This window comes from Bos mutus, chromosome 10 (genome assembly GCF_027580195.1).
Source record: "Bos mutus isolate GX-2022 chromosome 10, NWIPB_WYAK_1.1, whole genome shotgun sequence".
NCBI lineage: Eukaryota > Metazoa > Chordata > Mammalia > Artiodactyla > Bovidae > Bos > Bos mutus.
Window position 1 is genome coordinate 37,082,488 of NC_091626.1, and position 288,358 is coordinate 37,370,845.

At 41.2% G+C, this 288,358-nt stretch overlaps 1 protein-coding gene and 1 non-coding gene across 4 annotated transcripts; both read right to left on the reverse strand.

Annotated features, from left to right (window-relative positions):
* Positions 1-516: 516 nt before the first annotated feature.
* Positions 517-621, reverse strand: LOC138989601 (U6 spliceosomal RNA). The gene has a single exon (XR_011465860.1). It is a non-coding gene; the product is annotated as a U6 spliceosomal RNA (small nuclear RNA).
* A 5,965-nt stretch (positions 622-6,586) lies between these two features.
* On the reverse strand, positions 6,587-189,534 carry DAAM1 (dishevelled associated activator of morphogenesis 1). Of its 3 annotated transcripts, none has more exons than XM_005900855.3 (25): positions 189,381-189,533; positions 112,343-112,561; positions 90,272-90,361; positions 63,663-63,734; positions 58,047-58,141; positions 55,771-56,104; positions 54,679-54,789; positions 54,458-54,561; positions 53,241-53,307; positions 52,902-53,019; positions 52,123-52,261; positions 51,775-51,833; positions 48,490-48,677; positions 47,712-48,011; positions 47,297-47,404; positions 39,934-40,040; positions 32,695-32,779; positions 27,452-27,558; positions 25,573-25,661; positions 21,567-21,735; positions 18,239-18,346; positions 16,316-16,376; positions 13,352-13,483; positions 10,685-10,855; positions 6,587-9,305 (listed from the first exon to the last, which is right to left on the reverse strand). In XM_005900855.3, the coding sequence occupies exons 2-25, from the start codon at positions 112,523-112,525 to the stop codon at positions 9,096-9,098; spliced, it is 3,207 nt and encodes a 1,068-aa protein (XP_005900917.2). In that variant the 5' UTR covers positions 112,526-112,561; positions 189,381-189,533; the 3' UTR covers positions 6,587-9,095. The 3 variants fall into 3 exon arrangements, 2 of the variants coding, with proteins under 2 accessions (XP_005900917.2, XP_070233865.1); XM_070377764.1 differs by lacking the exon at positions 189,381-189,533 and adding an exon at positions 189,234-189,374; XR_011465631.1 differs by lacking the exons at positions 6,587-9,305; positions 16,316-16,376 and having other exon boundaries at positions 10,717-10,855; positions 189,381-189,534.
* Between the last annotated feature and the right edge of the window lie 98,824 nt (positions 189,535-288,358).

Sequence of the window (288,358 nt, forward strand, 5' to 3'; positions counted from 1 at the left end):
AAAGGGTTTTTTTTTTTTTTTTTTTTTTAATATGCTCAGATGTGAATAAACTGGGAAGTCAAAGGACATCCTTAGTTAACAGAGTTTTAGTCGAGTGGGTGTGTGTGAGAAAGGAGGGCAGCCTCAGCAGGCTTGGTAGGGAAGTGTCTGGCCAGGCGTACACGAGCTTTTCTCTTTTAAGTTAATTTTTATTGGAGTATAGCTGCTTTACAATATTGTTAGTTTCAGCTCTACAGCAAAATGAGTCAGCCATACATATCCATAAATCCCCTCCCTTTTGGACTTCTTTTCTATTCCGGTCACCACAGAGCACTGAGAAGCGTTCCCTGTGCTATACAGCAGGTTCTCGTTAATTACCTCTTTTATACATATTGATGTATATGTATCAGTCTCAAATCTCTCAGCTCATCCCACCACCCTCCCCTTTTCCCTCTTGGTATCCATGTTTGTTCTCTACATCTGTGTCTGTATTTCTGCTTTGCAAATAAGATCATCTATACCATTTTATTAGATTCCAAAAATATGAACCGCTTCATGAATTTTTGTTATCATCCTTTCACAGGTCCATGATAATCTTCTCTTTATCATTCCTATTTTAGTATATGCACTGCTGAAGGGAGCAGGACTTTTCTCTCTTTAAGCATCTGGTAGACACCTCCTTCTCCCTGCTACCCTGTCTTCCTGAGTCATTGCTTGGCACCACAATCACCTCCTGTCTTGGCATTCGTCCTATCCCTGAGTCAGGGTGGCCCCTCAATCTCACTTGACTTAGGAAAGTATTTTTACATTGGAAGTGAGATGGGAGGATGGAGGTAAGGATGCTAAGAGATGCTCACCATTGATGGGGGGATTGCAGCTTCCTTTGCCACAGGAATGTCCACACATGACCATAAAGGGTGTAAATTAAGTGGGAGATGGTAAGATCAATACAGAACTATGACCTTTATTCTTCTTCCCAATGAAAGAAACCACAGGCAGAGAAGCAGAGAGAACACATGCTTTATATAAATGGCACGGGAAATTTTTTTTTCCCCATAAAAAACACAGACATACCCAGGTTTGATTAAAATAACGATCTCCATTGTCAGAACCCCTTACTGTACAATCTCGTGTTCATGCTGTTTGTTTGATACCATGGAAACACACAGCTGATTGCAGTAGACAAAAGCATGTCAGGGAAGAGGCCAAAGGTTAGATCTGATGTTTTCCCTACAAGATGAATAAAAAGTAATTGCTCTTTGCTATGGAAAACATACCATTTCTGTCCTTTATTGTGCTCATCTTTGCATGAAATGTTCCCTTGGTATCTCTAATTTTCTTGAAGAGATCTCTAGTCTTTCCCATTCTGTTGTTTTCCTCTATTTCTTTGCATTGATCACTGAGGAAGGCTTTCTTACCTCTTCTTGCTATTCTTTGGAACTCTGCATTCAGATGTTTATATCTTTCCTTTTCTCTGCTTTTTGCTTCTCTTCTTTTCACAGCTATTTGTAAGGTCTCCCCAGACAGCCATTTTGCTTTTTTGCATTTCTTTTCCATGGGGATGGTCTTGATCCCTGTCTCCTGTACAATGTCACAAACCTCCGTCCATGTTCATCAGGCACTCTATCTATCAGATCTAGTCCCTTAAATCTATTTCTCACTTCCACTGTATAATCATAAGGGATTTGATTTAGGTCATACCTGAATGGTCTAGTGGTTTTCCCTACTTTCTTCAATTTAAGTCTGAATTTGGCAATAAGGAGTTCATGATCTGAGTCATAGTCAGCTCCTGGTCTTGTTTTTGCTGACTGTATAGAGCTTCTCCATCTTTGGCTGCAAAGAATATAATCAGTCTGATTTCGGTGTTGACCATCTGGTGATGTCCATGTGTAGAGTCTTCTCTTGTGTTGTTGGAAGAGGGTGTTTGCTATGACCAGTGTGTTCTCTTGGCAAAACTCTATTAGCCTTTACCCTGCTTCATTCCGTATTCCAAGGCCAAATTTGCCTGTTACCCCAGGTGTTTCTTGACTTCCTACTTTTGCATTCCAGTCCGCTATAATTAAAAGGACATCTTTTTTGGGTGTTAGTTCTAAAAGGTCTTGTAGGTCTTCATAGAACCATTCAACTTCAGCTTCTTCAGCGTTACTGGTTGGGGCATAGACTTGGATTTCTGTGATATTGAATGGTTTGCCTTGGAAACGAACAGAGATCATTCTGTCATTTTTGAGATTGCATCCAAGTACTGCATTTCGGACTCTTGTTGACCATGATGGCCACTCCATTTCTTCTAAGGAATTCCTTCCCACAGTAGTAGATATAATGGTCATCTGAGTTAAATTCACCCATTCCAGTCCATTTTAGTTCGCTGATTCCTAGAATGTTGCCATTCACTCTTGCCATCTCCTGTTTGACCACTTCCAATTTGCCTTGATTCATGGACCTAACATTCCAGGTTCCTATGCAATGTCGCTCTTTACAGCATCGGACCTTGCCTCTATCACCAGTCACATCCACAACTGGGTATTGTTTTTGCTTTGGCTCCATCCCTTCATTCTTTCTGGAGTTATTTCTCCACTGATCTCCAGTAGCATACTGGGCACCTACTGAGCTGGCTTTTCATACTGTTCATGGGGTTCTCAAGGCAAGAATACTGAAGTGGTTTGCTATTCCCTTCTCCAGTGGACCACATTCTGTCAAACCTCTCCACCACGACCCGCCCGTCTTCAGTGGCCCCACATGGCATGGCTTAGTTTCATTGAGTTAGACAAGGCTGTGGTCCGTGTGATCAGATTGACTATTTTCTGTGATTATGGTTTCATTGTGTCTGCCCTCTGATGCCCTCTTGCAACACCTACCATCTTACTTGGGTTTCTCTTACCTTGGACATGGGGTATCTCTTCATGGCTGCTCCAGCAAAGTACAGCCACTGCTCCTTACCTTGGACGAGGGGTATCTCCTCACAGCTGCCCCTCCTGACCTTGAACGTGGAGTAGCTCCTCTCGGCCCTCCTAGGCCCACGTAGCCACTGCTCCTTGGACGTGGGGTTGCTCCTCTCGGCCTCTACCCCTGACCTTGGGTGTGGGGTAGCTCCTCTCGGCCACTGCCCCTGACCTTGGAGGTGATAATTAGAGATACCAAGGGAACATTTCATGCAAAGATGGGCTCGATAAAGGACAGAAATGGTATGGACCTAACAGAAGCAGAAGATATTAAGAGGAGGTGGCAAGAATATACAGCACTGTACAAAAAAGATCTTCACAACCAAGATCATCACGATGGTGTGGTCACTCACCTAGAGCCAGACATCCTGGAATGCGAAGTTAAGTGGGCCTTAGGAAGCATCACTATGAACAAAGCTAGTGGAGGTGATGGAATTCCAGTTGAACTATTTCAAATCCTAAAAGATGATGCTGTGAAAGTGCCACACTCAATATGCCAGTAAATTTGGAAAACACAGCAGTGGCCACAGGACTGGAAAAGGTCAGTTTTCATTCCAATGCCAAAGAAAGGCAATGCCAAATAATGCTCAGACTACCGCACAATTGCACTCATCTCACATGCTAGTAAAGTCATGCTCAAAATTCTCCAAGCCAGGGGTCAGCAATATGTGAACCATGAACTTCCAGATGTTCAAGCTGGTTTTAGAAATGGCAGAGGTACCAGATATCAAATTGCCAACATTTTTTGGATCATTGAAAAAGCAAGAGAGTTCCAGAAAAACATCTACTTCTGCTTTATTGACTATGCCAAAGCCTTTGACTGTGTGGATCACAATAAACTGTGGAAAATTCTGAAAGAGATGGGAATACCAGACCATCTGACCGGCCTCTTGAGAAACCTATATGCAGGTCAGGAAGCAATAGTTAGAACTGGACATGGAACAACAGACTGGTTCCAAATAGGAAAAGGAGTATGTCAAGGCTGTATATTGTCACCATGCTTATTTAACTTATATGCAGAGTACATCATGAGAAATGCTGGGTTGGAAAAAGCACAAGCTGGAGTCAAGATTGCCAGGAGAAATATCAATAACCTCAGATATACAGATGACACCACCCTTATGGCAGAAAGTGAAGAGGCGCTAAAAAGCCTCTTGATGAAAGTGAAAGAGGAGAGTGAAAAAGTTGGCTTAAAGCTCAACATTCAGAAAACGAAGATCATGGCATCTGGTCCCATCACTTCATGGGAAATAGATGGGGAAACAGTGGAAACAGTGGCAGACTTTATTTTCTTGGGCTCCAAAATCACCGCAGATGGTGACTGCAGCCATGAAATTAAAAGACGCTTACTCCTTGGAAGCAAAGTTATGACCAACCTAGATAGCATATTCAAAAGCAGAGACATACGTTGCCAACAAAGGTCTGTCTAGTCAAGGCTATAGTGTTTCCAGTGGTCACGTATGGATGTGAGAGTTGGACTGTGAAGAAAGCTGAGTGCCGAAGAATTGATGCTTTTGAACTGTGGTGTTGGAGAAGACTCTTGAGAGTCCCTTGGACTGCAAGGAGATCCAACCAGTCAATTCTAAAGGAAATGAGTCCTGGGTGTTCACTGGAAGGACTGGTGCTAAAGCTGAAACTCCAGTACTTTGGCCACCTCATGCGAAGAGTTGACTCATTGGAAAAGACCTTGATGCTGGGAGGGACTGGGGGCAGGAGGAGAAGGGGACGACAGAGGATGAGATGGCTGGATGGCATCACTGACTCGATGGACATGAGTTTGAGTGAACTCCGGGAGTTGGTGATGGACAGGGAGGCCTGGCGTGCTGCAATTCATGGGGTCACAGAGTCGGGCACGACTGAGCAACTGAACTGAACTGAACTGATGGAAAACATGAAACTCCTTTTACATTTCCTTCCTTCCGGGATTCCAAGCTTTCTCCAAGATAAAGAATTTATAGATGTTAAGCCATTTCTTTATTATGAACTCAAAAGGCTTTAGACTTCAGTAGAGTTCCCAGTAACAGAGGGCACAGGGATATAGAGACATAAACCTATATATATCGTCCTAATGGAGAAAATGAGCACTGAACTCAGTATAATGGTTCATGAATGACCCTGATGCAAGAACCCTTTCAGTCTCTCCATACATAGTCCCATGGTTCCTGAAGTTAGTGCTTATGGAACCAAATGGTATCAAGTAGCTGTTAAACCTTGGGAGGACTTAACTTAGGTTTTCCATATAATAGGAAACAGGTGGTGGTTGCTATTTTTTTTTTAAAAGTCACAGAAAATTCCCTTTCAGAACTTAATCTATTAAATAATTGTATCCAAACTAGTCTTCCCTGGTGGCTCAGATGGTAAAGCATCTGCCTGCAATGCAGGAGACCCGGGTTCAATCCTTGGGTTGGGAAGATCTCCTGGAGAAGGAAACGGCACCCCACTCCAGTACTCTTGCCTGGAGAATCCCACGGACGGAGGAGCCTGGTAGGCTACAGTCCATGGGGGTCGCAAAGAGTCGGATACAACTGAGCAACTTCACTTTCAAACTAGTTTATTAAAGATTATCCATGTTAAGTTATAGAAAAAGGGCAGAATCCTGGAAGGTTTGAATAGCTTCATCCGCTGACAGAAGCACATTTTCCCTAGGGATGATTTTCTGAGGAAAACTGGACATACAAGTAGGCATAATGATCTCAAAGTTTCAGGCTTTCCCCTGTTTCTATCAATACCCCAGGGCAGCTGAGGGGCTAGGTGGTTCAGTATGTAGCGCCACACTCAAATGTGTAAAGAGGAAATGGTATATTCCACTGTAGGGAGGAATATAACATTTCCCTACCATGGAGAAGGATCTCTCCCATCTGAATGCCAGTGCAAAAGAACAAAAACCGTTTGGATATTATGCAGTATCCAGGAGCTAAATAAAAAGTAATTATAAGAATATCATGAGTCCATTCCCAAGATCAGAAGTGCTTGGATTCTCAAGCAACCACTACTAGGATCCTTTGTTTTCAGCTTGATTTTACATTGGGTAGAGGACAGCCAGGAAGCCAAAGTGACATGGGGCCAAGAGAGAGTGCCAGTTTTCAGAGGATACAATGCACATTCCTTCTTCTGTACAGGTGACTCTTCCCATATTGACCAATATGATAAATTAATTTTTTTAAAGGAAATGCTTCAAAATGAAAAAGATTGATTCTAGAGATTAGAGATTCTTTTGTATACCTCCAGTTGAATAATTTTACCAGTAGTTCAGACGGTAAAGTGTCTGCCTGCAATGCAGGAGACCCGGGTTCGATCCCTGGGAGGGGAAGATTCTCTGGAGAAGGAAATGGCAACCCACTCCAGTACTCTTGCCTGGAAAATCCCACGGACAGAGGAGCATGGTGGGCTACAGTCCATGGGGTTGCAGAGTCGGACACAACTAAGCGACTTCACTTTCACTATGAAACTATTTAACTCGTACAGAGTTGCACAAAAAAGGTTAATTTCAGAAAGAGGTAGTATCTGGTGGTCTGTGGATGTGTTGAATGCTGCCACAGCAGAAAACTATACTTTTCAAGGCCCAGTATGAACAAGTTTGTATTATTCCTAATTAACCAACTTGCAATATTTAAATTTAATGGTGCAAATTGCAAAGAAGTTTGTTTTAAAAACTCAAAGCATATACATACACGTAATGAATTCATTTCTTTATTGCATATTGCTATTTAAAAAAAATGTACAGTCTCATAACACATACAACATTTTTTTCTTGGTACTATAACAACAGTCTTGCACCTAAAGACTAAGTGGTTCCAACTACTAAACTAATAAGATACAAGACATATAATTAAGTTTACAAATTATAATGCTTTGTCTTTTTGGCATTAATTTAAAAAAACAAACAAAAACTTTTGAAATACACACCCAAGAGAGAAAAAGTGGCTACTTACACCAGCACCAATCTAAAAAGTAGGTGTTTTTTTTCTTTTTTTCCAACAATGGCACATGGAATGACCTGCACACAGCTTTCGGGGAAAGAAACGAAAAACGGAAATGGCAAAGGAGGCCGGCCAGGATGGCCGTATCAAAACGAGGATGATTACAAAGGGCGAGAGGAACATGCTGCACAAACTTGCTCCTTTATGTGACTCCCTCCACTTGCCCATTCCTTAAACTGTAAAACAAAGCCATTTTCAAAAGGCAGTCCCAAACTCAAGCCAGATCAAATTTCTCCTGCTCTAAATAGAAAAGAATATACATAGAGGCACTTTAGTTAAGGAATAGACAAACCCCACTAGCGTACCCCACTTCTCCTCGCCTCCAAGCTTTTTTGAGCGAAGTCTCAGTCTGCATCTTCGACACAGTATACATGCAGACTTTGACACCTAGGAGCCGGGGGAGCGTGACGTCTGCGATTTATTTGTGACTGTTTTATTTGCTAGTCATTTACTTCTGTGTAATATGTAGAAAGTCGCTAAGTTTGCAATGAGGGGGAAGAACGTAAAACCACGGCTCTTGCCAACTCTTGGAGCACGATTTCACAGCTTTGACGAAGTGCAGAGACCTTGCCCTCTGCACTAAGCATTATAGTTTATACAAATTATTTTAAATAGCACGATTCCTATACAGCACACACACTGGTATTCTGTTTGCCCCTTAACTGTCCCCGTTACAGCTTAAGCTCCCTGGGGGCAGGGGCTCTGTCTTGCTTACCACTGTAGCCCTACAATGCCTGGCACATAGTAGGTGTTTCAATAAATATTCGTTAATTGACTGAAACTCAATTTAGTGCGTAAATAATGTTCTAGTGCAATAGGACAAACTACTCTCCACAGGAAACCCAACCACAACAGGATTGATGGAAAGAAAATAGAGAACTTTAGCCCCCCTCCCCTACTACAAATAAATAAAGCAAAAAAAAAAAAAAAAAGTAACAGTCCTCTGTATATATCATATAATTTAAGGATATTAAGAGTTGGTAGGTTAATGGTAAGCATCTATATTTTATTTTCTAATGTTCATTGTTTTTATTCATTTCTCCCTGAGAGCTTTATCTTTTGGACTGAAATTTTACAGGTAGTGTTACTGACACACAATTTAAAATGACAACATATAAACAGCAAACCACTTCAAACATACTTAGAGATAAACAGATCTTGGCATCTCTGGTGGTGGTGGTGACATTTTGTGCATTCACTAAGTGTTCTTCAGTTCAGAAACATATTTACAGAAGATGCAGCTTGTCCTACAGAACAGAAAATACCAAAAAAAAAAAAAAAAAGGCACCCCATAAATTTTTTAAAAAATTGTTTTTATCCTTTCAAAGAATTCTTTCTTTTAGGTCTTCGGTGGGAAATTTGAAAGTTTATAGTTCTATACTGTTAGGAAAACAAGCACATTATGGTAATTTTGTTCTTTAACAAGAGCATGGATTGCATTTAGATAAATAGTGTTCTTTCCAAAAGCAATGTAAAGAAATCATCATGAGTGCTTGGCAGGTAACTCAATGAAATTAGGGAGGGAAACTGATGTCCAGGTTTTAAACATAGAAAAGAACTCTGATTGACATTCTACAAAATTCAGATTGTGTGCAAGATGTTCTCCATAAACATTTACAGACTGCATCCCCACACCAACGTCAGAAATTCTAAGCTGGTCCTGTCAATTACTGATGCAATGCACCAGCATCGTACTTGTCAACTATCAAAAACCATTTGAAATCTATATTTTTCCAACACCAGTTTCACCAATGAAAATAATTTCAAAGTATATCAAGCTTGGAAACCATAAAATATTTCTCAAGCTATATTTATTTATTTTTTGTTTTTCTTTTTACTCTAGGGAATGTCTCCATATCTCTTTCAGGAGACAGTATTGTGCTTCTGAACAGTCATGGTGTTCGGGAAAGAAGATGAGCCACACTCAATATGAATGCATACACAAAGGGGTTCTGAGCACATACATAGACATAGATTGTTTTTTCTTTTTTAACCAAACATAGGTCTCCAGACAACACTCAGACTTCTATATACATTTCTTAATATATACACACACATACATACACACACGTTCACACATTCACTCACAGATGAAAGGAGAAATTGCCACTGTTTGGATTGCAAGGCAGTGTAATGAAAAGTTCTAGTCACTTCAAAGGGCTGCTAATGAGCTTTCTAAAAAAGAATTCAAGGGAAATTAGAAGTTAAGTTTTGTGACCGGTCTCTCCCGGCTGCTGTCCGTCATCTGGTTGGTGATGCGCTTGCGATTCCGTTTCAGTTTGGAAAGGTCTTTGTCAAACACTTCTCCTGAGCGTAAAGCGGAAACCAGGTCATCAAACTCTCCGCCTTCTTCACTGTTCTCTTTTGCTTTCCTCATTTTCCGTTCCCTTTCACGTTGTTCTTTGAGCTGCAAAATGGAAAGCAACCGCTTAGAGAAGTGTCAGGACAATACTGCATTTTGTATTCGGTGGAGACGAACACTGTGGATGGCAGTGGTGCAGTGACACCATGTCTGTCAATAGCTGCCGATCCCTTGGCTGTCACAAGCGGGTGACTGGGATGTGAGGGGGCTCGTTGTAGAAACAAGGAGCAATGAAAAAAATGACCACCATTTTGTAATTAGACTCTCACTGTTTAGAATCTGGGTAAACCTCATGATATTCTAATTAAAAATACTGGTTTCTTTGATGGTATAGACAGATGAAAGCAAATGCTCATCAGGCCACATTCTTGACATCAAAGGCTTATTTAGCCTCTCTCTACCATGGATGCCTAGAACCCACTATGCAAGAGTTACAATTATTAAGATCCAAATAATATGCATACATTATATAAAATGTATATATTCAGATAAAAAGGGAAAAGTAATCCTTAATTCTACCAAGAAATAACCATTATGAACCTTCTGGGGGTATATCTCACCACTATCAACACTTACTTTACACAAAAATATTTCATGTGGAAACCATTCTGTAAGCTTTCTCACATGAGAAAGACATGACTTTTGAGGACTGCATAAATAGTCCATTATGTAGCTATTACATCATTTAGATTACTTTGCCAACAAAGGTCTGTTTAGTCAAAGCTTTGGTTTTTCCAGTAGTCATGTATGGATGTGAGAGTTGGACTATAAAGAAAGCTGAGTGCTGAAGAATTGGTGCTTTTGAACTGTGGTGTTGGATCAGACTCTTGACGGTAAGGAGACTGGACTGTAAGGAGATCCAACCAGTCCATCTTAAAGGAAATCAGTCCTGAATATTCACTGGAAGGTGGGAGGAGAAGGGGACAACAGAGGATGAGATGGTTGGATAGCATCACTGACTCAATGGACATGAGTTTGAGTAAACTCTGTAAGTTGGTGATGGACAGGGAGGCCTGGTGTGCTGCAGTCCATGGGGTCACAAAGACATGACTGAGTGAGTGAACCATACTGAACGGAACATCATTGAGAACCAGTGCCCAGTTGGTAAACGTTTAGGCTGTCCCAGGTTAGGGCTTTATTATAAAGAGGGCTGTTCTTTGTGGAAATGTAGAATTATTTCTTTAGAAAGACTTCTAAGAGGTGGAACTCCAGATCAAAGGATGTGAATATATTTTTTTAGGCTTTGCATATAGACTGCCACATTGCTGAAGAGAAACTTTCTACTGACTAAACTCCCAGTAGCGTTCTAGAGGGGGCTTTGATGCCCTCCTCCTTGCCAGCACATTGGAGTGCTTCCTAAAAACCAAGCGGATGCAGTGGAGAACTTCCGGGAAGTGGGGCTGGCCCGTCACCTGCCCTCTTACCTGAGCCTCCATGCGAGCTCGGCGCTCCTCCTCCTCCTTCTTCTTTCTCATGTTTTCATTCTCTTGTTTGGCTTCTGACACAGCCTGAAGAAACTGATCAAAAATGCCAAAGAACTCATCCGGTTGTATTTTTCCAGCTTCTTCCCCAAAGTGTTTCACTGCTTTAGTAAACTGGGAAAAAGAAGGTTTTAAGAAGTTCAGTGTTTCAAGAGAATGCCATGATCACATAAATATCAATCTCTCTTAAGGGGCTGAAGCTCCAACTGAGTCAAATATAACTCACTGGATTTACCTTTGGCTGCTAAACATATCTAATCATTTCTAAAGGAAAAAATTTAATACTCCAGCATCTTGGGAAACCATTTATTCTTGTCCACCTCATTTCAGCTTAACATCTATGATTACATCCTATGACTTCTTGTTAACTAAACAGTAGTAAAAAACAAGAAAGCAGAATACCAGAGGACAGAGTGCTCAGGATATAAAACTAATAGCAAACTCAGCAGGGGTAAGGAAACTTACCCCTTTAGCTTTTCTTTGAAGTAGTTTAATATTTATTGATGCCATATGGTTAATATCAAAATCAGCTGCTTTTCCTAATCGTAAATAATGCTGGTATTACTCTATTTCCTGGGCCTCAATTAGAAAACAATCACCGATTACGGAATCATTGAGGCAACCCAAAATTCAGGACTGAGAATACAATTTTATTCCAAAACCTTTGTTTTAGTGCCCTCTTCAAGGCAAATCTTTTAGAAACAGCTAAAATGCAAAATATTAAGGGATAATTTTTAAAAATTAAATTAAAAAATATATACAGTAATGAAACAGCACAGCCAGTCTTTAACATTTCCATTTTTAGCTCTTTTGGCGGTTATCTTCATAATTCAAGATAGTATGCTTTCAAGTGTCTTAGCGTTATTTTGGCCATCCAAATACTGTTAGGTGCCAGTCAACTGGTTTTTAAGAACTATACCTCCTTCTGTGAGGATCTCATGCTATTAAGCCTAAGCTGCAAAGGATGGTGTTTCTAGCTTCAAGGTCAAATGAATTCTCACTCCTTATGCCTTATCAACTACTAAAAAATTGCCAGCTCTTTCATTTTCTTCATAGTTAGAAACTCTTAGGTTGGGGAGGACTGCATAAATACTTCACGGTCTAATTGCTTTTATTTTTCTTGCATTGCTTGCCTTTAATAAGTTTCTGTGATGCTTTGGCAATACTACCTACATAAAGGAAATATTTTCAACATTTCTTCTTAAGTAAAACAATTTTCAATTATACATATATTTCATATCTTTAAATTTATAATAATATTCGCTTTTCACCGAGGCATCCTCGATCTTTTACTTATTTGGAGCTATTATATTAGAAACTAAGCTCTTTAGGGAAAAATACAACATTCTTCACACACCACACACAGTGCTTTAGCTTGCTCCATGATTTTTACAAGCTAATTTCTAAAAGTTCTGGTATGAACAAAACAGCAATAGATAGCCTACAATTGCGTTTCAAAAGCATTCAAGTTCCTGCACTTCAAGCCATCCTGAATGATCTTTTTATCTAGGAATTCTAGTGATGATGAAGTCATGTATATTTTGGTCTTGGAAATCTGAAGAAAACTCGTCCCAGACTAAAGTTCCCACACTAAAATTTTTAAAAAAGTAGGGTGTGTATAAATAAAAAATTAACTATTCACTGGATTCTTAGGAAAATGTCTGAGCCCTTGAAATAGGTACTGTACTGTCTGGTTTGGGGTGGGGGCCATCACAGTGGAGGCTGCTAACACCAGGTCACTGGTTTCAGTCAGGGGTATCAGGTAACAGCAGTCATTCAAACATATATCTGGTCTTATGTTTATTATTTAATAACGTTGGAGGTGGGGTTTCATGCTGAAAGGAGCCAGTGTATCTTAACACAATCTGCTTCTGAACTCCAACCAGTGTGCGTGTGCACTTCCATACAAAATCATCCATATCTACAACTGAAAAATGAGGTTCATTACTCAAGTTTCAAGGGGAAGAGTCACGTTTCAAGCAAAGAGTGTTGTCACAGCTGAAAAATGGGCACTGTGGACGAACTCAATAGGGTGGGTGGGTAGCTGCTTGCTGTCATTTATTAACAAGAAGAGGATGAGAGAACGTGCACGGGAATATGAATGTGTGTGAATTCTGGAAAAGGAAATAACTAGAGAGAGACTGTGAGATGGGGTAGTGGGATTTTAAGGTGTTGGGTATTTGTCAATGAAAACTTTTCCTTTATAGGAAAACAAGATTTTGTAAATAGCAAAATTCATTTTAAAAGTCCTATTTATACCTTTTGTGACGAGGCTGTGAATTAAAGTGCCTATCATTTAGTAAGTTCTTCTAGAGATTTAAAGAGGGAACACCCTGTTCTCCTGTCTCTTATCTGCTCTTGTAAGGAGAGCATCTTACACGTTTCTGAAGCACAAGGCTTCGGCCCAATAATAACCAAGAAAAAGCTGTCACAGTATTCACTGGTTTAACACCGTTCAGATACTCCAAGGTCTGACTAATCTAAAGAGATGCAGGCCAGTTAGAAAGTGTGTGTTTCAACTGATCACAGTCCTAGAAATGAAAGAGTAATTGTAATACCTGAGAGTACCAGCCCTGTCGAGCAACACTCAGTGCGCAAGGGAAAACTTACCAAGTCTTTGGCTTCTGCTAGAAGATCTTCAACGTCAGAGAAGCTGAAGCTGGCTACAGTGATGAACTGGCTGACAACAGACACAAACTTATCTCCGGGCTGTGAGGGCTGAGACTTCTGATATTCCAGCTCCTTAAACACAGGGAATGGATAATGTCAACGTAGGCTTCAGATGCAGACGCACCTTGTTTCATTTCCCTTATGCCTCAAATTTAATAAAAGTCAGAACGGCAAACACATCAAAACTACTGCAGAAACGTCTTAATGATAGTTCATGTCCTGCTCTGCTTCTGCCCACCCTGCCAGAGTCATGCCCATGTGTGTAAACACATTTGCAAAATGCAATTTAACCGGTCATCCGAGTACTTTATTGGTGTGGTTTTTGTATACTGGCTTTAGAATGTAAGCAGATTAACATTTGGATAAAATTCATAGAAGTTAAATAATGGAGAGCAAGTTGGATTAAAAGGGTTTGTGACTGAAAGCAAGAGAATTTGTAGATATTCTGTGCTCAGAACTCTGGTGTCTTGATTTTTTCCCCTTTTTTCTGTATCTGCCGAGTCTACTTATTTCATAAGCTGTGATATCTAGGTCAGTAGAATTTCAGCTGTAGCGTTTGGCACTGTAATGCCATTTTTCTTCTCATCCATACCATTCGGGTTTTGTGAACAGTCAGGTAGAGGTGTTAGTGTCGTGTTAATTAGCCATCCTCTCCATTACCATGGTGATGAACACAGCTTATTCAAATTTCATTTCAATAATAACTTAAACCATTTCCAGATGCATTCTCCTATTTCATTCCACAAAACCTCTATGAGTGTTCAATTATTATGCCAATTGTATTGACACATAAATTGAGGTTCAGAGGCATTCTTTGCTCAAAGTCAAGTAGCTGATAAGTGATACAGCCAAAATTTGAACTCAACCTCTAACTCCAGGGTCTCAGTAACAACTTCTCTGTGTATCTATTGACTTATTCTGGATCTCTATTTTCTTCCATACCTGCTATGGCAGAGAGTCTAACAAGTAGGAGAGTAGAGGTCACAAGCTAGGGGTTGATTCAGCTCAACCACTGACTTGGTTTTTATCCATGGCAAGTAGCCTGGGCCTTAGTTTCTTCACTCATAAAAGGAGGGCAATATACATATTACCAGGGGAATCAAGTGAAATAAAAGTGGAAACTTTTATGGAACTTGCTCTGATTAAAAGAAATTGCCACAATTCTAGTCCTTGGGTTGGTAAGGGAGTTATATATGTGAGGTGCAGAGATGTGAAAACAATTTTAATGTGTTTCATGAATGTATAATTTCATGAGAATTCCACCTTTGATATCTTTCCAACAGTATGACTGACTTGTGCAATGCACAGTTGGGACACATGAATATTTGTACAGGTTAAAGTCTGCCCCCCAATATTTCCTCCCTCTTAACATTTAAGCTGCCGGGGGTAGAGAGAAGCTGCTGTAGGCCGTTTCCTATGAAGAGTGTGTTACAGTGTACATGACCCAGGGGCTAGAGAGATTTCAGCAAAATGACCTTTAATAAATCCCTCAAACACACAACTTCCTTGGGACCCCTGTCTTATGCCTTGTTCTGAACTAGCTCAGATGCAGGCCTCAGAGCATCCATTATCAGACTTTAGGGCTGTCATAGCTGCCATGCTAGTCTCAAGAAAGCTTTCCACTGGGAGGAAATACAGCAGAATGAAGGCTATAAACAAGCTTTGTCCCAAACCGCCCTTACCCTGTTTGGCCTGTGAAAGCCGAGGACCATGTGCCACGCTCCTTTATAGTCTCCCAGCCACAGGGCTGGGAAAACAGTGCACTCAATTCATCTCCTGCACTTTTTAAACAGTGGCCTACCCACCACGTCTTTCTTCTTCCTCCCCCCAAAAAAGGGAAAAAGAGAAAACCTCACATGCTCCTTAATTTATTAAAAACAGAAAAGATTAGCATCGTGACTTTAATTTGTATTAGAGCTTCTTAATGATGCCAACTACTTTCTATGGCAGTTTTACAAGCAGGAGGAGGGTCCTTTTGGTGTTACCCATAAGTTGATCTGTGGGGCACCTTCCCGAGCTGCCTGTAAACCAGCCTCCTGCACCAAGGGCCAGGCCAGAGCCCTGTCTGCTCTTGGGAGCGAGGCTTCCACCCTAATCTGTCTCCATCTTGGTGACAGCCCCCGTGTGGTACCCACGGGGCACCGCGCCCTCAAATCAGGGTTAAGGCCACTGGCTCCTCTTCCTCCAGCACTCTGATCTGCTTTCCTTCCATGGAGCCCGGGCTTAGGTCATCTCGTAGACTTGGGCGGCTTCCCTCCTCTGTACCTAAGCTCACTCTCCCTCCTTCTAAGCCGTAGCTTGAAGTTCATCTCATCTAGAAGAGATACTTCCTCTCACACACGCCAGCTATTCCCTAAGGCCCAGGCTAACCTAAATCACCACCTTCCTTTGAAAGGCACCTTTGTCATCACTTTACAGGAGGTAAACTGGACTGACTGCTCCTGGCCACTGTAACACGTGGAGGGCAAGCATTCTGAGCCATCGTGATCTCCTCGCCTTAAGAATGGACTGTACCCTTAAAGTGTTCAATGCATTCTCCCCAAAGGGTCAATGCAAAGACGACAGAGAAGTTCCACTGCTCTACTGACAGTGAACATTTATCAAGAGAACAGGAGCACTGAGCAGACCTTGAAGAGTCTCTAGCCCAATCCACTGTCACAAGTCCTACGTCACAGGTAGCAAAGTGGTAGAACCCTGGGTCCAGTGTCCCAGCTCCCGTGATGCCCGCTGCTGTGTCGCCAGGCTAAACACAGTCTGCCTTTGCGTCTCTGTTTTTGCATTTTATTTTTAATAGTAAATGTTTCTCCCGAGCATACCAGCATGCCAAGGCAACTGGCAACTCCTCCGCTGGACACCAGTAATGACAAGACTGGGAATTAGAACAAGAAACAGAGACAGACTCACCATCTCTACTGCTTTCAGGCCACTTCTCAACGTGCTTATTTCTTTGTCCAGCTCAGTCATGCTGTTGTAAATGGCAGCATTTTAGTAACTAACATGAGACTTATACTTGTGAATTAAATGTACAATGAGTTTAAATATTTCATTCTTGGTCATCCACACTATTTTAAGTGTTTAAAATTTTTAAATTAAAATTCATTTTAAATGCTTAAAATTCTCTTCAGCATTCAGATCTCACAGAAAGACAGCAACATTTTAAACTTATATGGATTATGTTTCTTGTTTTCCATAGCCAGCAGGTATGAGAGGGAGAGATATATATAGGTATATTGGATAAAAAGAACAGAATAGAAATATGACGTTTTAATCTCACAAAAATCTCACTTAAGCAAATTATGGTATGTAGAAATAAATTTCTTGCCACGTGTGACTTCCTTTGGACAAGGGGAAGAAAGAGCTGAGGCACAGGCATGTGTGTGCTGTGCTCATCATTACTGTATTGCTTTTCAAGAAAACTCTGATAGTCTGAGGGCTTCCCATGTGGCTCAGCTGGTAAAGAATCTGCCTGCAATGCAGGAGACCCCAGTTAGATTCCTGGGTTGGGAAGATCCCCTGGAGAAGGGAAAGGCTACCCACTCCAGTATTCTGGCCTGGAGAATTCCATGGACTGTATAGTCCTTGGGATCGCAGAGAGTCAGACATCACTGAGTGACTTTCACTTTCACTGATAGTATGAATACTACAAGGTGATAGCCTACATTTCAATCAAAAATGATTTTTCTTAGTTTTCATTTTTGTTGTTTTTTTTTAAAACGAAGTTTCCTAGACTTTTCTCATAATGCTTTTTATTTGATGGCTTTAAACATTAGAGATTATAACCATTCTCACAGAGAATTCACAAGTAAACAAATTCGCCAATACTTCATTTACCTTCACATTTTAATTGCATGCCTTACATCATGGTACATTTCTCCCAAACTCTACAGAGGAAAAAAATTAGGCTGCTCATCAGATTTTTCAAAATGACTGCAAAAAGATGCAGTTTAAAGTATTTTTTTTTAAGGGGGGAGAGGAGCTGGGTGCAATAGAAGAGCAGCAAGGAAAAGTGCATGCCCCTCACGAGGTCTCTGAAAAGTGGTGTGAAGTTTATGGGGAAAACCTGGCGTCTTTCCACTTTATTTGTATTCCTTCATTTGCATAAAGACTGCTTTCCATTAAAAGGCTGCTTGGTTTCTGGGAGTGTAGGCACCTGGGAAAATTGATACCAGCAACGCCCTGACCTGCAGCACTTCTGTTTGCTTAACGACAAATCCTCATATTCTCATTTAACTAAGGGTGCTCCCACCTGTATTTTAAGAGAACCACCCCTTCCAACTAGTGAAACCACATTTCTTCCCTGTATCTTCGTAACTCAGAAAATTAGGTTTTGCAGAAGTTAAAAACTGTATCCAGGAGTATGCCAAAACAGCTAGAACAAGTATACACAACATACGCTCACAGTATGGTTCAACAATACCTTGAACAACACAGGTGTGAACTGTGAGGGTCACTTACACATCATTTTTTCCCCAGTAATTATGGACTAAGTGATTTGTGGCTGACTGATTCCTCAGATGTGGAACCATGGATGTGGAGGAACTCGTATAGGAAGGGTCAATTATAAAGTTATATGTTGGATTTTCAAACTGTGCGTGGGCGTTAGGGAGTGTGTTGGCACCCATAACTCCCTTCTTCAAGAGTTAATCATATATTCAAAATTATGTAATACATCTGGGTGACTTGGAAATGATTCAAACTACTTCAGGGGAAAGCTGAAGTATACTATTCAGGGGAAAGCAAGACAGAAGGACCCTCTTAAGGTAACACTATCTCAATGGCTAAAGCAAGGGATTTGAAAAGCTGAAACGATTCAGTGTTAGTACTTACTTTACTTTTGCTGCTTGAGGAATGTCCCGCAGCTCCTCATTTAGATTGAGAACCTTGGGGTATTTATTTTCCACGATAGTGATGAGATAGTGCAAAAGTGTAATGTTCCTACAGTTAGAGGAGAGAGTATTAAACATGGTTGATATCGGCATATGATTTGCATATTCAAGTGTCTGATTCCAAAAGAAAGCTGTATCCTGCATTACTTTCAAAATTTGGAGGTTCCTGTAAAGCAGGAATTCAAGAGAAAGGGATAAGAGGAGAGTATTTATGGGATTTACATAAATAGATGTCAAAAGAGGCACACATCTTCTGAAACGGAAGGGCAGGGGATGAGAATTACATTTTTGGCCCATAATGAGGACGCTTCCAAATCTGGGTGATGCGATGAGTGATGAAAATGAGTCTGAACCATTGCCAGTGGGGACATCCCTTCACAGTGCATCCACCCAAAGATGAGACCTGCCCTGGCAGTTCAGAACAAAGCAGGGTCGGGTGGGGAGTGAGGGATGTCTGTCTAATGCACCAAAGAGGACAGTTAATTTTCAAGTCTGAGAGTACAGACCAGCGACCCACAGATGGGAATCACTGAGAATTCTCATTTAAGGTTTCTTTGGTCTGGGGGATAACATTTTCCCCTTTTGACTCGTTTGTTTTTCTCTTTCCCCCTCTGACCTCATCTGTTTTGCTGCTGCAGCAAAGGGTGGCTGGAAAGTTAGGAAGCCCCCCCCCATTTCAGGGAAGGGCCTGGAACTGGGCCAGGACTATGCCATCATGGGTATGATATCCTCGCAGCCTAATTTTAGCAACACTTCAGCTCCTAACTGCATAACTGGCTCCCTCTTCAGTGTTGACAGGGCTGAACCCTGACTGACCTGGGCTGAAAAGGCAGGCATCTGATAACTGTATCCATGAGGCCACGCCATAGGAGTCTGGTCCCCTGTCCCCGACTCCAATGCACACTACAATCACGTGAATCCCAGATGCCTGTGCCAACCTGGGATTCATCAGTTGGAATGAAGTGGGAGCCAGGCTGAGTATTTTTAAAAACTTCCCATTGAGTCTAACAGCCAAGATCAAGAACCACTTAGTCTGTTGAAAGTTACCATAATTAGGAGGACACAAATACATTGCTTAAAAACCATTTCCATAATTTTTAGGCAGTTTGCTAATTCACAAGGCTAAGTCACAACAGTCTCCCCAGCAACTAAAGTGAAGCAAAGTTGGCAAACAATTTTTTTCCATATCAATGCAAACCATTTCTGGTTACCCTTGTAGCTTCCTAGAAGTCAATGCAATCCTATTCCTCTGAGATAACTGGCTCACGTGGAAAAAAATTTCCCCTTATTTTTCTTGCTCTCAATAATTAGAGAACCATTGTTCAGCAAAGTAAAACAGTAGCTAATAGTTCTGGTCACTTATTTTGCAGATGTTCAGCTGTATTGTTCCATTTCAATTTTGCCATTCACAGAATCTATGTGTCTGCCATGTGCTGGTTGCATGAGGGGCAAATTCCAGAGCCCATCATGAGAAAGACTAATGCTGTTTTCCTTCATTATTTCAGAGAAATAAATGTATTTAATTAATCATATATACTTTTTGTGTGGAGAAAGACTTAAAACTAGATCAGTTTCTATATTTGTCTGTTATCCAAATAACACCTGATGTGAATGAATATAAATTCTTGAATAATAAAAACTAACTAGACATCTCACATTGGATTATTCTCTGGTCATTACCATAAACAAGCCTATAATGCAGAGTGAAGAGGGAAAAGAAAAAGATCAGAAATGGTTTTGTTTATTAATGTTTTGAAAAGGCTAACTGTGTACTTAGCCTTTTTATTTTTATATTAACTAGTAGATAATCATGTAGTAAGTGCCCGGTTATCAGTAAGTTGGAAGGGTGGGATGCAAAGGGTATTAAGGGCATGGTATGTGTGCACACCTGTGTGTGGAGAGGCCCTCCACCTGTGACGGGTGGTGAGGGTTTTCTTCTGCCCCAACCTATAAGCTCAGGGGAAGAGAACTCCCTTCCTTAAAAGATGGCTGGCCTTTCACATGCAAGTAAGATGCTGCAGTTATCTACTACAACTTTCAAATAAAATCTGCCTATTGGTAGAGGAAAGCTGTGGGCAGACCACTAGAACAGTTGTCAAATATCTGTAAGGCCAAACAGGCTGTGACCTCAGACAAGCTAAATGAGACACCTGACCCTGACCCTGGCCTCCGTTTCTTTATCTGACAACAGGTGATATAGCACTTGGCCTGGAGACTTCACAGGCTGTTGTGACAAGCACATGTGAAACGGCTCTGAAAGGATCGAGTGCTTACATTAAAAATAAGGTGGTGGTGACAGAATCTATCAGCTGCCCTTTGTTAATCTATTTCTACACAATGTAAAAATAAGGCTTAGCTCTACAACTAAACACACTGCTTATTTCTTATAGGATGGATTCAAGGTTGCCATTATGCTATGCTTCACTAACCCTATAGAAAATACAGAGTAAAAAGCTCACTAGTTGGGAATAATTAGGGTGAAGAGAAGTATTTCTAAAAAGAATTCAGGTTACAGAGAAGTTTACCTTAGAAACAATTCCTTCCAAGACAGTGAGAACCTTAGAGAACTACAGTTCTCAGAGAAGCTAGAGTTAATATGCCTAATGCCCTTGCCAGTAAATGACACCAGTGCATTTTCACATCCTGGTGTCTCTAACAAGAATCTGTTCACTTGTTCACTTAAAACACACTTTCTAGGAAGCATTTTAATGAGTCTTGGGATGAACAGCTGAACACCAACAGCCAGAACGCATGTATACCCTCATCTTTTCATATAGCTGCTTGCTTCCAGGTACTAAGGAAAACACAATCTAAAAAGCCAGCAAGCCTCACATTCTATCCTCAGCTGCTAGTTTATCTTTGTGGAGGAGTAGCAATTAGGAGAGGTCACGAGGAGACTATTAGGATGCTGGTAATGCTCTGTTTCTTGATCTGGTCACTACTTACACAGATCTGTTCAATTTGTGAAACCTCATCTAGCAGTGTATTTCCAGTGTGTGAACTTGCCTTTCACATATTACACGATACAAAATGTTTACCTGAGAAAACCCAAAACACAAAAAACTTGGACTAGATGATATCCTTGTGGAATGAAAATAAAGGATAACTGGCCCAGTGGGAACTTGGGATTCGCGTGGTCCTGAGGTAAGAAAGGATCAGTGTCAGAGGAGGACAAGAAGGAGAAAGTGCAGACCAGACACTTGAGTGTCAGGAGGCCCAGAGTTATACAGCTGAGCCCCGACCTACGTGCTCAGGTTCTCCATACTTACTTGTCAATACTGGATTTGGTGTCGGCAATCTTATTTAGGCTGGATATCTTGAATCCATACGCATTGCCTCTTTGGCCTTTATTCATGTAATTTCCAAACGCCAAAACCACTTCCAGCAACTGCTTCAGGGCACCACTCCTAAACACCTCTTCTGAGCCAGAACGAATTGCTTCAAAACAAAATACACAAAACTATTACAACCAAGACTTTTCAGTGATACTCATCCTAAATCCACACCCGATAACAGATACCAAAGATGTAAGATGGGGTCATTAGATTACCTGGGAGCACTTTCTGAACACCTATACCAGAAGCAAGACACGAGGGGGCCAGGAGAGTCAGCTCAGGTTGTTCAAGAGACCCAGAGGCAGCTGCACAATCCCAGCCTTTCTTTTTCCTGGTTGATTCACCGACCGTAAGCAGTTAGGAATACATAGAGCGTCGATTGCATTTTCCACATTCCTTTGCAGACCCTTTCTTGCCTGGTGTGTGAGTCAGATCACAGGACTATTGACCAATTTCACCAGTAGAAAAACTGGGCACACGTGTGACATGTCACAGCTGGCAGGTGTCATCAGGGCCCCAAGGCCAGCCTGCACTCTGTGCTGGGCTCATAAGTTGCCCACATTTCAAACAGCCTCAAAATCAAACCACCTACCAGCCTCAAATCTTCCTTTAGAAAAATCCAGTAAGATTCAAATCAACAAAATTAGAAATAAAAATGGAGAGATCACAACAGACAACACAGAAATACAAAGGATCATAAGAGACTACTATCAGCAGCTATATGCCAATAAAATGGACAACTTGGAAGAAATGGACAAATTCTTAGAAAAGTACAACTTTCCAAAACTGAACCAGGAAGAAATGGACACTCTTAACAGACCCATTACAAGCACGGAAATTGAAACTGTAATCAGAAATCTTCCAGCAAACAAAAGCCTAGGACCAGATGGCTTCACAGCTGAATTCTACCAAAAATTTAGAGAAGAGCTAACACCTATCCTACTCAAACTCTTCCAGAAAATTGCAGAGGAAGGTAAACTTCCAAACCCATTCTATGAGGCCACCATCACCCTAATACCAAAACCTGACAAAGATGCCACAAAAAAAGAAAACTACAGGCCAATATCACTGATGAACATAGATGCAAAAATCCTTAACAAAACTCTAGCAAACAGAATCCAACAACATATTAAAGAGATCATACATCGTGACCAAGTGGGCTTTATCCCAGGGATGCAAGGATTCTTCAATATCCACAAATCAATCAATGTAATACACCATATTAACAAATTGAAAAATAAAAACCATATGATTATCTCAATAGATGCAAAGAAAGCCTTTGACAAAATTCAATATCCATTTATGATAAAAATAAAAAAAAACCCTCCAGAAAGCAGGAATAGAAGGAACATACCTCAACATAATAAAAGCTATATATGACAAACCCACAGCAAACATTATCCTCAAAGGTGAAAAACTGAAAGCATTTCCCCTAAAGGCAGGAACAAGACAAGGGTGCCCACTCTCACCACTACTATTCAACATAGTTTTGGAAGTTTTGGCCACAGCAATCAGAGCAGAAAAAGAAATAAAAGGAACCCAGATTGGAAAAGAAGTAAAACTCTCACTGTTTGCAGATGACATGATCCTCTACATAGAAAACCCTAACCTAATGACTCCACCAGAAAATTACTAGAGCTAATTAATGAATATAGTAAAGTTGCAGGATATAAAATCAACACACAGAAATCCCTTGCATTCTTATACACTAACAATGAGAAAACAGAAAGAGAAATTAAGGAAACAATTCCGTTCACCATTGCAATGAAAAGAATAAAATACTTAGGACTATATCTACCTAAAGAAACAAAAGACCTATATATAGAAAACTATAAAACACTAGTGAAAGAAATCAAAGAGGACACAAATAGATAGAGAAATATACCGTGTTCATGGATTGGAAGAATCAATATAGTGAAAATGAGTATACTACCCAAAGCAATCTATAGATTCAAAGCAATCCCTATCAAGCTACCAATGGTATTTTTCACAGAACTAGATCAAATAATTTCACAATTTGTATGGAAATACAAAAAACCTTGAATATCCAAAACAATCTTGAGAAAAAAGAATGGAACTGGAGGAATCAACCTGCCTGACTTCAGGCTCTACTACAAAGCCACAGTCATCAAGACAGTATGGTACTGGCACAAAGACAGAAATATAGATCAATGGAACAAAATAAAAGCCCAGAGATAAATCCATGCACCTATGGTCACCTTATCTTCGACAAAGGAGGCAAGAATATACAATGGATTAAAGACAATCTCTTTAACAAGTGGTGCTGGGAAAACTGGTCAGTCACTTGTAAAAAAATGAAACTAGAACACTTTCTAACACCATACACAAAAATAAACTCAAAATGGATTAAAGATCTAAATGTAAGACCAGAAACTATAAAACTCCTAGAGGAGAACATAGGCAAAACATTCTCTGACATAAATCACAGCAGGATCCTCTATGACCCACCTCCCAGAATATTGGAAATAAAAGCAAAAATAAACAAATGAGACCTAATTAAGCTAAAATATTTTGCACAATGAAGGAAACTATAAGCAAGGTGAAAAGACATCCTTCAGAATGGGAGAAAATAATAGCAAACGAAGCACCTGACAAAGAATTAATCTCAAAAATATACAAGCAACTCCTGCAGCTCAATTCCAGAAAAATAAATGACCCAATCAAAAAATAAGCCAAAAAACTAAACAGACATTTCTCCAAAGAAGACATACAGATGGCTAACAAACACATGAAAAGATGCTCAACATCACTCATTATCAGAGAAATGTAAATCAAAACCACGATGAGGTACCATTTTACGCCAGTCAGAATGGCTGCTATCCAAAATTCTACAAGCAATAAATACTGGAGAGGTGTGGAGAAAAGGGAACCCTCTTACACTGTTGATGGGAATGCAAACTAGTACAGCCACTATGGAGAACAGTATGGAGATTCCTTAAAAAACTGGAAATAGAACTGCCATATGACCCAGCAATCCCACTGCTGGGCATACACACCGAGGAAACCGGAATTGAAAGAGACACGTGTACCCCAATGTTCATCGCAGCACTGTTTATAATAGCCAGGACATGGAAGCAACCTAGATGTCCATCAGTGGATGAATGGATAAGAAAGCTGTGGTACATATACACAATGGAGTATTACTCAGCCATTAAAAAGAATACATTTGATCAGTTCTAATGAGGTGGATGAAACTGGAGCCTGTTATACAGAGTGAAGTAAGCCAGAAAGAAAGACACCAATACAGTATACTAACACATATATATGAAATTTACAAACATGGTAATGATAACCCTGTATGCGAGACAGCAAAAGAGACACAGATATATAAAACAGTCTTTTGGACTCTGTGGGAGAGGGCGAGGGTGGGATGGTTTGGGAGAATGGCATTGAAACATGTATATTATCATATGTGAAATGGATTGCCAGTCCAGGTTCGATGCATGATACAGGGTGCTCGGGGCTGGTGCACTGGGATGACCCAGAGGGAGGGGATGGGGAGGGAAGTGGGACGGGGGTTCAGGATGGGGAATACATGTACACATGAATCCGTGGTGGATTCATGTCGACGTATGGCAAAACCAATACAATGTTGTAATTAGCCTCCAAAAAACAAATTAATTAAAAAAAAAAAAGAAAAATCCAGTAAGGCCCCATTGTAAGAAAGATAACTGTAGGTTTGGTGTCAGTAGCAATCAAATTCCTCACCAATACCCAGAGAGCAAAAGCCCAGGGGTTGTGCGTGAGCTCCAGTACTCAGGCTAGGCCAGCAAGCTGAATGCAGACCTTAAGTAATTATCTGCCAGAATTCCAACAGATTTCAAGGGAAAAAAAAATTACCAAAGGGATTCTATTGACTATATGCACTTGCATGCACTTGGGATGAATAGCATTTCCATTCTGAGGGACTTGACTTTACCTTCTACTTTGGGTTTCACTTCTGCTACACGCTCTGCGAACTTCTTTTTGAAGTACAGCGATTGCAGTCTTTGTTGATAATGATTAATTCTGTAAGAGCAAGCATTAACTAATGAACACTTAATACACCTATATTCCCTCAAAGGTGACAGTACCTTGGAGCACCTGTGCTGCCTTCCCCCCTTCTCCTCCCTCCTCCCTGCCTAGAGAGTTCCTCTCCGGGACAGAAGCACAGGGCCTGAGCCCAACCATGCCTGCAGAACCCACTTCTTCCCACTGCCCTACAGGGCGTGTTCCAGCAAGGGCAGCAGGTCCTCAGCTCCGATCAGCTCAGGCAGTCGCTAAAAGCAACTGGGAGCTAACTGCTCTTGACTGAAGCCCCCTTCTCTTCCTCAGAGTCCCAGCAGCTCTTGAGAACAGAAAAGAGATAAAAAGGAATGAAAATGTAAAGACTCCCCTCTGCTGCTGCAAATAAGAGGCTGATGCCTGCCCTCCTCCTGTGCTGCCTCACTTTCTACAAAGTTTGTCTTTGGCAGAACTGTAGGGTAAAACTTGTCTCCAGGCTTCTTTCCTTACACCGTCTCTCCCTACACCTTCCTCTTTCTTCACAGCTGGCTCCCTATCTGTGCCCCTCAGAACTGGAAAGCTCTGCTTTCCAGGAGAGCAACTAGCACCTAGAGATAACAGGGAACTGGCCTCTGACTGCCACCAGGACAGGCTGCCTGGTGTTTCTGAGTGGGTGAGAGTGGGCACTTCTGCCAGACCTTCTGAAATCACTGCTTGATCTGCTCTTCAGTGGAAACTTCAGTTTAGGAGGACCAGGGATCAGCTCTCATCCAAAACTATGCCATATAATCAGACAGATGCAGCCCAGGTTCTGTTCTTATTCAGTGACCTTGAACAGGAACCTTAACTCCTCCATTAGTTGGCAAAAAATATTTCCCTGCCTGACAGCCCTCCTGGGAGTGCTGATAGAAGGATTAAGATGCATGCAAAGACCTAGACAGTTACTAAGTGGCAGCTACTGTGGTCATATATTTGTCCACATGAAGGGACAAATGCACACCTGTCAAAATTTCAAAATCATCCTTTATTCTACAGTAGTATATGAAATGGCAAGTTGAGATGAAACAAAAATAAGTTCAGACACAGCAGAAATGTAGAGTGAGAGGCATGTTTACCTTCACCACCACGTAGGCCATCGGCACTCAGGGGAGGCACTCTGTCCTGAGGTTGACTGAGAGTTTCAAGACCACTGGTTCTTGCCTAATGCAGAATCAATTCGCTAGGCCTGGGAGGGCAAATCGACTCAGCTCACATGCCAAATTCAATTACGGAGCAGAGGCTGCTGTGGGGCTTTCTGGAGAAGGGCTGAGAAAGCTTGCCAAGGCTCCATGGGAAGAGTGCCATGATTGATTAGTGATGTCTGCATGTGTCATGATTTGACATCTAGGCCCTGGCTATTTTGTTATGTGGGCTCCAGGCTGTTACCTTTGAGTCTGTCCACTGTTTTCTATTTTACAACAACCTTGAGATGTTGAAGTACAAGGAAGAATGAGCTAGAATCCCAAGAGATCAAAATGGTAAGAAGGATGACGCTGACTGGAACCAGGAAAAGTTATGACTTGATTAGGTCAAAGTACATGAGTCAGAGGCCCAGAGATAGAGATAATTGTGAAGAAACCCTGACCCTGGCTTACCCATGGGCAAGAACACACAAAACAGAACAGTCAAGTTCCACACAACTCAGATTTGAGGGATTTAAAAAGACTTCAAATTAAGCCAGGTTAATTGGCCCAGATAATTCAACAGGAATCAAAAGTTTCACTTCCTTAGAAAGGCCAGGGGCATCTTTGCTTTTGAAACATTTTCAAACTCACCTGCTCATCTCAAAAAGGAATCTGTCAGCCTTGGCCATCCGATCTAGTTCATGTTTATGTTCTTCCAACAGGTCAATATCACTTTTTTCAGGAACAAATTTCAAGAGCTAGAAAGTACACACAAATATTAAAACTGCGGTTTATAATTTAAATTCTTGTCCTAATTTTTCACCCTTTCAGTTAAATTTGTCCCATGATGAAAATTTAATTTTTTAATTTATAAGCTCTCCTCATAGGTGACTGTTACGATACAATAGAAGTGATAAAATCTTTCCATTTAGGTGGCCAAAAGGTACAAACTTCCAGTTACAAGATAAACCGGTACTGGGGGTGTAATGTACAACATGATGGTTATAATTAGCCCTGCTTCTTGATATATATGAAAGCTATTAACAGAGTAAATCCTGAAAGTTCTCATCACAAAGGAAGAAAAACTTTTGCTTTAAAAATATTTTATATATAAGAAATGACAGGTGCTAACTTAACAGTATGGAAACCATTTCAAATTTGATAGTCAAACCATTACGCCATACACCTTAAATTTATAGTGATGTATATTTCAATCAAAATGGGTGCGAAAACTTTTCTATTTTTACTTGAAAGTAGTTAAACAGGTGTAAGATTCATTTCTGGTACCTATCTGTTCTTTAATGCCTCTCATTCACAATCGAGAAGTTCTTTCCCAGACCTACTTTACAGAGACCATTAGACGGACCTTAGAGATTCAATACTAGAGATTAGGCCACTTCCCCAGCATTATAAAACAAGTGCATATGATATTCAGAAATAGAACTTGGGTCTTGACTTCCAGCTGTCTTTTTTTTTTTTCTTCTATACATCATGCTGGAATGAGTAATTCTGTGTGTATTTTCCAATCAATTTGCTTATTTCTTGGGCTCATCTAATTCCATCTCCTTGTTTGCTCTATGTAGAGCTGGGTGAGAAGGACACAGAAGGACTTAAAGTTTTTGATTCCACATTTTATTTTGCAGGAAGAAATGAGCATGGAATGTAGAAGAGATAGCAATAATACTTTAAGTTGAAAAAGCACTTCTGTATGTGTCTAATTTCCTTTAAAAGCACAAACGTATATGTGTATGCCCAGGCCTGTGTGTCTGTGTGTGTGCTATTTTCTAGATCAAATATTCTCGGACTTTAAAAGAAAAAATTTACACTAAGCCTCTGGGCCCCAAGGTCCTACCCATAACTCAGTGCTGGCACTGGGCTGTCCACTTAGCAGACTTTCAAATGTTTTTTGGGTTTAACTAAGGGACCTTAGAAAAGGCAGTCAGTCGAGGTACTGCCAGCAGAGAAAGAGAAGTGGAACTACAGGGAAGAAGATGAATGACGTGAGGTTGGAAATATATTCCCGGCAGAGTGCTTATCTGGGGTCTGGAATGGGCTGAGGTCTGGAATGGGCAGCGTAGCATTTATAAAGGAGGAAGAGCAGCTGTCATGGCAGTGGGGGAGGGTAGAGGTCGGGGAGGGCAGGGAGGAGCAAGGCCTTCATAGGAAATTCAGTCTTTATTTTGAAGGCATGGGATGTAACATAAAATCTTAAGTAGGGGAATGAGTTTGCACTTTAAAAAGATCACTCTGCCTGCAGAATGGAGAAAATCAGAAAGGATCAGAAGTAGTGGGGGTTGTTATTAGACTGTTGATGCAGTAATCTAGTGGTGTCCTGGAATAGGTGGTGGACAGGTTCTAGAGCTATTGGGGGTGGGGGGGTGGGGTTTGAACTGGCCTGACTTGTTGATTCTGGTAAATGAGGGTCAAAAGGATGTGATCCAGGCAAGGAGGTACATAGAGTGGAACAGGGGGAAGGTTGGAGGAGGGTGGGTGAAGAGAAGATGAATTTAGTGTTTGAAATACTGACAAGAGAACAAAGCAGTGATTTCTAGTAGTGTGTGTGCTCAGCTGCCAAGTCGTGCCTGACTCTTCGCAATCCCATGGACTGTAGCCCACCAGGCTCCTCTGTCCATGGGATTTTCCAGGCAAGAATACTGGAGTGGATTGCCATTTCCTTCTCCAGGGCATCTTCCAGACACTGGGATCGAACCCGCATCTCCTGCATTGGCAGGAGGATTCTTTACCAGTGAGCCACCTGGGAAGCCTGTGATTTTAACAGGCAGGTGGACAGGTGGTCTGAAATTCCAAAGAAATCTGGAAGACAAAGCTCTGGTGTGGGTTACAACATGCACGGATGTGAGTAAGGTAACCAGGGATTCCATCAAGTGAAGAAAAGCAGGCCTTGAGAGAAGCTTGCATTGATGGGATGAGGATGCGAAGAAGAGTGACCTTCACAAGAGGCAGTGGAGGGACCCATGTGGAGTTACAGGGCCAGTGAAAGAGGCGTTTCATGTGGGCCAAGCGGCCGTCGCTGTGACACCCACCAGTACATCAAGGAAGATAAGGACTGCAAAGTGTCCCTTGGCTCTGGCAACAAGGAAGTACAAATCCTCAGTGAGAACAGCTTTAGGGAGGCGAGGAAAAGTGAACAGGCTTTCGAGAACTGAGTGTGTCGAAAGAGAGAGAGCACAGTAGCAAGTGGGGATGGGCGGTCTTAAGAGGTCTGTGTGTGTGAAGGGCTGGGACTTGAACAAGTTACATGTTGAGAGGGCAAGGTGGAAGACCACGAGGAGAGGGGCAGGGTCCTCTGGAAGGAAAGGATGGGCCAGAGCAGAGGCCAGGGGTCCCCTCTCCCCTCACAGGGTGGAGGGAGGAGAGGTGGAAGTAGACGCCAGGGAGTCCATAGGTTTGGCGGCCTGAGAGCGTCTAGGCACGGGTGTTCCCTTGTTCCAGTGGTGACACTGGATGGGACACACGTCTTCTTGTGCTTCCTCCGTGCAGGAGGGAAGGTGTTAGGGCGAAGGAAGGAAGGAAAAAGGGGGAGCACAAGGCTTGTTTTTTCCCCCGAGTTTGGATTTTTACCTTTCGGAATTCAGTTCTAGTATCAGGGATCCCCCATACCTGCCTGCTGAGTCCACAGACCCCTGTTTGGGATAACACAGGTGTTCTCTCTCTCTCTCTCCTGTTATTCACAAGGGCAACAGTGAGAGGCTGAGACTAAAGGCCTGGGCCTTCTCAAGGTAGAGTTGAGACCAGACAGTGTATGGACAGTTTTGAAAAGAATGAAGAGTCAGACAAACATCTGGTGATGAGGAGAAAGGTGTGCATCCCAAGAAAGAGGAGTGACCTCATCTGAGATCTGATCTCAGCAGCGAAAAGCAGCAGGAGAGGAGGGGATGAACTTGGCTCAGATGCAGACCATATTGAATCGTAAAGGATCCTGTGATCAGGCACAGGAAGGAGGGTTAGAGTGAGCAGGAAAAGAAAGAGCCTGGGAGATGAGCAGAGAGCACGACACTCAGAGCTCTCAGGAGAGCTGGGTCAGAAGTATCCCACTTGGCCAGAGCCTGCTTCAGTAGACTTCTTTTTTCCCTTGTATTTATCTGAAGTACACTCTATTTGCACTACAAGCTCTTTTGGCAAGCTTTAGAAATCCTTTCCCTCAAGGAGGAATTTTGCTGGATGCAATTTCACAGTAAACAGATGTGGTGGAATTTTAAACATACAACCTTGTCGACAGAGGCTGAATACCTAACGACAAAAGTGCCTTCTGCCTCGTTCTTCACGCTGGGTGAAGCAGTTTCTGGTGCCAGCATTTGCAAAGCAGGGTCAGCTGGGGGCCGGGGAGGGACAGAGGGCAGTGGAGCTCTACTCTCAGGGGCAGAGGCTCTGTTTTGAGTGTTCTGAGAGGGAGAGGAGAATGAGGAGAGGAGCTGCAAAATGCTCGAAAAAGGAATTTTCAGTTTAGGAATAGTTTGAAACTATTTATGCACAGAGCATCCTAACAGACTTGGAAACATAGTCATTAACTATTTTGGGAACTAAATCAAACCTTAAAAGGACAGCAGAAAAAGTTTTTCCACTGCTGAGTGTGAGGGTTTTCACCCCGGATGACTGCAGCTGCAGAGGTTTCAGGGAGGGGCAGGCCCACGGAGGTGTGACGTCGCTCCTCCCACCTCGTGGCTGAGGCCTTGGGGGAAATCAGTGAGAACAGGACAGGAGGCACATGCAAACAGGCACTCCGGCTAGAGCAGCCCACAGCCACGGGATCCCTGTTAGCGGAGCAAAACAGCCTTTTCCATTGCTCCTGGGAGCTGAGCACACCTAGAGGTGACACCTCAGGCTCAGCCGGGAATCGTGATCACCTGTGTCCACCCATGACCTCAGGTGGACCTGGCTCTAAGAAACAGGTGGGGCCTTGTGACCAAACTCTCTCAAAACGTGATTCTGCGGCAGGACAATGAGACAAGTTGACAGAGCAGGATTAGATCATGCAGAGACATTCCCACAAAGCACAGGAAAATTTAGGCGCAGACCAAGAGATAGGTAACAATCCCTGGGGTTATCTACCAGCACAATATTACCAACAGTATCATTTGGAAGATAAATGAACCAAGCTGCTGACAACACATAACACAGCTGGAGTGGCTGCACAGAGTGTGTTATGGAAATACTGCATGAAGAGAGGCTAGGGCACCACATCTGACCTGTTGCTTGGCCATAAAAAATTACAAATTATCTCCAGATCTCACTGACGAGGATGTATACTGACTGTGTTTAAGTCTACCCTACGCTTGCTAGCCCTGGCATTTGCATTTACTGACATTTACAACACAAGAAGAGTCCGATACAATTTACGAAGACAAAACCCAGCCCCAAGAAGTGCACACCCTGCCTTATGACACACACGAGTGCTGATGACAGCGCCAGGGGGTTGACAGTGGCTTTTGTGGTTGTGGGAATGGCGAGCCAAGACCAAGACACAAATGTGTCAGGGATTAAGCAGTGATTCAGTTTCTGCAGTGCAGGCTGTGATCTCACACTGCTGAGATTCTCAGTATTCCGGTGAAACAGACACTTTCTACTAAAGCTAGTAGATTTATGTGACCTGCTGAGGAGTAACAACTTGATGGCAGCAGCATGAGAGACAGACTCTGGCATTGAGGGTCTTAGGCATTTAACACACTCAGGACCATAATTCTCACCCATCATTTTGAGGAACAAGGGGAGGAGCAAGTCCTAGAGCCTCCTAACAGAGCCAAGTGGAACCTTGGCCTAACCTCCTCCACTGAGAGGTGAGGAAATTGTGTACTAACCACAACCAGGTCTCCATAGTATTCCTTCCCCGCTGAGTCTGGCATAACCTGTGCTCTGAGTGTTACCCGGCAGCTCACCTGTTCCAACATGTCCTTGGGCAGATCCTCCTGCTCATCCATGGTTAGAATTGCTCGTTTGATTTCATCATTGGATAATTTCAACCTGGAGAAAGAATGTTTTAATTTGTTGTGACTACTCAAGCTGATATTGTTAACAATTTAATATAAGATAACTCATTTTGCTACGCCAGTTGCCAACCTACAGGTACCATTTTTCTCAAAATCTCTCAGTGAAAGCTTATTTCCTGACCGTGTGGCACCTAAAAATAGTATTTTGAAATGGCTTTAACATTCTTTCTGGGCTTTGTAATGCTCTGCTGACACCGAGAACAAAGCTGTTATGTTCTACCATTTAGTTTCCTTAAGCAAGGGATTGGAAGATGAGAAGTAGGGAAAACACCCACACACAACTATTTAATACATAGTATTTACAGATTGCAGGTCAAAGAGGAAAATTAACTTTTTAACTTGATTATGTGTCAGGAGTGTTTAAGGTTTGCTCTCAAATTAAAAATGCATGTTGAGAATGTTATTGTGAAAAAAATTGAATAGTTGATATGCAAAATAACATAGCTGAGGCGTGTTCATATATGTTAGTTCATTTTGGATTCGAAATAACTGTGAAGATTTTTTTTTAATAGAGGGAGAAACTGAGGCTCATAATGGCTGAGTGATTTGCCCAAGGTCAAACGCATACAAAGGCACAGTATCTAACACAAACCGAACACTGTTGATTGCTAATCCCAAATTCTTTTAACAAATAGTGCTTATCTAGTTAATATCTCATAGGGAAGGATTTAAGCAAAAACTCAAATCCGATTTCTGTTTTCCTGTCTACCATTAATTCCTATGGTTTACTGATTTATATGAAGGATTTATGTCTTGATTATGGCAGGACAACAAAGTGTTGAATGTGAAAAAAGATGAAATTAAAACATGCTTGTAAAAATATGTTTTTATTAGATATAACCAAAAGTCTTAACTGGGGCAAAAAATCTTAATCAGATTATTAGCTGTTACAAAAGGATCATTCTTTTGTCCTGCTTATAAGCATCAGACTCAGACTTATTTAAAAATTCTTACTTCCTTATAAGCTACCACTAAGGTCTCATATTAACATTATTTGATTCATTCTTCTTGTTTATGATCTTCAAGAAGAATCACATTTAGGACAGAGGATAAAGACATAAACACACAAATATAGAGCAAGGAATATAGCCTTCATGTGTCACATCTGAAGGAAGGGGCTCTGGCATCAGACAGGTTGTAATCATGTCTTGGCCCTGACACTTCCTGGCCAGTGTGACCTTGGAAAATTTTTTTTCTTTAGCCCCAGTTGCTTCATCTATACAACAGAGATAATAACAACTATATTTTTTTAAAAAGGATATTTTTGTGTGTGTAAAGTGAAATAGCACATGCAAAGAGGTTCACATGCAATGAACTATGTATATTCTGCAAGGCAGATTTTTCTACCCAGGGAAAAAAAAGCAGCAATACTTATGTAACATTAATGTTCAAGTGCAGCTATTTGATCAATAAGTAGGCTTATCATGAAACTTCCCAAAGTGCTCTCAGAGCCATTATTTCACTAGAGTTTCCCTCTCTGTCTATAGCACCCATTAGGCCCAGGAGTATTAAAAAAGAAGTCATGGTGCTTATTTTAAAGGTGCTTATGTTTGAGATGGTTGGATGGCATCAGTGACTCAATGGACACAAGTTTGAGCAAACTCCAGGAGAAGGTGAAGGACAGGGAAGCCTGGCTTGTTGCAGTCCATGGGGTGGCAAAGAGTTGGACGTGATTGAGCAACTGAAACAAATGTTTGGGAAAATCAGATGATAGGCAGAAACACTCCACACAAAGGTTACCTATGCTGTCCCAAGAGGGCTGGATGAGTGCACAGGTGGCCACAGAGCCCATGAAGAGGAAAGGACCTGGGCAAGACACAGCTCATTCTGGACATCTCTCGCCTGTCCTTTTCTCTAGATTTTGAGATGATCTTGTTAAATGCATCCATCCTGTCATCGATACTGCATGTTGTTTCATGCACCAATAAGTAGGCCAAGTAGAGGAATCAGATTGGGGAATCCTACTGTATAAATACTACTCTATTTCGTGCTTTTGAAACCAACTAGAGCACCTAGGCAACACGCCAATTTGTCCATGTTCTAGAACAAGACCTGTTCTCTTCCCTAGTCCAAGTTGTAGCACCATCATAACTCCTGGGCCATGGACAGAGACTCTGGACCAGACAGACTTCTCCAGGTTGATTTGGTCTGGAGACAATCATTTGCCATGAACATGGTCATTAGAACATCATGATGTAAAACCACCCATCTTAAACGGCACAAATAAGTTTATTTGGCATGGGTGAAACATACAACAGGGGAAAACTCTATCCCGGCTCAAGATCTCCATCACATGGGCCCTGGGTAGCCCTAGATTTCAGGACACTAAAGACTCTTGAGTCAAGTGAGGGCAAAGACCATGGTGTAGCCAGCAAGGCCAAAGAAGCAGGATGAGATAAGGCTGAAACTGCCATGAATGAAAACCAGCGGGCTGTGGAAACATCTAAAATTATCATAAGAAAAGCTCCATTTATTTAAAAAAAGATTAGTTCTGTGTCCTTTTCACACCAAGTGGGAGAACCACTTTATAGTGTCTTTCTGCTGAATCCTTCTGTTTTCCATGTAAGAGAAAAGGAGTTGAACATCAGAGTGAGAACAATACTTGACGTATCAGATTTGCATTTCATTAGCTCCCCATATGGAGTGCAGAACTTCTTGCTTTTGAAATTATATATATTTATGATGTTCAACCCCCTGAGGCTGTCTGGACTAAACACTGGCACTAATTCATAACAATTTTGGTTTCTCTTAATGTGGCCCACAAAGAGACTTGAGACTTTAATGGCTAGTACTTAAGAAAATCTGCCTGTCAACATCCTGCCTTGCACGTGGCCTGTGGGAGCTGACAAAGCAGCGGTACCTTTGGGGAAAGAGGAGGGGGGTCCGCGGCCCTCTGGGAGGCTTCTCTAGGTTGCCAAAGAGTTCTTAGTATCGTCTGTCATCCATCAAATGAGCTGCTAATCTCTGTAATTGAAGGACCCTACCAATCCTAAACTTTTAATGGCTATGAGAGCTTGGCAGTGTTCTGGTGTGCAGGAGGGTGGCAACTTGTGAGACACCCACTTCAACCTGCTATGCAAGGCAGGAAACAAACTGGCCATTTAAAACCAGTATTTAACTCCACCTTGCTCCACTCAAGTATTTCAAAAATTCGCCAAGAGACCTGGAACATCCAGGCGCAATTAAACTAAGTTAAGGATGGGTGGCTAGATCAGTCTGAGCTCTGTTTCAGTGGATTTAAGCCAAATCCCTCCACTTTAAAGTAGCTTTTTGTGGTTTACTACACCCTAGCTGTCATGTTACATGAGCATCTGGAAAAAAAAAAGAATGGCAGAACACTTCATAAAAGTGTAGTTTAGGGGGTTCATTTTGCAATATAAGCCAGCTTCCGAGATTCTTTTTTTTTTTTCATTTTGAAAGGAGAGGAGAGGTATGCTTAGGGAATAAAGGCGAGAGAATTGTTAAGTTGCTACATGTCACCTAAACATACACAGCAGAGAAGCTGGCTGACTGTGCCGGGGGCCTGAGGAACACTTCTCCGGCATACCAAGTCCATTCCACTCACTTCTCAGGTCTGTGACAGGTAGGATTTGCAGTGGCCTGAAGCACCCCACCTTCCAGACAGCCTTTTTCTGGGTGCTGAGAGACCCTGGCCTCTCACGCTATGAGCACATGCACTTTCTCCCCTGCTTGGACCCTGCGATGAGGTGGGCTTTCCTTCCAGTTGACCTTTTTGGCTCCAGGTGAGGCCGTGGAACCTACGCCTGGCCAAATGGTCCATGAACTTCTGCAGTGTGTGGGTAAGGAAGAGTTTTTAAAGATAACCAAACACTGCAGACATGTGCACATTACAATACCGCCCACAGAATATGCCACGGGCTTTCGCTGTGGTGGAATCTGGTATAATGACTGCATTGCTGGAAATTAAATTCCCAGTCAGCAAGAAAAGTCAGAGAGAGGGTCGCCAGACTTTGGGAACGCAATAAGCAGAAAAAAAGAAAGGCAGTACGTGTGGAAAGGCAGGAGATCTTGACATCAGCTTGGAAACACTCCTACTCGTCCCCAGGTACAAAGTCAGTCTCCAAATGCTAGTGACAGTTTCTCTCTCCAGTCCGTCCCTCATCAGGTCTTAGCTGAGCAACAAAAAGAGCGTCCTGTCTGATGGCAGCCTGTGCCTTCGGCTCTTGACCCCTTCCAACCTATCCTGCAAACCCATGAGATCAAACTCAAAACCTTACTGAGACAGTGCTCTTCTCTGGAGCAAAAGGCTCTGGATCCCCTGGGAATATAATCGGGCCACTGACTGAGCAGCTGCCACGTGCGGGCACTCTGTTAGTACTTCTCGCACGCTGGGTTCTCATTCTTACAAACCTACTACTTTCATTACCTCCATTCTATAGACTGACTTTGGGTGGACTCAGGTTGTCACAAAAGCACTAGACCTGAATCTCAGATGCTCCTGCCTGACCTAATTTAATCCAAGTGAGAGACTGCAACCACAGAGCTCTCTCTACAGCTCCGCTTGAATGCTCGCCACCTCCCCCCCACCCCACCCCCGCTGCCTTTGCTCCTGCTGTATGTACCCTTGGAACTGCCTCCCACCCGCCCCCCCACCCAAGGCCCACTTTCTCAGGAAAACCCTGCTGCTGTCCCCTCTCCCCTTGGCTGGGGGCTCCCTATCTCCTTCCTGCCAGACCAGTCTAAGGCCTGCATTGTTCACAAGTCATCTTGCCTGTGGCATTTTTCTTCTCCAATTAGCCATGTGCTGCCAAAGGCAACAGTGCAATCGTAAGTCTTGGGACATCCTACAGCATCCAGCACAGTGCCAGGCAATTAAACACTCCAAAGTGACAACTCTAAGACAAAAAGCATCAAAGCACCAAAAGCATCTTTCCCATCCTTGAAGCCCCTTGCTCCTTTTGTGTGTAGTCATGCATCACCGATGAAAAGGAAGAGTGAAACCAAGGTAAATTGCTGAGTGGTTAAACGACTAAATAAAGAACAAATCAGTTCTGCTTCATTTCTTTTACCTTTAGCTGTCCTGTGCTTTCCTGAAGAGAGAGTAAAACTATTGAGCACTGAGCAGAAAAGCATGCAGTCCTGACTCCTCTGTGGCATAGTGGCTTTTAGACCTTGATCAATAAGGCCCAATTACCATAAGGGTAACTTGGTCTCAGAATCAGCTTGTCACACATAATACATTTTCAGTATTATGTGCTCATTGTAATATTTATTCATTAAATTGGATATTAACAGATAATTTAATAAACACAAGACAAGTTCTTAGAATAGTCCACTAGAGAATTTAGGCATATTCACATTCTAAGTCACCTTAGCCTTTGACATTTTTGATGTAACAAGGGAATGATATTTGACAAATATGAAACAATCCCTCCAATAATGGGATGGGAAATTTGCTAGAAAGAGTTGTAATCTTATCTATAACTACTGTAATTACCCTCGGTGGCATCTTGTACTGAGAATGATCTGTCTACGAGGAACTGGGTCACAGTTAGAGCTCTTAAATACTATAAAAATTCAGAGTGATGGCTCTCTTTGCCAAGTTGTTTTTAAAGGGCTCTTCTATACTGCAAAAGCACAAAATAGAGGGGGAAGTTCTAGGGTTTAAAAAAAGACTCTCTCTAAATTTTCATATAATTTTGCTATTAAGTAAAAATGTTACTTGTAAAAAGAAGTTGTAACAAAACAAATTGTACAGTCTATAGAAAAAAAGTATGTAGACCTTCAAAACTATCTTTGATAATGTCTTTCTGGACTTCCCTGGTGGCTCAGATGGTAAAGCGTCTGTCTACAATGTGGGAGACCCGGGTTCAATCCCTGGGTCGGGAAGATCCCCTGGAGAAGGAAATGGCAACCCACTGCAGTATTCTTGCCTGGAAAATCCCATGGATGGAGGAATCTGGTAGGCTACAGTCCATGGGGTGGCAAAGAGTCGGATACGACTGAGCGACTTCACTCACTTCACTCTTCTGAACACAGGTGGGGATAAACACAGGGCCTGGCCGTTTACACAGCTTCTAGCCAGAGGCAGAAAACTAAGTGCTAATAGGATGTTTCGCATTACCTTACTAGTTGTATTAAAACTCAGGGGGGTCTTACCAAGCTTCAATTTCTCTTTCTCTAAAAGAAACATTTTCTCCCTAAAGTAATATACATCTGGCTATCAATCAAGCTTCTATGCTGCAAACCAAGCAGTAGTGCTCTGTGTTAAATTTACTCTAAGACTTGTGTGAAAAATAAGAACTACTACTTTCCACCTTCACTCTTCCTGAAAGAGAAGTCACCTTGCACCAGCCTTGATACAGATTCAACATTCTTTCCAGAGTGTAACCAATGTGACTTAGATTGTACAGAATGCCCCAAACTTCAGGGTTCTTTACATTTTCCTTCGCCTCATCAATATTAGGTATCTCTGCCTAATGTGAAAGTCCTTTGTAGAGAAAAGATTCAGAAAAGCTACTTGAAATGCCCAAGACCAGCTGACACATTCCCTGAAGCTATTTATAATAGGATTCCAGGCTCCCAAATTTCCTTTCTTTTTTTCAAGCTCTAGGACCATGATGGTTCATCAATTATGAAAAATACTTTAGAACAGGGCTGAACTGGATAGCATTTTACTGAGGTTTATTGACATATTTTTAGTCATAAAAATGTTCACAAAGAACATGAAATAATATAATCTGAAGTATAAAAGGGTGACTTAAGAAGCAAAATGAAACAAGAGGCTTCATGGTGGGTGCTGAGTCTGTGACAGTGTTACTTCAATGGCCAAAGTATTAACAGCTCGAAAGCCAAGAAGTATAAATAAAAGTAAAGTCCGTTTTACAGGCTCGCTGGAATAACCAAGCAAAACATTGATTTGAGATGGTCTGCTTTTTAAAATTTAGGAGTCTGTGGAAATTAAACCCCAAGAAAGTAGGCACCAGCTCTGACATATTCCATGAGGGAAAGTAAACACTAAGAGTTCTCTTCACCTTGGACAGAAGAAACTTGGAGAGCTGACCCTCAGTGGAGTCCAGGTAAAAGAACGAGCCCAACCACATGGTTTGGGGCCACATGATAGAAAAGCTGGTCCTACCAGAAATGTTGAGACAACATCAACAATACCTCGAGAGAAGGATGTTGCAATTCTGAGCTCTCCGACCATCGATCACCGAAAGCTCTCTGACTTTAAGTTTGGAGCCCAGTGTGTCATCAATGGCATCTGCTTCTTTCTATAAAGAGCAGGAAAGAAATCCATCAAAGTCAAACAGGGACATTCCGACTTCAGACACACAGTTTTCCTTTATATTTGCTGTTTACACGTACACACGCACACACGCACAGCTGAGATGGTGAGGGGAATGGAGGTGGGTGGTGGGACTGAAACAAAGGCTAAAATCTAGTTGACAAGAAAAGCTGACCACCCACATTTGAAAAAGCATTATTTGGAAGAACAAAGTGCTTCTAAGTTGAAGATGCATAAATTATCAATGAGCGCTACCCTCCTTTTGTCCCCCAAATCCCAGTGGAGAGCAGACAGAAGGACTGTCACTATGAATCAAGCTCAGCTGAGGCGTGCCACTGCCGGTCCAGCCATCTGCAGGGCCCATTCACCCCAGCACCATTTGCATCCCGAATGCTCAGAAAGCTGAACAATAAAACCTCCCAAACGTCTTCATGTGCAATAGGAAGCTCCCAGGCCCAGATGCTACCTTTCATTACCCTGGAGCCTGATGGACAACAGGGAGTGTGCAGTTCAGGCATTAGTTCAATTTACTTCAATCAACAATAAAACACTACTTGCACACTCTGCTGCTGTACAGAGAGTTGTAAGCAAGGAGGGCCATAAATTATGGTGGAAAAGGCATAAGGCAATTATACATACAGTACCTTTTGGGTAAACAGAGTGTCAAGGTAAAAACAGACTGATTTGATATACAGCGAGTCTGATTTTATGAAAGGTTGGGATCAATTTAAAAAATAGATCATGGCATTTAAAAAATGTAAGGAAACCAAACAGTTCTGGAACTGGATAATGGTTTAGGAAACAAAGGCAATATGGAGTCTATATTAAGAAGCAACATGTGACCAAACTTTAACTATTTCATATTGTGCAGAGATTTCAGGCATACCTCTAAATATTCAGTGAAGAGTTCAAACCCAATGTGGAAATAACTAGACATTGCATTACCCTATCAGAAAAAAACCCAGGAAAACCAAGACATTTTGCGCTATAGTGAGCCAAGGAGTTATATTAAACAAGGTGGGGATTTTAGCTCACTTACCTGCTTGGAGTTACTGTTCACAAAGAAATCCTACAGCCATGGCAGAGGCATGGAAAAGGCAAATAAGATACATGCAGTTCAGATATCACAGCAACACACAGGAAAGTCAAGGAAATAAGTGACACCGGGTAAGAGGTAATTTATGCCCCAGGAAGAGCAATGAGAGGTGATGAAGACGAGAGTCTGGCTGAAGATACACTGACAAACAGGGTACTAATAAGCATTCAGGTTCAAGAGAGAAGATAGCAGGTGCTATACACAATTTTCAATGGTGGCAAATCAGATTCAGATACGAAAGGACTTAAAACACCCCCAAAAGAGTTCAAGTTGGGGAAGGAAAAAAATCCTCTTTGAAAGGACCACTGGGTTCCATGTATTTAACATGACAACTGAAGCAGAAAATATGGATCAATTCCATCAACTTGAGGAAACTACCAGCAAAAAAAATTTTTTTTGAGTGGATAGAATAATCTTCTGTCTTCTTGTGTCATGAGGAAGAATGAAGAAAAGAAAAAAGACAAGTTCAACAACATAGGTCAGTAAAACCAACCCTCACTACAGTCCAAACAATGCCTGTGCGTATTCTGAGAGGTATGAGGAAAAAGACAGAATTTCCAATTAAGAGACTATTAATAAGTGATTCATGGGCTACAGAGCCATTGGTGGTCCTGTCCCCATTGCCTCAGGACTGTTGTTCATGAGACAAGGGCAACAGTCTTTGTTTAAAATAGTTCATAGAAAAGATTTGGAGTGAAGAAGAGGAAGAGGTAGTTGACATGTTATGAGAAAGTCACAGCTTTCTTTGCATATTTTTGCTATGATGGCATGAATAAAGAAGCTTCGGTGTGCAAAATACACCCCAGCTTTCGGGCCAACTACTTGCACAACCAGCATTTACTCAGCAGATTCCTGAAGGCCTCACTGGTCCCGGCAGCACTGCCAAGGCCAGTTTCACACAGATGAGCTGTTTCACATCGTTCTTCGAATGTGAAACAACACGTATCCTCCCCTGGCTCCACCCATACAAGGAGGGATTACTCTTCTGGAATGGCATTTAAAAAAATAAATTGATAACCACACGAAGCCTTTCTTTCCTCTGATGTCACAGTTTTATTTTGTCCCTGTTGTAACTGTCAAGTTTTTTTACCCTGAAACTCCTCAGGACTCTTTCCCTGTAAAAGCAGTTTCTCTTTTCAAGAGCAGAAAAAACTCTAGTGTAGTGAACTCCATGAGGTCATCTTACCCTACTTTTCATTCTTAAAGAGACAAGTTGCAAGCTGGATTTAGACACCACTCTCCCTGTCTGGCCTTCAAAGAAGAAACTTGTATGCAGGCCCCTGTAACTCATTCTCCCCAAGTTCCCAGTGTCAAGAAATTAAGACCTCTGACCTCTACTGTAGTGGGCTACAGAACCAGGCCTCTAGCATTTGCTAGGGATGTGACTTGGGGCTCAGTTTCACTATCCGTACAATGAAGTAAACAACTGGATTACTATTGTGAGGATTAAATGTGATAATGAAGATACGGTATTTTGTACAGTACCTGTCACATTTTTATGAGCTCAACACTTGGAAGCTGTCATACAATTATTTTACCTTTCGAGACAATGATCAAGTCCATTTCTTTGGCCATTGCTCTGCTTTTCAGTTGAGCTGAAGCACAGTTGGTCAAGATCTCCTGTTTATAACCAGCAGCAGCACTAAGTGTAACCGTTAATAGCAAAGTAATTTATCTTATCTTTTGCAAGGTGAGGATGAGGAATGCCATGGGAGAGTTTGGCTAATTGGAGGTCTTGAGATTCCCCCTTTTTAAGAGTCCTTTAATCATCACATTGTAAATAAAATCACAAAGTTTCTTAGATGGAAAATGTTAAAAATAATTATGTTTCCAGGCTTATTTCAAATAAGTTAATATTCTCTTTGAAACTAAATGATTCACTAATTGGTTTGGCCAAACATGACAGCACTGTCTACATTTGGCTCCACCCAACAGGATGCCTGATTTTTCCAGACGATTTTTGGTACAGGGATTAGGATTTGGAAAATAAATAGGAAATCAGAGCTTGTATTTTCAGGAACCAGTGCTGATAAATTCCTATAGATAGGGTTTCACCATGTAATAATGACTCACCATTTTATAGACAAAGACAACTTTTACATGAATGGTTCTTAATCTTTTTGAGGTTGAGATCCCTTTGTAATTCTGATAAAAGCTAGAGATCCCTGTCCAGAGAAATGCATGCACTAATATTTAAATAAAACCCTGTATTTGATTAACTCTTACCATGTTGTCTAGCTATAGAACTTCTACCATCTACTGTGGAACTAAGAAAAACCACTATTTACAGTTTTTACCTTCTGCCTTCATGTGCCATGGCTAAAGATCAAGCTTATTGAATCATTGTCCTAAATCATATAATTGTTCAATGTTAGAAACTAGAGATACAGAATAACAAAATATGTAAAAAGAATAAAAAAGGAAATTTCTTTGCCCATCCATAAGATAAATCAGAAGATACCACGGAATATTACAAATGGGACCCCAAGAATGACCCCAACAACTTGTATATTACATGTTAGGAGGAGAGTCAGATTCTAAGCCAAGGAGAGTGGTTATCTTTTGTTCTCTGTCAGAGCAGAAGGCTTTGAAATACTATGTGCTGATAATAGAACTATGAAGAAGGGGTGTCCCCAGGCAGAGTGAAGAAGAGGAATGGAGACAGCCAGTTGCTCATTTGTTGTGACAGAAATACGTCTTCCTTTAGATATAGTAACTCCAGTTCATTTTCACTCTACCAACTGCATAGATAGGGAGACTGAATTTATAACATCTCAAGATGAAAATTTCCCACAAAATGAAGATAAATAGTTCAAATGTATCTGAAATAGTGCTAATATGCAATGTGCTACATTATGTGTTAAAATAAGTCTTTTGTGGCTGGCTTAGAAATCACGTGTAACACAGTTTCAGGGAGGAAAAGAGGTTCTGAGATTTAGGACATTGACTTTTAAATGAACTTCTGGAATGTGAGCAGGGAAATAACTGCATGCTATTAAATTCCATTTCGTGTAGTACATAAGCTTACATATTCAGTTCTGCACACCTTTGATATTTACACTGGAAAAAAAAAAATCCTGAATAGAAGTGGTCTTGTTCTTAAAACTGGACTTAAAGACAGTGTAAATATCTGTTCAGTTTTTAATGACTCAATATTTCTCATATCAACAGGGCATATCTTGTGTGTGTGTGTACATTTATATATATAAAATCTCTCCTAAATGGCATTAATCAGTGTTCACCTACATTATAATAATCTGAAGCTTAAAATTTTTTTTCAAAATCTTACTCTGTGTAGTGTTCCTGTTACATGTACACAGACAATGGTATTCATGTACTCTTTGCCTCTCTGAGAAATTTACTTGGTCACATAACTGGCTGAAATCCTGAGAGCTTGGTCAGGGTTATATAGCTCTGGAGGGAAGAAAGAGAAGATATTACAGGAAAAAAAAAAAAGGTTCCCAGTATTCATTTGGGAGTAGAAAAGAGAGCAGTTTCAGTGTGATAACAATTATATAGAGCATCGCCAAGATTAAAATGAAAATGCACAGGTTTTTGATGCTGCCATTAGTTATAAGATTAGGGGACATAATGACAGAAACCCTGTTTCCTTTATCCTGTGTGCTCCTAACTAGACTGCTTTCATCTTTCAATTTTCTGTCTTTCAACATTCAATAAATTCAATGGAATGGTTGAAATTACCTTCACTTGGGAAACACATTTATGGTTTAAAAATTCCAATCTCATATTCTTATACCAAGAGGAGAAACATAACTTGAATCAGCTGAGCAAGTGTGCTGAAAATTTTCTCCGGGAAGCACTCTTGGAAATGTCACAAATGATTCTACTTACCAGTCTACGACTTAGTGTTAACTGCAACTGAAATGTTCTGGTCTAGCCTGACTGGCATGACTACTGATTACTTAAACAGCAATTGGTTGCTAGGAGACAATTACCCAATTGCTAGGCTTTCTGTAACCCTGTCTCTTGGAGCTCTTGAGAGCTGTCCACATATTTGTCTCAGAGCATTTTGGCAGCATCCTTCTGCACCTTCTGTTGAAAGGCAGTTAATTATGAGTCTTGTAAACTTGGGTCTTTCAACCACCTGCCTTCACAGTAAATGTGATCCACAAGCTCAGACTTGAATAGCATCATTTGAATAGATGCTGTTTTCTCTTCCTTTTATTTACTTCTCTAAGTTCCCAAACCTTCATCTTAGGCAACCAGAATGGGCCAGTATTAATGACTGAAACTGAAGTAGGGAATCAATGGAATGTGCAATGAAGTCAGAAGAGTATTTGAATCTACTGGAAACTGGCTAAAATGTCCTCAAGAGCCCAGAATAAACCTTCCTGGGATAGCAGAGAGAGAGAGTGTGTGTGAGAGGGTGGAAGAGGCCTGTTGTGACCATTCTGCAGTGAGTATGGTGCAAGTACCAGCCATGCAAGAGCTCTCGACACATCCTTTGTTTGGCCCTTGAAAGATGAGGTATCTTGCTTTCAACTGGACAACGTCCTATCTTCTTTTTCTTCATTTTCCTTTATTTGGCATGTATGACACTGCACAAGTTTGCCTTCATACTTTTGTGGAGGCCAGGCTGAGAGCTCCTATTTTGGAGTCATGCTGTCATGGCAGGCAACCACCTGCATTTTTGTACTTTATTAAAATAGCATAAAGGGTACCACAAGGAAGTGTTCCCTCACTTAAGGGAAAATATTCTAGCTAAAAGACATACTACTTTTCCTTCTCAATTTTAGTTTCATCAAAGGCCATTTTGAAAAAGAAAACCCTCAGATGTTGTTTCTCTCCAGCCTCAGTCCCTATTCTCCCTCAGGGCTTGGCAGTTCTGTTCTGAGACACTCTTGGGAACCAGGCCAAGCCTCAGCAGACTAGGAAGTCTGCTGCTTGTCTTGAGGATGCTCCACCCTGGGCGTGATTCACGCAGGAGGTAAGGCCCTCCGGGTAAAGCCTGAGGAAAGCCCCTGCACAGACGCCTGGCCTCTGCCTCTTCCTGTTTAAGACGCAGTCTGCTCCTCCTCAGCCTTTCTCTCCCCCAGTCACTCTTAAGAGCTTTTTTCCTTATGCTCTGGGACTCACTTTTCCCCTTCCCAGATCTCCCATTGACTAAGACCCCACTCTACCTTTTCCTTGTTTTTCTGAGACTCTTGGCACCAAGCCACTTGGCTGTGAATTCTACTAAGATGTCCTCTGGAGGAGTGAAAGGTACCACACAGATGTGACCAGTGCTCAGAGCATGATGCTGCCTACTCGGCCACATCAAATCGCACGTTCTCATGACCATCACATTGCTCACTTTTCAGAAATGCCTCGGGTCCTGTTTGTCCCATTGCCATCTCCACAGTTGCTCAGCCTTCACGGCTGCGCTTCTGAATTGATCATATTCCTGATGGAGTAAAAACATCCCCCTAGGTTCTATCTAGCTGCCGACTTATAGTCACTTCCCATCGCCCAGACTTTTGAAGATTCCTTCTACTCAACAGCCCTATCACAATGTTCTACTGTATAGCACAGGGAGCATATTCAATACCCTGTTGCAAACCATAATGGAAAGGAATATGAAAAAGAATAAATATATGCATAACTGAGTCACTCTGCTGTACAGTAGAAATAAAACACAACATCGTTAAAAAAAAGAAAACAAAAATGTCCTAAAAATAAAAAAGGCACTCCATTTCTGATAATAACCCCTTGAGATATATATGTATAACTAAAACAGCTTCAGAAATGAACACTGGGAGGTCACACTACAAGTTAGGTAATTCTTCTACTAATATCTTCACCTGGCGACCCCTGTGACTAAGCACAAGTGACAAGAAGATACAGACTCCTTCCACCAGTGGAGACAAGGTTGTAGACACACACCAGAGTACGATTCTCTCCAACAAGGAGCTTGTATGCCTTCAACATGTACACACATGCACACGTGCAGGCACACACACACACAGGCACCTAGTCACACATGCAGCCCCAAGTGTTATGCTATTTGCAGGGACATCTCAGGGTAGACCAAATGGCCTAGACTTAAGATGCCCATCACAGTATGGTTAAGGCAGATGGCCCAGGGATCATGCACAAGAACATGAACTTCTTAACCGTTTCAGCATCTGGAGGGCACAAGCTCTTACCTGTTGTCTTTGATAAGCAGAGAAAGTTCTTTCCAGGTCTTCAAGATCTAGAACTTTGAAGACTTTTGTATCATCAATCTCGGTCCATACTGTTCCTTCCAGTTTGTTCTGCAAACATCAAGTTAATAAGTGCTGGGGTTTATAGTTAGACACAAAAAGAACAGATGCAGTTATTTTTTTTTAAAGTGCTGCTCTCCCAATTTTTTCGCTTACCAGATGCTCAGAATGAGCTGGCTTTAAATAACATGTCATTTATTTCAGAAGCTTTATCACTTAAATATCTGAGCTAGTGAGAACCCCAAGTCTATGTGAGAAAATGAAACCATTGGAGAGACAGGGCTGTCTCCCTGTCAGGGACAACACGGTAGGCTGCTAATGCAGTCCATGAGATGGCAAATGTGAACAAACGGCTTACCTCAGGCAGCTTAGACCAGTTGAAGGATTTCAGGGCATTTGCGGGCTGAGGAATGTTCTTCTTCTTGAGTGCCAGACCCAGGGGGGCACCAGGAGGTGGCATGATTCCCCCCAAGGGAGGAGGCCCTGGGGGAGGAGGGGGGCCTCCTGGGGGGAGGGGAGGAGGCGGAGGAGGACCCATTCCACCTGGCAGAGGTGGGGGTGGTGGGGGAGGGAGGAGAGACCCTGGCACAGAGGAAGGAAAGGGTCCCCCGGGGGCTCCAGGTGAGGATACACCTGGGAGTGAAGCACAGACAGCCCTCTGAAAAATAAAAATAGGAAAAGGCAAGATCAATGGGAGAAGTAAATTCACTGGACGATTGTGAGATTCTGAAACTCTGCCTACCATGTATGTTATAGAGAAATTCACACATCTGAGATTGTGGGCTTTAAGGGCAGTTGAGCCAAATGGACTTGTACATGGTGCTCTACGCCTCTCACTACTGGTACCATCCTCCAGTTTGATTTTGATGATAACAAGTTTTCATTTTAAGAAGCTAATGTGATTTCCTCACTCTTGTGAGAGGATCTGCATTGGAGAACGAACACCCTCAACCATCTCTGCTAATGTGCAGGGTCAGCAGAGGCAGCAGGTTGTATAACCACTGTGGTGGGTCAGGAGAAGGTTCAGGCTCTCTTCCTGCCCACAGAGCTGACTACGTAAGGATGGGGCTCCGGGCTGAGTGAGGCATCAGCAGCTGCCCAGCCATGGAGACCTGGCCCTGGGCCGGTGGCCTTACCCTGCTGAGCTCATGCAGCTGGGCCGTGAGGTCCGCCACCTGCTGCTTCACTTGCTTGTGCTCGGTGGTCTCTTTTTCCAGTTTCTCTTTCATTTTATTTAAGGTCTGCATCATCTCTTCCTTCTCCTGGGTCTTGGCATCACATTCTCGCTCTTTCTTTTCCAACTTCTGTTGTAACTCATTGTGCTCTACACAGGAAAACAATTGGACATGAAAATGGTATACTCTTCAAAGCTGAAGCATTTTTCTCCAAACAGAAAATTGACTGAGGTTGACTGGGAGGCTCTTTATTAGGCAAATATCATTCCTCTTCTCTATCGAAGGGAGCAACTCATGGGCTCAATGGTGCTCGTGCTTAGGGGGCTTTGCATGAACAACTTTATCAACTGCATCTGTAATAGGCGGATGAGGTCCTCCAGTCACAGTGTCAAAGAGGGGACACAAGCATGAGCAGCTGTCTGTGGAGGTGAACACAGCCTGCTTGGTATTTAATTCAGAATTCTGTCCTAGAAATGGTCCTTTAGTCACCCTATGGAAAGTGACTATTAATAGGACTTCTTTTCACAACTTAAAAATGGTAACGAGAGAAGGCCAGTGTTCATTAGCTAGGTTTGCTGGCTCAGGTCCAACTAGTGGAGGGGCTGAAAGGGAGGATCCTGCTCTGGGAGGAAGTGCGGCTGCCAGACCCAAGGTTTGTCCCAACGTGAAGCCATTGCTCCCACTCCCCTCGAGGGCCCTTTGGACTTGAAGTGCTGTATGCTCTGGCACAACAATTATTAAAATTTGGAAGGGCAAATTTTATCATCTCAGCATTAAACACCTTCAGGGCAGGATTACCTGCTGAGCATGAGAACCATAAGAGAAGAAAAATTTTAGCTCTTAGCTGTGGTTCCACTGACTCCCCCAGTCCTGCTATAATGGAACAATGCATCCCATTCCGCATAACGTTTGCTTATGCTGCCAACACACCTGCTGCCTCTAGCACTGACAAGAGTGACGCTCTTTGGAAGAGGACGAATGAGGTTTAGGCTGCACATTTTTATTTCAAATACTTGGTCCCAATCCCTAGTCTTTTTATATCAATAAATCCACTAGAGATAGAACCCACTGGGACAGAGCTATACAGTGTTGGGCTCTGTTTCTGAATTTGATAACACATTTAAATACTTGCTTTCTCTCTGTCTCTTACTTTCTCTCTTCTGAGTCCTCCAAAGTCAGAGTTTGCAGAGAAGGGTTCAAGTCACTAAACTCCTTGGATTTTACCAGCCTTGGAGTTAAGATAACCATCAACCTACATCTACCACTCTACGGATGCTTCCCTGACTTCTTCAGCAACATCTAAAAACTACCCCACTGTATCTCCCTTTCCTTCTTCTATCTCCAGTTCATTCCTCTTTGACAACTGTTTAAGACCTGACTTCCTATCACTGGTCACTGCTGCTGCTGCTGCTGCTAAGTCACTTCAGTCGTCACTAGCCTTTGACAAATCTGACCAAGCCTCAGAACCACTTGAGAGACTTTAACATTTCAGAACCCCCAGATCCCATTCCAGGAGTCTATTCTATAGATAAGGGACAGGGCTTAGGAACTTTTCTCTGACTGACCTCGGCCATTTCCTGTAGCACCACCTCAACTGCTTAAATCCTACAAAACTTTCTACCATTTATTGGTGGTGGTTTAATTGCTAAGTCATGTCCAAGTCTTCAGATGCCACGGACAGTAGACAGCCAGGCTCCTCTGTCCATGGAATTTCCCAGGCAAGAATACTAGAGTCAGTTCTCATTTCCTTCTCCAGGGGATCTTCCTGACCCAGAGATCGAACCCACGTCTCCTGCATTGTAGATGGTCTCCTGCATTGCAACTGTATGCTTTACTGCAGAGCCATCAGGGAAGCCCTCTACCATTTATTAGGCAAGTAATAAATGCCAGGCTCTATGCTAAAGTCCTTGTATTTTTCATTTAATCTTCATAACAACCCTATTAGGTTCAAGCTTGACTTTGTAGAGATAGATTGGAAGAGTAAAGGACTTAGCCTACTCACACAGCAGTCAGGGGCAGTCTGAGACTCAGACCCAGAGCTCAGTATAGCACTTGACCTGGCAGCCATTCAGGACATTCCTGCTACATGAATGACTCCCAGGCTTATGTCCTAAGTACTCTCTTCAACTCACACACCTTAGTCTTCAGGGTATATCCCCAAAACATCACTCATTCATTGACCATCTTCTCTGGTGTAACTCTCTCTTTACCCTACAAGTTAGGGTAAACCAGTGTCTCTATTCTTTCTGTAGCAGTTTCCGGAATTAATTTATAAAAATGTATGTGCAACCTCACTTATTTAAGACCAATCTGAATTCATACGAGGAACCCATAATATAATAGAACTTCATATTCTGTATTTTCCAGTACCAGTGGTGAGACTGCTTTTCTGCTCAATGGACAAAATGTGATATGAGGAAAGGAAATGCTTCAGCATCTTGTGGACTAGCTTTTCAACACATTGAATATCGAGGCGAGTGCTATTGTATGTCACTGGTGTGAATGCATCACTTGGATAGAGGAAAAGGAAGTCAGTGTGCCAGCATAATGAAGAGTAGTGGCCAGGAGTATGACTGTTTTCTCAAAGGGTCCAACTTTAACTTGCTAATTTTTAAGGAGGAGAAAAGTTCCATCCATTCTGTGAATTGTTGTCATGGTGATGGGCATGACCCCCAAGTTACTTGATGCTAAGTGTTGATATCAAAGACATATTGAGACACTCATCAATAGCTGGCCTGTTAACATTTCATAACATATACGTCTACAATGGTCAGTGATTTTCTGCATGATTTCTCTTTTTGTAACTGGTGCCAAATTAAGGTCAACTGGAGAACTGGACTGCTGAAACCAAGTGGCTTGAACTTTGCTTTTAAAATTCTGAGTAATCCCTGGGTGTCCCTTATTATATTTCTTAAAATCCAGTGTGCTTTAAAGAGCAGTTATGAGGAAGGTTGGCATGAACGGTAGTTAAGAAAATCTGAATTAATGAATACTGAACAGCACATGCTTAAAAAATGCAGATCATTATAATAAAAGGATAAAATATTGAGGAATCAACATGACAACTAAGATAGTCTGATTCAAGAAAAACTAGGCACTGCCCTTAAGACATGATGGTGGGAAAAGGCTGTTTATGCACCAATGTCAATAAGAAGCATCAGTGCAAATTTCTAAAATATACAGTAAGGAAAGCTGTCCAATAACCAGTAACACCACCTTTTTTCTTGTCAGGACCTCATCATTTACCTTTTCTCATTTTTTCTGCTTGTTCTTTCCACTGCTTAACTTCATTTTCATTAACCAACCTGTATAAAAGTTAAAGGAGCATTCATTACAAAAAGCACAAAAGACCGACTGCTAAATGCATGCTCTCTAGGTACAAAAATTGTTTAACACAAAGCAAGTCCTCAGCATGCTTGAGACCCATTTTAAATCCAGAGGTTACATATATATATTACATGTATACATATAGGAACTCATCATATCTGACCTCCAGAACACTTTAGTTCTCCCAACTGCTATTTTGAAGTAAGATAAAACAAATGTCTTACATTGTTGCTGTTATCTCAAGGGCAGCAAAAAGAAGCAACTTACATCCTGACGACATTCTTGATATTAAAGTTTTCCAAAGGTGTGGAGTCAGGGTCTTGACCTTTGTCATTCTGAATAACTATTTGCTGTATAATTCTGTCTAGGAGTAGCCAGTACTGAACTGTGTTGCCACTTCTCTTGTCTAAAAAAGAAAAGAACAGTGGAAATACTTCAAGTGGTTTCAAAACTTTAATGAATATTTTTCAACAGGGGTCACCCACCAGAGTCACAGAACCAGACAGATGTTTACCACCCTTCCCAAATATCTGGAATCTGACACTCAATGATCACTGATCATTTACATGATTGAGAGGTACTTTTTATCCCCTTGTACATGTGTTGTAAGGCATATATTTATTTTTAAAATCAAAGCAAGGTATAATTCATTTTATTCTGAGAGCTTTGCAACACCCCTTAAACTGTGCAACAACTTTGCTGTTGTTGTTTAGTCACTAAGTCATGTCTGACTCTGAGACTGCATGGACTGTAGCCCACCAGGCTCCTCTGCCCATGAGATTTCCCAGGCAAGAATACTGGAATGGGTTGCCATTTCCTTCTCCAGGGGATCTTTTGATCCAGGGATGGAACCCGTGTCTCCTGCATCGGTAGGCCAGTTCTTTACCACTGAGCCACCAGGGAAGCCCGCAGACACACTGGGCTGTCACAAAACCGAGGTTTGGAATCCCTGGTGTGCACCCAACCTAAGCCACACTGTTCAGATGACAGAGACCTCTGAATGATGTCCCAGCATTCACAAACACATGTAAATCACAAACACTCACAAGGCATTTGGAGGCAGTGGTGCAAGATGGACATGAAGTGAGGGTAAGCTTCACTATGGGTGAGCCTCTTCCTGGTCAGCTCAAACATCTGAGTAGCACTTTTTGTGTCTATGTGAACCTGTTTCATATAGAAAAGAAATCTAAATCAAGCATTCAAGTTCTTCAATTCCTACAAGGTAAGGTAAGCAAATCCAAGGTAAATAGAACCTAATCCTGCCACTTAGGTAGCAAAACAGAAATGTGATTTTGCTCTTACATTACACAACTCTATGACACACATTACAACAGGGAAATTTGTGAGCTGCCGAGTCAAAACAGAATAATTGTAAGTATACGTACCAGTTCAAATCTTTTGGCAAATTCTAGCTCATCTTCATTTCGGAGCATTTCAAAAAAATCTAAATGCCTGAAAGACAAAGACAATTTATTAAAAGTAGAACATCCTATAAACACAGGCACATAGGAATCAGGACATAAATACTAAGACCTTTCCTAAAATTTCAGAGATATCTCTAAAAGAAGTATCACAACAGAATTAAAATGCCTTCCCTTAACTATGTGCTAAGGAAAAAAGACACCATTTATCTGAAATGAGATCATTACAAGAGACAAATCTAAAAGCCTAGGAGGCCTGGCACGTAGAAGACAATTCATAAAAGTTTACAATCCAAAAGCAACCAAATCCAGATTCTACTCACAGAATCTCTTCATGGAAAAATAAGTCCATATAAGTAACTTGCTTGACCACTGAATTAAAGATTACAAAGCAATGGTCATGCCTTTTACTTATTCATACAAATATTTACTGAGCCCCTAACTACTGATACTGGGAATGATTAGTTCTGTGGAGACAAATACATGCAGGTAAAGGGAGTAGAGAATGATGGAGGTGCGGTAAGGTAAAGAATGTGAACACAGCGACTGGACAAGATCTCGCTGCGCAGGAACAAGCAATTTGGACATCTGTGGGACAATCTTTTAATTTTGAGGAAACAGCAGGTGCAAATGCCCTGCGGCAAGTCTACATGATCATGGACTATTAAGAAAAGAAGCGTGGTGGCGTGCATGAATGAGGGAGAAGAGTGGTAGAAGGAAAGATCTGAAAACTTGTAGGCTATGTTAGAAATCGTAAAATTTGCAGACAAGCAAAGGAACAGGGAAGTGGATATTAACATTCACAGAATATCTATCAAAGATGCCATGTGATTCCACATGTTTTACAGTAACATTTCACAAGAGCCCTTAAAGATAGTGTCATCATCATCATATTTCTTCAGGTATAGAAACAGTAAGGTTCACAAAAATTGAGTAACTGGATCAGAACACAAAGCAAGTAGGCAGCAGCACTAGGATATGGATTCCTGTTTAATCTCAAAACCTACACTAAGTTCTCTACACAATCTGCTGCTTCTTTCATGCAGGAAGTCTTACTAATAAAAACATCATTACCTGGTCTAACATTCTGGTACAAGTTCCTTAGGTCACAAGTAGTTCAGACTGGCACTACACACATGGAAAACACATGAGCTATCTCCTGTCGTAGCAGTGTGACTTACCTATCTAATGTTGAATTTTCATGTTCCCTTAATTTATCTATTACAGGCTGAATTCCCAACATCAGAAATTCATAGCGAAGATGAAGTCTAAAGTCCAAACTTTCCTGAAAGTAGAAGGGTGATGGAATACATTTTTAAGCTCTTTAGAGAACATACTTGTAAGTATTTTTTTAATTGTTCTTTAATAATATGTTTTAGATTGTGACACAGAAGGCTCTTACCACTCCTGCGCCTTGGCTTAGCACTGCATTAATGAAGGACATGATGGCAGTCTTAAGACTCACTTCATCTCGATACCGCCCCGTGCTCTTGTCCAAGTCATTAATTAACGTCTACCAAGGATACAAATACGAAAACAAAGGACTGAATAGTTACTACCTTACACTCATTTTATTAATTTTTTAATACTCAGAAGTTAATTTTTAAAACCTTGTGTTGAGTCAAAATTACATTGATCCATAGAAAGCTACCTTTTCCCCTTAAGATTAGTCCTAAAAACTCTACTTTCAAAATTCTTACATCATATATGTTTATACATACATGTGTACAAAGTATTAACACAAAAGGTTGTGCTTCGTTAATTTAACTTGCTTTTTCTGAGTATAAAAAACATGGTGACATAATTTCACTGTTTATATTGATCCTAAATCAAGACTGGCAATCTGTAAAATTTTCAGAGAACACCCATTTAGTGGATTGAAAAGTGTATTATATAATGTGTAGAAAGGAGGGAGGGCTACATTTTTAAATTCAGTGCAACAGTTTCCCTTCTCCACAAGGGATGTGTTCTAACATCCCCAGTAGATGTCTGAAGCTGTGGGTAGTACTGAACCCTATATATTCTCCTATATAGACTTTGTTTTTTTCCTTCATTACCAGCTGGGTGGTGTATAAATTATGGGTATTCTAGACAAAGGGATGATTCACATCCTGGAAGGGACGGAGCAGGATGGCATGAAATTTCATCACATTACTCACAACAGCTGCACAATTTAAAACTTATGAATTGTTTATTTCTAGACGTTTCCATTTAATACTTTCAAACAGCAGTTGATCACGGGTCATTAGCACTGTGGAAAGCAAAACTGCAGGTAAGAGGGGAGGACTACTGGAAATCCACAACCCCATATGACCAACTACAGAAAGAATATTCTACTCTTTACCCAAGAGGAAGGAAATATTTGAAGCCACATATGAATGCTCACCACAGGGGGAGATTTCAAGTTAGGCACCCTCCCCACCACCACCACCCATAGGCCAGGAAAGGCACCTGTCATGAGGCAGGAATGAAGATGTGGCATGGCAGCACCCACCTGAAAGCGGGTTCTCTCGCTGGCATACTTCTGGTAGTGCAGCATGGCCTGCAGAACCTTCTTGTGGCCCCCGGGAACCAGGCACACAGCGCCCAAGATTTCCAGCACGGCCACCTTCGTCTTAATGTTCTCTGTGCTCAGACTCTGAGCAATAACATTAATACTCTCAGAATGAGCCAGGACATGAGCCCGACCTTGAGAGTTGTTCATTAGCGCCTTTATACATCCAATGAGAGAGGTATGTATTCGAGACTCTGAGGTCTCGTAGTCCATGGTCTTTAGAAAGTTGAGAATACATGACAGGCCATCCAAGTCAATGAATCTGGTTACAAACCTGTCATGAGAAGAGGGTTAAAGTGCATCAGACCTAAGTCTCTTTGGAATTCTTTAATAGCCCTTAAGAGAAAAGTTTAGGGGGGTGGTGGTCAGGAGAAAGTAAGAAGATGGAGTTCCTAAAGTAACAGAAGGCTTACATTGATGAAGTCTTCTTAATTGGAGGCCTCTTCCTTGGCATAGACCCAATGGTCAGGTCTAACCAGAAGTGTGAAAAAAAAATCTCCATTTGAGTTAGAAAAGATCTTAGTTGATATAAACAACCAATTAACAGACCTTATAACCATAGGAAACGAGGAACAAGAAGACACTCAGATATCTGCCTTAGGTTAAAGTCATCTGCTGATCCTGTGTTAGGATAGCATCCAGTCTCCAGGCACGTTTAAGTGTTGACCACTGACTCAAGCATGCCCCACACCAATGAAAATCAAAAAGCATCCCTAAACTCCAGGGTATTTACTTGCCAAATGATAGTCTATTTTCCTAAGGTTTCATAGCAAAGCCCTCCTTAGTATGACATGTTATATGGAATCCCAATATATAAAACAAATAAAAGCAATACTTGATTACTATATACTAATATTTTTAAAGTCAATCAATGAGAATAATTCACAAGGTACATCTGCAGGTTAAGCCTTTTGAAAAGTTCAAAGTAACAAAACCTAGATTACTCCAGAAATTTCCAAACTTATTTAGCCTTGGGCATCCACTAACATCTCAGAATTTGGAACACATATACAGAGGAAAACAGTTAGAATAGGAGGCTAGAAAACTTCTGTCATACAACTGTATATAATTTTTGAGAAATCAGAAGATTTTTCTTATCATTTTATAGTCAAATATAGGGAATCTTTATTTTCCAGTCATTTCATCCAACCATGTGACCAAGATCTAGCCAAGCTAGATCTTGTTCTAATGAAATGCACCTGTAAGCACCCCATATCCTACCAAACCTTAAAGGTGTTAATAAAGGTGTGGGAGGCATACAGTAGATGATAATCCCTCTTTTATAACAGTTTTACTGAGCAATAACTCACATGCCATAAAATCCATACTTTCAAAATTATAATTCAGTGATTTTTAATATATTCACAGGGTTGTACAACCATGGTCACTATCTGATTTTGGAACATTTTAATTACCCCAAGAAAACCATTACCCCTTCCTAATCAACCCTAGAAGAACATTTCCCTCTCTTTCTAACCCCAGGCAACCACTTATCTTTTTGTCTCTATGGATTGGCCTTTTGGGGATATTTCATATAAACGGAATCATACAATATGTGGCCCTTTGTGTCTGGCTTCTTTCACTTTGCATAAATATTTTCAAGGCCCATCCATGTTGTAGCATGCATCAGTACTCCACTACTTTTTATGGCTGAAAAGTATTCCATTATATAGATATATCACATTTTACTTATGAATTCATCAGTTGATAGAATTTGGATAGCTTCCATTTCTGGCTATTATAAATAATGCTGAAATTCACATATAAGGTTTTAGGGGACATATTTTCACTTCCCTTGGCTATATATCAAGAAGGTGCAACACTGTTTGGTTCATATGGCAACGTAACGTTTAATATTCTGAGGAACTGTCTAGCTGTTTTCTAAAGTGGTTGCACCATTTTATATTCCCACCATCAATGAATGAGGGTTACAATTTCTCCACATCTGTACCAACACTTGTTAGTCTGCCATTTTTAACTTTAGCCATCTTCATGCCTGTCTACATCTTTTTTAATTGAAGAAAAATAATTTAGTGAATGTTCAATATGTAAGGTCTTTCATCCATGGTTTAATTACATGTTTTTATTTTAAGACTACCCCAAAAGTTTGGCTATTGCAGAAAAATTAAGAAAAAGGAAGGGAAAAAAGAAAAGAGGAAGAAAGTAGAAAAGAAGAAAAAGAGACAAGCAGTACATGCTGCCTAGCAAAACATTACCTCATTGGTTTCGTCCTTAGTGCTGTCTTCAAACTCTCTATAGTTTTACTTCTCTCTTCCTCCTCTTCTTTCTCTAAAGCCAGGAGAGATTTTCTCTATGCAAAGAAAATTATAAAGTAACTTCTTTAAATTATATGTTTTAATTATGGCACAAGCAAAACAAGCCCACAGAGTACATGCTACTATCACTTTTAATACAAACAATCAAATGAGACTATGACTGAGATTTACTATAAGCCAGCGTGTAGAGCAAAAGCACCAAGAATTCCACAAATTCATTCTACTCCAAGTTAGTTCTTTCGAATTTAAATAAAGTTTTAAGAAAGTGTTGAGAAATCTTAGTAGAGATTAAGCTTTCCAAACACTTATATAACTAACTATTCTATAACTACACTCTGATGAAGATATTACTATTTATACTTGATAGAAAGATTAGACTTGTAGTTAAATATAACATTCTGACAATGAGATAATATTATCATACTATCAAACAGAAGCAGGCAGCAATCTTCCCATGCTATCTCTCTCATTCCTCAGCCAAAAAGTGTAATCTTTTACACTTTCTGTTACATCAAATTATTTTTAAGAAGAATGATTAAATTTGACTTGACACAAAGATAGACAATTCCTTCAGAGTAAATGCTTAAGTTTTAGAAATGATTCAACATCATTTGGAAATCAGGGTATAGAGAGAGAGTGTGTGTGTTCTCTTCCTACCCAGGACTAGAGCAGTACTTTTCAAACTTTAACAAGGATACAAATTTCCTGGGGAAGCTAAATACGGGTCCTGATTTGGTATATCTGAGGTGAAGCCAAAGATACTGAGCTCCTTACGGAGCTGATGCTGCAGTCTATAGACCTCACTTCAAAAAAGAAGGCCCTAGGAAGCAGATCTTGGTTGATATCACAAAGTCATGAAAGCTAGTAAGATTCACAGACTTGTCAAAAAGTTGTTTTCATTCCTTTTACCTCATGGTCACCTACGTGTACTAAAAGTTGTTGTTGTTGAGTCACTAAGTGGTGTTCAATTCTTTGCAACCCTATGGACTGTAGCCCAGAAGACTCCTCTGTCTATGGAATTCACCAGGCAAGAATACTGGAGTGAGTTGCCATTTCCTCCTCCAGGGGATCTTCCTGACCCAGGTATCAAACCCACATCTTCTGCGTTGGCAGGTGAATTCTTTATCACTGAGCCACCAGGGAAGCCTGGTACTAAAAGTATCCCAAGGCTTAAGGCCCTAGGTGCCTCCACCCACAGAACCACAGGTCCCTTGCCTTCTTCCTACTTTTAACATGTGCTTGTCCAGTCTCAGTGTTTTTACTTGTTACCTATTCTGATAAAATGTGTGGTTGGGAAACAGACTGGGATATTGAAGAAAACATTTGGCTCTTATTCATATGTCTCAATGGTACAGTCTCTCCCTTTCTTTCAGGATCACACATCATCAAGGGGTGACTTTACTTAATTTTTTCACATTAACAGTACAAGCATTAAGTAACTAAATGTTAACTAAAACCTATATTTGACTTCACACTTAGGAGGGTAAAGCTCAAAGCAAACATATATCAGTATCATTCATAGCAACTGAAATAAAAATCCATAAAGTCTTGTTTTGTATACTTGAATTATTTCTGCTAAAGCTGTCCTCTTGTTAGAGATGTGCCCTGACAGCTGTCACCAGAGGATGGCAGGGGAAGAGGCTATGTGTGCAAATAGCCAATGAATTTCTTCATGGCTCTGTGAGACCCATATCCTGGAAAATTTAGCACAAATCTAGCCAAGTACGTTTAATCTCCTGTGGCACAGCTGAATTTGTTTAGACTCTCAAGCAATCACTTTGAATCTGCAGTCCAGGATCAAGACTTTTATGAACATTATTTCTTGTTCCTAAGCTTAGTCACCCAAACCTCCCAAATTAAAGACTACATACCTTTCTTATTGTGGTTCATTAATACCAAATAAAGATGCACATATTTATCCTTTTAACAATCTTGGGGAAGGGGGAACCTCCAAATAAAGGCAGACTACATTAAGTCTCTCCCTAGAGGAGATGGGAGTTTTATGAAAAGAAATTTAAATTAGAATTTCCTTTCCCAATATAAGAACTATTACTTTCCTCTCAAAACAGAAGACATTATCCTCTTTTCTGTGCACAGTACAATTAGAATTGAATCTAAGATTGTTTATTGTATTGAGAAAATCGATTCTATGTAGATGAACCTGATATTCTAAAGTGACTTTTCAAAATAAAATAATTTATATGAAGTCTCAAGTTTTCAAGCTTCACATTTACGGAGAAGTCTAAATTTGCAGTTTTCATAGAAAAGGGGGATATGCTTACATTTCCTAAGATGACTACTACGCCAAACAGCCAGGATGCACCTTGGCATGCACTGGACAGGGCTCTGGTGGCCTCCTTGGCTGCGCTAACCACTTACTAAATCTCTGCTCATTTGAGGGGCAGGCAAAGGACAGAGTGCGTCCTAGCAGAAGCTCCTCTGGTCAAAGCTGCTGAGGTTTACACTGGGACATGCAGGGCAGAGAAAGATGTACAAACCAGGCATAGAAACCATCCCTGGCTGGGAAAGTCTGGAAGTAAGCTTCTTTTTGAAACGTTTCACTGGTGTGAAATCAATAAGCCAACCCACTAAGCACACAGAACTTCATCACCTCACATACTTGCTCCCTGACAGTGCACACAGAAGCCACACACCAAGAAAGTCCAGGCCCTTCTGGAACACGCTCTCCTTTTATTAAACTGTTTTTCACTCTTTAAAAGCCAACAGATCACTCAGGGGTCCTTTAAAGAACAAAGAATTCTTGTTACAAGGCTTCCATAAAGTAACTGCACTTGTTCCACAGAGGGCTTCACAGACCAGTAAGTGCTGCGGTTCTCAACCTGGACTGTTTATCAGACTCTGCAGATGCCTGTCCCACCTCAGAAAAGCTGGGAGGTGGGGTGTGGGTGGGATTTCCACAGTGATAAAGGATTTTAAAAACCTAGTTAGTGAGAGGCAAGCTGGAAAGGAGTCTTTGAGCTGATAGGCTTGACTGATAGGCTTAAATTCCCGCTCTACCACTTCCAAATGAGATGACCTTGGGCAAGGAAACCTTTCTGAGTCTCAGACTCCTTATCTATAAGTAGCACTTAGAGCAGAAGGTGCTTGTAAGGATTTAAAACAGCATGTAAAGTGCCTGTTAGTCTGCCTGTCACATGGCGCACGCTAAATAGCAGCAGCCGCTACTGGTGCTGAAGACAATGGATGATGATGATGTGGATAAACACCCCTTCAACAATTCCCAAAGCAGAGCCAGAGAGCTTAGCTGCCAGGCCAGGAAAGGACCAGGAGGAGTCATGTGCCTTTCCAAGTCCCCAGGGATGATGTCTCAGAATTTCCGTTGTGAGGAATTCTCCAGAGAGGTTAGCAAGACCTTTAAGGAGGCGGTGGCCACTTAATAGGGTGAGAAAAACAGAAAACTCAGCAAAGGGTTTCTGGTCTTATCAGACCTCCTTGCTCCTTTATAGACGCAGAAGTGTTAAGGCCTGATTATTTCATCAATTGTTATAATGCCTTTACCCTTAACCCTGAAAAGATGCTAGCTTTGTTCTTCAAGGAGCAGAAGAAAGCTTTGCTAGGTGTTTAATGCATTTGTCGCTGTTTAGTTGCTAAGTCCAACTCTTTGCAACCCCCCATGGAGCCTGCCAGGCTCCTCTGTCCTTCACTGTCTCCCAGAGTTTGCTCACACTCGTGTCCATAAAGAAGACAAAGTCACTAACATTTAAGGGCCTGGAGATACTCTCGGAGACGGCTTTAGACTAGGAAGCAAGTATAATTGAAATGTAGATGATGTGTGAATGTAGCAAAAGGTAGTCCAAGGATCTGGATGAAGGAAAAGGAGGCCCTTGAAGAAGTGCTACAAACTGGCACATTGGGGACCTTCTAGTACAGGAAATAAGCCAGGCCAACTGCAGACAAGGCGTGGAGTAAGTCACTAAAGGACAGATTAACCAAACTGCCCTAAAATTTGAAGAAAGGAAAAAACCCAGTTATTTCGTACTTCTCCACTCATAGAAGTGAATACATTAACAAAGGAACAACTTTCCATGTTAGACATCAAATAAGGCTGACTTAATTAGAAAGAGAGACAGCCTGCCTGACAGCTCTTTTTTCCCCCTAACAGCCAAGAACAAGATTTCAGAAATAACCTTTACGTGCAGGAAATGCAAATGGCTCTGTATTATTATTGCTCAGGCGGATGGAGAGAAAATCCCCGAAGGCCCTCACAAGCCTCATGTTCTGTTAACACATTCATATGAGTGCTGAGATCACTCTTTTCTCATCATTGTGTCGGATGCCTGGTAGAAGGATTTGGTGGTTACTTTCTGTTCTTTTCTGCTGAGCTTTTAGAGAAACCCTTGGGGCAAAAAGCTTAAGCAGTTTCTTCTATAATTTATACAGCTCTGTTCACATGTGCCAGGCTGTTTATTCTATTCATGGTGTGACAGCAGAAGAAGCCTCATCAAAGGAAAAGCTAGAAAAGAGGAAGTTACGAAAAGTCAAGGCCTCTGAAAGTTTAGCAGAAGTGTGAATGATTCACATATTCTAGTCAGTTTTTAACTTTTTTAGCAGCAGCAAAATATTAGACAATCTAGAATGTTTGCTCTAAATGATAAGAAGTGAATTCTCCCCAAGGACCCTGGGGACAGGAGGAAAGGGAGAGGTAGAGAGAATACCATGGAAGTTGTCAGCTGCTCGAATGGAGTAAACTCAAAGTTGAACCTGACAGATACACTCTTAAAATCAGAAGTGTGCCCACGGAAGCAAAGACTGCTCTGCTGGGAAACCTCCAACTTTTATCAACATGGACAAGATTTAAGCTATTAAGACTCAAATGCTGATGATGTGCTTTCTGCTGTGTATCTTTGCTGGATCCCTCAAGCAGCTCAAAACTCTGACACTGCAGAGATATCCATGTGACTGGAATGTGCATTTTAGACATTGAGAACACCTTTTTAGCAATTACTAAATCAAAAATCCACCTACCAAAGATTTCCCAAGGACATCTCAGCATTATTACTATTACGCCTTTTCATTAAACCACCTATTTCATGAACTTTTTTTGTATTATTTATATGAGTAAAAGAATATTTCAGTACCCTATAAGACCAAGAACCCAAGAAAGCCCTCAGTTTAAAAAAAAAAAGGGGGGGGGAGGGGGAAGAGAACAGTGAAGGGATAGTTTCATTGTACTATTTCTAAATGGTATTAGCATTTAGAATGGTGTTGCCCTATCCAAGTTCCACATGACTGATAAGACCAGTTGCAAGTTAAAGCTGAACAGAAGCCAGATTTATGATTACATTTCCTCCAGTAACATTAAACTCACTTATATTTTAGTATGTGCTGATTTTACGTAAAACATACTGAAAAATAATCATTTTGCCAAGTATCACTCCTGCCTCCCCTTTCTCCCACAACACTGAACATTTGGAATGGACTCTGGAGAGATAATGATATTTGGTAGTTCTTACTTAAGTGAATTTATTATGCAACTGCATGCTTTGTACTAAACTTGCATTGTAAACTGCGTCAGAGAACAGAAAGGATACCTACAGCAGCCATGGAATTGAGCTGATCAATGTAGAACTCAGGCCAACTTGTTGCGCCCTTGTTTTCTTCCTGGTCCTAAAGAGACAGAAAAAAAAAAAAAGTGATATACCACCAGATATACACAATGGTCACAAAAACATCTGACTTCCAGAGCCTCTAGACAATGGCCCACACAAACCATTAGAAGACATGGAGATGTAAGATATTTGTCTTTTAAAGTTGGCTTTAGATCACCAGAATGTCCCTTTGACCAGGGTGGTACTCCTGATCCAATCTCCACAGATAGTGCTGAAGTCAGAATTAGGTGTGACAAAGGCACGTTTTCTGAACCAGGGAGCAAGGGGAGATGAAATGAGAACTTAGCCACATGCAGTTAAGATGATGCTGTTTTCCTTCAGGGAGCAGTAACATTGGGAAGGAGACTGTGTTTGTTGCAAGCACAAAGGACCTCTAGGTTCTGTGTGGCGCTAAAGACACTACTGCCAGATTACATGTCTGGATGAAACTCACAAAAGAGGGGAAGCTGTCTTTAAAAATGACCATGGGATTTGGCCAGTTGTTAACTAGACTTTTGCAGTTGGTTTATTCAGGCTCCAGCAGACAGTAAATATTTTGAAGAAGGGTCTCATTTGATGTGACCAAAACTAGGTATTGTTTCAGATGAGGAGGTAAAATAAAGCCCAACATTGGATGAAAGACAACAAAATGAACACACATCAGTCCCAGGTCCAGCCCTTATGCCGTGACAGCTTGTGAGTTTGAGAAAATGTAATGGAAGAAAATATCTGAGCTGAAGAGAACTGAAAGCCAAGGAATTCAGGAACCGATTCCTAAATCGCTGCATCTTACAAACCAGGGTGACTTGAAGTCAGCACCAGAGTCCCTAGGGCTTCCGTGGATAGAAGATCTTTGTCAACCTGAGCCCACACCTTCCCCCCAAATCAGGTGACTGTGGCCTCTGTCCCCTCAGAGCCTCAAGTCCACTTGAAGATGGCCTTGTGGTGAGAGATTTCCATACAAACCTGTATGGGTCTAAGTCATTTGTGTGACAGAACAAACCTGAAGGGGAAAATTCCAGCTCTTCACTAGCTTCACATTCAGAGAGCACCTTAGTACACTTGATACCTCTTGTTTCCATGGAGACGTGCTGGTCTAGGCACACAGAGCTGTACTGGACAATGAAGTAGCTACTACTACTTACTGTGCCTGGATCCCCATCCTTGGAATAATGGCTTCAAGGTAGGGCTATTCATTTCAGTCCTATACTTTACTTAAAAGAAAAGAAAGAAACTTTCTCTAAACAAATCTTTCTAGGCAGGTCTACTCTGGTGAGATAAAAGAAACAATTTCAAAACTCTTCTTTAAGTAGTCACAAGAAGGGGGCAAAGTAACTGTTGCTCACAGTGCCTTAAAGGCTGGTAGTAACTGATATCCAAACTCAGGGACTTGCATGAATTTCATCTGGAGATTGAACAAGCCAGATGATGGGGACAAAGGCTATAGCAGAGGCTTTGAAGTTGGACTGGATTTCACTTTCATGGCTTTTAAAAGCTAAGGAAATTTGATGAGCTTTTAGAACAGCCCCTGATTATTATTTAACATGTTAATAAAATAGCTACAATGGGAGTATAAATGCTGAACCCTTCTCTCCTCTTAAAATGATGTATTAAAGTTAGCAAAACCCTACTGCTACCAAGGTATTCAGCAAGCCAAAACCCACAGTGATATTCAATGGTATTTGAACCTATAAAATGAAATAGAAGGCGCCAGATCTTTCTATTGCCTCAAACTAGGGCAAATCTCCAAAACTACAACAAAATCACGTCCCATGTCTGGGGTCCCATGACAGACTGTTGTAAGTTTAACATTCATGGTTACAGGAGAGAGATTATTTTAGAAGCTTAAGATTAATACACAGAGAAAACTCTCTATACTTTGAAAATGCTTTTAAAATAATTGTAATGGATTAAGAGTAGATCTAGATTCTGCAGTCAAAATTAGGGAAAGAAAGCTTCATTTTATTTTACATGGCTCAGTGCTGAGAAAATCAAATGAGCTAAGGTATGTGGAAGTTTCTCGTAAAAATACAAAGTGTTATCACTATATCCCCAGCAGGGATATAGTGATTCTCAGGGTCCTTCATTTTAGCAATGCATCTTCAGTTTCCCCGTGTGATTCCCTGGTGCTCTACAGACGTGTGTGCGCTACAGTAGCCAAGACAAACTCGTACCTGTGAACCAAATCTCCCCCTCCTTTGTGTGGCTGCTGGAGTCTCCAGTGATACAGAGACACAGGCCAGAAGGAGCTGAATTTAATTTTTCTCAGAGGTCCCCTAAAGAGCACTGGACGTGAAGACTTGCCAAGGGGGGAGACTTTCTCCTAAGAAGTCCATGAAAGGGATCACTGATGGAAGGGTAACTTGTATAATATTCTTGGAAGGAAACTGAGTTCTATGCATTACCAACCTCTAACACATATTATTCTTTGGGCCATCTGTTTTGGTTCTATATACTTGTTCTAGAGAAACAAATGGAAAAATACACAAGCCTGTACAAACTGTATCACTGTATTTGTAACGCAAGCAGCAGCAATATCCTAACACATACAGAGCTTCTTCCCATGCATCAAACACTGTGCTAAGCACTGTGATCTTCATTTAATCTACCCTGTGAGGTAGCTGTCATCACACTCATTTTGCTGAAGAGGAAACAGAGGCAAAGGGAGTACAGATGAGTTGCTAAAGGTCGTCCTGCTGGAAATTCAGAGGCAGTGAGAAGAATCGTGACAACCTCTTTTCCTAAAACGAGACCTCAGATTAATCACAAGCAATACATATTGAGTGCAAAGCTGCTCTTTCACTCTTCACCACTTCACTGTAAGAGACTCAAATATGATTAGCGGATAAAAATGAGTTCACCTTTCCCTAAACCTTAGTGCTACTTTTTGCTACATTCAACATTTCTGATATTATTCTAAGGTCTGATGTCTTACCGGGCTACCTCTGAATCTTCTCTCCAGGCTTTCTGTGGGAACTCTTTTGCTCCTCTGTCAACACCTCATTTATCTTTATATCTGTGCATGCAGACAACACTAAGAAGCTTCTCCCTAACCTGTTATCCTGTCTGTTATTCACTGCATGTTACAGTCTGTCTTCATGGAGATAAGCCCATGGCACTGACCACCTGTAGACACTGAAATCATAAACAAAACCATCCCTAAACGATATACATCTAACCCTACTTTTGGCTACCTACTTCACTGATTCCATTAGAAATTTTCTAATGGGAAATAAGCAAAAATATTGCCTTCATTCTATTCTTTAAAAACACTGCTTTCCCCCTCTCTTTTAAAATAGATAGTAGGTAACTCTTAAAGACACTTAGAGAAGATTGTCCTATGCAAATACAAGTTGTAGCAATCACATTAAATGCTCTTTTTATTCTACAAAAGAATGTATAATTCACATTAATATCCAGTTTTGTTTCCTCTTGAAAACATAATAAACATTTAAGTTATATGTCTATCCTTAGAAGGTCTATTAGATAATCTATTAGATATTGAATTATTATAAACATTTTATGTTCTTAAATTCTACACTGATAATTGGTTTCCAAGAATATTTGCAAACATCACTTATATTCAGAGAGATGGTATGGTGGAAAAATGACCAGATAGGCCATGCAAAGATGAGATTCAAGAACTTACTTGTTGGTTTATTCAATTAGCACCTACCGCTAAGTTTGAAGATCTTTGGGTCTTGTTTTTCTTCTGTTCAAATTAAGAGGTGAGACTAGACTTTTCAAAGCACCTATAAGCTCTAAGATTCTACATGACTCTAATACTGAGATGTTATGTGAAACATCATTTGTTACTATTAATATATTTAGAGTGCTCAATTTCTAAAGTCAATAATTTAAAAAATTATGTTGTTCAGTGACTCAGTTAACCTTTAACTTGCAACAGCTGCTTCCTTTCTAAGGTAATTAGAGGGGGGAAATCTCAACATTAATTATTTTATTATTTCTCTAATCCAATGCATCCTATTTCCTTAGCTTGATAGGCATCAATAAGAGTGTATTCATGGACAAAATTTCCTGCTGGATGGACACTCTGCCTTTGCTTTCAACCTGCAATAAATGCAGCTTTAACCTCTTTTCTTGGTTTTCCATTTTGCTCCTACAATCTCAAATTCTAAACAAACTCTTCACTAGAAAAGGGAACTTGTACAGTGCAAAGGACCTTCAAGAATATTGAATTTTTCTTTTTTCTTCTTTTGTTTATAAATCAGGCTCTAATTAACTAACTCATTTAAAAGGTAAAGAAATACATAGTCTATTTCTAACCTCACTTCATTTCCAACCGACACATTTTTCACTCCATATTGCTGGTCAGTGGCTATTAAAAATAAAAAAAATTCAAGAGATCCTCCCCCATCCTCTTTAAATGCTCAACAGTGCATTTGCTTTTCTCAGTACCATTTTGCCCATAAGAATAAAATCTGCATTATTTATTTGTTGACACGTCTGTCTCTCACTTCACTGTCATCTCTTTCTCAATCCAAGCTGATTGTACTCCACTTCTACCACCTTCAACAGACAGGCATTTGAATCCTCACTCACTCACTACCTTAAACGACTTTTGGCAGGAAAGGTAAGTAATTTCTGTGTGTGACTCAGCTTTAGTTTCCTTTTCTGTAAAAGTGGTGCCTACCTGATAGGGTCATTGTAAGGATTCAGTAAGTTAATGAAAAAGTGAAAGTGAAAGTCGCTCAGTCGTGTCCTACTCTTTGCCACCACAAGGACTGTACAGTCCATGGAATTCTCCAGGCCGGAATACTGGAGTGGGCAGCTGTTCTCCTGGAAGCTCTCCTCCAGGAGATCTTCTCCAGGGGAAGGTCTTCTCTAGGGGATCTTCCCAACCCAGGGACTGAACCCCAGTCTCCCACACTGCAGATGGATTCTTTACCAGCTGAGCCACCAGGGAAGCCCAAGAATACTGGAGTGGGTAGCCTATCCCTTCTCCAGCGGATCTTCCCAACCCAGGAATCGAACCAGGGTCTCCTGTATTGCAGGTGGGTTCTTCAGCAGCTGAGCTACCAGAGAAGAGCTCTGGGAACCGGACACATAGAAATGTTCAACATATGTTAGCTAGGATGATAATGATAATATACTGTTTCAGGATCTCTAGCTATGGCCATTCTAAGTCCCTGTTACTAGGGCTACAAAAATTTGTAGCAGTTTGAACATAAATTTTGACAGTAATTGTTCATATTTAAAACACACATAGTCTTTGACTCTGTAAGTCTATTCAGAAATTTAGCCTATGATTACACTTGCACAGATACATATTACAAAGATTTGTTTCACTCCAGAACTGTTTGAATCAGCAAATAAAGTTAACAAGTATATGAAAGGGAAGTGGTTGAATAAACTACTTTGTAGCAGTAGCAAAGAATGAAGTAGAGTTGACCAAGTAGGGACTTCCCTGATGGTCCAGCAGTTAAAACTTCACTTTCCAATACATGAGGGTGTGGGTTCAATCCCTGGTCAGAGAGCTAAGATCCCACACACCTTGTGGACAAAAGTAAAAACCCAAAACATAAAATATAAACAATATTGTAACAAATTCCATAAAGACTTTAAAAACGGGTCCCCATCAAAAAAAAAAAAAGACCAAGTATATTATGGAGGGAAAAGTGATTCAAAATATGACCTCCAATCTATAGAAAAAATATATACACTACACACAAACATTTCTGGAAACAGACATAATAAAATGTAACAATGGCTACCCCTGGCTAGCAGGGTAGTAGAAAAAGTCTTTTATTTATAAACTTCTGTACAATTCACACTTTCATTTTACTAAGAACAAGGGCTATTTTCACAATTAAAATAGGAGTTTGAAAGCATCCGTTTGAAAGTTCTGTTAGGACAAGAGCTCTACTTTTTCTAATGTTCTGTGTTACATGAACTATATCCAGTCAAGACTGTGCAACATTTGGGGTGTTGCATCTCCATCACCAGGGCACCCTTCTGCTCCCTACAGAAAATTATTTTACAACATTTCTCTAATTATTTCTTCTTACTGGATTTTCTGTTTCAATTAATCCTAATATCAGCTACAGACAAAGAAATTGTGTGATCTGGGATAAGGTTTGTCTACCTGAAGCATGCTAACATGTTCTAAAATTTCCACACTTATTATGTTGCAATTTCTTGGTAGTATCAGAAGTCTTTAGTGATATAAATGGGTCTCAAAGTGCAGTTTAAGTATTAAGTCTTAATGTAAAGAATATTTCTTTTGAAATTATCACAGGACAAATATTTAATAGGATCAAGTAACAATATGTAAGAACTGTATTGTTTTTTCTTTAAGATGCTCTTAGAAGGCCCAAAATAGGCTGTGCAAAGGTCAATCAATTGTAAAGGACACACTCTGTGGTTGTTCCCTAGACCACAAATCACAGACTGGAGCAACATGCAGTTGGCCAACTAAAGCCATAAATCTCCATTCAGTTACAAACCCATGAGGTTCTTGGATAATACTTGGTAGGAAAGAAAGACACTCACCATTTAGATTGGCTACAAATCTTCTAGTGATGCACAATAGTACCATCAACTGAAAAACAGTAGTGCTATGCTGCTACTGCTAAGTCGCTTCAGTCGTCTCCGACTCTGTGCGACCCCACAGACGGCAGCCCACCAGGCTCCCCTGTCCCTGGGATTCTCTAGGCAAGAACACTGGAGTGGGTTGCCATTTCCTTCTCCAATGCATGAAAGTGGAAAGTGAAAGGGAAGTCACTCAGTCATGTCCGACTCTTAGTGACCCCATGGACTACAGCCTACCAGGTTCCTCCATCCATGGGATTTTCCAGGCAAGAGTACTGGAGTGGGGTGCCATTGCCTTCTCCGAGTGCTATATTAAGGTTTAACTAAATGAATCTCAATAGCAGAAAGGTACTGCTTCATATGATACAAAGTAAACTTCATTCTGACAATGTTCATTACAGGACAAAGGCAACTAAATACTAATAAAACCTGTTCCGCTTTTAAAGAAAATGCTATTAGAAAACATGTTCACTATGATCGTACAGTTTCAAGAAATTCTATCCCTTGTTAATGATCAAAATAGTCACCTGTTGCATTGAATTGTCATTCCTATTCTGGATTTAATGGGCTCAGCCCCATAGACTAATCAATACAACAGCTGTTAAATAAATTCACTCTATACCTAAAATTTTTATAGAATTCTAGGCAGAAAGGGCCAGAGAAGTCAAAATTTTATTCTTTAGGTGTGTCTCCATGGTGTGTGGCATCTATTGAACTCAAATGAATGATAGGAAACAGATACCAGTATGGGTGAGAGGAAGAGCAGGTAGGATGGAAGAGGGGAAAATATTTTGTGGACAGCCTTGCTAATACCTTCTGCTATCTGGATGAAGCACAAGCTGGAATCAAGATTGCTGAGAGAAATATCAATAACCTCAGATATGCAGATGACACCACCCTGATGGCAGAAAAAAGAGGAACTAAAGAGCCTCTTAAGGTGAAACAGGAGAGTGCAAAAGCTGGCTTAAAACTCAACATTCAAAAAACAAAGATCATGGCATCCAGCCCCATCACTTCATGGCAAATAGATGAGGAAATAATGGAAACAGTGACAGACTTTATTTTGGGGGGCTCCAAAATCCCTGCAGAAGGTGACTGCAGCCATGAAACTAAAAGACACTTGCTCCTTGGAAGAAAAGCTATGACAAATCTAGACTGCATATTAAAAAGCAGACATTACCTTGCTGACAAAGATCCATCTAGTCAAAACTATGTTTTTTCCAGGAGTCATGTACAGATGTGAGAGCTGGACCATAAAGAAGGAAGGCTAAGTGCCAAAGAATCGATCCTTTTGAACTGTGGTGTTGGAGAAGACTCTTGAGAGTCCCTTGGACTGCAAGGAGATCAAACAAGTCAATCCTAAAGGAAATCAGTCCTGAATATTTATTGTAGGGACTGATATTGGGCTGAAGCTCCAATACTTTGGCCATCTGATACGAAGAGCCAACTCATTGGAAAAGACCTTGATGCTGGGAAAGTTTGAAGGCAGGAAGAGAAGGGGATGACAGAGGATGAGATGGTTGAATGGCATCACCGACTCAATGGATAAGAGTTTGGGCAAGCTCTGGGAGATGGTGAAGGACAGAAAAGCTTGGTGTGCTGCAGTCCATAGGGTTGCAAAGATTTCAGACAATTGAGTGACTGAACAACAACAATCTTTCCCTTCTAACTCAACTGTACTAGTATAATTAAGTATCTTCTTAAAAGATGGCCATGATGAAGTATGGAACAGCCAGCCTTTTCTGTAAAGGGCCAGATCATACATATTTTAGGCTTTGTAGACCACACAGTCTGTTGCAACTACTCGATTCAACTCTGCTTTTGCACACGCAAAAGCAGCAACAGTGGTAGTGGTTTGGTCACTAAGTCATGTCCAACTCTTTGGGACCCTATGGACTGTAGCCTGCCAGGCTCCTCTGTCCATGGGATCTCCCAGGCAACAGTACTGGAGTGGGTTGCCCTTTCCCTCTCCAGGGGATCTTCCTGACCCAGGGACTGAACCCATGTCCCCTGCTTGGCAGGCGTCCCAGGTGGCTCAGTGGTAAAGAAAGCAGCTACAGATAACACTTAAAGAGAGGGGGCCCTGCCCTGTCTCAGTAACACTTCATTTACAAAAACAGGCTACTGGCTGGATCTGACCCATGGGCCACAGTTTGCCAACCTCTGTGCTAGATTAAGCTCAACTCTCAAGAGGGTGGGAGTACATCAAAATTCTCAAAATTCTTACTTGATCACCAACTGTTTTCCATGCTTTCTCCTTTCCTCAAAGCCACTCTATGTCCAGTAAACCCCAGTTTAAGTTCGGATGAGCACATAAACTGTATGGGATTTCCCCAGTAATGTGCATTTTTGCAAGAGATGGAACAGACTCTGAAAAGTCTACGTTCTTACCAAGATTGCTGCTTCCTGAAATCTCCTTTTTTAAAAATAGCACAGAATCATTAGGTCTTTTAAATCCTGATATTTGCCTCCAACTCCTTCCCTCTTGCTCTTCTTTCATCAGGAAAAGAAAACCCAGTAGGTCCACAAACTTGCATTCCTGAGACAGTTGCTTTACTCAGTCCTTCCAACCCTCATCTCTGACCCCTAGCAGTGGGCTGAAACTATATCCCATGTCTGAAGTTTGCCAAACTCAGGCAGTTGGTTTCAAAAAGTAATTCCTATGTTGTCACAGTTCAAGAGAGTCATGTGGTTCCTGGGACTGCCAACCCTGGTTACATTTTTTGGCCATGGCCACAATTACACATCAAACGTAACTGCTGCCAAAATCCGGTTGGGCCCACACAAGAACGATTACAGAACAGCAGCTTCTTCATCCGCCAGGAAATCCAACACCTCTTCCTGAGCCTCAGAATGTCAGTCATTTTCTAGAAAGACTGGAGGGTGACTCGCCATAGCAGGAGCTTTCATATTTAGCATTTAGAATCACAGGAGAAGAGCAAACGTTCTTCTTCACTTCTCCTCATGCTATAAAACATCTGCATGTTTGTAAGGCAAGCCATCACGTAATTATATAGCTATGTCTTTGACCCTGGAGACACCCTAGTTTGAGTTTCTCCTCACAAGGATTCCTTACAGAAGGTCACCGGCAGGTGATCGATCATGTGTTCTCTGAGAGAAGGCTTCGAGGGCCCAGTGTTGTTTGGAACCAGCATTCTCACTGACTGTCAGAAAACTCACCTCATTCTGAACTGGCAGGTGTCTCCTTGTAACTCCAAGAACTTCTTGGCCTTAGTTTTGCCCTTGGGAACTATACGGACTAAGTCTAATTTCTCCTATGAGCAATAACCCAGCAAATATTTAATTGATTCAAAAAAAAAGCTATTATGTCCTCCCAGAGTCATCTCCTAACCAGGCCAAAAGTTCTCCAGTGACTGAACAGCAAACATTTATCTTCCTCAATTCATAAAAAAAAAAACACCTCAAAATTTCCATACGCTCATCACACTCTCATGTCTGCTACTTGGAAAAATAACTCCAATATAAGCCATCTGAATTCCTATAAAAGGAATGTGCTTGTCAGCGATGCTCAACTCTACACAGTCTCTACTGAGAGGGCATCTGAGATAGATATCTGAGCAGAATGAATATCTCTGCAAGAGGAAAGAGAACAAGTTCTTGCTTTCCTGATGGGCCACAACAAGTGACATTTTTGATTTAGAATAAAAGATACATGAAACAAAGGTAAACATGGACAGTCTGCATTTTATCAAGCACACATACTTTAACAAAGTTTGCCACAAACTCAATAGTAAAATCAGTTTTCTTCTTATAAGACTGAGGACATGTCATCTCTAAAACAACAGAAATGAAGTAGGACCCAGGCTCACTGATGACACATATGCTCCTTTCCTGTACCTCCACCTCTTCAAACATCACAGGAACTTCTTCCATGTATGAAGCCTGACTCCTCTTCTGACCTGAGTTCTGCTTCTTCCCTTGCTCTAGTGGATGCAGGCATCAAGTTCAGTAAAACTGATAGACAAGGCATGTTTTCCCAGACAGGGCTAGACACTAGCATATCATATACTCATTTAAAATATGATTAAAGATCTTAGATTACTTAAAGTAAGGTAGCCCCCTATCAGTTCTATGTTTAAAATTCTGTATTGACAAAGGATAATTTTTTTAAAGTAAATGGCATGATTTCGGCATGACTCAAGTCAAAGATTTTGTTGAACTCATGAGTAAATGAGAGAGAAACAGTAAGATGTCAGAACAGGTTCAAAAGAAAATTTTTTAGCAAAGATATATAGACATTAATTTACAGATGCAAAACTAGTCAATAGGGCAATAAGCAACTACATTAGACACAAGACATTTCAATGGACAAGAACATTTGCACTGTGATCAGTTTTTTTTTTTTTTAAAAACAATCTGCAGGTTTGTTAAATAGCTCAAAAATAGTGAAAAGTGAAGATTACTCTGAAGAGTGCTATAGACAGAACATTCAGAATTTTTTTTTCCTGGCATTTCAATGAAACCACAATTTAGCAAAATAAAAGATGACTAGTACTTCCTGGTTGAAGAGGACACAGTCTACAAAGGTGTAATGTGGAAACCAAGCTGTATGACTAACACTTTGCACCAGACTCATCACGTCTAAATTACACAAATGCTTGTGTGTGCGTGCTCAGTCGCACCCTATGGACCATAACCTGCCAGACTCCTCTGTTCATGGGATTCTCCAGGCAAGAATACTGGAGTGGGTTGCCATTTCCTCCTCCAGGGGATCTTCCTGACCCAGGGATCGAACCTGCATCCCTTACATCTCTTGCACTGGCAGGCAAGTTCTTTAACACTCGTGCTACCTGGGAAGCCCAAAGCTTTTGCTAAAGAACATCTACCCCATCCTTACCAATTCACTTCACTTCAATTCTGCCTGCTTCCACTGCCTTGTCTAGTCTGTGTGGCATGGTTTCTATTTATGCATCTCTGAGACTGATTTGAAACCACTGAGACTATTCTACTTTACCCCTCCCCCATTATATCCACAGATGCACCTGGTTCTCTATCCTCCCCAGAAATTTGCTGGTCAAATAGCTGAGACACTTCTTTTATACACACACACACACATACACACAATTAATTATTTGGCTACACTGGTCTTAGTTGCAGCACATGGGATCTTCAGTTGCAGCATGCGAGATCTAATCCTCTGACTAGGGACTAAACTAGGGACCCGTGCATTGGGAGCACAGAGTCTTGGCCACTGGACCACGAGTGAAGTCCCCTGGAATACGTCTAAGAAATTTTTCACTCCTTACCAAAAAAAAGTGGTCAACTCAGTGAGTTTAGACCCACACCCCAACTCCCCAACTCTCACCCCAGCCAGAAAGAAAACTACACTTGACCACTATTCAAAAAAAAAAAAAAAAAAAAAAAAATCAGGCTTGTGCTACTTCTCAGCCAGCTATCACTTTTATTCTCTCCAAAATTAAGAGTGCCACTTTAAAGACGTCTAGTCTCTCTGTGGGAACAGCAGCGATGAAACAAAGAGTAACAGTGTGACTTCAACAGTAAGGAGACCAGCTGCATTTCTTAAACAACTCAGGGGCCCAATCTGTTCCAACACCCTCTTCTTTCCTGAAAAAGTCTTGGCTGACCTTACAGAACTGAAATCTTACAAGTCACATGCTACAGGATCCTTAGGGAAAATGCACTTCGTGTGCTAATATAGCTGAGAAAATAGCCACAATCCTCAAGAACTAGAAGCTGAGACTTTACAGCCCATTTTCCAAACTACGAGATATTTATTTCATTTATTTTAACAAGTCACTTTTTTGGCAAAGTACTTCATGGCATAGAAACTGACTGAAACCTAAACATCTCAATCAGTGTAAATCGAACATCTGAAGCCAATTTTAGATGACAATTTCCCTTCATTTTCATGACATAGAAAAAGAAAAAGGCTCCGATTATTATTTTCAGAAATGACACATTTCCCTGCTGCCTATGACACAAAGGTGTGCAATGACTTAAAGCAAATTACTTCTATGTAACCTGTGAAGAGCAGAGTCTTTGACCCACATTTCACCTGCGAGTGCTATAGACCCAGGTACGACTCAGTCCAGCTGGTTGGTGAGTCGACATGTTTGGACACACACCACTGGGCCCTCATGCATGTGGAAATCCAACCAGTGGTGTCAGTGGCCTTTGTTGCCTCACATCTTGCTGCCAGATTTGCTACCAGACCCGCCTTTCAGAATGCTGGAAAGCAGGTTTTGATGTTCTGTAACCTGCTCTTGGGAAAACAATCAAAGTGTGTTTATGATTTGCAGTATAACACTTAACACGAGACCATAAAGAGAGGACTTTGGAAAATAGTAATTAAACTATGAAGAGAATTGGGGGAAACAGTGAGCCCATAGAGGCATGTTCCATTAAGGGAAGCATTCTCAGGATGCCTGTGAGAAATGCTATGGCAGGGTTAACTGTCCCCTGCAAGGAGAGTCATAACTGTATTTCTGGTTTTAAGTCATCACTGACTCTTTAATTCAGAATACAACTGAATTAATAACAGCAATTTTGGCAAAGAAAGAGAAAGGCATCCATCGGAAGATGTCACCATCTCAGAAATGCCTACATGTGAGGATGTGGGCAAACGGAGCTTAGAAACTGAGGAAACATAAACCGCCTTTCCTTACATATGGGGATAGATGAAAGGATGGCATCCTAAGGCTGCTCCAGTCAATGCTGTTCCACAGTGCACTGAAGATTAACAAGAGAATTTAAGACACTAACTTAAAGTTGGTATTCTTCAGTAGGCTTTCTACTGCGACCTGTTTCTTGTTCCACACATTACTCAGTTTCTGGAGTGTAAGAATCTGGAGAACCCCACAAAGAAGTTACTAGAGGCACATTCTAACTTACACTGGGAGCTCAAAACTTATTCCTACTTCTCAAGGGGAAGAAGCTCTGAAATGCACCAACCATAACATGGATTCAATAACATTAGGTGTGCTAGAGCTATTAGCTAAAAGAATGAAAAAAAATAATATATATATATATACACACACACACACACACACACACAGGAAAAACTCAAGTAAAGTGGCTTTTTTTTTTCCTTCTTTGATCTCTCATCCAAAGTTGGTACTTTCTTCTACTGATGTCTTTCCTAAACCTGTCTCCTGGAGCTGGTGAAGTCAGGCTGACTTGGGGTGGTGTTTTATGGAAGTAAGTATCATAGGACCTAGAGAATCTGAAGCAAACCAGGGAGAGACCCAAGGGAAAGAAGCATGGTAGGTGACACTTATGTACAACCATAATCTAGGCATAACAGGATCCTTCAAGAGCAAGAAGGATATATAACTATTACACATGCTACATTCTCCCATCATGTGTCATGGCAGACAGTGCTCATCAATTACCACACTATTCGTATTGAGGTTATTTATAACCTCCAAATGCTTCTCAAAGCCCTCTGGGCTTCAATCCCTCGTTGCTTATACAGTTGGTAATTAAGATAAATCTTTTTGCCATCTCTGCTTGGAGTTATTCACAGTGAATTCCATTAACCAGGGAAGGAAGCCACAGTCCAGAGGAAAACTGACACAGAGGAGGTATGTTGGTCTGGACTGTCTCATGAGCTACATGTCCCTGGGCTGGTGATAACCAGAACAGGAGGCTAGTTCTGGATTCTCATGTGTGAGATATAGCGATACTCTTTTCCAGAGATGCAGTGATTGCTGAGAACACTCATTCAGGGTGCAATTCTATACCTGCAGATTGCAGAATTTTGGAAATGCAATGGACCAATGCCTATGTGCTCCAACACAGAGGCAAGGGGCTCAAAGGGTCTCACAGAGTTGCATTTAGAACCCTGGTTCCACAATGGCACTGTTGACAAGTATTCTATGACAAAGAGTGAGAGCTCCAAGACTGTCATGTATTCCAAACTCTGCAATCAACACATGATGGAATTCGTCCTGCAGCTGAGCTGTCAAAAGGAATCTGCTTAACAATTGAGATTTGGAAGCCAAAGTTAGCTGCTCTCTGGTAGCTGAGAACAACTGCTCTCCCAAGATCTCCATCCAAACCCACAGCTCCAAGTCTCTTCCACTGGACCAGAAGTAAGAGTGTTCTTTGCACAGCACAGCACAGATGCAGGCGTGAGTGACAAGTACAGAGTGAAAGCCGTGGGGCTTGCTTCTCTAGCCCCCGTTCCAGAGGGGAAAATAGAGCTCCACAGGACACACAACCCCCACACTCCCCATGACTCCATGTTAATTGGTTTGTCCAACCAAGATACCTTACTTTGTCTCAGCTATATGTTGCCTATTTATTTTCACTGTTGTTTGAAAGACGGTAAGTGAATGCTAAACACAGGGTCATTCTCTCCCTCTGTCTACCACCCTGGTGTTCTCTAATTGGAGGGGAAGCAAGGCCTTGCATGAAGGGTGTTCCTCACTGAAGAAATGCAAGTAGGAGGAAGCACAAAAGAGAGATGGTATCCACAGAGCAGATACATATCCACTGTTTTCACAAGGCTGCAAAGGACAAAGCAGAGTGAAGAATCATAGACCAGCAATCTCCAAGCCCATGAACTGACTTACTTGTACATGGAAACCACCTCAGACTGTAGGCAGGGAGGATAGACAAGCATCGAGTTACCCATCGCAATTTCTCAGTATCTGAAGGAATTGTGGAGTACAAGAAAGGGGAGAGGCTTTTATAATTTGTATAGAGAGATGTCCCAGAAAAGGGTGCTCTGGTTAGAAGAAAAGAAAGAGACCCGTTGTGTGCTTTTCCAGCCACTGTGCCTGTTTGTGCAGACGTGCTGGTTTTGCACCTGCACTTCAGTCACCCGCCAGGGAACTGGCGGAGGCCTCAGAGGAACTTCCTGTGCTTGATGATGGCATATATCAGTCAAGAGCTGGCTAAAGATGGAAACACAGCTTCCCTGGGTCTGGACCTGAGGGTGCAAAGAGGTCTAGAGGAGAGGAAGACTGAACCACACACAGAGCGGTTTCCTTTGTAGTCAAACCAAATAAACAGAATGCTGAGGGAATGGGCCATTTTTAGGTACTTGTAACATTTTGTACTTTGGTCCAGCTTTATGGCTATTTGAGTGGAATGCTTTCATTCTCTAAACTTTGAGTTTTTCTTTTTTAAATGAAATGTTTACTTTCTACTCCAGGAATTTGTACTTTAATTTGATTTGCTAAGCTCTAGGAGAGAAAACTGAAGAACTTTAATGACAGTATCTTGTACCCAAAACATTCAAACTTATGTAAAGTGATTGATCAGGGCATACAGACACTAGTTCCACCCCCTCCAGCAATACCAAGCCCTTGGATGGTTGATGACTAATTTGCTGCAGGTAGAAACTATTACAAGCACCTTAGAGAGCAATTAAGGTGAAAATGTTCAAATCAAACAACACAGTAATTACATGTCTAGGTGCCTACCCTAGGGAAATTTTTGAACATATACATAAGGATATTTGCTGCCATTTTCTTTTTAAATAATGAAAACTTGGAAACAAATATTATTCAAAGAGGGATAAAAATAATTAAGCTGCAGCATGTTCATATAATGAAACATTATATGGCAGTTAAAATGAAGACATACCATATATTGTTAATGGATATATACATTCAGAGACAGAAATATATATATGCGCAAAGGAAAACATATCACCTTCAGAATAGAGGTCACCTTTGGGTTTCAACAATGTTTACCATGTTTTATTTCTTTCTTAAAAATCCATGGTATTAAAAAATGTTAGCATTTGTTAAATGCAGGTATTTATTATATTATACATGTTTTTGCATAAAAAACATTTCACACACACACAAGAATAATCAACCAGGATAAACTAGTTTATCACACGACTGAGGAGAAAGTTATTAGAAGTTTGCTAGTTTTCATTTTTTAGAAATTTTAGAGAATGTCAATTTATTGGAAGCCAGAAACTCCACCCTGGTAATTAAGTTTAAGACTTCTAACAGTAACAGCCATTGTGGAAAACAGCATGGAGGCTTCTCAAAACACTAAAAATAGAACTACCATATCAGCCAGCAACTCCATTCTTGGGGATATATCCAAAAGAACCAAGCACACTAATTCGAAAAGATACATGCGCCTCAATGCTCATGGCAACATTATTTATAATTTCTAAGATATGGAAACAACCCAAGTGTCCATCAACAGATGAACAGATAAAGAAGATGTGGTATACACACAACAGAATACTACTCATTCATAAAAAATAATGAAAATTTGCCATTTGCAACAACATGGATAGAACTTGCAGGGCATTACGCTAAAGTGAAATAAGTCAGACAGAGAAAGACAAATACTGTATGGTATCACTTACATGTGGAATCTAAAAAACACAACAAACTAGTAAATATAACAAAAAAGAAGCAAACTCACAGATACACAAAACAAACTAGTGGTTACCAGTGGGGAGAGGGAAGGGATAGGGACCAGGCTGGGAGGAGATTTAGAGGTACAAACTACTATGTATGCAATAAATTACAAGGATACACTGTATGTCCCAGGGAATACAGCCAATATTTTATAATAACTATAAATGGAGTATAACCTTTGAGAATTCTGAATCACTACATTGTACACTTGTAACTTCTGCAGTATTACACATCAACTATACTTCAATAAAAAGACTCCTAATAGTAACGGTATCTGCTACTTTGTTGAAACATTCTTTTATTATTTCCTCAACACTGACATTTTGTTTTATTACCTTAGTTTCAGAAATCATACAGCTAGAACACACATTAGATTATAACGCTGCAACTTTGAACAAATTTTGCTGCTGAGCAGAGAACTTGTAAATCCAGTTCATTTAGACCTAATAAGTTACTCATTTGTGAATATTGACTCGTTTAATGGAACCTCTTGATGTTGTGTACTACTAAGGGACTTTCTTCCATTGCAAAAATAACAGTTGCAATGTTGTCATCTAAAAATATTCTTTAATTGTTTTATGTTGAAAACTGAAGATATTTACTAACCACTTGCCTTTCCTAGGCCACAAAGAAGGAAGCTTAATTCTATTTAACAACACAGCTTGACGCACATACATGCCCACTCTCCAGAGTTTAAGTAGTGTTCACAACTGCTTGCCAGGCAAGCCCAATGATGTGAGCATCTCCACTGGTTACCCAGGGTCAGCAGGGACTGAGTGCTGCAGTGGCATGTGGGTGAAAGTAAGAAGGAAGTGGAGTGGAATTTGACTTCCTTTTCACCTCCATCATCCAAGACATAAATTAAGGATGCTCCTGAAATCAGATTCAGGGTTCTACTCAGAAGTTAAGGGACAGCCCCACTGATCAGTAAGGCAAAAAATCCCTAGAACTTCTTAATTAAATGGGGACCCTCTTTAACAATTTCTGACACTCACAATAAAGACTTTCTTGGTCTCTTCCCTTATCTTCACAATGCGCCCTCCTACCTTACTATCTGCACCTTGAAATGTCCTGTGAGAGACTAAGGGAGAGGTGCTGTTCTAAGAAACCCAGGTATCATTATTTATGAATATGAATCTGAATCCCTGGCTAGCATGAGTGTGAACGAACAGAAACTCAGTCCACACCATTATTTCAATTACTGTCACCATCACTGACATTATCAGTGATAACATTAACATCGCCACACCCCAAGTTCTCTGACAACTTCAAAATCGTATTTTCTCAATTTTCACAACAATTTTATGAATTTGACCTCATTGTATAGAGAAGAGAGAAATGAGCTGTTAAGAAATATGCCCCAAGTCACACAGCTAGCTAATAAGTGGGGTACCCTGCCTTCTCAGATTACCCTTTAGATGGACTTTAACTATGCAAAGTCTTTCTTACAGTTATTACTTGGCTTCTATTTATGATGGAAAAAAGAGAGTCAGTCACACTATGCTGAAGTTTAGAACAACTGTGAGGGACAAAATTTAGGAAACCTTCAGGCAGATCCATTAATGGAAAAACTGTTGGAGCCAATCCACCCCAAGGGAGGCGGGGAGTCCTCTCACTGGTAGTACCTCTAGACTGAAAAACAGAGAACTCTACAGAACTGGAGGGCTACACCCCAACAGAAGAATCCAGAAACTGTTCACTCACTTCCCCAAGTACCAAAGAAGAAAGATAGATATGCTTTGGTTCATTCTATGGTCAAGCTTGTTCTCCACTTCTTCACTGAGCTGAGTCAATGTTAATGACAACACAAACTATGCATTCAGGACCATCTGGACACCCCACAGCAGGAGTGGTAGCAGGCACAGCTGGAATGATAGAACTGGTAACGAGGAAAAACGGCACCCAAATGATATTATTAGACAAAGATTATAGGAAGAGGAGATAAGTAAATCCTCGTGAACCACCTGCCTTTGACAGGGATACAACTTTGGTTTAAGGGCTGCCAGAGACAGAGAATCCATGAATTTTGGACTCCGATTCTGAAAACTGGTGCTCATTTTGATAGCACTGGCTTTTGTAACAAAAAGAAAATAAAGACAGAAAATGGGGCATTGGCTATGAGATTATGCTACTTAGGGGAGAAAGGGCCATGAGAAACAGTTTCCCTTCAGCAGAAAGCTGAGGCCATCTCATCAGGACCAAAAATCACCATGCTTTCAGTCACTGCTAAAAGAGATAAATGGTATTGAAAAATTCTGGGTGATTTACAGATTCACCTTTGTTTTAATCCTCCCAAGGAAGAGTAAATAAAGGGCCCCTGAGCTAAAAAAAAAAAAAAAAAGCCAGAGTTGTCTTGACAACACAAGCACTAGTTATATTTTAAATGATATTTATTTTTCCTCCTAATTTCAAAGAGAAATATGAAGTGGCTTTGCAATGTTCAAGTTGTCTGCTGCTGCTGCTAAGTCACTTCAGTCGTGTCTGACTCTGCACGACCCCATAGACAACAGCCCATCAGGCTCCCCTGTCCCTGGGATTCTCCAGGCAAGAACACTGGAGTGGGCTGCCATTTCTTTCTCCAATGCAGGAAAGTGAAAAGTGAGAGTGAAGTCGCTCAGTTGTGCTGGACTGAGCCAACTGCCTACAGGTTTCAGGGAGGGCAAGCCACAAGAGACTCTTATGGGGAAGATGTGCAGGGTGGCAGTGAAGCAGCAGCCATTTTGTAGTTTATAGGCACTGTCCTTTATCAGCTGGCTCACCTCATTGGTGGGAATCAGTAGGCAGGTATACAACTGCTCCACCTTCCCCGGATCCTCCTCCAGCCTCTCCTTGGCCAGGGATGTGTGTTTGTTTGTATGTGTGCGCACGTGCATGTGGGTGTTGAACTCCATGACTAATGGCTCAGGCTTCTGCAGGACACCCAGTCCAGGGTCAGCCAGTGGGACCTGCCTCATGAGTCAGTCTGTCCCTGTGGACTCCAGCCTGTCCTTGTTCCCCTCTCTTTACACTCACCCTCCCTCCCAATTGCCTGCTCAAGGACATAAAGCTCCAGCATTAGAAGCAAAGACAGCAGCTTTACAGGAAGTGCTTAGCTAGTTTCTGTGATTACATTAAGGGTTAATCTCTTTGCATGTGATTTCCCTCAGCATGTGTTTCCCTCAGCAGCCTTGCTTTTCTGACTGAAACCTGACAAACTATACTATACATGTTTTTTAAAAAGAGCAATTCTATTTTTACCATCAAAAAAACAAACAAACAAAAAAACCTTATCCCAAGGTAGGAGTGAGAATAATGACTATTGGTACATTTGGGAAATATTTGTATAAAGAAATAAATAAATCAAAATTAACCACCCACAATCCCACCAAACAACAGTTTCTGTCTACTTCTATAGATATAGAAAATTTCTTTTGCATATTTTTGATGGTACCAATTACAGTTTTATTTCTCTTGTTAAACCTTCATTTCATCCTGAGCAATTTCCCAGGTCTTCAAAATTTCTTTGAAAGCATGACTTTTCAGTGGCAGCAAGATACTGTTATGGTTTCATCCTATAATATAATCATCCCCCTCTAAGTTGTTGACCATCACTGGCTTTCAGAGACAACACTGCAAAGAACACCCCAGACATAGTTCTTGGTGTATCTTTCATCACTACCATGAGATCAACTCCTGGAAGATGCATGTTCCAGGCTCTGGATACATATTATCAAATTATTTTGGCCACCATCTTTAGATCTATCAGCATCTCATACTTAGGTCAATGTTCAAAACATTTATTAACAGTATAACCTGGGTATCAGTGAATTGGAACTAATAATACAATGTGGGAACAGAGTCCTGCTGTCCCCTACCTGTCTTGCCAGGAGTTAGCCCTCGAGTCCCTGAATCATGAAGGAAGACTGGCCCTTCCGGGGAAGGTCAGATTGTCAGGAGAGTTTTTATTGGGAGGGCTTGAGGCAGCTGCTCTTTACCAACTAGAACTGGCCATATTGTGACAGACACCACAGTTTCACTGCTATGGACACTGCGTGAATAGCCTGAGTTGGTGTTTTCACCTGACCTCTCTGGGTTGAATAAACCTCAGTTACTTCAATCTTCCCCTCAGTGTCTTCATTTTTCTAAAGTTTAAGCCTCTCCATTGATTTCCTAACAAGCTCTAGAAACTGTGTTTAGTAAAGATCAGATTACCCAACAGTCTAAACTTGACCTTTTAGGCACTGGCAGAATGGACAAAGAACAAAGTACAAGTGAAGAGGGAAACTGTACAGTGTGTGTGAACACAGCTCAGCTGTTGGAAAAGGAGCCCATTCCAGATGACGGGATGAAAGCATGACATCAGCTCCCTTGCTGGCATAGCCCTGGAAGTGGTCACGGTGATGAAGGACCTGTGTCTCCATCACACACGAACACCCAAGGCTTGGAGGCTCCTTCCTCTGTGCCCTAGAGTCTGCTTACCTTAGAATGGAGCTTACGGAAAGACCTGGCAGTTATTTGATTTCATCTGCTTCTACCTGGACCATCCACTCCAGCAAGGAAATCTGACTTGTTTAATCACCTTCAGCATCTAGCCTATATTCTGCCCCAGATACTCAGTACACATCAGGGTGATACACAAACCAACTAGCCCTTTGCCAACTGCACTGCTTCATTGGCTGAAACACCAGATCTGCAAAGCTTGTTGCTTCTTCACTGCTTCAGTCTGAGATTAAACACGCATCCTCACCTCCCACAGCCCGGGAATATGTAAACAAGGCAGGGAGTTTCAGAACCTAGTGATACCCACTCTCCTCCAGTTACTGTGCTTCCCTCAAGTATTCTCAGAGAAGCAGAGTCAGGAAAGACAGGCCAGTCTTATTTCTGATCATTTTTAAGTCTGCCACATTCTGTAACCTCTTAGCACTTAGGAGCACAAAGCCCAGCTGGAATCCATTATCAGGGTGAAAACTCAATGGTAGGAGACCAAACCAGGTATTTCTAAAGAAGTCCAGAAACAGTTACAGATACCTAGTTTTCCCTCTCTCCCAAATCTCCGACATCTAGCAAAGTGGGCACCTGAAAACCTAAGGCTCATTCTACTGAATATTCAAATAATTACGGTAAAGAAGGACCATGTTAGTCGCTCAGTTGTGTCCAACTTTGAGACCCCATGGACTGTAGCCCGTCAGGCTCCTCTGTCCATGGGATTCTCCAGGCAAGAATACTGGAGTGGGTTACCATTTCCTTCTCCAGAGAAGAGGAGACCTAACTTATCCCTCTTTGCTTTCCGTCAGGAGACTGGGAACAACCAGACCATTAACATATCAACATTCCACTTCCTTGCTGTACAGCTGATTTGTTTGACAGTCCTGTAGAATACTGATGGTTCCTTTGTCTTTAATTCCACTACTAGCATATGTTCCCTTAAATCCCTGTTTTCCACTTCCTCCTTGTGCTCTGAATGCATCTGAAAGATCCTTATGACCATTCACAATGCATTGCTTTTTTTGTGTATGTGGTAAAGGAGAATTCCTTCTTGTGGAGCAGACTGGGGAAGTGATCCAATAAGGATATGCAAACCAAATAAAGGAAGTGAATGAAAGGTACCAGGAGAATTCTCAGCCACTTTTCCTTGATGTCTTCTGAACATGCCTAGCACCAGATCAGCACTTCCAACAAAGCTGAAAGGCTCAACTGCAGCCAAGTTAGACAAGGTTCTTGAGTGATTTAATTAAACTAGAGTCAAACAAACTCAGCAACACAACAAAAACTCACCTTCTCCAAAGCAGACCTCAAAAGATACAGAAATGTAATATGGAGAATCCAGAGCCATTTACTTAAGCCTTGGCTTAGGGATCAGAAATGCATGGAGGAAACATTAGGTGCAGTCATCAAATTCTGATCTTAGCCTCAAATATCTGATGTTACTACAGCTCACAGCTTCTAATTCCATCCACTGACTTTGTGACTCTGAAGCTCATGGAGAGGGAAAAAGCATTTTCTGGACACTGTGAAGGACTGGTTAAGTGACACAACTACTGCAGCTGCTCCTGTGAAGAAGTGTGACTAAAGATTTCTGCCTGGGCTGGTAAGACTGCTGTTGCCATAATACAGTGTGTATACCATCTTAGTTTCTCCTCTCTGAAGACCTACTCCTTACTTTTCCCAGGGTTTAAAAATCATGTTAACAATAAGCAAATACAGCATGGCCAGATGCCTTTCGTGGTCAGATGGTTCATTGTTTAAAAAGCTTCAGTTTAAAATCCAAAAGATTGTTAACAGATGCAGTTTCTGGACGAAGACTGGGAAAAACCTCATTTAAACAAAAGAGCATGTTGTGATTGGAACTAAAAAGGGAATTACCTTTAAAGATAAGAACCACAAACATTTCCTATTTGAAAATACCCCCAGCTCCACCAACAGAGCCTTTCCTTGGACCTTTCGTAAAAGTTAAAAAAATTTGACAGTGGACTGCTGCATACGACAAACCACGGCTGACCAAACCACTCTAGTCATTTTTACAGATTTGTTTGGACTTTCAACAAGGCCGCAACATCCATCTCTTGCTCTCCCCCCGGATTACTTAATTAGGCAAAATTCCAATTAATTTCTTTCCAATTCTTTTAGCCCCAGGAACACTTTTGCAGCTTTCATTTTGGCTCTGGAAATGGGTTTTCAACCAGAGGACTCGGATAAAGCTGTTTGAGAAATGAACACAGAGCTTGATAAGCAGATAGCCACCGCTGGGACTCAAGTCTCTATTGGATGGAAAAGAGCCACTTGGCCGAGGAAGGCCAGGCCCCATCTTCAGTTCCCAGTGCCGTCTGTCTCCACAACTGCTGTGCACTTTTATGCAGAAAGCCTGCTTTTCCCCAGCTCTGTTTCTGTTGGCGCTCATGGACCCTTACTCTATGGCTTCACTATGTGTGAGAACATCTATGATGCTCTGAGTTCTAATCTTGAAAGATGGAAAGTCTGAAGGGGCCATGAGGGTGTAGCTTTCCCTTGGCCTGAGAAATGGATGTGGTCAGGCTTGCTGGTGACAAGTCTGATTTGAAAAGGCTATACCCAAGAGATGGTCCAAGGAAAACAGTCTGTTCTTGGTGGTAAGGATGGCCACCGTGGGCTCCTTTCTGAGAATGGGCAACCCATTTTGAAGGAGGCAAGGTTCTCTGAAGAGGGCCAAGCATCGGGCCCTTTTCTTTCAAAGGGTTTTGTGTTCTCTTATTGTGTTATTTCTCTATTTATTACAGGGTCCCAAAAGGTTAGTTGTAGACCCAAAGCACAGCATAGTTTTAACAGTCTGAGAAGCTCTAATCAATAAAATCCTCAGTCAAGCCATTTTAAAGTGAGGCAGATCTATAAACTCCCAGGATTCCCCAAAGAGTTAAGATGGCTTTTCCACTCAGTCACACTATTGCTAAGTCATAAAGGGAATCCAAGCTGCTGGAATGAGGCTAACCGGAAAACTGCTTTCCCAAAGATCTGCACAATTGGACCAGGTACTCGCAGGGATAACCCATCCGTCAGGAAATGGGATTCCGAGGCCAGTGGCCACATCTACATCCACTCGCCTACAAAAAGCCAACCCCACCACGCACATAGGAGACAAGGTCTGAAAGAGGATTTGATAGGCCAGGAAATTGAAAAATGAGCAGCAGCTGTGAGGCCGAGGTCATTTCTATCCTCCAGGGCTTGCCGTTTCTAATCTAAGGGGCAGTAGTTTCCATGATTAACTTTCAATTGCCGTCAAGGGTGTAATAAAATCTGGGAAAGAAGAAAACTTTCCCTTCGGTAAGCTGCTCCCATTCTCCTGCCCCTTCCTCTCCTCTAATGCATATTCTCAATCCCACTTCACGTTGTTTCCTAATTTTGAGAAAAAAATCTGCGCTCGTTTGAGCCAAAATAGACAATGTCCTCTGTGTACTCAGGCACTTAAGGATTTTTCTTTCTCAGTTGTAGGGGCCAGGTTTTGAAGGCAGCTGCCTGAAAAGTTCTCTTGTTTTCAAGACCATTCAACATTATTACTATCAGAACCCAGCACATTTTAATTTTCATTAAAAATTTTTTCCATTTAAAATCTCTTTCCTGAGCGATGACCCATCAGTTTGACAGAAGAGAGGTCTTCCCATTGGTAAGATGTTCACGGAGAGAAAGAAGAGGACACATTCATTCACAAACACATCTTACTGGTTACCACTGCATTAGGAACCCTTAATGCTTGACATGATCTAAGTGGCTCAGAAGTTATCTTCAGAGGCTACAGTTGGACACATCTCTCAGCAAAGACCCCTGGAACAAAATCCCACATGTAGTTTTATCAATTACAATAGCTCACATGGAAAATCAAATGTGCTTTAGTTTGTTTGAGAGGTAGGTATAAACCCAACAACTCAGTGGTTCATTCATCATACCTTCACTTCCAGGTATCAGATGCTGGTGTTACAAGGGTTATAAAGCCTGGCACGAGGGGAATACAGGAAGGTTCACTGCTGGAGAGACGCTCCCAGGACGGGGCATGCCAATTACAAAGGCAGCGTGGTACGGGGGTGGGAACCATGGGGGCAAACGGAGGTCCTCAAATGCATCCTAATCCACTAAGGAAAGGTTTCCCTGGCTCATACTGTGTCTTCTCAAGATACTGGATTGTTATAGCTTGTTCCAGTTTCTTTGCTTCCAGAGGTGAGTAATCCAGCACCCACTCTGGTTGGAGAGGTATCGTTTCCCTTAGGAACCAGCCCTGCCCTTTCTGCTTCCCTGTCCTGATGTAAGTCTCCCCCAGAACAGATAGGAAAGCGGCAAAAGCTGGCCATGAACACAAGTGGTTCCAAAAATGGGTGACAGAACAGTTGCAGAATGTGCCACCGTGTTTGAAAGATGGCAGGGTGAGCTTTACTGTGGGAGATACAGTCCACGGGTGGTGCCTAGTGCCACGGAGGCTAGGGAAGAGAGTTAAGTACTTTCTCTACCCCATGAATTCCTTTCTCTCCTCCTCCAAAGGTACCAGAATCCCCAGCTTTTACATGCGGATGACCACCCAGAATAAGACAGCATTCCTGGCAGGGGGGTGTGGCCATGTAGCTAACAGTGGGATGTGAAGGAACTCAGGTCTGGGACTCCCGATGTGGCCCTAAGAGCGGGGGTGGGGAGCTGCGCCTTCCCATTTCCTCCAGCCCCAGTTTGGAACCTGAAATGGATGGACAGCCACTTCACACCACGAGGACAAGGCCACGTCTTAGAGATGGCCAAATGGAAAGTTGTTCGAAGGTAGTCCCAGAGAGCAGGGAAAACTGCAGCTGTGAAACCACAATGCTGGTCCTCACCTGCCTACATACAAACTTTCATGTAAAGGGTAAGTTTTGGAAAAACACGTCAACCTTCTGTAAGCTGATGTTATTTAGGGGTCTCATACACAAGGTTATGAATAATGGTGTGAGGTGAGGGGGTTACAATGAAGTGTTGATAAAATCAACATCCGAGGAGCCGGCCCTTTACCACATATAGTGCTAAGGCCACAACTGGGCACATTCAATCTGGTTTTTACATTATAAAGAACTGCCTGAAGTCTGGTGGTGAAATGGGAGTGCAAAGGGCATCAAAACAATAATAATTTTCCAGTTAACCATAATCATCATGAATATCTTACCTTTTTCTTGCTACAGTATATCTGCCATTTTTTCTCTGCTGGAAGTGCAAACATGGCTTCCCTGTGTTTGTCTGTGAGGTCAAGTTCATCCTGAGAAGACAAATAATAATAATTAGTTTACAAATTAACCGTTATTCCTATAAGGGAAGTTTTATCAGCATCACCAGAGTGAGAAAACAAAGCCAACACATATTCAAATGAACTTAGGAAAGACCAAGAAGCTGCTAAGTGCCAGTGTCTGTTACCAGCATTAAGAAAGCAGGTCCCTGGCCTTGGGCTGGGCACCCAGTGCAGCCCTACACTTACCGAAGGGTGGGGAAAGCTGGCTGGGCACGGACAGAGTTGTCCTGGGCCAATGTGTACTGCTACAGAGGGTCCATTGAACATTAAAGGTCTTTAAAGCTCCAGAGTTTGGAAGGATTTACTCATTTTTACAGATGAAGGACTGGTAAGGATGGCCCTACAAACACTGACAACTGGGATGGGCCCTGAGGGACATGATGAGACGAGCGGAAGAAGAAAACCACGGGTTGGGATGTGGTAATGAATTAGAGTATCTAGGGGACACTGACCAGCTTAGCTGAAGCACTGGTTTATGCAAAGAACCATCAGATAAAAGCTTTGGGAGGTAAGGAGTGACTCTGTGGACAATCTTCAAGGCCAGATTAAGGAGTTTATTTTCTTGACCAAGAAGAGCCAGTGAAGGTTCTGAGAAAGGGAGTGACATCTGTATCACCAATATTTATTCAGTACTTCAAATGTCAAGCACTGTGCAGTCATTTTCTCGTTTAGCTCTCATAATAACCCTGAGTTCCACTCATGATCACACCCACCTTGTATTAATAATACTTGTTGTAATACAGCTGGGGGAAGTTTTGGCAGAAGGTTGGGTAAGCAACCTGCTCAAAGACCATATATGCCTGGTAAATGATGGGGCTTAGAGTTTAAGCCTAGAGCTGTCTGACTCCTGAGCCCAGACTCTCAGTCTCTCAGATCAGTGTCTGGAAACATTAATTTTATAGTGGTGTGCAGCTTAGATTGAACACTGAGGGAAGGCAATTTATGAACATCTATAACTAATGAACAACAATGAGATAATGACTATAAAGTGCATAGGGAACAGTTCTTGGCATTTAATAACTCATTCCATGGTCAACATTATTATTGGTATTGAGCACCTGGTACAATTTTATTCCTATAGGGAAGTTGAATCTAGTTAAGAGCGGGAGATTGATGGGTGTGAGACATATTAAATTACTATAAATTAAGGCACAATAATAAGGTTCAGCTAACTGAGGCATATAATGCAGCTCTACCACTCGTGGGGCTCCCATCTTACAGTTCTGCCTCTGCTGGATCATCAAGTGCTATCATTACTTCCTTGAGAAAAAGCTCACATGTTCCCTTTGTTTTGTTTCCAGTGAAGCCACCCAAACTTATGCCCTAATCACCTCTGCCTTGGCTCTGGCACCAGCCTCCCCCAGTTCCTTCTCACCCTTCCGATCCTTGCTACATCATGACCACTGATGCGTTAGCCAGTGGTCCTCAGACTTGAGTGAGCAATGGAATCACCTGGAAGGTTCCTTACATCACTGATTGCCCAGTGTTGAGGACTGAGAAAGTGGGAGGAAGTACAAAATGTCATTAGTTCCACACTGCCTGCAAAATTAATTATACATCCCTCAGCCAGTCTTTTGAAGTCTTCCATTTATAACCCCAACTTAATTGCCAGGCTTATTTCTCGTTATCCCTTTTGCCCTGATCTTGTTAACCCCTGCACCTCCAGGGCCTAGACACACAAGGTCTGATACATGCCGGCTGCCTGGGAAAATTCTCATTAAGCCTCTGTTTCCCCATCTCCAGGATGGGCCTGTCATTTCAGGGCTCTGTGAGGATTTGCAACATCAACTCAGGTAGTAACGCCTGGCACAGGGAGGGGCAAATGTACTGTGGTTAGTTCTCTCATCTTTAAAAAAGATGCTATTTTCTTTTAGGAGCAAGGTAAGCGGTTAAGTCACTAAAACACACACTCAGACACTAACCACTAGAAACTAGTTAAGAATTTCAACAATGTAAAACCAAGGAAGGAATAAAAAATATTTACAGAAAATTCCATTATAAGGGAACATGTTAAAAATGTTAAAATTTTGTTATGCAACTGTTATATACATATGTGAAATAATTATTTTTTCCCCTTTCTTCCTTTTTTAATTTCCTGTAAGTTATACCTATTCTCATCTACTGATGAATAGGGGGATATGGCGACATAAAGCACTTCCCAACAATTAGGGTTTTCTTGGGGTGGGATTGTGGAGTCAGGTCAGTTATTCAAATAGCTCAATAATATGGTGCTTAGTTTGGGGAAAAGGGTTGTAATTTGTGAGAGAAAAGTGAAAGTGAAACTCGCTCAGTCATGTCTGACTCTTTGAGACTCCATACAATCCATGGAATTCAGCAGGCCAGAATACAAGAGTGGGTAGCCATTCCCTTCTCCAGGGGAATCTTCCCAAACCAGGGATTGAACCCAGGTCTCCCACATTGGAGGTGGATTCTTTACCAGCTGAGCCACAACAGAAACTCAAGAATACTGGGGTGGGTAACCTATCCCTTTTCCAGGGGATCTGCCTGACCTAGTAATCAGATTGGGATATCCTACATTGCAGGTGGATTCTTTACCAGCTGAGCTACATGGGAAGCCCTGATTTGTGAGAGAACAGTGCTATTAATATTGTATCCTTTACTACACTGCATTACTGTTTTTCCTATCTGAGCAGAGGTGTGAAGAAACATGTGAATCCTAAAAACCTCGAAATTCACAGCAAAAAGTATTAATATTACTATATTTTGCTGTTAGAGTTAGAAAACTTCTGCTGAGACACAAATGACCAATTTTGAATTGAGAAGACATGGTTGAATTAGAACTTCAGAGCAGATGGCTTCATGCAAGGAGAGAATTTCCATAAAATAATTAAAAATTGCTATAGGCCCTCTAGGCTTCCCAGGTGACTCACCGGGTAAAGAATTTGCCTGCCAGTGCAGGAGATGCAGGTTTGATCCCTGGGTCGGGTGGATCCCCTAGAGGAGGAAAGGGCAACCCACTCGGGTATTCTTGCCTGGGAAATCCCATGGACAGAGGAGCCTGGCGGGCTACAGTCCATGGGGTCACACAGAGTAAGACACAACTGAGCATGCACACACACAGGCCCTCTGGATGTAATGTAGGATTACAGTAAGACTACAGGAAGGAATACATGGATAGTGGTAATGGTAACAGCTAACAATTCGGACACGACTGAGCGACTTCACTTTCACTTTTCACTTTCGTGCATTGGAGAAGGAAATGGCAACCCACTCCAGTGTTCTTGCCTGGAGAATCCCAAGGACGGGGAAGCCTGGTGGGCTGCCGTCTATGGGGTCGCACAGAGTCGGACACGACTGAAGTGACTTAGCACAGCATAGCATAACAATTACTGAGCACTTTCTGTGTGCTTAGTAGCAATGTTTTTATGGATTAATTTAGTTTATCCTCACAATAATCCTATAAAGTGGGTAGTAGTATCCCACTTTCCAGGAAACTGAATCAGACAGATTCAATAGCCTGTTCAAGGTAACACAGCTAGTAAATGGTGGAGGAGGAACTTGAGGTTAGACTGTCTGGTTCCAGATCCCATGTCCTTAACCACTAGCCTGTTCATTCTGTTGATCATTCAACAGGTGGGGAGAACCATGACACTGACGTCAGTAGGAAAAACGCACCCTTGAGCTGCACTGGCGGCCCACTGGGCCTGCTGAGTGTCTATTTACACAAAGAGGGAGACTTTATTGTCAGATACCCCTGAGTTCCAGGTCTGGCTGTTATGGATTACGTAAAATTCAAGCATCCACTAAATTTAGGCATTTTAGGTGCAGGGAATAGAAAGGTATCACAGAGCTCATATGCTTGAAGGGGCAGAATAGAAATCAAAGAATCACAGGATCCCAGGGACGAGCACACAGAGTTGAGCTGCCAGAGCCCATTTGCTACGGGGAGTCATGGGGCAGGGAAGGCTGTGATTGAGGTGAGACCTGAGAAATGAATAAAAATTAAATAGGTCAAAAGCATCACAGACAGTAAACAGCAGCCGTGCAGGCAGGCCACTGTGAACGTTGGTCTTTATCATAAGAGCAATCAGAGGTCAATGGCAAATCTGAGCGAGGAGGGGTGACATAGATTAAATAATAATTGGGAGTGCCTAGGCACAATGCCCAGAGTGTAATGAGACCCCCACCCCTCCATTCCAAAAGTTTCTTTGCTCTGACTCACTCTGGTTTAATAATATGGCTTGAAACAAGCCTGCAAGATTGGAAGAGACTATCACACAGCCTTAGAGATCAATCAACACCTACTCCATGTCCTACCCATTCCAGGACCATGGCCAGACATTACAAAGGACGCAAAGATGAATAACAGACCCCAATCGCATGGAATTTAGATTCCAGTTAGGAAGACAAGATGATAGAAGGCTTCAACAATTCCTCTTCTTCTCAGGATAAAGTCCAAATTCCTTAGCTGGTAGGTAGGGCCCTTCATGATACGGCCTTTGCTGACTTGCCCCACCTCACCTCCCCCTCCTCCTCCCCCAGCAGCCAACTTTCAGCACTTGGGATCACAAGTTGCCCGTTTCTGAAACCTTTTTCCAAACAGCCCTTCCCACCATGTCTAAGAATGAGTCCCATTTATCTAAGCTTTGGGGGTTTCCCTGATAGCTCAGTTGGTAAAGAATCTGCCCCTGGCTAGATTCCTGGGTCGGAAGATCCTCTGGAGAAGGGAAAGGCTACCCTATAGTATTCTTGAGCTTCCCTTGTGGCTCAGCTGGTAAAGAATCCGCCTGCAATGCGGGAGACCTGGGTTCGATCCCTGGATTGGGAAGATCCCCTTAGAGAAGGGAAAGGTTATCCACTTCAGTATTCTGGCTTTTACAAGGTATCTAAGCTTTTACAAGGGATCAGTTGTCCCCCAGGCAGCCTACCTGACTTACCTTGGGGGGTGGGGGTACCCCTCTCTGCTCTCCTACTAACCTTTTGGCATTAATCACATTGCCGCAGTTATCACACTTGCATTAATCACAATCACATTGGCATGTCTGACTCCCTTCCTAGACTCATCTCCAGACAGCAGGAATGAAATTTGTTCTGTTTATCTTTGCATTAGTTGCCAGGACCCAAAACAATATCTGATATATAGTTGGACTGAAGAAAAAACTAAGGTGAGGGCAGGTGGGTATCTGAAAAGGAGGGAGAGGGGTTATTATGGGACATAGCAAAGATCAATGCATTTCAATAATTCAAACCCATCCTCCCCTTTTTTTTTTTTTTTTTTGCAGTAAGATGGTGGCACTAATGGTAAAGAACTTGCCTGCCAGTGCAGGAGACATAAGAGATTTTAGCCTGGTGGGCTACAGTCCATAGGGTTGCAAAGAGTCGGAAGCGACTTAGCACCCATGTACGCAGAGTAAACAATTTTCGTGTTTTGGCAAAGGTATACATTGAAGTTTTTTGCACTTTAACCTTCAGAAACTGGTTGTACCATTTTACTCTCCCACCAGCAACATATAGCAGTTTGGGTTACTCCACGTCCTCACAAACATTTGGTACTATATCTTTAAAATTTTAGTCATCCTAGGGCTTTCCATGGAGAAGGCAATGGCAACCCACACCAGTACTCTTGCCTGGAAAATCCCATGGATGGAGGAGCCTGGTGGGCTGCAGTCCATGGGGTCGCTAAGAGTCAGACACGACTGAGCGACTTCACTTTCACTTTTCACTTTCATGCATTGGAGAAGGAAATGGCAACCCACTCCAGTGTTCTTGCCTGGAGAATCCCAGGGACGGCGGAGCCTGGTGGGCTGCTGTCTATGGGGTTGCATAGAGTCGGAGACGACTGAAGTGCCTTAGCAGCAGCAGCAGCAGCAGCAGCAGCAGGGCTTTCCAGGTGCTGCAAGTGGTAAAGAACCTGCCTGCAAACCCAGGAGACATAAGAGATGCAGGTTAGATTCCTGAGTCAGGAAGATCCCCTGAAGAAGGGAATGGTTACTCACTCCAGTATTCTTGCCTGGAGAATCCCATGGACAGAGGAGCCTGGTGGGCTATAGTCCTCGGGGTCACATAGAGTCAGATACCACTGAAGTGACAGCACAACTTATGTGAAGTGGTACCTCAATGCAGTTGTAATTTGCATTTTCCTGATGACACCTGATGCTGAGTATGCCTTTTGACAAGTTCACATGACATTCACACATATTCTTTTTTGATATATTTATTCAAATCTTTTGCCCACTTATGAGTTGCCTGTCTTATTGTTGCAAAACATGTCCTTTGGCAGAGGTATGTACTGCTAGTATTTTGCCTCACCTGTGCCTTTTCATTTTGTTAAGTCTATTTTGATCACTAAGTGTTTTTTATGCAATACAACTTCATAATATTTTTTCTTTTATTAAAGTTAGTGCTTTTTATTTTCTGTAAGAAATCTTTGCAAGCTGCAGATAAAACAAAACAAAACTCTATGGTTTCTTATGGAAGCTGCAACCCACTCCAGTACTCTTGCCTAGAAAATCCCGTGGACGGAGAAGCCTGGTGCAGGCTACTGTCCATGGGGTCACAAAGAGTCAGACACGACTGAACGATTTCACTTCACTTCAGCTTTAGCTTTACCTCCTATGTCTGAATCGATACTCTATTTCACAGACACTACTCCTGGGGTCGTTCTTTGGTTACAAAAGGGATGGACTGATTTGGCTACTTTCTTTTTCAGCTACCTGCACTCATTTAGATACACTGTTAGGCAAGCTGGGGAATGAAAGCACAATTGACGAAAGGAGGAAAAAGAACAGAGTATAAGCTAATTTGAAATCATCTCATACATTAGTTTCTTCAAAATTACTTCAAAGTAATATTATAAGAGATTTTTCATTTTGATAATTCAAATACTCAAAGAGGCAACCATGGAAAACAAAACAATTAGGATCACAGCATCTCATATAGTATCTCTTTACATGAATTTTTAAAGAAAAAAAAGTCAACCTATAGAAGTAGAAAGGAGATCAGTGGTTGCTTGGGGCTAGAGGCAGGAACAGAGATTAACTGCAAATGGACCCAAGAGGAGATATGGTGATGAAATTATTCTAGAGCTGGATTGTGGTAATGACTGCAAAACTATATAAATTTACTAAAATGCATTGAACTGTATACTTACAAGGGGTCAATTCTATAGCATGTAAGTTATATCTCAATAAAGTTCTTAAAAAACAAAAATCAAGCCTGGGTGATGGAGCCCCAGGAAAACAAAAAATTTCAGAATAGAGAAAACAGGGCCGTGTGTACATAGTAAGGAAAGATCATTCTGGTTGAACAGTTAACTAAAACAAGGAATCTATTTAGAAAAGAAACATTGGGGGAAAATGTATGAAGAGGTAGGAAAGGGAAAAAGTGAACCTCTTTAAGTGGTTCAATCTGAGAAATGTTACAACTTAAATGCAGTTTCTGTTTGAAACCATGATCACTTCCATGAAATATTCTTGTCCTTCCCTTGAAAATTATGTAGGCTCCAGTAGTATGCATTCCATTTAGACCAAGAGTTGGGCAATGTTTCCCCCAATGTCCCTTAAGATTAAATTAGGTGATAGGTTAATATAACAATTTAAGTTCTGAAGAAACTTTTCAGTGTTTTGTTTCTCCTGAGTAGTGATCTAGAGAAGAGTACTGGCCTTCTGTGGGTTAATAGTCAAGTTTTTCACTTGTTCAATTGCTAAGTCCTATCCAACTATTTGCGACCCCACGGACTACAGCACTCCATGTAGGCTTCCCCTCCTTCACTATCTCCCGGAGTTTGCTCAAACTCAAGTCCATCGAGTCAGTGATGCCATCCAACCCTCTCATCCTTTGTCGCCCCCCCCCTTTTCATTTCCTCTTCCCCTCAATCTTTTTCACTAAGATTAACAAACAAATGTATTTAGCACAACCCCAAGAAACATCCCGGTTGCTTCTAGATCACCTTCTAACCTCTCACCTTACTCTCCCCACCCCCAATTTTTGCAATCTGGCTATGTCAGATATTGTTTTGAGGGCTGGCAATTAATCCAAAGATAAATAGAATAAATTTAGTTCCTGTTACTATACCTTAGACTGAGATGGCCTAGCTCCTTTCATTGGCCAAAGAATTTTTTTTTTTCCATATTACTCCTTCTTGGATAGGGCTTTAAAAGTTAAAGGAAAATGATTTAGTGAATGGTAAAGAAAGAAACATCTGCACCAAGCATCATTTTTCTCCACAGAAAGTGCAAGTTTCTTAAAAATGGAAACCAACAAAGGCTTTTCTTCTGTGGGAAGATACCAATTATGTTTTTCATATCTTTATAAAACACTTATTTCCTATATTTTTATTAGCTGGGAGAAAACATAATACTTAGACATTTTTTTTTATTAAGAAGAAAAGAATGCTGAAGGAGGTCCAGCTGTGGGAACTAAAGTTCTGGCTTCATCTCTCACAAAGCATGTTATAAACCCCACTTGGAAAGATTCTGCACAAAGAAACCCCACCAGTTCTACATTCTAGAGTAAGCAAGCAACTCTATAGAAAAATCTATATAAATCAGAAAACAATTGGCATAGCGCAAATAAATCTAAGGAAATGGATTGATTCACTAGATAAAGCAAAGGAAGGAATTTTGAAATAATATACAATAAGGGTTTTGAATGAGTTGAAAAGCTCTTTTCAGAGATGTGAGTGAGGCTAAAATATGGAATTATTTATAACACCTTCAATGCTATATTTAAAGGACTTATTTTTTGAACATCTACCAAGTCAATAGATTTCAGTGAGCCAACAACAAGTGAGTTTTCAGCTAACAGAAATCTCTAATGAAGGAATTCAGGATTCCTATTTCTGATGAGTTAAGCTAACTCTGTATCACAGAGAAGTAGGAAGACACGTGTTGAATGCTCGGGGAAACAGAGATTAAAAACACGGAGAGAGGGAGAGCTAAGACAGACAGGTCCTTGGGGTTACCCTGCCAATCAACCCACTGCTTTGTGTATGTTTCTGTTTTGGGGTTGTTTGGCTTTGGTTTTTAAATGGTCCTTGACAAGGTAATCATCCATTTGACTCAATGCACAGAGCTCACAGTATTTTTTAACACTATATTATTCACACAAGGGTAACTTTTCTTCTTCATATTAAAAACACCAGGTATTTACCCATAGCAAACAGGCCCAAGTTACCCATCCTGATCCCACCCACCAAAAGTCTCCCACATGTCCAGCAGGCAGCAACCCCCCCGGTTCACCTCACACAAACCCAACAGCAGCGGTGCCTTCTCTGGATTTAGCCCTCTCCCTCATCCACCCTCATCTCCCACGTCTAACCTCATCTCTCACCCCACAACTCAACACTACCACATACAAGACAAACCCTCTTGGAGGGACAAATGGCCAGGCCTTAAGTCACATGACACAGTGATAAGTACCACATAAAGCGGAAAGGGCCAGACAAAGTGGACAGAGGACTGAAGGGTGGCACTTTCACAGCAGCAAAATTAGACTTTTATAAATGTATGGAGAAAATGTACCTTTCAGCTGCAGTAATTCATTAAATTTATGAACATCCATCCTTCCCACAGCAAATAGCCACCACATCCACGAGTCATGAAATGCCATCACAGCTCTTAAAATTTAACCACCATGACCTTGAGAACAGTATTTTATTTTCTTAGGGATGGTTGGAAACCTGAAAGTTAGATAAGCCCTTTGTTGGTTTAAATAGAGGAGCGTTCAGTGAATTATTACCTGTCCCTAACCAGTCAAGACAGACATAAATGGAAAACAACAGGGAGTGTTAAGTCCCCAAAGAGATGTGTACACACAGAGAATAAACCTTAAAGGTTTTCAGCCTGTGAGATTTCTGCCAACGTTCTTAGTCATTACAGAAAATACCACAATATGACTCACCACCACCTACACAATAATGTTCTCTGTGTCTGACAGATGTGTTTTCATTCGACATATAAAAATAACAACTGAGAAACCCCACAAGCAAAGGCTAATAGAAATAATTTTTAGTTTCTTACAACCCACGGTTAATTGTTTTACACTATTTCCTTTCCTACTCTGAATAGCAGGCAATGCAAACTGTATCCAGTTTGCTAGACAAAAGTCTGCTGCGAAACCTGTAGGCTTCTTATTTGGCTTCTTTGTGTTATTTCAAGTAGAAACTTCATTATTAGTCTGCATCACCAGCAGTTTTCCAATAATCTAAAGGAAATCACCTTATTCTAAATATATGCTGAAATCAACTCCCAAGAGCAATCCAGCCACGCAAATGTCCAATTTTTATATTTATAATCTAGTACAACTTCTGTTGACAAGGCTTAATTGAGAGGATTTCTAAGCAGTGTTTTCCTGATTGAATGGAGGGACTTTGTCTCCTGAGACACCAAGTCAGCTTCTAGAGTAAGAGGTAAGAAAGGTCCTGTGGGCAAGTGTGAAGCCAAGTTACACACGCGTCCCTCTTCAGTGACACCAGCACTGCTCTCCCCCAGGCCTCTCCCGACCTGCTTAGACTTGCTAAGCAGCTCAGCTGGCACTTCTAAGTTTTAGCTGGGTCAAAAGATATCTAGCACAATGAGTCTCCTCCCACACTGCAGCTATTTACTTATTCTACCATGTAATATAGGGTGGAGAGACTGCCAAGGACGGAAAATATTTCTTAGACAAGAATGCTGAAGCTCCAATACTTTGGCCACCTGATGCGAAGAACTGACTCACTGGAAAAGACCCTAATGCTGGGAAAGATTGAAGGCAGGAGGAGAAGGGGATGACAGAGGATGAGATGCTTGGATGGCATCACCGACTCAATGGACATGAGTTTGAGCAAACTCAGGGAGATACTGAAGGACAGGGAAACCTGGAGTGCTGCAGTTCATGGGGTCATAAAGAGTCGGACACGACTGAATAACAACACCCTCAGCCTTTTAACCTGCTACCCTTCAGTGCTCCCATCCAAATGAAGAAGAGTAGAGAGACTGACAAAAGGTGGACATGGACGCAGGAAGAGTACAGGAACCAGCCCAAACCTATCACAACTACTTCAAGAATAATTCAGAATAGGAATCCAACTGTTGGATGATTCAGCCATCATTAATTCATGCATGCACACATACATTTATTCAAATCTTCCTGAGCATATCATGTATAAACCTTCAGTAGTGAGTTATTCATCCAGGCCACAAGCATTTACTGACCATGGACTCGGGACCAGGCACTGCTCGAGGCCCTGGGGATCTTGAGTGAAAATGCCAGATTCAATGCCTGTGCCCTTCTGCTCTCTGACGTTGTAGAGGTGCATGCTCACAGGGATTTAACATGAGTGTCCATAGGTGAATAAACTAAATTGATTGTTTAAAAGATGGCAAAGGACTTGCTTTTTTCTTCTATACCCAAGAAATGTCCATCTTTCCTGAAAACAACGCAAGTATACATTCTAAATAACCTTCATTTGGTTCAGTTTAGTTCTTAAATATTACATTGTATAATGAAATAAACAGCTAGCAGCTGTAGGATGTTTCCAGTGGATTTAGTTAACATTAGACAAGAGGTGGAAAATTCCAACTTTTTTAGGAATTTGGTTTTCTAAAATATATATTTTATATATATATATATATATATTTTTTTTTTTTTTCTTCCTCCCTTCATCCATGAGCCAGAAAATCGTAACTAAAAGATGTAACTGGTACTGAGCTCCTACAACACAAATCAAGAAACACTTTGAAATTCCAGAGGAACTGCATCTGGAAAAGCGGGGGACTTCAAGCCTAGCAGATAAAAAGAGTTGAGGACAGTTTAGAATTGCAATTCATGATCCATATATTGGGCATTCACCTCCCGCAGGGTGTGTGACATATGTTTTATGAGAGCAAATGGTATTTAAACGACTCCCAGTGTATCAATATATATCCTTGAGTACATTTATTTGTACAAACTACCAGATTGTTCTAGCCATTACTGAAACACATTTTCAAAATTACACTTGAAAGCTTACCTAAACCATACCACTTATGGAGATCAAATTATCCTCCCTGTCTTTAAAACCTATACTGGTCTGGATGGGGACATGTAAAGAGTTGGCAAGTAGCACAGTTTGCTGACTGTGTAATTCACACATGGCAGCCTGAGGATTAAGTTAAATAATCAGATTTTAAATTGAAGCCAAAAGCTAAGTAGATACATACCTCTCAACATCTCTTTAAGACTCAGGGTAATGAAAATCATCAAGGCCAAGGGGACTCATAACCATTTTCTCAATAACATTATTAGTTCAGAGATGGTTTTGCAGAATTTGTATTAAAATAAAGTTTTCATGATTTTTTCCTCCATCTCTCCCTGAGCCCCCATCCGCATTTCAGTCCCTGCTCTAAATTAAGAAGCACCCAGAAATAAATGGATTGATAACAAAATACCTAACATGGAGTAAAAAATGTAAATTTAACAACTTGAATAAAAGGACATTTGGAATGGTCTTGATGAGATAAAATATACATTTAGGACTAGAAGGAATAAAATGGTTTATGGTTTTATCTTAAGCCTTTCTGTATTTGTTTAGTGAATCAGAAGACAAGACGAAAACTTTGAAGACCATCTTGACCATCTCACTATCTCTAAGCAGACAGGACCTCAAAGAAATGTATACTGTCCATTGAAATGAAGATCTACTGCCAATCCTACTAGATTTCTGGATGTATTGCAAAGTTCAATTCAAAAGCACAGCATATATAAGCAAGCAAAACCCCCTATATCAACATCCCCTATATCACAAACCATCAGTTCTTCTCAGGCCCTAAATAATTTGTTTATAAAGTTCTAGATTTAGAATCATTTTTTGCTCATCTTTAAATTGACTATATACTGGCAATAGTTCACATCTATCCCACAGCAATTTTAGCACTGAACCCATTTAAGCCCATATTTACATTCCCACTTCCTTTTGTGATATACTGCACATTCTCATACTGTTCCAACATTTCTTTATGAACTCATCAAGTTAATTTCTTCAAAAATACCACAGTATCAAGGGAATATCTACTCTATTTTTTTTCTTCTCTGTCAATTAACCATGTCCTTTACATGAACAGAATTTTCTCTTTTGAGTTTTATAAGTTTGTCAATTGAAAAGAATTTTTAAACTCATGGCAATTGAACAATTTTGATATCAATTCCTTCATTAGATTTTTGGCTTTCAGACAACTGAACACTTTAAGACTATTCCAGATATAGCTTTGAAGTCTTTGTGCAGTCTGAGTTCTTAATTACCAAGCAATTCTTTACACCAGAGATCCCCAATCTCCAGGATCTAAAGTCTGATGATCTGAAGTAGAGCTGATGTAATAATAATAAAGTGCACAATATATGTAATGTACTTGAATCATCCCCAAACCATCCCACCCTCCACCCCCCACCCAATCTGTGGAAAAATTGTCTTCCCTGAAACTGGTCCCTGGTGCCAAAAAAGTTGGGGACTCCAATTAATGTATAAGGTTTACACTCCAATTAAGAAACAACATATGAAAACTATGACTTCCCAAACTGGCTTAAATCTCAACATTCAAAAAACTAAGATCATGGCATCTGGTCCCATCACTTCATGGCAAATAGACAGGGGAACGATGGAAACAATGAGAGACTTTATTTTTTTGGACTCCAAAATCACTGCAGATGGTGACTCCATCCATGAAATTAAAAGACACTTGCTTCTTTGAAGAAAAGCTATGACCAACCTAAAAAGCAGAGACAGTACTTTGCCAACTATATGCACAAAGGTACATATAGTCAAAGCTATGGTTTTCCCAGTAGTCATGTATGGATGTGAGAGTTGGACCATAAAGAAAGCTGAGCGCTAAAGAATTGATGCTTTTGAACTGTGGTGTTGGAGAAGACTCTTGAGAGTCCCTTGGACTGCAAGGAGATTCAACCAGTCAATCCTGAAGGAAATCAGTCCTGAATATTCATTGGAAGGACTGATGCTGAAGTTGAAGCTCCAATACTTTGGCCACCTGATGCGAGGAACTGACTCACTGGAAAAGACCCTGATGCTGGGAAAGACTGAAGGCAGGAGAAGTGGGCAACAGAGGATAAGATGGTTGGATGTCACCATCAACTCAATAGAAATGAGTTTAAGCAAACTCCGGGAGATAGTGAAGGACAGGGAAACCTGGTGTGCTGCAGTCCATGGGGTCATGAAGAGTTGGACATGACTGAGCAAGTGAATAACAACAAAAAGAGCAAAATCTGTACACTGGTATATCATAAGACTAACCTGGATTCCTGTAGCTCTTTTCATACCAAAGTGACTTTAGAACATAATGAAAAATGAAGAGTTTACTGATGTATGTTCCCAAGGGAATTCATCTGGCACCGTTTGCCTCGACTGTGAATTCATCTAATTCTGATACGTCAACTAAATCCTCTCTGTCTTACTATCTTCATTTCTCAAAGTCTATGCTGGTTACCAATGTTGAGAGTGTCCTCAGGACCTCATAACAATAAAACTGACCTATAGTAAGTGATTATATTTATGAGCATACAAATCTTCTCATTATCCACCAACACTATCTTCCCGTTGAGGTATTAACTTTTGTTGACAATCCTCAATTATATAAATGGTGATCATTAATGAATTTCTTAATTAGTTTCTTTCAAATGTTTTTTATATTTCCTGGAAGGCATAACACTTAAATGATACTACACAACTAAACTTTTTTAATAGCACTTTTGGAAATCCACTTTTGGATATCAGTTCTTAAAAAAAAAAAGCAACAACTGTTTATTGGCTATCTAAAGACAGTTTTCCACTTGTATCCAACATAACCTTTTCTATCTAAAGATCTAAAGATAGAATGTAAATATACCAAAATGGGAATTCCAAAAAGTGACTTTTGGCAAACTAAAAGTAGAGTTATTTAAGTCAGACTGCCATGCCACCCACCCCCAACCCACAGATAGAGTTGGGATTGGAAATGAATTACACGGGAAGAACCTCACCCTGACAATGGGTCACCCAGCAACTCCCAGTGGGGAGAGGGAACACTGCCACTTGGGATGGGCCACAAACTCCAGTAGCACCATTCAGTAATTGCAGCACCTAGAAACACCCCCTCACATTTCCACCACCTCCAAGTGGTGGAGTATTAAGTTGAGAGCAACACTTGCACCATTTTTATTGAGAATGGTGAAATGCACAGGTTTTAGGATAGATGGCTCTAGTGGAAAGAATCCACCTGCCAATGCAGGAGACACGGGTTCAATCCCTGGGTTGGAAAGATCCCGTAGAGTAGGAAATGGCAACCCAATCTAGTATTCTTGCCTGGAAAATTTTGTGGACAGAGGAGCCTGGAGGGCTACAGTTCATGGGGTCACAGAGTCAGATATGACTGAGCACCCACATACACACACATAGCACTGTATAACGAATTATCCCAGAATATTAGACACATTGGTCAAATAAATGGAAGACTAAATACTGAATCTGAAAGAAGGCAGGTTAACAGAACACAGTATAAATAGAATTGGTAACAAGTCAGGATTAGGAAAACTTGGGTCTATATTGCTTATTACTTCCAACTATCTATCACAATGATGTACTCTCTTAGAAAGGAAAGTTTTCCTCTGGTCAGTTAACTGATTCCAAGGATACTTCGAAAATCATGATCAGACTTATCATAAACTGGGTTTCTCATCTATTAATAAAACCTCACCCAGGAAAAGCAGATGTATATTCTGATGTTTCACAAGGCAAGAGAACTGAGGGAATCTATGAGGAGATGTCATTTCTAATATAACTGCTGCTGTGAAATATTCTGCGGGATACCCTCAGCCCATCAACTCTTGGTATATCCAGGAGTCATGTATTAGAACAGAAAACCAGAAGGGGGCTATAGTAAATTCTCTTTCCATTTCAAAAGTCAAGTAGCCACAGGAGATATGCATTGAAACAAGCCATCTCACCTCAACAGTTGGACTCAAAGGAAAACATATTCAAAATCTACCCAAGGAGACATGACACATTTTGCTAAAACTTACTGACACCTCACAGAGACTGCAATGAACAAGGGTTATTTTTGTAAATATAACCAGATAGCAAAATGTTTTGATGTACTTTAGTGTATTTCATTGAGAAAACCTGTAAGAAAGGAGGGGTACTGTCCTTTAGTTCAAATAAGAATCTGAGAATATAAAATAACACAACTGTCTCTCTTCATCCCTTTTTCCTGGCTCTCAGAACCCCAATCCACCCAGGCTCTTATTTCACGCACCATCTAAGCTGAGCTTTCAATTTCTTGAGTCTTCCACATATTCTCTCTCACCTCACAGCCCTATACATGCTATTTTCACTGTCTGTAACACACTTTCCTCTCCTCTTTGCCTGCATAATTCCTTCTTTTCAAGTCTTACATTAAATATCACTTCCTCCAGGAATGCTTCCAAGATCCTTCCAAGCCAGGTACCTGTGAGGCTTGGGGGTAGGTGTCAGTAAGCAGCATCCTTGTTCCCCAACAAGAATGGAATTAAGTAACAGCTAGGTTAAGAGCTCAAGCAGATGGGAGATCAAAAAACACCTCCCTTTTTGTTCCTGAAAGCTGGGTTGGAGAGCCCAACTTTCATTTGCAGACGTGGGCTTGCTGGGATTTCAATGCTGAGTTAGACACATAGCCACCAGTCATGGAAATAACCGGACAATTTCAGAACTCCCCAAGGGGGTTCAATCCTATGAAATTTATAGCACCAAGGGTCACAGAACGTGTGCTTTCTGAAAGCAGGTTAAGTTGCAGAGAATTCGCATAAGGGAGAGAAACAAAGCTACGAATTTTCCAAAGAAGGGTTGGAAGGAAAGCCGAGAATGTTACTTCCCAGAAAGAGAGCCAAGGGTCATGGAAATGGAACCTGTGAGTCAACTCTCACCTTGTGAAAAAAGGGGGAATAAAGGTTCTTCGTCAAGAAAATGTCCTGCTGGAGCGGCCCCTCTCAGAGCCCTCAGTCACAATGGATAAGAGAGCGTCTTCTGTTGCCTGTTTCCCCTGCTGGACCTTCAGCCCCCACAAAGTCAAGAAGGACCAGTGGCCTCAGGGCCTGGCACAGAGCAGGCAATTAACACACATGCGCACACATACATACACACACACACACACCCCTAAAGGAATTTATCTGTCAATTAATAACACATTCTTCTGTTTATCCCAAAGGAAATCTTCCACTGCTAATGCTAAGACAGAAAAAGTTACATGGACAAAGACTGCGTACAGTGCTATGCCCCCTACCACTCTTCAAACGTGCTGGTGGGGATAATCTAAGACCTAAAAACCCTGTCGAAAAGACAAGACTTTAGCTGAATCTTATTTTCTGGGAAGAGTGCTGAGTCTCAGATTGGTTACATTCTTGATTTGTGACTGAGACACAGGACAAAGCAGAAGTAGAGAACTGGGGGAAATGGGGGCAGTAATATGGAAAAAGGATTGATGCTCAAAGACATAAAATACATGGTTAGGGAGGTAACACTGATTCTCAATATTTTATTTTTAAACATCCCAAATAATTTCAAAATTGTTGGCAGGAAGACTATTTCTATTTGGCAATTCACAGAAATGCACACACACGTTCCCAGGCTACCCGTCCTCAGCTCTTCAGGAGCAACAGAACAGCTTCAAAATCAGCTGGTCAATCGGAAGGAAGTAGAAAACAGCAAGAATTGGTGAAGGTGAAGAAAACTTAGAACTCTCACACACTGCTGGTGGACATGTAAAATGGTGCAGTGTAGTCCACTTGGAAAACAGTTTGGAAGTTCCTCAAAAGTTATACACAGTGTTATACATGACTCAGAAATCTCACTCTCAGGTATACACCTATTAAGAACTGAAACTATATTTCCACACCAAAAAAACTTGCAAATTAAAGTTTAGAGCAGCAATACTCATAAAAGCTGAAGACTGGCAACAACCCAACTGTTCATCAACAATGAATGGATAAACAAAATGTGGTATGTCCATACAACAGAGTATTGTTCAACAATAACAAGAAATGAAGTATTGATACATGTTACAACTTGGATAAACCTTGAAAAGATTATACTAAGTGAAAGGAACCAGTCACAAAGGACCACATAATATATGATTCTATTTACAGAAAATGACCAGAACAGGCAAAGTCATAGAAACCGAGTAGATTAGTGGCTCCCTGGGGATACTAGGGTTGAGGGGAAGTGACAAGTAATGACTAATGGGTAAGGGAGTCGCTTTAGGGGTGAGAAAATGTCCTAAAATGTATTGATGGGGGCATTATTTTGTGAATATACCAAAAGTCAGTGAATTATACACTTTACACAGGTGAATTACTGGGCTCACCAAAAAGTTCATTCGGGTTTTTCTCTAAGATCTTACGGAAAAACCGAAACGAAACTTTTTGGCCAACCCAATATATGGTATGTCAATTGTACCACCACAAAGCTGTTATTAAAAATGGGGTGGGAGGTGGGGAGTGTGTGCACAGAGTATGGGCCTGAGACCTCCAGAAACCACTATATCCTGAAACTGGAATGCTCTTGCAGCTTGACTATACACTGTTAAGAGTATGAGGCACTGCTCAGGGCCCACATTCTTTAAAGATTCATTTGGTCGACCTCCCATCCAGGCTTGCTTTATTTATGAGATGATAAGGTTGCTGTAAGCAATTCTGAAAGCAACCTTTTTGGTATCACTTTTAAATACATCAAATGAGTGACTCATCAGAAGATGCAAAGGAAACTAGCTCACAATGACAGGCTCTGGTGAGATGCTTTCCATCAGATAGAGGCAGAATGGCCTGCAAGTTAGGACCAACACTGGCGTGTGCACAGCAGGCAGATCAGCTTTCAAAAAAAGGAAAAACCTGGGATATTTGCCTGGGGTGATGTGCCTAGAACATACCTGAATTATCTTCCATCCTTCTTGCTATACTAGGATGTGGGGTATGAAGCACCCATGAATAGGCAGCAGTCTCTTTTAAAAAAAAAAAAGTTGTCTTCTTTAATCTGTGCACCAACACATAGAAAGATGGCATTATCCCCATCTATGGCATTTTACAGGCAAGGAAATAAACCCAAATTCCAACAGAAACCATCTCAAAGGAATTTACCCTACATTGCAGCATGCTCCACCTCCCCACGTGGCCATCCTCTTCTGTGCACGGACATAGGCAGAACTGCTCCTGCAACTACTCAAGAGAACCTGGGCAGAGGTTCCCAGTGGCTCTGAGCCCACCTTCCTTGCCCCAGGACACCTTTGGCAGTTGGATGGATTTGTGGGCTAAGTCCCTGAAGTCAAGAGTAGACAAAAATCCATCCATCACTCGCCAGGACAGATACAAACCTCAGGATAATTTGTTTTCCAATGGTTTTGGCTTAAAGTTCTGGTTTGGCATTGGTTTTTTAACAACTAACAGCTGTAGGCAATTTTCACACAGAATAAAGACATCAATAAGGCTGAGAGTGGAATTTTCTCCCTTATGAATACAGAACAATGAGCTGTCTTCAAGATGTACAATGGAGCTGCCACCACACAGGCTCTGGCTTGGGTCTCATTTGGGGAGGCTGACAGATATAATTGAAAGGACCACGGAGGTGGGTGCTCCGCGGGGACTAGCTCTGTCCACCAGCTTCTCTACCACTGAGGAGGCCTTTGTCTATCAGCAACATCTGTCTCCTTTGGTTGACTTTGGTTTTAAAATACTTCAACTGGGAAATAATGCCAAGACCATCAATGCATCATTATTGCCTTTCATGACAGCCATCATGATACATGATTCACTGCCCATCCCTGGGAAAGGACGGTGTCCCTCCACCCATCCCAATGACCTCAGGCTCGGCCATGTGATTTGTGGTGCCAGTCCCTACAGAAGGATGACATGTCCTTGCCCCTGTGAATTCGGGAGTGGTAATGTGATCTGTGTAGGCCAAAGGAACATGTGCTGAAGTGACACGTGTCATTTCCAAGCATAAGCTTAGAGCCTGAGAAGTTCACCATGTCTCTCTTTCCTCTGCCACCAGGCCTGAGCCTTGATCTTGAGTAGACGATGGCACAGTGCAGAACCACAGCTGATCCACAGCAGACATGCAGCATCAATGATAGAGAGGCCACTGAGGTTTTGCTATCACAGGATAAACCAGCTGCAGATGACCAAGACACCCATTAACGCTGAACCCTTCCACTACTCTTTTCACTTTCAATCCCTCCTGACCATTCACCTCTGCCAAGAGGTCTTCCCTGACCACCTTCCTCATCCATCATGTCCTATATCCCACAACAGTCACACACAACCTATGCAGAGGTGTGTGTGCTTCTTGCCTTGGTGCATTATACCTCTCAATTAAACTATGGAAACTGGCAGCAATTTGGGAGCAGGTTCTAATTTTCCATTTTGAACCTCCTCACTAATATGTAAAACAGAGTTCTGTGTGCAGTGGAAATGGGAGAGGGTAGAGATTCTTGATGGAGAAGGCAATGGCACCCCACTCCAATACTCTTGCCTGGAAAATCTCATGGACAGAGGAGCCTGGTGGGCTGCAGTCCATGGGGTCGCTAAGAGTCAGACATGACTGAGCGACTTCACTTTCACTTTTCACTTTTATGCATTGGAGAAGGAAATGGCAACCCACTCCAATGTTCTTGCCTGAAGAATCCCAGGGATGGTGGAGCCTGGTGGGCTGCCATCTATGGGGTCGCACAGAGTCGGACACGACTGAAGCGACTCAGCAGCAGAGATTCCTGAAACACTCCAAAATATTCAACATCCTCAACTGTAAACATGCTGCCAGGCATCACATCTTTCTTTTACCAACCAAGTTTGGTAATCAGCTCATTAATCCACTCAGGAGGCCAGAACTCAAATATCAGTTTCATAGTATTAATACTCGCCCTTCTTGGTTTATCTCATAAGAGAAGCTTATAGGTGAATTTTGGTTCATCAAAGCTGGAGTGCCACAAGAGTTCAGTTGCTATCCCTGGAGGGCGGTGACACAGCCTACGACGTAAGACACGGTCCCTAGTATCTGCTGAACAATATAAATGGTCTGATTAGAACTAACTCCATTACAAAATGTCAGATGCGATCAAAGAAGGATAGAGTCTCACGTAGTATTCATTGAGTACCTAGGAAGGGGCAGGCACTGGGCCATGCCCACTCTGTGTGATTCTCATTTAAATGTTACATCAAACCTAGCAAGTGTTTTTTCCCTTCCACTTTCCAGAATATAGGCTCAGAAAAGTCATAAGCTTTTTCCCTACTGATACAGATAATAAAGTCAGAGCAGTAATGTAAGCCAAAGTCTTCCTAATGTCCATGCCAGTGCCCTTGACCATACCATAATATCCTCTGAAATGCAGACTGGAAAGAAACACTACTTTGCAGATGCTTGAGAAGCTAAGTTGCAGAGAACACCTATATCTCTTGATGAGTGGGCCCTACATAGATACATCTCTCACTTCAGTATAGTGGATTTTAAAATATGATAGCATCTATAAAAAGTTTCCCACAACAGTTATTATTGCAATCCTATCATTAGGCTAAATAATGATACTCTACTTAAGTAATAATGTCTTTCATCCAAGGATCAAGGACATGAGAGACAGTGTGACTAACTTTTTAAAAGACACTAATACTACACACTGGGAGTGGCAGGAAGCGTGAGGGAATCCCAGGAGGTGTCAGATGAAGGAAATATTTGTGCATACAAGCACTCAGGCTGGGACAGGAGGAACTAGAAAGGGCAACTTAGGAGGCAGTAGGGCTGCATATTTGAAGAACTAAAGATCTAAATCTCTCCATTTAAGCACCAGCAAACCCTCTGAGGTAGTGATGCTACCCTTTCCTTTCTCCTCTACAGGCTCAGTGCTGACAGTAGGGGCACAGATGGGGGCTGTTTCACCAAAGATAAGGCAAGACTGTGTCCAACCAAACTGTCCACATCCTCTCCCCTTCCTCCGGCTCCCAACCACCCCTGGGATGAAGACTGAGACTCACCACGAGTTCACTGAACATGACATCCAGCTCCTCCACAGGGGGCATGGGTAACGCAGGCTCCATGGTCTGAAGCGCAAAGCTGCTATCATTTCGCAGCCGATATGTGATTTCTGGGTGATCATTGTTTCGGAAACAGCAGAAGATGAATGAAATCCCCCGTCCACCTCTCTTCCTTGGGGCCATAGCTGAATTCTGTTTTATTTCTTGACTGATTAAACTCTGCCAAAAGAAGACATAACAGAGTTAAGAATACAAAACTGGAGATATATATATAGATATATATATATATATATTTCAAGACAGACCAATTCACCAAAGAGCCCCATGTACTGAAGGCAATGTCAAAAGGAGCTGACGGCTGGAGACAACGTCCGCAGGACATAGAGGACAAGCCCAAGAGGGTCTGGGGGGCCAGCTGAGCAGAGAGCACATGTCCTTCTAGTCACACGTTGAATGTTTCCTATGACCCACTGCTGAACAAACAGTACCACCCAGCCACCCTACGCCCCAGCATTTGCTCCAATCACACTGGGTCTTGACCATGCTTTGCACATCACCTGCTCTTTCCTGCCAACCCATACCGGTATTGTTAACCCCTGCAGGAATGACCTTCTCTTCCTTGCCACCTAGAAGATTTCTTACTCATCCTCTAGGGTTTGACTGCAATTTCTCCTTTACCATCCTCAAGTAGAATTAATAATACATATGCTAAGGCATATCTACCTATTGCAGCTCTTGTCACAGTCTAAGTTCCTCAGCAGTGTGTCTTCAAGTTAGACCAGGATAACTAAAAGCGGGAGGCAGGGACTCTGCATTAAGCAACGTGGTGGCCCTAGTGCTCCACGCAGCACCAGGAAGACAGAAGGCACTTGGATAATGTTTATTGTGTTGAATAAATTAATAACAAATGGGGAGTAACTTAACATGAGCTAGGAGGGTCAGAGATTTCCAAACAGAAAAGATCAAATAAGTTTACTGATAGAGAGATGGCTGACTAAATTACAGTATACTCACATAAGAGAATCTAACACACTCACTAAAAAGAACGAGGCATCTATGCACGTAGATATGAAAAAAAAAAGCTCAAGATGCTATGTGATGTATATACTACATACTACAGGATTGCATATTTTAAAGCACTTATAAATACATGTAAGAAATGTTATCAGCAGTAACCTCCAAAATAAAGAGAGGGGATTGGAGAACTACCTTTCACTTCATATCCTTTCAAATTTGAATTTTTACCATAAAAGCACTGCAGAATTTTAATCATTGCACAGTCTTTTTTAAGTCACAATTATGTGTATCATCCTAGAAAAATTTCTAAGTTATATTGTCAACTGAAAAAAAGCAACTCAAAGAAAAATGTGTATAACATGTCCCATAATGTCTTTTTAAAATGATATTACACAAAAACCTAAATAATTTACATGTAAATACATAGCAAAAGGCCTGGAAAAATACACAGTAATTTCCTAACTCTGAGAGATGACAGGGATGGGGAATAGGCAAGAATGAAAACATACTTTCTGTGAGAGAGAGATATATATATGTGTGTGTATATATATACACACACATATATACACACATTTATGATGAGAGCATATTCATGTATAACTGCAGTAGACTTTTAATTTTTAAAGAGAGATGGGGTTGAAAGGGGAAAAAAAGGTGGACTATGAATTGACCCTTGGTGAGCTGGAAAGGCAGAGGAGGAGAGCTACATCTGTGTCGGGAAGATGTGGAGAACACAGGCACGGAGTCCAGGGAGGAGCCACAGGGAGTGAAAGCGCAGAGGAGGGCTGGTGCGGAGAAGCCGCAGCCCAGGCTGAGTCTGGATTTACCCCATGAGCAATTTCGAGTCATACTTAAATGCCCCACCCACCCTACTCTACTTTCGTGGAAAAAAAAAAAAAAAGTAGAGAAAGCAGATGTGGTTGGGTCTTGATGACTCTCATAGTTCAGAGCTGTGGGCAGGTGACCTTGCTGGAGAAGCTACAGTGACCGCTGAGCACCAGAGAGTGCACTGCAGATGATCAGACAATGTATTCACATCCCCGACCAGAAAGAAATTCAGCACTGCTGAGACACAGAGCTAACACTACTGCTGAGACACAGAGCAGGCACTTCTCAAGATAGGAGAAAAACCTGAGGGTGAGGCAGAGGCCAGCAACTATCCTCTCAAATGATTTCTAGGAGCAGCTCCATAGCAACAGGATCAGAGCTGTGTCACACGCCACCCTCCCCACTCCCGAGTGAATTTAAAACCAATGGGAAGAAGCTATAAGGAGACATAAGGAAGAATTTTCCAATGTCTATGGTTGCGGTAGGATGGAAGTGAGGAGTCCCTGGCTCCACTGTCTTCAGACTAGAGTTCAGTTCAGTTCAGTTCAGTCGCTCAGTCGTGTCCGACTCTTTGCGACCCCATGAACCGCAGCACGACAGGCCTCCCTGTCCATCACCAACTCCCCGAGTCCACGCAAACCCATGTCCATTGAGTCCGTGATGCCATCCAACCATCTCATCCTCTGTCGTCCCCTTCTCCTCTTGCCCTCAATCTTTCCCAGCATCAGGGTCTTTTCCAATGAGTCAGCTCTTTGCATCAGGTGGCCAAAATATTGGAGTTTCAGTTTCAAAATCAGTCCTGCCGATGAACACCCGGGACTGATCTCCTTTAGGATGGACTGGTTGGATCTCCTTGCAGTCCAAAGGACTCTTAAGACTCTTCTCCAACACCACAGTTCAAAAGCATCAATTCTTTGGTGCTCAGCCTTCTTTATAGTCCAACTCTCACATCCATACATGACCACTGGAAAAACCATAGCCTTGACCAGACGGACCTTTGTTGGCAAAGTAATATCTCTGCTTTTTTTTTTTTTTAATTTTATTTTTATTTAACTTTACAATATTGTATTGGTTTTGCCATATATCAAAATGAATCTGCCACAGGTATACATGTGGTCCCCATCCTGAACCCTCCTCCCTCCTCCCTCCCCATACCATCCCTCTGGGTTGTCCCAGTGCACCAGCCCCAAGCATCCAGTATCGTGCATCGAACCTGGACTGGTGACTCGTTTCATATATGATATTATACATATTTCAATGCCATTCTCCCAAATCATCCCACCCTCTCCCTCTCCCACAGAGTCCAAAAGACTGTTCTATACATCAGTGTCTCTTTTGCTGTCTCGTATACAGGGTTATTGTTACCATCTTTCTAAATTCCATATATATGCATTAGTATACTGTATTGGTGTTTTTCTTTCTGGCTTACTTCACTCTGTGTAATAGGTTCCAGTTTCATCCACCTCATTAGAACTGATTCAAATGTATTCTTTTTAATGGCTGAGTAATACTCCATTGTGTATATGTACCACAGCTTTCTTATCCATTCATCTGCTGATGGATATCTAGGTTGCTTCCATGTCCTGGCTATTATAAACAGTGCTGTGATGAACACTGGGGTACACGTGTCTCTTTCCCTTCTGGTTTCCTCAGTGTGTATGCCCAGCAGTGGGATTGCTGGATCATAAGGCAGTTCTATTTCCAGTTTTTTAAGGAATTTCCACACTGTTCTCCATAGTGGCTGTACTAGTTTGCATTCCCACTAACAGTGTAAGAGGGTTCCGTTTTCTCCACATCCTCTCCAGCATTTATTGCTTGTAGACTTTTGGATCACAGCCATTCTGACTGGTATGAAATGGTACCTCATAGCGGTTTTGATTTGCATTTCTCTGATAATGAGTGATGTTGAGCATCTTTTCATGTGTTTGTTAGCCATCTGTATGTCTTCTTTGGAGAAATGTCTATTTAGTTCTTTGGCCCATGTTTTGATTGGGTCATTTATTTTTCTGGAATTGAGCTGTAGGAGTTGCTTGTATATTTTTGAGATTAGTTGTTTGTCTGTTGCTTCATTTGCTATTATTTTCTCCCATTCTGAAGGCTGTCTTTTCACCTTGCTTATAGTTTCCTTTGTTGTGCAGAAGCTTTTAAGTTGAATTAGGTCCCATTTGTTTCTTTTGCTTTTATTTCCAATATTCTGGGAGGTGGGTCATAGAGGATCCTGCTGTGATGTATGTCGGAGAGTGTTTTGCCTATGTTCTCCTCTAGGAGTTTTATAGTTTCTGATCTTACGTTTAGGTCTTTAATCATTTTTGAGTTTATTTTTGTGTATGGTGTTAGAAAGTGCTCTAGTTTCATTCTTTTACAAGTGGTTGACCAGTTTTCCCAGCACCACTTGTTAAAGAGATTGTCTTTAATCCATTGTATATTCTTGCCTCCTTTGTCAAAGATAAGGTGTCCATATGTGCATGGATTTATCTCTGGGCTTTCTTCTCTGCTTTTTAATATGCTATCTAGGTTGGTCATAACTTTCCTTCCAAGGAGTAAGTGTCCTTTAATTTCATGGCTGCAGTCACCATCTGCAGTGATTTTGGAGCCCAAAAAAATAAAGTCTGATACTGTTTCCACTGTTTCCCCCATCTATTTTCCCATGAAGTGATGGGACCTGATGCCATAATCTTTGTTTTTTGAATGTTGAGCTTTAAGCCAACTTTTTCACTCTCCTCTTTCATTTTCATCAAGAGGCTTTTTAGTTCTTCTTCTCTTTCTGCCATAAGGGTGGTGTCATCTGCATATCTGAGGTTATTGATATTTCTCCCGGCAATCTTGATTCCAGCTTGTGCTTCCTCCAGCCCAGCGTTTCTCTTGATATACTCTGCATATAAGTTAAATAAGCAGGGTGACAATATATAGCCTTGATATACTCCTTTTCCTATTTGGACCTGAGTTACCTGTTAGAAATGCCTAAAGGGTAAGGTACCCCAACTCTCAGATGGGAGAGGGGAGAGAAATCAGAGATTTTCAGTAGGTATTAATTTGAGCTTCTCACTCCAGCTTCAATTTCAGCAGTTCTGCTTTTATCCTTTTGGATACTGACATATTATCTTATAAAAACATCCTGTGGCTACTCACTGCAATTATAAGAACATGTAAAGGCCACACAACAGCCTCCAAGGGGCATTACAATCTGGCTTCTGACTACCCCTCCCCTGACCCCATCATGTAGAGCTCTTTGTATGAGTCATTGCACTTCAACTATACTGGCCATGCTGACTCCTGCCTTGGGGCCTTTGTATCAGCCACGCCCTTGAACCACATCCTTGACAAGCATGTTCTGGCCACACCTATGCATGGCTGATTCTTCTCATCATTAAGGCCTCAGCATGATTTCACTTTCTCAGGAAGCCAACCCAACCACTGTATCTGCCACAGTCCTGTGCAATGCTCCCATTACTCTCTGTCTCTTTACCCTGTCTGAAGATCTTCAGGGCAAGTATCACCATTTCAAATTATCCTATGTGGTTATTTCATGGGGCAGGGCCTTGCACATATTGTTCACTGCTGTGCCCTCAGTACATAATACTACATGGGACACATGGATATGTCTCACATATTTAACTAGAAGAACAGTCAACTTTTACATAAAATTTCATTTAAACAAAGGATATTATTTAAAAAAAATGTTTAGACTATGAGACATGCAGATGCAAGTCAAGGAGTCCTGAAGCTGTATCTGTAAGATTTAAATTAAAAAAAAAAAAATGTATCCATACATTATTTACGCAATTAAAAATAAAAGTGTACACACAAAAGACCAGAAGCAAGTGTTTTGACATTTAACAATGGTTAATTCTGCATAATGAAGAAAGGGATGAACTTTGTTCTTGTCCAACTTATGGACTTACGGTGTCTCTTCCAAATTACAGAATCTAATTCCAGAATCTGTCACCAGCTTTTCTTGATTGTGTCATTAATACAATGATGCAAACTTCGGTGAAAATTCTCACCAATAACTATGATTTGAAAACACTTCTAGAGAAAAACCCTCCACTCACTTAAGGGATAGTGGCCTCCAAAAGCTAGCAACTGGAAGTCTCTGAGTTGGGAAGGGAGAAAGAGGTTAAGAGCAAAGTATCTGTCACAGAGCCTATATGACGACCTAATAAAGACCTCGCCGAGATACCTAATATTTCATTCTGTTGAAGCAGACATCTCCTGGCTTAGGGAGTACCCGTACAAGGTCCTATGAGCCATACGTAGTACCTTGGATTCCCTTGGTAAATGTGTATTAGTATCTACTATATACCAGGCACGACAGTAGGTACCTAAGGATACAGAAGGGAAGTGGTGATTAGGAGCTTCTAATCTGGTGGGAGAGAGAGCTTGAGGGTGCTTAGCTGCTCAGTCATGTACAACTCTGCTAGCCATGGACTACAGCCCACTAGGCTTCTCTGTCCATGGGATTCTCCCGCAAGAATACTGGAGTGGGTTGCCATGCCCTCCTCCAGGGGATCTTCCTGACACAGGGATTGAACCCACATCTGTGTCTCCTGCACTGCAGGCGGATTCTTTACGCACGGAGCCATTGAGGAAGCCCCGAGAGAGAGCAGTGCTCCAATTAATTATAACAAAATTAATACGACATATCATATAGTACATGCTATGTAATAAAGCATGAACACTGTAGGGGAGAAACTGGTCCCTGATGCTTGTGGGGAATTTTGACAGATATCAGAAAGCAGAGCATTTAGACAGACTGAACAGTGCCAAGAAAAGCATGAGTTGGGAAGGGGCAAGGAGTACACAGGAAGTGAGGGGTGGTACATACAGCACAGGTATAACATCTTCTGAGAGCTGAGCCCTGGAGGGTCTCGTCTCTTTACTCAAAACCCACCAATGGCTCCCAACACCATTCTAAACTGGCTTTCAGTGCACCATCAAATCCAAATGCAACTCACTGCTTCTGTTTTTTTTTTACTTCCTTAAAAGTATCCTAGGGACTTCCCTGGTGATCCAGTGATTAAGACTCCATGCTTCCAACACAGGGTGTGTGGGTTTGATCCCTGGTCAGGGAACTAAGATCCCACATGCCAAAAAAAATTAAAAGCATAAAAAAATAAGATAAAAAGTATGCTATACTTAGCCAACAGACAGCTTTCCATGCCCCATAAATATCTCGCCCTCCCATTTTCTTCTATCCAGGTGGTCCAGTCACTTCCTCTGCCCTTCTCTTTGTCAACTGTATCCCCAGGCTGACAGTACCAGTCCTGAGAGCACTCAGTGCAGTTAGCCTCATCCACTGCCGGTGGTAGACGAAATCTGGTTTAACATTTCCAAGGGCAATTTACCAAGGACTTAAAATGGTCACAAATTTTGACAGAGAGTTTCTACTTTTGGAAATATATTCTAAGGATATATTCAAAGATACAATCAAAGGTGTTTTCACAAAAATTATCAAACCATGATCTTTAAGAGCAAATAAACAAGGGCATAGAATAGATGCTAGTGATAGAGAACTATGTGAAGAGTAAACAAGTTATGGTACAACTAGTTGGTAGACCACAATCCAGTCCTTTGCAACAGAATATTTACTACAAGGATATATCATACAGCACAGGGGATATAGCCAATATTTTATAAAAACTATGAAAGGAATATAATCTATAAAAATTCTGAATCACTGTTATATACCACTTGCAAATCAACTATAACTTAAAAAATTAAAAAGTATATTTAATGACATGCAAATACTTAGAATATATGAAATAAAGAATAAGTAGGTATATACTGTCTCATTTACGTACAAAAAAGAAATATATAGGAGCAGGGGGCAAGGACAAGAGAAATACACCAAAATATGAGCTGCAGTTAGTGCATGTCAGCTGTATGGATTACTCTTAAAAAACCCAAAAAGTCTTGTATTCTTCAGTTGTTCTCAAAATTAAGATATACTATTTTCATAATTGATAAAACAGGGTAAGATTTTTTTAAAACCACTTTATATGACTATTTATGTGACAGAGGAGGGGAGTATGTGTATACAAAAATGTTCCTATCAAAAACTTCTAAGTTATGGTGATCTACATACCAGCTTCTCAAACTATCTGTGGTGAAGGATGGTGTTCTCACCAGTCTGTTACAAACATATTTTTGTAAAATATGGTACAATATTTCAGCAATGTCAAACTGCTCTAAGGCTCCCTCAAAGTGTGCAATTCTTGCACTTTGTTAACCAGCACGGGTAGGCAGCAATGGCACTGATGTACACCAGGAGATGGGAAATAAGACTTAATAAACTGTAAGTGTTCGTGTTTGTCTCTTGTGTGTGTCTTCAGGGTAGGAATCACATCCCATTCAAGTGTCCTACATACCCTACCACTCCCAGTCCATAAACTGAAGACTCTTTGGAGGCTCCTGTCCAGGTCTGACTATACACACATGTGTGTATGAGGGACTGTGGGAGGCAGTGTTCAGGCTATTCAGAGACATGGTTAAGAAACAAAAGCGGGTGAAGACCAACTCATTAAGGGCCACAGGACCAGGCTCAGCCCTCAAGTTCACTGGCAGGCAGTCTTGCTAACCTACCCATTTGAACACAGTCTTGGCCCTGTTAGCATTTTGAGATCTCCACGATAGACAGTCAACAGGTAAGGTAATTTGTGGTCTGGGTCTTTCTTTCCCCACTGAAAAGTCAACTCCATAGGGGAAAGTGCCCATGGCGTGTGCTGCACCTCACATGGGTAGGAGGGCAACCACTGTATTTGAGAAATGAATAAAGAGGGCAGTTACTTTACTTGAGCATTTTACAAGTTGTTTCACTTAAACCTAAATTATGTCAATAATACATTCTGGCGATATTGAAAAGGGGCGCAGAGGAAACATTAAGATCTAAAAAAAGTCCATCTGAAGCATTTTTCAAGTTAAAAAAAAAATGCCAATAGTTCTATAAACAAAAGAATATTAAGGAGTCTTGGCTAGTTTCTAAGATGAGTAATAAGATATAGAGCCCATTACATCTAAGGGCCTAATTGAAGTCATTTTAATAAGGACAAATATTGCCTTTGATAGGTGATTTGTGTTTAAAAGTCTCAGTAAAGCCCAAAGACCAAGTTTTTATGCTGGCTCCTCTGTGGAAGGAAAAAGGGATGAAAGTAAGAGAAAATGCCTTTAGGGAGCTTATTTGATTTGAAGAAAGCGGTGGGGGGCGGAAATCAAGTGAAGTAAAACATAATTACTAATTTTGATTAGTATTATAGGGGATGCCAGAAGAAAATGAAAGAAAATGGTGGTGATGGTGTTGGTGGGAGGGGACAGCTACTTTAGCAACTGTGATCTCAGAGGGGGCATTTAAACTGAGGCCTGATGGATAAATGGGACCAGCTCTGCAGTGTGTCAGGGAAGAGGACTCCAGGCTGCAAGAGTGTGAGCAGATACCCTGGGCAGGTGGAGACCTTGGCACATTTGAGTCAAGAAGGAAGATAAGTGGGGCTGGAGCATAGTGGGTAACAGGAGTGCCGTTGAGAGAGACTAGGCTGCAGAGGGCAGGGGCCCAGACCCTAGGGCTTCATACAGTGGAGTCAGGGGTCTGGGATTTTTCTCAGCACATCATAAATTCGACTTGTCACTTAGTTCTGCAGTGTCTCCTGAATGTGGTCCAACTTCCTGGGCTGGACCACAGGACCCTCCATGGCCTGCCATTGCCTCCTCTATTTCTACCTCTCCTCCCACATTCTGAACGCTGTGCACCCCACGCCCAGCCCACTGTCCACAGCAGCAGTTTCACCTCCAAGCCCATCTCTCCACAGTCCCATTAGCCTAGGTGTTCTTTTCCTTACCTATTCTCCACTTAACAGTCAAGATCTAATCCAGTACTGCTGCTTTTATGAGTCTTAAATGTCCCAGAGGCAATCACACATTTCTTTACACACCCCCAGCATCATATACATAGTTGAGTCTTTTTTTGGGTTGCTTTTTTAAAAAATACATGTCTGTTTCCCCCATGAAACTATGAGATCCTGAAGACAGGGACCAAGCTTCATTCAGTCCCTGGCACACAGTATATTCGCAATGTTTGTCGAATGCAAAAGCACAAATGCCTAAGTGAACAGATGGTCTCCTCTCTGAACCTCAGTAGGGTGCGACTGGGTGTTCTTCCCACAGTTGCCTCTAGATCTGCTTTTCACCACTGCCAAAGTATTTGAAGGCAATCAGATCACCAAGTGCTTTTTAGCTACTTGTCAAGATTTTTGATGCTGACAGTAGCCCCACAAACAGACTTCATCCTCGGGGGGAGGTGTTTACAGCTTTACCTTAGAGTGAGAAATTTCTCTCTGGCTGAACTAGCTGGTACTTGATTTTTCTCCCCATCCTCAAGTAAACTCCACTGGAAACAGACCTGCTGATAGAATCTTACAGACATTTTCCACACTCCTTACTTTCAGTGAACACTTTGCTCAAGATGTATGCACTTACTCAGCTCTCATACATGAACCTCAACAGGCCAGACTTATTGTGAGGTGTTCAAGAAATAGATGAAAAACCCTCAGAGATCAGGGAGGTCACACCTAGTTGGGACATTTAGAGAGCAGTGAAGTTGGTTTTTCTGTCTACTGAAGAGAAAATGTGCAGTTAATGAAACCAGGGACCTGTGTTTGTACATCTTGGCCCCCTTTTAATCAGATCAGCCTGAGGGAAAGGACTAATTCCACCATTTCAGCTGGGCCCTCAACCAGAACACATCTTCTCATCTAAGCTTCTGGCACTGCTGCAGAGGGGAAGAGGGCACTTCTGGGACATCCAATGTGCAATCCGTCTATAACATTACAGATGACTATTGCTATGCCATGCACAAGGAAGCAATTAAAAAGCTACTTAAGATTCTGGAGCAGGTGCATTTTGCTTAGCAAAGAATCAGAAATACAATCCATCTGTGGCCTAGCTCAGAGTCATTTGTACTGTTCTTTACCAAAACAAACAAATCTCTCTATGTGATAACAGACAAAAAATGAGGGCCAAATTTTCAGGAATGTTGATGATGATTAAGATGACTGAAAAAAACAAAACCACTAGAGAACAAAAAGAGTTCACAAGAAAACCCCCTTCAGTAGTTTTCCTTTGATAATGCCAAGTCACAATACATACGTAACATGGAAAGTTCATTTTCCACAAAGCTGCACACGGACAGTACCCAACATATGGGGGGAACTGGAAGGTCATGTTGACAAATAGATTTACACGGATACATACATCATTCTGGGCTTCCCCGGTGGCTCAGATGGTAAAGAATCTGCCTGCAATGTGGGAGACGCAGGTTCAATCTCTGGGTCGGGAAGATCCCCTGGAGAAGGGAATGGCAACGCACTGCAGTACTTTTGCCTAAAGAATTCCATGCACAGAGGAGCCTGGTGAACTGCAGTCCACGAGGTCACAAAGAATCAGACACGACTGAGCAACTAATACTTTCACACTTTCATACATCATTCTAATTGGCTCATCAGGGACACGTGCCACACATTTATAAGATGGCTGAGGTTACCACTGGCTAAGTTACCAACGTTTTCCTCTAATCACAGTGGTTACAAGGGAAATAGCTTACCTGCTCAAGGAAGGGAAAAAAGGAGATGGCGAGCTCCTGTCTTCCATCAACTTGGTTAAACAGCTGAGAGTGTCTGCATGCACACATGAAGTGCAATGGGCACTATGTATTTGAGCCCCATGTCTATTATTTTAATCAAGATGGACAGTATTTCACATTTAATTCTCCAATTATTCTTTCCCCAACAAAATATTGTCATTGTTTATTACAAATGGTTTCTGGAATTTCAGAAACAATGTCACAGGCATAAAAAGAAGGACAAGAAAAAAAGAAATTATGCCCCAAGAGCATTTCAAAGAGAAAAGTTAAGAAAACCCTCAGTTTTAATCATTGAATCTATTATTTTCAGAGCTGCAGTTTACCTCACATTTTGCAGAGGGCCCTAACATATGACTTGGGTTTCAGCAACATGTTAATGTTAACCCAAATTCTCTTATCAACAAGAATGTGAAGGGGAAAAATGGCTTTGCTTCTTTCCTTGGCCATCTCTCTCCCCTCTCACATTCCTCATGTCTGGTTTCATTTCCCAAGAACACCAGATGCCAAGTACTATTTGGAGCTTTAAAAAATAACGAGAGGCAGTCTAAAGGTTGTAGGAGAAACCTTTGAAAGAGAATGTGTTTTCCCTGTAAGTTTCAACATCCTCTGCACCAGGAAACGGAAAGGGTGTTTCTAGTGTGTCCAGTGGAGGGACAGCCCTTCCCACACACTTGGTACCAAAAGGGTGTTCTAATAGGCCACTTCTTGGATGGCTCCTGGAAATTCACCCAACACTCAGTCCTCTCAACCCAGTGACTTTTCTGAGACAAGAGAAGAACAATGAGGGCACCCCTCCTGGATGGAGAAACCAAAATCCAAACATTCAAATAAGGCACAGGGACCCTGAAAACCCTCCCTGCCCACTGTGTAAGCAGGGCAGCAAAAGCCCAGCACACTCCCTCCTCTATGTTTGCCTGCATCAGTGTAGGTGTTGGGGTGGGGGGGGGTGGTAGTAATTGCAAAGTGGAAGCCAGAACCAGTCCCCTTCCTTCTCTACTTCCTCCTGAGATAAGGGAGGAAGGAACCCAAGTGAAGTCCATGCACACCCTCAAGCAGACCAAGCTTCAACCAGCATATAATTAACAGCCTTATTCCAGGCCCAAGCCATGGACTCCTGCCAGAAAACCACCCCTCCTCGTGTAAAGAGCAAAGGGAAGGACCTCCAGGTCTTCACCCTGAAAAGCTGGCAGTAACTACTCTGTCATGACTCAATACTTTAACCATGAGTTAGAGCATAAATCCCTAAAGCCCATATAACACATATCTCGAGCTAGGAAGTTTGTGCTGTTCACGTGACAGAAACTAGTCTGGAAGCCAGGACATCTCGTCTAGATCATCTGGGAGAAGAGCCAAACCAAGTGTCATAAGAGCTCCCCATCAAACAAAGCACAGCCTCGGCGGAGGGCCTGTGCCCGTGGGCCTGCTGACCTGTTGCTAGTCTGTGAGTAGAGTCAATAAACAAATTTAAATCCAAGCTGTAAGAAATGCAAATCATTTTCACCCTTGAGTTTCTATCTCCCTGCCTCTCAGGGACCCACTTAGAGTCTATAAAGACAAATTTAAATGTAGGGGTTATACACAAGAAGCTACAACTCAACAGCCAGCTTTATCACATCAAAGCTCTCTACTATTCCATGAGGCCAAGTTTTGCTTTCAGCCAATATGTAAAAGAATGCAACTTTCCTAAATCACCTAGCAGCTCTTTCAGCAACAGTATGACAGTAAGCTATCACAGTCGCCAGAAAAGAGTATTTGTGCATTTCAGGACACCAGCAATCACCTGTTGTCTATATGTTCTGGTCCTCTGCTGATCCAATTGAAATAACCCCCAAAGGTCAGAGTCCTCACCACTACAGGTCAATCTTGTTATTTAGTTGCTCAGTCATGTCCAACTCTTTGGGACCCCATGGACTGTAGCCCACCAGGCTCCTCTGTTCATGGAATTTCCCAGGCAAGAATACTGGAGTCGGTTGCCATTTCCTTCTCCAGGGTGATCTTTCTGACCTAAGGATTGAACCAGCATCTCCTGCATTGGCAGGTGGTTTCTTTACTGATGAGCCACCAGGGAAGCCCCACAGGTCAATGAAGAATCTCTTAATGTGTCTCCCCATTGAAATGACCATACTTTAGGTAGTTATGGTTACACACTTTCTCAAACAAGTAGCCAACCCTTTGGTGCCATCTACACAGAAAATGCAAATGACATTAAAAAGACACCGTCCTAAAAGAACAACAGTACTAGGCATTTTTGGAAACAATTGAAATAATTCCAATAAATTCTGAGAGAGAAGAGGGTGGATAGATATATACAGTTGACTCTTGGACAATGAAGGGGTGAGGGGCTCTGATCCTCCACACTGTCGAAATTCCGAGCATTATTTACAGTTGGCCCTCTGTATACTCGGCTCCCCCTGCATCCACGGTTCTGCACACGAGCATCCAACTAACTGCGGATCATCTAACACTGTAGTATTTACTGCTGAAACAACTCCATGGCCAAGTGGACCTGCGAAGTTCAAACCTGTGTTGTCTAAAGGTCAACTGCACTTGGTTTGAACAATTATGTTTTCCAAATCTTCAAGCAAAGTTTTATGTGATTTAGAGAGGATAAACTAGGGGTACTCTAAGCCAAGAATTCATGACACATCCTCCCAGTAATGTTAAGTCCTTTTCCCCAGTGAAGCTATAAGATGTGGTCCTCTGGAAAAGTGACTATTGCTACTGACCCTCATAGCCCCAAACCAGACGCTGTTCAATCTCACTCCTTCTCAAACTATATTTTACCATCAAGGCCAAGTATGGGTATAATTTTTATTTCTACATAAGCCTCCATGGAAAACAATGTCTCTTGGCATCGTAGGGAAACTACAGGTCTCTGGAATAAAAATTAAGAAATAAAAACTCGCCTAAAGGGTTTACATGTTTTCATGTTTTCTGAAAGCAAATTTTAAACCTCACTGATTACATTTCATCTTTTCATGTTCTTCTAACTACTTTTATGCCAAGATCACATGTGCAACAAGAGGAAATAAAACAAAACACCATGCAGAACAAAAGTTCTTGGTTAAAACTAGCCTCACTCTCTGGTAACTATTAAGAAACTCTCATCTTTTTCAAGGTAAATGTAGCTTTTGAGTTAGGGGAAAACAGATGAGCAGATACAATATGACAGGCAGCCGTGGAGTCACGACCTGGGTTCAGATACCCACTCAGACACATTTTTTGGCGAGTGACTTTAAAATAGACTTCAGCATCCTGAAGCCCTCTATAAATGTTTGATGGATTTTAAATGGACATCACAAAAGGAAGTGAGAACTACATTAAAAAGTTGGAAGGTGGGTTTATATTTGTTAGCTACTGTTTGGTGGAACTATGCTAACCAGACTCCTCTCCCTGACATTCCTGTGTGTATCAGCAGAACAAATTCCTGGAATGAGACGGATTTAATCTCTATAGGGTAGTTGTCACCACTAAATCAAGCGCTCCGCAGGTTAGTCAGCTTATCTGCAAATTGTGGGAAAGTCTCTGAGGGTTTGAGGGCAGTGTAGAAAAGGCATTTAAAAAATTAGCCTTCTTGTATATTTTGAAGCACTCAACAGGTTTAATATTTCAATCTAACCACTTACACAAAAGTTACCACACAGCACACCCAGTTGAGTCACTGCAACGACGCTGACATTTACAACACTGACCTGATTCCTCTTCACATTTTCTTCAATCACTGATCTCATCTATTTATTATTCTCCTTGCGACATCTGAAGGCCGCCTGTCCGCCCAGGAAAGTCATTGTGAACCGGTCACCAAGGTAGAAAACCTACTGCAAGCACCTGGGGCCACTGGCTTTCCCAGTGTTGCCTCAGAAAGAACATTCTGAACAAGTGTGAACACAGCCAGTTTGCCATTATAGGTGTGAAAAATGTTTACGGAAAGCTAATTACACGGTGATTCCTGGGTTCCAAATTACAGTGTGGTGAGGTGTTTACTAGACAGATGCTGAGTCTCTCCACACCCCTGCTGCTCTGAGGGGCTCAGTTTGGGCCAGGCCAGCACCACACCTATCCAAGGGCTGTTCCTAATGAGTCCTGCTCATGATGAGGAGACAGCAGCCACCCAGAAACAACGAATCAGATGATGGAATTGCATTATGAAAACTGAAACTCCCTTCAAAAGAAGTACCCTACCCTTCATAAAAATTCTACCTATAAATTTTACATAATAATTCTTCAAGAGAGGTTTATGGAAAGATGATCGTAAAAGCTTCCATGGAAGGCAAGTTCAGGTGTAAAAAGAAGGTAGTAAAGAGGCACTCTGGCCTCCAAGTGTTCAGGTCTTGTGTGGTTCTGGTGTGTGTGTGTGCATGTGTGTTAGTCACTCAATCATGTCCAATTGTTTGCAAGCCCCTGGGCTGTAGTCTGCCAGGCTCCTCCATCCATAGGATTTCCCAGGCAAGAACACTGGACTGGGTTGCCATTTCCTTTTCCAGGGGATCTTCCCAACCCAGGGAATGAACCTGGGTCTCCTGCACTGCAGGCAGATTCTTTACCATCTGAGCCACCAGGGAAGCCTGGCTCTGGTGAGTGCTGTTCTTAAATCAGAACTGCCCAGCCCTTTGAGAGACACGCATGCTTCTAATGATGAGAAGTAAAGGCAGGAATTTCATGTCAGCCTATGAAACCAATGTTCAAAGACACAGTACTCAAAACACCTAGAGAAAAAAAGCTTTGACATAGGATTTCCCCAGTCTCCTTTCATGATAGGAAACTCCATAAGCACTTAGATGTACAACCTTCCAAAATCAGAACAAACATTTTTTATAACTGGGGTGGGAACAAGGCAGATGAGGGAGAAGACCAGTTTGGGGAAAAAAAAAAAGGCAATAAAAAACCCTCTGCCCAACAATGGGCCATCTAATAATCAGAGAAGGGGGAAATCAATTGTATCACGATCTGGCAATTACTATTGTTGTTTCTAATGCACTTGCCCATTGATCCACAACTAAGAATTTCTAGATTCCATCAGTTCATTTCAGTTCAGTCGCTCAGTCACGTCCAACTCTTTGCAACCCCATGGACTGCCCCAATGCACCTAGATTCCACATGTAGGAATTAACCTACTGACATACTTACACACGACAGAGAAATATTAACAAGAATGTTCACTATAACATTATGACAGAAAGAAAACAGGGTTCATTACTTATAATACAGAATATCTAATGTCCTTCAATGGAGAAGGCAATGGCACCCCACTCCAGTACTCTTGCCTGGAAAATCCCATGGACGTAGGAGCCTGGTAGGCTGCAGTCCATGGGGTCGATAAGAGTCGGACACGACTTTCACTTTTCTCTTTTCATGCACTGGAGAAGGAAATGGCAACCCACTCCAATATTCTTGCCGGAGAATCCCAGGGGCAGCCAGCCTGGTGGGGACGTCTATGGGGTCGCTGCAAGAGACACGACTGGCGACTTCACTTTCACTTTCTCTCTTCATGCACTGGAGAAGGAAATGGCAACCCACCCAATATTCTTGCCGGAGAATCCCAGGGAGCCTGGTCGCACAGAGTCGGACACGACTGAAGGGACTTAGCATAGCATAGCATAGCAATGTCCTTCAAAGGGAGATTGTTTCAATAAACGTTGGAGCATCCACAGTATAAATCACTGGTTCTCATACTCTGATACCCAGGCTTTATACTATACCAATCATATGAAACTCTCCAGTACTGGGGGCTTGGGTAATTTTTCAAATTTCACAGGTAATTCCAATGTGCAGGCAATTTTGAGAACTAGTATTATAGAATCTGGCTGCCCTTGTAGCTCAGACAGCGAAGAATCTGCCTGCAATGCAGGAGACCTGGGTTTGGTCCCTGGGTAAGGAAGAGCCCCTGGAGAAGGAAATGGCAACCCACACCAGTATTCTTGCCTAGAGAATTCCATGGACAGACCATGGGGTCACAAAGAGTCGGACATGACTGAGCAAGTAACGCACACATTATAGAATCCTATGCCTGGTTTCAAAGAATATGCTAAGTCCACAGATACTGACCGGGAAATATCTAACTTATTCAGAGTGGGGAAAAAAGAAATTAAGTTGAAAAATACACATACATCACCATTTATGTCAAAACTGTGTTTGTGGCTACACATAAGCACACATACACACACACACACACCCCTGTAACTCTATATATGTGAATGCTTAGAAATGCTTCCAGAATTGGAAGTATTAAAGTCGCTAAAGTATTTCGCCAAATGCTTGGCATATGGAAGATGCTCAATAAATGGTGGCTATTACTTTCACACATGTCCAAGCTTGGGGGAGCCTACTGGAATAGTTTCACATGGGTAATGAACTCATAAATGCATCATGCAAATTCAAGTTTTCTATTGAAAGTAGAAAGTCTACAAGACTTCTCAATAAAACTCCATCAAAATTTTAAGTATATACCTGAATAACTTGTTAATAGTTATACCTATTCTTTTATTAAAAATTACAGCTTGCTTTCTGCATACCTTCAACCCATGCCCCAAAATGAGACAGCTTCATTGTCAACATTATATTGATTTGGAGTCGTTCTATGTCAGCCAACAAATCTGAAAATGTCAATGTAATGCTAGATGCAACCTTGATGAACACACAGAAGAATATTCCCAAGCCTGCAAGCACCAGCTATAGGGATAATAACATTACAAATTTAAAAAAAAAAAAAAATTTTGCTATCAATTCTGCAGACTGCAAGAGGAAATTGGAGAATTTCTGGTTCACTAAAGTCATTATGTTGAAACTTCATTTGGTCATAGGGCTCGTTAGAAGAGAGGGTGGGAAGTCCTATTATTTGTTCCTTTTATTTGCCTCTGTTTCAGTTCTACTTCTATTGCAGACTGGAAATCACAAGGTGTCACAAATAGAGCCAGGAGACTTCAGAAGGAAGAAAGCTTAGTACTCGGTATGTTTTTAAGATGCAATCACGTATACTTTAAATTTTTTTTTTAAAGGTAATAAATTCAGTACAATTTTCAAAATTCTTCTCTACTTTTAGGTACTTTGAAAAGGTATACATATTCCATATTTACTTGGGTGCCGAATGTTTGGCTACAACCACTTTAAAGTTGGTTTCTGGAAATATTCTCTCAAGGACATGTTTCTGAGGTTCCACTTTTAAAAGGTGAAATGGCTGGGGTCCTCCTTATTGATCAATAAAAAATGGAATCACACTGCTTATAGAACCAAATGAAAACATGGTGACTGTATGAATGTATAAGGCAAGAGATGGCCTTTCCAGGACCACATTAAGATTTTATCAAGGAATGTTATGAAACTGAGGTCTGTAGGCTGACAACAGTCCTATAAGATAAGATTCTATTTCCTGGTCATACTTTAGAAAAGTTTATGTCATTGAAACCTGAGTTCTTCAAATATCACTAAATATTATTCATTGCAAACTGCTGGAAAGAAAATAAATCATTCTCAAGAACAGCAAAATGATCACCAGTATACTAGTATCATTCCCAGAGAAATAAAGTTACCATTACTTTGGAAGCAAATGCCTACTAGTAAAAGTGAAAGTAAAATGGATTTTTCTGAGGTCATTAGAAGACACTAAAATGTAAGCATGCACAGCTCATAGACAATGATGACAAGGTCTGAACAAATCAGCATGTCAATATGACATGCCTATCAAGCTTTGGGAAAATAGCAAAGACAAAAGACACTTATTCTGATATCTGTTAATAGGCTGCTCTGGCAAGTGAGTTCCAAGTCACTTCCAGAAATCTCAGCTGGCCTTGGAGAACTGGATAATGATGCCATTTCTGGGTGCTAAGAAGCCATCCAAAAGCAGAGCCTTGAAAAAGTACAAAGACAAGGTACACGCTCTCAGAAAAACAGTGTTTTCCTTTCAATATGTACTTCAAAACAGTCTAACCTGTACACAAAGCAATGAAGAGAGACCTTGAGGATGAGGGAAAAGGTAAAGTGAGAGCTAAGTGGGAATATACCAAGGACACAAGAGCACAGGTGTTGAGTGAGTGAACTGATAAATACATATTATTTCTTTTCATTAAAACCAAGCTAACAGTCAACCCAAATAGAAATTACCAGCAGCTACAATAGACTGTGCCTTCTTATTGGTGATTTCTCTCTGTGTGATAAACATCCTTGGAAAGTTATGCACATAGCCAAATAAACAATTCTGAAACTGTAGGAGTCAAACAAATAGTGAGGAAGGATCCTTATTAAATTTTCATCATTAGTTACTATACATGGATGACCACACTCCTGATTTAAACCCAGGCCAAAAAAAAGTTCTCCTACCATCATCAAAAGGAAAGTGTGAAGGAAGCTGATACTATCCAATATGCCCCCTCCACCCAACTCTGTAATTTCCTACATAATTAGCTGAAAGTAGTAATTGTTTTATTGGGTAATTTAAGAAGACTAGACACTAAAGGCAATGGCACCCCACTCCAGTACTCTTGCCTGGAAAATCCCATGGACGGAAGAGCCTGGTAGGCTGCAGTCTATGGGGTCGCTCAGAGTTGGACACGACTGAGCAACTTCACTTTCACTTTTATGCATTGGAGGAGGAAATGGCAACCCACTCCAGTATTCTTGCCTGGAGAACCTCAGGGATAGGGGAGCCTGGTGGGCTGCCGTCTCAGGGGTCCCACAGAGTCGGACACGACTGAGGTGACTTAGCAGCAGCAACAGCAGACACTAAAGAGACTGCTTCTCTTGCAAAGTTTGTTCTCAATGAAATAACAAGAAGAGCTCTGTTTTAAATTGTTACTTCATCTCAAGTACCAAGCCTGGAGTAGTTGGACTGAGGTTAATATTTGGACTTCATATTCTGTAAAACAATACTAAACAGCCAAAAGATATCAAATGGTTAAATATGGGAAGCTATCACTAAAAGACTGCTTAAAAGATTTAGAGTACCTCTCAATGTAATGAAATACATTACAGCCATTAAAAAGAATGAGCCATCTTTCTGATGTTCAGAGGTATAAAATATATTAAATTAAAAGTCCAATTTGCATAATAACTATGGTATATAATAAACATAGGAAGGCTATGCTTATTTAAACATGCACATGAAAAAATAGCAGATATAAAAGCCAATGAAGAGTAGCTCTTTGGAGAATAAAATGAAGACTGGAGGAGGGCTTGCTTGTATTTGAAAAGTGAAAGTCACTCAGTCGTGTCTGACTCTCTGTGACCCCCATACAGTCCATCGAATTCTCCAGGCCAGAATACTGGAGTGGGCAGCCGTTTGCTTCTCCAGGGGATCTTCCCAACCCAGGGATCGAATCCAGATCTCCCACATTGTAGGCAGATTCTTCACCAGCTGAGCCACTAGGGAAGCCCTTGCATTTAGTTCCTTCTATTTTATTTATTTATTTTAGCATGGACTTGGACTACTTTTTTGCCTTAATTATCCAGCTGTTTCTGAAACTTTAGCAATATTTGTTTGTAACCAGTCTTTTTAAAAATTAAATAACTCTCATTTATCAACCCTCTTTAACATGCCAGGCACTTTCAATGCCCTTTACATTCATTCATTATCTTGGTTAATCAAAGAGATAAGCCATGAGTCCTTAAGTGTCTCTTTTTGTCCTTCTGGGACCACAGTTCAGTTCAGTTCACTCACTCAGTCGTGTCCAACTCTGCGACCCCAAAGATTGCAGAACGCCAGACTACCCTGTCCATCATCAACTCCCGGAGCTTGCTCAAACTCATATCCATTAAGTCGGTGATGTCATGTCCCCTTCTCTTGACTTCAATCTTTCCCAGCATGGGTCTTTTCCAATGAGTCAGTTTTTAGCATCAGGTGGCCAAAATACTGGAGTTTCAGCTTCAGCATCAGTCCTTCCAACAAATATTCAGGACTGATTTCCTTCAGGATGGACTGGTTGGATCTCCTTGCCATTGAAGGGACTCCCAAGAGTCTTCTCCAACACCACAGTTCAAAAGCATCAGTGCTTCAGTGCTCAGCTTTCTTTATAGTCCAACTCTCACACACATACATGACTAATGGAAAAACCATAGCTTTCACTAGATAGACCTTTGTTGGCAAAGTAATATCTCTGCTTTTTAATATTCTGTCTAGGTTAGTAATAATTTTTATTCCAAGGAGCAAGCGTCTTAATTTCATGGCTGCAGTCACCATCTGCAGTGACTTTGGAGCTCAAAAAGAAAAAGTCTGTCACTCTTTCCACTGCTTCCCAATCTATTTGCCACGAAGTGATGCGACTGGATGCCATGATCTTAGTTTTCTGAATGTTGAGCTTTAAGCCAACTTTTTCACTCTCCTCTTTCACTTTCATCAAGAGGCTCTTTAGTTCTTCTTCACTTTCTGCCATCAGGGTGGTGTCATCTGCATATCTGAGATTATTGATATTTCTCCCGGCAATCTTGATTCCAGCTTGTGATTCCTCCAGCCCAGCATTTCTCATGATGTACTCTGCACATAATTTAAATAAGCAGGGTGACAAAAGCCTTGATGTACTCTTTTCCCAATTTGGAACCAGTCGTTGTTCCATATCCAGTTGTAACCGTTGCTTCCTGACCTGCATACAGATTTCTCAGGAAGCAGGTCAGGTGGTCTGGTGTTCCCATCTCTTTCAGAATTTTCCACAGTTTATTGTGATCCACACAGTCAAAGGCTTTGGCATAGTCAATAAAGCAGAAGTAGATGTTTTTCTGGAGCTCTCTATTTCAATGATCTAACGTTTGTTGGCAATTTGATCTCTGGTTCCTCTGCCTTTTCTAAAACCAGCTTGAACATCTGGAAGTTCACAGTTCATGTACTGTTGAAGCCTGCCCTTGAGAATTTTGAGCATTACTTTGCTAGCATGTGAAATGAGTGCAATTGTGCAGTAGTTTGAGCATTCTTTGGCATTGCCTTTCTTTGGGATTGGAATGAAAACTGACCTTTTCCAGTCATGTGGCCACTGCTGAGTTTTCCAAATTTGCTGGCATATTGAGTGCATCACTTTCACAGCATCATCTTTTAGGATTTGAGATAGCTCAACTGGAATTCCATCACGTCCGCTAGCTTTGTTCATAGTGATGCTTCCTAAGGCCCACTTGACTTCACATTCCAGGATGTCTGGCTCTAGGTGAGTGACCACACCATCATGGTTATCTGGGTCATGACGATCTTTTTTGTTCTGTGTATTCCTGCCACTTCTTCTTAATATCTTCTGCTTCTGTTAGGTCCATACCATTTCTGTCCTTTTTTGTGCCCATCTTTGCATGAAATGTTCCCTTGGTATCTCCAATTTTCTTGAAGAGATCTCTAGTCTTTCCCATTCTATTGTTTGGGACCACAGCCCATTGTCGATGAATATCTATGCTCTGGCCCTGGCTCATAGAATGCTTTCATTTCTGCACTTTTTCATTTTACCACACCCACCCCTACAATTGTTAGTTCTCCAAATGAAAACAATCTGTTCAACTGTAAAACACCAATATGAACAATGACTTTTTTCTTTTAAACTTATAATTAATTTAGAATGGTGGGGGGAGTGAAGGGGAAACAAAGAGAAGACTGTATCTCATCACCATAGCAACAGAATGCATAGCTGTTCACTTTTACCAAAATTGTATAATTGAGAATCTTCTTAAAGATTTTTTTATTTATAATCTTAAAGATTTTCTGTATTTGGTTTTTTTTTTTTTTTTTTTTGCTACAAAAGTAGATATTGCTACCTTTATCTTTAGAACATATACTCCCTAGGCAGCAGGTCCAGAAACATTACATAAAAAACTAAAAGTGTCTAATTAAGGAATTTTTTGTGAGGTATTTATTGGCAAGTTTGACCCAAAAGGAAATAACTTGCTTAGTAATCCAAAACCCCACCTCCTAAAGCTCAGTTCTCAAACTATCGAAAGAGCAGTACAGTGTATCCTGTTACAGTCATGGCTTCTGACCAACCTTAAATAAGCAAGCAAATACAGTAATGGAGAGAATACATTGCAAAAGGGCACCAATGGAAGCATAAGAGCCAATCCCCAAAAGATGAAGGCAAACATTGGTAAGTTTTTAAAGAAAGATGAGAAAATTAATGCCAAAACAAGAGGTTGTTGGTATTTAGTGCTAAGTCGTGTCCAATTCCCTTTAGACCCCATGGACTGTAAGCCCGCCAGGTCGCTCTGTCCATTGGACCTCCCAGGCAAGAAAACAGGAGGCAGTACAACACTAAAAGAGATCTAAAAATAGTCCAGAAAGTTACGCTTAACATTTCAAGGGAGCATTCAATATACTTGAAGACATGACAGAAAAACGTCCAACCCTTACTTACACATGATTGCTACATATATGCCACCACCTTTCCCCTGCACTCAATGCCTTTTTTTTTCCCTCCTAAAATCATCACTTACCTTACCTTACACTCTCCATTCCGTGAAAATTATCCACCAAGACAGTCTGTTTTTGTTAGATCTCCCTCCTACTCATCAGCAGTAACCAGAGCTGTGGCCAGTGTTCCTGCTAACCTGGCTACTGGCTCCTCCATGGTTCCTCCCCTTCCACTGCCCCACTTCACTGGGTGGTGGCAAGTGTAAGGGAAGAGCCAACTCATTTGTGGAAAAACATGCTGGTTAACAACCATACTTGCTCATACTGGAACAGTCATAGGACAGAGATGCCCGTAGATAATCAACCTACACACACACACACACGTTAAACTGGTTTTGCCTCATACACAATTCACAGGCAGTCAAGACTCACCCCCTCCCCACACAGGTACACACCAACCCCAAATTCACAATTCTGCATGTGTGATCACTTATACATTTTCATCCATTCATTCATGGGCCGACGATGTGCCCTCCCTGTTGTGGGTTGGGATATGAGCGTGAACAAAGCAGATGTGGACCTTGCCCTTGCAGAGCTGGTCCACTGGCACCTGACCCCTGGCTGTTCAAGCCATTGCCACATTTCGGACTCTGGCTCAGAGAAGACAGGTGGGGAGTGAGTGGAGGGAGGGGTCAGTTGGTCAGCCTATCTTCAGGACAAATATTTTGCTTGCTTCAAATAGCAATTCACTTTTACTGGAAACTTTCATGTTTCCTGAAATATGGAGCACCCAGGAGAGGAGGGAGTAGGAAGTAGAGGGTGATATGTATGTTCCTGAGGAACAGGAGACAAACAGCTAGCCCTGGAGGGCTAATGTTCAGAACTTCAAATAAGATCCTGGACTCCCACTTTCCCCCATGAAAGATTAACTGCTGCGGGAATCACACTACCCACAACTACAAAAATACATCAAACTGAGAAAATGAAATTCCTGGTGAGGTGAGCCCTACTAACCACCCTACCTTGCTCCAGACAGTACTGCAGGAAGAGGAAATCCAAGCCACGTTCAGGGGTCTTGCTGAGATGCAGAGTCAAAGCTGGGGGAAGTTGAGACAACTAGAGCTCTGGAAATCTGCCAAGGGGTCCTCTCAAAGCTTCAGCTGAGGACTGCTTTGCACATGGACCTAGGATCCACACAGGGCTGTGAATGATGTGCATTCCCATCAGCCTCACAAGACAGAGCTCAGACTACCTAAAACACCAGGGGGAGTCACCAAAATGGTCCTAGGCTCAGGCTGCTCTGGAAAAAGCTTGACAGCAACCTTAAAAGGGTCAACGAGTAACTTAACTGTGTGCCGGAACAAAGGCCAGCACTCTTCAAAGGAAGCCCTTCAGGCAGGCAGAAATTGATACCAGACAGAAATGTGGATCCGCACAGAGCAACGAAGAATGCTGGAAATGGACAGCCTGGGGGCAAATAGAAAACCAGACGCTGCCGCAGAGTTTCCAGAGCTACTGACCAGGAGGATGTGCTTTTATAGAAATCCACTGATGATACCAATGGGGTCAGAAGGTCAGGATCAAAGCAGTCCCCAAGTTGCTACTTACTGCCGTGGTTCAGTCACTAGGTCATGTCTGACCCTTTGTAACCCTATGGATTATAGCACATCAGGCTCCCCTGTTCTTCACTATCTCCTGGAGTTTGCTCAAATTCATGCCATTGAGTCAGTGATCCTTCTCATCTTCTACCGCCCCCTTCTCCTTCTGCCTTCAATCTTACTCAGCATCAAGGTATTTTCCAATGAGTCAGTTCTTCACATCAGATGGCCAAAGTATTGGAGCTTCTGCATCAGCACTCATCTCACACACTAATAAATTAATGCTCAAAATTCTCCAAGCCAGGCTTCAGCAATATGTGAACCATGAACTTCCTGATGTTCAAGCTGGTTTTACAAAAGGCAGAGGAACCAGAGATCAAATTGCCAACATCCGCTGGATCATGGAAAAAGCAAGAGAGTTCCAGAAAAACATCTATTTCTGTTTTATTGACTATGCCAAAGCCTTTGACTATGTGGATCACAATCAATTGTGGAACATTCTGAAAGAGATGGGAATACCAGACCACCTGATCTGCCTCTTGAGAAATTTGTATGCAGGTCAGGAAGCAACAGTTAGAACTGGACATGGAACAACAGACTGGTTCCAAATAGGAAAAGGAGTACATCAAGGCTGTATATTGTTACCCTGCTTATTTAACTTATATGCAGAGTACATCATGAGAAACGCTGGGCTGGAAGAAACACAAGTTGGAATCAAGATTGCCGAGAGAAATATCAATAACCTCAGATATGCAGATGACACCACCCTTATGGCAGAAAGTGAAAAGGAACTAAAAAGCCTCTTGATGAAAGTGAGAGAGCGAAAAAGTTGGCTTAAAGCTCAAAGTTCAGAAAACGAAGATCACGGCATCTGGTCCCATCACTTCATGGGAAATAGATGGGGAAACAGTGTTAACAGTGTCAGACTTTATTTTGGGGGGCTCCAAAATCACTGCAGATGGTGACTGCAGCCATGAAATTAAAAGACTCTTACTCCTTGGAAGGAAAGTTATGACCAACCTAGACAGCATATTCAAAAGCAGAGACATTACTTTGCCAACAAAGGTCCATCTAGTCAAGGCTATGGTTTTTCCAGTGGTCATGTATGGATGTGAGATTTAGACTGTGAAGAAGGCTGAGCGCCGAAGAATTGATGCTTTTGAACTGTGGTGTTGGAGAAGACTCTTGAGAGTCCCTTGGACTGCAAGGAGATCCAACCAGTCCATTCTGAAGGAGATCAGCCCTGGGATTTCTTTGGTAGGAATGATGCTGAAGCTGAAACTCCAGTACTTTGACCCCCTCATGCGAAGAGTTGACTCACTGGAAAAAACCCTGATGCTGGGAGGGATTGGGGGCAGGAGGAGAAGGGGACGACAGAGGATGAGATGGCTGTATGGCATCACTGACTCAATGGACGTGAGTCTGGGTGAACTCCGGGAGTTGGTGATGGACAGGGAGGCCTGGCGTGCTGCGATTCATGGGGTTGCAAAGAGTCGGACACGACTGAGCGACTAAACTGAACTGAACTGAACTGAATCAATATTCAGGACTGATTTCCTGTAGGATTGACTGGTTTGATCTTGCTGTCCAATGGACTCTCAAGAGACTTCTCCAGCACAATTTGAAAGCATCAGCTCTTCAGTGCTCAGCCTTCTTTATGGTCCAATGCTCATATCCATACATGACAAGAGTACTGCTCACTATTTCTAACCTCAGTCATGCTCCTGATGCTCTCAGGCCATGATATCCTAAGGATGAAACTCTACCTTGAACCATCCTCACATTAATGACTGTCAAAGTGCTTTGGAAACTTTAAGGATTCATCAAATAATTACTGAGTGTTTTCTATGTACCTTTCTAAACCAAACCCTATATGTCTGGGCCTCAGTTTGCTCATGGTAAAATAAAGATAATAACAGTAGCCAGGTTGCAGGGTTGATGCTTGAATTAAATAGGTAAATATATATGTAAAGTACAAAGAATAATGTCTGGCCATGCTGCTGCCAAGTCGCTTCAGTCATGTCTGACCCTGTACGACCCCATAGACGGCAGCCCACCAGGCTCCCCCGTCCCTGGGATTCTCCAGGCAAGAACACTGGAGTGGGTTGCCATTTCCTTCTCCAATGCATGAAAGTGAAAAGTGAAAGTGAAGTCGCTCAGTCGTGTCCGACTCAGCGACCCCATGGACTGCAGCCTACCAGGCCCCTCCGTCCACGTGATTTTCCAGGCAAGAGTCCTGGAGTGGGGTGCCATTGCCTTCTCCGATGTCTGGCCATAGAAAGTCCTTATAGATGTATTTTTATTATCATTATTATTACTGGTATTATACTATACTGCTACTACGAATTAACATTATTAGGCATATGATGATGAAAGGGGTCAATTTGGTTCTTGATCTCCTAGTTTATATTTGAGCTGTGTCATAAGGAAAACAATGTTCTGGAGAAAATATGTTAAAAATTTTGCCTGAAAAAAACTCTGAAGATAGCTGAGGTGTGGTGGCAGTGGGGTAAGGGGCGAGATACTAGTAAGAAGGGAGACCTAGGCCTAATCCCAGCACTGCCGCTTAAGTAACTCTGTGACTCTGGTTATTTAGCCTGTTGGAGCCTTAGTGAGTAAGTGAAGTCGCTCAGTCGTGTCCGACTCTTTTCGACCCCGTGGACTGTAGCCTACCAGGCTTCTCCGTCTATGGGATTCTCCAGTCAAGAATACTGGAGTGGGTTACCATTTCCTTCTCCAGGGGATCTTCCCAACCCAGGGATCGAACCCGGGTCTCCCACACTGGAGGCAGACGCTTTAACCTCTGAGCCACCAGGGAAGATTGGAGCCTTAGATAATCCTTAAAGAGCTAGGATAACGATCTTTAAGATCACTTCCAGTTCTAGCATCTGAGGAAGTAAACCAGAGGATCCACTTTAGATGCACGTTTTTCCTGCCTCTTGAGCAATTTAATCCTTAGAGTGTCAAATCCCAACATAGAAAATAATTAATTCTAAGGAAGGGAAGTTTATGATTTAATAAAGAAGAAAGAAAAAAGAAGCTCTAGACCTAGGATTTATAGTCTGCACAGAACTCCCAAACCAAGAACCAAGACCACCTGATTCATTCCTCTAAAAATGAGAAGGAGGACTTCCCTGGTGGTCCAGTGGTTAAGAATCCGCCTACTAGTGCAGGGGACCTGGGCTCGATCCTTGGTCTGGGAAGATCCCACATGCCACAGGCTAACTAAGCCCAAGTGCCCCAACTATTGCAACCCACACCCAGAGCTGTGCTCCGAAATGAGAGAAGCCACCACCAATGAGAAGCCCTGCACCAGAACGGAACAGGACCCCTATTCACAGCAACTAGAAAAAGCCTGGGTGCAGGAGCAAAGACCCCGTGCAACCAAAAATTAATTTTAAAAATAAAAAATAAAAATGGGAAGGAGTGCCACAGCCCACTGTTTCTATCCATTGCTGGGTAAGCCATCATTTTGATCTTTGAGAAGTCAAAGAATATACCTAAAGGAAGCAAAGAACTCTTCCTTCTGGTTCTAATATTTGAATTGGCTCCAATGAAACAGAGAAGTCACTCTCCTGTTTACAGTTCCACAATTAAGAAGAAACATGGTAGTACACTGTGAAGTGAAGTGTTAGCCATTCAGTCGTGTCCGACTCTTTGGGACCCCATGGACTGCAGGCTCCTCTGTCCATGAAATTCTACAGGCAAGAATACTGGAGTAGGTTCCCATTCCCTTCTGCAGGGGATCTCCCCGACCCAGGGATCGAACCCGGGTCTCCTGCATTGCAGGCAGATTCTTTATCATCTGAGCCACCAGGCAAACCCTGATGGTACACTGTAGAAGTTCCTTATGCTAAGAAAATAAGAAGAAATATGTAAATAGCCAGCTTCTTCTATCCACTGTTTGCCACAGCTGGTACCCAGTATGTACCACAACTGATACACTATAGACTACAAACACAAAAGCTCCCACAAAATTAACTAGGTCAAATTTTACAAAACACAGATAATTTTAGCCATGTCTCAGAAATAAGTGTTTTCCTTATTGGTAAATGCCATTCAAGAAAAGGTTACACTGGAAGAAAGGAAGTGGTAGAACCCTAAGAGGATGAATCTATGGCTGGTCTTCCAAAGTAACACACAACAGCATATGGGTGTGCATGCACACACATGCACACAGAGTACTATCTGAGAGTACACTGTGTCTGGCTTTGGGACCTCTGATCACTAACCCTAAGGGGCATGTCTCTAACCTACCTGCCCACTTTGCACATTTTTGGGAAGGGCTTAATCTCCTCCCCAGGTGATTTTAATGCAGTAATCAACAAGTGGTCCTGTCTCTTCTCCACTCATAGAGAGGTGGGCACATGGCATTGGCTTGGCCAGTTAAGGCACTCCACCCCCGGGACCGAGTGACTGATCTAGGATGGGCACACAACACAAAGAAGACCAAAGGTCTTTATATGGATGGATGCTGTAGAGGAGAGGACTGCTCTTTCCTAGAATCACAAGATAAAAGGACCACATACACCTGCAATTTACAGTAGCTGCTTTTTCCACCACGTGTTAGAAAGTGCCCAAGAACAAAGGCAGCATAGACAAAATCAGAAATGAGAGAACAGGACGAGGGGGCTAGGGAGAGAAGGAGGGTTTAATGACATCATTGAACTACTAGATCCAGCTGAGCCTCAAGTCAAATATCCCTTGACCTTTTGCATCATTCAATGAAGCTCCCGCCCCATTCCCTGAGGCCGATTTAAGTGGGATTTCTGTCCCTTAACAATGCAAAGAACACTGATTCCTGCTCCACTTGACTAAATAAAATGGAAACTGCCAATTGCTAAGTGCCCCCAAAGTGTGAGAGATCACGTGAGACATCAACATGCATCATTTCAGCTCATTTTTATGGCCATGCTAGGAAGCAGGTATCACAGTTTTAGATACCAAGAACATCCAGAAAACTAGGAGACATCAGAAAGGGTTTAAACCCTGTCTCACGTCAGCCAGTTCTCTTTCTACGTACAACACCCCCTCAAAGCACAAACTCTTTCAAGCATTACTATTTTCCAAGAATCAACCTAATAGTCAACCGAACAATCAAGTCACAAATCCAAACACAAATGTCTCATTTTAGAAAAGGCTCCAAAGAATTTGCTGCTCACAAATCAGTATGACTAATGTAACATCTCTTTCCTCAAAGGGCTCCTATTTTAGAAACAAATTTTGCAAGAATGACTTTCTAGGAATCTTAAATAAGTCTATGAGGGACTTGTTCCTTGAAGCTGGGAAAGTATACAGTATAGTGCTGAAAAGACACAGTTACTAGAATATAAAAGTCATCATCATTGCTAGCAGGGAACATTCAGAAGTCATCACCACTATTTCCCTTTCTCAAATAGGCCACAACCCCATTTCAGCCATTCACCTCTACCTCTGTAGCTAGCAGTAGAGTCTGAGAGAGAAGCTGCATGCCAGAGAAGGAATATAACAAGGTCAAGGAGAAAAGAAAAAAAAAAGCATGAGGCAGAATTTAAGTAAAGTGTAACATATGAAAAGTCCACCATTGAGCCTGCAAAAGAAAATGTCACAGGGAAAGGTATCAAAGCCGTTGCACACAGTGGGAAAGAAGAGACTGCACAAAGTGGAAAAGGCCAGGGCTGTAAGTAAAATATAGTGTCCTGCACTGGGTAGAAAATTAATTTAGTTCCTTCTCTCTCTCTCTTTCTACCTATAAAAAGAACTATCAAGGCAATAAGGAAACTGTGTTTAAATATTAGGCATCACTACATGATATTTTACTTATATTATTAAGATACACTTGATTGTATTCATCTATAATACATAATACACTTACATATTACTGTATATGAATTATTTTTCTTATCCTAATTACATATGCAGTATTGAATTTTCAGAGTTAGTTGCACTGACCCTCTTGTCTTTTCCTCCCAGTCTCTCTAGATTCATTATTTAATCTATTAACAACTTATATTTTCCAATATTTTATTCTTATATCTAAACTATCCCTCATGATATAATGAATGTATATTCACTTTATTAGGCTTTATCATCACAGGGTAATAATCCTTGATGTCTTAACATTTGGAAATTTCTATTATTAGTGGTGATTTGAGGAAAACTGTTTTCTGGGTGGGGGAAGAGTTGCTTTGTATTTTGTTTCTTGTTTTGGGGAGGTTTTTTGATCTTCAACACTACACTCTTGACAAATGGACATATTCATACTTATGATGAATAAAGTGAATTAAAAATTAAAAAAAAAAAAAAAACCCTATTAGGCTTACTTTTTGCACGATTTGGGTGGAACAGGTAAGACCTTGAGGCCCTTACTTGGGTAATAGTCAATGGTCCTAATTATAGGTTGGATTACTTATTTCATAGAACCACAAAAAATCTTAAGTGTTAAAACCATTGGGTGTAACCCTCCTTTATAACATGTAATACATTCCCTTAGTAATTTACAGTCTGCTAAGTATGTGAATCGGAGAAGGCAATGGCACCCCACTCCAGTACTCTTGCCTGGAAAATCCCATGGATGGAGGAGCCTGGTTGGCTGCAGTCCATGGGGTCGCTAAGAGTCAGACACGACTGAGCGACTTCACTTTCACTTTTCACTTTCCTGCATTGGAGAAGGAAATAGCAACCCACTCCAGTGTTCTTGCCTGGAGAATCCCAGGGACAGGGGAGCCTGGTGGGCTGCTGTCTATGGGGTCGCCCAGAGTCGGACACGACTGAAGCGACTTAGCAGCAGCAGCAGCAAGTACGTGAATATACACAGTATCATTTGATTTTCCCAACAAATTCTTCCTGAAAGAGGTAGAGGCATAGGCAATCATATATTATCTTTATATCTACTTTACAGTTGAGAAACTTCTTTGAGCATTAACGGGACCTCCACAAAGTCAAAACAGTCCTAAGCAGCAGAGCAGGGACTGGAATTCGGGCTTCCTTTCCCCCAATACTCTGCACTGCCATCCTGCCCATCCTACAGTCATCTCAGAAAGAGTCGCCTGAGGCTTTCACTGAAAGGCTCTGACGGAAGAAACATCATTTAAATTATGTATGAAATAGATGATGACTATGTGTCATCAAACATTTGATGTTTTAGAGGGTAATACATTGTACACTCAGGAGATGTCTAGATCAGCAAAAATCATACAAATGTAAATATTCCAGTGTTTTCTTGGGTCAACTACAGCTTTACTCCCTGTTCCATTAAGAAGCTATCTGTCAGAGATTATATGAAAAGGATTAGGAATACAAAATTGAACAAGCCATCCTCTGCGCCTTTTAGAAGTCAAGTAGATAAAAAGGAGAGGCTGCCCTGCAGATGTGCATGGAGAACACAGGGGAAGGATAAACTATACCCATGACTGTCTGGATAAGATAGGAGACAATGAGAGAAACCACACTTGGTTCCAGGCATTCCAAAGCTTATAGTCTAACAGAAGAGACCCTCATGAACACAGCAAAATACACAGCACTAGATATAACTGCCACAAAAGAGATATTAAGTATTTCAGAGATTCAGAGGACCTTAAGGGCACTTCCAATTAGGATGACCTCAGAAATTTTTGAAACAGATGAAATATGAATGGGCCTTCAGAGAACTGTTACATCTTAGCAGAACAGAAGGAAGGGGCCTCAAACACCAGCTGCCTACTCCCTGTGGAGAGGCATCCTGAGAAGCTCTGGGTTCTATGTGGGGCTATGACAGCCATCTAGCTGTGGACACGGGTGCTGCTGGGCTCCTCGGAGCTTTCTCTCATTCACAAGGTCATATAGGCATCTCGTAAGACAGATGGACAAAACTGATAAAAGACAACAACCAAGACACTCATCTTATGGGCCTAATGAACCTGAGCCATTAGGTAAGAACATCCATGAATTACTTGTGCTTCCACTATTTCTCTCTCTGTAGCCTTCGTGCTTACTGATGGAAAGATCTCAACATAAAGAACAAATATCCTACTGTGCAGAATTGTCAACTATATCCTCACAAGTCATTCCAAATAAATCATTTAGTTCTGAAGGAGAAGCAAGTTGTAAATATATCACCTAAAAACACTCTAACAGCTTCAAAGGGATATATGAGCTTCACTGATACTTCCAGTTCCAGCAACACTGGAGCTAGCATATGTGCTCAACTAAAAATCACCCCAGATTATAAAAGAGACTTGAGAGATCATCTTCATTTTAGAGATACTGAGGCTTTAGGAGATTAAATGACTTCCTCAAGGCCACAGTCATTTAAGACACAGCAATTAAGTAGACTCAATGAATGATTCTAAATAGACTCCTGATAAACAGACAGCCTGACCTAGCAAATGAATCTCAAAATCCTGTATGACTGTTTTTTTACCAAAATTAAAAACAAACTAAAAATCTATATGAATATTTCTGGCTTATAATGATGCTGTTTTAAACACTGTTTGAAATTTCATCAAGATCTGTATACTCTAATTAGTAGAATGAGTCAACTTTGGTTGCATTCTTTTAAACATTTTCAGTCAAAGAAGAAAACTAGAAACCTAGCTCCAGAGGCAAACTATGTGGCATATCATTTGTGAATCTGTGATCCTTCAAATAACTGAAGAAGCCTGTTCAGAGACACTTCCCACTGACCAGCTGGTTCCTACTCTGGGGAGCCCTGTGGGAAGAAGGGACTAAGAGCTCAGCCATGTGGTTGGTGCCTTAATAGAGACTGTGTCAATCCTGATACAAAATATTTTATAGATGCAAGTTTTTCTAAAGTATGCTTGATGGCATTTAGGTATCTTTGAGTTTATTCCTCCTTCAGAAGAAAAGTACATAAAGTGCTCCATAATTTCAGATCAATCCATTCCCTAAATTTGCTGCATTAGCCTAAACTAAATCCTATATTGGCTAAGCTTGGCCAAGCGTAGTCAAAACAAACTTTTTCAACTTCTAATTCTTATCAATATATCTCCTGGTATTTCCACTGCCAATGCTAGATGAGTAGCTAAGTTTTCTGTTATAACACTCTCTAACATGTATTCCACCACATACATACGGGATGTCTCTGGGAATGTTCTTATCATGCTTTGGATAATTTTTACTATACATTTCCTTCTAACATAACAGGAATAGATGTTCGCATGTTCCTAGTTGTAACTGGGAACTCAGCTGAACTGAGCTTCTGATTAAAATAGCTACTCTTCAAATCCCACACTCTTTCACATAACATTGCAGAACGTGTAGGTTAAAACCGATGGACTCTACATGTATGAAGGGCAAACTGCAGCCCGTAGATCGTTGTGGTACCCCTCCCCTCAACAACATTTTTTGTAAATAAAATTTTATTGGGTCACAGTCACAACCATGTCTACAGACTGGCTATGGCTGCTTTCTGAGTGGTTGTCAGGGAGGTATTTTGGTCCCCCAAATCTAGAACATTTACTAACACCTTATAGAAAAAGTTTGCTGATGCTGACCTCTGGTCTATACTAAGCACAAGAAACAGAATTTGGGGGAGGTTTTCAAAAACATTTATATTAAAAATAAATTAATTCATTCATTTACAAAGCATATGGTGACAACCTCTGGGAACTCTTTTAGGTGCTGGAGACCCATCAATGAACCAAGAAGATGTGGCTCCCATCTTCATGGAGATCATATTCTACTAAGAGGGGACAAACGTAACTCCTCTAATTTCAGACAGATAAGATATTTCAAGAGAGTGGCCAAGGATTCTGAAAGGGGAGTGATTCTTCAGAAGATGCAAAGTTATGAAGATGACAGCTGAGAAGATGTCACTGGAACTGATATCTGAATGATGAAAATAAACCAGCCATCCAAGAATCTAAAGAAAGACTGTCCAAGCTGAGAGAACAGCAGAGGCTGGAGGGGAGGAAATACTAAGCTGCTTGAGAAACAAAAAGGTGGCTGATGTACCTGCAGCATGGTAGACTAGAGGAAGAAACACAAGGCAGGGTCAACATGTTCAGCAGGTGCCAGACCACGTGCGAGGAGTAAGGAGTAAAATCACGTTTCTAAGAAATGCCCACCTTCAGATCCTTAGCTACTAAAAAGCACGACTAGACAGAAAACTAATCATAGTGTAAGGATCACTTTGGCAACTCCATTTTGCCATAACGTCTTTCTTCTAATCTGCCAAAAATTACCTGAAGTTTCAAATGTCAAGCAACTCAAGAAAGAACACTTTGTTAGAGGCAGTTTCTGCTAAGGAAGTGATTATTCACTCCCTGCAAAAAAAAAAAAAAAAAAACTGACTGCCTTCCTCATTGTAAAGATCATTTTATGTCATTTAAAATGGGACTTTTTTGAAGAAAGGGAATTTCCCAGTATTAAGCATAATTAAGCCTATTTCCCCCAAGTCTACCAGGGTATTCATTGGATGAAATGAGTTCTGTCCCCTTGACAGCTCTGCATACCAACTGTGTGCATGTCCCAACAGAAAGCTTTCAAAGCAGTTGGCTGGTCTGGACAAAAGGCAATATTCCTCAAAACCCTGCAAAGCTGTACCATGTGGCTTGGTTTACCATCTCCAAACTAAATGGAGGGCTGTTTCAAAGGCAGAGAATTTCAATATGTTGGTGCTGCTGCTGCTGCTGTCACTTCTGTCATGTCCAACTCAGTGTGACCCTCTGGACTGCTGCCCACCAGGCTCCTCTGTCCAGGGGATTCTCTAGGCAAGAGTACTGGGGTGGGTTGCCATGCTCTCCTCAATATGCTGGTGAACAGCTACCAAATCAGTCTACTTTGTCAATGGCCTTTCCCTTCCAATTTTGTAGAGTTACTTATGAATCTGAAAAGTCAACTTTCTACTTTTAGATCCAAAAATAAAAGAAATCAAGGGCATTCGGAAGAAAGGTCAAGTCAGAGGTGATCTGATAAAACCAAGACTTTCAACCAACAATGTAAATTTAGGAAGAAATGAGTAATTATGAAATATTCTAGAGGTATGAGATCCAACTGGTTTTCTTAAGACTTGACAATGCACAGATCTGCAGTACAGGCTCTCCTCATAGTGAATGCAATGAGGTGACAGGTATGGATGTTTATAAGCACACCTGAACAGGCTATCAAAGAACAATAGTGAAACGTATGCAGAAGCGTGGGGCTTTCCTGCTGGCTCAGCAGTAAAGAATCTGCCTGCGATGCAGGAAACCTAGGTTCAGTCCCTGGGTTGGGAAGATCCCCTGGAGAAGAAAATGGCAACCCACTCCAATATTCTTGTCTGGGAAATCGCATGGACAGAGGAGCCTCATGGGCTATAGTCCATGGGGTCGCAAGAGTCAGACACGACTTCGTGACTAAACCATACCCACATACACAGTGCAGAAGCATAAACCTTCCAGCAGCACTGCTGAGAACAGCCAGCGCACAGCTTCCCAAAGGAATTAACTTGCAATCAGTTTCCTCCCCTGTAAAGTGGGGCTAAAATAGTGCTAACCTTCAGTCCGGTGCAGTCTTTACCAAATGCTCAATAAACAGTATATTTATCAAATATGCCAATCACTTCACATGCCTTATATCACTGAATACTCATTAAGCCCAGAAGTTGATCCTTCTGTGCCACATTTACAACTGATTAGAAACAAAGGCTCAGAAGAGTCGCTTAAGTTGCCCAGAGATAATCAGCTAGTAAACGGTAGCACCTAGACTTGAAGCTGGCTAGCTCTAAAGTTTATGCTCTTAAACCCAAGTTGCATATTGGTGGTTTGTTCACACACTTTCTTAGACCCACTTGCTGTTGACTGATAATATAGCAGTAGCTAAGGTTTGTTAAGCACTTAGCTATATGTCAGTCACTGAGTTCTTCTAATGGGCTCTCTCATCAAGTCCTAACTACAAGCCTGTGACGGGGTTTTATTATAGGCACTGTTTTTCAGCGAGGATCTGGAGCTCAGGGATCAAGTATACTGCTCAAGGTCACACAGCTAATAAACAGCACAACTGGCCATTTGAACTCCGGCTGTCTGGCTCCAGAGCCAAATTCTTAACCACTGGACCAAACAGCATCCTTAAAAAAATAATGTTTTAAAATGAAGTTTTATTAATTGCCAAATAGCTGGGCATTCTATTAACACAGCACTTTCATTCCCAAGCAGCAGTAACGTGATGCAGTTTGCCATGATCCCACCAAATCTACTCTTTCTCCAACACCAAGGCCAGGAGTCAGTTGCCATTTTTCATCATTTTCACTTGCACATAAATAAGAAGATGGTAAAATAATTCCTGAGCTTACATTTCCATCAAAAGTGGGAAAACAGAGTACAGTGTGCCACATGTCCAAAGACAAATGAGAGACAAGTGGAAAGGAATATTCTTGTGTTTAATATGCAAAACGGATGACTGTTTTCCTTCCTGTGCTGAGTTACATCACCCACCTGCTAGAAACATTTGAAGTTGATCCATCTTAAGGCTCAGCAGTAAAGAATCCGTCTGCCAGGGCAGGAGATGCAGGTTCCAACCCTGGGTCAGGAAGATCCCCTGGAGAAGGAAATGGCAACCCACTCCAGTCTTCCTGCCTGGGAAATCCCATGAACAGAGGAGCCTGGCTACAATCCAGGGGGTCGCAAAGGGCCAGACACGACTCTGCGACTAAACAACAACAAACAGCAATGTCTACATCACTGCAAGCAGCAAAAGGCATGCTGATAGTGTACAGCTGCTCCAAAGAGAAAGCTTTTTAATTCTGACAACAGGATGATGAAAGGGGTCCCCCGTACCATAGAATTCAAATGGTCAATTTGTTTAAGATCTTTTTTGTTTTTTAAGTGTTTAATTTGCTTGGATAGAAAGAAATTCAGGCACAGGCAGAGGCTCCATGTTACCCTGTGGAGACTACTGCCTCCCTGGGTAAGGACCCCTGTTGGTAACAAAAGGCCTCTAAGCATCTTTGTTCCCCAAACCAGCACGACCACGACCACCACCCTGCTTGCTCAGCTGCAATGTCTGCATCCAGTTACACCAGTCTCTGCGCCACCCTAGTCAGACTTCCAGTTGGCAAAGGCTCCATGAGTTAAGTCCCACTACGGTCACCTCTGGGGACCATTGTAAGTAAGCAGCAAAAGGCCACCCAGATACCATTATTCCACAGGGAAACAGTGGGCTTGTCATGTGGCTTGCCTCGTCTGCATCACAGCTGAAATTCCTTTTGTAAGGGGAAGAGAGCTAATAACAGGCCTTAAATTTAAAATCAACTAAGGTTTACACCAGTAAGTAGACAGTGCTAAATTTACCCCATCACTGTCCCATTCTTTCAAACATTCTACTAGTAAAATGGGTGTTGGTGGGAAAAACTTACTTGACATTCTTTGCAACCCACTGAACTATTTATAGGAAGGACAATAGCCCAGGCCACCCACCAAGATGGAAACACCATCCAGAACGATGGTTTCTCTGAAGGGCCTCCTGAGAGCTTGCTAAGAAGCAAAGCTGACCCACAGGGCAGCGGGAGTCTCCTTCCTTTGAATTTCAATCAAGAAGAATATCAAGCAAGTTTTATGCAACCTATTTAGTTTTGCCAAGTTGTTAGGACTACACTGTTGACCACCCGTTACATGGTAAGTGAATGGAGAAACATTTCAACTGTATTTACTTCAAAACTGAGAACAGAATGAATACACAAAGGGCCCAGAGAGATTACAAATAAATCAGGGTCTTCCTTTTAATCTTATTTGCATATTTTAAATCTTGGTTTTATGTCTCTTTAAGAACCATGTGAAGTGAGTTTTTAAATCAAACTCAAAAAAACCCAAACGGCAAGTGATACTCTGGTGTCAGGAAGATCTCCTTCAAACAATCTACTGAGCATCCCCTGCTCAGTGAAAATCAGGAGTGTCTTTGGCAAACGTGCTAAATCAATACCTTCTACTGCTGGTGTGTAAGGTTGGGCAAAGTGACCTACACAGAGAAAACACCCACAGAAGACATCTTCCAATTCGGTCCACTAAGCTTCTAAGTTTCAATGAAATGAAGTGAAGTCGCTCAGTCATGTCCAACTCTTTGCGACACTATGGACTGTAGCCTACAAGGCTCCTCTGTGCATGGAATTTTCCAGGCAAGAGTACTGGAGTGGTTTGCCATTTTCTTCTCCAGGGGATCTTCCTGACCCAGGGATCGAACCCGGGTCTCCCGCATTGCAGCAGATGCTTTACTATGTGAGCCACCAGGGAAGCTTGCTGGCTAATCAGAACTACAAATATTCAGTCAAACCTTTAAAAAAGTAATTCATTAGACTACTTCTCTACATTTTCTAAATATCGTATCAGTGTAAAAGAAAATCAGTGGAAAAATCAAGGTGTTTGAGAACTCAAGGGAAAAAGAGAAAACATTCATTCTACCCATGGATGGCCCCTGGAGAAATAAATTACTTGAAACCAGAGGTAAATCTGAAACAAAGTAACCTTTTGATCTATAAGGCTTGGGGGACGGTAGAAGGGAAGAGGCAGGCAAGGGAGGACACATGGTTTATTCATACTGCAGACTGACAGGCGTACAGAGTGTGCTGGCCTCCAGGTGGTTCTGGGCAAAGAAGAATAAGGAAAAGCCATCAGGCACAGTACACATAAATATGAACCCGACCCTGGGGGAAAAAATCTGAGTAATGAAGCCCAAATATAGGCGTAAAATCTAAAAATAACTCTTCTGCTTCTACAGAGCTATTTCCCTTTTAGCATCCATTTGAAATGTGTGGGAAGACAAAACAGCTTGAGTTAAGTGAATTTCCAGATATCATCAAGTGATGCTCTAAACCATTTTCAGCCAATAGTAAAAATGCAATTTCCCCTTCCTTTAGTTTTCTCTTCTTAAGTAGAGGAGGGAGACAAAGAACAATAGTGGGCAAGAATGTCACTTCTAAAGGCCATGAGAAGCTGATTATCTCTAGGTAAAATATCTTAAAATTCAACTTATGTCATGGGAAACCATTAGATCCTTGGAATTGTGTCAGAACCACTGTAATTTTTTTTTTTTCCATAAAGAATGATGAATGGAGGATGACAGAATGTTGACACTGTAATTACATTTTCCTATCATGCCACAAATTTAAAAGATTTCAGTATCACTGCCAGGGTGTTTTCTCTCCCTCAAGATTAAAATAAAATGAAGAATATGGTAAGAAAGACCAACGTATGGGCCAAAATATGTTGTAATCCTAGCATTTCTTCAAAAAATATTTAAGGGGTATCTATGAGTAACCAGGCTCTAGGCTTCATGCTGCTCCCAGATGATGTAAACCTTTTCCCCAATGGAGGTAGAAACAAGTCTTACTTCTTTTTCCATACTGCTTAAAATTCTGTAACTACAATTGCAACGCAAAAGAGAAAAATAAACAGAGTACCAAAGGATCCCACTACAGTATGTAAGAGGGCCTGCCTTAGGAGCAGTGAGGAACACTTAGTCCATATCCTGGGTGTGCAGTGGTGTCCAGCAGTGAAGATCCTTTCCTCTTTAATCTTTCTCAACTTCTGCTTCTCTTGTTAATAAAAGAAGGGAGATGTAACCCATGCTGGTAGATACACAGACAGAGCATGTTAAGTGGCCCCCCTAATTTCAGAGAACTGAGAATCCTGCTGAAATCCACTGTTCTTTTTTGCCGGTCTAGCATATTGATTTTACAGGGAAGGATCCACCCCTATTCCTTAAACCCCTGGTGTCTTGCCTCCACCTCGCCAACTCTGCCAAAAATGTGCCCATGCTGAGCAAAGATTTAAAGTAAGCCAAGTAGACTTTCTCCCTGGAATTCTAAATCTCCAGACCCATCTGTGCTTTCCAGTTACCCCATATTCTTCTGGCAAATTCTTTTTGCTTAAGTTTAGCTTCTCTTGCTTGCAATCAAAATAATTCTGATGCATAGCCTAAACGGAAAAGAACAAAGAAACAGCCACTTTGGTACTACTTGATGCCTCCTCTATGATCTTGTAGTGCTGTAGTAGTGCTTAGTCGCTCAGTTGTGTCCAACTCTTTGTGACCCCACGGACTGTAGTCTGCCCAGGCTCCTCTGTCCATGGAATCTCCAGGCAAGAATACTGGAGTGGGTAGCCATTCCCTTCTCCAGGGAAATCTTCCCCACCCAGGGATCAAACCCAGTTCTCCTGCAATGCAGGCAAATTCTTTACCATCTGAGCCACCAGGGAAGCCTCTCTATGATCTTACAGAGGTACAAACCAAGTCAGCCAAGAGAATAACATACAAGGAAGCAGACATCAGTCCAATCCCCCTCCACTTAGTTGAATGTTCCAGGAAACAGCAGTCTATCACCAGATGGATTCTAGCAGAAAATGTCCTGCACCTCATTCTCAAACTATTCTAAAATAATAAGTGGTACCAAGTTGACCTTTCAAATGCAAAAAGAAAAAAAAAATCATCCTCACACAACAAAAACACATTTTGAGCATATGTTCCATTAGACTCTCAGCAGTTGTTCTTAGTTGCCCCAATGTCTTTAGGTTTGAGTTTCTTGACACATAAACAGGAGGACTCAATGAGTATAAACATCAATCCACAGATATACATGGGCTATGTATCATTCTTTTAGTAGCAAAATCTTATACTTTATAACACTGTGAAAAATGATTCTGTGTACTCTTTCTCCTTTGATCTTTATAAGCCCCTCTAAGCAGACAGGGAAGCGAGGCATCAAAATACTCATTTCATCCAAGGAGAAATTAAATCAGAACTCCCCAGATTTGGAGCTAGTGTTGGCAAAGCCGACCCAAGAACACACTAAAATCAAGATTTCTGCTCAACAAACCCAGCATTCTGCTGCATCCAGAATCCTACAACCATATTGTACTTAGTTCCAGGGGTCCTCACTGCCTAATGGAATAAATGGGGCCACGTAAACAGAGCCCAAGTCCTATTTTGTGTTAGAGGCAAGAACATTGTTTCATCAGTGATGCCTCACTAACCACATTCATTTTTTGGCTTCACCAAGAGAACTATTAATTATCACTAATAGAGTCATAGTAAGTACTGTTGGAAGCAATAATGAGTGTGGTGCATGGGAAACCATGTATCAATAATAAACCAGTTCATTGTTCAAAACTAGACAAACTTATTTTCAATATAGAATGTTCAATTTCAGCAGATTTAAATATTAACAAAAATTAAAACAAAAAAACCACATTGGAAAAAAAAAAAAGAAAAAACCACATTGAGCAAGTCTGCTCCAGATTTAATCAATCAGCCAATCATTGTTTAAGTATCAATAGTATAAGTACTTATAGGTAAAGTACAGGTGAGAAAATATATTGCCTTTGCCTTTCAAGAGCTTTAAATTTAGTTATGTTCCATGACATTTAGAGAAGAGAGCCAGCAATTCTCTGACTTCCTCAGATCATTCTGTCTCCTGCCAGTAGCTTCTGGAAAAACAAAATCTCAGGAGGAGAAGCCTGTGAAACTCAAGTCAGACGCTTAAAACAAGAAATGAAGTCAAGACAATACTTTTTGTTGTGGTTCAGTGACTGGCAATGGATGTTATTCTGGAAAACCTGTGTTTTCAAAACAAATAACTATATCTGTAGCAGGAACCACTCTTGAGTCCAAACACAATCCATGGCTAACACTCAGGCAGGGTAACTGTATACATTTAGAGCAAGGTAGTTAAGAACAAACAAAGGCATGGCTAAATGCAGTTATCATAGTCCCTGAGGCAAAGGAGCAGGCACCAAAGGAATACTAGAAAGGAAGGATTCTGAGAAGAAGCCAGAGTAAGTAAGGACTGGATAAATAAAACTGCATAATGGGCAAGTTCATGTTCAAACCAAACCTTATATTTATATGTACATGAACCTATAAAAGACATTGGCACTAAGTCTTAGGTAGATCTAAGATCCAGTTCTGGGTAGCAGAAATTCCAATTCCCTAGACTTTAGTTTTACTCTTGGAGGAAATATTACATAGCAGTCTGCATACAAACTTACTGTGGGCTAAAAAAAAAGCCAATGAACAGCCAACCTGCTATGACAGTGGATATGTTACCTCTACAATGTCTAACAGAGCAGCCATTAGCCACATGCGGCTAACGAGGATCTGAAATGTGGTAGTGATGGTGCCTACATCCAAATTACAACTAAATTCCTCTCCAAACTTAGGCCAAGTGTGTGACGCTGAAGAGAAATTTAACACACTCCACTACCACCCCAATCACCAGCCTATCTTCAGAAACTTGCTGGGTGAAGTTGTGTGAGTTTGGTGGGGTGTTTTGCTCCAGTTGCTGTTTTAAATAATCTTTTCCTGCAGGCTGGAAAAACTTACTCCATAACACTTTCCAGTTTCTGGCATGAGCCCCTGTGGAGACCACCAACATGCTGGGAGCACCCTGGTCCTTGTTCTCTGCTATCCTCTGGAACAACCAAGAGCACAGAGAATGCTTCTTACAGCATATCAAGAAGCAGCTTTCTATTTTCTCCTTTGTGAAGGGTCACTCATTCTTTGTCTTTTGTTATGATTCACACCTGTTTATAAACAGCCACATACAGCTGGTCGCTACCTTACTGGACATCATGAGTGAGTGAAGTTGCTCAGTCGTGTCCGACTCTTTGCAACCCCGTGGACTGTAGCCCACCAGGCTCCTCTGTCCATGGGATTCTCCAGGCAAGAATACTGGAGTGAGTTGCCATTTGCTTCTCCAGGGGATCTTCCCAACCCAGGGATTGAACCCAGGTCTCCTGCATTGCAGGCAGATGCTTTAACCTCTGAACCACCAGGGAAGCCCCACTGGACATCATACAACATGCTTACTTAGAAGAAAATCAGATCTCAGACTTCCACTGGTAACTCCAGACATAAGCCACAATGATACAGTCAGAATCCCATCAAAGGTGAAAAATGTCACAAACAGATAAAAGGATGATGTCTTGTGGATAAGTTGTAAGGCAGATAAATCCACTACACTGCTGAAGATGAAAGTAACTGTATAAAGTGTTATGGTGGCTGATGGTTGATCAATCCTTACTGCCTTAAAAATTGGTCAGACACATTCACAGGGAGCTGGTCCTGAGGCCTGGCATGTCACACAGGCTGCCTCTCTGGGTATACTGTGTTTAGTAACAAAAAAAGGCACATACATGGATTAGGAAGAACTCAGCTCTCCACTCCTACCTGCATGAGAAACAGCCTTTTTCAGACAGTTCTCTTTATCCCAAGACCAGGTCAAACACAATGTCAGATGAACAAATGTATAGCAAAAGTCTGTTTTAAAATTTTTTTTAACTGCTGGTAACTCCTATTTGGGGGATTTGGGAAAGGCATTATGAACTCTCAATCCAGTTCAAAGTACAGGCTGGTCAAAAAAGTCAAAAGAAATATATATATATATTTATATAAAATATATAAATATATATATATAATATAAATATATATATATATAGTATATATTTAGAATTCAACTCTTTATAGCTCCAGTTGAAGCCATTAGGCCAGATACATTAATTACTACAGAAATTACAAAATGGGCTAGCCAATAGATAATACATCAACAGTTACTTTAACATTAAAATATTCTAAGGCTTCATGGAGATGTGAAATTGACCCTTGAAATCAATGTAGTTTAAAAAAACTTTTTTTGCCCATCAATGACATATAGGCTTAATAAAATGGGTAGACAGTTTGCATGGGTATAGTCAATAGAAAGAAAGATAGCACTAAGTCATGTCTGACTCTTGAGATCCCATGAACTCTAGCCCAACAGGCTCCTCTGTCTGTGGGATTTTCCAGGCAAGAATACTGGGGTGGGTAGCCATTTCCTTCTCAAGGGGAACTTCCCACCCCAAGAATTGAACCCAAGTCTCCCACATTGCAGGCAGATGCTTTAGCAACTGAGCTTTGCAGGAAGCCCATAATCAATAGACAGCGGTCCAAAATCATATACCCACACATATACACATATATACATAACCCAATCTCATTTTAATGGAAACAAGATGCTGATTTGACAGAGGTAATACAGGTCGTTGGAAGAACGTGCCTGAGATGGACAATTTTTACTGGAGAGGAGAAAGGAACATGGGGTCCTGTCCTGATATGAGCAAGGCATTTCAGGGAGGGACTCTGGAAGTCAAGAAGTTTGGCTAGAGAGTGAATGATCAAGGAGGAGAGGCCTTAGAGACAACACTTACCTGCTAGACACTACCTATGTGTAGTGACCCCCACCCACAAGCAGAGTGAAAGGTACACAACTAGGGTGTCAATGAAAATCTGGACAGAATCTACCCTGTAACCATCATGCATAAAGTTCTGCTCTGCAAGAAGATAAATGTGGGAGATGGGATGGGGAGCTATTATTTGAGCCTGCGCCGCGCTCCCCCCCGCCCACTAGATTCCTATTTGAGTTACTTGAATAAAAGAAATACATCCTTTTCTGGAGGAAAAAAATCGGGGGAATGTGAAAAAGGCAGTCATAAGGGGCAAGTCTTCTCTGTTACAGTTTGGTTTCAGCAGGCAAAATAACCTGGTTGCTTCCTGTCAATATATGACCAAAAGTAACCAACAGTGGCCAGAAGACCGCGGGAGCCGTCAGACCTACATACCAGAATCTAGAGATAGTATTCCTTGGTATTCCCTTGCCTGCCTACTCCCAAGTCTACCACATGGGGCAAAGGAGCTGGGATCCTGTCTTTGGCTGGTGTACTGGGCCATTTTCAAGATCTTCAGACTTACCTGCTCACTGCCCTGGTGGATTATGGAAGGTCTTGTTATCCTGAGCTCAGATACGGCAAATGCAAACACCATTGCCTGGTGCAGGCCAGTAACAACCCTGAGAGGCTGCAGCTGACAGAAACTACAGGCGGGGGCAGGCCTTCCAGTGGCCCAAGCCAGTTGACTAGCATCCAGTCATCACTTCTTTTCCAAATATCGATTCAACAAACCTTGACTCAGCTCTTGTGTGACACTCTGGTGGAGAACAGTACAGAGGAATCCCCAAGAGAAAAAATTTTATAGAGACTATTCTGGGCACAGATCAAGTAAGTACATGTTCTCGTGGAATTGTTAATAACTCAGGGGTCCTTTATGTTCGTTTGAACCTTCCATGTATGGTGAGGAAAAGACATATTTCTTTTTTTCTCCTCAGGGAGAATAAAAGCAGGAAAGTAAAATTCCTGGTAATGTCATATCCAGTCAAACAGGAAGGTTTGTAGGCTCCGGGCTGAAAGGTTTCCATAGCTACACTCGGCCAATCTGAAAATAATTTATTTGATTTTTATTGGTTTCATTTCCTCCAGTGTTACTATTCAGCTCCCTACTCCCACGGCCCTCAAGACAAGAGGAAACATTTAGTAAACACAACAAAAACACCGTGCTTAAGAAACACCTGAGGTGTGAAAAACTGGAACCTTCATTCACTGCTGGTGGGAATATAAAATGGTACAGCCACTTGGAAAATAGTTTGGCAGTTCCTCAAAATACAAGCATAGACTCTCCATATGACCCAGCGATTCCATACTTAGGTATTTACCCAAGAGAACTAAAAACATATGTTCACACAAAAATGTGTACATGAATGCTGACAGAAACATTATTCATAACACCCACAGAATGAAAACAATCTAAATGGCCACGAATAAACAAAATGTGGTGTATCCATAAAATGGACTATTATTTGGTAACAAAAAAGGAGTACTGATATAGGCTATGACACGAATGAAGTCTTAAAAAACATTAAAATGAAAGAAGCCAGTCACACAAGATCACATACTATACGACCTCATTTATATTAAATGTCCAGAACAAGACAATCCATACAGACAGAAAGCAAATCCATGGCTTTCTGGGATGAAGATGGCGGGGATGGGGCAAAGAGTGGAGAGGGTACACGAATAACTGCTGATGCCTATGGAGTCCCTTTTTGGAGAGTTGAAAATTTTCTAAACTAGGATTAGATTGTGGTGATGGTTACACTACTCTGTGGATAAATAATGAACTGTGAAAAAAAAAACCAATTAACTGTACTCTAAAAGAGATGGTTTATACATGTGAAATGTATCTCAGTAAAACTGAGGAAAGAAGGGAGGGAGGGAGGCAAGGAAGTAATGAAAGATATTAGACCTGAAACGAAATGTCTTACCTGGAATGGTAATTCTTCCTCTCAGGGTATTTTTAACTTTCGACTCTTGCCATAACCTTAGTCTCCTAAGGAAGGAGAAGGAGCAGGAAGAGGAGGATGAGAAGGAGAGGAAGAGAGAGGCAGAGGGGGAATAGAATGGGAGGAGAGGAGAAGAGAAAAAAATCCCCTGCTTCCCCCATCAGTAATACCTTACAAAACTATGACACATTATCAAACCCAGGAAATTGACACTGACACAGTGCAGTTCACAGATATTACTCATATCTAGTGATGCCTTTAAAAAACAGCTCCTGGATAACAATCCTTGACGTTTCATTCCTACTGTTTTCACCTGAAACAGCAGTCACTCTGGTTCTGATTACAACAAGCTAATCAATAATTCCAGTGACGCAGATATGAGCAGTGGATATTTTAACACTTCTGAGATTCCAATTTGCCTTGGGAAGAAAATGAAGTTATCATTAGTGAACTGTCTCCACCAAAGCACATTAACTTCGTCTAAACCTTGAGGGCCCTTCAAACTCATCATGTTGCTCACCAAGCTCCTTCCCACCTCACAAAGGAAACTGGTAAGCCTCTAGAACATTGCTGATAAGCTATGATAACTAAAGTTCCTCCACAGAGTTTTCCCTTAGGCAGTTCAAGAACTTGCAGTTAGCCATCCTAACTTATTCTGAAAGAAAACAGACATGCTAAATGGCTGATGGATGAGAAGGACATACCTCCTGTGAAAGACAGCAGATAGCTTCAGTTTTCTGACCTACGAGGCTTTCACTGTTTGTTTCCTTCCTCCTTCCTTTTACATCCTAACTCTGAACTTTGCTGTTGTGGTTTAGTCACTCAGTCATGTCTGACTCTTTGCAACCCCAAGGACTATAGCCCACCAGGCTCCTCCGTCCATGGATTTTCCAGGCAAGAATACTGGAGTGAGTTGCTATTTCCTTTTCCAGTGGATCTTCCCAACCCAGGGATCAAACCCACACCTCCTGCACTGCAGGCAGATTCTTTACCACTGAGTCACCAGGGAGCAAAAAGTGAGCAGGTCCAGAGAAAGCCATTTCAGTTTCTCAGTATCAGATCTGTTTAAACATATGGGAAGACAGGAGGTTGAAACCACTAACTGAAGTGAAACAGTCAGCTTTGCCACAGTTATCAGAAAAGCAACTCTGCTCAGGAGATGACCTTCCCAAGGAGGGCGAGGCAGTGAGCTGCCCGTCAGAAGTCTGCGGGAGCAGCCAAGCCACAAGAGTCTGAAGGGAAACACTGAACACCCTCCACAGGCATGGGACTGAGATCCACTCAGTGCCCTCTACAAAGTGTCACCAGACACGTGTTCCAGAAATTCTAGATCACCTGCAGCCTCAAATGGGTAAGGTAAACTGAGGTAGTTGCCAAATTCAGACTTAAATCGAAGAAAGTAGGGAAAGCCACTAGACCATTCAGGTATGACCTAAATCAAATTCCTTATGATTATACAGTGGAATGAGAAATAGATTAAAGGGACTAGATTTGATAGAATGCCTGATGAACTACGGACGAAGGTTCTTGCCACTGTACAAGAGACAGGGATCAAGATCATCCGCAAGAAAAAGAAATGCAAAGAAGCCACACGGCTGTCTGGGGAGGCCTTACAAAAAACTGTGAAAAGAAGGGAAGCAAAAAGCAAAGGAGAAAAGGAAAGATATACCCATATGAATGCAGAGTTCCAAAAAATAGCAAGGAGAGATAAGAAAGCCTTCCTCAGCGATCAATGCAAAGAAACAGAGGAAAAGAATAGAATGGGAAAGACTAGAGATCTCTTCAAGAAAATTAGAGATACCAAGGGAACATTTCATGCAAAGATGGGCACAATAAAGGACAGAAATGGTATGGACCCAACAGAAGCAGAAGATATTAAGAAGAGGTAGCAAGAATACATAGAAGAACTGTACAAAAAAGATCTTCACAACCAGATAATCATGATGCTTTGATCACTCACCTAATGCCAGACATCCTGGAATGCAAAGTCAAGTGGGCCTTAGGAAGCATCACTACAAACAAAGCTAGTGGAGGTGATGGAATTCCAGTTGAGCTATTTCAAATCCTGAAAGATGATGCTGTGAAAGTGCTGCACTCAATATGCCAGCAAATATGGAAAACTCAGCAGTGGCCACAGGACTGGCAAAGGTCAGTTTTCATTCCAGTCCCAAAGAAAGGTAATGCCAAAGAATGCTCAAACTACCGCATAATTGCACTCATCTCACACACTAGTAAAGTAATGCTCAAAATTCTCCAAGCTAAGCTTCAGCAATACGTGAACCATGAACTTCCAGATATTCAAGCTAGTTTTAGAAAAGGCAGAGGAACCAGAGATCAAATTGCCAACATCTGCTGGATCATAGAAAAAGCAAGAGAATTCCAAAAAAACATCTGCTTTATTGACTACGCCAAAGCCTTTGACACTTGGATCACAATAAACGGTGGAAAATTCTGAAAGAGATGGGAATACCAGACCACCTGACCTGCCTCCTGAGAAACCTGTATGCAGGTCAGGAAGCAACAGTTAGAACTGGACATGGAACAACAGACTGGTTCCAAATCAGGAAAGGAGTACGTCAAGGCTGTATACTGTCACCCTGCTTATTTAACTTATATGTGGAGTACATCATGAGAAATGCTGGGCTGGAAGAAGCACAAGCTGGAATCAAGATTGCCGGGAGAAATATCAATAACCTCAGATATGTAGATGACACCACCCTTATGGCAGAAAGTGAAGAAGAACTAAAGAGCCTCTTGATGAAAATGAAAGAGGAGAGTGAAAAAGTTGGCTTAAAGCTCAACATTCAGAAAACTAAGATCACGGCATCCGGTCCCACCACTTCATGGCAAATAGATGGAGAAACAGTGAAAACAGTGGCAGACTTTATTTTTGGGGGCACCAAAGTCACTGCAGATGGTGACTGCAGCCATGAAATTAAAAGACACTTACCCCCTGGAAGGAAAGCTATGACCAACCTAAAATGCAGAGACATTACTATGCCGACAAAGGTCCGTCTAGTCAAAGCTATGGTTTTTCCAGTGGTCATGAATGGATGTGACAGCTGGACCATAAAGAAAGCTGAGTGCCAAAGAATTGATGCTTTTGAACTGTGGTGTTGGAGAAGACTCTTGAGAGTCCCTTGGACTGCAAGGAGATCCAACCAGTCCATCCTAAAGGAAATCAGTCCTGAATATTCATTGGAAGGACTGTTGAAGCTGAAACTCCAATACTTTGGCCACCTCATGCAAAGAGTTGACTCATTGGAAAAGCCTCTGATGCTGGGAGGGACTGGGGGCAGGAGGAAAAGGGGACGACAGAGGATGAGATGGCTGGATGGCATCACCGACTCAAATGACATGAGTTTGAGTAAAGTCTGGGAGTTGGTGATGGACATGGAGGCCTGGTGTGCTGCAGTCCATTGGGTCGCAAAGAGTCGGACATGACTGAGCAACTGAACTGAACTGAAACTGAGGTAAGCAAGTCCTAGAAACCAATGAGTTTTACAGAGACATTTGAGGCAAAAAGAAAAAGATAGCCCAAACAAGGTATGTTAAGTATCCTATTTGGCCGATATCTTGATGGCATGTTGATTTGTCCTCTGATAGACAGGAAAATCTAGGAAAGAGACAAGAGAGTCTGCTTAGACAGTGGGTAAATTCAGGACAAGGTAAATCATGCCACAAACTCAGCTTGGGGAAGGGGCACAACACAGGGAAAAAGAGAAGAGAAACTGTCTTCTGCCTAGAGCATCACTTGTTACTGTTTCAAATAAAATTAAGCTTTAAAAAAAGCTTCGCCATCCCTCCACCCACCCCAAACTAACAAATACATACACCACATAACCTTTTATTCAGGGTGGAAACAGATTTCAGGCCCCTGGTAACACTGTAAACAATTTTTCTTTCCACTTAAGTATGTGCTGCACTCAGAGTTGGCAGTGAAAAAAAAAAAAAAGAGTTGGCAGTGGTGTCAGCTTACCTCCTCCACCGTCTTATGAACAGGACAAGGGGATGAAGAAAGAGTGGCCAGCAAGTTGGACAACACTGGTCCTTATCCTGGCTCCAGTTTTAACCAATAGGATAACCTCGAAATACTGTGTAAAATGAGCATGTAGGATTATCAGTCATTTTCAATTTTAAAAAGCTGTGAAACCCTTTATCTGAATGAAATCTCATGGAGAACCCCAATATACACAAGAGTTTGAAGTAGACAGGCTGGTTAAAGCTGGAAGGGGTGTGAGGCAGTAGGGTGGGGGATGGGGGGGGGTGTCTCTTGAGGCACCTCCTGGAAATGGGACTCCACAGCACTCAGAATGGAAACCACGGAAGACGTCCCTTAAAACAAAAATTAAATCCTACTTAACTTAAACTAAAACTAAGAAAAAAAGACAAAATAGTATAGAATAATGATTTTTAATGCTTAACTCTTGGTGGTAGAGATTACGGGCAGTAGGTGGAGGGTGGGAATTATCACAAGGAGCCTTTCATTCATAAGCATGTAAATGTTTTGTATATATATGCATGCCCATTTCTCCAAATGGATTTATATATTGTGATTAATGAAATTCATTGATGGTGTCATTGAATTGTCATGTGGTAATCTATAATTATTTTAATTAAAAAGAAATCATATTGGGAACCACTGCTAAAAAGAAAGCAACAACATTCCACTTGAATTAAACAATATAAATAAATTTCCTTTAAAAAATTTACAGTGGCCCTTTTTTAAAGATTCTACTACATACAATGCCAAACTTGTTAGAATTCCTTGCCTATTAGCTGTAGCTATTAGAATGTTGCTTTGAGATGGATTCTGAAGCCATGTCCAGGCTGCATAGGAAAGAAAAGTCACATTAGATAAGCATTGGATAAACACTCTCTGCCATAATTGTGGACAGTGAGGAAGTGGGGGAAGGGATGTGTATTTGACATCTGGGGCTGTCAGATAACCATCTAGGATGTGATGGTAGTGGAGACCTGAGTTCTAACTCTGATTCTGTCATTACACTAAATTTATTAGTATGCAAATTACTCATTCCGAGTTTCAGTTTTGCCAGATCCTGACTTGTGATGCAGGACACTCAGGATCAAGTCAGACAGTGAATGTTACACGCCTTTCAAAGCCACTGGAGACAAAACTGTCACAGAAATGGTGAGCTAATCCAAACCTCTGCATTTCACATATCTGAAATTGAAGGAAATGAAACCCAAGAGACTGTCAGCCAAAGTGACACAGTAGATAGCAGGCTAAAGAAACTGCATTCCCTCACTAGAGAGTTTTCTATAACGTGAGTCATAATGTATGGTTTGAAATTTTGATTTAAGATCTGTATTAGTTCTCTTTGGGACAATTGATAATTTCAAGGTTTTCTGTCTGAGATTATTTTTAAAACTTCTCACTTCAAAAAAGTTCATGCTGCCAACTAGATGATTATACTAAAAAAAAAAAATTACAGCATTATTGTTATAACATGGACCTACCTAGTGTTTAGGTATTAAACACTAGGAATTAAAACGTTCTTCAACAGAGCAAGACAACAAATATATTTGAAAATCTAAGTAAACACAAACCAAATAACAACTGTTTCCCAATCTCAGTAGAAAATTAATGACATTATCTGTTAAAGTTTGACCCACTTAGGACTAGCCTCTTTAAAAAAATGAAACCTACATAGAAAGTTACAAAATGTGAGTCCATCAATTATATAGTCCACCCAAAAATTTTATAAGAGGAGTTAACAGGGAATGGCTGAATCAGAAGATAACACAGTAATCTTTTATATTTTAAATTATTTTTTTGTGAATTCATAAAATATGGAACTTTTTATCATTAACTAGAAAAGTATGTTTGAATAATTTTAGCCTAGGATTTTACCAGGCAAAGATTAAAAGACTATAAACTCTATTCTGTTTTCACAAGACTTTACCATTGCAAATCAATGAAATATTATAGAAAATTAAGGCAAAACATCTCAAGGTCCATTTACATTAGAGGTGCCATTTGTCCACAGAATGTGGGAATGCACTGTCTGATTCTTTACTTAGAAAGGCATTTGGTACTCTCGGAAATTCTGTTCATCAGTCAATTTATAATGAATCAAGTGAAAGTGAAAGTCGCTGTCGTGTCTGACTCTTTACAACCCATGGACTATACACAGTCCATGGAATTCTTCATGCCAGGATACTGGAGTGGGTCGCCTTTCGCTTCTCCAGAGGATCTTCCCAACCCAGGGATCAGAACCCAGGTCTCCCACATTGCAAGTGGATTCTTTACCAGCAAAGCCACAAAGGAAGTCCAAGAATACTGGAGTGGGTAGCTGAGCCCTTCTCCATGGGATCTTCCCCATCCAGGAATCAAACCAGGGTTTCCTATATAGAAGGCGGATTCTTTACCAACTGAGATATCAGGGAAGGCCTCACCACTTGTGATCTGAATGGTGCCTGATGCTGCTAAGTCGCTTCAGTCGTGTCCGAATCTGTGCAACCCCTGATGGCAGCCCACCAGGCTTCCCCGTCCCTGGGATTCTCCAGGCAAGAACACTGGAGTGGGTTGCCATTTCCTTCTCCAATGCATGAAAGTGAAAAGTGAAAGTGAAGTCACTCAGTTGTGTCCGACTCTTAGAGACCCCATGGACTGCAGCCTACCAGGCTCCTCCGTCCATGGAATTTTCCAGGCAAGAGTACTGGAATGGTGCCTAGGAACTAACAGATCAGCTGGGGAGAAATATCTTTTTCTAGGCTAGGAAGATAAGAACTGATGACTCAGAGAGAAGAATGCAGAAGTGACCTTCTCACCTGGACCGTGGTCCTTACCCCAGAGAACACTTTCATAGTAACCTCTGCACCTGGCTTCCCACGTGGCGCTCGCAGTAAAGAACCTACCTGCCAATGAAGAGATGCAGGTTTGATTCCTGGGTCAGGAAGATCCCCCAGAGTAGGAAACGGCAACCCATTCCAGTATTCTAGCCTGGAGAATCCCATGGACAGAGGAGCTGGGTGGGCTGTTGTGGTCCATAGGGTCACAAACAGTCGGACATGACTGACGCAACCTCTCCACCACTGGATCAAACTGTCTCCCAAACAAATACACAAGGACTATCTGCCAACACCTTACCAGAAAGTTCCACATTTTGCATTTTGTTTGCTACTTCTTGAACAAGGACAGCCAGCCATAGTGTCTCAAAGTAGAGTTCCAGAAAAAATATGTCAATAGAAACATGATAATTCTGAATAAAGTGGTCTTCTGTAAAGCATGCTGGAAAACACTGCCTTATATTCTATTATGGGTTGCCATAACTATCTAAAATTAATTTCAAAACACAAACCTCTCTCTCAATGCTTGCAAGATTTGTTGGTTTTTGTTCTTTCTGTTTAAATTAGAACAAACCTGAAGTGCTTAAAGTAGGAGAAAAGTTACATCCCCACAGTACTGATTCATGATATATTGACAAAAAGACAATCAGACTGTGATGAGTACAGCATTATCATAATATTAGTACTGCATAGGCAATGCCTTAAAATTTTTAGCTAAGTACTTGAGTATCTGCTTTGAGATACCATTTATAAACAAAAAGAACTGGGTATAACATTTCCTTTATCATATAAACCATTCTAATATAAACTTCTGCCTCTTTCCTCATAATATTTGGATTATTTCATTGTTCTACCTCCTATTTTTCCAAACATCTTCAGTCCAATGGAAAAAAAACACTTATCATCATCTCCCTGTTCACTCTGCCTCCAGAAAAACCTTCTGTAGTAGTCTCACTATCAGCAGAAAAATCACTTAAACCAAGTTCCAGGAAATGCAAATTGGCCATAAGATGGCAAGAGTTGACCTAAGGTTTCCCTCCAGATAATGAGGAAAGGGCTTGTTAACATAATTAATTATGCAAATCTGTAGCCAGAGACCCTTAAAGTCATTTTAAAATGTGCCTGGAGACCTCATAACTTTTCTGCTAAGGGGTTCCATGACTATTTATACATTTGTTAAAAGTCTGGTAACTTCATATTTGCATTGCTAATTAATCTCTTTATGATCCATTCAAAACACTGGGATTCAAATAAATAAACAGGCAAATAACCATTTGAGAAAGGAAAAATACAAATAGCCTAGAGAAAATGGTTCTATTTTAACAAATTTTGGGGCTTCCCTGGTGGCTCAGACAGTAAAGAATCTGCCTGCAAAGCAGGAGACCTGGGTTCAATCTCTGGGTCAGGAAGATCCCCTGGAGAAGGGAACGGCTACCTACTCCAGTTATTCTTGCCTGGAGAATTCCATGGAAAGAGGAGCCTGGCAGGCTACAGTCCATGGAGTGGCAAAAGAGTCGGACACAACTGAGCAACTAACACAACAAATTTTGAAATGTAAATTAAAATACAATGTGAAAGCATTTATTGGTTGTTGAATCACAGATAATTGTAAGATAATAATATTTACACCACAGACGTAAAATGAAAGATGTTTTAGTGTCAACTGGCAAAACCTTTCTTGAGAACAATTTTGCAGTACTTAACAAAAAATTTTAAAATTATATACCTTTTGATCCATTTATTTCATTTCTAATAAATATATTCAAAGACAATAGTGTGAAAAAGAAAAAAGATGTTCATAACAGCTTTTAATGGGAAATATTAGGAAAATGATTACCCTATACTGCACATAAAATGGAAATAAATACTGTCATCTAAGTTTATTAGACGAATAAATTCATTCAATTGAATATTCATCTGAATACTCATTGGAAGGACTGATGCTGAAGCTCTAATACTTTGGCCACCTGATGCGAAGAGCTGACTCATTGGAAAAGATCCTGATGCTGGGAAAGATCAAAGGCAGGAGGAGAAGGGGACGACAGAGGATGAGATGGTTGGATGGCATCACCGACTCAATGGACATGAGTTTGAGCAAGCTCCAGGAGACAGTGATGGACAGAGAAGTCTGGTGTGCTGCAGTACATGGGGCTGCAAAGAATTGGACAGAACTGAGTGACTGAACAATTGCAAAGTTTATTAAAAGTTTTAATCATCTCTCACTTATTAGGATGGCTATTCAAAAAAACAAATATTGCAAAGATGTACACTTTTGGTGGGAATGTAAAATGGGAGAGCTGCTACAGAAGAGAGTATGACAGTTTCTCAAAATATTAAAAATAGAACTACCATATGAATCAGGCTCTGGTTATATCCCACCTTTGGGTATATATCCAAAAAAATTGAAAGCATGGTTTCAAACTGATATTTGCAGATCCATGTTCACAGCAACGTTATTTATAATAGCCAAAAGTTGGGAGCAACCCAAATGTCCACCAATGGGCAAATGGATAAACAAAATGTGGTATATAGATGCCCTGAAGTATTACACAGCTTTAAAGGAGGGCATCTGGCCAGATGCTACAAAATGGGAGAAGCTTGAGGACCTTATGCTAAGTGAAATAAGTCAGCCATAAGAAGACAAATACTGTGATTCCACTTATAAAAGGCATCTAAAGTAGTCAACTCATAGACAAAGAGTACAGAATGATGGTTACCAGGGGCTGGGGGAGAGGCAAAGGGGAGTTGTTTAATTGGTATAGAGTTTCAGTTCTGCAAGGTGAAAAAGTTCTGGAGATCTGTTCCATAACAATGTAAATATACTGAAAACTACTAAACTGTGTGTTTTAAAAATGATTAAGATTGCTTCTTGGCCTTTTGGCTAAGAGCAAGTGTAAAAATGGTTAAGATGGTAAATTTTATATGTGTTTTCTTACCACAATAAAAATTTTTTAATAACATGAGAAATGCTTTGACAACATTTATTTGGAAGAAGAATGTAAAACAGGACATATAATATATAATCAGAAATATTTTTAAAAGTACATAAAGATACTTTCCCATAATATTAACATTACTTGCCTTTATAAGATTTTTCTTTTTTTTATACTTTCCTATATTTTCTCATTTTTCACATGGTAACCTGTATTAAAATGTTTAACCTGTATTAATTTTACAATCAAAAAATAACCTTTGGCTTAATAGTCTAGAATAGCCTTGAAAATTCCCCATGCTGTGCAGAACATTTGTCAAAGAAGGGACTCCTGTTCAGGAAAAAATCAAAATTCAGAAATGGTCAAAAGAGATTACTGCATATCTTTTCAGTAGAGTGTCATTTGTGGTCTAGCAGGTCCTCCAGGGATTACCTTTGACTTTCTTTTCCTTCTAACTAGGCCAGTGATTCTCAAAAGGGTGGCTTGGGAAGCCCCAGAGAGCATTCACATCTTGTCAGGATGTTTATAAGTTCAAAAATATTTTCATGATAATATTAAGATATCATTTGCCATTTTGTCTCTCATTCTCTCAACAAGTATACCATGGAATTTTTCAAAAGTTTCAGCACCCAAGATGAAGTCATCAGTCAGATAATATGAATTAGGTTTCATCGTTGCTTTTTTTTTAAGGAAAGAACAAAATGTTTCACTTCTGATTTCCAATTTAATTTGTATATTAAACAAATTTTCTTGGAGTCTTCAACATTTAATAGGATCAAAGCATCCTGAAGTGAAAAGCCCGAGAATGTGCTGGGTCAGACAATTTCACAACTCTGTAGAGGTAGGAATTAACTTGGAAAAAACACACAACAATGTAATGACGTTTATCTATAAGGAAGCAAATGGATTTTGTCTGGCAGAGATACAACTGATTTACGTAAATGTATAAAGGAAAACATTTGGAAGGAATGATGCTAAAGCTGAAACTCCAGTACTTTGGCCAGCTCATGCGAAGAGTTGACTCACTAGAAAAGACTGATGCTGGGAGAGATTGGGGGCAGGAGGAGAAGGGGACAACAGAGGATGAGATGGCTGGATGGCATCACTGACTGGATGGACGTGAGTCTGAGTGAACTCCGGGAGTTGGTGATGGACAGGGAGGCCTGGCGTACTGCGATGCATGGGGTCGCAAAGAGTGGGACACGACTGAGCGACTGAACTGAACTGATAAAGGAAAACATTGCATTGTATAGCCCTTTAGAATACCAATAAGTTTTGCATCCACAAGCAAATTCATTTCAGCATTTCTGATTGTGGCTAGATAAAACTCTTTGAACTAGTCTTGACAGCTTACTGATTCCTTCACTAATTAATAAGCTAAATACAAATTGTTGACATGTTTATATTATAACTGAGAATCTTCTTTTTAAACTAATTATTCTTTAACATCAACTATCTACAAACACATCAGTTTCTGAATTACAGGCCATAAGACTAACAAAACCAGAGAGTTTAATAATTAATAACCTCCTAAAACAGAAACCACCAGATTCAGATGGATTCACAAGTGAATTCTACCAAATATTTAGGGAAAAAATCATACATATTCTCTGCAATCTCTTTCAGAAGATATACAAACAAGGAATACTTCCTAACTCTTTTTATGAGACCAGCATTACGCTGTTAGCAAAACTAGACAAAAACATTGCAAGGAAACTATAAACCAATGCTGCTTAGGAACGTAACATGAAGTCCTCAACAACATATTAACAAACTGAATCCAACACAAATGTAGAATTATACACCAAAAGGAAGCGAGATTAATCCCAGGTAAGCAAATCACGTGATAATATTAACAGATGCAGAAAAAGTATTTGGTGAAGTTCAATAAGGCAATGGCACCCCACTCCAGTACTCTTGCCTGGAAAATCCTATGGATGGAGGAGCCTGGTAGGCTGCAGTCCATGGGGTCATTGAGAGTCGGATATGACTGAGCGACTTCACTTTCACTTTTCACTTTCATGCATTGGAGAAGGAAATGGCAACCCACTCCAGTGTTCTTGCCTGGAGAATCCCAGGGACGGGGGAGCCTGGCAGGCTGCCGTCTATGGGGTCGCACAGAGTCGGACACGACTGCAGTGACTTAGCAATACCCATTTATGATTAAAAACTTCCAGTGAACAAGGCATAGAGAACTTTCTTGACTTAATAAAAAAAAAAAATCTACAAAAAATCTCCAAGATACAAGGTTAATTGTAAAAGTCAACTGCTTTCTTGTATACCAACAATAAATGAGTGGAAGATGAAATTAACAACATGACACAACTTAGCACTCCAGAAATGAAATACTTCAGTATAAACCTAACAGAACATGTACAAGATCTATAGGCAGAAACTGCAGAAGCCTAGTGAATGAAACGAGAGAACTAAGTAAATGGAGAGCTATTCCATGTTCACGGGTAAGACAATATCGTCAAGGTGCCAGTTCTTCCTAACTTGCCACCCCCATGTGTTTACATACTGCCTATGGCTGCTTTTCCTACAACAATGAGTTGAATAGTTGTCAGGACCAGCATGGCCTACCAAGACTAAAATATTTAATATCTAGCCCTTTACAGAAAAAGTTTTATATCCCCCATGCTAAACTGTTATGCTCTCAATCAAGCTTTTTTATCAGTACTTCTCTCAACCCAATTCTATTTTTTCCTTCAAAATAAAATTTAAACTGGAAAGCCTCTTCTACTTTCCTTCAATGGTAGTCATATAAAGTTATTCTCTTAAAACAATATTAAGTGTTGCAGTTTTTAAAATAGAATATTCCAACGGTTAGGATTTAAAATATATATCACCTTCTTTGAGGCCACAGGACACACCTCTGGAGAGCCTACAGATATGAAATAACTAGCAAAGTCCTATTATAGAAAAGCAATTATTTCGTGATCAGCACAATTTTAATAATCTGGTTATTTTCCAAAACTCAAAACTGAAACATCTTCCTCCTTAAAAAAATTTTTTTTTCTTTTATGGACGCTAAATTCTATTGAACAAAAAACACTTAGGCTAAAGGACTACTAAATAAATCTAAGTATCACTTAGTGCATCTGTATGTGATATATTTTTCACAAGAATTTAAACACTAATTCACTCTGAGTATGTAACTCTTAAGACTCCTCTCAATAATAAGAATTTGAAAAACCTAACATACTTGCTTTACTCTCAGATATATCTCTAAATACCTGTACACACATGGACAGTAAACCATAACGGATGCATTCTGTTTACCAACTGAGCTTTTACCAAATAGTTTACATTCTAGTAAACAACATGTATGCATTCTTCTTACCAAATGAGCTTTTCTACCTCTAGGGACAAGAGAGGTCCATGGTATCGATTATTTTCATCTTAACTAACTTAAAGGAAACAGGGGAAATAAAGGTATTTTGCCATGAGGTCCAGACTGTAGAAAATGCTATAGGACAAATAATCCAGTTCTCCTCACAAGTAAACTGCAAGGAAAAATACTACATGAGATTTAAAGAGGCTTACGGGACATTTTTTTTTTTAAATTGCAGTGTATGAACCTTACTGGAATCCTGAGTTCAATAAACTTTTTAAAAAGTTAACAGTAAATTTGAAAACTGATGAAATGTTTTGTAACTTTAAAGGTATAATATAAATTATTTTAGATACAATAAGAGATTTTAGTTATGTTTTTAAAAGAGAGTCCTGATTTTTTTACATAAACTAAATATTAAAATATTTACAGATGAGATTATAAAATGTCTAGAATTTACTTTAAAATAATCCCAGAGTTGATAAAAAGTAATTGGAGGTAGAAAGATTAAACATGAACTGATAACTGATGTAACAGCTCCATATAAGTATACCTATAATATACAGGTTTAATATATTAAACCTATATTAATCATTCTTTGCATTTGGATTTTCGTGTAGGAAATTTTAATAACAAAATTTTTTTGATTGTCATTTTCATTCTACTTGAAACAAGAAAAGTAGTAATGGAAAGCAATAAGTTTGTGGGGGAGATATTTTTAAAAGATGGGGTAGGTGGGAGGGGGGCAGTGGGAGAGGTCCTAAAGCATACCTTGTGAAATATCATTCATTTTGGGATTTTGGATTTTTCACCTTAATAATCATCAGCAATATACTGGCATAATTTCTGTTATCCAGTATGAAAAGCAGAACTTGAAATGATGCCCCATAATCTTTAGAGAGTGAGTGGAACCTATGAAAATGATGAGCTATCAATCCTATGATTATGTTACATTATATGGTCAAAGAGAGATTATATTGGGTGGGCCTGACCAATTCAGGTGAGACCATAAAATCATCCCTTTCTCTGGCTGATGGCAGAAAAGAAGTGACCTAGAAGAAGAAACTAAATATCCTCTTGTGAACTTCCAATGTAGGCCATGGAAATGTAGGTCTCTAGCTAGGAGCTAAAAGCAGGCAGTTCCTGGCCAGCAGTTAGTTTTCAGTCCTTATGTGCTTATGACTCTTTGTGACCCCACGGACTGTAGCCCTCCACGCTCCTCTGTCCATGGGTTTCTCCAGGCAAGAACACTGGAGTGGGTTGCCATTTCCTACTCCAGGGGATCTTCCTGACCCAGGGAGTGAACCTGCATCTCCTGTGTCTCCTGCACTGGCAGGCAGATTCTTTACCACTAGCGCCTCCTGGGAAGCCCTCAGTCCTACAGACACAAGGTAATAACTTCTGCATCCTGAATATTCATTAGGACTGATGTTGAAGCTGAAGCTCCAATACTTTGGCCACCTCCAATACAAAAAGCCCACTCATTGGAAAAGACCCTGATACTGGGAAAGACTGATGGCAAGAGGAGAAAGGGTGGCAGAGGATAAGATGGTTGTATGTCATCACTGACTCAATGAACATGAGTTTGAGCAAATTCTGGAAGATAGTGAAAGACAGGGAAGCCTGGCATGCTGCAGTTCATGGGGTCTCAAAGATTCAGACATGACTTAGCAACTGACCAACAACAACTACCACCAGACAGCTTGGAGGAATCCCCTGAGCCCCAGATGAGAACTGTGGCTTTGGCTGACACATTAGTTTTAGCCTGATGAGACTGCGAGCAGAGAATCCTGGCCACAGCATGCCTAGACTTCTGAGCTGGTGTGGTTTTAAGCTGCTAAATTTGTGGTAGTTCATTATGCAGCAATAAAACTAATGTGTTTGGAAAACCATCGTATACCCAAATAGAACCTAAGTCTACCTCTACACGAGTTTTTGATCCCAATGGCATCAAATGAGTACCTCAACATTCAGCAATTTAACTTTTAATGCAGTGGTTCTGAAATGATCATGAATCCAAATTTGAGAAACCCTGAGTTACATAATCCGTTATAAATGAAATATTCCTTTCCAACATACACAGTATTACAGACAACATTATATACTTGAGTACTTTTTACAGTGTGACAGCTTCTATAGCAGAAACATTCTGCAAAATAATGGAACAGAACAAGTTTAAAGCAAACTGCAACTAAGCCAAAATCTTAGCTTATCATCACACAGGTATAAAATTTTGCAAACCTGTCTAACCCTTCATGCCTTAGCTCACAATTAAGAGGGATGAGAAAAATATGAGCCATATTTCATTACAAAAAAATGTCATTGTAACAAAGTTTCCCACGGTTCAGGTGGTCCTGAGGAATGATCACAGTTATTCTTTGTCCATGTTATCTATTTAGAGAAAAAATTAAGGTGTACATGAAGAGAGAGAAAAGTAAGGCCAAGATATCATCCTCAAGGTCTAAATTCTAAGGTTTTACTTAGTCTGATTCTTTTTAGTCTTTTTTTTTTTATATATAAAAGCTTTATTTTGATATAATTCACACCATAAAATTCATTCATTTAAAGAGTTTAGAGGGTTTTTGTATAATTATAAACTGTGTAACCATTATAAATAATTTTAGAACATTTTCATCAACCCTAAAAAAAATAAAAAGCTGTATTCTGCCTTTTTTTTTAACTGCCATTCTTTCTTTAATATCATGTCATGCTAACAAATTTTTTTCTAATACAAAGCATGGCCATCTGAGACTCAAAATTGGCATTTAGGAGAGAAAAGAGCTGAGGATAAAAGATTGGATCTGCAGGAATAACATACTGGAAAAACTGATTTGAGATTGTAGAGCATTGCTTCCTATAACTGATGCTGGTTACATTCCTTTGAAAATGTGGACATGATCCAAATAAGCAAAACATGAAATTACTTGCCAGTGGAAGCAAAAAATCTTTCATTGGGGAGAGTCTTCACCTATTGCACAACGTAATTTTTTTTATTTCAGAAGCTGAAGATAGAGGATAATCTGAGCTTTATTTAGTAAAACAAGAGTTCTGCATTCCAAAGGGGGAAAGCTGGGATATAAAACAGCATTTTGATATGTTCACATCCAGTATCAAAACATTCTTTACCTGCCAAATGAATAAACAAATGATGCTTTAAGGGGACACTTCCATAGCTTATGAGATAGGCCATACAAGGCTCAGGTACAATATTTTCTCCTTAAACTTATTCACTTGCCTCTGCTATGCTAGATAGATATTTGGATCTAATCTGATTATTCTAAGTAAAATGCAAGTAAAATGAGCCATTTTACTGTATTTCCCACCTCTGATAGTTTACAATGCAGGACTTTAAAGTCCTGAATGATGGCCCATGGCATAAGCCGAGGAAGGAAACCTGCAGCAAACAAATTTGCCTCAATTTTATGAAGCCAGAGACGAGTCTGACAGGAACCTGAGTTTAACTTTGCTGTGAAATATCTAGATGCCGTCTGGAATCTAGATTTTTCTAGAACAGAGGCTAATAAGAGCTTTTACTCCCACCCAGTTTATCCAAGGGCACTCATGGTATTGGCCATTGGGTGCTTTTTGTCTCCTTTGCTTTAAAAAAAAAAAAAAAAAGATTAACATGCATATTCAATCACCCCAAGGAAGCATCTTGAAAAGGAGAGAATAACTTTCACAAGTTATCTCAGTACAGTCTACCAAAATATAAAAAACTCGAATTCAGTTCACTTTAGTCGCTCAGTTATGTCCAACTCTTTGAGACCCCATGAATCGCAGCACGCCAGGCCTCCCTGTCCATCACTCACTCCTGGAGTTCACCCAAACTCTTGTGCATAGAGTCGGTGATACCATCCAGCCAACTCATCCTCTGTCGTCTCCTTCTCCTCCTGCCCCCAATCCCTCCCAGCATCAAGGTCTTTTCCAATGAGTCAACTCTTCGCATCAGGTGGCCAAAGTATTGGAGTTTCAGCTTCAGCATCAGTCCTTCCAATGAACACCCAGGACTGATCTCCTTTAGGATGGACTGGTTGGATCTCTTTGCAGTCCAAGGGACTCTCTAGAGTCTTCTCCAACACCACACTTCAAAAACATCAATTCTTCTGCGTTCAGCTTTCTTCACAGTCCAACTCTCACATCCATACATGACCACAGGAAAAACCATAGCCTTGACTAGACAGAGCTTTGTTGGCAAAGTAATATCTCTGATTTTTAATATGCTATCTAGGTTGGTCATAACTTTCCTTCCAAGGAGTAAGCGTCTTTTAATGTCATGGCTGCAATCACCATCTGCAGTGATTTTGGAGCCCAAAAAAATAAAGTCTAACACTGTTTCCACTGTTTGGCCATCTATTTCCCATGAAGTGATGGGACCAGGTGCCATGATCTTAGTTTTCTGAATGTTGAGTTTTAAGCCAACTTTTTGACTCTCCTCTTTCACTTTCATTAGGTTCCATGTATTAGGTAATGCACACTATACCACACATAAAAGACTTATCCTTTTCATAAATTCAAAGTTGTGGAAAACAAAATATTCATATCAAAACAGATACAAACAAAAAAATGAAAAAAGAGCAGTGCATTTAACCACCCAGCCATCCAGGCCAGCACACCTTTGCAACTATAACCACATTTCCCAAACACAAGGATCTTGTGTTCCTAGCAGTTTTCAGTCCTGGCTAAATATCAGAATTACCATGGGAGCTTTAAGAATCCTGAAGATTGGGCCCAAATCCTAAATTTACTGAATGAGAATCCCTGGGCATCTCATTTAAAAAAAAAAAATACATTTTTAAAGGTTACATTCCATTTACAGTTATTACAAAATACTGGCTATATTCCCCATGTTGTACACACATCCTTGCAGCCTGTCTTATACCCAATAGTTTGTACCTAATACCCACCCACCTTTATATTGCCCCTCTATCCCTCTCCCCACTGGTGATCACTTGTTTTCTACGAGTCTTGCTTCTTTTTTGTTATATTTAGTAGTTGTATTTTTTACAGTCCACAAATAAGTGATATGATAGAATATATTTCTCTGACTTATTTGACTTAGCATATTACTGTCTTCCAAGTCATCCATGTTGCTGCAAATGGCAAGTTCTTTTTTATAGTTAAGTAGTATTCCATTATATATATACACATCTTCTTTATCCATGTCCAGCTGTTGATGGACACTTAGGTAGCTTCTCTATACTGGCAGTCCTAAACAATGCTGCTACAAACACTGGGGTACGTGTATCTTTTCAAATGAGTGTTTTTGATTTTTTTCAGATATATACCCAGGGGTGGAATTTCTGGGTCATATAGTACTTCTCTTTGTTTTTTTGAGAAACTTCCATACAGTTTTCCACAGTGGCTGCATCAAGTCACATTCCCACTAACAGTGTACGAGAGTTCCTTTTTCTCCATATCCTCACCAACATTTGTTTTTGTGGTCTTTTGATGACAGCCATTCTGAAGGATGAGAGGTGATACCAAGGCATTTCTTTAAACCACCATGGAGAATTATGATTCCCAACCAGGATACAGAACCAACAGTGTTTAGGAAGAGGCATGGATCCCTTTAGAAGTCCCGCCTACCCCTCTAAGAAGAGACTTGATGGTTTATGTTTTAACTGAAACTGTGTGCTTCCCTAAGCATTATCGCTGGATTAGTTGCTCAAGGACTGAGCTTGGATTGGTTAATTAAAACTTCACAACACTCTCCCTCTGTACACTGAAACTTGGCCAATGTTTTTCTGGGAGGCAAGGCAAGTTTAAGTGTTGCCAAAGCCCGTTTTTGAGTCAAGTTTTACAAACATTCTTTTTTGAGGGAGAGGGAAAAAAGAGGGGTGGGGGACATCAGTCTGCTGCTAGTTCCTTTCAGAGCTCTTCCCTGACTGCTGATTTGAGATAAACTGTTATTTTTTAAAAGCTTTATTTTTTTTTTAAAGCATCTTGGTCTTTGACTTTTTCTTTCCCCAAAGCCTCATCATCTTCATCCACAGATCACTTTACTGATCCACCAACACAAGCTATGTATTACAGAGTTGTTTGCGCGCTAGTTCTGGGGGGCTTGCCCTGACCCAGCATCAGTGCCTCAGAGCCCCCTGTTGTGACCAAGGACATGTCCTTAAACTATGGCTGGCCTCCCAGGCAGTGGTCATGGAAGAATGAAGAAGCGACCTCAAAGGGTCTGATTCACTGACCTTTTTACCCTGTTCTAACCAACTACCCCCACTCCTGGAAAAAAAAAAAAAACAGCACGGTAGCTCAGTTTCCCAGATGAATTCTGATTTATCCTTAAATATCCAAGCCTGGTCCAATGTTTAAAATTCCCAGGCCATCCAAAATCTGCCAACTGACTCTCAACCGGACCCAGTTTTGCTCCCCAGGGTACATTTGACAACATCTGAAGACATTTTTGGTGTCATAACTGCGGGAAAAGTTGCTACTAGTGAGTAGAGGCCCAGGACACTAATGAACATCCTTCACACACAGTACAGCCCCCAACAACAAAGAAGGATCCTGCCTAAAATGCCAATAGTGCTGAGATTAAGCGGAGAAGACAATGGCAGCCCATTCCAGTACTCTTGCCTGGAAAATCCCATGGATGGAGGAGCCTGGTAGGCCACAGTCCATGGGGTCACTAACAGTCAGACACGACTGAGCGACTTCACTTTCACTTTTCACTTTCATGCACTGGAGAAGGAAATGGCAACCCACTCCAGTGTTCTTGCCTGGAGAATCCCAGGGACGGGGAGTCTGGTGGGCTGCCGTCTATGGGGTTGCACAGAGTCGGACACGACTGAAGCGACTTAGCAGCAGCAGCAGCAGCAGCTGAGATAAGAAACCCTGGATTGGGTCATTTGCCAGCCCACAGAGCCTCTTACTGCAATTTAATTTGGTTTAAAATGGGGATTGAAAACTCAAACGCCTTCAGGGTCCAAGGAGGTTAAAAAGTATCACATGAACCGGAGTGGTCGTATATGAGGCACTAGGGTTCGGTGAGGCCAGTGACAATCAGAATATAAATGTTAACTAAAGTTATTCCATTTTTAAAAATGATGTTGTGCTGGCCAAATAAAATATGACTGTTGGCTGCATCCATCCTGTGTGCCAATGGTGGTAATCAAATTCTAGTTCAAAGAGATGATCGACTTAAAGAGAACTTGATGGTCACTCAAAGACACCACAGTCTTGCCTCATCCCTTATTATGGAATTTCCTAAGCCCCCAGCCTGGGGAAGACTAGAGGCTGCTCAGTTAAGGAGATTAGACTAGAGATCAGACCTCGAGGGTTTAGCTTCCAGCCAAGAAGAGGGTTTCAGAAACATTGCGCTGAGGACAGGGACTAAGGTTGGAAACTCTGAAAGTAAGAAAACAGAGGTCCCCCTCGCTGATCTCCATTCTAGGGGAACCCAATGGACATTATATCAACATCACACAACACCATGTGAGGTCATTATGTTAGGATGAATTCGTTCTCATAAAATTTTAGAATTTTCGCATTGTTTCACAGGTGAGGAAATAGAGGCCCAGGAAAGTTTAAAGGAACTACCAAGATTACCCAAAACTGAACCTAAAATCAAATGGTGTTTCTTTTTCCTCTGTGCAATTGCCAAGCAGCAACCAAAAGAAGAAGAGATTTCATTCAAGGTGTCAAACGTGTTTCTAAACTCACAACCAACATAAAGAAGTTAGACATAGGTGTTACACTTTCTCAGCATCATCTCCTTTCCCTATTAGAAAAATCATTAATCCTTTCGCCCACAAGCCATCATTTTAATATCTCTTTTCCCTGTAATGGAAGTATTTAAAGCAGGTTAAATCATTCCAGCCCTCCTTTCAGATCAAATTGGAGAGAGGACAGCCAAGTCAGCAATTCGAGCACAAGAAGGAAGCCCCAGTCTCAACAACCCCGTGCGGATGCGTGCTTTCTGCTGGAGGAATTCCTGACCTGAGGAGACAGTATAAACAAAGGCAATCCAGAGGGAAACAAATGATAAGATAAGTGAAGCCCAATAACTCCCTCTATCCTCCCTTCCACCTACTTCCCCCAACTTGTTCCATCAGAAAAACAATCTGAGCTTGGGAGAATTACAACATAAGCCATCTCTTCTCTGCTGCCACACATCTCTTCTCTGCTGCCACACATCTCTTCTCTGCTGCCACACATCTCTTCTCTGCTCCTACTTAATTCTAAGTAGGAGGTTAAGGGGCAAGGCCCTTTATAAGGTCGGTGAATGTGTCTCCCCTGGTATGGAACCTGGCCACAGAGGATCACGGTCTCCCTTAGCCCACAGGGAAGCTGTGAGAGAAAAACCGGCAAAGAAGTAGGTCACTGGTCCTTCAGACTCAAATTACAATCCAAGGAGTATAGTAGAAAAAGGTGGCGTATGGAAGAAAGGTAGCTTCAGTCACAGTCTGTAAAGAAACTGGGTCAAACTAAAAAAAAAAAAAAAATACATGCACACACACATATATTCCTTAGCAGAAACTAAGAAAATGTGAACCAAGGCAGCCTCGTGCCTCCTCAATGAATGTCAAGCCCTAAATGGGTCATAGAGGTTTTCTGCTGCTGCTGCTAAGTCACTTCAGTCGTGTCTGACTTGGTGTGACCCCATAGACGGCAGCCCACCAGGCTCCCCTGTCCCTGGGATTCTCCAGGCAAGAACACTGGACCAATCCAATTTCTACTCTTGATTTTAAAATACAAAAATATAATAAAAGGCCTTTGATTCAACATTCTGAGGATACAATGCAGCCTTAGCTACTGGCCTCAATTCCAGCAACATTCATTCCAGACTCTCTCTGACTTTAAGTCTGAATGACCACTGAGTGCTGAGCAGGGAAAGGAGCACCTCTAAGGCAAACAAGGTTGCCACACACAGATGGAACGGGAGCAGAAATGTTGTTTCTTTTCCCACCATCATCCTAAATCAAACAGCCACCACTAATACAGAGTAACTATAGCAGCATTTATTTTTTAATTCCTAAATCCTTTACCTTGACCCAAACCATATATTACATTTTCTATATCCACCATTTCACTAACTTTCAAGAATCAGAGAATGCACCAATGACCTCTAAATGGTCTAATTTGTCCATTTCATTTCCTTTTTACAATAAGTTTTGTAGTAAATTCTCAAGATTTAGAAGAGTCCCTAGTCTAACCCTTTGTCACAGAACTAGGTACTAAATTAACTTGTGTCTAGACATCTCACTGCTCAGTTTTACCAAAACTCTATGCAACAAATATAAATTTGAGCCTAGACGCATGTGAACAATCTAGTTCACCAGGTGAATGATTCTGGCCATGATCCTTCACTCTTCTTCCAGGGTACAAATCTGCAAAAGCTTTATGGGAGAAGAGCAAAGCCCAGAAAGGGCACCAAAGCACGCACTAATGACTGCGGTCACACCCCTAAGAAAGGGAAAAGATGATGGCTGTGTTTTAGGAAGCTGCCCCTATTCCTGACCCACTCTTCACAGGAGGACACCTGTCAGAAGCAGAAACATAGTTCCTTGGCAAATTGCCAGTGAAGCCCTGCCTCTAACTTATGGGGTCTGGAAAACACTAAAACCCTCATCAGTTCATTTTCTAATATGGGACCATCATCGCCCTTAGTGATGAGGGCTATATGCTGATATATCCACAGGGTCTATCCACTGTCTAGTCTCCTTTGTGACCAGGAGAACAAAGAATTAAAAAAAAAAAAGTTCCTAGGATTACAGGTGCAGTTGGTGGCTCCAAGAACAGGCAAAACTAACTCATGCCCTTGACATGGCTTGTACATCACTAACAAAATGAGCTTAGCCAGTAAGCCAGAATATGAGAACTTATCTCAAAAAACAGAAGATGGGCATCTGCATTGCCCAGATAATACCCAAAGCTCAGATCTAGACTATCTACACTTGGAAATCTAAATTCAGACACTCCATCAGATGGGCAATGTTTGCCAATCATACAGCAGGTTTGTTTCCTACCACTGCCCTCCCCCCCCGCCCCAGAAATAAAGATGACAAAGACCAGTTTAATAGGTGACCCTAATTGTGTGCCCAGCAGAAACGGGAACCTTCAACTCTGATCCTGGTGCAATTTATGGAACAGAAAGAGCTCGGGCTATTAGTAAAGGTGAATGACATACTTAGGAAACCTAACAAGGTGAATTTTAAAAATTCTTCTGAAATTAATGTCTGTTGAATGAATATTATGTTTGAGCAGCTTAAGGGCTAACAAGCCTTTTGTTTTCATTTTCCTTTCCTGGCAATATGCTGTTAGGGCCTAACTTCCCTATTATTTCCCTAAATGACACAATTTGTATTTTATTCAATAGTCTTCATTAAATATTGTCAACGTGGCAAAATATCCAGTGTTAAGCCAGAAGTAAGAGATCTATTGTAAGTCAGGAAATCACACCAACATTGGAAATTGAACTTACTTCCCTAGTTTTTCCACATTTAATTCACAATAGTGGCTATGGTTTAAAAGAACTACAATTGTATATTTGGCACCAAATTTGCTCCACTGTAAAAATAAGCCTCTTTTCTAAGGTGAGGGTTCGGAAAAAGGCTTAATATCTAAGCATGTGTGCTAAGTTGCTTCAGTTGTGCCTGACTCTGTGACCCTATGGGCAGTAGTCCGCCAGGCTCCTCTGTCCATGGGATTCTCCAGGCAAGAATACTGGACTGGGTTGCCATGCCCTCCAGGGGATCTTCCTGACCCAGGGATTGAACCCACGTCTCTTAGGTCTCCTGCACTAGCAAGCAGGTTCTTTACCACTAGCACCACCCGGGAAACCCATCTAAGGATAACCAACATTAGATGACATGTTTGACTACTGCTCAAGTTTTCATTATTTTCTTTTCAAAAGAGCTTTCACCATAAATATTAAAAGACAACAGGGAGTTGGGAAGCTAAGAAATTATGGGAGTCTTAAATCTCAAAACAGTGAGTGAGAAGGGCTTTCTTCAGATAAAAGATTCAACCCACTGAAAAGTTATCTCAGGTAACAAGAGGGTTTAACGCACATAGATTCAGAGATGGCAGGTAAAAGCATTTCCTTTTTCAAATAATTTGCCAATCATTCACAAAGCAAAAAGGAGAGAGTTCAAAAATTCTTATCATTCAAATACACAAATGCAACATTCCTAATCTCATGTAACATTTTTTGTTCCAGAAAATCAGACTCTAAGAAACTTTTAAGTCAATAGGCAGTTTTAGTCTCAATCGACCTTATTTACTGTCATTGACCCCCGCACTGTTTCTAAATCAAAAGACACAAAGGAAGTTGTGACTCCTCCTACTCAGTGGAGAGAAAACCGGAGGCAAGGCAATAATGTGTGTGCGAGTGTGCGTGCAAGGGGGGAGGGGTGGAGGTAAAGAATTAGAAGCCTGGGTCCCTAATCGGGTCTGGCAGTTACTAGCTGTGTGAGTTCAGTGAGTTTGTGAACTTCTTCATGCCTCAGTTTCCTCAACTATAACACGGTGATAACAGTACCTACCCACTACAGCTGTGAAAGAGGCCATGGTAAAGCTCAAGAAAAGTATTAGGAAAGGCCTGACCCCAGCTTAGCACCTCACATTGCTTGACTGTTAGTATCACATTAGCTGTGACTATTTTTGGCTGTGTGGTCAGGCTGAGGGCTCTTAAGGAGGAAGGTGCCACGGATGGTTGTGAAAATGGAGAGCGAGGCAGGGAAGGCTTCCCAGAAGCTGGAACTGAGAGGGCAAGGAGAATTCAGATGCTCAGATGAGGGGAGCCATCATTGCAGAAAGTCATAGATGGGATAAAAGCCAGGAGTACTTAAACATCCACAGGGACAATAAGCTCACCAAGGCTGAGGGTGTATTTGGTGACCTCAGATTAATGGGCAGGGGTGGGGCAGGCTCTATGTGCTCGTTGGTATGCTCCTAGGATTTAATCAAATCATTTTTAGACATGTGTCCCGTGAATGCAAACTCATTCCAACATGCTTATTTCTCTGTTTTTGGAACAGTGGAGATGCCAGAAAATACAAAGGTAAACACTTTTTTTTTTTTGCTGCGGAAATAGTCTGCTAGAGTGGAATGTAGGTCACCCAGATCCACTTGCATCTCATCTTCAACTGTCCCTCTTTCAGTGGGGCCACGGAGTAGCAGCTTGAAGGAAGGGAGAAGAGGGGCACTTCAGATCCATCCTTCAACTCCAATCTATCAACCCCTCAACCACTCCAAGCACATCCTTCAAGAGAGGTATCCTTGGACAGCCAGCCCCAGCCTGCCCCACCAACCTACAGACACAGTCCTCCTTACAAGTTCTGAAATATTACAGAACTTGTAATATAGCAGTTGCCTCTAAACTGTGCTCTCAAATAGACCAAACTACTATGATCTGATGCTCTAAGTGTTTAAGATACATATACTCACTTAAAAGATTCCCTCCATTACCAAGTTGATACCAAAATAAGTGACAGGAGCCCACATTCCTTATCCAAAGGAAAAAAAACCACAAAAAAGGACTTTTGTTTTGACTGGGGCCACCTATAGAGATTAAACAAGTTTGCTATCCTAAATGGGCAAAGTTGCTTTGTTTCCTGCAATACTAGAATAGACTTAACACTTAGAAATGCCAGGGGCATGATGCGAAGCCAGGGAGGGCCCCCACAGAAGTTACCACCTCTGTGATTATTTCCTGAACCAAACACCTAAGGATATCAATGGTACCAAGTTTTGTTGGAAAAGCTTGTTCCCCCTGATCCAACAGCTGTAAGTTTTTAAGTAATTTCACAGAAGACCTCAAGATTCTCAAGCCAAAGCCACTCTTTATACAATTCCCCAAATATTTACAAAATGAAACACTTTCAGTCTTAACTATGTTTTATTTGTAAACACCTTATTTGTTCTGATGACCACAGTATCAACAGTAAAAGCAGCCTTTTAAACAAAGTAGCTCAAATAAAACCACACACAGAGAGACACACCAATTCTTAACACCCAGAGGCGTGTCCACAAAGCAAGAAAGTCAGGATTCAAATTCCTTGGCACTTACTCACTGAGCTCCTGTAAGCACCACCCAAGGACATGGCCCACTGCAACCTCTTTACTATCACATCTCCTCACTCATTTACACTTCTGAAAACCCACAGAATGCAAATTACTGGACGATAACTGAATGCTACAAATACTGGGCAAATGTCTTTACCCTGTTCTCCTCTCATATCAGCAGTCTGAATAACTTACCCTGTTCATAGAATAATGCCACCCCAGATAAGCGAGCTATTGTCCACCTTTCTACCTAATGGTGCTTCTGGGGGGTCACTCATGGCCTAGTAGAAGTCTCTAGGTATCTTTGCCTTGGTCTCTCTCCCTATTCTCCTGTTGTACACCTCCTGGGAAAGTTATCTGGGCCAAGGACAGTACAACAGAGAGAAATTGAGAAATGTCTGATTTGGGGTAATAAGAAGTGTATTAAGAATTATGGGGGTGGGGGGTAGTCTGTGAGAGAACATATCCCAAAAGCAAACAGTTACAATTCAATTATTTCAAACACTTGGAAGGCCTTTTTATACCTCAAGTCACATGCTGCACAGGAGTTCTGGTTTACGCTGAGATGAAACTGCTTGACAGAAAACTAAGGACTGTTACAACTGGTGACAAAACTATCAGTGGAAAGAATATAGATCTTGGATCTCCAATCATGTTCTACAAATACTTATAAAACACCTGCCAATGGCCAAACACTGCTTTAATTGCTGGATAGGCAGGGATAGATTAGACAAAGACTCTGCTCTCAAAAGACCCTCTGAGTGGGAAAAACCCACAAACGGTGGGATTGTTAACAGCATTACAGGGAATCAAGAAGTGAGATAATTGAAGGCAATTGTAGTTTGTAGTGAAATATCACTGCAGTGAAATTTCTGATACTCTTTCCTCATGGGGATGTAACCACCTACTTAAAACCAGATGATGAATGTCAACCGCCTGGCACACAGCATCCCCAAGCATTCACCTGCACGTGAATGCACATGCATTGATGCTAACAGATATACACATACCCCTTAATTGCAATATCTGTGATAATACACTACCGTATGAAATGAAAGCAGAAGGTAAGCAAAATGTATAGCTCAATTACTCTTAATGCAATTAAATTACCAATAACTGCATTCAACGAGAATCTAAAAAGTCAAAACCTAAACAATTCTACAATAAAAAGATAAATAGACATCCAGGTACTGGGATAATAGTAATAACAGTAGAACTAATATTATAAATACTAATATAGCTGCTTTGCCCACTTTGAAGGATTACCATGAGACCCAGGCTATTTTGCTATACAAGTAGGGCTCAGATATTAACCCGATGTCACAGTGTCAAAAGCTGGGCTTAAATTCTCATCTTCAGATTTCTCTGAAAAAAATAAAAGATGACGAACAACTCCTTCCTAGAGTCACAAGACTTTATACTGAAATCAACTTTAGGAAACACTCTATGCTGCTTTCCCCAGGTCAACAATGACTGAGGTCCCCAGAGGCAGAGGGTTCACCCCAGAATGGGGAAGCCAGTAATGCCAGAGCAGAACTCAGGCTTCCTAGATCCCAACCCTCTCAAGGATCTGAATCCTCTAGGCAGGCTTTTAGATTTCATTAGAAACACATGGGATAGCAGTGACTTCCAGAACTCAATTTCAGTCATTATTTGTCCCTAGAATTGCACTTAGGGCAAACTGAGGACCTTTACTGGTAGCCAAGGAGCTCTCTTCACGCATGACAGAGAACTCCCTCCTTGAGAAAGCTGTTCCCAACACTGTTACATATGTTATTAGGAAAATGAAGCAGCTAGAGTGAAAGAGTAAGGAGATCTTTTAGTTGTAATTTTCGGAGTCTGCCTTAGGACAAAGGCTCTTAACAGCTTTTTCTGGGGATGGAGCTGGAGAGACCACGTATGGGCTTGACAGAGGGAAAGGGGTCTAAAAATTGTATTCAAGCTACTTACAGGGAATAGAGAGAGCCCAGGACTGTGAAACCGGTGACCAGGAGAGAGCAGCTGGGCCCAGGGCGAGCATCTGACCACACCTACTGGCCACGCCCTCCCAGCTGCCCGCAGGGCCACGACGAATTGAAACAGCAGTGGGAGCAGTTAAGATTCCGACGGCAGGAGTCGCCATGGCAACAGGATTCGTCTTGCAGGCAAACTCCGCTTCAATTCACCAGGTCCTTCCCGAGCCTCGGGAAACTACTAGCTCAACGGGAGCAAAACGGTCATGGGTGGCATTTACTCTTAATGCTCTCCTTGAGCATCCTGGAGATGGGGGGCGAAGGGTGAGGGGCTCGGTAGTGAACGACGGTTGGAGTGTATTCGATTCCTGGGTCCACTAAAATATTTTATAGGCACGAGAGGCAGAATACCCCAATCGCAGGCTGAGAGCAACTTGAGAACAGAGCCTTTAGCAAAGGTTTGATGAATGAGTAAGAGAAAGGATAAGGCTGCTAGGGAAAGGAAGTCCAGAGGACTTTATTATATAGAGTTCTTGGGCTTCGCACACGTCTCCATGCGAATCACAAGCAGTTGGATTTTCATCACTAGCTGGGAAAACCGATTGCCCAGCCCTTCTGTTCCACTGCGACTCGTATCGTTAGATTATTCAACTCTCCCCACCGCTTTACCACGGCCCAGGCAGCGCTCCGGGCAGACTCTTCGTCCTAGCTCAAGTGCTCCTGGTCGAGGGAGCCATCAGTGCAAGGGGCACCAAGGTGTGCCCTACCCAAAGGGACGGGGGGCTGGATCGCCCTGTGGCGCCTCGAACCCGGTCCGCAGGCTGCGCAGCCTCCCCTCGCCGCTTTCCGCAAACACCCCTCGCTCCTTCCGCAACGTGGGTTTCCCTCCTCTTTCTCGTTTGAGACCTTGAGCTTCCAACTTCGCCTAAATTACAGTCACCCCATCCCTTTCCAATGAGTCTTGAGGCGAGGGTACCCGGGATAGCGGGGGTTCTGCTGGGACGCGAACGAGTAAATGAGTCCCGCCTCTTCGGTTACCACTCTAACAAGCCTACCTCGGGATTCTCCCTTCCAGAGCCTCCCGGGCCAGCAACTCCCTACAGTAGCAGTGCCCGAAGCACCCAGCAGAGGCCAAGAGCCCCAGAGCCCCAGCGTGTCATCGGCAAGGCGGCGAGTGGTACCCTGCTGGCTCTCTCGGCATCCAAGCGCCTCAGAAAGAAAGAAGGAGGCAACTCCGTCCTCGGGGAGCCTTCCCCCGGGCTCGCCTTGCTTTGAGCCGCGCTTGCAGCCATTTTCCCAAACCCAGCTTGGCAGCTGGGAGCTGTCTAGGTCCTGTTCCCACCCAGACCCAACCTGAAGGACGGGTTTAATATTTACCTACTGGCCCGGGAGCTCCGGGAAGGCAGCGGGAGGGCGCGCTGCGAACCCAGCACCGGGCCGCGAAGAAGCGCGCCCACCCCCGCGCCACCGCGCGGTGCCTCTTAATGAATGAGTGCGGAGGGCGACGCGGCACGTCCCCCTTACCTGAGCAGCCCCTGCATGCTGAAAAGGCGGCTCTGCGCTCCGGGTACAATGGGATCCGGTTAAACAGTTTCCTCCACAGCCGCTCGTAGGTTACCAACTCGCAGGTGACATCACCCTCTCCTCGCCTGATAGGATACAATGTGGCGCCCACTGCGCATGGACTCCCGGGCCGGGCCCGTGTACTCCTGGGAATCGTAGTTCACACTCCACAAGCAGAGCCTGGATAGCTACGCTCCTGAGGTTCTGGAAACTACACTTCCCAACAAACTCCGGACCCTCTTCGTCCCCGCCCCTATTCCCGCCCACTCCGGGACCCGCCCCCTCCCCGCCCTCCAGCCTTGCTGTAGTAGCGGTGGTCGCTCAGGAGCCGAGTTGCAGGCTGCGCGGGCAAGAGTTGGGGGGGAAGCTCCCTGAGGTCGTGTCCTTTGACTTGACCTCCTCTAGGCCCCGTGCGGTCTCTGAGGGACCAGCGGGGTCCAGGCTACTGCACATCAGCCAGGCAACTCTGATCAACCCAGCTCTATTGGCCCCAGCTGGGAAGAGATTAAGCCTTTCACTGTCTTCCCTCTGCGCAGCAACTAATGAATAGGACACTCTGGTTTCTGGGTTAAATGCGGTCCTGGAATTCCCCAAGTCCCGGACGATGAAGGACGCTGACCCCGAAGGAAAGAAATCTCCTCGTGCCCCACTTGGTACAAATCACCTGCCTTCTCTTTCCTTCTCCCATTTAACGGAGTCAGGGTGACCAGCCAGAACTCGGGGAACAGCTTAGTCGGCTGAGCTGACAGAATAACGCAGGGTGTCAGTAATAAAAAAATGCAGTGTAACAGACTAGATAGTCGCCGCAGCCCTCCGTCAGGGAGGCTGCTGCTGCTGCAGAGATAATACTATCGCGCAGCCATGCTTTTGTTCTTCTCTGCAGCAGACTTCCCGCTCTCATGGCTCTGAATTCACAGGAAGACAACATCCTTGCCTGAAGTTTTAATAAATAACACATATGTATACATGTACTCTTAAATGCACACACTTTCCCCTCAATTTATATACCATACTCTTCAAATTTTTGTACGACTTCAGCCAAACAACACATCATGCTGTTCAGGAATTACTGTGATATTAATAACCTATATGTTTAATTAAAAGTAAGCAAAAGGTATGTAGAATTCTGAACCTTCAGGAAATTTTTATTTTTAATATGTATTTTTTTCCATGGCACTTTACATTACTCAATGATCACCAAACGTTATGAAAAATTAACATTGAGAGCAAATCTCTAGGTGTCTTTTTAAATGAAAAAAAAAATCAATACATCCAGTTATTCCAGTTGTAAAGGTAAATTGTAATGACATTCAATATCTTAGTCACATTTAAGAATTAGTGCACACCCCTGTTTCCACTAGCAGAATGTCTAGAAGACCACGGTTTGTGGGGAGAACAAAAAAAAAATTCACAAAATTTCAAACAATTCTCTACCTAATTGTTGGTGAAAGTCTTATCACTCTTATTTTCTCATATCATTGTGCAAGAATAATGGGGTTCAAGAGAAAAATATTCATGGAACTAACTGAGAATCTCAGGAAAGAGAAATGTTTTGTTTTTCTGAGGGAGAGATTCTAGCACTAAATTTTGATTTTCTTTTAACAAGCCAATTTCTTACACCAGACACATTTTTCTCCACTGAAGGAAGATGACTTTGAGTATTGCTCTCCTGTTCTGAGCTATTCCACCCATTCCAAATATTGTTTTAAATGGAACCTAGACAATACAAATGTTCCATTGGCCAACAGATCAAGAGTACAATCAGTGATATTCTAGCTAATGGGTAGACTTAATGTATTGAAGTTCATTGTGGGGAAATATTCAGAAAGAAACTTGACCTGGGAGGATTCTTAAAGCTCTCCCAATCTTGTCACTGTGTAAAGCTTTTAGATGGAAATATAATCATTGAGCCTGAAATTTATTGAGTCAAACTGGATGTGGAGATTCTTTATAAGGCAAGACTTAGCCTTACAGATAAAAGTCTATTACAGTATTGAGATATACTCTGAGGAGTAACTCTACAGGGTAAATCACCCTTCAGCAGGTTCTCTTTGGTCTTCAGTAATGAAGGAGAGGATGAAGTCTGCCTGAAGAAAAAATTCCATTCTCTATAGCAATTAATATTATAGGGATGTGCTGTATTACATATATCATTTTTCTATGTAAAGGACATCATACACACTAGATTATAAGCACAGAAATGTGTGGATATACATGTGAGTTGCCCTTACTATTAAATAGATATAAATATAGATAATAAATACTGAAAGCAAGCCATTATGTTTGGAAGCATTTTGCTATGTGTGATGAATTTGAACTGATCCCTGCACACTATTTCATTGGTAACCAGGGGAAACAAAGATGGCTCTTCAGCATCAGAAATGCAATCTGTGGATCTGGAACCAGAGGAAGCTTAACAGCATCTATGCAGACAGAAAGGAAACCCACCCCCCGCCCCAACACACACACACACATTCACATAAACTCATTGTGTGTGTTTGTATTTCTTTCTAGATAAAATAGTCTCATCAGCCATCAGAAACACCCACTCTGTGTAGCTTAATTTATGCTCTCAAATGAGTTTTTTAAACTTTTTTCTTTTCTTTTTAAAGGACTGCTATTATTTCAGAATGATCTTATGAAAGGCTGCGTCTTGTCCAATAATCATTACCTATTAATTAAGAACCCACAGGACCACGGAGAATAGATTTAATTGACCATCTACAGAAGAAGGAAAGGGAAAGGCACCCTGGTATGTTTTGCTCATCATTCAGAATATTTTCTCTCGGTAATGGTTACAAGGTTTTATTCTAAATGCTGGGTTTTAGATAAGGGAGGAAGTGAGATATCAACAGAGAAAGAATTTGAAGTTTGTAGCCCTGCATGTGTTTTCACACAATAGCTTGGTGTTTTGCAACAATTGAGGTTGGGTATAAGTCCAGGTTTGGGATCTTGCCATTTTGCCACTTTTGAGCTATGTGACTTTCTTTCATGTTGCTATTTTCTCTGAGTTTCAGTTTCCTTATTTTTCAAATGGAGCTAATGGTAAACTTACTTCACAACATTTTTTTTAGCGATTGGGTAAGACAGATAAAAACACTTTTCAAATTGAAAATAACTATACAAATGCCAGTTCTTGTTATTATTTGCAATTTTCTCCTGACGGTTATTTCAGAAATGTCAGCCCTAATTATGGAACAAGTTAATAAGAACCTAGTTAATTATTAGAAATTATACAGTATGCACATATTATTTCAGTAATTTGCCAGTTGGCAAAATGTTCTTTGAGTAAAAAAATATGAAATCCACATTAAACAGTGCTAGCCCTCAGCTTGCTTTCTTATACACACCTTGTCCTTACACAGCATCCAGCTAATTTCTGTATCCCAGGTCGTCTTCCCCGAACTTCCCAGCCAGGAGAAGCACTGCTGGAAGACCGAAGGTAGGAGGAAGGGAGAAGACAGGGTGTTTCGTTACCACCACAAAGTTGCACTTGGGTGATGTTTCTGGCAGCTGCAGCAGCATTTTCCACTTTGGACTGGTTCACCGTGGTTCCAGCTTCTTGCAGGTCACTGTGCCTTTGTTAATGCCATCTTCTCCAATTGTACCTCCAGCCTACTGGTGGGGGTAGCTTCCTGCTGTTGCTAATCTTGTTGCCTGTTTGTCTTCTCAGACCTTCTATCACCAGTGTGACCAATTCCCTGTACTGTATTATCTGTTTTAAATGTTTAGAATGGTTTTTGTTTTTGTGGTGGAACACAACTCATATACTCATGTCTTAGTTTAAGTTCTTTTAGAGGCAGGCAACAGAAACTTGCAAACAGGCCAGTTTGCAAAATAATGAAGGTATTAAGATGTATTCAAAGGATTGAACAACCAAGGCTCCACTGAAGAGCAGGAGCCAGACCAGCTCTGGGAACCCCAACAGTGGTGGTTTTGGACCTTCTTTCCAGAGCACTGCTCTAATAGCCCCCAGTCTCTGTGTCTCTTTGTTCCAGTTTTCAAATTGCTGAGAAAAACTGGTTGCCCTGTCTCAGAGCGACTGTCCCAGACTTAATTATCTACAGCAGTAATTCTTCAAGGAGGGCCCCAGATCTGCAGCATTAATGTCACCCGAGCACTTGTTAGAAATGCAAATACTAGTGCCCCACCCACAGATCTACTGGAAAAGAAACTGTAGGGCTGGGCCCCACAGTCTGTGTTTTGATACGTCCTCAAGCCTATTCTGACACTCAATGACAGTTTTCAAGCCATTTGTCTATAGCAAAGATTACAAGATCGTGTGGCTCAGATGTGATTACTCAGGACCTATCCCTGTGTGTCTGGGAGTCTTCCCAGAGAGGAAGCAGTGTTGTGAACTTGGCCGCCACCCCTAAGAGGCGTCAGGGGAAGCTGGTAAATCTGTCAAGATCTTAAGGGTAAATTTTGATTCTTCCTGAGGGAGAGGACTTTGTAGCATTCTGAACCAACTTAAATCAATTTATTCACTGCAGAGGCATTTGAAAAAGATTCGTTTCACTCTGAGAATTCAGAAAAGCTGAAAAACCAGCACTGGGGCAGGACAAGGGGGATGGAATCTTATAAAAAATCTAAGAATACTAACAATAACGTCAGACCACAGTAACAGAAGATATGAAAATAGTTCCAATAACTCAAATTCTCTCCACTGCAGTCTCATCTGAACAGTTCCTGGGAATTCAGAAGCAAAAACTGTTTGACTCTCTTAGCTGCAATCCCGTATCACCTTCTTTATAACTGGTTTACCCTTAGTCCATCTATGAGACCTACACTTTTCAATTCTGTACCACTGGCCCCATGTGGCTATTTAAATTTATATTAATTAAAATTAAATAAAATGTAAGCCATCAGTTCCTCAGTCACAATAGTCACATTTCAAGCAATGAAGTCACACATGGCTAATGGATATCATATTGGACTCTTCGGAAACAGAGCATTCTCATCATTTCAAAAAGTCCTATTGGACACCACTGCCCTAGACTTTTACCTCACGAATTTTCAGATCATGCTGAAATCTACCCTTCCCCCCATCTTTTCCAGGTCAAATTCCAGGCAGAAAGAATGAAAAAGTGAAAGAGAAGGGGAAAAAAATCTGATTGTTCCAGTTCACCATTATAAGCCGCATCATAGTATATATCACTGCCCACCATGAAAAAGGCATTTGGCAGAACAGAAAAATGGCCAAAAATCTTGAATAGGCACGACACACAACTGCCCCCTTCCCAACATCCAAATGGTCAATAAACATATGAAAAGCTACTCAAATTAATTACCCACCAGGGAAATATAAAGACCACAATGGGGATGCTACTGCAGATTCATCAGATTGGTTAAAATTAAAAGCACTAATTATATTAAGGATTGGCAAAGATGAGAAGCAACTTAAATCTCACGTAGCCAGTGAAAGTATAAATTTGTATAACTGCTTTGAAAAACTCTTTGTTAGTAATCACCAAGAGTGAACACTCACATACTTGATATAGCCCAGCAATCCACTCCTAGAAATATACCCAACAGAATTGCTTATATACATACGTTCGTAACAAGACACATATTTCAATATTCACAGCAATGCTATTCAGCCCATGGTTGCTATGCAATGTTTGGGATATACTTATATTAAAAATGTTCTTCATTGTTTGCCTGAAATTCATATTTAACTGAGAGTTCTGCATTTTTATTTACCAAATCTGGCAATCCCATTGTATAATCTCAAACTGGAAACAGCACAATTGTTCACCAAATGTAGAATGCATAGATACATCGTGGCACAGACACATAATTAATGCTATGTAACCGGAGTCAGCAAACTTTTTGTGTAAATGGCTACATAGTAAATACTTTTCAGGCTCTGTGGGCTATATGATCTCTGTTACAACTACCCAACTCTGCCACTGTAGCTTGACAGCGGCCATAGATGTAAATTGAAGAGCACAGCTGTATTTCAATAAAACTTTATTGACAACCACAGTCAGCTGGCCTGTAAGAAATAGTTTTACAGGCTCTCCAGAAATGATACTGAATGAGTCCTGTCTCCATGTAAGAATATGAATGAACCTCACAAAATTAACACTGAGTCAAAGAGCATATACTGTATGATTACATTTACATAAAATTCAAAAACAGGTACAACTAAGAGTGGTATGAGAGACGAAATAGTAGTACCTTCAGGAGATAGTAAGAGGAAAGAGTATGAAGAAAGTCTCTGGGATGATGGTAGTGTTCAAAATTTTTCTGAGTTATACGAGTATTTCACTTTGTGAAAATTCACCATACTGTATACTTACGTGTGTTTGTATATGTGCATTATATGAAAATAAAATATTAATACTTATATAAATTAAAAACTAGGCCAAATTATCTCAACATCATGCCCATAAGAAATTATTTTACAAATTCTGGTACCCATGTCTTTTGCTTATCCCTAATTACAACAGGAATTCATGCTCTTTGTAGAGACTTTTCAAAATATTGCTACTTAAGGTGATAAAATCTCCCGTAGGCCTACAAACTAGTGAGAAAGATTAACATTTCTTTCCCTTGCCCTTCTTCTCTTTCAAAGTCAGGGTCATTTTATTTTACAACTGGCTTACTTTATTTAAAAAATTATACCTTGGGCATTCTCTATGTCATTGATTTTTTATGTTTTATCATGTGAAAGTAACCATTTTTTATTTAATTAATCACCTGTTATAGAATAAATCATTTCCAATTTTTTTATAATATCAGTAACTGTGATGTACCTAATAGTTCAGTTGTACCCATCCATGATTACATCTTTAGGAGTAGATATACAGCATAGGAGGCTATAAAGACTTTTCATGCTTTTGATGCCAAACTGACCAGATACATGTTGTTATTATTTGTTGATATTATGGTTGATATATCCTATGAGCCCACATAGTTCTGGTAACCTCTCTGAAAGACATCAATCATATCCTGAAAGCAATTTAAACTCTTTGAGACAAAGTCTAATCATGCTAATTGGGTGGTTGAAGGAACTTCCATAGGAATGAATGTCCAGGGGAAAGTGAAGTACTTCTGTGTTCACAGTTAACTGACCTCTAGGATTTGCTAGGTGTATTCATTTGCTCAAGATACATAAGTGAGTACCACAGACTGGGTGGCTTAAACAACAAAAATGTATTGTCCCAGTTCTAGAGGCTAGAAGTTTAAAATCAAGGTGTGAGAGGTTTAGCCCCCTCTGAGAACTGTGGGCTCCAAAATCACTGCAGATAGTGACTGCAGCCATGAAATTAAAAGACGCTTACTCTTTGGAAGGAAAGTTATGACCAAGCTAGACAGCATATTAAAAAGCAGAGACATTACTTTGCCAACAAAGGTCCGTCTAGTCAAGACTATGGTTTTTCCAGTGGTCATGTATGGATGTGAGAGTTGGACTGTGAAGAAAGCTGAGCGCCGAAGAATTGATGCTTTTGAACTGTGGTGTTGAAGACTCTTGAGAGTCCCTTGGACTGTAAGGAGATCCAACTGTCCATCCTAAAGGAGATCAGTCCTGGGTGTTCATCAGAAGGATTGATTTTGAAGCTGAAACTCCAATACTTTGGCCACCTGATGCAAAGAGCTGACTCATTTGAAAAGACCCTGATGCTGGGAAAGATTGAGGGCAAGAGGAGAACGGGACGACAGAGGATGAGATGGTTGGATGGCATCACCGACTCAATGGACATGGGTTTGGGTGAACTCCTGGAGTTGGTGATGGACAGGGAGGCCTGGCATGCTGCGGTTCATGGGGTCGCAAAGAGTCGGACACGACTGAGCGACTGAACTGAATTGAACTGAGAACTGTGAGGGGGAGGATCTATTCTACAAGCCTCTCTCCTTGGCTTGTAGATGGCCATCTTCTCCCCATGCTTCTTCATTTCATCTTTCTCTATGTGTGTCTGCCCCTGTGTCCAAATATCTACTTTTCCTAAAGACACCAGTCATATTGGATTATAGGGTTACTCTAATAAACTCTCTTTAGCTTGATTACTTCTGTAAAGACCTTACTTATACATGAGGCCACATGCTAAGGTACTGGGGGTTAGGATTTCAACACAAGAATTTTTTTTCCCTTTGAGGTGGGAAATGGGAGAACGCAATTCAACACTTAACACTAGGTAAACCAGAATAAGAGAAAACTGGCATTATCAATCTCAATTCTAATGTTATACCCCAGTGTGCTTCCTAGATGGTACTGCTGCTGCTGTTAAGTCACTTCAGTCGTGTCCGACTCTGTGCGACCCCATAGATGGCAGCCCATCAGGCTCCTCTGTTCCTGGGATTCTCCAGGCAAGAACCCTGGAGTGGGTTGCTATTTCCTTCTCCAGTGCGTGAAAGTGAAAAATGAAAGTGAAGTCGCTCAGTCGAGTCCGACTCTTAGAGACCCCGTGGACTGCAGCCTACCAGGCTCCTCCGCCCATGGGATTTTCCAGGCAAGAGTACTGGAGTGGGGTGCCATTGCCTTCTCCGCTAGATGGTACTAGTGGTAAAGAACCCCCCTGCCAATGCAGGAGATGTGAGACACAGGTTCAGTCGCTGAGTGAGGAAGATCCCCTGGGGGAGGAAATGGTAACCTACTCCAGTATTCTTGCCTGGAGGATCCCATGGACAGAGGAGCCTGGCAGACTACGGTCCATAGGGTCACAAAGAGTCGGACATGACTGAAGCGACTTAGCACTTAGCACACACATGTTATAGTCACATAAATTTTAAAACAGTTGAACACCTGATTAGGCAATACAGATAGGATCAAAACCCTGAAGACAGCAAACTGAAACTCCTCAAATAATAGAAACAGAAAATACAGAGTGGTTCCTGCATCACGTGTGGAAGCCTTGATATTGACTCTTTCTAGCTTTGAAGGCTGACATCTTGCCTCCAGGTACCCAGTCCTGTCACTTTTGATCAAGAATTCTCAGATGAAAATTCACGGACTTTCCAATGGTAAAAATTATCTTGCCATACACGTTAGACAAACCAGCCCGAGTTAGCTTTCAAAATATCCCCTACTGAGTGTGTCATACAATTTTCATTTTCTTTTTCTCTTTAAACATCAAGTCTCTGCATGGGCTCTTAAATGGGCAGTTCATGTGTGGCAAATTCTGATCTAAAAGATGGGCTGGGTGTTCTTCGGAGACAAAGAATTCTGTTTACTTTTATTGGTTTTGTAACTTTCCTCATTGGGAATTATCCTGGCAGATACATTCTTCTTTGTAGCTGAAATATTACAGCTTGCAGGATTTATGTAAGAGCCTTGTTTCACAGCAGGTTGTGCTGGCACTTAGGCACTGGATTTGGAGATTAGGGACGACTTTAGTCCTGTATTACATGAGAACCTTGTGATGTGGAATTTCTCATGGAAAGCCACACTTCAATACAATATGTCACGGCATATTATCTTTGCGAGAGTATTTTCTCTTCACCAAACTGTGATTGTAACCTTTTCTCTCGGGTTGTCTGTGCCCTCTCCCTGTGTCTCAAGCTCCTAAGATAATATTTGGGGTTGTCAGAAGACCAGCCACCCAGTTAAAGGGAGGAAAGGAGATATTGGAATGCTTTATTCTGGCTTTGCTTTCCTGCAAGTGACAGGTTTTCTTCTCTGGGATTTATGTTATTGTTTCAGAAAATTATACTTATTTGAACCTAAACATAGTTAAAGCAAGTAAAATATGACCCTGTTACTTTTTAGTTGTATAACAGTGATCCTGAATAACCATATAATCTCCCTCATATGCATGTTAACTATGTTGGAAACTCTTTCACCTCTGACTACAAACCCACTAGTTTTGCAAGCCAAGTAGCTTTCAGTAAGGTCAATGCGAGGATGGGAACTTCCAAAGAAAACCCAGATGTCTCAGAGATGAATGTAGGATTTAAACTAAGGTTTTTTGTGCCCCTAATATACTAGTCCAGAGTCGGACACGACTGAGCGACTTCACTTTCATTTTTCACTTTCATGCATTGGAGAAGGAAATGGCAACCTACTCCAGTATTCTTGCCTGGAGAATCCCAGGGACGGGGGAGCCTGGTGGGCTGCCATCTCAGGGGTCGCAGAGTCGGACACGACTGAAGCGACTTAGCAGCAGCAATACACTAGTCCAAGATACCCCTCTAGATACCCCACGTCCAAGGTAAGAGAAACCCAAGTAAGATGATAGGTGTTGCGAGAGAGCATAAGAGGGCAGACACATTGAAACCATAATCACAGAAAACTAGTCAACCTAATTATATGGAACACAGCCTTGTCTAACTCACTGAAACTAAGCCATGCTGTGTGGGGCCACCCAAGACGGGTGGGTCATGATGGAGAGGTCTGACAGAATGTGGTCCACTGGAGAAGGGAATGGCAAACCACTTCAGTATTCTTGCCTTGAGAACCCCATGAACAGTATGAAAAGGCAAAATGATAGGATACTGAAAGAGGAACTCCCCAGGTTGGTACATGCCCAATATGGTACCGGAGATCAGTGGAGAAATAACTCCAGAAAGAATGAAGAGATGGAGCCAAAGCAAAAACAATACCCAGTTGTGGATGTGACTGGTGATAGAAGCAAGGTCTGATGCTGTAAAGAGCAATATTGCATAGGAACCTGGAATGTCAGGTCCATGAATCAAGGCAAATTGGAAGTGGTCAAACAAGAGATGGCAAGAGTGAATGTCGACATTCTGGGAATCAGCGAACTAAAATGGACTGGAATGGATGAATTTAACTCAGATGACCATTATATCTACTACTGTGGGCAGGAATCCCTTAGAAGAAATGGAGTAGCTATCATGGTCAACAAAAGAGTCCGAAATGCAGTACTTGGATGCAATCTCAAAAACGACAGAATGATCTCTGTTCGTTACCAAGGCAAACCATTCACTATCACAGTAGTCCAAGTCTATGCCCCAACCAGTAATGCTGAAGAAGCTGAAGTTGAACAGTTCTATGAGGACCTACAAGACCTTTTAGAACTAACACCCAAAAAAGATGTCCTTTTCCGTATAGGGGACTGGAATGCAAAGTAGGAAGTCAAGAAACACCTGGAGTAACAGGCAAATTTGGCCTTGGAATATGGAATGAAGCAGGGCAAAGGCTAATAGAGTTTTGCCAAGAGAACACACTGGTCATAGCAAACATCCTCTTCCACAAAAGAAGACTCTAAACATGGACATCACCAGATGGTCAATACCAAAATCAGATTGATTATATTCTTTGCAGCCAAAGATGGAGAAGCTCTATACAGTCAGCAAAAACAAGACCAGGAGCTGACTGTGGCTCAAATCATGAACTCCTTATTGCCAAATTCAGACTTAAATTGAAGAAAGTAGGGAAAACCACTAGACCATTCAGGTATGACCTAAATCAAATCCCCTATGATTATACAGTGGAAGTGAGAAATAGATTTAAGGGACTAGATCTGATAGATAGAGTGCCTGATGAACTATGGACGGAGGTTCATGACATTATACAGGAGACAGGGATCAAGACCATCCCCATGGAAAAGAAATGCAAAAAAGCAAAATGGCTGTCTGGGGAGGCCTTACAAATAGCTGTGAAAAGAAGAGAAGTGAAAAGCAAAGGAGAAAAGGAAAGATATAAGCATCTGAATGCAGAGTTCCAAAGAATAGCAAGGAGAGATAAGAAAGCCTTCCTCAGTGATCAATGCAAAGTAATAGAGGAAAACAACAGAATGGCAAAGACTAGAGATCTCTTCAAGAAAATTAGAGATACCAAGGGAACATTTCATGCAAAGATGGGCTCGATAAAGGACAGAAATGGTATGGACCTAACAGAAGCAGAAGATATTAAGAAGAGGTGGCAAGAATACATAGAAGAACTGTACAAAAAAGATCTTCACGACCCAGATAATCATGATGGTGTGATCACTCACACCATATAGATAACATATTCAAAAGCAGAGACATTACTTTGCCAACAAAGTTTCGTCTAGTCAAGGCTATGGTTTTTCCTGTGGTCATGTATGGATGTGAGAGTTGGACTGTGAAGAAAGCTGAATGCTGAAGAATTGATGCTTTTGGACTGTGGTGTTGGAGAAGACTCTTGAGAGTCCCTTGGACTGCAAGGAGATCCAACCAGTCCATCCTAAAGGAGATCAGTCCTGGGTGTTCATTGGAAGGACTGATGCTGAAGCTGAAACTCCAATACTTTGGCCACCTGATGCGAAGAGTTGACTCATTGGAAAAGACTCTGATACTGGGAGGGATTGGGGGCAGGAGGAGAAGGGGACAACAGAGGATGCGATCGCTGGATGGCATCACCGACTCGATGGACATGAGTTTGAGTGAACTCTGGGAGTTGGTGATGGATAGGGAGGCCTGGCGTGCTGGGATTTATGGGGTCGCAAAGAGTCGGACATGACTGAGTGACTGAACTGAACTGAATAGACTAGTCTCAGATCCCTATGATGTTCATATCATTTCAGGAAGCCTTTTCACTATGCACAGCCCAATTTTAAATGTGCAAGTGAAGAATCCCTGCTCCACGCAGAATCTACAGTGGTGGTGCAGAGGAGTCCATGGCACTGCCTCACAAAAACCTATTGTGAAATTTCAGGAATTTTATGAGACAGTTGTTAAGCATACTTAATATTAAAAGTTGAAGTACATAAAATTACAGTTACATAAATTATATTGATAACCCATTACTGAGTAATCGTTATATTTTATTATTATCTGATCTTGAGGTTCCACCTGAATCTGAATTGCTGAAATACTACATCATGGTTTACTTCTACAGCTCTTTTCCCAACTCCATGTTCAGTGACATCATACTGGGGGCTTGAAGTCAGTCATAGTGGAGTAGCTACATCATGGAAACCTGCAAATGCTACAAAGTAGGGCTTACCCTGCCCATCCAGCTGTTGAAGAGTTACTGGCATCTTCCTCCCCCTACATTTGTTGCAGAAGAACCGTCCTCTAACTGCTATGCAGTTCTATATTTTTCTCTCCTCACTTCATTCCACTGTTGGGTCCTAGAAGTGGAATACATGGGTCATCACACTCAACTTGGACAGAAGTGTGGCATCAGATCCTGAGCTGAGTAGAGCCCAATTCCTGATTGGCTGAGCAGGGAGCTGAGCAGTTTTGCTCAGGGAGCAAAGCAGGGAGCTGGCAGTTTTCCTCCAACAGGAAAGAGGAACTTGGTGATAGGGTTAGTAGCGGGGTAGTGGTTTTAAACCAGGAAGAGAAGGAAGTCAACTTGGCACTATTGTAGGTGTCATAGCAAATGCAGAGAAAACTGTAGAATAACGAGATCAGCACTGATGCTGCATCACTATGCAGCAGCTTAGCACGAAGTCCAAATACTGTCTTTAAAAAAATTCTCACAAGTCTACAAAATAATGATAAAAATAATCTTTAAAAAAAAAAACTTGGAGAGTTTTTTATAAAATTAAATTTTTCATAAAAGAACAGTTCTTTATTCAGGGATCATAGGTTAATATATCAAGATAATAAAAAGAACTCTATTAGAAGCATGAGGCTATTATCTGATATATATACAACATATATAGAGAACATATATAGTGTTTATCTTATGAATTATTTTGTCCCAAAAGTCCATTCTGTACCCATTTTTACCTGCTTGTATTAGAAAGTACTTTTAAAGAAATAACAAATTAATGTTATAAATGGTGATCAGGTTTCCAGGCTAGACCAAAAGAGCATATATTTCCCAGTATTCTGGTAGTTGAGTCATAGCATTCATCTTGAAAGCCTGAAGTCTGAATGGTAGGGAAAAGGGTAGTCTTAGGAGGGATAAAGAAAGGCAAAAAAGAAGGAAAAAACATGTCTTTTCCTTCTCCAGAGCCAATGGATGATGCACTAGGAAAATTGGAACCAGTTAAGTTTGTCCCCTCACCCTTCTTCATGCCTTGCTCTCATAGAATCTGATATCCCTTCTCACTGGCTCCCATTCCCATATATTCTGCATTCTCCACCATGGTACATCCAAAGGTCTGTCTGAACTGCTAAAATGCTCCAACTGTCCAACATAACTTGCTCCTTCCTTCCCAGTCATAACCCATCATCCATTTTCCAGCACAGCTGGTCTCAAGTGTCATTGGACAAGTTTACACAAATGTGTAAATGGTTGAGAGTCCCTAATTTTCCAGAACCATGTGAATTTTTAGGAGTGGATTTTGAAAACATAAGTTACTTCTAATTGGCAGTATATTGTGAAATATAAAAAACAAACACAAACTATAAAAAACCAAGAGAGTAAGAGTCAGTGGAAGAGTGTTGGAGTGGGCAGGAACAGAGCACAGAGCACACTGCAAGCTTGTTGCTTAATCCTTTAAAATGTGTTTGTGATTTTCACAAATTCCTCCCTTTGACCTACAGATTTTCCTGAACTGGCCAAACTTGGATTTGAACTAATCCTTGTTCTGGTAATTACCCACTGGTACAAGCAGCCCCAGAATAACAAATGTTCCAAGATTAAATGTTACAATTCTCTACATTTTTTTCAGATTCATGCTTGAAAAACTTCACATTCCCCACAAGGGTTTTTTATGGGAACTATGGTGTTTTCAGCCATAGAAGGGGGATGGTATGAGTTTGTGTGTGATGCACACATGTGTGCTGGAGTAGGCTGCAGATGTATGGATGCATACACAAACTGTTTATCATTTTGCAAGAAGACTTCAATATATATTGATAATTAAACATGCAACAGCTTCTAGCCTTGCTCAGTTTAGGAGACATCTTCATCAGCTCTAACATCCAAACTCACATCTATAATTCCTTCTGTCCAGCTATTCCCGTCTCAGACCACAATCTTCTTGCTGTGCTTACTATGTATATTCTATTTACAATTATAATCTCATTGCTGTTTTTTCCTAGTTAAAAGTATACCTAACCCCCATGCTCTGCAAAAAACAGGTGTCTTCTGGTCTTGAATTGCCTTTCAATCTAATGTTCAGAGTTAACCATCTCCATCGATTCCCATGTCTAAATCAGCCATACTGATTAGCAATAAATGCTCACCAGTTAGCTAAAGTTGTTCATCTACTGATATAAACCTAAACACGAATGAACCACCACAAATGATAAACAACCACCAGGTGTAAACAGTAGACGGGAGCTTGCACAGATCGTGGGCACTGTGGGTCAGATCTTTGTCCTGCGTCCACAGAGGGTGAGGAGCCACACAAAACACAAAGCAACGTGGTCTCTGACCTGAAGAACTGAGAAATAAAAATAATAAGAGTGCTTCTCTCTTTTCACAACAGGGAACCTCACCAGAGAAAGGGGGAAAACCTCAGTCATTTGAGCAAAAGTCAGAGATAAGTGTTTTTGAAATGGAAATTATACTTCTGTTTGGCCTGGGTCAAAAGGTTATAGAATAACTACCTGTCATTTATATTTTCATCTAGGCTGCACCTGCTTTTTCAATCTAGAAAACGGTTGTCTAATAGAAATATTACATGAGCCACATATGTACTTTAAGATGTTCTGCTGCTGCTGCTGCTGCTGCTGCTGCTAAGTCGCTTCAGTAGTGTCCGACTCTGTGCGACCCCAGAGACGGCAGCCCACCAGGCCCCTCCTCCAATGCATGAAAGTGAAAAGTGAAAGTGAAGTTGCTCAGTCATGTCCAACTCTTAGCGACCCCATGGACTGCAGCCTACCAGGCTCCTCCGTCCATGGGATTTTCCAGGCAAGAGTGTCTGGAGTGGGGTGCCATTGCCTTCTCCCTTAAGATGTTCTAGTATCCACATTAAAAAAGTACAAAGAAACAGGTGAAGCAAATATTAATGATATATTTTTAACCAAATATATTAAAAATATTGAGCTTCTCCAATGTCTCAGTGGGTAAAGAATCTGCTTGCAATGCAGGAAACACATGAGATATTTGTTCAACTCCTGGGTTGGGAAGATCCCCTGGAGAAGGAAATGGCAAGCCACTCCAGTATTCCTGCCTGAAAATCCCATGGACAGAGGAGCCTGGCAGGCTATAGTCAAAAGGGTCACAGAGTCAGACATGACTAAATGACTGAGCACAAGCACGATTCGAAATATCTTTTCAACAGATAATCAAATAAAAAGTATTATTAATTGGATAGCTTATATCCTTTTTTTTTTTCCACACTAAGTCTTCAAAACCACTGTGTTTTACATAGACAACATACCCCAACTCAGGACAGCCAATTTCAAGTGCTCAATAGCACACGTGTCCAGTGGCTACCTACCAGACAATGCAGGACTAGAACATTCCACTCCAGAGGAAGGGACACTTCACTTCCTGGTTCTATTTCCACCTCCTACAATCAGAACTTAGTTGGAGGCAGGAAAGGAATAGAGCAAATCATTTCTGAAGTTTTTCGAGGAGCAGTTTAGCAATGCTTGTTATCATCCCAAGATATTTAGGGATTGAAAAGCATCCTTGGTTAAAAGCAGACTCTCTTTGTGATGCATCAGAAGAATTCCCTGCATTCTAGGGAGTCTGATTTATGATGCTGCAGTCTCACCACCCAGAGGCCTGGCCCTGCCTTTTTGCTCAGTGTCCTCCGTGGTTTGGGTTGAGAGGAATTCTCTGATCCATATTATCTTTCCTATCTGGGACTACCCAAAGATAATTCACCCTGGAAGCATTTCCTTCTGTCTCTGGTCTTCTTTAAAATGCCAAGGCTCTGTGTCTAAGGGACTGTGACTGATATCAACAGCTTCCATCTCTCTGATGTTTGGACCATTCAAAGCAATCTCAAAGATGCTGTGGTGCCTTATCCTCACCTACCTTTGTTAGGACTGACACTTCGAATCTACATTTCTGAAAAAAAATCACACTGGCTTTGTGATTAGTCTCTGGCAAATGTTTTCAAATTTTAAGGTGCATGGGAAGCTTTGAGGATGTTTGTTTCTGTTGATGCCAGGGCTCCTTGTCTTGAGGGTCAGGTCTGTGCAGAGCTCCATTTTATCAACCAGAAGCACTGCAAGTAATTCTGAATCATGTGGCTTGGTGCTCCAAAGTTTTGAAACACTGGAGGGTATTTGAGCCCAGGTTGGCTCAGATGGTAAAAGCATCTGCCTACAATGCAGGAGACCCAAGTTCAATCCCTGGGTCAGGTAGATCCCCTGGAGAAGGAAATGGCACCCCCCTCCAGTACTCTTGCCTGGAAAATCCCATGGACAGAGGATCCTGGTAGGCTACAGTCCGTGGGGTTGCAAAGAGTCGGACACGACTGAGCGACTTCATTTCACCTCACTTTGCTGTACATGGAGGTCACTGCTCTGTGTACTTAGTTGTACCACGTCAAGAGGTAAGGCAATCAATCACTTGCATCTTCATATGAAATTATATAGCAAATCCTTTTTGCCCATCGGGTTTCCTCGGCAGCATAAAATTCTGTGTCCTGGGGAAAGGAGCTGCTTGACAGAGTTTTTTTTTTTCCTTCCCCAAGACAATAAAAGGGATGTACAAAAGCTAAATAAAAATTGAATATAACCTAAGGTGAGACTAGGTTTGCCACTGACTTACTTTTTTTCTCTATCCTTGCTAGGCTTTTTTCTTTTATTAATTTCATTACTTGATTAGTAAGGCTTTCTTTACATGTGAAAATACATATTAAAATGAAAGGATGGAGAAGGAAATGGCAACCCACTCCAGTATTCTTGCCTGGAGAATCCCAAGGACAGAGGAGCCTAGTGGGCTGCCCTCTATGGGGTCGCACAGAGTCGGACACGACTGAGGCGACTAAAAAAAATAAAAATAAAAAAAATAAATAAAAGGAAAATTACCCACAGATCCATCATTCAAAAATGTTTGCTTCTTTTTCACAAAACAAATTCCTAAATAAATATGAATTCTGTTTGTATCTGCCTTTCCTCCATCCATCTTAACCTTATAATTCATTTTAAGTTTTAAAATGTCTTCATCCATATTGTTTTTAATGATAGTTTCTTCTCTAGTATGCCCTAATTTCATCAACCCTCTACATTGGAAGTTTCACTTTTTTTTTTTTTTCTTAATAGAGTTTATTTTTTAGAACAGTTTTAGATTCACAGTTAAATTCAGAGGAAGGATTCCCAAATATCCCCACGCCCACACATGCATAGCCTCCGCCATTATTAACATTCCTCCCAGTGGTGCATTTGTTACAACTGATGAAACCACTTTGACACATAATCACCACTCAAAGTCCATAGTTTACAGTAGGCTTCACACTTGCAATTGCACACTCTTTAGGTTTGGGCACGTGTATAATAACATGTGGGAGAAGGCAATGGCATCCCACTCCAGTACTCTTGCCTGAAGAATCCCATGGATGGGGGAGCCTGGTGGGCTGTAGTCCGTGGGGTCGCTAAGAGGCACGACTGAGCGACTTCACTTTCACTTTTCGCTTTCCTGCATTGGAGAAGGAAATGGCAACCCACTCCAGTGTTCTTGTCTGGAGAATCCCAGGGGCCGGGGAGCCTGGTGGGCTGACGTCTATGGGGTCGCACAGAGTCGGACACGACTGAAGTGACTTAGCAGCAGCAGCAGCAGCAGCATAATAACATGTATTCACTATTACAGGTATCATAGAGAGTGGTTTCACTGCCCTAAAAATCCTCTATGCCCTCCTATTCATCCTTCTCTCACCCAGTCTCTAGCAACACCTGATCTTTTTTACTGTCTCCACAGTTTTGATTTTTCCAAATGTCATATAATTGGAGTCATACATTATGTAGCCTTTCAGGTTTTTCTTTCTCCTCCTTCTCCTTCCTCCCCTTTTTTCTTTTCACAAAACTACGGTAAAGATTCTTTATATCCTTCTTTTGGGGAGAAGGGCTTGAATTGTTAATAAATGAAAACATAGAAGGAGAAACTAATACCCATTTTCCACTATCCAGAATTAACTACTATTTAATGGTTCAATATATTATTTCCCAGCCTTTCTGCATATATAAATACCTGAAAAATATACAAACATTCTTCTTTTTTGTAAAAAAAGATGAGACTGTTCTAAGTAAAATGAAAAGCCCCTCTGGCTATCACTTTCTAATCTGGTCCCTTCCTTCCTTTGCAGATGAAATAACCATGATGAGTTTGGTGCATATTGTAATCCATTTTTATACATAACTTATACATCTAAAAGGGCTTCCCTGGTTGCTCAGTGGTAAAGAATCCACCTACCAGTGCAGGAGATGTGGATTCGATACCTGGGTCAGGAAGATGCCCTGGAGGTGGAAATGGCAACCCACTCTAGTACTCTTGCCTGGAAAATTCCACAGACAGAGGAACCTGGAGGGCTACAGTTCATGGGGTTGCAAAAGAGTCAGACATGACATAGTAACTAACCAACAATAACTATTTATCTGAAACAATCTAGTAACATCTTGTTGTGCACTTATACATAAATAATATTGCCCTGCATGTGTTGTCCTGCAGTTTATTTTTCTCAGGCAGAAATAAATATTTGATATCTGTTCCCATGTTGTTGTCTAGTCGCTAAGTAAGTTGTGTCAGATTCTTTTGTGACCCCATGGATTGTAGCGCACCAGGCTCCTCTGTCCATGGAATTTCCCAGGCAAGAATATTGGGAAAAGATCTTAATGACCCAGATAATCACAATGGTGTGGTCACTTACCTAGAGCCAGACATCCTGGAGCGTGAAGTCAAGTGGGCCTTAGGAAGCCTTGTTATGAACAAAGCTAGTGGAGGTGATTGAATTTCAGATGAGCTACTTAAAATCATAAGAGATGATGCTGTTAAAGTGCTGCACTCAATATGCTAACAAATTTGGAAAACTCAGCAGTGGCCACAGGACTGGAAAAGGTCAGTTTTCATTCCAATCCCAAAGAAGGGCAATGCCAAAGAATGTTCAAACTACAATGCAATTGTGCTTATTTCACATATTAGCAAGGTAATGCTCAAAATCCTTCAAGCCAGGCTTCAACAGTATGTGAACTGAGAACTTCCAGATGTACAAGCTGGATTTAGAAAAGGCAGAGAGGAATCAGAGATCGAATTGCCAGTATCCATTGGATCATAGGCAAAAGAATTCCAGAAAAACATCTACTTCTGCTTTACTTACTATGCTAAAGCCTTTGACTGTGTGGATCACAACAAACTGTGGAAAACTCTTAAAGAGATGGGAATACAAGACCACCTTACCTGCCTCCTGAGTAACCTGTATGTAGGTTAAGAAGCAACAGTTCAAACCAGACATGGAATGACTAGTTCAAAATTGGGAAAGGAGTATGTCAAGGCTGTGTATTGTCACCCTGCTTATTTAACTTATATGCAGAGAACATCATGCAAAATGCTGGCTGCCTAAATCACAACCTGCAATCAAGATTGCTGGGAGCAATATCAACAACCTCAGATATGTAGATGATACCACCCTAATAGCAGAAAGCAAACAGGAACTAAAGAGCCTCTTGATGAAGGTGAAAGAGGAGAGTGAAAAATCTGGGTTAAAACTCAACATTCAAAAAACTAAGATCATAACATCCAGTCCCGTCACTTCATGGCAAGTAGATGGGGAAAAAATGGAAACAGTGAGACTTTATTTTCTTGGGCTCGGAAATCACTGCGGATGGTGACTGCAGCCGTGAAATCAAAAGATTCTTGCTCCATGAAAGAACAGCTATAACCTAGACAGCTTATTAAAAAAGCAGAGACATCACTTTGCTGACAAAGGTCTGTGTAGTCAAAGCTATGGTTTCTCCAGTAGTCATGTATAGATGTGAGAATTGGATCATAAAGAAAGCTGAGACCAGAAAAACTGATGCTTTCAAAGTGTAGTGCTGGAGAAGACTCTTGAGAGTCCCTTGGACTACAAGGAGAACCAACCAGTCCATCCTAAAGGAAATCAACCCTGAATATTCATTGGAAGGACTGATGCTGAAGCTCCAATACTGTGGTCACCCAATGCGAAGAGCTGACTCATTGGAAAAGACCCTGATAATGGAAAAGATTGAAGGGAGAGGGGAAGTGGGCAACAGAAGATGAAATGGTTGATGGCATCACTGACTCAATGGACATGAGTTTGAGCAAACTACAAGAGATAATTAAGGACAGGGAAGCCTGGTGTGCTGCAGCCCATGGGGTCTCCAAGAGTCAGACGTGACTTAGTGAATGAACGACACAACAATCATGACCTCATTATCTCTTATTTGTTCCCTATGTACGGAAACTTAGACTCGTCCCACCTCTTTCTTTTTGTTTACCGTTTCTCTTGGTGGATGTGTATCTTTTTCTCTAGGTTAAACACTGAAAAGTAGAATCATTGAGTCATAGTATAACATAGTATATTTTTTAGAGACAGTGTCAAATTTGTCTTCCAAAGTGGGTATACCAAGTTAGCTTCCTATCAGGAACACATATCTGTATTTTCAGAAACTTGACAACATATAACATAAGAAAAATTTTAAAATTTTGGGTTTCATGAATGAAAACCAGTACACAGTTTTGAATTCTCAGGGAAGTAGTGAGGTTAAGCATCTTTTCAATGTTTATTAGCTAAACATATACTTATGTTTGACTATTTGATTATATTCTCAGGGAAAATTCCTGTCTGGTCAAAGACTATATTTTAAAGCTTTTGGAACATATTTTCAAATTTTCAGATAAAATTTTTATAACTATTTATATTCTTGTCAAAACCATGATAAAATATCCATTTTACACACTGCCGAAACTGGACTATTCATTTTAATCTTTGCCAGTCAAACAAAAAGTATACCTTGTTTTAATTTTTCTTTTTTTACTGGCAAAGTTGAATATTTTTTCTTTTAAAAAATAAAATCATATTTATTTTATAGATCAGAGTTTATGACTTTAGCCAACTTTTATATTGAATTTTGTTTTTTCTATGAACCCACTAGTATATAATTTACAGATATCTTCTCATTTTTATATCTCTTTTAACTTTATGGTAATTTATTTATATTCACATATTTTTAATATTTTAAGTATTTAAATATGAACATAACATATTTTCTGCTTTCTCTTTTAAGTAATAGCTTTAATTTCTAATCTCAAAATTCATGTCAGTATGGAAAATTGTTAAAGTGGAAATAAATTAAAAGAAGAAAGTAAAATCCATGTAATTTTACCACCTAGAGATAAGAATTATTATTTGAAGTATAGCCCTCCAGATTATATCTATGCATATATAACATTAGCATAATTTTTAAAAAGATTAATATAGAACACACCATTGTCATTTTAAAAATTTAAATGACATTAAATATTCTTAATAATTATAAATTATAATACTGTAAGGTATTACGTTTGAGATGTACCCTCAGAAGGAAATGGCAACCCACTGCAGTGCTCTTGCCTGGAGAATCCCATGGACAGAGGAGCCTGATGGGCTACAGTCCGTAGGGTCACAAAGAGCCAGACACGACTGAAGCAAACTAGCAGGCACGCACCCTCAGCTATTTAGCCAATCTTCTATCTTTAAATATTTAGATTGTTTCCAAATTACTTTCAAAAGAGATTCTCTCTGTCTCCTTCATAGGATAAGCAATCTTATACAGTCCCTTTTCAAGGGGAGAAGGCATACTCTTTCCACAAGCATCAGTTTATTCTAGGACTGAAGATGTTCATTATTCTGCTACACAAGATTATTATACTTTCTTCCCTTTAGGCTCAGACTTGCTCCTGGAAATCCTAATCAGTAAGGTAAACGTGAGGGCTGCCCCACATGCTCTCCAGACCTCGGTTAGCAGGGTCCTGGCCATCTACCTGAATGGTGGCTCTAGACATGTACACTGCCAACCAATCTGCACAGTCATAAGTGCTTGTCAGCATAGATATGGCTTGTCTATTGGACCATTAGGCCTAGGGATCAAAGCACATGGGATCTGCATCTTTCCATAAACCTGCTGAACACGTGATTCAGGGATAATGTTCTAGACCCGTGGTCCTCCAACTTCATACACATCAGAATCACCTGAAGGCACTTGTTAAAATAGAGGTGGTTGGACCCTGCTCCCACAGTTTCTGGCTCAGCAGGTCTCCGAGGGGACCTGAGAATTTGCATTTCTGACAAGTTCCCTCTCAGGTGATGTGGATGCTGCTGGCCTGGGGACCACACTTTGAGAAGCAACGTTAGGCTTGCTGTCTCTCCAAACCATCACACTGCAGACACTTCCCTACTTAAACCCCTTTTATGGTTTCCTTCTGTCTACAGGACAAAGTCCAGACTGCTTGGCAAGGCACAGGCCTCCTTTATGATCTGGCCCTGAGCTGTGCCCTCTCCAGATTCTCTCTTCATATGTGGCCCGGCTCTCCGCCCCAGGAAGCTGACCAGGGTGGACTCTGTCAGTAGGGCTGTGCCTCTGTTCCTTCTGGCCTAACAGGAGACTGGAGGGTGGGAAGACAAGGTCACAGCGCTCTCTCCCTGGGTTTTTTCCCTCCAGGGTTTGTCAGTGACTCCATTCCTCCACCCAAAGTCCACACCGACTAGAATCCTTCCTACAGCTGCAGTTCTCACTGAGTTCTGGTTACTTTTCCCTCCAGCAGACCATTAGGCCCAGGGGTCATAATGAATTCCAGCTGTGGTTGATCCCAGGGGAGCTTCGCCTTCCCTTGGGGTTCCTTTAACTTCACACACACTCCTGCAGACAATTTCTCTGTCACGTTCTCTTTCGTTACCCTCTTTTGATTACTCCTTCTCTTTTCTGCTGAGACTCTGGCTGATTCAGACCCGCATTTTACTTTCCAGTCTCATTTCCCACTAACCTCCTTCGAGGTATGCACTGACCACACACTCCCCAAATACCATGTCGTTCACAAATCCTTGCATGTCCCTCTGGCTGGTAAGTCTCTTTACCTTTCTCTATGTAGAAAACTCATCCTTTAATCCATAAATCGAATGTCATTTTCTTCATAAAGCTGTTCCCTTCTCATTCAGACCTACCCCATGTTTCTGAGACTTTTAAAATATATACAGATATATCGAGAGATAAACATTACATACCATAACATTCATTCATTTGAAGTGTATAGTTCAGTGGCTTTTAGAATATTCCTAGAATTATGCACCCATCACCACAACCTGATTTCAGAACATCTCAACATCCCTAAAAGAACCCCTGTGCACATAAGAAGTCACCCCCTCACTCCTCTTGGCCCGCTACTTTCTTTCTCTGTGGCTTTTCCTATTCTGGACATTTCATATAAATGGAATCATACAGTAAATGATCTTGGGTGGATATCAAAGGGGAGAGGGAAAGGGGGAGAGACAAATAGAGATATGGAGTTAATATACACATATAAACTAAGCAGTGAAGAGGTACTGTATAGCATAAGAATTATACCCACTATTTTGTAATAACCAGTAAGGAGTATAATCTGCAAAGATACTGAATCACTATGCTATACACCTGAGACTAACATAGTATTATAAATCAGCTATACTTCAATAAAATAAATTTTTAAAATATGTAGAAAATAACACAAAAAGAACCATATCTCTATCATAAATGAGGAATCTTTTTTTTTTTTTTTGGCCTTGAATAACAAAGGATAAAATAAAGTAACATGAAGCAAAAAAATTTTTTTCTGGTGAGGCACAGGATTTTTATTATCTAGGCGGATTACACTTAAAGAATGATCCTTCATGTTTTAGGTAAAGGCATTAATTATTTAAAAAAAAATAAGAAAGAGCAAGACCATCAAAATTGAACAATTATTACTAAGAATTTTTTTTAACACAGTTCATAGCTTATTTTTAGACTCAAGTATTAAAAAATAAAGCAAATAAAATTCAGTTTCCAGTTTTTGACCTTCAAATTCATTCCAGCATTCATTTTCTCACTATAAATATGTGGTGCTTTGAGTTCTCTTCTGAACGAATTACAGTATCTTACTGATTCCCTCATTATTAGTGACTTCAATAAAACTTTTCATATGTGTTTATATTTGTATGAGTTACTATTTAATTCTTTTGTAAAAATAATTCTTTAACAGATGAGACATTAGGATCAGAGTCTCAAAGCTTTTTGCCACATGATTTTCTGACCAACACCTCTTACAGGATGGGAGATAGTAATTTGCCTTTCTAGACTGAAGAATAGGGATTAAATGTTTTCACTCTGAGAACAGTAACCCCTTTACCCTTAGGGTATCATCATCTATCTCCAAGTCAGCTGTTTTGGGTATTAGACACAATTCCAGTACGGACTTTTATGAAGTAAGTTACTCTGCTTTGTCCATATTAAAAGTCAGATTGTTTTATTTTTTCTCTGTTGTTTTCTCTGCATCTCAGCTACCTTGATCTTGCTTTCAAGATTTTCACTTCTAAGGGCTTTTTTTGCTTTTGTTGTTCTTTATTATTTTTTTAATAGCATTCTGTTCTTGTTTTATGGGTACGATATCTCCCCTCATCTTGATGAAGATATTAATATTGATTTTTAAAAGAGTTCTTCTTGTCTTATTTTCATTTACTCAAAGCATTGTCTTGTGGTTTTTGGTTGGTTGTTTTTAGTTCTGGGTTCAGTCTTTCATTTTCATGTTAGGAGTTTTCCTCAGAGAGCGGCACTCCCTGACTACATAGGTCTGAAAGTAGGAACTAGAAAAGTGCCCTTCTTCCTTCCTCATTCCCCGCTTCTAACACACCCTCTCCACTCTCCCCAACCCCCAAACCCTCTTTTCTTTCAAGATTCAGCTTGAGCATTACCTCCTTTTAGAAATGGTTCTGGTGTCCCGTTCTGCCCCATTACTACTTTCCGATACTCCTAGACTACCCCACATAGATTGGGAGCAATTTGGCTCCCAATCTTAGCGCAGTTGTACATGGCAAGCAGTTGTAGAAAGAATAAATGTATGAATCTCATCTCCAATACATACATTATAGGCATTACTTCTTTTTGAGATGAGATTTGTTCTTGTTTAGTGGCTAAGTTGTATCCAACTCTTTTGTGATCCCATGGGCTATAGCCCACCAGGCTCCATCACCATGGGATTTCCCAGGCAAGAATACTAGAGTGGGTTGCCAATTTCCTTCTCCAAGGGATCTTGGAGATCTTCCTGTTCAATCTTCCTGACCCAGGGATTGAACCTGCGTCTCTTGCATTGGCAGGTGGATTCTTAACCACTGACCCACCGAGGAAGCCCGTGGCTTCTTTTAATCTTCATGATAATTCTGTACCATTCTTCTCTTTTCATGATTCTTTAAAATTGTGGAAAGATGAGAGGACTGACAACAGATAAGATGTTCAGCAAATGAACATATTTGCAAGCAAAAAGAATAGCCTTCATATGGCCATGTAGGTTTAAAGCAGAGAAGTAAATGGTGGTGGAGTGAGATTAACAAGGAAGAAGGAAGGCCTAATATGTACCTCGAACTGTGCTAAGCAAGCATTTGTATACTTTAGACTATTTCTTAAAACAATACAGTGATTTATAGACAGGAAGCTGAGGCTCAGAGAGACTAAGTAATTTGCCCCAAATCAAACATCTACTATTTAAAATCAGGCCTCTCTGGTCCCTCTCAGGGTGTCTCTGGGGGAATCCAGACAGGAAGGATCCTGGCTTTGGTGGAGCTTTTGGTACACTGATGGACGTGACCTGCCCCAGCCCACTCAACTCCCTGGTGTCCGCCCTCAGTGCGCTTCAGTTCAGATCAGTCGCTCAGTTGTGTCTGACTCTGCGACCCCATGAATCGCAGCACGCCAGGCCTCCCTGTCCATCACCAACTCCCAGAGTTCACCCAGATTCACGTCCATTGAGTCAGTGATGCCATCCAGCCATCTCATCCTCTGTCGTCCCCTTCTCCTCCTGCCCCTAATCCCTCCCAGCATCAGAGTCTTTCCCAATGAGTCAACTCTTCGCATGAGGTGGCCAAAGGACTGGAGTTTCAGCTTTAGCATCATTCCTTCCAAAGAAATCCCAGGGCTGATCTCCTTCAGGATGGACTGGTTGGATCTCCTTGCAGTCCAAGGGACTCTCAAGAGTCTTCTCCAACACTACAGTTTAAAAGCATCAATTCTTCGGCGTTCAGCCTTCTTCACAGTCCAACTCTCACATCCATACATGACCACAGGAAAAACCATAGCCTTGACTAGACGAAACTTTGTTGGCAAAGTAATGTCTCTGCTTTTGAATATACTGTCTAGGTTGGTCATAACTTTCCTTCCAAGGAGTAAGCGTCTTGTAATTTCATGGCTGCAGTCACCATCTGCAGTGATTTTGGAGCCCAGAAAAATTAAGTCTGACACTGTTTCCACTGTTTCCCCATCTATTTGCCATGAAGTGATGGGACCAGATGCCATGATCTTTGTTTTCTGAATGTTGAGCTTTAAGCCAAATTTTTCACTTTCCTCTTTCATTTTCATCAGGAGGCTTTTGAGTTCCTCTTCACTTTCTGCCATAAGGGTGGTGTCATCGGCATATCTGAGGTTATTGATATTTCTCCCGGCAATCTTGATTCCACCTTGTGCTTCTTCCAGTCCAGCGTTTCTCATGATGTACTCTGCATATAAGTTAAATAAGCAGGGTGACAATATACAGCCTTGACGTACTCCCTTTTCCTATTTGGAACCAGTCTGTTGTTCCATGTCCAGTTCTAACTGTTGCTTCCTGACCTGCATACAAATTTCTCAAGAGGCAGGTCAGGTGGTCTGGTATTCCCATCTCTTTCAGAATTTTCCACAGTTTATTGTGATGCACACAGTCAAAGGCTTTGGCATAGTCAATAAAGCAGAAATAGATGTTTTTCTGGAACTCTCTTGCTTTTTCTGTGATCCAGCGGATGTTGGCAATTTGATCTCTGGTTCCTCTGCCTTTTCTAAAACCAGCTTGAACATCAGGAAGTTCACGGTTCACATATTGCTGACCCCTGGCTTGGAGAATTTTGAGCATTACTTTACTAGCATGTGAGATGAGTGCAATTGTGCGGTAGTTTGAGCATTCTTTGGCATTGCCTTTCTTTGGGATTGGAATGAAAACTGACCTTTTCCAGTCCTGTGGCCACTGCTGAGTCTTCCAAATTTGCTGACATATTGAGTGCAGCACTTTCACAGCATCATCTTTCAGGATTTGAAATAGCTCCACTGGAATTTCATCACCTCCACTAGCTTTGTTCGTAGTGATGCTTTCTAAGGCCCACTTGATTTCACATTCCAGGATGTCTGGCTCTAGGTCAGTGATCACACCATCGTGATTATCTGGGTCATGAAGATCTTTTTGTACAGTTCTTTTACAACTCTTCTTAATATCTTCTGCTTCTGTTAGGTCCATACCATTTCTGTCCTTTGTTGAGTCCATCTTTGCATGAAATGTTCCCTTGGTATCTCTAATTTTTAGAAGGTTGCTGTGATTTTGGACTGAAGCTTTCAACAGAGCCAGGCAAGCAGCCTTACTAAGTCACTTGTAACCGAAAGCCTTGATTGGGTTTCCTGTGTCCAGCCTCGTGAATCCCTGAACTGCTCAGGGCATAATGCCTTATAAATGTCAACTTTGTGTTTATCAAAACAATTCTTAGTTATAGCAATCAATAGGACATACCCTTCTTTTACTAATGGCTGCATTAAATGGCATCTGTCCCTTTGATTAAGAAATCACATTTTACTTGTCTGCCAATGGACCGAAATGAAAAGAGCATTCCTAGCAGCTTTTTAACTGCTGCTGCTTTTCTTTGGGGCTTAGTGCTAAAAAGATGAGATGAACAGAATGGGACTCCTGGTTTCCTCGCATTTTCCACCCTTACATAGGCACTGACCACATAACTAATAAAGGAGCTTTTCAGGCCTAAATGGCATATGTAGTACTTCAGACATACAGGAACGTTCCAGGACTCTATTCCACAAGTCATTTCTCCACTTAGTAGGGTTAAATAACTCGCCCAACAGAAGTGATTGAGCCCAGGGGGCTGACAAAATGGAGCATTTGTGTTATGGGTCATCATTTTTTGTATTTTTTTATTTCCAGATCACTGGATTTAGGTCCAGTCTAGTTTGGGTAGGTCCAGGGCCAGATGACACAGTGATAATCTTCATTAGCAAAGCAATATTGTGTATTTTTCCCACATCTGATTAATGGATTATTTCCTTATGCATATTATAACTTTCTCCATGTTTTTTAAAAAAAAGATTAAAAAGATTAATCATTTAATCTTTCCTTCAGGCATGCAACCAGACCTTATTTTTGTGCTTCTTAGGAGTGTTCTTTCAACAAATTAAGTCATAAAAGATAAGATGTATCCATTCTCTTTTCAATTTGTGGATATAAGCCACCATAAAGCATTCTGACTGCATAAAGAAAGGAACTGTGTACCAAGCAAGAGTTAATAATGTATTACTTCCCCTGGGCACATTTGCCAACCAAAATACTAAGCTCCCTTTAAAGAAATGCTTGGGAATTATTAGTCTACCACTCAGTTAAAGGTTTATGTGTGTAAAAATATTCCCACCAAGCTTAATGTGCCTGGTAATGTAATGTCATGTGTAGTCTTTTCAAAAGGGATATTTTGGGGACTGCAGTTTCTCCTGTGGGGTTGTGACCTAATTTTTCTTAATCACTGGAATGCCACAAAAGCGAGCTTTTAGTGTATAGGCCAGACTTGAATACAACTGTCAGTGTCTCTTTATGTTGAAATTGTAAATGCCCAAATGGAATAGTTTCTATTTATCACTTTTCTGTTTAAATATGTTGCCCATGTCTGCTACAAAAATAGATGAAATAAACCAAAATGCTTATTTAAATACAAATAAGAAGGAAATGGCAACCCACTCCAGTACTCTCGCCTGAAAAATCCCATGGGTGGAGGAACCTCATAGGCCACAGTCCACGGGGTCGCAAAGAATCCGACACGACTGAGCGACTTCGCTTTCTTGCTTTCTAAAAATCATTGGCTCAATTTGTTCACCATAAGTGATCAGAGTGTTCATTCTAGCTTCGCTTCTTTCTTCTCTTCTGCTCCCTTCCTTTTTGCTTTGAACGCAACACTAGAAAAATCAGCGATCCTTTTTTAGTATAGAATTGGAAGCCACGCCCCCATCCCACCCCCTGCACCAGCAAGGTTCCGGCGAGATTGTGGCTGAGCAAGGCTGGCCTGACCCCATCTGTGCTCCTGGCGGAGCTGGACAAACACCGCTGTCAACAATGTAGCAGCTGTCGCAGACCAATCCCTTTCCTTCCCAGCTGAGCGAGCAGGGCGCTGAGTCTCACTAACTGCACTGGACATCGACTTTATTTTTCTCTAAAAGGGCAGGTGGCCGTAATGGAGCCTGTCTCCAGCACACCCTTTTCCGCTTCGCTTGCCCATTTGCAAGCAGAAAGGTAGTCACTTGAGGCTTTGGAGGTGAAATCTGATACAAGGGCAAGCAGGGAAATCTTAGACAAGAAACAAAGCCGTTTGAGAACGGCATCAGCCCAGCACTTTGATTTTGTGTTTGCCTCTTAAATGCTAGTTACTATAGCAATCATGAGCAACAGATAGGAAGGTGAAAACGGAACCAGTCAGTGGCTTTTCAGGAGCAGTGTGTATCACACTTTCTTTTTGAGATTTGCTTGTACTGAATGTTAAGTCAAGGATACCTACTTTAATTAATGGTTAAATTGGAATAGAAAATGAATCATAATTAGCCACTTGACACTGATCATCTGAAGCCTCAGATTAAGATTTCCAGTATTCCAATTTTCTGCCAGATGTAGAAGTATGCATATTATAGAGCTAATCAGGAAGAAAGTCTCAGAAGCCCACTTTAAGGCTTATTAATACTGTTATTTATTCTGATTCAAAGGCCCAGTGTCAGATTTATCCGGTTAAATTTACATTATAGAAACAGGGGCTTCCCTGGTGGCTCAGTGATAAAGCATTTGCCTACCAATTCAGGAGATACAGGTTTGATGCCTGGTTGGGGAAGATCCCACATACTGCGGATCCACTAGGCACGTGCTTCACAACTACTGAGCCTGGGCTCTAGAGCCTGAGAACCGCAACTACTGAGCTGTGTGCCACAACTACTGAAGCCTGGTTATTCTAGAGCCTGTGTTCTACAACAAAAGAAGCCACTGTGGTGAGAAGCCCATGCACTGCAGCTGGAGAGTAGCCCCTGCTCACTGCAACCAAGGAAAAGCCTGGTCAGAAGTGAAGACCCAGCATAGCCAAATAAATAAAATTATTTAAAGATAAATTATAGAAAGAATTGATAGGAATTTCCCTTCTCTGTCTTAAATCATTAGATGAGCATTTTCCAAGGTCATTAGACATGGCAAAGATTTACGCATATGAACCTCAGAGTCTCACACAGAAGAAAGACACTTTAAAAGCTGAAGACCAACCTGCACAACTTTATGGTAATAGTTCTCTGTTTTATAATCTATTTTCTCTTCAATGGGCTCCATGTTGTCTAAACAGCCATTACAAATTCTTACTCCCCTTATACTGAATTACCAGCTTTATAGTCAGAGGTGAAATTTTGCTTTGGTAAAGGCTGCACTGCAAAACCAAACAACACAGAGGCTTACAAAAGATCTCCTTGAGCTTACCAGAAAAGCAAAAGAGTAAAACCATTTCTCTGCTCCTGATGGAAATGATTATCAATTCAAGATTACCCACAGAGAAGCCTCTCTCCAAGATGCATGGTAAAGTTTCCAGAACATAATCTAATAACAGCAAAATAAATAGAAACACTAAATTAATAGTCTGACAAACCCATGGCTCACATCACTGATGGAAATTCAGAGTGCTGACAATGTGCAAGTTTTTCCTGTGACCCAGAGCCTGATAAGAGTACATGCCCAACCTAGGTGATATCATATGGAGGTGTGGAATGTCACTGTGCTTTTCCATGTGGAAAAAGTGATGTACAGAAAAGGGATATGGCTCACCCAAGGTTACCTTGCACAGGGGTGAGTTTATTAGGGACTCAAGCATCCTGCTGTTCAGCTGAGGCTTGGCCTTCTAATTCATTGCCTTTTCTAGCACCTAAGCTCTCTTTTCACCATGAAGCTTTATTACACATTCCTTAAATCTCATGGAGTGGCAACCTACTCCAGTATACTTGCCCGGAAAATCTCATGGACAGAGAAGCCTGGCAGGCTATAATCCATGGGGTGGCAAAGAATTGGACATGACTGAGCACACACACACATAAATCTCATAGAGCCTCGTGTGGTGATCAGAAAATAATTATTTTAACAATGACTTTTAAAATGCATGCCAATAATGCATGTTCATTCATTACAGAAAACCGAAACTAGTCAGGAGAAATGAAGGAAGTAAAACCAACTGTAATTCTATCACTTTCGTTTTAGACACTTGCACATTATCCTTTTAGACATTTTCCTTGGCATATTACATATAATATACATATAATAAATATCTAGTCTCAATTTTACCAAAATAGGATTGTATAGTACATAGTTTTATAATTTGCCCCACATGTAGATTGCTAACATATAAATCTGTTAATAAAAATTTTTCTACAACTTCATTTTTAATGGCTAAATAGTGTTCTATTACATAGAATTCCATAATTGTGAACTTTATGGGTTGGGCATTTATTTTTTTTCCTTACTTTAAATGAATTTTCTAATGAGAAATTTTATTAAGTAGAAACACTGAAAAATATGGGGGTGAACATTTTTATAATTAATATTTGTACACATTCTTAATTACACATGCATAATTATTAGTTGATCAGTATTAGTCTAATGGAGCTTTCAAACCCAGCAACTTAGAGATCACATGCACCATAAAAGCATGATTCCTCCTGAAGAATTCATATCCTACCTCCCTAAGGCACTGCTGCTGCTGCTGCTGCTGCTGCTGCTAAGTCGCTTCAGTTGTGTCTGACTCTGTGCAACCCCATAGACGGAAACCCACCAGGCTCCCCCGTCTCTGGGATTCTCCAGGCAAGAACACTGGAGTGGGTTGCCATTTCCTTCTCCAATGCATGAAAGTGAAAAGTGAAAGTGAAGTCGCTCAGTTGTGTCTGACTCAGCGACCCCATGGACTGCAGCCTACCAGGCTCCTCTGTCCATGGGATTTTCCAGGCAAGAGCACTGGAGTGGGGTGCCATTGCCTTCTCCCCCTAAGGCACTAGACAAATTCTAATTGGTGAAAGTGACCTTAAACTTTATAGTCATTTTTACCTTGGCAATATAGGTAGGTAGGATTTTAGCATTGGGGAGAGAGGAGAGATGATGAAAGTTGAAAACTCAGATTAAATACAGATTCTTCATTAGTGGAAGAGCTCAGTGTCATCCCATATGACAAATTTTGAACAGAAATGTTCTCTAAATGCCAAAGTGATAGAAACTATTAATACTATCCGTGCAAAGGGACAAATTGTGGGAAATAAACTGTGAAGGTCAGATTATCTTCTAAGAAGCCACATGGAGAAAGAAAGCTCCTGATGACAGAATCCCATCAGCCAGCAGATCAGCCTTGAAATATGAACTTTCATGGGATATCATGAATCTTTCTAGGAACTGCAAATCTCCTTGATCTTTCTGCCTGCAGTGTTTTGGAGATGTTTACAGTAAAACTGTAACCTAAGACTTGCCTTTCAGGAAAAGAATAGCTGGTAATCCGATTCTAGAAAGCTTTCTGCACATTTTTTTTTTTTTTTAATAGTCAGCAAGTGGAAGGATTTCCCTCCCACCATGGCCCACAAAGGGAAAGGGGATGGGAACCTAATAAGTTCTCAGTTGTTTCTATGAGCCGGGTGCTATGCTAAATACTCAATGTGCATCATCTCATTAATCCTCCCAACAACTTCAATAGTGACTCATTATTATTCCACTTCATATATGATTCAGAGATTAAAAACTTTATCCCCAATCATATAGTTGGCTAGTGGCAAAGACTAAATTCATGCGTACTTCTGCCAAACTACAAATCATATGCCTTTTCTACCACACTTGCATATTTTTAAAAAGTATTTACCATGTCTCACCCAGATCTTTGCAATAAAGCTCAGGGAGTTTGATGAGTGTGGTCTTGGAAGTTAAAGTCTGACTGGAGCCAGTGTCCTGAATCTTTGCTTAGATAGATCTCTTCTCAGATATACTGAAAATAGAACTTAATCCAACATGTCCCTTTGGAAGAGAAATAAGATTTGTGTATAAAGAACACCAGTTCACAATTTTAAAACTTATAAAATCTGCAACTATTAAAAAAATCCCACTATCTTGACTTTTTAAAACTCAGCTTTATGTTTGTCCCAGTGAGTTCTTTTATAGCTGCACATTAAAAACAAATGGTAACACAGGCTCTGGGGCTGGTTTTGAATTGTGTTCAACAAGAAACTGACACACGTTTTCAAAGCTGCCTTCTGCTTTCTTTAAAGTCTTTTAAGGAAGTAATTTATATATAACTGAAGCTTAGAGAAGGTTGTGGTTATTTATATAGTTTTGGATTCCCAAATTACCGACAATACCTAAAGACAGAAAGATTATTCTCTGTAAAGAGAAGACAAAATGAAATAAAAAATCAAAGCTTTCTTCTTATAGTCTGTTTGGGTTTTTGAGGGAATACTTCATGGTGGTAGGTGAAAAAGCAATTCTTTCTGAGGTCTACATAAGCTTATCTAAGCATACTCATATTTGAAAGGCTGAGACTAACCAGTCAGAAAAAAGTGGATTAGAAGTTATATGAGAAAATGGAGAGGCATTCTGTCGAAGATGGGGTATGCAGGTGTCCCTCCTGTCACCTGTGACCTCCTGGTCACCTGTCACAGAGAAGTAGACAGCCATGGAAAGGGCCAGGGAGAACTCTATTTCATTCTCTTTCTTTTCATACTGAATTTAACATGTTACTCTTTTACAATGTAACATTAATATGAGCTATTTAATCAGCTATGTTTTCATAATCCATAGTTAAGGAAAAATTTTGAAATGGAGTGGGGAAATAAAAATGGCAGTATTTTATATCTTCTACTTTACAAGGTTCTTGGTGAGGGTGCCGGGGTATGAAACCTAAGAGGGATTTTAATAAGAGCTTGTGCAATAGAGGATGACTTGGAGAAGCTCAATACAGAGAGTGTGGTGAAGACGGCAGGCCCAGGGCTAAAAAGGAGGCAAAAAGGCAGTGAAAAGAAGCTTCCACTTACTCAAATAAAATGTGCTAGGTCTCTAGGGCCAGAGGTCCAGCAACCCCCCACTTTGCCTGTTGCTATAAAATACTTCACCCTAGCATCAACTCTTTTATACCTGTAAAAAAGGTAGAAAAAAATCATGAAGAGTATTTATTTTTGAAGTATGAAAGCAAGATTAAAGACAGATGAACAAGACATAGCAAATGCTGGTTACATACAAGGTATTGTTGATGTTAGAACTGCAAGGTAACTGGGATTTAAAAACATTAAATGGAAGCACATTTTCCTTTAAGTGTAAATATGTAAATATTTAGTGTAAATTTGCTGGGTTCATTTTTATAAAATGAGCAAATGGAATGAATGACATCCCAATTTGCCTGAAATATCCACGAAATATAATTGAGACCCAAATCAGTTTATATAGACCTAATGTATTTCAATAATTACTTTAATTCTTCCTTTACTTTAAATGTTAGATCAGGCCCATGCATTATTTTGGAGTTTCTTAACCCTATTCTACATATGGTTTTACTTACAAATACCTAGTAGACATCTGTGCTTAGAAAACTCCTCTATCCTTCTAATGTACAATGTTATTAACAAGTAAAAGTCTGATATGAGTTGTATGTATGGATGAGATCAAACCACTTGAGGGATGATCATCTATTCCTCTGTTGGTGACAGTCCCTCAGCCTGGGGCAAGAATATGATCAACATCATCAAATATTTATTTGATACCTTTAGGAGTGTTGTTTCTGCACTGGGCTCCATGCTTACTCTCTTCTGGTGGTGAAAGAGAGTTGAAACTTCAATTCCCCAAAGAAAATTCTAAGAATTCACTTGTGTACTGAGCTCTAAAAATGAGTATTTTTACATATTTACATCTCTTAGTAAGTAAGTATAAGTCACTTACGCTGAAGCCAAATCATAAGAGTCTAAATCCTTAAAAGTACCAAGAGAAGGTAGACTTGTTCTTTTAAACTAAATATCATGTGATTGAGAGCTTTTAGACTATGAATTTTTTTTTTTTAAGTAGAGTGGAGATGAGTGTTTGTGCTTAAGGGACGCAATCAGGACTTTGGATAGCCTACTTGTACTTTCAATTTGATATGGATATACATACATTTGAGTTTTCTCTGGTGGTTCAGCAGGTAAAGAATCCACCTGCAAAGCAGGAGTCACAAGAGACGCAGGTTTGATCCTTGGGTTGGGAAGATCTCCTGGAGGAGGGCATGGCAACCAACTCCAGCATTTGTGCCTAGAGAATCCTATGGACAGAGGAGACTGGAGGGCTACAGTCCATAGGGTCACAAAAACTTAGACACGACTGAAGTAACTGAGCATGCATGCATACATACACATTTGAACATACATAAATATATGTAATATATTTTACCATTAGCTGGTTCTGTTGTAGTTATCAGGATTTTAATTTGGGGGGGATATTCTTAGTCATTAAAAAATAGTGTTATTCTCATATTATTTTCATCAGCAATCTACAATGACACATCTTCACTAGGCTAAGTGAAATCCCGATACTTGGGCCTTTTCTTCATAAGAATAGTTTATTTTAGTATGTTTGTCTCCCTCTGGTTGTAAGATAGATATTGGTGCCTTGGAATTGTTTAACCATGGTAGCATGGGACCAGATGAGAAGGGAGAGAGCCTAGAAGGAAATGTACCTCCAGAAAGAGTGCAAACACTGAGAGGTAGACCTTGCAGCAGGTCCTGGCAGGAAATCCAGAAATCATAACCTAGAGCAGCAGTCTTCAAACATGAGTGTTCATGAAAACCACTAGGACAGCTAGTTATAAATATGGAATTTTGGACCCCATAGCTAGAAGTTCTGATGCAGTGGGGTTTGTTGTTCCTGTTGCTGTTCAGTCACTCAGTTGTGTCTGGCTCTTTCTGACCCCTAGGACTACAGCATGCCAGGCTTCCCTGTCCTTCATTGTCTCCCTGAGATTGCTCAAACTCATGTCCATTGAGTTGATGATGCCATCCAACCATCTCACCCTCTGTCACTCCCTTCTCTTCCTGCACTTAACCTTTCCCAGCATCAGAGCCTTTTCCAAAGAATCAGCTCTTCGCATCAGGTGGCCAAAGTATTGGAGCTTTAGCTTCAGCATCAGTCCTTCCAATGAATATTCAGGGTTGATTTCCTGTAGGATGGACTAGGATCTCCTAGCTGTCCAAGAGACTCTGAAGAGTCTTCTTCAGCACTACAGTTTGAAAGCATTAATTCTTTGGTGCTCAGCCTCCTTTATGGTCCAACTCTCACTTCGGTTCATGGCTACTGGAATAACCATAGCTTTGACTATATGGACCTTTGTCAGCGAAGTGTTGTCTCTGCTTTTTAATATCCCGTCTAGGTTTGTTATAGCTTCCAACGAGCAAGCATCTTTTAATTTCATGGCTTTTCATTTCAGTGGGGTTAGGTGTGTTAAAATAAATGATATGTTAAAACAATACTCCTGTATAATTCTGCTTCAGATGACCTGTGGATCATACTTTGAGAAACACTGCTCTTGGCGGGGGGGTGGTTGAAAAATGGGTAACAGGTGATAGTCAGGGAGAGTAACTGGCAGCAGGAATGTTGCATCCTGGGAGTAGGCTGCCATGGAAGATGAATAGAGACTCGGCTGAGGAATTCAGACACAGAAAGTATTCTGAGAGTGAAATGGCAAGCGGTGGTAGTAGGAAAGTCCCAAAGATTCCATTTCCCAACTGAGACAAGTCTCTAGCCTTTGGAAGGAGGCCTATTAAGGATAAGGCTTTACTGTATCCTCGAGGGCAGGTGCTCAGGTCAAGGGAACAAGATTCCCATCTGACCTAGGGCAACAGGAGGAGACTGGGACTTAGGCAAAAAAACTCTAATGAGTTGAATGTGTCCCTCAAAAAAATATTTTGAAGTCTCAGTCTCCAGTGCCTCTGAACATGACCTTTCTTGGAAACAGGGTTTTTACAGAAGTAATCATGTTAAAATGAGGTCATTAGGGTGGGCTTTAATCCAACATAACTGGTGTTATAAAAAGGGGAAATTTGGACAGAGAGACAGAAACTCACATAAGGAGGATGACGTGAAGGCCAGTGACTAGGGTAGTGCCTCTGCAAGCTAGGACTGCTGGCAAATGTCAGAAGCTACAAGAGTCAGGGGGGATTCTCTGCTAGAGATGTCAGAGGAGCCAGCACCCTGACATTGAACTTATAGCCCCCTCAAACTTCGAGAGAATAAATATCTGCTGTTTTAAGCCACGCAGTTTATGGTACTTTGTTACGGCAGCCCTGGAACATTAACACAACACTCATACACCTTCCCATCCCCATCGCCACTGCCCTGGCTGCAGCCGCATGGCCATCTGCAGCCTGGCTGCCTCTAGCAGCTTACTGATGAAGCCCTCCTCTCCAACTTTGCTTCTCTTCCCTTGACTCTGGCCAGAGCAATCTTTCTAAACACAAACCTATCAGTTCATTTGCTTGCTTCAAACACATTGGCTTCCCTTTTAGGATAGAGTTCCAACCTCACATCATGTCTAATAGCCTTCTTTGTCTGGCCCTGGCCATTTCCCCATCATCATATCTTGTGATTTACTCTGTTTTTCTTACCCTTCGCCCACTCTAAGCTCCAAAACTAACACTTAGTTCTTAGAATATGTTGTCATTTCTTTCCTTTTAGGCTCTGTAGATACTGAATCCTCTGCTTTGGACTCTTTGCCCTGCCTCTTTTGTCATGCTCCAGGACCTATCTTCTTGGATATCATTCCTGTGACACTTGGGTTTGATGTTCTTCTCAGTATCCATAGCACCAATTGGTACCCTCATCAGAGCACTTACAGTACTTGGATGTCACTGACTTCTTACTTGTTAACACTTGACCCACTAAATGTAAGTTCCATGATGGCAGGGACAAGACCAGTGGTGGCTTCAGAATTTCCATTATGAGAGGATTTGAATGGCAATCTGGTTTTAAGAAGGGCTAGGAATTTACTTGGGGTGGGGTAGAAGGGCTAATTTAGGATGTGGAGTGTCTAAAGTCTTCCCAAACTATTCATTGTATTGCCTTTGTCAGGCATTATGCTTATCTGGTTCACTAATGTGCCTGGCACATAATAGATACTCAAATATGTTGAATAAATGAACAACTGACTGAATATGTGGGAAGACCCATGATTATTTCTTGTGCTCAAGGTCAGAGCCAGATGTACTGAATCTCAAATGGAACTAAAACATCTTAAAATCCTTCCTATCTAAGGTCAGGATTGGTTGCCAGTGGCTCAAGCGGTTGGAAGAGGAAAAATGCTGGAAAAGGCTGCCTGGTCATTCCATCCTCAGTTCCTGTGGGAAAGGCTGCCTAGTCATTCCATTCTCAGTTCCTCCCGCTTGCTGCTCATCAAAAGTGCAGCTCTCATTATCAACTCCTCACCAGCTGCTTCCTTCTTTTACAGCAAAATTAAAGGGCACCCTTTCTCCAAGGTCAATGATGTAAGAATCATTTTGCTGATCTCTAAAATTACCACACAGCGGCCATCCTCTTATATTTTTATTGAATGGGCATGGCCATTCAAGATCCCATACAATTTTGTCCCTTTAGGGGCTGGTAACAGCTGTATTTAAAAGTGACATTAAAATAGAAAGAGATAACACAAAAACTGCTAGAAATGATAAATGAATTCCACAAGGTAGTAGGATACAAGATTAACATGTAGAAATAAGTTGCATTTTTTACACTAACAATGAACTTTCAGAAAGGGAATGTAAACAAGCAATCTCTTTTAAAATCATATCAAAAAATACTTAGGACTAAAACTGACCAAGGAAGGGAAAAACTTATATGCTGAGAATTATAAAACATTAATAAAGGAAATTGAAGATGATTCAAAGAACTGGAAAGATAGCCCATGCTCTTGGATTGGAAGAATTAATATTGTTAAAATGGCCATACTACCCAAAGCAATCTACAGATTTAATGTGATCTCTGTCAAACTACCCATGACTTTTTTCCCACAGAACTGAAACAAATAATCCTAAAATCTACACAGAACCATAAAAAACTCAGACTTGCTAAAGAAATCCTGAGGGAAAAGAACAAAGCAGGAATCATAACCCGCCTAGACTTCAGACAATACCACAAAGCTACAGTAACCAAAACAGCATGATATTGGCACAAAATCAGACTTATGAATCTATGGAACAGAATAGAGAAGCCAGAAATAAACACACACACCTATGGAGAATTAAACTTGGACAAAGGAGGCAAGAATATGCAATGGAGAAAAGATAGTCTCTTCAGCCAGTGGTGTTGGGAAAGCTGGACAGCTACATGTAAGTCAATGAAGTTAGAACATATTCTCAATACCATAAACAAAAATAGACTTAAAATGGCTTAAATATAAGTTCTGATACCATAAAACTCCTAGAAGAGAACATAAGTAAAACATTCTCAGGCATATATCATACCAATGTTTTCTTAGGTTAGTCTCCCAAAGCTATAGAAATAAAAGCAAAAACAAACAAATGGAACCTAATCAGACTTACAAACTTTTGTACAGCAAAGGAAACCACAAAGAAAATGAACAGACAAACTACAGATTGGGAGAAAATATTTGCAAACAATGCGACTGACAAGAGCTTAATTTCCAAAATGTACAAACAGCTCATACACTCAACAGCAAAAAAACAAACCACCCAATCTAGAAATGGGCAGAAGACCCAGACATTCTTCCTAAGAAGACATACAGATGGCCAATAAGCACACAAAAAGATGCTCAACATCACTAATTATTAGAGAAATGCAAATCAAAACTACAATGAGGTACAACCTCATAGCAGTAAAAAGTCTACAAATAACAAATGCTGGAGAGAGTGTGGAGAAAAGGGAACTGTCCTACATTGTTGGTGGGAATGTAAACTGGTGCAGCCATTATGGAAAAGAGTATAGAGATTCCTCAAAAAACTAAAAATAGAGTTGCCATGCTGCTGCTGCTGTTGCTGCTGCTGCTGCTGCTAAGTTGCTTCAGCCGTGTCCAACTCTGTGAGACCCCATAGACGGCAGCCCACCAGACTCCCCCGCCCCTGGGATTCTCCAGGCAAGAACACTCGAGTGGGTTGCCATTTCCTTCTCCAATGCATGAAAGTGAAAAGTGAAAGTGAAGTCGCTCAGTCGTGTCTGACTCTTAGCGACCCCATGGACTGCAGCCTACCAGGCTCCTCTGTCCATGAGATTTTCCAGGCAAGAGTGCTGGAGTGGGGTGGTGTTGCCATATGATCCAGCAATTCCACTCTTGGGTATATGTCTGGACAAAGCTATAATTCAAAAAGATCCATGCACCCCTATGTTCTATTCACAATAGCTAAGACATAGAAACAACCTAAATGTCTACCAACAGGTAAGTGGATAAAAAAGATGTGGTATACAATTGAATATTACTCAGCTATAAAAAAGAATGAGATAATGCCATCTACATCAACATGGATGGACCTAGAGATGATTGTACTAAGTGAAGTCAGTCGGAAAAAGAAAGACAAATTCCACATAATATCACGTATATGTGGAATCTAAAATATGACGCAAATGAACTTATCTACAAAACAGACTCACAGATGAAGAGACGTGTGATTGCCAAGGGGGTGGGTGTGGGATGGCTTGGGGGTTTGGGATTAGCAGATGCAAAATATTATATATTGAATGGAAAAACAATAATGTTCTACTGTATAGCACAGGGAACTGTATTTAATATTCTGTGATAAATCTTAATGGAAAAGAATATGAAAAAGGATGTACATATATGTATAACTGAATCACTCTGCGGTACAGCAGAAACTAACACCACATTGTAAATCAACTATGCTTCCATAAAATAGAAAAAACAGAAATGGATAGGGAGAAGAAACGTAACTGAATGTTGGGCAGTGGAGGCAAACTTTGGAGGAAGACTATATATTGAGCTTGAAGAGACCTTGTAAGAATCCCAATAATCACATTGTTAGACAGCCAACAGTTATTTAACTACTGAGTATCGTCAGGGAGTACTGTTCTAGAAGCTAAGGAGACATGGAAAAGGGGCCAGAACTTCCACGTGTGCATTGTATGAATTCTGTGTATGGACAATAGAACATTCATGTGCAGCTAACGCTTCATTTCTGTGATACCTATTTGCTAGAAGACTAGAATGGAGGAAGAATCCAGCAGTCATGTAATGTAGGTTTTCTACCTTTATCTTTTCTAGGCTACACTCTGAGCCAAAAAAGCAACTTGGCTTCACTTCAAGTAGGAACCAAGAAGGATAATAGCTCGGAATGAGAGTGGTTGGGGTTGAGAAGAATTCTGAGAGTATCTAGGCCCTATGAAAAGAAAACCATGATCTGTTAGTGATGTTTGCCAATTAATGTGGTGGGGGGAGAACAGAGACACCATATATTTACATAAAATTTCCATCCCTGTTCTAGGTCATTGGCAGATATCTGAGTATCCTCTGGAGCTTTCAGTTTCAACTTCCTAACTGTAAGCTGGAAGTTTGCACTTCTAGACATTCTTTTAATAAGATGGTAGATTTTGTCTTCTAGGTTGAAAAATAAGAGACTCAATTAAAAGTGCCCACAGATACTTAACCTGCTTCAATAGGATTGCTCATTAATAATCAAAGAAATTAAAACAAGCTAAAACTACTCTTTCAAAATCCTATTAAATTACAAAGATTAAATAAAAAATAAAATTCAGGAAAATATGCACTCTTATACCACACTGAACAGAATGCAGTTTGATGTAACCTTTCTGAAAAGTCATTAGAGAATATATAATCAAGAGCCCAAGATGTTCAGATCCCTATACTCGGTGATTTTAACACCCCAAATTTATCTTAATCGGTTAGCTACAAGTGTCTCTTTAAAGATTAAAGCTAGTGATTGCAGCCATGAAATTAAAAGACGCTTACTCCTTGGCAGGAAAGTTATGACCAACCTAGATAGCATATTAAAAAGCAGAGACATTACTTTGCCAAGAAAGTTCCATCTAGTCAAGGCTATGGTTTTTCCAGTAGTCATGTATGGATGTGAGAGTTGGACTATAAAGAAAGCTGAGTGCTGAGGAATTGATGCTTTTGAACTGTGGTGTTGGAGAAGACTCTTGAGAGTCCCTTGGACTGCAAGGATGTCTAAGCAGTCCATCCTAAAGGAGATCAGTCCTGGGTGTTCATTTGAAGGACTGATATTGAGGCTGAAACTCCAGTACTTTGGCCACCTGATGGGAAGAACTGACTCATTTGAAAAGACCCTGATGCTGGGAAAGATTGAAGGCAGTGGGAGAAGGGGACGACAGAGGATGAGATGGTTGGATGGCATCACCGACTCAATGGCACCACCAAACTCATGAGTTTGGGTAGGCTCCGGGAGTTGGTGATGGACAGGGAGGCCTGGTGTGCTGTAGTTCTGCTGCTGCTGCTGCTAAGTCGCTTCAGTCGTGTCCGACTCTGTGCGACCCCATAGACGGCAGCCCACCAGGCTCCCCCGTCTCTGGGATTGTCCAGGCAAGAACACTGGAGTGGGTTGCCATGTCCTTCTCCAATGCATGAAAGTGAAAAGTGAAAGTGAAGTCTCTCAGTCGTGTCCGACTCTTAGCGATCCCATGGACTGCAGCCTACCAGGCTCCTCCGTCCATGGGATTTTCCAGGCAAGAGTACTGGAGTGGGGTGCCATTGCCTTCTCTGGTGCTGCAGTTCATAGGGTCGCAAAGAGTTGGACACAACTGAGCAACTGAACTGAATTAATCAGCATGGTTTTAAACAGCAAAAAGTTAAAAATAACCCAAATAGTGAACTGTGGTGTTGGAGAAGACTCTTGAGAGTCCCTTGGACTGCAAGGAGATCCAACCAGTCCATTCTGAGGAGATCAGCCCTGGGATTTCTTTGGAAGGAATGATGCTAAAGCTGAAACTCCAGTCCTTTGGCCACCTCATGCGAAGAGTTGACTCATTGGAAAAGACTCTGATGCTGGGAGGGATTGAGGGCAAGAGGACAAGGGGATGACAGAGGATGAGATGGCTGTATGGCATCACTGACTCGGACGTGAGTCTGGGTGAACTCCGGGAGTTGGTGATGAACAGGGAGGCCTGGCGTGCTGCGATTCATGGGGTCACAAAGAGTCAGACACGACTGAGCGACTGATCTGATCTGATCTAACAAGGTGAGATTGATTAAATAAATAATGTTAAGTACATTAAATGTAATAAAACTGGAGCCACCCCAAATCCTCACTGATTACTAAATGCATGCTACAAACCACTATATATAGTATAATTATAAATCACTGAAAATATTTTTTTCCTCCTCGTTGTTGTTCAGTTGCTAAGTCATGTCCAACTCTGTGACCCCATGGACTGCAGCATGCCAGGATTCCCTGTCCTTCACTATCTCCCTTAATATTGTGTATTAATATAATTAATAATGTGTCACAAGCACACATACACATAAGACTGAAAGGTAATACACCAAATGTCAAGAGTCATGATTTTTGGACTTATGGGTGAATTTCAATTATTTTTATTTTTCTGTGCTTTCCAAACCTTTTTCACACTGAAATGTAAAACACAGAAAGACGAGAATTTCTTCTTAAAAATTTACTGTCTAAGTTACCTCTGGGTGGTCTTGGTCTAGCCAATCTAATCTTCAGCCAGAACCCAATAGAATTCTCTATCATAGTTTGTTACTTTGGCAAGTATCATACAAAGCATGATACAGATTATCCCCCCACCCTTCCCTACAGACAAAGAGATGGAAACATTTGTGTGAAAGAGAGGACATAAATAATTAGGGTAAAGTCAGGCTGCAAGTCATTGGTAAGACCTTAAAGAAAATTCAAGACTCCAGTTTCCCAGCCTCACACTTAAATCTCTCCCAAACACTCTGTGCCATTGTTCAGACCCATTTGGTTGTCACATGCCTGCTAATCAGTTAGAATTCAGTCTTTACAGAATTGGATCATGAATTAAAAGTTTTGTTTTTTTTTCTTTTGTCTCAGCTGCTGCTGAAGTCTTCTCTGAGGCCTCCAAACTAAATAGCTTTGTAAACTCAAAGAGCCTTTCTGTTTTGGTGACTACAGGGTGGAAGTATTTCATGTAGCCATTCTTTCCCAGGCAGCATCAATGTTAACTTTATTAACATGTAAATACATATCGATTTATTATGTAATATTTATCATTGGCATTTGTAATTTTAAGGTAATAGATACTTCTAGTTCTAGATATTGTAAGATTGTTATCTCACTCGTTACTATAAATGAAAATGACAAAAGAACTTTTTTTTTTAATCCAAGCAACACAATTAATTCCATCAAATTGGTAGCATTCTTTAAGGGGTATAGACGCACCCTATTTGTGATATAACACAGGAGGATAAAGTAGGCCTAGAAGCACAAAGAAATCTGTCCATTCTTTGTCTGATTTAATCTCCAACTTGCTCATAACTCAAATTATTTTTTTCACTTTCTCAGAGACCCAGTGTCTCAACTGTAAAACAGAATAATTTATGGCCTTCACTTGAAACACAGGGTTGAGGTAGGCGGCCCACTTAAAGTGGAGATTAGTTCAAAGTGATACAATTACCCTACAAGTTCCATCAGCTTCTTAAAGAAGCATTTCAAATAATAAAATCTTATTAAACTACTTTCATATTTGATTAAAAGTAATACTAATATACCTTGTATTTACATGGAATGTTTTTTATGAAATAATATGCTAAAGTAAAAATGAATTCTCAGTTAAATGTGTCAAATATAAACTTCTAAATAGCCTTTTTTAGGTATTTCATATATAAAATAACTATTTAATATAAACAGTGCAGGTGTATTTTATATGAACTTGAATTATCTGCATTAAAATAGCATAAAATAAAAATAAAGTTTTCTTTAATGCACAGAACTTGAGGTGAGAGTCCCTAAATTGAATATATAGTACAAATCAGATGACTTCCAAACTGGTGGGCCCAATGGGTTATTGATACTTCATGCTAACCATTTTGGAAAACAGAAATATATGCTCTCTCTCATCAGAACTAACCCTGAAAACAGAGGTCTTGAAATAAATATGAGCCCTGAATTAATCAAAGTGTCTGGGCCTCTATCCTTTGCATAACACACTCCTGTTTTTTACATTAAAGCAATTATGGGATGTCAGCATTTACTACCTTGAATGTCTTTCATTTTGATTTTGTATTTAGATAAAAAAAAGTTAGATCAGACAATGTCAGATTTTGAAGCCAGTTAGAAACACTGTCTGTATTTGTGGGAACACCAAACACCTGGCCTTCAGTGTTCAAAGCCATAGTGAGACTCCTATAGCTTCCATCAAGGAAGTTCAGTTCAGTTCAGTTCACTTCAGTCGCTCAGTCATGTCCGACTCTTTGCGACCCCATGAATCCCAGCACGCCAGGCCTCCCTGTCCATCACCAACTCCCGGAGTTCACCCAGACTCACGTCCATCGAGTCAGTGATGCCATACAGCCATCCCATCCTCTGTCGTCCCCTTCTCCTTCTGCCCCCAATCCCTCCCAGCATCAGAGTCTTTTCCAATGAGTCAACTCTTTGCATGAGGTGGCGGAAGTACTGGAGTTTCAGCTTTAGCATCATTCCTTCCAAAGAAATCCCAGGGCTGATCTCCTTTAGGATGGACTGGTTGGATCTCCTTGCAGTCCAAGGGACTCTCAAGAGTCTTCTCCAACACCACACTTCAAAAGCATCAATTCTTCAGCGCTTGGCCTTCACAGTCCAACTCTCACATCCATACATGACCACAGGAAAAACCATAGCCTTGACTAGACGGACCTTTGTTGGCAAAGTAACGTCTCTGCTTTTGAATATGCTATCTAGGTTGATCATAACTTTCCTTTCAAGGGGTAAGCGTCTTTTAATTATGTCTCTGCTTTTGAATATGCTATCTAGGTTGGTCATAACTTTCCTTCCAAGGAGTAAGCGTCTTGTAATTTCATGGCTGCAGTCACCATCTACAGTGGTTTTGGAGCCCAAAAAAATAAAGTCTGCCACTGTTTCCACTGTTTCCCCATCTATTTCCCATGAAGTGATGGGACTGGATGCCATGATCTTCGTTTTCTGAATGTTGAGCTTTAAGCCAACTTTTTCACTCTCCACTTACACTTTTATCAAGAGGCTTTTGAGTTCCTCTTCACTTTCTGCCATAAGGGTGGTGTCATCTACATATCTGAGGTTATTGATATTTCTCCCGGCAATCTTGATTCCAGCTTGTATTTCTTCCAGTCCAGGGTTTCTCATGATGTACTCTGCATATAAGTTAAATAAGCAGGGTAACAATATACAGCCTTGAGGTACTCCTTTTCCTATTTGGAACCAGTCTGTTGTTCCATGTCCAGTTTGAACTGTTGCTTTCTGACCTGCATGCAAATTTCTCAAGAGGCAGGTCAGGTCGTCTGGTATTCCCATCTCTTGCAGAATTTCCCACAGTTTATTGTGATGCACACAGTCAAAGGCTTTGGCATAGTCAATAAAGCAGAAATAGATGTTTTTCTGGAACTCTTGCTTTTTCCATAATCCAGCGGATGTTGGCAATTTGATCTCTGGTTCCTCTGCCTTTTCTAAAACCAGCTTGAACATCAGGAAGTTCACGGTTCACGTGTTGCTGAAGCCTGGCTTGGAGAATTTTGAGCATTACTTTACTAGCATGTGAGATGAGTGCAATTGTGTGGTAGTTTGAGCATTCTTTGGCACGTAGTCAGAAGTAGTTGATCCCTAATCCCAAACAGGCTCTGACGCAAAATGACATTGGCTTCCCTGCTCGATTTACACTGTGCTAATAGCTTTTTAATGGCTAAATCCAAAGATCTATATTTGGACCTCTTTTGCTTGGCTTCCCTGTATTATTTGTTTCTTGAAACCCTTCCCTTTGCTTCCCAAATACAACTGTCTACAGTTCTGTTACCACTCAGCAGTCTGCTTCTGTCTTCTGCTTGTTCCTCCTTTTCTGCCCATAAATGCTGGTATTTCACAGGGTTTTAGCTATTGGTCTTTTTCTCTTCTAACTCTATAAACTCCCTGTGTGATTGCAACTGTTCTCTTGACTTTAGCCTCCATCCACAGTCATGACGCCTACCTAAGACTATCTTTAGGTCTGCACACCTAATTAAATAGTCTCAGGCATCCAAGTTGAAGTCATTATCTCCACTCTCCTCATTAACTTGTTCTTGGCCATTTTATCTTCCTATATTCCATCTTTCATCTGGGTCATCACCCAGGCTTCAAGCTAGAAGACAAAACCAACCCCAGTAACTCCTTCTCCCTAACCTCTTACTATCCTGTTTCTCATTCATCATCAATAATTCCATTACAAAACTATGTTTTAAATTTGATTCCTCTTCTCCATTTTCATTGCTACCATATTAACCAGGCTTCCTTGTGTCCTTCTCAGCCTGCTGCAATAGTAACTTAAACTCTGTCCTTGCCACTAGTCTCTTCCTCTACATAGGTCACACCCCATGCCACTGCCAGAGTGAGTTTTCTAAAAAACACGGCTGCTCATGCTTTAAAACTTCCATTGGCTCTTTGATCAATAGAAGTGTTTGAATAACGGGTTTCTTTAATAGAGAGTTAGTATTGCATAATGATTGAGAGTCCAGATTCAGGAGTCAGGCATAGTTTGACTCAGGAGTTTAATATCTGAGTGTCTTGGGCACTGTCTCTAAGCTTTGGTTTTGGCACTGCCTAACCAAATGAGTTTCAGAAGTAAAGGATGATTTCCAAATGAATGAAATTAACTGAAAGCTGCAGTGGTTTTTCTTGCATGAGTACCTACCCTTTTCGGTCACAATATGTACTCATTTCCAAAAGGGGGATCAAGATTAGAAATGTTCATATATTTGGTTATAACCTTTACAAGGGCTTAGCTATTTCTCAGAGGATTGCAAGCACTTATTGAGACTCTAGCTCATCTTTCTTTACTTCACTTCCCCCTAAATTTCTTGCACATAGCTCTGTAGTCATAAATCATTTGGAATATCCCAGACCTGGACTCTCCAGTGCTGGAGATCATCATCTGAACATAATTTTCAAATCTCCGGATGCCACTCTGCATATTCCTATCCTGTATTACTTTGGCCTCTTCTTTGATGTTCAAAAGTTGGTGTCCTCACATGTACATTCTCAATGACCCCTTGTTTTCATTTTTGGAGAGAGATTTCTTAATATAGACCATTTCTTTTTCAGCCCTTTTTATTCCTTAAATATTCTGAGGCATCCACAGTTCTGGCATAATCTTTCAATGAACTTAAATTAGAATCATAAAACAGCAGAGCTAGCAGGGGTCTTAAGAGACCATCTGATCTAGCCCTTTGCCCTTTAGGAGCTGTCTTAGCCTTTTCTCTTTGGGGAAAATTGGATGATTGATTTGTTTTTGTCACACCTGAGAGGCATGAATTTAGTGTGTAAAAGGGTTTAAACTAGTTTAAGATGGGATGGGTTTGGTCAAAGAAAGGCCATACTCTTTTTGTCAAAGGAAATGGATGTTGGGAGGAGGTGAGCATATATCACTGAGTCTGAACAACAAGTCTCCCCAGGGTGGACTGGAATTCCAGTGGTTCATGATCCTGTCAAGATCAAGTGGTAGAAAGAAATGGGCTCCAGATTTCCTCCACTGCAACTGAAACTTACAGACACTTGTCAGTGCTAAAATGAGAAATATTAGGACTTTCGTTTTCTCTCATATAAATTATTATACAGGAAGGGAAATAAAGATTATTGATCATTGGGTTACAACTTCAAAAGGAACAGGTGTTCTGTGGAGAAATCAGTTTGGTTTTGTGTGGGAAAACAGGCCATCCTGGGAGCAACGGTGATAATACCTGCTAAGCCACAGGGTAACAGCAAGCAAACTCGTTAGCCATATGGGACCAGTCAAGGGAATCTGATTGTTTTGTAAAGGTCCTGGTGTCAGTCCAGGACTATTTGATAGGGTCTCTGGTACCTGAGGTCTTTTATGTGTTTCTTGCACATTTACCATCTGCTTGAGCCTGTGTTTTTGGAGTTAATTTATTTCACATGTTATTAGACCTGGAAGATACCTTACAGATTATCAGGTTTCTTGGTGGCCAGTTCATGTGCACTCAGGGGCCAGGTACTAATGTACATGTGTGTGCTGCTAGGCATCGGTGAGAGAGGGTGGTGGGGACTAGGGTAAATTGGAGAGCGGAATACATACCAACCCTGCCCTCAACACACAAACACTATGCCTGTCAAAGAATATATGGGGCCAGACCTGACCCATGGACCACAACTTTGCTAAGTCTCTAACCTCCTCATTTTGTAGAAGAGGAAACTGAGGCTCCCTGGATGATGAACGGCAAAACTATGTATAGAATCTGAGTCTCTGTTTCCTAATCCAATGGTTTGGGGGCAATATGTTCCTAGTCATGCAAAAAATGCCATATCACCAAGAAATGCCATTACTTGATGTGGCTGGAGTGCAGGCTTCAGAATGAGAGGAAGGGAAGTGATAGGAGATGGGGCTGGACCATAAGGAACATCCTCTGCCATTCCAATGAAATGAGACTCAATCTTGCAAAAATAGAAATCAAAACCCAAATTTTGGGGAGCTGCAAAGTTACAGTACAACAACTTGTTCTTGAGAAAATGCTCCAAGGAGGGGGCCCACCTTCCATGTGGGAGAACCCCAGGGAATGTGGCGGGCAAGGTCACAGGAGGCCAGTGTTTGGAGATGTTTTCTGCTCTTCAAAGACTTTGCTCAGCCCTCCAGGCCAGAGCTCAGCTCAGATACATCGGAGGAGCTGAGTCAGACCCAGCCACTGCACAAGTCGTCTCCCTTGTTATAGAGTTGGGCAGAAGTGTTGCTGGAGATGAGAGGATCAGTGATCACATTCTTGAAATTCGAAGCAAATCACTTGAAAGATTATTGGTTCTTTAGGAGGTGATCTGTCTAAATTACTTACCGACCGAGATAAAAATTCTCCTAAATTCATTTCCTAAGAGCCTTATTATCTGAAGTCTTTCTGTTGCCATCCTAAAGTCATGTTCTCTTTTTAGCAATCACTTTACTCCAAAAAGTTATAAAATATGGAGACGAGTGAATTGCATAAATCCCAACTTTTCCTCTTAGTGTTCCTGTCGTATAGTTTCGAAGGGAAGAAAGCATGAAGGCTCATGGTGAAGTGACTGGAGAGTCTCATCAGGTCCAGTTCTTGGTGAAGGGACAGTCTTCTCAGCACTAGATTCCTCCTTCAATGCATAAGGTGTCTCTCTTTGTTCTTTATCCCCCGTAGGAAGACATCTCTGAGGAATGGGGGGAGATGCTCATCACCCCTATAGGCAGCATCATGAGACATATGTGTTTGGAAACTTCAGTGTTTAATTAGCTTCAAAGAAATGATGAGCATTTCTGGGCCATCACATACCAAAAAATGCAGCTTTCTGGGAGATTACAGGTTATTTTTTGCCCTCTATAAAAAGTTATGATGAGAATAAAATGTACTCTAAATTTGCTTAATTTAAACCTGCTATCAGCACTCTTTCTACACAGGACATGTTATTTGACTTTTGGGGGACCTCTTATATATTGATCTCTGTATAGACAGTACTCAACTTATGATGGTTCAACTTATGATCTTTCAATTTTATGATGATGCAAAAGCAATATGCATTCAGGAGAAAGTGCCCTTCGAATTTTCAATTTTGATCTTTTCCCGGGCTAGTGATATTCAGTACAATTCTGTCTCCTGATGCTGGGCAGTGGCAGCTCCCAGGAAGCTATGCCAACCTGAGGGTAAATAACCTACAACCATTCTGTATTTCACTTTCAGTACAGTATTCAATAAATTGCATGAGGTATTCAACACTTTAATCTAAAATAAGCTTTTTGTCAGATGATTTTGCTCAACTATAGGCTAATTGTTCTGAGCATGTTTAAGGTAAGCAAATTTGTGCTATGATATTCAGTAGGTTAGATGTATTAATATAAAGGCATTTTCGACTTAAGATTTTTCAACTTAAAATGGACTTATTGGGATATAACCTCATTGTAGTTTGAGAAAGATCCATATTAACCCAATGTGTGAGATTCTGTGTCTTTACTTCTTTCTCTAATCTGGTTGAGACTTTACTGTCCATCATTTTAAGCTCTCCCTTGCTAATTCGCTGGCCAGTCTGTCTGTAGTTGCACCAAGTGAATGAATGCCTGCTAACTGGAGGCCACACACCATGGAAGAACTTCCTATAAACTGAGGGATATACAGACCAACCATCAGGATTACCAAGCCAGAACCCTGGGATATAGTCTATGCATGGATATGAGTGCTTCTAAAAAATCTCAGTGCGATTCTGACACAAACTCTGATGAAGAACCTCTGCTCCTACCAAAACCTCATGCTGGCTCATCTAGCGATCTGTCTTTTCTGTGATTGCATCAGGCAGCTGAGAAGTGCAGGGGAAATATCACATAACATGCTGATGATTATCACTACAGTTTCATGATCGCCAGCCTCAACTGGGAGCTCAACACTGCTCATACATCCTGCCAAGTTTCCCTTGACTGATCCACCTGCTCTCCATGGTTACCACTTCAAAGCTTCTAGACTCTTTGGCTTCTCTTCTCAGTTTTAGCAGATTATTTTGCCTCTGATGTGGGAAATTCACAATGTATTTGCAATGAATTTACAAACCTACCTATATCTGTACCCATTCTTCTGTTGCAAAGGAGGAGGAATCTTTTCTCCTGACCAAAGCTAATCCTTTTCCATGTCCTCTGGGTCTCATCCCTTCCCACCTGCCCTAATAGACAGGAAGTGGAATTCAACTGACAATTTTTTTCATTATCCCCTTGACTTCTTGGAGTGCTTTACACAGGTGGCCACTCTGTCCTTCTTGAGCTACTCTTTCCCTTAGCCTTTGTAACACTACACACTCTCAGTTTCTTCTGTACCTCACTCTCTCTCCCCCATGTTGTCTTTACTGGCTTTTCCTATTTAACTTTTAAATGTTGAAGGTCCTCAGGGATGTACCATACCATTTTGTGTTCCACTCACCATTTCCTTCAAGTCTCCATCTTTGTATTGTAGTGTGTGTGTATGTGTATATGTGTGTGTGTGTGTTCAACCATAAGAGCTCAAGTGTGCAAAACTGTAATACAACTTTTCAAAGACATTTCTCATGTTTTTATTCTTGCCGGTGGTGGTAACTCAGACACTTTGGCTCAGGGTTTCTCACCCTCAATACTACTCACATTTGGAGCAGGATAATTCCTTATTGGGAGAGCTATTCTGTGTATTATAGGATAGGATGTTTAGCAGCATCCCTGGCCTCTGCCAACTGGATGCCAGTAGGTGCATCCCCTCCTGCTCTGTACCAATCAGAAAACATCTCCAGACATCTTCAAATGTCTCTTAAGGAACAAATTAACTCCTGATTGAGAAGCACAGCATTGAGGGGTCCATAACCATTTCCTATTTCATCTCTTTCCCCTTCTCCTTCTGATCTCCACAGGAGCCATCAGAGACTCTGGGGGATGTATACATAATCTTGGCATTGAGAAAGAAACACTGGGCTACAATCACCTTTTTGCTAGCATCCACTGTTGATGTAACTCAAAGACTCATCTCAATAGGCTCACCTCAGGGCTGTTGCTCTGCCGGGTTCGGCATCCTACCCTGTGGACAAGGCTCCAGGCTCAGCTCTGGCTGGGGTCCATTGAGCTTCTGAAATTCAGCAGCATTTTATATCATATCTCTGACTCCGGCCACCCACCCCATAACCTCTAGTGTGAGAATCCTCCCTCCTTTCCGCCCCCCGCAGTCCTGTGCTTTAGTTCTCTCTGAGCTCACTCTGTCCGTCCTTCAGGTGCTGCAGCTACAAAAGGAGACCGCAGGTGCCGTGTGCGTGACAACGGGTCTGCCTCACATCCCTTTTCTCCTGCACCTGCCCTGTCCTTCCCCTTCTACTGGGGCTACTCCACATGGGTCCCAGGAAGGCTGCTTCCTGCCAGCACTCCAGACAGGACACAGGGCACACGCCCCCTCCTGTCTTGTCTTCACACATCTTTCCGGGGGTTTCCATCACTCCCTTCCCTCCTGGGGATGTGGACCCAGAGGCAGCAGCATTAAGCGGCCCTTTTACAAAGACCTTCATCATTCACTTCCTCTAAGTCTTTTCATCCCCCACATCTCTCTAGCTTCCTCCCTCAAATGTTCTTATTTTTTCTTTGTGTTTCAGGGAAAGGACACTGAACTTTATCACATAAACACATGTTCTGAGCACTTCATGTTCTTTTCCTTCTGGAGCTCAAGAAAACTTTTTGTTTTCTGCTTTTGAATCTGCCTCTGTCAAAGGTTGAAGAAACTGTTTTTAAAATTCAATACAGGCTTTTGAGCCTACAACTTGATTCTTTTGTTCTTCCTGATATTTTTGGTGCTGGGGCAATGAGTCTCAACATTAATGCTCAGTAGGGCTTCCCTGGTGACTCAGTTGGTAAAGAATCTGCCTGCAGTGCAGGAGATCTGGGTTCAATCCCTGGGTTGGGAAGATCCCCTGGAGATGTGAAGGTTACCCAGTCCAGTATCCTGGAGAATTCTATGGACAGAGGAGCCTGGTGGGCTACAGTCCATGGGATCACAAAGAGTTGGACAAGACTGAGCAACTTTCACTAACATTCAGTATAAATGATAGAAGGATTGGAGAATAAAAAGAAATGACCAAGAAAAGAGATAAAAAACATTATTCCCACTACACGTCAGCTTTTTTAACCTTTGCACTTCACTTGGTAAAAAGCCTTTGCAGGGCTCATCTCCTTGGAGGTGGAGGATTCTACTACCTATCGCTGACCTTGAAAGGGACATGCAGGGCTATAAAGACCTGACTACCATCCCCTTTCTCCAAACTTTGGAGTGGATCAGCTGTAAGATAGTTTGAGTCATCAGGAATCAGCTTTGCTTGGTATCACTGGTACAGACACGTCAGTCTACGTGGACATAAGCAACAAAAACTTTGAAGGGAGTGTAATGTGTGTATGTGTGCTTGAGAAGTTACTGGCAATGCCTGGTTGTTTCACTGCCAGTAACGGTCATTCGTGTTTTCCCCTATAATTCTATTCAGCTTCATTCTGGACTCATTCGAATAGGAAGCCGACCCGATGTCTACCAAAAAATCATTTTAATCTCCAAGTCCCATAAAACAATATCAGACACTCGTATAACTCATTTTCCTGGAATGAAGGTTGTAGCAACTAAAGGGCTTCCAATTTTATTTTTAGAAACTAATTCATGCATTTTACATAGAATGAAATCTCGTTCCTTTCTGTGACAGCTGGGGAGCTGTTTCATATCTCAGCCAGTGGGTAAAGGACAATTTGTTTCTGATCTAGATTTTCGCTTTGAAGAGCCCATCGGCTCAATTAGTAAGACAAATTCTGTTTTTGTTTCCTTGAGAAGCCATAATCTATACAGTCTCTGCCCGGCAATCTGACAGAAAATGAATTGTGATAAAATAGATTTTATATTACGAGTCAGCCTGACATGGAGCCAAGAGACTAGTCCTGAAGAGTGACAATCACTCTTACTTCATTGCAGAGCCAAAAGTGCTTTGCGGCCCCTGCTCGCAGTGCTTCTTCATGGAATCCCCAAGCCTTTGCAGATCCATATGCAACCTTTCAAGATAATCTATACCTCAGCTGGTTCCTAAACCTCAAAATTACTGCCCACAGACAAAAGCGTAATTTAGAAAAGAAACTCTCATAAAAATACACAGATGAAATATAGGTTGAAAATGGTGTATAATTACTGGTATGTTACTGATCATTACTGATACATTAGGAGTTTGCTCTGATTAAAGAGGTAATAAATCTTCAAGGAATTATATAATTTCTAAAAGGCAGAGTGACAGTTAATGATGGATTTCTGTGTCCCACTGGGAAAAACTAAAAAGTACATTTATGTGGGAGGTACATTTTTTTTAGTTTCTCGAAAGACAGGATAAACATCAGCTATCATTTTTGGTTTGAATGTGGAGATTGAATAACAAGTAAATCTTTGGTAAACCCCTTGCAATCTGGAATTGGCTCAGAAAAAACAGACAGGAGAATTCAGAAAAGCCACAAGATGAGGGCCATTGGCTGATAGACGACAACCCCCAAAGTATAACTGCTGAAGAGGTCTATGTGCAAACCTCTAACCACTTGAATTAACTGATTGGCCCTCAGCATATGCTAACGATTGATCCTTTGTACCCTGCCTGGTGACTGCTTCTAAAATTAACACTGTTTTTAGGTTTATGTTTATTATTTCTCCCAGCTTTTTATTCTGAAAACTTCAAACCTATAGAAATGGTGAAAGAATAGTAGGATACCATTCATCCAGATTCATTAATTGCTAACATTTTACCACATTTGTGATAGATTTGTGTTTTTTGTGCACTTCTCCCCCAATTATTTGCAACCCTATATATGCCTTTAACAACAAGGACATTTTTCCACATAAACAACCATAATACCAAGATCACACTAGGAAATTTAACATGGTTACAAAAATATTATCTAGGACTTCCTGGGCCAAATCCTGCTACCTTTTTACACGTGAGCTATGAATCTGCCTGCCAGTGCAGGGGACATCGGTTCAATTCCTGGCTGGGAAGATTCCGCATGCCGCAAGGCAACTAAGCCTGTGCATGCCACAACTACTGAAGCCTGAGTGCCCTTGAACCTGCTCCCTTCAATTAGAGAAGCCACGGCAATGAGAAACCCGTGCACAGCAACCAGAGAGTAGTCTGCTCACCACAACTAGAGAAACCCAAGCACAGTGACACAGACTTGGCACAGTCGAAAATAAGTAAATAAACATATTATCTGATTACACAGAACGTACTAACATCTTCCAAATTGTTTCCTAAATGTCCTTTATAGCATTTTTTCCTGATCTAGGTCCAATTAAGAATAATGTCCCACATTCAGTTGTCTAATGTTTTTTTTTGCCTTAAATCTAGCATGAAGGTCAGTATTTTCTGTAAAAGATCATATATAAATACAAATATTTATGTATAAGTAACATGTGATAATAAAATAATCATACAAACATAAATATAAATATTTTAGGCTTTACAGGTCATACTGTTTCATTCCCACTAGTCAACTCATTGTAGAAGTAAAATAGCCATAGGCAATATGTAAAGGAAAGAATGTGGCTGTTTCCATAAAACCTATTTGTGGGTGCCAAAATTTTAAATTCATATAATACTCACATGAACAAAATATTCTTTTCTTTCTTTTGTTTTTTTTCCAACCATTTAAAAGTATACAAGCCATTCATAGCTCACATGTGAAAAGGTAGCAGGATTTGGCCCAGGGACCATAATTTGCTGACCCCCATATTCAGAACAATCTTCTATCTTTATTTTTTAAGCAAACATTTTATTGAAGCATGTGGAAATCTATACAATTTTAAGTGTATTGCTTCATAATTTTTCACAAAGTGAACATACTCAATAAAACTCAGAGTGATGAATACCTGTGACTTTTTAAAAATTTATTTTTTAAAATTAATTTTATTGGCATATTGTTATTTTTCAATGTGGTCTTAGTTTATACTGTAAAGCAAAATGAATCAGCCCACACATACACATATCCCCTCCCTTTGGACTTCCTTCCCATTCAGGTCACCACAGTGCATTAAGCAGAGTCCCCTGTGCTATACAGCATGTTCTCATTAGTTATTTTATACATGGTATCAATAGTGTATGTGTGTTAATTCCAGTCTCCCAATTGCTCCCATCTCTTCTTTCCACCTTGGTATCCATCCATTTGTTCTCTACATTTGTGTCTCTATTTTTGCTTTGCAAATAAGATCATCTATACCATTTTTCTGTGAAATCTGTTTTCAACCCACAGAATAGGAGAAAATACTTGGAAATGAAGCAACTGACAAAGGATTAATCTCCAAAATATACAAGTAGCTCAATATCAAAAAACCAAACAACCCAATGGAAAAATGGACTGAAGACCTAAACAGACATTTCTCCAAAGACTGACAGATGGCCAACAAACACATGAAAAGATGCTCAACATCACTGATTAGTAGAGAAATGCAAATCAAAACTACAATGAGATATTACCTCACACTGGTCAGAATGGCCATCATCAAAAAATCTACAAACAATAAATGCTGGAGAGGATGTGGAAAAGAGAAATCCTCTTGAACTGTTGGTGAGAGTGTAAACTGATATGGCCTCTATGAAGAAGAGTATGGAGGTTCCTTAAAAAACTAAAAATAGATCTATCACATGACCCAGCAATCCCACTTCTGGGCATATACCCAGAGAAAAACATAATTCAAAAAGATTCATACACCTCAATGTTCATAGCAACACTATTTACAATAACCAGGATATGGAGGCAGCCTAAATGACCTGCGACTTCACTCAGATCAGATCAGTCTCTCAGTCATGTCCGACTCTTTGCGACCCCATGAATCACAGCACGCCAGGCCTCCCTGTCCCTCACCAACTCCCAGAGTTCACTCAGACTCACGTCCATCGAGTCAGTGATGCCATCCAGCCATCTCATCCTCTGTCGTCCCCTTCTCCTCCTGTCCCCAATCCCTCCCAGCATCAGAGTCTTTTCCAATAAGTCAACTCTTTGCATGAGGTGGCCAAAGGACTGGAGTTTCAGCTTTAGCATCATTCCTTCCAAAGAAATCCCAGGGCTGATCTCCTCCAGAATGGACTGGTTGGATCTCCTTGCAGTCCAAGAGACTCTTAGGAGTCTTCTCCAATACCACAGTTCAAAAGCATCAATTCTTCGGCGTTCAGCCTTCTTCATAGTCCAACTCTCACATCCATACATGACCACAGGAAAAACCATAGTCTTGACTAGACGGACCTTTGTTGGCAAAGTAATGTCTCTGCTTTTGAATATGCTATCTAGGTTGGTCATAACTTTCCTTCCAAGGAGTAAGCGTCTTTTAATTTCATGGCTGCAGTCACCATCTGCAGTAATTTTGGAGCCCAGAAAAATAAAGTCTGACACTGTTTCCCCATCTATTTCCCATGAAGTGATGGAACCGTATGCCATGATCTTCGTTTTCTGAATGTTGAGCTTTAAGCCAACTTTTTCACTCTCCACTTTCACTTTCATCAAGAGGCTTTTGAGTTCCTCTTCACTTTCTGCCATAAGGGTGGTGTCATCTGCATATCTGAGGCACTGGTGCCACATGAATTGACCTAGGTGTGGTTAGTATCAAGACTATGTGCCCAACTATACATTCCTCCTAAAAATGTATTTGACTGTTACCAGAGTCTTTACCCCATGTCTACACAGCAAGGAGACTTGCAGTGAACCACATGTTTCAGTTTTGACAATGAGTCTGCCTGTTGGGCCAGCTAATTGTCTCATTTGGAGCCATTTCAGCAGGCACGATAGCTCCGCTAATTTCCATTGACTGCTTCACCCTCTCTTGTCTGGCTGTCTTCCAGCTAGCTCTATGTCTCACCTCAGAGGGTTCCCAGGCAGGAAGGTACTATTTTAAGAATGAGCTCAACAAAGGGTAGAGATCAGATCAGCATAACCCACAGTCTGTCAGGTCTGGGCTAAGTGAAGCTCACCTTTATCAGCCAACCTCCTGTGAAGATTTAGGAGCATGTCACAGTCTGGCTGGAGGGAAATCATCATTTGTGACGGTTAACTGGCTGATGGAACCACTAAGCAGTTATTGTGTCCTGTTTGCTACATTTTATTTACCATCGGTTGCAAAAGTCTCTCCGCTTCTTAAAAACAGAACTTGAAAAGGCTCCTTTAGACATGGGAATGGTCATGAGTGGCTCACAGGATCTTCTTCTAAAACACAAATAAGCTGCCTCACAAGTTCCCTCTGGTGGGTCCCAGATTTCCTATTTACTCCAGGCATTTGAAGTCTGTTTACAGTATTTCTAGGGATTATTCTCAGTGTGAAGTGGGGGTTAATGCATTCTTTTAGGACACAGAGCCTAGGTCAGTCTTCAGCTTCTCTGAAGACAGCAGAATTGCCTGGATGGCTGTTTGGGAAACGTGTCTTAATTTGAGACTTGTACAAATACATGACGGTCCAGTCTTGAGCCTCAGCACGTGGGCTCAGTTACCCAGTTTTACAGGAGCAAATCTGTTTGCAGAAGCTTAATCCCAGGGCTACATCCACTGCAGAACTTTAATAATCTCCTAGGGAATCTCGCACTCACATTCCAAAATAAAGACTGCATTTGAGAGGCCCGACATCAACACTAAAGAATTGAATAGGCTAGGGGGCCAGTTGCACTCTTGAGGTTCTCAAGTTCTTCCTGGTTTTCTACTCTAAGACCTAATTTTATGTTAATCTCTAGCACCCCACCCCCACCACCTCTGTCAGCATTTTCATTTGGCTGAAGGCATTTAATTATTAAGCTCTTCAATTTCATTAAAATTTTTTCTTTCACATTCCAAATAATAAAATGGCACAATTCAACTAAGCACCACGGCAGACAATCTGTAACAAAGAAAATAAACCCATCAGATACTATGTATTAGGGAATTCCAGGTTGGGAAGAAAAAAAGAAAAAGATGTGATGAATTCTGGTAGCTTTTTTGTCATAGGTTTATTTATCACAAAGCAACTTGAAGAAATGATCAGCTTTCTTCTTTTTATTTATGAAAGGACAAGGTTGTGGTTGTTAAGTAAATCCCATTCTCTGGCTTTCCCACTTAGCTCATGTTTCCAGCTCAAAGCATCATAAATAACCAATGAAGAAAAAAAAAAAATACTGCCTAAACGTTAGGAGACAATTTCCATAAACGTTCCCATTAAAAATGCATGATTGGTATGAAGACTTAATTTTAGTCAGCGCAGTTTCTGTGTTTTGCTGTGGTCATATTTTTTTTTGCATTGTCTGTCTTAGCTATTTAACTTTGAAGCCCACTAAAGATGAAAAATGGGCATTTATGGAGCAGGCACATATGGCTTTAGCGGTTCAGTTGCTGACCTGGCATTTCCCCCTGTGTAGCATCAGCCACTGTGTTCTCAGCAATGAGCTTTAACCAGCAAAAGAATCTCAAACCTGAGAGGTGGTGGAGAGTAGAGGAGCGGCGATGGTACAGAAATTGACTGTAGTATTTCTTTTGCCTGTAAATAAACTAACACACAGGCTTCCCAGGTGGCGATAGTGGTAAGAGACTCTGGTTCGATCTCTGGGTTGGGAAAATCCCCTAGAGGAGGGCATGGCAACCCACTCCAGTATTCTTGCCTAAAGAATCCCGTGAATACAGGAGCTTAGCGGGCTTCATAAAGTCCATAGGGTCGCAAAGAGTCGGACGTGACTGAAGCCACTTGGCACGCATGCACAAACTAACACACAACTAACTGCTCCTTCTACCCTGCCTATGTGAATTCTAGAGTTGTGCAACATTTTGCCCAAGATGCTCACTGAGATTACTGAGCTTTCTGAGTCAGAGTCTAGTAAACTAGACTCAGTGTCCACACAGTGATTTTCATTTCATGGAAACCAAATAAGAGCCTTAGCATGACGCACAGAAGGACGTAGAACAGGCTACTCATTACTATTATTGCTGTTGCTGTTTAAGCCAGCTAAGGAGCTTCTGGTTAATTAGTATTTTTTGTCATAATATGCTAGTAAATATCCTGAAATGCAGATTGTGAAAAGTTAAAGTTGGGAATATAAGCAATATAAGTCTCCCTTTTTTTTTTTTTTTTTGCTTGGCTATCAAACTTTTGTTAAGTGTGGGTAGGCTGCTGAGGTTTCTGTGGGAAATGTCATGTTGGCCTTGGGAGGATTGCAAGGCTCAAGTTGGGCGTAATCCGCGATCTTGGAGTCTGGAGCTGTTAGGCTGCCTGGGAAGAAGTGTTGAGAAAAGTCCCCTTTATTTCCACTGGGAAGGGGCCCTGCCAAGACTTATTTTCTTTGCCTTCCAGCACCAAAAGTGTAAGGGCTTGAGATATTTCAAGCCAAACAAGTAAATGTGGTGAAGAAAACATGGCCGTGAAAGGCTAAGGATAAAGAAAGACCCCACAGTTAGATAGGAAGCAGTTAAGTTTAGTGTCTCTGAGGAGAAAAGATCCAGGAGAATCTAGGTAGATTGGGGCCAGAATTTTAAAACAGAAATTCTGATCAGTTTATGAATAAAGTTCTTCTTCCAGAGTATATTCCAAATTTTTTAAGGGTTGAGGTCCTTTGCTTCTCTGTGTCTTCCACATGAAACTTTCGGCAAGGAACCTTCCTCATTGTAATGGTTCAATACATCTATGGACTCTTATGCTACTTATAAAATACCCTTTTTGTGTTTTGCCTCTGTGTATATTTTGAATACAGACTTCTATGGTAGCTTAGTTGTAAAACCCGCCTGCCAGTGCAGGAGACATGGGTTTGATTCCTGAGTTGTGAAGATCCCCTGGAGAAGGACATGGCAACCCACTCCAGTCTTCTTGCCTGGGAAATCCCATGGACAGAGGAGCGTGGTGGGCTATAGTCCATGGGGTCGCAGAGTCAGACACAGCTTAGTGACTAAACAACAAGATATTTTGACTGAGATGATAAACTTTGAAGCTTAGCTAAGTCACATTCTGTTCTGTAAAGGATGCCTATGAATTAAATGTAAAATGAGTTTAGAAATAGCCACACCTAGTTTCTGTCCTTGGAGAAGGCAATGGCACCCCACTCCAGTACTCTTGCCTGGAAAATCCCACGGATGGAGGAGTCTGGTAGGCTGCAGTCCATGGGGTCACTGAGTCGGACACAACTGAGCGACTTCACTTTCACTTTCCACTTTCATGCATGGGAGAAGGAAATGGCAACCCACTCCAGTGTTCTTGCCTGGAGAATCCCAGGGATGGGGGAGCCTGGTGGGCTGCCGTCTATGGGGTCGCACAGAGTCGGACATGACTGAAGCGATTTAGCAGCAGCAGCAGCAGCAGCAGTTTGTCCTGAGACAGGAACCTTTCTGATCTGAAAAGTTTGGAGAAGCAATATTGCCACCTTCTGGTAGATATGTGTCATATTTCTTTTCCACTGATGTCACTCCTGCCCCTTAATAGTTTGTATTTATGTTGGTAAAGGTTTAATTTGCTTTGAAGTTTTGCCAACTTAAAATCAAGTCTAAGTAATATCTTAGATAAGACAGATGAATATTAAAGGCCTGTAAATAAGGCTCTTGACTTGGAGAAGGTTACGATTTTGATACTAAAGAAAATCTTACTCCAGGCCCACTGTGATGTCAGTTTTAAGACCTACTATATTACTGGGGTATTCTTATAGACCTTTAGCATGATCAAGAATGTTCTGGCATTAGGGCTAGGGATTATGGGAGTGGGTAAAGGGGGACTATGATGAAAAATTCACAGACAAGTTTAGTAGTCACAAAAAAAAAGGTGGTCAGCCTGCCTAAGTGGTGAAGAGGTGAACAAGACTTTCCACACTGTGTTTTCAGATTTTCCACAGCTGTGTTTGGAGCTCATCTTACTTGGGGTTAGATATTTTCAGATACAGGAGTAATTGTGACTGTAACTATAAATTCCAGGAGATAGTTCCCTGGAACCTCATGTGGACTCAAAACTTCCTTTGGAGTTAGGCATATAGCTGGTATCAACAAGTTTCAGTTTCCTGAATGAATGACTGTGAAAATATCTTTTCTTCTATAATTCATCTCTGAAATACTCTGCAGGTACTCTGAAATACTGCTGGAAGAGCAAACAGCTAATTTTTCTAATCTTTTTTATCGATTCTCCAATCCAAACCCAATGGCAATTCATAAGGACAAAGTGCTTCTAAATTGATCCTATTCATTTATCTTCTTCTTGATCCATTTAAGGAAATACTGAAGATGTTGGAATAAGCATACGAGACTAATATCTTTTCAAGGAAATGCTGCAACCACTGGGGATTATTTGCCTATAGAAATATATGCACCTTTGACTAGATTGTTTTATAATTCTGCAGAGATGAAAGTTAACTTGTAGAAAACTGAGGGCAATGCAAATATGTTAATAAACATACACATAAATTTTGTCCAGGGGAGGGTTAAGTGACTGTCTTTCTCTCTCCCTAAAAAAGCACCAGTTTTTTGTTTCCATTTGTAAATTATTTTCAATATTCCTGGATTATCTTCCAGTGTTATCAATGTTTAACTTCTAGAATCCAATAGAAAGCTGAGTGCTGAAGAATTGATGCTTTTGAATTGTGGTGCTGGAGAAGACTCTTGAGAGTCCCTTGGACTGCAAGGAAATCAAACCAGTCAATCCTAATGGAAATCAACCTTGAATATTCATTGGAAAGACTGATGTTGAAGCTGAAGCTCCAATACTCTGGCCATCTGATGCGAAGAGCTGACTCATTGGAAAAGACCCTGATGCTGGAAATGATTGAAGGCAAAAGGAGAAAGGGGCAGCAGAGGATGAGATGGCTAGATAGCATCACCAACTCCATGAACATGAGTTTGAGCAAACTCTGGGAGATGGTGAGCGACAGGGGAGCCAGGTGTACTGCAGTCCATGGGGTCACAAAGAGCCAGATGACTTAGTGACTGAACAACAATATCCAGTAGAGGGCATGAAAGGAATTGTTTGGCTTACTATTTGAAGACAGGATTTGAAGAGTGAAATGGAAAAGCACATGGATTATATATTGCAATTTTTACACAGGGCCATCTTTAAATACCAACCTGAACTATATTGCAACTTTACTTTTTCTTATTTCCTATCTACATCCTTCATTTAACATAAATACTTGTCTCATGGCTCTAGAATTAGATCTATTATATTTATAAAGCACAGATGAAATCATTAAGTAAAATATCAATGGTTTGGAATGGATAAACAACAAAGCTACTGTATAGCAAAGGCAAATATATTCATATCCTGTGATAAACTATAATGAAAATAATATGAAAAAGAATATATACACGAATAAATGAATCACTTTGCTATACAGCTGAAATTAACACAACATTGTAAATCAACTACACTTTAATAAAACTAAAATGTATAAATCAGTAATTTGTATTCAGATCTATTAGAGACATATGAGAAAAATATACAAAACGTTAGTCCACGATGCCATGGTATTCACAAGAAGCAAAGTACCATCTTCTGTGGAAACTGTCCTTTAGAACACTGCACTATGCCCAGGGTCCCTAAACTCAGAACTCCTGTCCTGAAATGCAGCCAATGGTGCACAGGCCTCCTTCTGTGTCCATCTGTGTTATACCTATGCAACCTGGGAGCAAGGAGAACTGATGCAAACGTGCTGATGCTCATGCCGCTTGCTAGGTCATAATAATAAAGCCCTTGGTCTCTGATCCAGGAATATCATGTTTATTTTTTTTTTTTTTTTACCAGCACCCACAAAATTGTGACAGGCTAACTTGTTATATTTTAAGTAAGCTACACTCTCAGAATCTTCACAGTTCTTGACACTATATAAAAGCACCTTTACCACAGGTTCAATACTTTTTTTTTTTCCTTAGCCCAAATGCTTGCCTGGTGAAATCAACAATGACCAAGGAAAGAAGTAGGTGGCTTGATCAGGATCACCGAGCTAGTTCCAAGCTGAGTCTAGAACCCTGTACTCATGACTTCTAGCCCTCTGCTCTTTTTGTCAGGCTGTGGCACTTGGCTAAACACTCCAGGCAAAGAATATACAAAGAGAACATAATTTTATCAGAATAGTTAGACAATCCACTTTGCAAAAGAAACGCTTTCTATTGGGCCATTGGATCTTGAACCAAGTCATCCTTATGCCAACTTCTCTAGTAGTTTTCCCATGTAAAGATTTACAGACTGCATCATATTCACAGACATCATTTTCAGCATCATTTTCACAGACAATTTGAGTTTATGGAGTGTCTAATGATACACAGCATGCATGAAGGAAACAGAGTAGAAACTACGTTGCCAACAAGCCTTGGGACAGATGGATGCGCTAAGCTGGTGCATAAGTGAGGAATTCTGCACAGGAATATCAGGTCACGGTAATCACAGGTAGCCATTGGAGGGACTGCGTGAGACATGCTGGATTATATTTGGGGCATTGTAGTGGTGGGCAAAACTGGGAGAGAAATACAAGAAGTAATTTCATCCAAAATATCATTGCCTTATAAGTTGTTCAGTGCTTCTTGGTCAGTGAAAGAAAAATTTAAAGTCTTGGAAGTAAAAACAGCTGGAAAGCGTTAAGCAATCATCATGAGTTAGCGGACAAAGGAAGCAAGAGTTTGGGATAGAGTCTCAAAAACAAAGAACACTTGATTTTAAGTCCTATTTGGAAACCTGGCTTGGTTTTGGACATTGTTCCCACTTAGGCTGGGCTTCCCAGGTGGCTCAGTAGTAATGAATCCATCTGCCAATGCAGGAGACACAGGTTCAATCCCTGGGTCGGAAAGATCCCCTGGAGAGGAAAATGGCAACCCACTCCAATATTCTTGCCTGGGAAATCCCATGGACAGAGGAGCCTGGAAGCCTACAATCACGGGGTCACAAAGAATCAGACACAACTTAGTGACTGAACACACATGTCTACTTAAATATCAGAGTTCCAGTCAATAAAATACATGCATATTCTTTAGGTTTTTTTTTTAACTTTACAATATTGTATTGGTTTTGCCGTATATATTTTGGCTTAGAGTGCTGCTGTACCAGTAACAACCCTGGGAGAACACAGAGAGTCCTTTCTTAGTTTACAATAGTTAATTTAACAGGCAGCTTTAGGGTAGAGCCTGAGCAGACACAGAGAGGACAAATGGTGCAAAGTAATTTCTGTCCTTAAATAGCTTACAATTCAGTAGGAGAGACAGACAAATAACTAAAGTAGAGTGAGCTATGTGTAATGATACAAATATGCAAGAGAAGGTCATAGGAGCATTAATTCTGTCCTGAGGTAGAGAGTAATGAAAAGGTTCCCAGAAAGATGACATCTATGTCATTGATAGACTCTTTGGTTCATTCTTTTAATATGATATAAAATGATCCGGTCCCCCTATTAAAGTGTGTCCTTCTTATATAAACAAATAAAATGGGTGGTGTGTTTCTTCATCCCAATACATGGAGAACTAATTTAGAGGCCATCATAAGTTGTCTAGCCCTTGGAAATGTTTTCCAGCTAGACAGAGATATAGATCAGATCCTTTATGCAGCTGGTGTCAGAATTACTGAATGACTGTGCAATAAGAGATTCCTGATTTTGTCATAACTATGCTGAGGACCAGTTCACTCATTCACTCCAGGTCTGAGCTGAGCTGAATAGACTAGCCACTGAAGACCTGGTGACAGCGAAGAAGTGCAACATCTTTTGGACCTAAAGGCTCACATCGTGACAACCTCTCAGACTGAGGCCAAATGCTAATTTGGAACATTTAACACAGGAATGTAGCAGTTGCTTGCTTTTCTTGTCATTTTAGTCAGCCCAATTTCATCTACTAGATTCTTTGTGGCAACGTTTAGTATTTTCATGACAGTCTCCCTCTGGTTTTTAGGAGGGTCAAAATGCTGGACAAAATACTCACACACTTGGAAGAAGTGTGAAGTGAAGACATGAGTGAAGACACACTCATGTTTTCAAAGTTCTTTTACTTTTTCCTACAGAGTTTAAACATAGCAGGGACCTTTTTTCCCCTCTTTAACCTCCTTCATCACTTTTTGTTCCAAAAGAGAGGCTTTGTCTATTTAGTGTTAAAGGTTGACTGGTTTTCCTGAGATTTTAAGGCTACTAGGGGAAGGCAGGGAAAAGTATTTCAAGTGGAGGAAATAGGAGGCACATAAATATAAGGAAGTTTGAAAGAATGAGGCATTCACTATCACAGGAGAACAGTGTGCAAGGGCAGGAGAAGAAGAATGGGAAGCAGGCAAGCGAGAGAGGCAGGGACAGGAGGGGAATTTGAAAGCTATTTAAAAAGGGAAAGTAAATGTTATTTCATAAAAGAATTGACTTCAGGATAAATAATGGGCAGGTAGAAAAAGATGACCATCAGATTTCTGATTTCAGTGAGCTGTTCACTGGAGAAACCATAAGAAAGAAGGAACATGGGAGGAGGTACGGGTTTGAGAGACTAGTACAAGCCTGACATTATTGTAGAATGTCTGCTGCTGCTGCTGCTAAGTTGCTTCAGTCGTGTCCAACTCTGTGCGACCCCATAGACGGCAGCCCACCAGGCTCCGCCGTCCTTGGGATTCTCAGGAAAGAACACTGGAGTGGGTTGCCATTTCCTTCTCCAATGCATGAAAGTGAAAGTGAAGTTGCTCAGTTATGTCCGACTCTTTAGCGACCCCATGGACTGCAGCCTACCAGGCTCCTCCATTCATGGGATTTTCCAGGCAAGAGTACTGGAGTGGGTTGCCATTGCCTTCTCCATTGTAGAATGTCTAGTTGAAGATATTTGGAGGAAAGGAGATGCAGATCTGAAGTTGGGAATGGAACTTTGATAATAGATAATCAATGGAAAACCTTAGCAGTAGAGAACACATAGGAAGAGATACTCTCAGCCAATGAGCTAAACGTCGATATCTTTTCCATCCATAGTCTCTGCCTTTGGCAGAGGTGTGAAAGTGAAAGTAGCTCAGGCGTGTCTGACTCTTTGCTCCCCCCATGAACATACAGTCCTTGGAATTCTCCAGGCCAGAATACTGGAGTGGGTAGCCTTTCTCTTCTCAAGGGGATCTTCCCAACCTAGGGATCAAACCCAAATCAAACCCAAAGGGATCCCACGTTGCAGGCAGATTCTTTACCAGCTGAGCCACAAGGGAAGCCCAAGAATGCTGGAGTGGGTAGCCTATCCCCTCTGCAGGGGATCTTCCCAACCCAGGAATTGAACTGGGGCCTCCTGCAATCCAGGCGGATTCTTTACCAACTGAGCTATCAGGGAAGCTGTGTGTCTACTGTTAATTCACCATTCACTCAATAAACACTTTTTGAGACCCTATTGTCTTAGGCATTGTGCCAAGTAAGAGTGATCATAGGGTGAACAGGACACACAGGTCTCTGTCTCATGCGCTCCAATTCTAGTTCATGAATGGGCAGCAGGAAGAGCATATGCAGCAGCGCTTAGGCAGGGCAAAACCCCGGATGTGCTTTACAAACTTCAACATGAAATGAAGTTGGAGAGGCAAGCAAGGCCCGATCCTGTGGAGCCTTCTAGGTTATGGTAAAGAGAACAGAGTTCTTCCTAAATCTCTGAGAATTTGTAACCAGACTGTATCAACATCTGATTTATCATGTCCCACTCCCAGCCACAGTGGGTTGGGTTGGGAGCGGGATCCATTCTGAGGCTGAGAAAGCCTAGTGAGAAAAAGATCAGCTGGATCAATCAGGAATCTTTCCTTCAAGAGCTAGTGTTGATCAACATGGAGGAACTGTGGTAATTGACAGTGGTTGCTGACGCTGAAAAAGTGTTATAAGGTAGAGAAAGAAAAATGATGGCCTGTGAGAAAACATTACACGATAAAGAAAAATGATGGCCTGTGTGCAAACTGTACCTCCTGAGCAAGCAGAGATCTTAATGTATCATAAGTGATGTGGTGGAGGAAACCAGAGCACACCCTGTTCTTTCATTCCATTCAGAGACCTTTGCCCTTTATTTCCCCATACATGCGTATCATTGAATAACTCTACCCTGTCTGAACTTGCTTGTGTGAATCTCTCTCTCTTCTAATTGAAAAGGTTCAATCAAGACACCCAGAAGAGCAGGTAAAGAGAGAAGAGGACAGGGTTCATTATTTTATCCTTTGAGGCCCTGCCAGCAAGTTACTTGTAGACATTATTATTGTAGCACTTATGTATAGATTAGATTATACTTGCGTATTTGTATGCCTCTCTCGTTATTTGCATGTCTTATTCATCTTTGCATGTATAGCACTGATCATTATGCCTCGTGCATTAGTGGGTACCCGCAAAACCTTGATGAATTGAACTGAGGAAGGAACCTTGAAAAATAGTTGAAGGTTGAACTCAGTTGGAGGGAGGGTGGGATAAGTCCACAGAACAGATTAGAAAAAGGACCTACAGCAGTAGACGGGGGACTAGAAAGATGTGGTGTCTGGAAGGACAATGGGGGTATCATAAAAAGGTGTGATCAAGTGACCCAGGGCTTTGTAGAGTTTAAAAATAATGAAGGTACAGGGCCTTCCTGGTAGTCCAGTGCTTCAGAACCCACTTGCAAAGAAGGGGATGTAGGTTTGATCCCTGATTTGGGAACTAAGATCCCACAGGCTCTCGAGCCATGTACCACAGCTATTGAGCCGTGTGCTGCAATGCATGACACGATGAAGATCCTGCGTGCTGAGACTAAGGCCGAATGCAATGAAATAAATAAACAAATATTTTTAAAAGTGAGGGTGCAAATGAGCACCAAATGGGTTTACCAACAGTTTTATCACAAAGATAGAAGTAAAGATCATACTGTTATCTGCTGGGGAGGCTAAGTCAGCTTGAGTGGATGATGTTCAATACATCATCACAGCATATACTAATCTGGTTGATTTCCTACAATCAGATATTATAAACTTTCATTCCTATATCACGGTGAGCCAAAGCATAAATCCTTGGTCATTGAAAAGAGATGTATAATGTTTTCTATCCTAAACAAATAAAACATTAAAGCTTCAACACACTCCAGTTGAAATATATACTCATAATTTTTTTGAAAAGTAAGAACAGTAATTTGGTCTCTCACTTCACAAAAGAGAAATCTGAAATTTCTCCTGATAGTATGAAGACATCAACCTGTTAAGTGCAAAGTGTTACACATAAAGTTTCACTTAGAGAGTTGTGTAAATGACTCACCTCTTACGTGACACATCAGAAGGGAATTCATAAAATATGCAAATCAGTGTTTAGTCATGTATGGTTCAAATAGAAGGCAGCCTCAGATTTTCATATTAAGTAGGGTTTGCATTATTTTTCATGCTCTAGATTAATATTACATATAGTATACTTTGATTAAACTTTATAATTCTAAAGTGGACTAGAGGCAAATGATAGCTACTTAAAATAGTTTTTCCAGGTGACTTAACCTTCATTAGAAGAGATTAAGTGAGGAGATTAGTCTGCTAGTTATTTGAGTCACTTAGTCATGTGTGCTTTAGATGTCACAGTGATTGTCTTCTAATCCTGGCAACCCCTTTCGGCCCAAGACAGCCATTCGATGATAGCTCTATCAGATCACACAGGTTTACATTTAAAAAAAATTTTTTTGTCTCTTCCTCCCCTCACCTTTCTGTGCTGTCTGAATCTACTTGGTTTCCTATTTAACTATTCATAGTTTCCTTCTGAATGCCATCAGAGTTCTGGGGGAGAAAGTTCTGGAGATGGACAGCCTTTGGGCAGAAGATTGAACTCTGGACGTTGAAAAACATCAAGACTCTGACTTTCTGTGTTTGCTGCAGACTTCCACCTCCACCTTAAGGCAGGTGTGGCTGTGTCTGAATGCAGGAGGGGCTCTGTAGCTGTGATCTCACTCCAGAATCAACACCTATCACCTCGGTCTCTTCTCTTGGGCCATATTGGAGTCTGACTTTTCAGCTTTAGTTGTCTGCTTGCCTTGCTTTCTCTTCTCCTTCACTGTCAGTCTCTACAGCCTCTGCCGAACTGCAGTTTTGGGTACCTTTTCTTCTCTTTTATTGTTTTGCATCCCAAACATGATTCTGTTGTATTTTTCTTTCTCTAATGTTAGAATGCTCAAGCACTTGGGTTCCTCTTAAGGACACCCTGAACTTATGACAGGTGCTTTTTTCCCCTGAAGGTTGTGCTGTGAGACAAATGGCCCTCAGCCATCAGCGTCCTTTGCAGAAGGTTCAGGTCTGTCCTATTTGTGTTCTGCTTGGCCTTCGGTGTTTTTCCTACGTTGCTCTATCTCACATCCTGTGGATAAGTAGAAGTGCTCTATCTTACCTCATTTGGGTAAGAAGTAGTAGTCTCCCATGGCTACCTTTTGTTGCTAGATAGATAAGGCGCCCAACTTCACACCTTCAGAAAGTTTTCCCCTTCCTTTTTACAACAAGACTTTTGTCTTTCTTAGGTTTTTTTTTGGTCTCTTTCCATAAGCCAGTCTAAAAGACAAAGAATCTCCCACTATTTCAGTGGACCCCTATAGCCTGGTTTAGGAGCGGGAGTTGAATGAGAGTGATGGAGGTGATCTTTGCAGTCAACTTCCTTCTCCTGTTCCCACAGAAAAATCTGACACCATGGTCCACTGCTATTAGTATTTCAGTAATTTGTGCCATGAAAAGCAATTCGTTGCCAGGGTGGGTACGTGCAGTGTTAAGGAGAATATTACCATGAGGAAGATTCAAACTGACCTGCAATTTGAAAGAACTCAATAGAGAGGAAGAACAGAAGACAGTAGAGTCCTACCAAAGGGTCCCTTCTCCAGGCATCAACTTGATCTAGCAGTTAACAACTTCCTACCCCACCACACAGCAATGATCTCTTGTGCACATAGATATTTTTCCTACCATGACTACTACTACTACATGGATTACTTTGGGAGGTTTAATGGAGATTGTGGAGTGGGAAATACAATTTCTCCAGCTGCTCCTTAGTACCATGATTGAAACTTTTAACCATCTGCCAAGATTTTGGCACCTATCCCTTCTTTGAGTGGGCTCCCACAATCATCATTGTTCACGTGGATGTCCATACAGCTCCTTGATGTCTTCGTTCCTTGACACCCTCATCTCCAGTGACCCTGTTCACTCTCCCCAGCCACCCCACCCATGCACTTGCCTACAAGATTCTGATGAAGTGATAGAGCCCCTGAACACCCCTCATCACCCCCTAAACACTCCCTCATTCTCTTCATCTTTCCTCCTTCACTCTCCAGTCTTCTTTCAAATCTTGCTTCAGTTCCTCCACACTGTGTTGCTTGCCAGCTCAAGGCAACACTTGAGAGATTTCGCCTCCTGAAATATTTCCTCCCTCCAAGCTGGATCCTAGCTATTTATCCAGCTTCTGCTTACCCATCCATTAGGTTCTAGCTTCAGCAGTTCTCTCAGGAAAGCCTTCACTGACACAAATGAGAGAGTGAGGTCTCCCTGTTTGACACTGTGAAGGCACTGGACATTATCCACTGTAACATATCTCACAACTTTGATGAATTAGTTCTACGGCATAGTGGCTGGCAGACAGCACATGCAGCAAATTGCTGTTGAATGAGCAAATGAATGAATGAAGAGTCTGAAAGAGGGAATTCAAGTTTTCTTTTTTAAACATTAATACAACCTATCACCTTTATTCAAATTTCACTAGTTTTATATGCACTTTGTGTGCATGTTTAATTCTATTCAACTTTATCACGTTTAGATTTGCGTGGCTGCTGCTGCAATGAAGATAGTGAATAGTTTCATCAAAAGGATCCCTCATGCCATCTTTCAAGGCCAAAGTCATTTTCCTTGCTCCCTTACTCCTTTCTAACCATTGGTAACTGCTAATCTATTCTCAATTATCTACTTTTGTCATTTCAAGAATGGCTATATAAATGCAAACTTTTGAGATTGACTTTTTTTTTTTTCCACAAAGCTTGATTGTTTTTCATTCCATCCAAGTTGTTATGCTTACCAATAGTTTTTTTTAATTGCTTAGTAGTATTCTGTGGTATCGATGCACCATATTTTGTTTAATTATTTACCTGTTGGAGAAATATGGTTTGTTTCTGGGTTGTGGCTAATACAAATAAAGGTGCAGTGAACATTCATGTGTAGGTTTGGTGTAAATGTAACTTTTAATTTATCTAGGATAATTGCCTAAAAGTGAAATTGCTAAATCAGATGGTAAACACATATTTAGTTTTTTTTTTTTTTTTAAAGAAACTGCTTAGTTACCAGTATATATACAGTTGATATTTTGCTTAATCTTGCTAGTGGTAGTGTGGTGGTCATACTGGTTTAGTCACTAAGTCGTGTCCAACTCTTGAGAATTAATGGAGTGTAACCTGCCAGGCTCCTCTGTCCATGGGATTTCCCAGATAAGAATATTGGAGTGAATTGTCATTTCCTTATCCAGGGGATCTTCCCAAATGAGGGATCAAACCCAGGTCTCCTGCATTGTAGGCAGATTTTTTACCAACTGAGCCACAGGGAAGTTAATATTCTATAAAAATAAAATTGTACCATATGCAGTCCTCTGGGACTTACTTTTTTCACTCAGCATTAAATTACCAAGGTTTCTCCATGTTCCAAATAGGAAAAGGAGTACGTCAAGGCTGTATATTGTCACCCTACTTATTTAACTTATATGCAGAGTACATCATGAGAAACACTGGGCTGAAGGAAGCACAAGCTGGAATCAAGATTGCCGGGAGAAATATCAATAACCTCAGATATGCAGATGACACCACCCTTATGGCAGAAAGTGAAGAACTAAAGAGCCTCTTGATGAAAGTGAAAGAGGAGAGTGAAAAAGTTGGCCTAAAGCTCAACATTCAGAAAACGAAGATCATGGCATCTGGTCCCATCACTTCATGGCAAAAAGATGGGGAAACAGTGGAAACAGTGGCTGACTTTATTTTTCTGTGCTTCAAAAATCACTGCAGATGGTGATTGCAGCCCTGAAATTAAAAGACACTTACTCCTTGGAAGGAAAGTTATGACCAATCTAGACAGCATATTCAAAAGCAGAGACATTACTTTGTCAACAAAGGTCCATCTAGTCAATGCTATGGTTTTTCCAGTGGTCATGTATGGGTGTGAGAGTTAGACTATAAAAAAAGCTGAGCGCCAAAGAATTGATGCTTCTGAACTGTGGTGTTGGAGAAGACTCTTGAGAGTCCCTTGGACTGCAAGGAGATCCAACCAGTCCATCGTAAAGGAGATCAGTCCTGGGTGTTCATTGGCAGGACTGATGTTGAAGCTGAAACTCCAATACTTTGGCCACCTAATGCGAAGAGCTGACTCATTTGAAAAGACCCTGATGCTGGGAAAGACTGAGGGCAGGAGGAGAAAGAGACGACAGAGGATGAGATGGTTGGATGGCATCACTGACTCAATGGACATGGGTTTGGGTGGACTCTGGGAGTTGGTGATGGACAGGGAGGCCTGACGTGCTGCAGTTCATGGAGTCGCAGAGTTGGACATGACTGAGTGACTGAACTGAACTCCACATTTTTATATATAGCCATAATTCATTCATTTTTATTGTTGTATAAATATTTCCCTCTTTGACTATATTACATTATCTAATCAATTGTGGAACATCAATTGTGGACAAAAACGCACCATTTTTGAATAAGGTGTTTATATGCAAGTTTCTTTGGGCATATTCCTAGGAATGGTGTTGCTAAGTGGTAAGGAATTTGAATATTTAAATTTTAGAAAAGATGAAAAACCATATTAGTTTTCTAGGGCTGCTTTAACAAGTAATCACGAGACAGCAAAAGAGACACTGATGTATAGATCAGTCTTATGGACTCTGTGGGAGAGGGAGAGGTTGGGGAGATTTGGGGGAAAAGAAATAGTTCTGACCTCTGACATTTTGGAGGCCAGAAGTCTAAAATCAAGGCCTCAGCAGTGTTAGTTTCTTCTAGAAGATAAGATGGAAAAATCTGTTTCGTGCCTCTCTGCCAACTTCTGGTGGTTGCCAGCAATCAGCGTTCCTTGGCTGGTAGAAACATCACTCCAATCTCTGTCTCCATCTTTACATGGCATTATCCTCTATGTGTGTTGGGGATTTTTTATGGAACAAAAATCTAGAGGTGGTAGAAGCCATACAACTTAGAAACAGGTCAGTGGGTCTGGAGGACACACCATGCAGTGTGCCATGGCTTACAGAAAGTGTTCACATTGTCTCAAATGGTCCTCAAACCAACCCTGTGCAGCATACATTAACTTTATTTCTATGGTTAAAAGCTGGAAATTTTCTAGAGATGGGGTTGGAACCTAGGTTGTCAGAGCCCAGATCTGAGCTTTTTCTAAGTTGGATAATGTTCATGAAACTTAGACCTGTCCTGCTAAATTGCCATCTGGATATTTTGATGTGTGAAATATTGGGCAATAATAACTGTTTAAAATAGATTTTGCCCATTTCCCACCTTTGATTAGAAACCTAACTCTCCTTTGACTCTATTTGCTGACAATTCTGACTCTATCTGCTGACATACTACGCACACTTTAAGTTAATGAAGGGACTTGAAACCGACATGGTACCAGGGAGAGGACAGACCTTTAGAGAGCTGAGTTTTCCTGCTGGAAGGCCTTGTGTTCTCAGATTTTCCATGGATGGTATATTTCTATATTTTCTCACCAAGGACTTGATTTATCTCATAGCTTTTGCCAAATGTGTGATTCATCTGGTACTTCCTGAATTTTGCTGCCAGGTAAGTGAGGAGCAAACCCAATTGCCAACCTTGAAGAATTTCTCAAGTTTCGTACAGCACCAGCTTTTAGATGATCAGGTTTCATTGGTTCAGTGAATTTCTGCCATTGTTAGTTAAAATATATCACTTAAACATATTTTTCAAATTACTGTAGATTGCAGCATACAGTTTCAAATTGTTAAACGAGGCTAACAAAATATTCAAACACTTCAGAAGTCTGCAGAAAATACCTCTGGTTTCCTCTACTTTAGAGATGGTGACAAATTTGTGTGATGATGGAACACTAGGGTGGTAGAAGGAGCTCGTGGTTAGTTGTTTCCTATCTGGCTTTGGGTTTAGGCATTTATTGCTTCAAAAAGAAATCATTGGAAAGGACACTCTGTTCACTTATTTGCTTTCACTGTACAGAAAGCAGAGAAACTTCTATTAATAGAGTTTATATGATGTTCCCTTAGGAACAACTGAAATTTTTATATGGTTAACCATGGCATCAAGTGGTTTGAAATTCAAGCAGAGAGTCCTTCCCTCCCTCTTTGGTTCTCTGCTGTTTTGTTATGATTTTCTTCATCCTAGTACTTCTATTCTGGAATTTCACTGGGACTTTGAAGGGACAGGAAACCAAAGCTTTGCCTAGTTTATCTTAAACCTGACGTTTATCTTTTTGTAAAAGAAATTTATTTATTTATTACTTTTGGCTGTGCTGGGTCTTTGCTACTGCAGGCAAGCTTTCACCAGTTTGCAGTGAGTCAGGGGCTGCTCTCTAGCTGGGTCTTTGTTGCTGCAGGCAAGCTTTCACCAGTTGCAGTGAGTTGGGGGCTACTCTCTAGCTGGGTCTTTGTTGCTGCAGGCAAGCTTTCGCCAGTTGCACTGAGTGGGGGGATGCTCTCTAGCTGTGGTGCATGGGCTCCTCAATATGCTGGCTTCTCTTGTTGCAGAGCACAGGCTCTAGGGTACACGGGTTTAGTTGCCCCACAGTATGTGGAATCTTCCCAGACCAGGGACTGAACCCGTGTTCTCTGCATTGACAGGCGGATTCTTAACCATTGGCCCACCAGGGAAGTCCAAAGACATTTATCTTTAAAATACCTTTAAATTACATATTGATACTTTTATTTTGAGTCCCATTGATTTACCCGGTATTTCAAGCCTTCTCTGTATAACTGGGACATTAACAACCTCTATCATCCTTGACCTTTCCTCCCCACTTCCCTCTTCCAACTGTTGGAAGTGATGCCTTTTTATTGATAATATATAGGTTTAAATTTTTTATTTTATGTTAAAAGTCTCCGCAAATGTTCACATCATTTGGAAAGGAAACATAAAGAAGCAAATGACTGGTGAACTGAAGAGACTAGATTGTTTGTCAGTTACCCTGAGCTGGTTGTTGTTGTTTTTTTTTCCTCTCAGTTGTTTCTACTTGCTGCTTCTTTTTCCCCATTGCCTGGTTATTTTCTTTTTATCTTTCTGGTCTGAGCTGAACTGTATTTCTTCAAGATAGCCATTTCTAACAGCAAATTTTAATTTTGATCCCTGCTCTCATAGTAACTATTCTCCCTTAGGGCACCCACCACGTGTTGTCATTATATGTTTGCTTGTGAAGAAAGCTGAGCACCGAAGAGATGCTTTTGAACTGTGGTGTTGGAGAAGACTCTTGAGAGTCCCTTGGACTGCAAGGAGATCCAACCAGTCCATCCTAAAGGAGATCAGTCCTGAGTGTTCATTGGAAGGACTGATGCTAAAGCTGAAACTCCAGTACTTTGGCCACCTCATGCGAAGAGTTGACTCCTTGGAAAAGACCCTGATGCTGGGAGGGATTGGGGGCAGGAGGAGAAGGGGACGACAGAGGATGAGATGGCTGGATGGCATCACTGACTTGATGGACGTCAGTTTGGGTGAACTCCAGGAGTTGGTGGACAGGGAGGCCTGGCATGCTGCAATTCATGGGGTCGCAAAGAATCGGACATGACTGAGCGACTGAACTGAACTGAACTGAACTGAGTTCAGTTTTCTCTGTCCCTCCCCCTTGACTGTAAGCTCCACAAGACACAAATCCTGCATCTGTTCACCATTGTAAACCTAGTGCCTAGCTTAGTGTCTGGTATACAAAAAGTATGTATTGAATAAATGACTTAAAACTGAGATCTGAAATACTAGCAGCACTAAGCTGGTTTGGGGTTGATGTTGAGAATATTACAACTGATGCAACAATGCCTACTCCATCCCCTTGGTCATCATGTCACAACAATACAGACTGGGGAATTGGCCTCTACTTCCAGGATACATACAAATTAGTCTAAGCTGCACTATTAATCCCACATCCCTTGTCACAGATGACATGCCTTCAGTGCCAGTTACTTGTTCAGCAGCAGAGAGGCCCTGACCTTAATTGGCCCAAACAAATTGAGAGGAAGAAATGTTGTTTCCTAGCTGGTGAAAAACCTTTACTCTCCCGTCAGCCAGAAGAGAAAAAGGAAGCATGTTGCCACATTATATTCATACTAGCAGCCATTTTATACCTATGATGGTTTATATAATTTTTTACATGTATAACATATATTTAATCTGTGACATTTTCCTCATTGAAGATAATTTTAAATAGATTTAAATGTGTCAATATTTTATGAAAAATAAATACCTCTTAGAAGAATTTAGATAATACCTATAATATGCATGATTTGATGCTGAATATCCACTCTTCTTCCCTTCAAACATCATTTTTTTGAAAAGTCACATAAAAATAAAGATTGCTGCATTATTCACATATCCTGTGTTTTACAAATTTTAATTCCATTTGTTCTTTTCTCAATCATACATGGTAGTGGTATTCGCTGCTGTTTTTTTGAATGGGTAGAGTATCCATTTTCTATTTCCTAACAGTGATATTTAGGCCTTCTTTCTCTGATTCTTTAAGAAAATCCTTCATGCAAAGTTTAAATAGTAATTGAGGATCTGGTCCAGAAAAGTGGTGAGAATTATAGATCTCTCTAATTTTGAAAGCCTGAGGGATGAGTCTATCCAAGTGCTTATCATGATTTCCATGAGAAGGGCGTGTGAATAACCATCCTGGCAACTCGGGATGACCATGGAGGCTATCTGCAAATTTCATCTGCTGCAAAAACACTGAACTGGCTCTCAGGTCCACACGGGTCTTTACAGCAAGCTGTGGCCCAGTTTTGTCAGCTTCAGCCTCTAAAGTTCTACTGTATGGTCTATCAAAAATATACTTCTATACTTTAAACTATATCTACTGGCCCCATAGTGCCAAACTATTCCAAGAACAAATGGCCCAAATCATGGTAAGAAAAATCAGACCTAGGAAATCTAATAAGTGAGCCAAGCTAGCCTTTTCTGCAGCATCCCTAAGTATTGCACATGCTGGTTCAGGGCCAAGAGGGATGGAAAGAGGCTGTGAATGTCACAGCAGAGAGCACAAAGAACCTGGGTCTTTGATGATATCATGAGACACCACATCAGCAAGTTCTGATACCTGACCTGTCTCAGAGAAGCAGGGAGAGAAAGAATGTTCCCAACAGAGGGAACTGGTGAGGGAGGGCCACATATCTGAGAAACAGAAAGAAGACTGTTGTGTCTGGACTATTAACCTGTGGAAGAGTTTCCTGAGATAAATCTAGAAGGATGAGGAGGGATCAAGTCGTACATAAGCTTGTAGTCATACTAAGTACCAGTTAAGAACTCAATCACCGGAATTGAGCAAATTCCAACTCTCCAATTTCCAGTTAGGTAACCTTGCGAAAGCAGCTTAATCTCTTAAACCTCAGTTTCCTCTCTTGTAAGTGAATGGAAACATACAAGGTTTTCCATAATGTTCTTAGGAAGAGTAAATAAAATATTGCAAAAAATTTAGGAGCTTAATAAATGTGCCAAATAAATGAAATAAAAAACAACTACAGTTATTGCTTTGGGGCAGAATTTATGTGTTAGTCACTCAGGCATGTCTGACTCTCTGTGGCCCCATGGACTGTAGCCTGCCAGGCTCCTCTGTTCATGGAATTCTCCAGACAAGAATACTGGAGTGGGTTGCCATTCCTTTCTCCAGGGGATCTTTCTGACCCAGGGATCAAACCCAGGTTTCTTGCAATGCAGGCAGATTTATTACCATCTGAGCCACCAGGGAAGCCCATAGAATTTATGTGAGATTGTGATATTAACTATAATAATTTGGGGCACTAAGTATAAACAGAGAAAATCGTAATAAATTTCTATTTTACAAAGTTCCTTTAAATGGTTACTAGCGCCATGGGGATGGATGAAAATTGGAAAGAGAAAAAACAACCAGATACTAGAAGAAATCTAAAGATCAAAGGCCAGTCACTTTTCTCCCACTTCCGGGCGCTGCCTTGTGTGGTGTTAGCTTTCTTCCAAGGCTAAATCATTTTGCAGCCTCAGAATAGCTCCCAATAGTTTCTGAGGCTACATGCCTCTTTTCCACAATGAAAAAGGAGGGTAGGTCTGTTATTTTCTCAGGGAAAGAGGAGGCTTTTCCCTCTGAAGTCCCTGGTAAAAGCTCTTCTTTCATTGTCTGGTGTTGGGTCACATGCCTATCCCTGAGTTAAAATTTGGTAAACCTTGTTTGAGTGAACTCCAGGAGTTGGCGATGGACAAGGAGGCCTGGCGTGCTGCAGTCCATGGGGTTGCAAAGAGTCAGACACGAGTGACTGACTGAACTGAACTGAAAGCTCAGTTTTTTCAGTTGTCATGTTTGGATGTGAGAATTGAACCATAAAGAAGGCTGAGCACCGAAGAATTGATACTTTTGAAATGTGGTGTTGGAGAAGACTCTTGAGAGCCCCTTGGACAGTGAGGAGATCTAACTGGTCAATTCTAAAGGAAATCAATCCTGAATATTCATTAGAAGGACTGATGCTGAAGCTGAAGCTCCAATACTTTGGCCACCTGATACGAAGAGCTGATTCACTGTAAAAGACCCTAATGCTGGGAAAGATTGAAGGCAGGAGGAGAAGGGGATGACAGAGACAAGATGGTTGGATGCCATCACCAACTCAGTGGACATGTGTTTGGGCAAGCTCTGGGAGATGGTGAAGGAGAAAGAAGCCTGGCATGCTGCAGTCCATGGGGTTTCAAAGAGTCAGACAGGACTGAGTGACTGAACAACAACAACAGAATGGGATTATGGTGCTTAATCTGAACCATGTACAATGCACATAAATGTTAAGAATGAAATCCAATTCTCCATCGCACATTAGTTGTGAGCCTGAAGCTTGAATATCTTGATTCAATACTGATTCAGTTATCAAAACAAAGGAGTCTTAGACTTTCCTGGTGGTCCAGTGGTCAAGAATCCACCTTCCAATTCATGGGACATGGGTTTGATTCCTGGTTCAGGAAGATACCACATGCCTCAGGGCAACAATGTCCATGCATCACACCTACTGAGCCTGTAAGTCCTAGGGCCCAGGTATGTGAAGGGTTCCAGAATCCCATATGTGCTGGGGCATGCTATGAGAGAGACCCCTGTGTAGGCTATTCAGGAGGTGAGGTTGCGGGGGGGGGGGGGTCGTCCTAGCATGGGTGAGGAACTTGACTTTGGAAGGGAGGCATGCCTCCTCCATTGTGATGGGAAGAGAAGAAAATGAAGTTGGTCATGTAAAGTTGAGGAGTTATCTCCTGGTGATTTATATTTTATCTAAACAAGGAGATAACTGCTGTTGAGAGATGAGGGAGAAAGGGATTTGGAGGTTTGAGGAGCTTGGACAAGGTTTGAGATGAGAATGAGATGATCAGAGAAACTGAGTAGGATTCTTGGGTGATGGTGCCTTTGCATGGGAAACTAGAGATCTTGAATTTATAGAGGGGCAGATTTTCCTGGTTATATGATTTTCTTCAGCAATATTCATTTGCCCATGTTCAGGAACGGGGAAGTTGAAGAGTTAGTCATCCCAGGTCATTTAGTTAGGGTCTAATGAAAGGATGAAGGGTCAGTAGGATTAGGAGAATAAATAAGAAGAAGGATTGAAATGAAGGACCCTGGAATCTAAGCTTGAAACTCAGAAAGTGAAAACAAGGAGGAGAAATTAGAGAGCTAATTGATGGAGGTCTCAGTGGTTAAAAAACAGTTGCAATGGTAGTGATTTGTGAGCAAGCAGGAAGGATGTGCAAGAGGATACGAAGAAAGCAAAAATACTTAAGTTACTGGTTTTGGTGGTACAGAAGTCTCAGCTATTGACTGTACTCTGTGCATGGCTCCTACAGTGACTGGCTCAAGTGAGACGGTGGCAAAGGTTCACTGGACATGTGGAAAGTCAGAAAACACCTGCTTGCTCCAGGGGCATCTTTGGATGCTGAAGTCCCTCAAGAGGATGGGAGGAAACAGAGACAAAGATTTCAAGTGCCCATGACTGAGGCTGACTCTGAATAGCATAACAATACAGGAAAGATCAGTGACTCCAAACTCCAGAGAACTGAGTTTTCATCCCATCATGGTCATGGACTATCTGAGTAACTTTGGGCAAGGAGCTTAATGCCTCCAGGTGTTCATTTGCTCATAGAACAGTAAGGAGTGATGATCCCTAAAGTTCTATCCAGTTGTAAATATATTACTGTTCCAAGATTTCATTATAACAGTCTGCTGGGATTGAGTAAATCATACTCTTCTCTCAGGTTCTGAGCAGATTAAGAAATCGATATAGGAATAAGAAACCAAAATAACAGCATGATTACTGGTAAAGCCAGACTGGAGAATGTAGCTTGGACCAGGAGCTAAGAGATCATTTTTACCTAGTGCCTTGGATTGCATTTTCCCACCTGGTCCTGGCAGAGCAACTGGGCAAGCATTGGCCTTTGCCTGTAAGGACAGGTCCTTTCTTCCTCAGTGGGCTCACAGCATGGAGGGGAGGTGGGCACCAGCAGAGCGAACAAGAGACCACACGTGGACAATGGTTGCTGCCCAACAGGGGGCAGGTCTGTTCATTTGTTTTGATCACTTTCCTCCCTGGAAAGCATGAATAGAGGAAATGAGGGTGAAAGGTTTCTTTTCAACACCATCAATTTAGTGCAATTGTCTCTTTTATCATGTGAGGGGAAAAGAAGAAAATGTTTCCCCCATTATAACACATGGATTAACAACCAAAATTATAGTTTTAAGCTTCATCTATGCAGTTGTACATATGTATAATAAATATGCAGAGTTAACATGGAAAAAAGTTTCTTGAATGATGCTAGGGTTCCAAGAACATTCTTCTATAGTTTTCCAAATGTTCCATGTGGAACTTGGAGTTAAGTCAGACTTATGAGGTTTCTAAGCAACATAACCAGAGACAGTAAACAGGGCTTGAGTCACTATAAAATAAATAGCTCTCCTGTCTTCCTAGCTTTAACCAGGTCAGCTGAGGCGTGGATTTCATATCTGTGACCCACTCTGGTGATATTAACAACTGCAACAAGCATGATGAAAAGCAGGCTGCGAGCCAGTGAGAAAAATATAATGAATGTTCAGTCACAGTTCTCAGGCCACCACTTCCCTTACATGGTATTCTGTTGAGCTGACATCCTTATTACTCCCGATTCTGAGATTTTAGTAGGGGGATGCTGGAAAACAACTAGCTGAATGGACCACAAATCCCAGAACAATGGCAGCTACCTCTGTACAATGTGATGTGTTGCCCAGGCCCTGCCTTGCTCATAGAAGTCAGCAGGCTCTTTCAAGGTGACCACAGAGGGATGTCAGGAAAGTTCTATTTTTCCTTCAAACTTCTTCCCTATTGATATTTCTAGAAGTTCACCATCAGATGCTTATATGGGGGTGTTGATGGGAGGTTAAAACACTGTTGGAGGAATACTAGTTTCTTTTTTTTATTATTATTATTTTTTACTTTACAATATTGTATTGGTTTTGCCATACATCAACATACCTCCACCACGGGTATACACGTGTTCCCAATCCTGAACCCCCCTCCCACCTCCCTCCCCATACCATCCCTCTGGGTCATCCCAGTGCACCAGCCCCAAGCTTCCTGTATCCTGCATCAAACCTGGACGTGCGATTCATGGAATACTAGTTTCAATTTGAGTTTGTTATGTGGAAGAAGTTGCATACTAAGTTGTTAATTTCTAAAACTTTAGTGTGAATTCACCTTGGCAATTCAAATGGGTATATCTTTCCTTTCCTCCTTTGCCTTTCACTTTTCTTCTTTTCTCAGCTGTTTATAAGGCCTCCTCAGACAACCATTTTGCCTTTTTGCATTTCTTTTTCTTGGAGATGGTCTTGATCACTGCCTCCTGTACAATGTCACGATCCTCCATCCATAGTTCTTCAGGCACTCTGTCTATCAGATTTAATCCATTGAATCTATTTGTCACTTCCACTGTTTAATCATAAGGGATTTGATTAAGGTCATACCTGATTGATGACACCACTCTTATGGCAGAAAGTGAAGAGGAACTAAAAAGCCTCATGATGAAAGTGAAAGAGGAGAGTGACAATGTTGGCTCAAAGCTCAACACTCAGAAAACGAAGATCATGGCATCTGGTCCCATCACTTCACTGGAAATAGATGGGGAAACAGTGGAAACAGTGTCAGACTTTATTTTTTGGTGCTCCAAAATCACTGCAGATGGTGATTGCAGCCATGAAATTAAAAGACGCTTACTCCTTGGAAGGAAAGTTATGACCAACCTAGATAGCATATTGAAAAGCAGAGACATTACTTTGCCAACAAAGGTCCATCTAGTCAAGGCTATGGTTTTTCCTGTGGTCATGTATGGATGTGAGAGTTGGACTGTGAAGAAAGCTGAGAGCCAAAGAATTGATGCTTTTGAACTGTGGTGTTGGAGAAGACTCTTGAGAGTCCCTTGGACTGCAAGGAGATCCAACCAGTCCATTCTAAAGGAGATCAGTCCTGGGTGTTCATTGGGAAGACTGATGCTAAAGCTGAAACTCCAGTACTTTGGCCACCTCATGCGAAGAGTTTACTCATTGGAAAAGACTCTGATGCTGGGAGGGATTGGGGGCAGGAGGAGAAAGGGACAACAGAGGATGAGATGGCTGGATGGCATCACCAACTTGACGGACATGAGTTTGAGTGAACTCCGGGATTTGGTGATGGACAGGGAGGCCTGGTGTGCTGCAATTCATGGGGTCACAAAGAGTTGGACACAACTGAGTGACTGAACTGAACTGAACTGAATGGTCTAGTGGTTTTCCCTACTTTCTTCAATTTCAGTCTGATTTTGGCAATAAGGAGTTCATGATTTGAGCCACAGTCAGCTCCTGGTCTTGTTTTTGCTGACTGTATAGAGCTTCTTCATCTTTGGCTGCAAAGAATATAATCAGTCTGATTTCAGTATTGACCATCTGGTGATATCCATGTGTACAGTCTATTCTTGTGTTGTTGGAAGAGGGTGTTTGCTATTACCAGTGTGTTCTCTTGTCAAAACTCTGTTAGCCTTTGTCCTGCTACATGCTGTACTCCAAGGCCAAACTTGCCTGTTACTTCAGGCATTTCGTGACTTCCTACTTTTGCATTCCAGTTGCCTATAATGAAAAGGACGTCTTTTTTGAGTGTTAGTTCTAGAAGATCTTGTAGGTCTTCATAGAACCCTTCAACTTCTTCAGCATTACTGGTCGGGTCATAGACTTGGATTACTGTGATGTTGAATGGTTTACCTTGGAAACGAATAGAGATCATTCTGTTGTTTTTGAGATTGTAGCCAAGTACTGCATTTTGAACTCTTTTGTTGACTGTGATGGTTACTCCATTTCTTTTAAGGGATTCTTGCCCATATAGTAGTAGATATATAATGGTCATCTGAGTTAAATTTACCCATTCCAGTCCGTTTTAGTTCACTGACTCCTAAAATGTTGATGTTCACTCTTGCCATCTCTTAATTGACCACTTTCAATTTGCCTTGATATATGGACCTAACATTCCAGGTTCCTATGCAATATTGGTCTTTACAGCATCGGACTTTACTTCTATCACCAGTCTCATCCACAACTGGGTGTTGTTCCTATTTTGGCTCTGTTTCTTCATTCTTACTGGAGTTATTTCTCCACTGATCTCCAGTAGCAATAGTGACTCAAGCCCTGTTTACTGTCTCTGGTTATGTTGCTTAGAAACCTCATAAAACAGCAAGGGGAGATAAGAAAGCCTTCCTCAGCGATCAATGCCAAGAAACAGAGGAAAACAATAGAATGGGAAAGACTAGAGATCTCTTCAAGAATATTAGAGCTACCAAGGGAACATTTCATGCAAAGGTGGGCACAATTAAGGATAGAAATGGTATGGACCTAACAGAAGCAGAAGACATTAAGAAGAGGTGGGAAGAATACACAGAAGAACTATACAAAAAAGATTTTCATGACACAGATAATCATGATGGTATGATCACTCACTTAGAGTGATCCTGGAATGTGAAGTCAAGTGGGCCTTAGGAAGCATTACTATGAACAAAGCTAGTGGAGGTGATGGAATTCCAGTTGAGCTATTTCGAATCCTGAAAGATGATGCTGTGAAAGTGATGCACTCAATATGCCAGCAAATTTGGAAAACTCAGCAGTGGCCACATGACTGGAAATGGTCAGTTTTCATTCCAACCTCAAAGAAAGGCAATGCCAAAGAATGTTCAAACTACTGCACAATTGCATTCATCTCACATGCTAGCAAAGTAATTCTCAAAATCTCCAAGCCAGGCTTCAACAGAAGTGAACTGTGAACTTCCAGATGTTCACAAGCTGGATTTAGAAAAGACAGAGGAACCAGAGATCAAATTTCCAACATCAGTTGGATCATTGAAAAAGCAAGAGAGTTCCAGAAAAACATCTACTTCTGCTTTATTGACTATGCCAAAGCCCATGACTTCCACGACTAATTGTGGAAAATTCTTCAAGAGATGGAAATATCAGACTACCTATTCTGCCTCCTGAGAAATCTGTATGTAGGTGAAGAAGCAATAGTTAGAACTGGACATGAAACAATAGACTGGTTCCATATCAGGAAAGGAGTACCTCAAGGCTGTATACTGTTACCCTGCTTATTTAAATTATATGCAGAGTACATCATGTGAAATATTGGACTGGATGAAGCACAAGCTGGCATCAAGATTGCCGAGAGAAATATCAGTAACCTCAGATATGCAGATGACACCACCCTGACAGCAGAAAGTGAAGAACTAAAAGCCTCTTGATGAATGTGAAAGAGGAGAGTGAAAAAGCTGGCTTAAAACTCAACATTCAGAAAATGAAGATCACCGTATCTGGTCCCATCACTTCATGGCTAATGGATGGGGAAACAATGGAAACCATGACAGATCTTATTTTGGGGCACTCCAAAATCACTGCAGATGGTGACTGCAGCCATGAAATTAAAAGATGCTTGCTCCTTGGAAGTAAACTTATGACCAACCTAGACACCTTATTAAAAAGCAGAGACATTACTTTGCCAACAAAGGTATGTCTAGTCAAGGCTATGGTTTTTCCTGTAGTCATGTATGGACCTGAGAGTTGGACTATAAAGAAAGGTGAACACCAAGGAATTGATGCTTTTGAACTGTGGTGTTGGAGAAGACTCTTGAAAGTCCCTTGGATAGCAAGGAGATCCAACCAGTCCATCCTAAAGGAAATCAGTCCTGAATATTCATGGAAGGACTGATGCTGAAGCTGAAACTCCATTACTTTGGCCACCCATTGTAAAGGACTGACTCATTTGAAAAGACCCTGATGCTGGGAAAGATTTAAGGCAGAAGAGAAGGGAATGACAGAGGATGAGATGGTTGGATGGCATCACTGACTCAATGGACATGAGTTTGAGTAAACTCTGGGAGTTGGAGATGGACAGGGAAGCCTGGGGTACTGCAGTCCACGGGGTCACAAAGATGGGACATGACTGAGCAACTGAACTGAACTGAACCTTGGCAAACCCTATCCCATAGGATAACTAGCCAAGAGCAGGCTCCCTAAGAAAGGGGGAGGAAAACATTTATTTTGAGTGGCTGGGGCATGGGAATGGTTGAGGGTAATGAGGTGCAGGGCTAAGGAATGACAGCCTTGAGGAAGGAAGCCCCAGGGAAACCAGGAGATGGGTGCTGTGCAGTCTAAGTCGCTTCAGTAGTGTCTGACTCTTTGTGACCCCATGGATTGTAGCCCACCAGGCTCCTCTGTCCATGGGATTCTCCAGGCAAGAATACTGGAGTGGATTATCATGCCCTCCTCCAGGGGATCTTCCTGACCCAGGGATCGAACCCATGTCTCTTATGTCTTCTGCATTGAAAAGTGGGTTCTTTAACACTAGTGCCACTTGGAAAGTCCCAGAAGATGAGTACCAACCAGATATGGGAAGTGGTGCTGGTTGAGCAGAAAGGAGGACATCAGTGATTGCCTCTACTTTTCTCAGTCTCCGTGTAAAGTCAGCAGAGCTCACTGCAAAGGCCCAGAAGAGCACCACGCCCACCTGTGTCAGGGATGGACAGTTGGCAAGTTTGCTCTGTCTTCCAGCAGCTGGCCCCACCTCTACACCAGTGCTGGCCTCAGTACTGTTCAGGGGCTCAGATTAAACACACACAGAGACTCACAAAGCAATGACCACGAGAAAAAGTGAAATAGAAATAACAATGATCCCAATTTAAGTCTTATTGTAAACTAGAAGCTACCTTGGATACCAGGCGGCAGATATGCTAACAGATGTTGATTGAGTGATTCCAGAACCAAAGTACGCACTGTTCTTTTTCACTAAAAATCAATGCGTGGCCCTTCTTGGGACTCCCTTCTGATCACAACTTGGGGAACTTCCCCTTTGATCTTGTTCTACAAAGTGAAGGGCTGCCACATGGAGAGAACAGAGAGGCCTGGGACACTGGAAAAATCCAGTTAAATGGAGCTCAAGGAATTAGAATTCTCAAGGAATTATCCAAAAAGTTGGATAATTTTTTTGGTAGTTTTCAAAGAAACTACAAAGGGACCTTGATACACGGATTTGAACATTTCGAAAAACGGTCCCAGGGCAAGTAAATATCTGGTGTGAATGAGTAGATGACTGTGCAACAGAATTTCTGTGGAGTTGGAGGCACAAACCCCATTTTCCCTCAAGACTCCTCTCCAGGCGATGTTCTTGGCTCTGCAGAGAGACTGAGTCAGCAGCAGGGCCAGGCCAGTCCTGTGAGTGCCCTGGGACACAACTCAGAGGCCATGTGAGATTTAGAATTATCGTTAATTCTATGAAATTCCTTGACATATTACATAGCGTATATAATATTAAATTCCTTAAAGTGAAAAGGAATTTTTAAAAGTCATCATGCTCTGCTTACTGAGGAAGGAAAGTGGCTCACTGGGTCTAATGATTTTATAAAGTATTCTCCAGCTTTTTATATAAAGTCATGAGAGACAGAGAGGGAGAGAGAAAGAGAATTCACTATCATTTCCTTCTTCTTCTTTTTTTTTTTTTTTAACAAATCAGTTCTTTTAAAAAATAATTTTATTTATTTAGTTAGTTTTGGCTGTGCTGCGTCTCTTCATTCTGAGACAGGGCTTTTCTCTAGTTGCGGCGAGCAGGGGCTACTCTCTAGCTGAGGTGTGTGGGCTTCTCACTGCGGTGGCTTCTCCTGTCACAAAGCACAGGCTCTAGGGCTTCAGTAGTTGCGGTTTGTGGTACAGGGGCTTACTTGCTCCGTGGCACGTGGAATCCTCCAGGACCAGGGACTGAACCCATATGTTGTGAATTGAAAATCAGATTCTTTATCACTGAGCCACAAGGGAAGCCTCCGCTAGTATTTTCTAAAACTTCCTTCAGTTAACCCTGAAGCAACCATGATATTCTATTCTCCAATATTCTATTGGAGAATTCTCCAATATTCTATTCTCCAAACACTTCAGCTAATTGTGGTTTTACTGTACAAACCAAACACAATTTCTTTTGTTCAACTTAGCCTGGCTGCCTCACATGCAGGATGTATTCATTTCTAGAACACTAGGAAGTCTCAGGAGACTACGTGGGCGGTCTGCAGAGAGAAAATTGGTGGTGTTGAATTTCGATGTTACTAAATTTTCTGAGTTATTTAATCTCATCTCTGAAATAGGCAAATCATCACTCTCTTTGGATGACTCATACAGGAAATCAAACCACTTTGCTTCAGCTCAGTTTGTATTTTCCTCAATTTAATTATCTTAGTCACATGGAGTCCAGACCAGTCTCTGTTGTGTGTGTTAGTTGTTCAGTCGTGTCTGATTCTTTGCAACCCCATGGACTGTAGCTTGCCAGACTCCTCTGTCCATGGGATTCTCCAGGCAATAATACTAGAGTGGGTAGCCATTCCCTTCTCCAGGGGATCCTCCTGACCCAGGGATCAAACCCACGTCTCCAGCATTGTAGGCGGATTCTTTACCATCTGAGCCACCAGGAAAGCCCAGCCTCTGTCGTAGTATTTGATTAACATGATCATTGACAAAAAGGGTCCCGGATGTGCTGCAGAGTTTTCTGTTAGATTCCAGGTTTCCCCGAGGACACAGATGGGTTTGAACCAAGTATTTGGGGTTGATTTCCATTTCTTTTTATTTTGACAACTTTGTACACTTATTTGTACACACTTAAAGTTTATTAGGGAAGTAGGAAGAGGACCTCCAGATACTGGCAGAAATTGCAGTAGCTTAATTAGGTAAAATATTTATTTATGCTTCTCCCCCTGAATTGTTTCTCTCCCAGATTTGATGTTACTAAGGCCTACTGGAAGTCCAGCCTAGGAAAGCACAAACTTTTTTCTTTGTAGTATAGAAAGCACAAACACCAAAAATTTTTCCTATTTTTCACAAAACTTCAAGTCCATTAATAAGATGATGCTGGGTGTCCAGAAAGAAAGAGAGAAGAGAATGTTCTTGAGAGAGCATGGGGAAACTACTGGGGATTGGGAAGGAGCAGGAAAGAGTCCTGGGGACTGGCAAGGATGAAGGACTGGGTATCCTGCACATTCCTCTCTGCCCATCTGTGGTGGAGTTGCAAGGGGACTGGTTGTGACTTCCAAAAAGGGGTACAGGGGAAGCAGCCTCAACTGGGTATGGCTGTGCACCCAGGGGAGGTAGGCCTTAAAGCACAGACCAAGATTTAAGGTCCTACCATATGGCCCAGCAATCCCACTCCTGGGCATATATCCTAAAGGAAACTGTAATTCAAAAAGACACATGCACCCCAATGCTCATTGAAACACTATTTACAATAGCCAGGACACGGAAGCAACCTAAATGTCCATCAACAGATGGATGGATAAAGAAGATGTGGTACATATAAACAATGGAGTATTATTCAGCCATAAAAAGGAATGAAATTAAGTCATTTGTAGAGACATGGATGGACCTAGAGACTGTTATAGAGTGGAGTAAGTCAGAAAAACAAATATCAAATATTAACACATGTATGTGGAATCTAGAAAAATGGTATAGATGAAACTATTTGCAGGGCAGGAATAGAGATGCAGTCATAGAGAACGAATGTGTGGACGTGTTGGGGGAGGGGAGACGGAGGGTGAGATGAATTGGGAGATTGGGACTGACATATATACCCTACCTTGTGTGAAATAGATGACTAGCGGGAACCTGCTGTATAGCGCACACTGTACACTCTGCACTCACCTCGGTGCTCTGTGATGACCAAGAGCAGTGGGATGTGGGAGGCAGAAGGGTGGTTCAAGAGGGAGGGGATATATACATACGTATAACCGATTCACTTCATTGCAGAGCAGAAACCAACACAACACGGTAAAGCAACTGAACCCCAGTTTAAAAAAGTAAAAAAACTTTAAAGACTTTGCATTGTTGAGACAGGTTGTGGAGAAGGTGAAGAGCGAAGAGATCTCCCTTTCACTCCTGGGCCCTGGCTCTTATCGTCTCCCTGTGTCCTTCTGTGGAGAGCCTTCTACTTACAGGGATCTTCCTCTGCCTTAATGGCCAGCTCAAGTCTTATCTCCTCTGCTAAGTCTGTTCCGTCCACTTATTCTGCTCCTCCTCAGAACTGCTCCCACACGTATAGATTACCCCACAGAGAAGCATCTGATGATCAATGCTTCAGTCAGTGACTGAAACACTGATTCGATGATCCATCAGTCCTAAAGTCTTCTCTCATTCCTTCACTGAACAGGTACTGAACTCCTGGTGTGCGTGTCTGGTCTAGGTACTGGGGAGACCACTGTGTCCACCAGGATCAGGACCCTGCCTTCATGGTACTCTCATTCCAGAGGGGAAGAGACAGAATGACCACTCCTGCTCTTGAGTGTGCGTCAGGCTCTTGCCTCGATCTAATGAAAAGTCACAAGGAGAAAAGGGTTACAGACACTCAGGTGAGCACAGTTCTCAGACCACTCTTCAAGAAGTGGTACATTGCAAGCCCTTCGGAACACACTGGAATATCTGGGCGTTCTTGGTAATTAAGGAAGATGGTCCACAGATGTCAAGTAGGATCTATAAGCCCTGAATCTCAGGCACAGTGAGATCTCAGACATATTTTTTTTTTTCTGTCTTAAAATCTGTATTTTCTGATTGTCATTAAAGACACATGCATGTAAATATTGACTTTTGATATGTTTCTGGTGACTTTAGAGTTGAGTTTAGAATTTTCCTACAACTCAGTAAAAAGGCTGGTAGCATTTCCAAGGTGCTCATAGAGCAGACACCTCACAAGGAGTGTCTTTATTTCTCCAACCTGAATGTATCTAGTGGCTAAAGGACTTTTTTTTTTTTTTCACTCAGGAGTCAGGAGTTGGCATATCCATTATGGTTAAATATTTTCCCAGGCCTTAGTAAGATACTGGTTTGAAAATTTGGTTTTCTTGCCAATAGAGAAAGAAAACATAGAAGTAAATTAAGAGTGGGTGGTCTTTTTCCAAATTACTTGCATTGTCAAAAAAAAAATTCCCCACAATATTGAAAGCCAAGCACGTCCCTGGAGAGGGGTCTTGGATCCACAAGGAATAGTGAAGAGAGAGCAGCAAATTGATGGTTCCTAAGAAAAGCAATTATCTTACATTCTGTATTAGAATCACTAGTTCAGACCACTACTTAGGAACCAGTGTTCCTGCTGATTATCATTTTGTGAGGCAGAGACATCAGCTGTGGAATTGGGAATTGTCTTACTCATTTTCTTACAATGATGTGCCAATAGTAATGAAAAGTCTGGAAGAAGCAGGGTATTTGGAAAGAGATATTTGTAATCATTTACATGGAAACAAAAATTATGGGTCTCAAATAGACCCCTGAGGGATACCAGATGTTACCAGCAATTGAGAGGAAACCTGGCTGGCTGTATGTGTAAAATAGATCTCTCCTTGTCAATGCCATTCTTGGCAACTGAGGATTCAGAAAGGAAAATTAGGGCTTTCGGAGCTTTGCCTACAAGTTGGCATGCAGTATTTTGTTTTAAAAAAGGGAGAGGGAACTAAAGTATAAAAAAAACTCTCTTTTCCACTGTGCCAGCATTTTCTATGGCAGAAAGTTTCCTACTAAGGAAATAAAGCTAAGATGGACATCCCATTCCAAAAAAAGAAAAAATCAACTGCGTAAGTCTAACTGCAAAAAAAAAAAAAAAAGGATTTCTATCCTTTCTTGAAAAGCTGAACCCAAATAAACTGCATCCTTCAGTCATTGTCAGATACCAGATGAAAAGATCGTAGCAGAATGGCAAGGATGATTGTATGATGCCAATTTTATTCCAACTTTACAAAACATGTGATGTTTTACAACCACATTTGGGGATCTTCATGCTTCCTTTGACTCTATGTAAATGAAACCATATTAGAGAATTCATGGGACTCTCATTTTTAGAGGGTCATATGTTTTTAAGTTTTCTCTGTGACATGAGCATTTGACTTGAAGTAGTACACTTTTCAGAATTTTGTTTCTCAATTATATATATATAATAAAATATATATATTTATTAATATAAACTGTAATTTAATTTATTAATATAAACCTTAATTTATTAATATAAATCTTAATTTAATATAAATTTTAATAGATTTAATATAATCTATTTCATGTAATATAAAACTATTATAGATTATAAAAATAGATTCAGTTCAGTTCAGTTCAGTCGCTCAGTCATGTCCGACTCTTTGTGACCCCATGAATCACAGCACGCCAGGCCTCCCTTTCCATCACCAACTCCTGGAGTTCACTCAAACTCATGTCCATAGTGTCCGTGATGTCATCCAGCCATCTCATCCTCTGTTGTCCCCTTCTCCTCCTGCCCCCAATCCCTCCCAGTATCAGGGTCTTTTCCAATGAGTCAACTCTTTGCATGAGGTGGCCAAAGTATTGGAGTTTCAGCTTTAGCATCAGTCCTTCCAATGAACACCCAGGCCTGATCTCCTTTAGGATGGACTGGTTAGATCTCCTTGCAGTCCAAGGGACTCTCAAGAGTCTTCTCCAACACCACAGTTCTAAAGCATCAGTTCTTCAGTGCTCAGCTTTCTTCACAGTTCAACTCTCACATCCACATATGACCACTGGAAAAACAATAGGCCGGACTAGATGGACCTTTGTTGGCAAAGTAGTGTCTCTGGTTTTTAATATGCTATCTGGGTTGGTCATAACTTTCCTTCCAAGGAGTAAGTGTCTTTTAATGTCATGGCTGCAATCACCATCTGCAGTGATTTTGGAGCCCCCCAAAATAAAGTCTGACACTGTTTCCACTGTTTCCCCATCTATTTCCCATGAAGTGATGGGACTGGATGCCATGATGTTCGTTTTCTGAATGTTGAGCTTTAAGCCAACATTGTCACTCTCCACTTTCACTTTCATCAAGAGGCTTTTTAGTTCCTCTTCACTTTTTGCCATAAGGGTGGTGTTATCTGCATATCTGAGGTTATTGATATTTCTCCTGGCAATCTTGATTCCAGCCTGTGCTTCTTCCAGCCCAGCGTTTCTCATGATGTACTCTGCATATAAGTTAAATAAGCAGGGTGACAATATACAGCCTTGACATACTCCTTTTCCTATTTGGAACCAGTCTGTTCTAACTGTTGCTTCCTGACCTGCATACAGATTTCTCAAGAGGCAGGTCAGGTGTTCTGGTATTCCCATCTCTTTCAGAATTTTCCACAGTTTATTGTGATCCACACAGTCAAAGGCTTTGCGGCCGAGAGGAGCTACCCCATGTCCAAGGAGCAGCAGCTGTGCGGGAGCAGGAGGGCCAAGAGGAGGTACTCCACATTCAAGGTCAGGAGGGGCGGCCGTGAGGAGATACCCCTCGTCCAACGAAAGGAGTAGCAGCTGCACTTTGCTGGAGCAGCTGTGAAGAGATACCCCAGGTCCAAGGTAAGAGAAACCCAAGTAAGATGGTAGGTGTTGCGAGAGGGCATCAGAGGGCAGACACACTGAAACCATAATCACAGAAAACTAGTTAATCTGATTATACAGACCACAGCTTTGTCTAACTCAATGAAACTTAAGCCATGCCATGTGGGGCCACCCGAGACAGATGGGTCATGGTGGAGAGGTCTGACAGAATGTGGGTCATTGGAGAAGGGAATGGCAAGCCACTTCAGTATTCTTGCCTTGAGAACCCCATGAACAGTATGAAAAGGCAAAATTATAGGATACTAAAAGGGGAACTCCTTGGGTCGGTAGGTGCCCAATATGCTACTGGAGATCAGTGGAGAAATAACTCCAGAAAGAATGAAGGGATGGAGCCAAAGCAAAAAGAATACCCATCTGTGGATGTGACTGGTAATAGAAGCAAGGTCCAATGCTGTAAAGAGCAATATTGCATAGGAACCTGGAATGTCAGGTCCATGAATCAAGGCAAATTGGAAGTGGTCAAACAAGAGATGGCAAGAGTAAATGTTGACATTCTCGGAATCAGCGAACTAAAATGGACTGGAATGAGTGAATTTAACTCAGATGACCATTATATCTACTACTGTAGGCAGGAATTCCTTAGAAGAAATGGAGTAGCCATCATGGTCAACAAAAGAGTCTGAAATGCAGTACTTGGATGCAATCTCAAAAACGACAGAATGATCTCTGTTCATTTCCAAGGCAAACCATTCAATATCATGGTAATCCAAGCCTATGCCCCAACCAGTAATGCTGAAGAAGCTGAAGTTGAACAGTTCTATGAAGACCTACAAGACCTTTTAGAACTAACACCCAAAAAAGATGTCCTTCACATTATAGGGGACTGGAATGCAAAAGTAGGAAGTCAAGAAACACCTGGAGTAACAGGCAAATTTGGCCTTGGAGTACAGAATGAAGCAGGGCAAAGACTAATAGAGCTTTGCCAAGAGAACACACTGGTCATAGTAAACACCCTCTTCCAACAACACAAGAAAAATAGATTATATATAATCTATTTAAATAGATTTGACATAAATCCAATTAAATTAGATTTAATTAATATAAATCTTAATTTAATATATTTATTAATATAAATCTTAATTTATTAATACAAATCTTTAAGGATATATAAGATTTCATTCCTTGATAGAGACAGAAATGGAGGTATTACAGGTTTCTGTTTAAGCAGAATGAATGATAGGGTTGATGCAGTGGAGTCCAAGAAAGGCCAGCCCTTCTGGAATATGCCACCCCTGTCCCAGCAAAATACTTTTCTGGGACATCTTGTCACACTTCTGTCTCTGTTGGATGGCATGACTGTGTCATAATCTTAGTAGATTCCCCACAGATGCTCCTCTTTTTTCAGCGAAAAGCCATCATTTAATTTTTCTCTGTTAATGACTGAGAACTAATTTCCAAAATCTGAACTAGACAATAATAAAAACTAGAACAAGACCAGATGATATTAACTGAAAACAGTATGAGTCACAGAGTACAGAGGTGATTTAAGTTTTGTGAATTCACAGACCCCCAAAGAGAAAACAAACACATCATTTTCTCGGGGAAAAAGAGACAGAAGGAGAAAATTTTGCATTGTTTTAATTATTTACTACTATGAAGCAGTGGTTTTCAACTATTTGGGGATTGCTAACATCCCACAAATAAGGCAACTTCCAAGACAGTCTGGTTAACACCAGAACTTACTGTCTCCAAAACATAATAGAAACCATTTATTTCTATATGCTGCTCAATACATGTTCACAGCAGCTAATAAAATAACCGTCTGGGCAAACAATAAAATGCTTGTGTGTGACAAAGTTTTCTCCAGGGACTTGTTTGGTCATTTGAAGCTTGTCCCTACCTGACACTGCTAACAAGTCTTCCATCCCTGTATTGTGTTTTTGTAGGCCAAGGCGGATGCTCACCTGGTTCTTAAGGCCAAGTGTCACCATAGTTCATATTAAATTAAGAAATTATATTTTACTTTTAATCTTTCCTTCAAATCACTATTTGTGACCAATATGAGAAAATCTGTGATTCTCCCCGCCTCCAATTTCAAATCTTTTTCCTTTTTAAAAAATTTATTTATTTTTTAATTGAAGGATAATTGCTTTACACAATTTTGTTGTTTTCTGTCAAACCTCAGCATGAGTCAGGCATAGTATACCTATACCCCCTCCCTCTCGATCCTCTCTCCCACCTTGCTTCTAAGCAATTGGTCAAAAGTAAACTGTATACATTTATAAAACCATTAAATTATTCTTCCTCTATCATCTGTGGTCTCTTTTTATGAAGTCTTGCTTTTATGAACAGGTTGTAAAACAGGCACAGGGCAGACTCTGAACCAGATTCCATTGTTTATTATATACTACAGGCAGGGCTAGAAGACATGCCAAAATTAAACAAATAGTTAAATAAAATAATGATCATCTCCAAACCAGTTGGCAAGACATTAACTTATGGAATCTATACAGTAAGTTTCACTACCCTAAAAACCAGTCAGGTGAGAGCATCTGTCTCCTTCTGCACTTCCTGGTTACCATTTTTTAAATCTTAAATGCCATTTCATCCCATCTGCCTGATCATGTTGCAGGACTAAACTGATGGGCCTGAAGCTGGGGCCTGCGAAGGAAAGCTGTGCCTGGGAAACTGACCTCTCATTTCCTCATCTCACAGTGAACACTGGAAAACGTGCTGGGGTTGTCTGCATCTGTTACTTGCTCCTGGTGAATAGGTTGTGTTCAGAGCAGTTGGAAGCAGGTACAGAATGGTGGGAGTGGGGGTGAGCAGAGGGATGAAGAGAAATTTCCTGGGCCTGGTGGAATCCTCTCTCAGTGCTGATGCTAATCCTTGTGGGAATCTGGGAGGCTGTACATTTGTTTGAGAGCAGACTATGTCTCTGGCTTTGTGTAACCACCTCCATACATTTCTGTATGCTTTACCATTAAAACACTTTGCGTGTTTTAACTGGGTCAGTTGGAATTTTCAGTTGGATGAAGAAGCCAAAGGTACCATCCTAGTTCCCAAGGAAAAAATCTCAAAGCACTACAGTTTGTATGAGATAATCTACATAGTTGCACATTAGCCTCCATATCCTGTGGTTTGACCCTAAGTTCTAAAGTGTAATTGAATTGGCTTATACCTGTATGTTGGAGAAGGAAATGGCAACCCACTCCAGTACTCTTGCCTGGAAAATCCCATGGATGGAGGATCCTAGTAGGCTACAGTCCATGGGGTCACAAAGAGTCGGACACGACTGAGCAACTTCACTTTCATACCTGTATGTACCATGTGAATAATTTTTCAACTAGAGAGAGACCACATGCAGCACCA

Coding starts and splice junctions, on each gene's coding strand:
- DAAM1 (XM_005900855.3), bottom strand. CDS start 112,525: ATGGCCCCAAGGAAGAGAGGTGGACGGGGGATTTCATTCATCTTCTGC. Junction 32,780..39,933: donor TGCAACATCCTTCTCTCGAG/GTATTGTTGATG, acceptor TTCTTTCTCCAG/GTTGAAATTATCCAATGATG. Junction 16,377..18,238: donor CCTCAAGCAGCAAAAGTAAA/GTAAGTACTAAC, acceptor CATTTACAACAG/CATGACTGAGCTGGACAAAG.